The sequence below is a fragment of the Uloborus diversus genome, chromosome 10 (genome assembly GCF_026930045.1).
Source record: "Uloborus diversus isolate 005 chromosome 10, Udiv.v.3.1, whole genome shotgun sequence".
Classification (NCBI taxonomy): Eukaryota; Metazoa; Arthropoda; class Arachnida; order Araneae; family Uloboridae; genus Uloborus; species Uloborus diversus.
This window is the reverse complement of record NC_072740.1, coordinates 7482540-7770897: the sequence shown is the minus strand read 5'-3', so window position 1 is coordinate 7770897 and position 288358 is coordinate 7482540. Positions and strand designations below refer to the sequence as shown.

Sequence of the window (288358 nt, the reverse complement as noted above, 5' to 3'; positions counted from 1 at the left end):
GAAAAAAGACGCTAAACAGTTATACTAACGCAGTAAGCAACGAAAAGAAGTTTTTAAGAGTTGTTTTTAAAGAAGTCTCTCATGAACTGTTTGAAGTATCAATATGAGATGATAAACGTAAATCTAATTTACAGCTAATAAAGGGTGTCCCAAAATTAACGCAAAATTTGAATTTGCCACCATTTTTTCCATAAATTGTTGGCAGCCATGAAAAAAGAACAATTTGACAGTTGAGAGTTTTGGGTTAGTAAAAATGGGGTGTTATTGTACTATACAGCTAGAGAGAGTGAAACATTTCAATTACTGCATAAGGCATTTCCTAGTCGCGTACTCTCTCATTTCGGTCATCAGAATTGGCACCCTAGATCGTGTGATTTAACATTATTAAATTTCTTCTTATGGGGTTATTTGAATTCAAAGGTCTATGTCAACAAGCCCACAACCACCCGTGCATTACCGTGTTGCGATACCGAGCGCCAATAACAGTAACTGCTTGACCAGCCTCAACTTTCATTATTTTTGAAACAATTGTTCAATAATGAAAGCGCGTTATTGTATCGTATAACGCTCCATTTTTGATTACCCTAAACTCTCAGCTGTCAAATTGTTCTTTTTTCAGGGTTGCCAACCATTTATTGCAAAAATGGCGGCAAATTCAAATCTTGCGTTAATTTTGGGACACCCTTTACAAGCATAAGTGTGGATATTTTCTCCAAAACACACTCTTGCAATTGTTTCAAGAAGAATTTCCTTCTTTTGAGGGTTTTTTTTTTAGTCATTTCTAAACATTTCTGGAAAAAGAAAAAAGAAACTAAAAAATTAAGGAGTTAAATTTTTGCACGTATCAACTTGTCCGAAGAGCGATGTATCTTCACTCAAACAACGCCATTACGTTTACTCAAAAATGGTGAAATAACAGCTGCGAATTTTAGCAACTTTTAGGTAAAATCATGTCTCCTTGTCAAGGAACACAGTAGTATCATGCCTAACATGACATAGTAACCTAAACACTCTATGCAACACTTGAAAGCAAACGAAAAATTTCCTTTCGGACACAAACAAAAAAAAATATGATTTCTTTAAATAGTTTTTAAACAATAAAAACCCAGGTTCTCCTGCTTACGTTGGTCAAATCAGTCTAAGTCCTACTTTCTAGAAAGCCTCTCAGTTCTCGGCACATATACGCACTCGAGAATTCAAGTCCTTGTATCAACTTAACCGTGTATCAACTGGACCCGGTCTCCCCTATATACGTAGAACGAGAGGAAGAAGGTCATGATTAAACAGGGTATCCGGAGATAGATCTAAAAAATAAGAATCTCCTCCAAAAACAAAAATAATAATAAAGTTGGCTAGTACGACACATTTTTCCCCACGACAGTTTAAAAATTGTTCATTACATAGTCAGCAGGCATATCCACGCTGAAAGCTCCGTTCTCATTGCTGCGAAGCACGATATTTCTCAAGTAAACAAATCGTTTTACGCTTTTTTTACGCCGAGTTTAAGATAAAAGAGACACAAAGTCATTAAAATACCATTAAACAAGTCGAGTGATGACTGCACTTCGTTTACTTCACGAAAGACTACCTTCCTGATCAACGATGACTGAAATTTTGGAAATCACGTAATGTAAAAAATAGCGATAGAGCTTTTTTTAACGTTCCGTGATTCATGAGCGTCATGAAAGATGGATGATATTGATGTAAAAGGCTTCCGGCTGCGTTTTTATTTTTTCTTTCATCAACCGTAACAGAAGTCGTTCATTTATATTAATTCACCAAAAAAGATTAAAGAAGATTTAGGGAAAAATTTAGACGAAGAAAGATACATCACCACGCCGATTACATTATACATATATCAATATCGGTTAAATGAACTATATCTCACTCTGCATAATTCACACTGTACAATCTGTATATGTATCTCTAGAAATAGAACAGATCATACAAGTGTTTGTACCTTCCGTGGAGTTAAAGATCAAGTTTGGGAAAAATTTCTAGTCACCAAGGGCGTGAAGAAGAAATTTCAGTCGTCCCCACTCTTTTTTTTCTAGTTCCCCCTTTTTTTTCTTTTTCTTAACATAAACCAAGGGAAAAAGAACAACCAATTAGCTTTTAAATTGCTACTAAACAAAAAAAAAATTGATCGGAATAAAAGTTTATATAACTGATTAATGACATTAACATTAATCGATAAAATGGGATACGGTGGCGAGAATACAAGAATTTTTAGTCATCTTTTTTGTTTTAATTTAGTCACCACGTGGCGAGCGGTGACCGCAAATTTTGATTTATGGATGGAGTTCAGTTTTTAACCCTTTTATGTATTATGAATATCAGTAAATTTATCTACAGTTAACTCTATATAACTCACTCTAAATATAAAATAAATCCTTAAAAACCTAAGAGATCATACAAGAATCTTAACCTTCAGTGGAGTTCCCTGTTTAACACTAACCTAGCTTTAATTGGAATGTAACTGCCAATAAATGAAATTTTTACATTAACTACGCTAAAGTTTTGGTACAAAAATATGCGAATTTGAAAATTTTTTTCAAAAACAAACCATCGACTGTATCGAGTCTCTTAAATATATCCGCGGTTGAATCCAAAAAATATGGTATGCCTGAACATGATCAACATCCAGTTTCCTATTTTCAAAAACTTGTTAATTTTTAAAATATAGGTCGATATTCCCATAATAAGTAGATTTGTGGGAAAATCGAAGTTTCTTAAATTTCAATAGTCATGTTTTTCCCTTTGTGTGTGCCATTTGATAAATATTTTGACTGTAAATATGAGACACATTTCAAGTTATTGGATAATGATATTCTGCTTTGTAGTGATTATGCATTTATTTTTCTTCTTCGCCAATGAAGAGTGACAGACAATTGCCCACTAAAGTTTCTTTTTTCTTTGCTAACAATCAATAAGTGCTATAAGAAATAAAACAGAACATTAACCTTTCCTTTCATCTAAAGCTCGAGTTCGCAACATCAGCAAAGCATAACCTACATACACGCATTTATGGTTTCAAGGTTGATTTGTTCCGATTCACAGGCAAAAAAATAACAAGACGTGAAAAAAAAAAAAAAAAAAAAAAAAAAATGTGTTCCAATACTTTGAAGAAAAAGCATTCCAATATCAATGAAAGAAAAAATAAACTGAACAAACAAACTAACTTAAGGCATGGGTCACTTGGAAAGAATTGGGCGATCGAGAAACAGCAGGACACTCTTCCATCGTAGCTTTTTAAACTTGCAGATTTATTTCATTTGAGTTAAGCTGGTAAGCAATTGTAGGATTTACATAACTAAGATCCGATTAAGATTGAAATTTCCGTGTTGAAGATTTTTCATCGATTCTTAGAGGTCAGTCAAGATGAATGTTAGTTATTGTATTGGCCGAGGAAGTAAGGACAAAGTTTTGAACAATACAATGGTTTTCCTTAGTAGGAAAGTTAGAATAGTTTTAAATTCGACCTCTAATTTCTGGATTTCATGCATGCGTAAAATAAATGTTTTTCCTTCGTGAACTAGGATTAAAACTAGAAACATTGTTTTGGAGAATTTTAGGAGGATAATGTGGTGTCATAGTAATAAGAAAAAATTTGATTTTATTTAAATTTATTAAGGAAAATAAATGGTGTTAACTGCAGCGTGATAAACTGAGTTTGATTTTGAGTGTTATTAATTGAGAAAAACATTTTAAGTTGTTTGAAATATTATTTAACCGGATAGAAAGAGCACGTGATAAATATTTAATGTTTCCGATCGCGTTCAAAGGAACATCTTTGAAACTTTAATACATAATACTATTATGCTACGATAAATTTCTTGTATTTATTTAATAGAGATGATTAATAGAGCACTATTTTTGAGTATAAATTAGTCAATTTTACAGAAAAAGTTAAGTTTAAGCTATTTTTCTAAGATTTTTTAAGAAACTTCCAACATGATGTCTAGAGAAATTTTTATTACGTTGTTTAGATATTTTAAGAATACTTTCTTTAAACGTTTTTCTGAGGAATGTTCCCAAATCTAATTAATATTTGAATAAATAAATATTTTAGAGGTAATCGAGCAATGATATTATAAACGAATTTTTGGCTTATTTTTCAAATAAAAATCCATAACTTTTAAAATAATACTACAATAGAACTTATTTTAGTACGTTATTCAGAAAACCATTTAAAGAAAGAATTTCTAAAATATTTAAATAATATAATAGCAATTTCTCAAGACATCATGCTTAAACATTTTCTTTTCTTCTTATTATTATTCTTATTATTTTGTAAATTTACTTATTTATACCCAAAAATAGTACTCTATTGTTATTCTGTATTAAGTTTAAATCTGAAATATACCCCATTTTGCCCTATATTAAAAGTTTTAAAAATCTTGCTCCGAACATGTTCGGATACCTTAAGAGTTTTTTGGAAAAACATTGCAGTTTTTTTAGGCAGTACAAGACAGAAAAAAATATGTACAATGAGATAAAGAGCAACACTGTTTGCATCTGAACAAATAATGACTTTATATGAAATTCATAATTTAGAAACGGTCATGTGTAGTAAATCCTGTAGCTCCAGTCCGAGGGCCGTACCACACATTAAAATTATTCCCGTAGACCAGAAAATACATGAAATTTTTAATGTATTTGAAAAATGTCTAAAACCATGGGAAAATATGGAATAAGAAAAAAGCTACAAACTAAGAATTGTTATCATTACTCAATGCTTGTTTTATGAATTGATTGGGCACCACTGCCCTAAGCTTTGATGGAATAGTCGAATTCGAGGGGAAAATAGTTTCAAAGGTTTTCACCAGAAAACCTCCTTACGTCTCACATTTCACTTGCGAGTTGAAACAATTTTTCATTACATTTTTATCAGTTTAAAACGCTTAAATTAAGCTTTATGGCATAATTTAACTGATTTCTAAATCCTGATCTTATGGTGAAGAGAAATTCAAACACTTTTATTTGGAAAACAAAACTAGAAATAAAGTTTATGAACCAAAAAACGAAAGCATTGCAGAAACTAAGTACGGTTAGTAAAGTAAAAAACAAACTAAATTGTTCCACAGAAGAAACTTTAAAAAAAATTATTGATTGATTGGAATGTCGATTCAGTGAATTTAAATTTCTTTTACTAACCAACAAAAGAATGAGCTGCAAGTGATTTTGTTTTTGATACAAATAATAATTAAGATGTAATGTTTACTTTCCTTATTTCGGTTTTTGCTTTTTAACACTGAACGTTTTTTGTTTTCATTCGCATTGACAAAAGAATTATACTAGTTATTATGGAATAAGAGACTGCAGTGAGAATATTATCTTCTAAGAATTAGTTGCCTTTGTAATGTAATGTGTCATAATTGTTCTACTTTTTTATTCAATTAGCTTTTAAATTCTATATTAGAAGGACATTTTGCTGAAATTTAGCTCCGTATATTACTTGTATTATTTCTGCATACATACATCTTGAAAAAATTCGCTTAATCTTAGCATAAATACGATTGAATTTACAACGAGCACGAAGAGACCGCGTTATTTCCTCGTTGAAACCAAATGCTCGGAAAACAATCACGAAAATTCACATGCATACTTTGTCTATTTTTATTTCAATGCAAGCTCTAAGAAGCTGGTTAATTTGTTTTGAACTACCTTTTTGCCTGTTTCTTGTGTTATTGTTTTCGAGGAATACTCATGGCCTAAAAAACATTGTCATTTGCACCCTTGGTTTTAGAAAAAGTTTGAAGTTTTTCTGCAGATCAACAGTCATCGAGTAGGTTGATTGTGGTTCAGCATCAATTCCTTCACATTTATCGTTATCATCATCGCTTTCATTATTATTTTTGGCTGGATAAGCTTGAATTTCAGCTACAATATTCTCGAAAGCATTTTCGAAATTGATATTAAAAAAGCACCAACACATACATAATTTTCAAACAATTCTCTACTCCAGATTCTTTGAAAAAGGGACATCGTCTCTTGTTCTCAGCATTTATACTGGTCACTAACTTTCGGTTGACTTAAGAATGTTAAAGTTTTTTTTTTTTTTTTTTCAGGAAAGGAAAAGTTGAGCTGGAAGTCAACAGAAATTTTCGGAATTCCAAAAACATTGCTCTCTTCAAGCGGGGTTTGCTCGTTAAAAGCGAGCTATGGTCCCATAGATTTAACATTGTACCCTCCAGATCTTTCCGATTTCTTTGCTAAATCCGAGTTCTCGTTATATCAGGACCCATTATTAGCTAGTTTTGCTGTCGGTAGAAATTGAGATACATAGTTTTGAAAGAAATAATCTGTTATCGTTTTTACCATGACTAACAGCTATCAATTTAATAAAAAATATTCATTTTGTTGTGCGATAGTATTTTTAACCGCTAAAATGGTACAAAGTAGTACATCACCGAACTAAAAAGAATTAATACAAGACTTCAATCGCGAGATCAACAGCACACCATGACTGGATCAAAAGTTCAATTACATGAAAATCTGAAATAATTGTATTATTTTCAAAGTGAATATGATAGTTTTTAAGTAACGAAATAAATCAAATCATCCAACAGCGAGTATAAATGATTTAATAGAAGTGTACGAACGCGTACTTAAACTAAGGAGGTCAAATCGTGAATGGTCAAGCGGTTGGTGTTGTCAAAAATGGAAATCACGCCAAACTATCAAAATTGGACCAGTGGGAACAAGGCCAGACCTTTGGCTAGAAAAGCTGTTCCGATGAATCATGGATCAGCCACAACACAAGTGATGGTCCACTTCGAAACATGCAATCCTTATGTTGCTTGTGATGTGATCAGCAGGTGCGTTTTGTAGGCGCAACCACACCCAAACAGTGCTCTTGAAATTAGAGGCGGCGCGCTGCATAATAATTTTGAAATATGGCATTTGATTACGTGATTTGGCAACGTACGCAAAGAGTTAATCACATAAGCATGATGTAAAGTTGGAGCAGCTAAATCTTTGGGAGTTACAAAAATATGCATGAACTTTTCACGACTGAAATACATGAACTTTTAACGACTTAATTGAATAAGCGGAGACAGAAATTTAGTAAAATTAAAACTTTCGCATTTCGAAGTTTAAAATAATACATAATACCAATGAATAAACACCCCCCAGTTAAGGAACTGCTTTTTTTTAATACAGTTTCAAGAGATTTTTTTACATGAATTCGGGTAGCGGTAACTTTCATCTATACATTTCCTAAAAGAAAACGTCTAATGAATGTTTTTTATCCACTGCGTTGGGGCACTTCTTTTTATTTCTCCCTAAAATAACCGCAGAATAGTAAAAGCTCTCCCAATTAAAAGAAAAATTATAACAAATATCAATTAAAACTTGTTACTATCATGTGTAAAAGCTCTCCTAATTAATAAGAGATGAACATATATTAATTAAAACGTGTTTACTGTCAAATGCTAAAGTTTTTATCAATACTGTGAATTTTTTTAAAATGAAATTGAGGTTAAGTCTTTATTCACTGGTCGGTCTATACTAAAAATTATCTTATTTTTTAAAAATTTTTTAAGTCCTTTGAAAAGTAAAAGAAAGTTTTTTAAGCAATGTTTTTTCGTCAGTTTATTATATAATTGGTTAAAAAGATTATCTGCTTAAAATACCAGTTTTAATTTTGTACTTAACAAACGGTACCTCATTGAAGTTGTCTTTAAAATAATTTAGTTTTCCCTATGGATGTTTTTTAATCTTTTTATTTCACTCTTCGAAAATTTATTAATTTTTCAACATTATCAGAAACAGCGTCTTTATAAAATGGCAATCAACTCCAGGCTATTTACGTACTATTTTTTTTAAAGCAAAAAACACGGAATTTTGTTTAATCTCACGAATTCCTAAAAAACACATTTACTATAAAAAAAAGTTACTTTTTACAAACTGCAACTAGTATAGCGAAAAAGTTTAAAAATCAAGAATTTCGTAATTCTCATTTTCTTATAAATCGTAAATTTCGTAAATTTCGTATTTATCGTAAATTTCTTATTCTCACTTTATTATCGATAGTTAAATCATTCTTTTCTGAGTATCAAAATCTTTTAATCGAAAAGCTTTTCATAGTGTTTAAGGGTGCTTACTGAAATTTATATTAAACTAGCTGCGTGCCCGGCGTTGCACGGGCTACTTGAAAAATTAAAGAGATGTCCAATTAATGTTTTTGTATTACTCTGACATCAGTTTCTAAAGCACTAAGGAGTAAATAAATACGCGTAATGCAAGGATTGCAAAACATCAGTAGAGCATATGTTTGGCAAAAATCTCTTTAACGTTAATCATAGTTATCAATGATACACGTTATGAGTATTTTCAATTAGCACAAAAGATGAAAATATAGTATTATCAACTATAATCAGTGCTCACGTTAAAATGAATTACATCTGATAGACTATATCTGATATATTTATGTACAATTACAATCAGCTTTTTACATAAAAAGACGAACACATTTTGGTTGATAACGTGAAACTAAATCACCAAGACTTACTAAATACCAATAAGCATTAATTTAATATCAAGTCATCAGATTCCAAATTAGCTTTAGTTAAAATCCTTAAAAACAATATTTTTTGTTCAACTCTGTTTCACTTAAAGAAATCCAAACAATCTTAATTTGACATGTTCTTTTAACGATAGAAACTGTATTTCAAAAATAGAAACAGGAAGGAAAAAGAGAGTTATTACAATTCGAAAACTCACCCATGTGACGGGAAAAAGTCCAACAAAATAAACATAATTAGTCACACATCCTAAATGTACCAAAATATGAGGCCAGTGAATGATAAACTTACACTACAATCAATAAACATAGCTAAAGAAACAACTTTCATATGTTGAAAAGAGCTAAGAACGTTGAATGTAAAAAATAAAAAAAGGACAAGCGATAAAATAAAGGCTATGTCCGAATAGAGCAATCAATTTTAAACTAATTTAAAATGAAATTCTAGATGGAAACATTATTTTAAGATTTGGACAGCAGCCAAAATATCTCTTTTAAAACAATTTTTAGAATGAAAAATGGCAACAGGAAGAAATAAAAATTCCCGAATAACGTTATGTTAATTAACGTTTTAATTAATATCTCTGATAATTGAAGTCGTACAATTACGAGATTTGTTCTATTGTTTTCTTCGGAAAATTTCGAATTGATCGGTATCTCGTTCGACTGCCGATTCGCAGCGGTTCTCGAGAAGATCCATCTTCAGACAGACAGACAGACGGACGCGAACAGATTTTAATATTATAGTGGATGGTGGACACCCTGATATTGTTAGTCATTGCAAAATCGCAACGTTCAAAATAATTCACAAAATAGTTGATATTAATTCAAATTAACTTGTTCTAGAATATTCTTGTTAGTTACCAACGACAGAAATACTTGTCACATTCTCCCTTCCAATAAGAATGATTCAATTATTACTTGTCTCAGAAAGCAACCACCAATGCGTACCTTCAACAGTTTATTTACTCTGAAGCATGTTGAAAAAAAAGGGAATAATGCCTTCATTCTCTTCGGTATAAATGAAATCTTCATTTTCGATAAATCTTTCCAGTTGATGAAATCGATATTTCTATGCTTGATTGCTTTAATTTAACGAGCTTGTATACTTACGAAGGATAATTTTTCCAACTCTAATTCATAGTGCAGAAATAGCAGACAACGAGGGCCAAATTGAATTTAGTGAAGCATAGAGATAAGTATCTGAAACAAGATTTTCCAAGTTTTTTTTTACACTTATAGCAGTATAAAGAACATGGTTGAAAGTGCATCCATTGAGAGAATTAGAAACCGAAATTTCGAATGATCCCAATTATTGATCACAGAAATAATTACAGCAAAAGTGGATCGTTATCAGAATCGCAACTTGTGGAGCCCCGGAATAGCAAACTCAGATTTTACCTTCTGGAGAAAGGAGGTTGGTATTAGCAGTCCTTACATGCATATAAGTTATAGTGTTAGGATTGGTATTTATATAAAAGCCAAGGACTTTTATAGCCTGGGGCATTTCATTTCAATCAGCCAATAATATCTAAAGAAATAATTAAATCTCATATTCAGCAAAAGTTCCTGTAAATTATTTCAAATCTTTTAATCACAAGAAAAAAAAATATATCCAATTCGTTTGTTCCAAAAAAAAAGACGAAAAAAAAAAACAACAAAACTCAAAGTTGTAAAAGAATTATTATCACATTGAAAGTAATCATGGCCATTTTTCGTGTTGTAATGGATTTGTAATAGAAAGTCATTATGGTTAACATACATTTTCTTACTTCAATAAATGAATTAAATTTTAAGAATTTATACATTCTTGAATCAAGTATGGATTTTAAAATAAAAGGTGCTGCTTTAATGATAATTTTCTTATTCATGCAGATCATTCCTCCCCTACACAAACACATCCGCATTGTTTCACTGTTGTCTATACTGTATCTTAATATGATTTTTCTGTTATAGTGATTTTTCCACTTCCACTTTTTTTTTTTTTTTTTTTGGCTCCAGCAAGAAAGGGTATTTGTAAGCTTTGCATGTCGATTCTTTTAAGGAAGGTTTTAAGAATTCATCTCATTACCATTTTATTACAAAAATTGCCCTTTTCCAAAATTGCTTTAAATGAAAGATTTGAACTCGAATAATATTTATTTTCTAAATAAATTTCAAATATCTATTCTTGACCAAATTCACACTTAAAAATCCAAGGATTAAAAACCCCAAGAAAGCTTTTTTGCTGGCAAATCCTCCGTATTTTCATTATTAGCTTAGTCCTTTCTGGACTTTTCCTAATATAAAGTTTTCAAAAAAATGACATTTTTTAAAAGTCCAAACTAAATGTCTAAACTTAGAAGTATAGGCAGCTATCATTTTGACCCCTTTGATTAAAAAAGAAATGCAAATAAATTTATTGATGCTAAAACAGAAAAAACTCGAAAATTCTACCCTCTTGCAAAAACTTGGAAGCATTCATAATGGTTTTGTACATAAAAGGGAGTATTAGCCGGTAATTTCTAAAATGCATCAGAAACAGCGCTGGTTACTTTAAGGGTATTTTAAAACTCTCTTAAATATTTCATTTTGTGTCTTTAAATTCTCTGCATAATTTAAATAAACTGTATTTATTATAAATATGTTTATTTTAAACTATTTTTTTATGCAGATTTCTAATCAGATGGTCAAAATGACCCCCTCCGTAATTCTAGGTATGCGAAAACCGCCGTACGTCTACACTCGAGGTTTTCTTTTCGAAAGCAATATCCTTGAAAACATTTTGTGCACCCGGCATGAGTGAAATACATAAGACTGGATAAAAACTGATTTTGAACAAGGAATCAAAATCAAATCAACAAAAAGCTATGTTACGTTGAATAATATATTGCATATCATACAACGGATACTAAACATGAAGGTACGTATTTTTTTGATGTTCAAATGTTATTGCTATTTTTGCAATGAAGCTCGATTTATTGCTGAAATTGCAGACGATATTGCTCTAACAGTATCTCTAGAAAAGTGTATACTCCATGAATATTAAAATATCTATTTTGCAACTCGAATATTACAAGAGTTTCCTCTTTCTTTGCTTACAAAATTTTGCAACAGCGTGAATGTCCAAAAATATTTAAGGAGGAAAATAGTTTTTTGCCAGTTAAAGCAAAAATATAATCGGATTCAGAGCGCAATTTGTAGTCACTAATAAATCAATTGTGAAAGTTAAGACAACGTGACGTATGTACACGTTTTTTCAAACAAAATGTATTTGAGAAGGAAAGTAGTTCTATCGTTGCAGACAAAAATGCAATCAGCGAGAGGAGTTTTCAGTTTCATAAATACATTAAATGGACAAAACAAATATGAAGCCTTTCATTTACTTTCGCAAGATGATTAGAAATTTAATCGGTAGATTACGAAATTTTCCGCAAATAACAAAAGTTGTTATTCTCACTAATTGGAATCGGTTTCCTCACTAATGAAACGCGAAAAAACAAGAATCATTTTAACTATTAATTTTTTCAATAATAAGAGTTCCATTGTTTAAAAATACCTCTTTAATAACCCTGTGAAGAAACATAAGAAAAACTAACAACCTTTACCCTACTTACTAACAGCAGATTATTTGAGCAGTGACTATTGATTTTTCTTAGATTCAAGAATGAGCGCCACCTACACACGTCATCCGGATGATTTCAAGCATCAGCACAATAATGCAGAAGTCTCTCATCAAAGTTTTGAAAAGAAAGAAAAAATATTCTCTGCTTATATAAGTTGAGGCAATGAGAAGCAAAGGGATGTAAGTGAACATTTTCAAGTTTTGAGTAAAACGCGTATAAAGATTACGTCCTAGGTAGGCTTTCATTGATTCTTTTTTTCTAAATCATGCTATACAGAAACACCTACACTGTTAAAAATTTTCCGGAAAATTAAAGGTAATTGTTTACTGGCATCCATGTTGCCAGTAACTATTACCGTAAAAATCAAATGTTACAGTAAAATTTTACGGTTTCCTCGGTAGGCCACAACAACCAATTAGAGCTGGGATCGCTTATTTCTCCGGTATAAATTACCGTAAAAATTAGCGACACTGTAATACAGTAACAATTACCAGAAAATCTACCTGAATTTTTAACAGTGTACCAGGGATACTAGTACTATCTCTTGCCCCAAGACAGAGGAGGGGTTCATTTATTATTTGTACTGGTTATCTCCAAATTTTTAATTTTGCCGCTTGCATTCCTTTGCTTCTCACTACCTCAGTTGCGAGTTCAAAAACTAAAATTTTTATTCAGAAATGCATTGGAAAGTATTTACTGAGAGTAAAAAGTTAAGTTCTAGTTTTTGAGCAACTCTTGTGGAGCTTTATGTTTTTGAAATTGACGCTAGCACCAGATGAATAAATTATGCAACGTTAAATAAATGTGATTTTTTTTTTTTTTAAATATTTAAAATGTTTACTGAAGCGCTCATTTCCTTGATAAACAGACATTAATTTAACGAAGGGGGGAACCTTGCAATTTTGGTATTTTACATGATAAACAACCTACACTGTTCAAAATTCAAGAAGATTTTCTGGTAATTGTTACTGTAAAATGGCGGACTTAACGCATCGTTGATGTTTACCGTAATTTATACCGGAAAAATAAGCGATCCCAGCTCCAATTGGTTGCTGTGGCCTACCGAGGAAACCGTAAAATTTTACAGTAACATTTGATTTTTACGGTAATTGTTACTGGCAACATGGATGCCAGTAACAATTACCGTAAATTTTACGGAAAATTTTTAACAGTGTATATAACAACAACTGGGTTGTAATATATCGCTCAAAGTGTACTTTGTGGACTCGCATCCCGACTTCTTTCCATTCAATTGTGGTATTGTGAGTGACGAACATGAAGAGATCTTTCATTAAGAGATTTTAGCTATGGAAAGAAGATATTAGGAGAAATGGAACTCATCTATATTTACAGGCTACTGCTGGAACGTCATGAGGTATGCCCCAGAAGTGGATTAAAAACGAAAACCAAACAAATAGAAACGCTCAGAGTAAATAATTACTTAGATAAGGGATTTAAAGGGAGAAGTTTGATGTCTACATGTATACCTCAGAACCAAGCAAAAAAATTGGTGCCGTATACCGGTTCTTAAACCACAAACTGCTTGGAATTGACTATTTTAGTTCATGATAGTAGTACTATCATGTACTAAACTACGGAGTAAACTATACTCCGAGGAGTAATGGCGCATGCGGCCCAAGGCCTACTGTGCCTGTATCAGTTTACGAAGCGAGGAATCTTGGGTGCAAGAGAAAATGTCAATGGTCAACTGGACACGAAACCTCCAGGGTTTAATTCCCAAGCGCGCTTAGTACTCATCTTATCGACCCACTAAAGGGATGAAAAGTGAAATTGATCGTGCCCAAACCGAGAACCGTACCCGGGTCTACGGCGTGGAAGCGTGATGCCACTATACTTCTCATGATGTAGACAACTTTAGTTATTTTGTGGATCAGTGCTATTGACTTAAAACCTAAAGTATAATGCTCTTTCTTGCGACATAACTCTCATAAAGTTAGTTTACATAAGTGATGTGTGACATAAACGACATGATTAATATTGACACATCTTTAAAATTTCATAATTTAGAAAAAAACATGTTTTTGAACTCTAAGTTTGCACGTTTAATTTCGATTCCAAAACCCAATTAGCAAGTATAACAACTCAAATAATTTGCACGCATTGCAATATTTGAGAATCAATCAGTTAAAAGCAGTTTTGCGTAAAACCTCGATTCCCCCCCCCCCCAATGTTGTTTTTTTTTTTTTTTACTTTTGTTGCCTGGGTGCGATTTCTACAATTTTGTTTTACATTCATGTCCAAAACTTTGGTCATAAACATAAAATCTGCAAAAACTGAAAAACTACTCACTGCGTTGAACTCCTCTTGTAATATACCTCTGTGTCACGAAATTTCACACAGAGGTATATTACAGTGGGAGAAAAAACACAGAAAACATTTTAATTGGGAATCAAGAAACAATGTATATCAAAAAGTGCTAAATTATGAATCGGAAATAAAACATTTATCTCGGGAAAAGCCTGTCTAATATAGAATGGGACCAATATGCACTGCTATGCAAGCTTCATAACGAGCTTCCATACTGTTTATGAGTGTCTAAATGTTTGGGGCAACAAACCTCGTTCTTCCAAAAGCGCGAAAGGGGGTAATGCAGTGCAGTGGCTCTTCTTGGACCGTCCCAAACTTATTCAATTGGATTGAGATTTGGAGACCTCGAAGGCCAGTCCATATGTCGAATATTGTCTTCCTCAACATGTTTGTGACCTTAACTTTGGTCGTGAGTGTATTTGTACAACTTATTTAAAAATGACCAATCAGTAATACAATTTCAAAATTTGAAAAAAGTAATTACAGCATTAAATTTAAATTATGTGCGACATTACTCTCCCATAAAATTGAAAAAAAAAAATCATTCATCAAACACTTATTAGTAGAAATATTAATTAATATTATCTCTGAAACCTTTTTTGTTGTCATTTCTAATTTACTACACTACAAAAACATAAAAAACTGCAGTTTCACTAGCTAAGTGTACTACACCAAGGTTTTATGTAAGTATACGTTTCAAGGGAAGAGTTCCAAGCATTTCGATAACTTACATTTTCACGCTATTTAGTTCTGGGAAATCAATAAGTTCGGTCCCTGTTTCACTCTTGTTGCAATAATTATAATTAATTCCTTATAGTTGGACACATTTATTGACGATATAAGATTAGTTTATAACACTAAAATTGCACACTCGCGAATTTTCAATGAAATTGTGTTTTGACTGTAGTGAGCTTTCATAAAATGTTTGTAACAACTCGAACTCTTCCAAGTGATTAAAAAAAGCAGAAGTAAACCGTTCAATAATCAAATGTAAAACTTAGAAGCAATTGTTTACATTTTCAATTAACGGTTCAAAATTAATTGAAACAAACTTTTTCTAGAAATTTATGTACGTACCTTCATTATTTTACACTTCATATTTTTAACTCCACATAGACGAATAAAGTGTCTATCTTTAGCTGAAGTGACAATTATAGACATTGGCTCACCAATCTTGTGCATATATCTTTGACTTCTTTATTCTGGCAACCGCACTTTGATAGCATCCTTAAGCATGTACGTGTGTGTGATTGACGTTACTCCAATTTTTCTACGTCGTTCCGTGAGAATGTTCCGTTACTTTAAATCTGGAGACTTTCTAGGCCTATAGCACAAAAATTATATTTTCTTACTTGAACCTCCTGACTAGTTTCGAATCGGTAGGGTCATGCTGAGTAGTCTCCGGAAAGATTTTCAAAAATGCCACAATCCTACATTTTAAACTGTTATTTATTTATTTATTTATTTTTGAAGGTATCTCATAGTTTTTTTAGATAAGTTGAGGTCTTAAGGTAGGGGGCCTTGGAATAGTCTAAAAACGTTAGATCTGTAACCATGAACATTACTTTTTATAATCATGGATATTTGATAATAAAAAATCTTAGGTGCTATTGTTTTTAATAATAACTAGTATCTTGCTCGCAGACTTACAAACACCGACACAAGACAAAATTAGAGCACTTAAATGATTAAAAAAAAGTAAAAGGTTATTGGTTTCATTCATCTATGACCAATCCATAAATAGCAACTTACTCATTGAGAATTTAATAAGCTTTAAATAAACCAAAGAACTATTTCGGTACCTTATAATGTAATCAACAGCAAGACTATTGTCGGTGATATATTGTAATGAAATCATGCTGTTGTCATTTTAAGAAGACAATCATTTCATCAAATCAGATTAAAGAGGACAAGATGATAAGAGAATAATTGCGTCAGTTGAAAGCGGGGCACCTTATTTTTTCACACAAATGAAGCCGACTCGTACATTAAGTATCCAATTCTTTAATTATGGTCGACACACAACTTCACAATCAAACTGTTAACTTATATCTAAAAATTGCATTCATTCTACTTACATTTCTAGCAAAAATAAATAAATAAAATGAGTAGATGAGTTGCAGCAAGTGACCAATCAACGAATCTTTCTTGGATCACTTATCCAAAGGTCTTTGGTTCCAGTTCAAGTTGTGAGGCAATTTTCTTAATTTCGATACTCATATTTCAAAACACACTCCAAATTTCAAATGATCATTTAAAAAATGACGCTTTGGGTGCATGAAAGCAGGAACTTGTAGATTTCAATAGTTATATCCCATATTTACATCGAAGAAACTAGTAATTGCAATACCGGTATACAGGTATATCGAATACCGGTATTTCGGGGCAATTTTGAAATTTTATGATACCGGTATTTGCTGAGGTAAAATACCGATATTTTCGGTATTAGACGAAAATAATGAACTGTTTCAATTAAAGAATTTTTAGTTTAACTTATCAAATATCTACTTATATTTTTAAAGTAGTACATTTCCATAATACAGAACCAAAATTAATCTATTGATGTAAACATTTGGCTTCAAAAGCACGAACTAATAGAATATCATTAAAAAAAAGTAGCGGAAAGATTGTAAAATGCTATTTTCATTACTAGATGGGGAGATGAATCACATTTTTGTGCGTTTTTGTGCACCATGTTTTTTTTTTTTTTTTTCTATTTCCCTGATTACTCACTTTCCCTTTTGTCAAATCTAATTTCGAATATAATTTTGAATGTATTTGTTCTATGAATAATTTACTCCAACCATCAATTGCAGTAACACTTTACTATATTTTTTAAAAATATTTGTCTCAATTTTACTGAATTTGGCAAAAAAAACTTTTTCTTGTTAATAAAACAAATGACAATTTGTTGTCACCGGTATTGGTTTGTTGTAATGTCTCGCTTTATACTTGGTCAGTGTATTATGGGTCTGTGTATTGTTGAATTTTACGTTTATATCAAATTAAAACGAAATTATATAACACTCAACACCCATTAATATACTTATGAAGTTTCGCATCCAGTCTTTACCAGAAATGAAATTTTAAAGGAAGAGAACACAGTATCAAGTAATACAAATAATCAAACCCGAAAAATTCGGCGGCTGCTACGGCCATTCAATGTTACTGAGCACAACTAATTGTTGGTTAGTAAAGAAGTCACCGAGCACCCACTATCAATCGCTGCAACAGAGGAACTTCATCAAATTATGGAAGTGATTCTGGCTGGTGGTAAATAATCAAAACCTCTTTTTTTAGTGTCAAAACGTGTTCCAGCATTTATTTCCAGTCACGAAATGCGCATTTCTTCGCGTTCTGGAAGCGCGGCTCTGTAGTTATAATAGATTGACTGTTTTACTTCACATTGTTTTTTCAATGGTTACGGCTTGCGTTTATCTTTTCCTGTGTAACATTTTGGAAGAGCAACAGCATAGGTACGTTTGGTTTGTGAAACAGGCGTGTTTCCAGAAACTCTCCATAAAGAAACAAAAATAATTTATGACTAAGCAGACAACAATCAATCTTATGCCTATAATATTAGATAATTTTACTGCTTACCTTGTTATTCCGAGTTACCTCATTCCCACAAAATTTTGCAAAAATATTCAACTTCATTTGATTACACTAGTCAACAAAAAATAACTTTTTGTCTGCATCCTGGATTTAAATAGTAAATTCCTACTGATTTTGGGTCGAGAAAAATGAATATGGTAGTGGATTTGTTTTATTAGCTCTTGTTTTCAAGATACATAAAAGCCCCACTGGAGAAAAATGCACATCAACCACACATTGATTTAAAGATAATGTTAAAAAGGGAAAAACAAATCCTGTGCAACAAATGTTATTAAATAGGTCTTGTTTTATTGAACAATGCTTTTTTTCGGAAAGCAGTGGTTGCTTTTGGCTTATTGCTGTAAACGCTTTATTTTCGATTGCTTTTTGTATGTCAAAGAACCACCATCTCTTATAATAGTTCAGCAGCATTTGGTGAGCATTAACTCAGCCCAATGACCCTGATATCTGCTTCCCATTATAAAGATATCTTGGTGAAAATTTTTCTAATGCTCACTGCTCATAGCTTTAGTTTTTAAACAAAATATCCTGGAAGAAAAACCTCTATTTGTAAAAAAAATATATATATTTCCCTGATTGAAATAAAAAAAATGAATTGAATTGAATTGAAGTGAACAAAATCGAGTTTCAGAAACACATCATTCACCAATGATGACAGAACTTCCGTAGGGATTGTTTGCTCCGCTGCTTAGAAATACTTGTAATACACCCTTAAAGGCTTCCTGAGTGCTTTTTTCACCCCTCGATTCCCTCCACCACCTTTTTCAAACAGAGTGATTTTCATAACTGCGCACATTTTTTAAATATCGTTAAAAATTCTCTCTTTAACCTTTGCAACTTTAGCTTCAATATATCTTGGAAATTTCCCTCTAAGGTATTGGAAAATTGTCTCTGTACACAACTTTCACAAAGTTCTTTATTATTCCCAGCAGAATGAACATTGGTGGAACCAGAAATGGATGGATCTACTAGAGGCTAATTCTGGGCATTTCTCTTCCCAGAATTTAAATTTCTTGAAGTCCATTGCGGTTTTCATGTACTGAGATTTTCTATCCCAACCTGAGATCAAAGTTTAGAAGACAGTCAGCTCCATGGGGGGTGTTTCTATCTGCCAAGAAAAATAAGCATTATAAAGAATTCACTATCCTAGTTGGCCCTGTAGCTTGAAAAAAAAACTAGAGCTAATCTCAACTTTTTATGGTAATTTTCGTTTTTTAACGAGGCAAAATACTTCGGAAATAGATATTTTTGAGCTGGATGCATTTTTGCTATTGACTAGTATTATTTAACATTATATTGTGGTAAAAATAATTGCGAAAATATTGAAGATTCTCACACTGTCTAATTTAGAACGGATAACAAAAATCAAAACGTTGGCGTTGAACAAAACCATTTCCAAGACATGACTATTGAGAAGTTGAAACATTATTTTAAAAGCTTAAAAATGTATTATTTAATAATCAGATCTCATCAAAACATCTGTTTAAAATACTTTCTCTTTTTATCGACGCAGAACAAGTTTTGAATACATCTCAGAAAGCTGTTTAAAAAGAGGGTGAATTCTATTGTCCACAGAGTGAATTTCTTTAAAGATATGTGTACTCTTGTGTTTAAAAAGGACTAAAGACCGTCATTTAAGATATTTTTTTCAGATTCGCTTGAACTTAGGCCATTTTTTGCCAATTATCCCTCCTTTGATTTTTTCTGTGTCTGTAAAGTAGTCTAACTTCTTTAGTAATGCTCTAAGTTTCCACCTTGTCACTAATGTTTCAACATTATTATTTTAAACTATTTTTAAAACATTTCAAACTATATTCGGGTTAAAAAAGATATTTAGGATATTCATCAAACATTGGTGCAAATTATTAGTGCAATGTTATTATGCATCTTTGAAACAGTGCAGTGTTATTATACAACTTTAAAACAAAGTTACAAGCTTCAATTCCTGCATATGTATGTTTAGTTTCTACTGTTATATAAATATATGCATGCCTTTAAATCAGTCTTTAAATTTTTATTTTTCCAACAATTGATGTCTTTGCAGTTTGTAGAAGCACTTTCGGCAATTCATAATACTCTTAATCCTTCAACAAAGAGCCCTATGAGCATGTTAGGATGTTAGTATGTGCCTTTGACAAAGACAACACGTTTTCAAGATATTATTTTCCCCATACTTAAGGGGGAAATCTTCAAATTCAGCAAATTTTTCTCATCACATCATTCTTGATGTCTACGTTTTTTTTCTTTTTTTTCTTCTTGCATCAAACATTGGTAAATATTCTCGGTTGGTATGTCTATGTCAATAGAGCTTGTAAAAGTAACTTTGGTACAAAGTGGCAAACTTTTTTTTTTTACAATTACGCGGTGTTTTTGAGACATTTTTAATAGCTCAGATTGGAGTATTAATGTTAGCTTCACTCGTTAAAATAATGTATGTTATGATTAACATTTTTACACCATAAGACATCTAAAAATAATGGAACAATATAATAAATATTTTAGTAAATCCATCTGACACAATTAAAATGGCAGTTTTTATTATTATTTATGATTGCATTTCTAAACAACTTTTTTATTGTATTTTGATTTCATTGTTAAAAATTAGAATTATTCAAGTTTTTAAAGTATGTTCAATTGTTCAATAATCTTTGACGAAATTTAATACAGCACTGTAAACATGTTAGCATGTCTTTCACTTAAGATAAAATCTTTTTATTTGCTATTTTATATTTCAAAACTTCTCTTCAGTTTTTATCTTTACATAACTAGAAAATAACGATATTCTAAACTATATGAAATGCACAAATTGAATCTTTTTTATATGATTCCCATCATTTTCATTTCGTTTTATTCTTACAAATTTATGCGAGACAAGTGAAATCAATCAAGATAATGAAACATAATAACAGGTATGCATGCAACGCGGAGGAAAGAAATGAGTAACGAATTATGTGTTTTGTGTCAAAAAGTCATTGATCTAATACTTGAAAATCGGTTAAGAGAGCGATTAATTAGGTTTTGGATTCTTGGAGGGGTAAACGTTAACCACGAATTCACCTACAGATCCCATTCTCAGACAGACAAAATTTAACATAACAGACACAAAAGATTAAAAAATGATCCCTGTAACAGCACGATGAAAAGCACTGAATGGGGTTAACCACGAGGGGTAAGTTGCGGTTCAAGCTGGAAGATGTGCATGACCTAAATTGGGAAAGTTATGTCTGACATGTCGGATGCAAATTCATCCAAGGACAGGAAAGTCAAGGTCATCTTTATACTCCAAGACAAATTTACGCAAGAATGATGAAAAAAAGGTGATTGTTTTCGGAAAACGAGTTGTTATACGCAAAAGGATGCGGACTCGGTGTCAAATTTGAAACATAATTTCCGAAATACATCGATTATGTTTCTGACAGTGTTGCACGTCGTTAATCCGATTGTTGCGTGTTTGTGTTACATTCTTTCAAAAGGGTAACTCAAAAAGGTAAATATAGCTGAAAAGAGGACGTGTTATGTACTTAAAATAGTGTTCCCAATAAAGTTTTTTTTTACTACGAGCTTCATGTGTAAAAAGATACTTTACGATTGTTGAAATATATAAAAAAAACTATGTTCTGCCAAAAATATTAGTTAAAATTTACTCCCTCTTAAATCACGAAGTAAAAGAAAAAATGTTTCCGATTTGCTTCTGGGTGTGATTGTTATGAGTTTTGATTGACTGAAAGCATAATTTCAACAGTACGGGAGAAACGGGCAAAGTAGCCGAACTAAGGTTTGTCGATGGTTAACCAAACTTGCAATATCAAATTTAATAATTGCTGAACTTGTAACAAAACTGACTTTGTACCAAAGGCATACTTTTCGAATTCGAGCGGAAGTCAAATGCTGTACTTTCGAATGGAAGGTAAAACATTAATCATGCATGAAACCGTAACACAATGTAAATTTTAAATATGTTTGAAAAAATCGATTTGTGTTTTTTGTTTAAATTTGATGACGCCACTTTACACTACACCTTCAATAGTATAATACACAAATGTAATAAGCGACATTTTTCTCGCAAATATGTGACAAGTGTATGAATTGGAAGATAACAAGCTAACAAATTACTACAAGTAATTGCTACTGGTAGCTTTTCTGAATGTCTAATGCACAACACTAGCGCGATTTCAAATCTTCCAAATAACAAGATTCTACGTTTAAACAACACTAAACTTTAAAAATGTCCCATTAAAATTAACAAAAGTGATTTACAAAAGTAATGCACTAAAGCATCGATTTTTTTAGACTTAAAATTGAATTCAGATAAGAAGATTAATAAAAGATAAAATATTATACCTCAGTTGAAAGGTGAGAAAGAGAGAAATACTATTTTCAAACTTGAAAAATGGATTACGTTTCGTTGCGTTCATTTTAAGAAAATATACTATTCGGTTATTTTGTTAATTATTTCTCAGAAAAGATGCCTAGAGATTTTTCTGGCGCAAAAATATATAAACAAAAAAAGAGTGGGAAAAAAACAGTTCAGTGTTGAATTTAATGTATTTTTGGTTTCAGTTACATACTAATATACTTATTTTCTAAGACGTTTTCGCGCAAAATGGTTTATATGGTGCAGGTAACTATCAAAGTTTTGAATATCAAGTGAATTTTGAACTAAACATTTATTTTTTTATTTTTTTACTTTTTAAGATACTTACAAAATTGTGCATTCTTAAGATTAAATAATGTATTAAAATTGCCTTGAAGCTAAAAAACCTTTTCAAAACTTTAATCCTTATTTATGAATTTAAGATACTTGAGACCAATACATTTTCCCGAGCTAAATAAAACGTTTTTGAGAAGTTAAAAAAATTGGAAATTACAGCATAACTTCGATTTAACGACACCCTATTTATCGATTTCCTCAATTTACTGATACATTTCACTGGTCCGGATTTAACTGCATTGAATGTATATGCTCCTCGATTCAACGATGTCCTTGATTTAACGATAACTTTTTTCAGTCCCTGGATAACCGTTTAATTGGGATAAAATTTATCATCAAAATTAAATAAAAATATAAGATTATTTAAGAAAACGAAAAACGGTATGTTTTTTTTTTTTTTAAATCCAGTGAAATTTTAATGATTTTGAAAGATTCTTTGATAGAGCATTTTAAATTTTCAAAAGAATTTATCATTTTCTGGATTTTTAAAAGCCGTATATTTAGAAAGTCTATACTGAAGTATTTGAAAATCTAAAAAGAGTCATGATTCGGAAAATAAATGAAGCAATAAAAAACTTTGAGACTTTTAAATGATATGATTCAATCCATAACATTACTAAAATTCCACCTTTTCCAGTATAAAGTCGAAACTTTTTAAAACACAGTAAGACCTCCCTCGCGTGGCTAGTTTTATGGGTGACTGTAAATGATTCTCTTTGTCCGAGAAGTACTTTAGTTACTCAAAATCAGTTAATGACTTGGTTTTTAAGATATCGAAAGAGAGTTGAATGAAAAAAATATGTACTTTATAAGAATATTTAAAACGATATGATTCAGTCTACAACCTAATGAACATTCCCTTTCTGACACTCGAAAAGTGTTAAAAGATTGTATGAATTTACATTTTATAGGCTAACTGAAGATCTTCTTCTGAGAAATGCTTAATCTTCAGATTTATTGATTGACTTTTAGGTTGCCAAAAAAGGGTGTTTGTGTGTGACAGTTACAAAATATAAAAATGGGATATATGATTACAATAATAATTATTTATGTTTTGCTAGACTTAGTAGAACCCTCGCTTTCACAAAAAATAAAGATTAGCTTACAACTAGGAAACGCAACTGTTTTAACTCTTAACAACATTCTTTAGCCAAAAGTTATGCTAATTTCAAAACTCAACAGCTAGTTTTCTGAGATCACCTTCAACTGATAAAAGGCATATTGTTATGCAACGTGCATAATTACAGTAATTTATGACAGTTGTTTTGAATTCAGAAATATAACAATAGCTGTTCAAGAGTTGCTTGTATCAGATAAACATGATCTGATAGCATGCAACTTTGATAGAATTCTAAGATTCTTTCAATTACTTTTAAGGCACAATATCACACGCAGTGTTATATTTCTAGTATGAAAAACATGCATATGGAGAATTAAGCACAGAAGTACTCAAACTTACAAATGTATACTTTATTATTGTTAATAATTTAGTTTTTACTATCCAAAATATAACAACAAATGCACACCAGTTGGATATAGGTACCTGACTATTTTATACTGTTTGAAATTTTACACCGTTGTCATTTTCGTTATATTCAAAACTGTTTAAAAAGGTATTAAACATCCAAATGAAGCGTATATGACGTTTGCCTTTTAAGTAAAATCATCATCACGATCACTTTTTTATATTATATTTTTTTACGTCACAACAAAATATACTTTCCCACACATAAATTGCAGGAGTACTAATATTCAGCTAATTGCTGTCTGTTTACAATTGAGTTTTTTACCTTCAAGCTGCACTTGTAGTAATAAAACATTTTAACTTGTGTGGCTTTTTTTTTTTTTTTTTTTTTTTGCAAAATTCTTGTTTGTGCAAGTCAAACTTGATTACCACAGGGGAAATTAGCCTCAGCAGAGTCATATTTTAGTATTGGACACATCCCCTAACCCAAAGTTAGGCAAACCTATCTGAGTCGCTTCTGTTCGTTGAAAAACAAAGTGGTTTTTATACATGCATTCGATATCTATGGAGAATGTCGGATCTAATTTTTTAACAGTTTATGCTTGGAGTTGTGACCAGAAAGAGCGGTCGGAGCCGCTGATATGGAGTTCATAGTTTCATTTTCGAAAAAAATTTAGTACTTCACTAATCAGATTGCACCACTCTTACAAGATAAAAAATATAAAATTATATCAGCTATTATTTCTTCTACAATATCGTTAAGAACGTGCTTTTTTAGTACGTATTCGATTTCATTCATAATTAATTAATACACTTCATGTGGGAAAGAGCGTAAATAGAGCAAAATACGCAATATCGGGCCAGGGCACCGAAACTTAAATTTTTGGGAGACGGAAATTCTCAATTTGCCGTTTGGAACTCCAAATTTCGCCGAATGACAAAATACTAGTACGCCACACATATATAGGGTAGACCGGGGCACGTTTACGCATTAGAACCCTTTTTCAAAAACGAGTTATAACTGGAGAGCCAACAGTCATAGTAAATTGATGCTGCTCCTTAGCAAATATTCTCACAAGTTTTTGACCATCCGTCGAGCTTCAGTTTAACATGCGGATAGGAAAATCTGTTTTCTACCAAGCCGAGTAAAATTTGTGTTGAACGTTTTGAAGCTTATTGTGAATAATAATACTTTGTTAAAAACAAATAAACACATGAAAAATGGCAGAATTTTACCCTTTTTTGAGAATTGCATTTGTATGGACAGAAAAGTTATTAAATTTTTTTGCACGGTAAAAATAAATCCAAACTTGCCGACGGGGCAAGTTTACGCATTTCCATCGGGGCACATTTATTACGCACGTTCTTACTGTGTCTGTGTCTTACTAGTCTGTCTTACTTCTAAACGGGCCTCGGACGCTTTTTTCGCTCTGTACTTTTTCCAATCTTTAGTACTTTCAGGTTATTTAATTTTGAAAATAACCATGCATTTTAAATTAGTAAAAGATTCGTTCTTATAGCTTACAATCATTGAGTGATGTCTTCATTATTGTTCAGCTTTAACTTTATACACTATTTAGCCTCTGATACATTTTCTTTATTTTAAAGATGGTACGACATTACACTCAAACAGAACCACGGGGGGTTAGATGTCAAAATAATGAAAAGGCTTATTAGTAATCCAAGAATTTTCCCCAATGAGCCTTCCACATCATCACACATGGACTACCCCAACTGATATCATTTGAAAAAGTAGGACCAACGCTTAGGAACCAGGAAAGGAAAAAAAAAGAGGATGCTCACAATCCAACTGATACTCCGATTAAAGAAGCCCTCAGACTAGAGCAGTTAGAAACTACAAAGAAAAGAAACAAAATGGACAGAACAAAAAGGAGAAATTACTTTAAAAGTTACAAGTTTCTATTGAAGCAGAAATAAAAGATATCAAAGAAAAGAATATGAAACCGAAACCTGCTACAGGCAAAAGTTAGTACACTCTGTAAAAAGGAAATTAATGGACGATTCTGTTTACGAAGTAGGGAATTGCTCTTACGTCTATTTTTGAAAGCACACAACCAATCGAAAAAAGGACAGGGGTTAACGTCTTAGATATCAAAACGCAGTCCCATGACAAGTATGCGAAAAGAAATAGTTTATTTATGTTAGTAAAATCTAACAAAGATGAAGAAGATCACCAAATAGTTTGTGTTTTTAAGTAGCAATAAGTCCTATGATTTTAGTTTAGCCTACAAAATGATTTTTAATTAATTATTTGCGATTTTCTGATTTTAAAGTGCTTTAAGAAGGAATATTTAAATTTATTTAAATATCTATTTCACTTACTATTTGGTATCATTTTTAATATACGTGAAAGTGCCCCACTCGATGCGTAAACTTGCCCCGTGTTCGAGGCAAGTTTACGTAACCGACTTGAACTCAAAAAAAGTTTTTTAACGGTTAAAAACACAAGCTAAGAAACAACTGAATATACAAATTTTGACTTCATTAACTGCTTCAAAAAACCACAATGTCTAAAATTTCCTAGGTTCAAACATAAAAATTAGAAAATTCATTGAAAAAAATCCTCGTAAATCTGCCCCGGTCTACTCTACGTATATCTAATGAAAAGGGACTTGCGGGCATTTAAAAACTGCAATAATGTTTCCAAATTTGCAGATTCATCAGGTAAAATGACGAATGAGGAATTGTTTTGGAAGGTCATAATGACCTCCCATCCAGGCGCCCCTGTACGAGGCGAAGCAACTTTCTTTTTCTTCAGAAAAGGAAACACGGAGAAGAGAAAGTGCAGATGAAAATGGTACTGTGCGTGTTTTTGCGAAACAAAATGTCAAATGATCGGGGGGAGGGGAGTAGTGGGTTAGGTGTAAGAATGCCTCAAATAGGCTCGTATGGACTGTGCTGGTAATCGAAAATAGAATGTCATATGAGGTAAAGAGAAGCAAAGGGATGCAAGTGGCAAAATTAAAAATATGGAGATAACCAGTACGAATGGTAGGTGAACCCCTCTCGGGGCAAGAGATAGTACTAGTAGCCCTGGTAGGTGCTGCTGTACAGCATTAATTAGAAGAAAAAAATCAATGAAAGTTTACCTAGGACGTAATCTTTATACGCGTTTTATTCAAAACTTGAAAATGTCCACTTACGTTCCTTTGCTTCTCACTGCCTCATATGTTTATAGAGCAATTGATTTATTTATGAAAAGTTTGTTTCTAGTGTTACTATTTTTCAAGGTACCCCATAATAGCAGCCATCGAGTATAAATGTTTCCCCTTATATTTAACTAATTAAAATTTATGGTAACAACTATTAGCCTAAGCTTTTAAACTGGAAATGATCCTAATTCCAGAGTCCTCAATTTGATTTAACGCTTATTTTTTGTTTCTTAACTATGTTCGTTGTTAGCAACGAAACCACGGTACTTTTATAATAAGCCGATTATTGGTATTTTTCTATAACGACCCTATTAGAGCGTTAAAATTTCTTGGTGATGTTGGTTGAAGATTTAAAGACATTAAGAGATGAAAATTCAAAAGTAAATTTACGCATAGCAAAGCATTAACTATATGTATATGGTGAAGAAACAATTAAACACTATTTCAATTCCGATTGATATTACATCAATAAAAAAATATCAGATTAATATCAGTGACAATTTCAGTTAAAAGCGCTTCCGAATTTACCTGAAGAAATGAGAGAATTCTTCAGATATTCAAGAAAAAATCCTCTCATTTCTATTACTGAACAGTATCATCACGAGAAACAATCAAGTACACATCATTTTAGTGGGAAAATTACGTGCCGCCCTGGGAAGAAGAGTTCATGTAAGACCAAGTGGGATAAAATCCGCCTTTTTTTTATCCCACTAAAACCATCACTCCCATTTTCTTACCCCAGATTCTCTCAACGATGTCCATTTTTTAGTCATCAGCGATGTTTTACTTTCCAAAAGCAAAAAATATCAACGTGTGGTATTCAAACAAATATATTTCTAAGCACCTACAATACAGCTCATATATTCATATGTACATATATATATATAAGGAAAACTGCACTTTAAATGTGGCATTTTAAAACTGACCTTAATCTTTTGATATTGATGTTATCAATAGCTTCGAAGTTTCGGGTGGCTGCAAAAGTTCAACAACAATCTTTACGTGCAAACTTTCACTCTTTATAGCCAGAGTTTACGGTCTCCCAAGCTTGAGTTTGCTAATATTTCCTTTGTCTTTCGAGCACTTCACACAATGCATTCTCACCAGACAATAATGTTATTCATAACGTATCTTCTGTGTAATTTATAGCTACTTACATGTGTACCCAAATGCAGGTCTCCTTTTTTTCTAAAACGGACATTGTTTTAAAAAAGGAAATTTCAATTATTCGAATACTTTTTCGACGAGCATGATAGCAGATAAGATGACCTAGAAACGTTGTTAACGTATCTAAATAGTGCATGTTTTTTTTTTTTTCGAAATGCGTCAGAAAAAATTGTTATCTAAACTGACTAAATCTATGAGCCTTTTTTAATTTGACATTATTTAAAACCTTGTCCCAAACTAAGCTTAGAGGCAAGCCCGTCATTTTAAATGTTTCCAGGGGGAAAGGGAAGGCAAAGGGTGTAAACTCAATGCAAATTTTCTCGGAAAACAATAAAAACCACTCCTACTTATATGCAAAAACTTTTTTTTCAACGCCAGGGGATGACCCCCCTGGCATTGAAGAATCCTCCTCTGACACCCCTAAATGACGGGCCTATTTTGAACAATTCTAGCTAAATAAAAACTGTAAGAGCAATTAGTTGCCTAAAACATAATTTGAATTAATTTACAATTGTTTCACCGATATTATTTTTAACGTATTTCATATTTATGATCTTTTCCTACGTTTTTGAAAATAGTTTAATTATTCATATGTGTATATTAATGTGTGATATATTAATGTGAAAAGATACTTACACATAAACATTGGGTATCTGAAATGCTTCAACAGATTAAGAGGGATGATGGCAGTCATCTAGACGACCAATAATTGCAAAGGAACCTGTGATCGCAAGCGCAATGCTGACGCTACAGTAAAACCTGTGAAGTTGACCACCCTCGTAAGTTGACCACCTGTCTAAGTTGATCGCTTTTTTTCAGGCACGGAATTAGCCCTTCTCATATAAATCAACTTCTGTAAGTTGACCACCTGTTTAAGTTGACCACTAAAGTAGTGCACCGCAAGTGGTCAACTTTCACAGGTTTTACTGTACATGCACACGAAAGCAGAAACTGATGGATGCAAAATGGGTCAAAAATGTATCATACAAAGATGATTTTATACACCATTTTAAATTTTAAGGTGGGTTTAAAGTGGTTGTTAAAAGTTGTGGACTGTAGCTGTAATGCACGCGCCTCAACGACAATGCCGAGATCGACGAAAGACATAATGGCTCGTAATTGGGACGCTCGGTGCGTTGTCATTCCGACGCATGTATTACAGGTGCGGTGAGCAAATTTTAACAATTGCTTTAAAACTTTTTCAAAAACTAAAATGTTGTGTAAAATCATCCTTGTGTTGTAAACATGTGACTTGTTTCGCATCCGTCAGTTTCTGGCTTAGTATACATATAGTGTGTTAGCATTGCATTTGCGACCATACGTTCCTATGTAACTTTTAGTCGTTTAGATGAGTATTATCATAACTCTTAGTTTGTTGAAGCATTTGAGTTACACCCTGTATATAAGAAACATTTTTGCCTCACGGTATAAAAATAGATTTTATCACTTATATAGCTTCCAATCAAGGCAACGATTCTTTTGAGAGGGGAACAAAAAGTAAAGAAAGAAAGCGTATAAAAACCGTCGATCGAAAGCTTCTAAGACTAGAGCTATTTCCGACTGCTTATTATTACGTAAGGAAATATTATTTCGGATTTTTTGCGTACCAGAATTAGAATGCTTATTTTGCTCAACCGCAAAGAAAGAAATATGGGGTTTATGAACTAATAATACAAAAAAAAAAAAAAATTTCGCGTCCACAAAATTACGTAAAAAAATCTTTTATAACAAAATAGAATCTTTTTTGTTACTACAGTCCCATGCTTGGAACAGTAAGCATGGGCATAAGCAGTAACTTGGAACATTTTGCGGAATTTAGTTTTAAAGGCTGTATTTCACCAGTAAGAAATAAATGGTGTTACAGAATAAATGAATAAGTTATTTTATGAGGCTATGTGAGTTGAGCTTGATGCATCCGCTATATGGGTTACTTTTATGATTTTGAAAATTTCGAAGAAATATGCGATTTTTAAGTATGGATATAATTTTGGTTACCTATGCTAACTGAGCAGCATTAGTTTGAATTCGTTTCACAATTCATCTCGGCTATGTTCCTGTGCCTTATTTGGACAAATTCATTTCCACCCAACTAATTCAGTTGCACTTATTTATTTATAAATTTGATAAATTGCAAATACGACACTGTTCCAAGTTAGGATACTAAGGCATATGAAAAATCTATAATGAATATTGAGGAAATAAAGTGCATAATTGTAATAACAAAAACGTATGGATAAAATTTTTTATAAATTCTGATGACAATAAATGTGTCATGCCATAACAAGACAGAACAGTTGTCATTGTTAAAAAATTTGAATCAATTGATGAGCAAAAGACGTATTTCAAAATATTACATATTTTAATTCTATTTATAAAAATGATTCTCAAAGTGTAGATGATGCTAATTTATTTGTAGTGAATTTCACGTATTATAACGGAATGGAAATGAATGCGAAAAAAATGTGAAATAAGGAACATGAAGAGCTAAACGGGGGGGGGGGCTTGTTAATAATTATTTGGGTTCACCAATTGCTTTTCTGCTTCCAAATAGAGAGGGGAAAACAGAAATATTACATGCAAAAGAATTAAGAAGGCTGGGGAGACATTCAAGGTTATCGGGCAACATTCTGATATTATTGAAAGATTATATTATTTCAACCTAATGATATTTTTTTTCTTTATTGGGTTGTAAAATAAACTTCTTTAAAAGATATCCTAAAAAAGATCCTAAAAATAGAATCCTTCGTTGGAATGGATAATATATGATTAATATGATTTATGCGGTCAGAAACACGTTTCATTATGCTCTTTCAATCGTAACTATTTTATAAATGTTTTTCATTATCACACTATTCGTGCGGCTCCTTGGTGAAAAGGCTTATAATCTTCTGACTGCTCACTTTTTTTAACGAAGTAGCTTAAAATAATGCACAATTTTTATGCAAAAAAAAAAATTGAAATATATCTACTAAATGTACACAATTACTTTAGAAATTCCGCTTAATATGATAAATCGTAAAGCAAGGTTCAAAGAGACGTTTTACTTCACATTCTTCAAGCTGAATTCGGGTTTCGTTAGGATTTCCAACGTTTTATAATAACTCTCTATCACAAAAATTTGCAGTATACTGCAAATTTTGTGCGATAAAATGCTGTTATATCTTATTTTGCATATTGACAGTATTTCACAAAACATAAACATTGGAAAGCAATTTGCTTTCTTACGAGGGTGAAGTAAAACTGCCCTATAATTATGACACTGGGTGCTAATGGTTCTATCCACAGTAGTAGATATCATGAAAAATTAAAATCATATCACGCATTACAGCACGAGAAAATAGATAAATTTACAACAGTAATATAGTGTAAATAAATAAATAGAAAATTCAAATGGTTAGAGTTCGAAAAATAATTTGAAAAGCAGCGTGAAAATAGAATGAGTCTATTTAACATAGTGAGTGACACGAGTGTGGGACACCCGCATTTATAATAAAACAATACAGTGACCCGTGTTCAAGGTCTGCAAAAGCTGTTTTTAGGTCATTTGTCATATTTTCAATGCTAAAGAAGTAGGTTTTGTGTCAACATAAACAAACCCGCATAAAACCCTTAAAGCTAAACCCTTCAACTTTAACTAGCTTCTGACAACCATCAAAACTAGTTTAAGTGGTGCTTTTGTATGGTTTTGAACAAGTGGCTCTGAACTCTTTAACTGAGAATACCTGTTCGTTTTTTAGCGGTATTATTAAAAAGTAGAGTTGCTGTTGATACTTTAAAGTGCAGAACCATTTTATGTGTTAGTGAAAACCTTTGTTGTGAAGGGGGGTTTGTTGGGGAAATTGTGCTATTAGGTAAAAGGTTACCACAAATTTAACTTTTGAAAAAAGTCGCAAAAAATGGCAAAAAAAGTTGATGTTAATCTGAAAAGTAACAAATTTGGTAAAAATAAGATTGAAGGTCGGAAATATTTAATGTGTTAGAGTAGACGAACCTTCGAACATGAGGAAAAGAACTGCTACGAAAGCATTGACAATAACTTTCGGGCCGCACTTGCGTATGCATTCGTAGGAATGCTTTATGGCTGCGTTTTAAAATAACTTATTAATCTAAATATGTTTATAAAGATTTATCTTGAAATGAAGTGGCTATTGGTTTCAAAAGTGACAATTTGCCTTTTTTTAAAACACGAGCATTTTAGTTATTTTATACTTAAATAACATGCAAATGGTATTTTTATTTATGTCATAAAATTCTATCCGTAATTTTTAAATAAGCGCTAAAGAGTCACTGCAGTTTTTTTTTTTTTTTTTTAAAGCAATCACGATTGCTTATTGTCACGTCCACCGGTCCCTGCAGGCGCGGATCCTTTGGTCCTGAGCACTGTCCCCCGAAATCCGCTTCTTCTGGGCGGTGGCGTCCATGTCCTACACACACGCACACACACACGCTTACGTGCATACACACAAGCCTACACACACACACACCACTATACGCACGTAACCGCCCAGGAGGTGGGGCTGATTCGAGAGGACAATAGCTGTTTATAGAAATAAAAAACCCAATAAGTAGGGTCCTGTCACAACTCGTGATTGCGAAGCACATAATTTGAATTCAAAATTTCAGAATTCAAATTAGTTTTTTTTTTTTAAGTGAGAAATATCAGGTCAAACCAAGAGTTTTAAAAATCCCATGCAAGTTCTGAAAACAAAAAAAAACGTGTCAAACAATTTCTAGCTTTGAAATGCATTGAAATGTAGCATTTCACTCAAGCAAGCGGAAATAGTCTAGTCGCGATACAATCAAACTGAACTGGATATAACGGATAAGAAAGTATGTAATTGCGGTTAGTCTGGCCGCCAACGAACTACAAGTATCGAAAATATGTTGTAAAAATAAATAACAACGTTCTCAGAAACTGAACACGCTGTGTTATATAAAAAAGCAACTAAAATATAACTAGGGTGCTCCACATCCTGCTCGCTTCGCTCATTAACCTCCGTTTGCAGCTTGCCACATAATGTAAAAATTCAGCTCAGACACGAAACATGTGAATATTTAATGCTTTTCAAAAGAAATTGTGTGGACATGATATTATTAGTACAACTATCTTCCACGGTAATTGAACATTAAGAAGAAAAGTTGAAATTTTTATGCAATGCCACTTTTAACTAATTTAATATCAAATGCTACATTACGCGCAAATCATTTCTGATGTTATGCTTACTGGTTGGGTTTTTGTAGTCTAAATCTTTTGTGTGTAGCGAAAATTTGTAAACATTTCTTCCAAATTATGAAATTTTAATGCTGTGTCACAATTAGTTATATCGTTTGTTCGCCACCCTGCATCAGTAATGTACACTAACTTAGCGAGAGTTGCGAGCCAAGTGGTAAAACAGAAAATTAAATTTAGATTTCAAATCGATAACTCACTTTTTTTTCACGTTTTTGAGATGTGCCACTATGTTGCTGGTGTGAGCGATATTTTCTGGAATAAATTGAGATGATTTATTTGCTAAAAGGTATCTATCTAAAACTGTATAGCTAAGTAATTGCAGAACAAAATATACTAGATGTTAGTGCGATTACGCAGTCGATAGCTCTAATGATATATCGATAGTTGTGCTGAAATTGAAATCATGATTAATGTTATTTAAAATTGATATTTTGCACTCTCAAGCAGACTCGTCATTTGTGCGATATACAAAATTCTGTTTTCTAGTAGAAGCATCTTGCATCAGATTGATAAATAGCAAAATATATTATACATTAAAAGTTAACTGTTTTTTTCCCCCAGGGAAAAGGCAGTAACTGCAAATTTTTCATTTTTTGTTTTTTCGCATTTTTGTTATCTATTTTACGTTAGCTTTTTTGTACAAGCTTGCTTTATTTATTTGGTTTCCGCTGAAAAAAAGTCCTAATTTCAACATTTCCCAATGTTAAGTATTGAATTCTTCAAATGTCTCGAAAACTCATTTCTGTAGATACTGCTGTTTACCTATCCACGGCTGTATAACCATCCCTAATTCCATTGATAAATAATATTATATGAGTACTCATTACAAAAAAAAAAAAAAAAAAAAAATTTAAAATTAACTACGCACAATAATTTTTTTTCTTTCTACTTTTTTTTTTCTTTTTTTGATATCTTATAAGAAGGGAGACGAGGCAAGTGCATTTTTGTACTGATCTGAAGAAAAGCTCAATGCATTTTTAACTCAAATTCTTTCAGTAAAATATCCGATTACAACGTCGAGAACCCACGTTCAGGTTCAACATGAAAACGAAAGTTTAGGTTTCATTACAAAATTTTAAACGCTCTGAAATATTTAACATTGCCTAGCAATAACAAAAAAAAACTTTTACAAAGAGATATACCCATATTTACAAAGCGGGTTTATTTATTATTTATTTTATTTTATTTATTTATTTATTTATTTTTTGAACAAAAATTTTAATTGTCCAAAGTTAACTAAAATTACTACAAAACCTCTCTTAAAATTCAAAACATAAAATATCATCGAAATCGCAATATGATAGTCATTATTAAGTTTTAATTACAAAACTGGAGGAAATAAGAAAATTGATTTCGACGATAAAATTTGAATACGTTAAACTCAATTTTGTAAATTAAGTTATTAAAACGCATTAAACGAAGAGCTAAGCGCCTCTTTAACCGTAACTATAAATGCTATTTAAATTTGCAATTCGTACTTTTCAGCTGGGCCGTGGTAGCCCGATCGGTAGAGTGTCGGATTCGGGGCCGGAGGGTCCTGGTTCGAACCTCGAAGGTCGAAGACCCACCGTCGTCATTAAAGGGGACTGGGCGACGTTAAATATGCTCGTGGTCTCAATGTCCACCAAGTGAAACGATACCTCTGGGGGTGCTAGTACTAGGTAGCTATTAGCTCCTGGACTAGTTCTAAATTCTCATTAACTGTTCGATCCGGTGATGGTGCTGCCATCTATCGGTATATAAAATAATGGAGGCAAGGCACTTAGTATGCAGTCCTCGACATAAATACAGTTGTAGTCAGTTGTGACTCTGAATATATACTTTTCAGCTTATACTTTATAAGGGTTAACTACTGGTAGTTATGTAGACACAATATTTACATTACTTTAAGATTTTTAAGCGACTAACACAGAAATTCGTAACTATAAAGGTTATTTTTTAAATGATCAGAAGTAGGTAACTGTTCCACGCACGGACAGTTGATATAATATTTAGCAGGTAATATTGTATAAACGAAATAAAATACACCCTAATACTTTCATTAACCATATCAAATAACTCAGTTTTTTTTTTTTTTTTTTCAAATTATTACTTTGTCAAATGTTATCAATTATGTGTATTTAAAACTGGAACATATTTTTCCCCTATATTATTACTCTAAAATACATCCAACACGTAATGAGTTAATGTATGAATGTGTATACAGGCTCTGTTAGTGATAAAATAGCATTCCTTTCACTTTTATTGCTTTTACATTATCAAAGCATTCGAAGTCTCGTCATAAAACTGCTAATAAATGTTCGTAAAAATACATTACATCACATCGGTAGTAAAGAACATCTTCTGTTTGATTAAAAAAATTGAATAAAACTCTATCAAAAGAAAAAAAACCTCAAACGAATTGACATTCCCGATAACATGAATTCCAATGTTAGTTGTTTGCTCAAGTGCAGATGAACATTATTTACATTACTAACTATGATGAAATCCTATTAGAATTTAAAGCTTTCATGCCGAAAAAGTGTACATAGCATAAAGCTGGAAATTTTCGTACAGAAAAAAAAGCGCACAAAAATATGCGTATTATGCAGATTTTTTAGCAAATGAGTCACATTTCTTACTCGATTACTCAACAAAGTTTCAACACAAAATGAATTATTTCCCTTTAATACAAAATATAAATGACATCATAATATAAATGGTTTATTCATCCATTTATTTGTAACGTACTTAGCCTGAAAACAAAATATTAAACAAGAACAAGAAATGCTTTTTTAACACTTAGTATAGCCTGTAACATTAACTGAAAAGCAAAAAATAGTAACTTACGGTTTTTCTTCGATATCCAAAAACACTTCCAGGTGATTTAAGTAGCGTATTTTTTTTTTCTTTTAGGAAACAATAAACATGGAATTGCTCAGCTCTGCAGCAGCGGACACGGTTTTAACAGCTATACACAACAGCTGATGTTCATGTCGCTCGTAATCATACTTCATTTAAAATTCTTCGTCCTTCTGCTGGCAAAACTATTTTAATTCAGAATTTTCGGAGATATCAGGACAACCAGCCTTTCATGATGTCGATCTAAAAGTCATAAAGTAAATTTACAAGTGCAGCTTCTTGAAATTCAGTCCGTCAACACACCTTTATCAAATTCGGATGCAACAAAACCATGTTCAACACGTGCGAGGGCGATCATAAAACTACTTCCATTTCACATAAACACCCAATGTTCAAAAGTTGAAGTCCGAATAAATCATCTTGCAACGAAAAAAAATTGGATAAAAAGTAACAAAACTGCTTGTAAAAACAAAACACGCGCACCAAATAACTAACGTGGTGGGTCCGCGTGGAAAGCTGCTTATTCACTTTTCGTCTGCTAGGATAGAACTTCAATGCCGCTTCTAAACCAGATGTCAGCCAAAACATCTGCTAGACGTCAACGGTCATTTCGACCAATAGGGATTCAACGTTAAACTTCTACAGGTGAATGAGCTTTCCCCTTTTTTTTCCGCCGAAAGCAATCGCCATTTGGCGCGGTAGTATTTCTTTTCCCCCCCAACACATTCCTTTTTCTCGATAGTAAATGCATTGCTCAGGATTAATAGTAGGAAATCAATCACATATTTCTAATGATGAACGAGCATTTCTCAGTGAGCTAATGATTAATAAATACGATTTTCACATCTATGAATTTGATTCTGTTCACAGGTATCGAAGCTTTTTATAACGGACCCTGATATGACGGGAACTCATGTATAAGGGGGAAAATAAATATTAAAATATTCATAATTAATAAATATTAATTACGTTTTCCTAGTATAGTGAAACCTGTGTAAGTTGACCACTTGACGTGCACAACTTTAGTGGTCAACTTAAACAAGTGGTTAACTTACAGAGGTTGAATTACATGAATTGGATCTAATTCTGTTCCTTAAAATGGTGGTCAACTTAGACTGGTGGTCAACTTACAAGGGTGGTCAACTTTACAGGTTTTACTGTATTAAACACAATTAAGATCTTTTCATGGACAAAATTTCAAAAACATTTCGCTATTCTGACTGACTTTCATTATTAAACGACCTTTTCAGAACAAAAGCAAAATCTTACGTGTAACCAGATGGTTCCAGGAGACTTGGAGATCCCTTCACCACACATTCACACACACTTAAAACTAAAATTTTAACAGGTTTTTATTTTCAATTAATAATGTAGTTGCCGTTAAATAATATACCTATGTGCATAAAAAGTAAAAATAAGATGTGACTTAAAGTTGCACAAAAATTGCAGATTACTGCATACACGTGTTTCGGGGTTACAAGGAGCCCCTTTTTCAATGCTAAAATAACTGAGCATGAAAAATCCTTGCAACCCCGAAACACGCGAATGCAGTTATCTGCAATTTTTGTGCAATTTTACGTTGTTATTTGTCATTTTTAGTGTAGTTACTTTTGTTCTCAGCAAACTTTTGCTATCTAGTTCTATGGAGGGGAATCAAATGGGAAAGGTAAATCAGAGGATGCGATTTCGGAAAATTTATTCCATTGGTTGTCATTAGAAAAAGCGTGGATCTGAAGCATAATTATTCTGAACCGCACTTCTCAAAAAGAGACCAGGAAACAAAATAATGAATTTCGGTGGGCTGCCTCACTGACCATTTTCACCTGACATTGCACTACCTGATTTCCCTTTACGCGCACCACTGTGTAAAAAATAAATAAATAAATAAAAGACGAATTCAAAATGCAACCACCAGACATTTCTGTCCAGAGCCAAATAACTTTATTGATCCGGACTTGAAAATGTGTATATTAGATGGCAAAAAGTTGTTAATAACGATGGTATTTAACATCATTGATTCAAAGGAAAAAAAAAAAGAAAGAAAAGAAAAGAAAAAAAAACTTGATAAAACATCATTTGTTTTAAAATACGATAAAACTTTCCCCGGTCCTCTTTTTTAAAACCATTTTTGATCCGAGGATTAGTAAAATTGGTCAGTAAAATTGTGAGACCGTACTTATTTTATTTTATAAAATTGAAATAGCACTTTACTAAGCATTAAAAATCGGTTAGATAAATTAATAGCAATTTATTTCGCAACACTATTAAAATACATACAGTTGTCTACTATTGTACTTATTATCTATAAGTAAATGAACTTGCCAAAAAAACATAGAATGTTTCTAAAAATAATTTGAAAATTAGTACATTTGGAAAAAAAATGCGAGACATAACAGGTGACAAATCTTGGCACACTTTGAGTGTTGCAAAAGTTTTGTTCAAAGTTTTAACGTGAAAGTTTTTGTACAAAGTGTTAACAAAATTAAATTGTGTACAAAACGGTGTCTTTATTTTATTTTATTTATTTATTTTTTTTTTTTTTTTTGTCAGAAAACTTGGTTAAATGTAAAGAAGTAAAAATTTGAGGACTGGTGAGAGTGAACCCAGAGTTCTTGGTTAACTGGGAGCTGGAGCGACGTTAATTCCGGCACTCCGATCCGAACTTCGATTACTCCTCAAAATACTAAAGGGGAAAGGCCATCATAAATAAGCAGAAGCTTTTTTTTTTTTAACCTAGAAATGTTTTAAAGAATAATCTTTTTGAAAAACAGAGAGAAAATCGCGTATGGTGAGAAGTAAATACTACTCGCAGTAACAGTTAAATTTCTTTTGTGGCAGACTAATAAGCTGCAAAGAGATTGCTTGTGTACATTGGGAAAGAAAAAGCGCAACCCGTTATTTCGAGTAATGTTTATACTTATATCTTCTTTTTCTTTTTTAAATCGAAATCAAAATTGCTCGCAGAGAAAATGACTTGTGTTTTGAGAAATGCTGCAATTGGTTTTAGTTTAAGTCAGGGAGGAGTTATTCGGTAGAAGATTTGGTAGGGATTCATTTATGCTCCGCGCATCAATTACGTGATCTTTTTGTAGTAAATTATAATAACTATTGTCAAGGGATTGCAATGGGACAGCTAAAACGTATCCAAAAACAGAAGTGGATCCAAAGAATCAGGTTTATTGACAGCTGATGGTCTGGCTCCCAATGAAAATTATTTTATATGTAAACCAGTATACAAACATTTTTTTCATAAAATTTCGAAAATTTATTCCAGATTTTTTTTTTTAATGAATTTCCTTAATTTCCATTACAAAAAACTTAAGCATCGAATATAAACTAATGTTTTACTCATGTAAAAATGATCATTTTGTTTGGGTTTTTGAGTTACTAGACTTTAGATTCATTAAATTTTAATTCTCTTAAATTCATTTTGCGTTTCTCAACCTGATCGCACAATTTTTTGATGCTTGTAAGCAACGAATTCCATACGAAATTAAATCCTTTTTGATGAAACTACATCTTTATGCAATAAGATTTGAAAAATGCATTCTACCTTTAGTTCAAGACGATGCTGAATCTAGGGGAAGCAGTCCGGAGCCCTTGCTCCTGGTGCCAACTTCTAGGTAGCTTCAAATTCTCTCTACTTCTGTGGGGTTTTTTTTTTCGTTGAAACCTGATATAAAGTCTTGAAGGAAAATGGGTACACTTGCACCCCGATGGGGAGTTACGGGAGGTCACTGTGACCTTTCAAAAATTTCCTTATTTTGCAAATTTTGTCTGACAATTCGGTAAAATTATCATCATTCGCCAAAGTTTGGAGTTACATCCGGCAAAATGTGGAGGGCAAAATTTTCATCATTTGGTAAAATTTGGACTTCCATTCAACAAATTGAGAATTTCTGAATTCCCAAAAATTTTAAGATTCTGGCGCCCCAGGATGGGGTATGGTTAGGTTTGCTAGACGTCCCGGTTTGACCGGGAATGTCCCGGTTTTCAAACAAAATCCCGGTGTCCCGGCCGGTTTGCTTCAGTCCCGGGAAAAAATTAATTTGATTACAAATGACCAAAAAGGTCTCTAAAAGACTTATAAAATGAAAAGTATATCTAAATATTGTTCAATTTTTTATTCCTCATTCAAAGTGTTTTTTTTGAAATTGAAATGAATTGTAAATATTTACATCTCGGAAGGGAAATGTTCAAATTTTATCCGCTTATGTCATTTTTTATTACCCCTGATTTAAGTTCATAATTAATAACCATTTATTCATAGCATTAATAATATACTGCTCTATAAAACGCTCCAAAAATCAGTCAGGGGTGTGTGTAACACTTTTAATACTAGCGATGCAGGGGGGGGGGGGGTCATTCCGGTGTCCCAGTTTGAACATTTCAGACATCTGGCAAGCCTAGGTATGGTGAGCAGTTAAACGTTTTTGCCCCGGCTCGGAAAAATCGTTCAAGAGAGTATTTTAACTATTTATTTAAAAATAAATAGCTAATGTAATTGGTTTTATAGTTTTTACATAGAATAGTCAGTAGGGGGAGCCATTCTTAATTTTGCCAGGGCGCCATACGCTATAAGAATGACATGGGGGTATTTTATGTATCACGTATCAAATTTTGAACGTAAAATATAATTATGAAAGTATCTTTAAGCAATAAATTTTACATTTAGTTACTCAACATCATTTAAGGTAATTCCTTTGCCAAGTAACAAGGAAGAACTTTTCCGTATTGCAAGATATCTGATCCATTACTGTTTTATTAAAACTTTTCAGTTTCAATTCTGAAAAGCGTGATTAAACGTTAAGTAGTTTTAGGATACTTTATTTATGATTCCACTAAATTATAAATCTAAAATCTGAAACAAAATTGAGAAAATCCACTGGTCTAAGGAGCATAAAGCGACACGATGGAACACGAAACACGGATTTTTCTGAAAGAATAATTTAAAGTAAAATCTCAATAATATTTTTAGTTCATTAGATATGATCTTTGTTCAAGCGCTGACTAAAAAATTTGACTGAAATAACTTTTGTTAAAAAAAGAGTTACAAATATTTATTTTAAAAACTCCTTTCTTTTTTTTTTCATTGCATACGCAAAATTGCCTCCATGTGGTTGCGATAATTTTACACTTAGTAAAAGACAATTCCAGTTAACAAAATGAGTTTGCTTTTATAAAAAGTTCAATATCCAAATGATCAGCTAAACTAATGAATTCAACTATGCTAAGGAACTCAAGTGTGTTTGAAATCAAAATTGAATTCAATTGAGATCCCCAAATTTAAATCAAATCAATATTCATGACATAAAGATTCAAAGTCAATAAAATACAAAAGTCACGCACAAAAAAGAGAATGCCTCAAAATTTCGCAATAAGTTATAGATCCACGCACTAAAATGCAACAGTTTTGTCATCATACCCGAGAGTTAATAAAATAAGTACAATAAATAATATTTCGCTGAAGTTTCTTGGCATTATTTGGCCACGTTCTTCGAGTGACAATAGAAATGTTCGAATTCTGGCAACCATGAACTTGCCGCAAAGATTTAAAGACAAATCAGCTGGATGGAAAATGCATGCGTTTTAAGAACTTTTCTATCCTTTGATGTCTGCAATATTTACACTCCTAAAGATGCAAAGTTCAGATATGCAGTTTCCAGTTCCGTATATTCTTCGTTTTCTTTTATTCCAACAAAATATGCTACGTACTTAGGTCCATGTGACGTACCAATCAAGAGGAAAGAAAAAAGATTGGCGACTGAAATGCTAATAGTTTTAAAAATGAATTGCACAGAATTAAAAAAGTTAAAAAAAAAAAATCAGGAAAAACAGAAGTCTGCCCCCCCCCCCCCCCCCTCCAAGGAGAATGACGCACCCAATCAAATGTGAAAGAGCATCTTTCCTCAATATCCAGATTCCCCCCTTCAAAATCCCCCTAAAACCCCCTAGAAGTTTTAATGTTGAAGTCTGCGCCAAGAATTTCTCCAACCTTCGGGGGCACCCCTGTATAAAATTAGATTCGTTATACTAGTGTATAGTTAAGAATTGTAGTTGTTTTTCTTTCCCCATCCTACAAAAATGACGCCAAGTTCAAGAAAGAATCGGGTACGTCTAATTTAGGTGCCGTCTTAACCTCTTGCCATAGAGATGCCATCTTGTCGGACTGTTAAGTGCTATACCGCTTTTGAGGGGGCTTCCATGGCTTTGTAGTAGAAGCTTCCTTTCATATGCCGGAGGTCGAGGGTTCGATTACTAACCGTGCCCTGCGTGTTATTTCCTCTTCATGTACTGTAAATCTTTCTTGTGCTGTTTTATCTGTAAAAAAACGAATTAAATAGGTCCAACCCCTCGAGGCAATAGCAGCATCTTTTTCAGTAACTTTTATTAACTACGGACACGACAACAAGAACAACAACCGCTTCTTGAGACAGTTCGAAAATCGATAGATATCACAGTCCAGGTTCCTCCGTACCTACCAAATTTATGATTTAACCGATTAGATGGGGCCTGAAGATAGCTCTAATTTTTTTATCTTGATCAAAAGCCAAGAAATCCCTGGTCCAGCACCCCCAGCGGTATTAATTCACTTAAAAGATTTTGTGATCACGACATATTTAACGTGCCCCAGTCACCATTACGAACACACGCATGATCTTCTACCGACTGGCATCAAACCTGGGACCGTTCGGTTACGTGTCCGACGTCTTATCGATTAGGACATCACGGCCTAAAACCGTATGTCACAATAAATGCTCTCCTCATTTCGTCAAACAGCGTCTGCAACACCAGGATATGACCCCAGTACCTTTCAGCTCCGAGCAGAATTCACTCAGGAAATCTTAACTAATAATAAAGCTGAAAGTCTCTCTGCCTGGAGGATGTCTGGATCTCTGTGCCGCGCATAGCACCTAGACCATTCGGCCGATTTTCATAAAATTTGGCACAAAGTTAGTCTGTAGTATGGGGGTGTGCACCTCGAAGCGATTTTTCGAAAATTCGATTTTGTTCTTTTTCTATTCCAATTATAAGAACATTTTCCCGAGCAAAATTATCATAAGATGGACGAGAAAATTACGAAGTTATCATAACGTGGAACCATAACATGGGGAAGTCAATTGGCAAGAAATTCACCATACATCTTTTGTAAATATACAGGCGAACCAAAAGACCTTTTATTTTTCTACTACGGGCAAAGCCGTGCGGGTACCACTATTATGTTATAAAATCTGTAAATTCCGAGCATACTAGTTTTATTTATTTCATAATTTTAATTTTTGAGAGTCACTTTTTCATTCCAGATGTCCTCGATCGGATGCAATGACAAAAAATTCATAAAAAAGCATTGCTTTTTTTTAAAAAAAATAATTAAAACAAGCAAGTTCTACTGAAGTCATTCCAATTTCATTATCGTCATGCAAACGGCAGCAGAGATTACCGTTTTTACAAAATTATTCTCAAAGGAAGATTGCAGATGATAACTTGATGAAAACGGGCCTTCTTGTGGAGCATAAAACATAAAAAAATTTCCTCTTCAACTTAGAAATTTTAGCATCAATATATCTTATCCCTTTATAACCAATATGAAATTTTGAGAGTAACGAGTTATCGTCATTTCGAGAGAACACTCTCGTTAAATTGAGAATAAATACTCTAGAAAATTGAATCATTGTTCACAAGTTCCCGTTCGTCCTTCTTAATATGTATTGATTCGAGAAATGCGGGCGATATTAGCCCAATAACAAAACTTTTAACGTTCAGTAGCGTTTTCATCAACCATGCCTCTCCTCGTGAGTTTGAAGTCACGGTCACGATGTTCAAGGTTCGTGAGAATCAAATTGCATTGGAAAGAAGGAGTCATTATTTCTTCGAACCTGTTGGTAGTAACAAAGCCACAAAGCAATAGCAGACTGCAATTAAATTCATGAGTAGCGCCCCATATCAGAAGCCTAGAGGCGAAAGTTTGAACATGCTTCTTGATATTATCCTAATACTTCAGCTTTCATTCAATGGAAATCAACATGCCTCCGGTAAGATTGATAACTCAACCTATCTTCGAATCAACCTATTTCTGTTCAATATTTTGGAAAATGAATGGACTTCTGTACTTGTTTGATTAAGTAAAAAGATGGCAACAATCCATTAATTTTGTTTTTATTTATTTATGTATTCTATTTGATTGTATTTATATCGAGGATCTTATATCCGTTTCGCGCTGAATGTTCGTACACTGTTAAAAATTTTCCGGAAAATTTACGGTAATTGTTACTGGCATCCATGTTGCCAGTAACTATTACCGTAAAAATCAAATATTACTGTAAAATTTTACGGTTTCCTCGGTAGGTCACAGCAACCAATTGGCTCTGGGATCGCTTATTTCTCCGGTATAAATTACCGTAAAAATCAGCGATGTGTCAGCGATGCCATTTTACAGTAACAATTACCAGAAAATCTTCCTGAATTTTTAACAGTGTATATGCAATTTGCAGTTCTTAGTGTAAGAACACTTGCTAAGTTTAAGCGAGACTAAGCATTAATATGTTTTCTTAATCTAAGCAAAACTGAAAAATGCTACTTAAATTTTTCAAGATCCGTCTGTTATGAGGAAAAAAATTGCTTATAAAAGTCACAGTTTGGAAGTCATTTTCTTACCAGTTTCTTAATTCGAATTCATTTAGACACTAATAGTTTATGCTGATGACATAATTAGCTGACATCTAAGGTCTCAGCACGCAAAGTCTACAAGGGTAACAGGGGTGGCTTCAAATAGCAGTTTTTTACTTGAGCATCATCTTGTCTTAATTTTGATGTGCTTGTAGGAAAACAGGACCGCGTAGCGCCAACCCCCAAAAACTCAACCCTACGTTTCTCGCCATATTGTCTATCTAGAATTGTAGCAGCGAGAAACAAAGGAATGTAGGTGATAAAACTAAAGTTTTGAGTAAATAACTATAAGCACATTTGTTCTACTTGAATAAAATGATGATTTAAAAAAAAAAAAAACATGTATGAATACTCTTTTGGTCGATATCAGAATTAGACCTATCCTAAGAAGATCAGACAATTTTTTGATCACAGAAATCTCCTTTTTTGTTCTTACTTCAATTTGGATCACAGATGAAAACATGAGAAGTATAGTAATCAAAATAGAATAGAAAATACGTTAACTAAACCTTTTAGCATTTCCTACTTCGTTTTTATTGATATCGTAAATTCCTGTTAAAGCTTGCCACTCTTGACTTTCTACTACTTAATGATGGGAAAGTATGGTCTAAAAATCACCGAAAGAAATTTCAGCAGTCAAGAAGCCTGCTGAAGTAATTCGTTGATTTCGTAAATTCCAGTTAAAGCTTGCCACTCTTGACTTTCTACTACTTAATGATGGGAAAGTATTGTCTAAAAATCACCGAAAGAAATTTCAGCAGTCAAGAAGCCAGCTGAAGTAATTCGTTGATTTCGTAAATTCCTGTTATAGTTTGCCATTCTTGACTTTCCACTACTTACACTAATAATGGGAAAATATCGTCTAAAAATCACTGAACGAAAAATCAGCCAACAGGAAGCCTTCTGAAGCAATTTGTTGATTTCGTTAAATTCCTGTTAAAGTTCAACACTCTTTACTTTCCACTAACTTGCGCTAATGATGGGCAAATATCGTCTAAAAATCACCTAAAGAAATGTCAGCAGTCAAGAAGCCTACCTGAAGCATGACTTCAGGTCCTACAACCCTCGTCTTTTAATCGAATCCCTTTTGAAAGAAGCGAAACAGAATAATTTCCTTTTCTTTCCTAACAATAACATGTGTTTGATTTTTTACTTCAAAATTACTGGAAAATAAGCATAATTACATGTTACGAAAAAAATAATCTTCCTTAGTATTTTAGTGATTTCAGAAATACCGGTAAGAGTTCATCACTCTTGACTTTTCACTAATTACGCCAATGACAAAAAGGTATCGACTTTAAATCATTGAACGGAAGGCAGCTGTCAAGAAACGTACCCTCAAGGTTAATACATAATCTTGTTTAAAATCTCTCCCAAGCCTTGTTTCCTACTTAAATCAAGTCGCTTTTAAAGAAAACAAACAAGAACAGCTTCCTGTAACAGTAACATTTGTTTGATTTATGATATTAAAATCATTGAAAAAACATACTGGTGTACTATCAGGTAAAATCTTGTTTAACATTGCCGTTTATTTAATCAGAAACATTTTTCCTTATTATTTAACGAAAGCTTTAGTTTAAACTAGGAAACTAATTAGGTAATTTGTTTCGGGACAATTATCGAAAGTCTTGTTAGTAATTTTCCTCATTATTAATTCATCATTAAAGAGATATCGTCGAATGAATCAGTAATGAGATATTGTATTGTTGAGAAAGGAGATTTAAAATTAAATGGTTTATATGTTTCTAAATGGTATGAAGAATTTTATGAAACGTTACATAAACACTTTTCAGAATTTTATTTTAAAAAAATGAGCTTTTTTTTTTTTCTAAAACGTAACTAATGTTATATCAATTATCAAAAACAATAATGCAGTGCTTACGAAAATATTGTATATTGAATCTCTTTTTTTTTAAAATAATGACAATCAAGATGTCTTTTTTTTTTTTTTGAGGGGGCGGGGGGGGGAGGGAGTGGTGTTTATAAAAGACTAACTTGAGAGAAATGTTGCAAGCAAGTATGATACGAAAATTCTATCTCATTATCTAAGATGTACAAGCTTTGCACGCAACTACTGTATAATTAAAAAGTATTAAGTCTACGGAAGTTATATATTCTCTGATCTTGTTGAAAACTTTTCGCAATTACAAATCCCTTCACAACATTATGGCGAGTTTTTGTTGTTCCTTACCATTAAATAGCATACATGCGAGCAACTTTTGAACATTATAGTTATAGCACATAATGACAATAAAGGTGCTGTCTCAAATATTTTTTATATTATAGTAATTTGTTTATAGTTTTGAAAAATTCATTATTTATAGTTTTGAAAAATCAACATGATTATTGCACATCTTACCTTTTTTTTTTTTTACAAAATTCATGTTTTTGCACTACAGTCGACTTCCGATGCATTGGAATGATCTGCGCTCTAAGGATATCCCAATTCCTTCCAAGTAACCCCAATTTTGCAGAATTTGATGTAAAATGTATTTTGCATCAATGAATCAATTTATACAAAAGATTTAAACAAAATAATGTTTCAAAAAGTGAAACATTTTAATGTTTATCTAGATTTACTACAACACAATACTATAAAAGCACTTATTTTCGCGAAGCTTTTATTTTCGCAATTTTCGCGAACCCGTCACAATCGCGAAAATTTAAGAAGCGTGAATTTTTTTTTCTTCAACTTATCGTTCTGTTCATTTAAAATTCGCGAAATTTTCAGCTCGGAAAGTCACCGACATCTTCATTTTCGCGAAAATTACAACTAGCAAAAATCAGTTGCTTTTACAGTTCTTTTGCCCCGTATTTCACTCCTTCCTTTCCTTTTTTTCCGAAGGAAAAGGAGGGGGGGGGGGCCTGGAGAGTCCACAGTATTATATTGTGTGTCTAAAATGTCTTCTTTTTTTTTTTTGAAGAAATATCACTTTGTAATATCAGCAAATTTGAGTTTCCCTTTTCATAACCGAACTCCATTCATTAATTGAAATCTAAAAATACAATTTCTGAAAATATAAAAAGCAGCAATAACTTATAAACCGACGCAGCTTTTCATGTCCATTAGGATAATAGGCAATTAGATAGTGCATAGCCAAGAACAGAGAGTTTTAAAAATAGCCATTTCCAAACTTTAGCATTAAGTTAATTTCTTTTGGTTTTGATGTAACTCAGTCATTTAAAATCAGTGGTCTCAAAACAGTCTGGGTTAACCATTTTCATTACTTTTCAGACACCTGTACATTGCGCATTCTTAAGAATCGTAAATTCATCATTAAGAGTTTTAAAGATAACTTTGAAAAAAAAAAAACTAATGGTATTGAAAAACGTTTTACCCTGAAAAAACTATTTGGTAGACAATATTTTCAAGCAACCGGAAAATGTAAAATACAGGGTGTCCAAAAAAGTCCTTGATACAATTTAAACATTTATAGAAAATCAACAAATTGTCGTATTAGTATGCACTTTGCGCCATAATACTTTACACGTTAAAGAATTCTTATAACATCGTAAAAAAAAGGAAATTATAAGTAATTTACTTTGACGGCTGTATCTGTGACGATGCACGTGATTACTGATAGCTAATTTATCATTTTTTCTTCCCCGTTTTTTACGATGTCAAAAAAAATTTCTGAACCTATGAAGTATTATGGCGCATATCGCATATTTGATAGGACAATTTGTTTCTTTTATCTGATTTTTTAAAACGTGTCGAGAACTTTTCGGACACTCTGTATTATTTTTTTAAAATTACGTGTTAAAAACTCTAGTGTTCCAGTTCGTTCGGTTTTGAACAGCTGTTATTATTTAGGATAGTATTTCCTTATTTATAATATAATGATTTTCTTTAAGGCAAAGATAACGTGGAAAAAATTTCAAAAGACATTTTCAAAACAGATTGCCTTTTTTAAAGTGCATATTACTTTGATAGTGATTTTACTGGTTATAAAAATTGCTTTAGTAACGTTCGAGAAAAATATTTTTAAGTTTTTGTTAAACATGTGAAACTTCTGAGGTGTGAAAAATGTTAAACTGACTATACAAACATTTTCAAGTTCACTTCTTTGATGGTTCCGTAAGTTTTTAAACGATTTGATGCTAGTGATTTACGTTGAAGTAGTCAAATATCAGAAATTTCAATGTAATATGTTTTTGCTACGTCACTAGTAATATTTATTGCTTATTTTGCTTTAAGGCATCATCGGAAGTTTTTATACTAGGCAGGTTATAGAGTGGAGTCAGGTTTAAAGTAAGTAACAGTAGAGAAACATCTGAATTAATAAATAGCTTTTAGTTTAGGTGAGCTATAGAGTAGAGTAAAGGCTTAGAGTATACAACTGTTGGTAATGGATTTAGATATGACGCTTCGTTAGTTTTTATCTGTACAAGTTTCATTTGCTCTGTTTTCAATTATGTGAATCAAGCTTTCTTATTTGTTTTTCACCATTTTACTGATTGAAACTTGAACTTTTCCAGAAGCTGTCGACCGAACTTCAATTGCATAGTTTTTGAAAAAAGTGACTAATGGTAAAAATGTGTTGACACGGTTCCAAAGGAAAATAGCCCTGATTTCATACATTTAAATGAAAATGACAAATAAACTAATAAAGGAATTACTTAATAAAATAATAAATATAGTACATACAAGCAAAAAAATAACTAAGAATAAAAACAATGTAGTTAGAATGAATATCTTGAACAAGTCACCAAAAGTCACCATGATGAAATAAAACATTTTTAAAACGCTAAAAGAATTAACCGAAAGTCAACAATTGGTAGCTGTCCCATCCCTACAGGTACACCCACTTCTGAGAACAAACATGACGACTACACAACATTTTGGAAACAAACTTAAAACAATTATTATCCCAAATTTTTAATCATACATAATTCCCTTCTTTCAAATCATGAACCATATCGACAATTTTTTTATAACAAATATGCGATCCGTTTCTGATGAAAAATCAAAAATAATTTTCACTTTCTGATACCTATGCAAAACTAACGCCGTAATTTGAATGAGAAATCCGTCGACTTACTCTCTCGCGAATCAAATTTTTCCCACAAATCTCGGAGGCTGAAACTATCAGATGCGCATGAGTACGCTACTACACTATAGTTAAAATAATGATGTGTAACGTGTTCAAGTGCATATTTTTCTTTTTCCTTTCCTCTCTCATTCTAACATTTTTTCCAGTAATCTCATCGAGTAAGATTTTTATTTATTTTTCGATTTCTCGCATGATATTGTTTTAGAGGAGCATGAACAGAAATTAACTAAGCGCTAACAGAAATTAACTGCTAGAAACTTACTGCATTTCAAAGCTATACATAACTTTGAAATGCAGTAAGTTTCTAGCAGTTCTGATGCATTATAGGCAATGTTTGTTTCTAAATGTATCTAACGGGGTGATTTTGTTTATATCCTTTTCAACGGGCAGTTGGTTTAAAGCAAGAGTTATCTGTGGGTGGTCTGCCAGACCCCAGCACAGATCCGTGAAATGCTTAGATACACCTCTGGTTTTTACCTCTTGAAAAACTTTTCTTATTTAAAAAAGGATAATAAAATATTGTACAATATTTTTTTACGTTACTGCTACAACTTTGGGGCCTAAAACCCTTAATTTTGCCTTTGAAGATCGGCAGCACTGAAGCTCATATTTGTCACTTGTTACGACAATTATTTTTTTTTCAACTGGACTGGATTTTTTAATTGTTTTTTATAATATATTCAATGATTTTTCTTGAGAGCTTTATTCACTTATCTCGGCAATAAATACAATAATGGCTTGTCCTTACATAAAAAAAAAATGTAAATAAAAATGTAACTACAAACTTATTTAGTAGCACCATCGGATTACTTATTATTTTTCCTTTTTTACAAATTTTACCTGTCATCGGGCCAGAAAAATATTTAAAGAGGCGTGTTAAAACATCATGTGCTGAAGTTACTTGTACAAATAACTTAAATGGAGTGACAGTTGCCGTTGAACTTACATGAAGAATTCAGTCTGACGGAAAGGCACAATACTCATACCCCCAAGAAACCAAAACCAAAACAGGAACTTTTCTCTGATGCGTCTCATTTCGTTCATAAACGGCAATCGCAAAACTAAATTTAAATTTCAATTTTGATTTGCTGTAACATAAGCAAGATAAAATCATGCGTTGCATGTGGTTGTCCGAACTCTTGAACACAGCACAGCGTTTAGTTTCTCAATTAAGGCATTTTACACGATTTAACAAAACATTTTCATTTTTCGGTCAAACTCGTTTTGCTGCGAATAAAGTTGAAATAAAATGTATTTAATGACATGGCATTCTTCATAATGTTTCAATTTATGCATGCAAATACCATCAAAATGAAAATGCTTCTGGCCACAAACACGTGACCATGTCACGAGCTGAATGGTATAATTTTCAACGAAGTGTAGTATCTTTCAACAATGATGTTTCACGCGAACCTAGTTATACAAGTAGTTCAATTCCGGCGTGATTTTAAGAAAAACGATCTAATAAACCCCATACAATGAAGCCTGTATAAGTTGACCACTTGCGGTGCAGTACTTTAGTGGTCAACTTAGACAGGTGGTCAACTTACAAAGGGGTGAAAGAAATGATTCTCAGCCAAATTTGGTGTATATTGGTGGTCAACATAGCCAGGTAATCAACTTACAAGGGTGGTCAACTTCACAGGTTTTACTGTATTTCTTGAACAAAATCCTTTCGTCCTCACAACCCTTTTCTACTTCGCCAACAATCAAAGATGCACTCCATATCATTATCAATGCTTTGCGATCCAAAAGCAGCCAGCTTTGAGGTGATGTCCTTTTTTGACACAATGTAAAGTATTAAATCCATTTCCCATAGATTTGTTGTCACTAATGATGTAGTTGACTTCAGAGCTCATATTGCTCTCTATTTCGTATCGAACCAGATTCATATTTGCAATCGCACGAAATCTACTTTATTACTTACTATTTTAGTATTACTATTTTATTACTTGACTCCTTTATTATATGTAGTGAGCAAAACTATAATATTTGTACGAAATATTATATTTTTTCCAACTGTATATTCAGAAAATACTCATGCATTTTCAGAGCAAGAACCAAAAAAAGGTTTGGAAAATAATCGATTGAATAGCTAAAATTAATCTCACAAAACACTTCATTAATGACTAGACTTCTAAAGCTTGTTAAATAAAAAAATAATATTTTTAAAGCCCAAATTACTTTCTGTACCATTAACATTCTTGGTGATGGTTTAAAAGGCAAACTGCTTTATATAGTGATTAGTTTACTCTAAATTAGGTGTTATAAAAGTTAACACATTAAATGAAGTTTCAAAAACCTCAGTCTACTAAGCGATAAATTGCCCATTTTCTATCCGCGAATCCTTTTAACTTATTTGCCATACTTAAATGAGCAGTTCAGAATATTCTTCCTTGTTTCAGTTTTTGTTTCTTGCACTCAAGTTTCAAGAAGAGCAGGTTTAAACACGCAGTTTTTATTATACGTTAAAGAGCCTGAGTAAATAAAAGGAATTTTTTCTAAACTTTATCATTCTTGAAACTTTTTATGCTCTTTAAACAACTAGATTAAGGTAAATGCACTTTTCATGCGAAAGACTTACTACATTTACATAAAAGATGTATCTGTTGAAAAAAGACTACAATTCAACTGTTTCTTTAAGAGATTCTTTCAGCGTACGCTGCTACTTTCCATGCAAAAAATATCAATAAACATAAAATTAACCGTAACCGGAACTGAGTGGTTTCTAGCCAAAAATAATCTTAAATTAAATCAAGTTTTTTTCTCGAAATTTTTCTGAGACTGATTTAACCTATAAGGTGAACATATTACCTATTCATTATTTAATGAAAAAATAATAAGTTTATTTTCAATTGCATTTTTGTCATTGAGAAACTACTAGCTGCTAGTGTGAATTGAGACCAAGACTTCTGTAGAGAGAAAAAACGTTCTTCCACTCTACTTTTCACGCGAAAAAAGCAGGCTACAAGGTCTGGCTTTTTAATTTCCAGGACTTACGTAGCTGTAGGAGAACGAAAAGCCGGAAGATGGCGCTAATGATTGCATATTGAAGAGCGTTTTCTTGCGCATGTGCAGTACAATCGGCATCATTCTGAAGTTAGTGGTTCTCGTGGAAAGGGCACATTAAACATAGCTCTCAAATTCCTGTCGTCGAAGTGAAAATGGAGCAAAGAATTAACATTAAATTTTGTTTCGAATTGGGCAAGACAGCTGCAGAATCATACAAAATATTGAAACAAGTTCATTTGAACTCTTGACTGGTTTAAACACTTTAGGAACGGCAGCAAAAGCGTCAATGATGATCCACACACAGGTCGGCCGCAGTTCGTACGCACGCTGGAAGCAATTGAAAAAGTTCGTATTATGGTGACAACAGGAATTGTACGAGAACTACTTACTTCAGAAAGGCGCCGATTGCACTGCACATGCGTAAGAAAACGCTCTTCAATGCAATCATTTGCACTATCTTCCGCGGCTTTTCGTTCTCTTACAGTTACCTCAGTCCTAGAAATTAATAGCCGGACCTTGTATTAATTACAAAAGACAGGAGTTTTATTTTTTTTTTCCTTGACTTAAATGAACTTCATTTGTCCCTAGTAATAAAAATCGCTAGCATAAGCTCATGTAAAGCTTTCTGAAAGCAATTTTTCCAACAATGGCATTGGATTATGAGACACGCTATCCATCAATCACAAAGCGAACAAAGGGAGCTTAAGTTAGCTACGATATGATGAAAGGAATAAGAAATGTTGATTCCTTGATAAATAAAATCCTAATCAGAGCCGTGCCCAACTGACAGGTTTTAGGCGTTAAATGCCTCCCATCGGAAAATAAATACAACAAAAGGTAGAATATGCAGTTTTGGCTGAAATGAAATTTAATATTAAAGGTTGTGTGTCACACTGTTTTAGGTATTTTCTTCGAAGGTTTGTTGTGTGCAATTTACCATTGTTCTCTCTATACCGACTGAAATCATAATATGGAAAAACACCGGTGGAGATTTAGTTTATTAAGCATTATTTCAGAAAATAAAACCTGATACGGACAGGGGTGCCCCATTGGGAAGACATGGGATGTCACTCTATGACCTCCTAAACATTTCCTTACTCAACAAATTTTGTCTGACGATTCGGCAAAATTATCATTCGGCGAAATTTGGAGTTCTATTCGGCAAAATTACAAACATCCTGAAAAATTTGGAATTCCATTCGGCAAATTTAAAATTTCGGCTCTCCCAAAAATTTAAGTTTGGAGCGCCCCTTGATACAGATATGTCTAAAATAGTTTTTTGACAACACTTTTTTTTCTTTTTTTGCAATTTACTACATAGCAAGCAGATAATAAGGCTTGATATGAATGAAGATTGTGGTCACTTGCGCAGACATAAATTAACGTTCTGTGGGAAGGGGGAGCATAACAGTGCTTACATGTATCTAAAGCACCATGCTAGGATTGGTAATATGACTTAAACGCCAAGGAGGGAACGCCCTCACACACACATTGCTATGCCCCTCATTGTGGCCACCAAACAGAAAGGATTTATTTGACACGTTGCTATGTTCTCCTGGCAATGCAGTAAAGATGAAAAAAAAACATTAAATCTCTTACTTTTTTAAAACCTGGTCACAGGCCTGCCTAAAAAAGTAAAAAAAAAAAAACTACAAGTCAATGGCGAATGAAAACATTGTTTTTCTTCTTGAAATGAATGGCAATTTAAATAAATTTTTTGTTTATGTATGTGCCAAAAATTCTCATATTCACCTGAAAATGATTTCATAACTCCTTCAATCAAACGGTGAACACACTAGCAGCGGTTTTTAATCTCTGCTGCCAAGTTTATTTACTTTTGGGGAAGTGCATAATACTTTTTAACAGGATACCTTTTAAATGAGGCTATTGGAGTTAAAATTAAGTATGGTTCTTTAGTAGCTCAGTTTTATCCACCCTAAAATGAAAAATTTAGAACGCCATAAAACATGAAAGTGTTGGGTTCATATGAGTTATCATTCTGTTCATGCTCAAAATGTTTACATTTCATTGTATGTTGGCTGTTCACAGTGTTCACACAATATCACAGTCATAAATGTTAAGCAATAGAAAAATTCTTTCACAATCCATTGAATCGGGAACCGATAATTTGATCTCGATCGGGATTCCGGTGTTTAATTTAGAACTTAGAAAGTCATTTCCATCTATTGTTTATCTGAATTTTAAAAAATAAATAAACGAATTAAAAGAAACATAAATGAAATAAAAGATTCTATTACTTGCAGCAGTGCACGCTTAATTCGCATGTAATTATGAAGGAAATAATTTGTTTTGACTTTTTTAATTCTTCAGTAGAAAGCTAAAAGGTCATTGAATTGCACATTCTTGGATGTTTGTTTTATTACTTAGTACACCATTATTTTATTCAAAAACAAACAAATAGTTCAATAATTACGCGTCGGTTTTCTTTCCCTCAGGAGATTAAAGAATTTTTCTTGTTTGATGTTAACTTTATTCTTTTTCAAAATCAAGTTAATCGTTTTTAATTTAGGATTATTTTATTTAATTTTTTTTATTGATTAGTAATAATTGATTTTCAGGCATATTCAATTTCGAGGTAGAAGTTTCTTGCATTAAAAGTCAACATCAAAGTTTGATTGTATTATTTTCAATGCAAACTTTTTCTTTTCATGGCTTCAAACTTTCTTTAGCTTAGCTTTATTTTAATTTTTGCAATTTATTTTAAAGATAGTTTTACTCTATAAGAATTTCAGAAGAATGTTCTTTAAAATTAAAATAGCTTCTATTTTTTTGTGCTAAAACAATCTTCAGATAAATCTAAATTGCAGTTTAATGCCCTATTTTGCTTTACGAACCAAAAACTCTTTTTGAAGGATGTTTTGCAATAAAAGTGTTGTGAGTATGCTGAACATATTCTAGAAACTTTACTCATATTCTGTAGTTTAGATTTGACCACTGATTAATTTAAACAGTTTGAGCAGATTTATGCCTCTAACTCAAAATAAGTTCTCATCATGAAAGATTTCATGAAACGTTTGTAAGAAATTATATGCTCCACGCGGTTACATTGCGTAACACTTGACAGGGATCCCAAGATTAATAACTTGGGATCTCCATAATTGCGTAATGGCGCTTTCAGCGATTGCCTTCTGCACAGATGCATGAGAGCGCCTGGGTTATATGGCTATAGACAGTCATGAAGGCATGACCGCAAAAAAGCCTCCTGACCGAATAGCGGGATAAATGTATGGCATATCTCTTGACCGCTATTCGGGAAAAAGGGCAAATTGGCTGCCCATCATGTATATTGTGAGTAGAAAACTAAATTAGTTTGTGTGTGTTGTGAACATGGTCTCTTCAATTCTCTCCCTCTCCAAAATTTGATTTATGGAAAATGTGACAAAAAAGAAGGGGCGAAAATCCTCTTCAACGTTCGGGATATTTTTCTGCCTACAGGGAGTCGTTTCATAATTCATAGTACCTCAGCGATTTTTTTTTTCGTTTGTTTGTTTGGTGCTGTGTCATACAGCTGAGGGAAAGAGGGTTGCCGTTGCTTCACAAGGAGTGTGGACTTCTAATAAGGCAATGTACAGTCATTTTTTTTAAATTCACACACAAAACAATACAAGAAAGATTTTAATCACAATAGAGAGGAAATAACACCCAGAACACCGACGAAAATCGATCCCACAACCTTCGGTATACAACGCCAAGTGTTTTCACTGCTCGGCTTCAGAGGGCCCTAACTCAGCGGTTCTCAAACTTTTAGCATTGAGACCCAGTTTTCAACTTTAATTTTCATCGTCCGATAAATTATCATTCCCTCCTCCTTACCGTTCTCATAAAATAACCACACACCACACAAATAATATACATTAAGTATTTTAATGTTAGAACTACATCGCGACCTTAACTAAAAACCTGCACTTAAAATAACAAGTACTCAATAAACAAGTATAGAAACTTGCTGTTTTATTCTAAATAATAGATTCCCACTGCTTATTGAACGGTATTTTAGTTCAATACTTATTTATTCAACTCTTTAGGTAACACTACATTACACCAAAAATGTATCCGATTCTGAAATAGCTATTTCCGAAGTATTTTGCCTCGCTGAGCACGAAAATCACTATAAAAAGATGAGATTAGCTTTAGTTTCCAAGATATATAACCAACTAGATGTATTAATATAGGGTAGTGAAATCCACTAATGCTATTTTTTTCTGGCAGATAGAAGTACCCCCCATGAGACTGATCGTCTTCTAAACTTCGACCTCTCATTGGGATAGAAAATTTCACTACATAAAACAGAAGGAGACTTCAAGAAATTTAAATTCTGGGATGAGAAATGCCCAAAATGAGCCTCTAGTAGGTCCACCCATACTCATTTTGCTGGGAATAAAGAAGAACTTCTTTAAAGCTGTGAACAAATATGGTTTTCCAATAGCTAAGAGGGAAGTTTCCAAGATATGTTGAAGTTAAAGTTAAGCAGATAATTTTTACCGGCATTTCAAATACGCGCAATTATAAAAGTCACTGTTTTTGAAAAAAAATTGAAAGGGAAGAAAAAAACACCCCAAGGAAGCCTTTAAGGGTATATTACAAATATTTCTAAGCAGCAAAGACAAGAACTAAAAACAGTTTGTCAAAAAAATAAAAAAATAAAAACTTTGGAAGTTCTGTGTTGCCATTCATAAATGACGTGTCTCTGAAATCCTATTTTGTTCACTTTTTCCAGGATAGTCTGCTAAGAAAATGAGAAGTTGCCCATGAGAAAAGGTTTCACCAATAGCGTTAATTGTTGCCCACTTTTTCGTTTCTTCATTCTACTAAAATGTCAGTTTTAACAGTACATCTGAGATAAAACAACTTGATCGAAAATAATGAGCATTAAAACAGTGATTTGCTCACTGTACACAAGTAGAAAAATAATGTTCCAGTTGTCAATGAAATAAATAAAAAAAGCGTTTTCAGTACACTGGAAATTTTACATATTTCAACAAAAAATGTGACTGTAGTATAAAATATTAGATTTTAAATTTTCTCAAAAATAAACAAGAATGATGACAGAAAATTATTTTATTTCTTTTTTTAAACTAATTAATTTTATCATCCTATGCAAAAATAGTGAATTTAAGAGGTAATTTTTATTTATATGTTAAATATGATAAATGAAGCAGTCATTTAAGTTTAATTATTTTCTTCTAAAAATATCGAGCTGATGTGTGCATCACATGACTTCCTTTTACTCCAATTTCATGTCATTTTGTCATTATTGGCAGTTTTAATGTGATTCAATAGTTTACTCTCTAAGCATCACCAATAGTGGCCAAATCGAAACCTGATTTTAAAAAAAAATTTGAAAAAAAAATCGGCAAATTTGTCGCCAAGTTGGCGACAAAACTTGGCGACCAAAAGACTGGTGATATATTGCCAAGTGTCCGCCAAATTATAACACCACGTGAGTTTACATCGAAATTAACAATGATTTCCCCCCAAAAAGGGGCAAAAGACCCCCTTTGGAGCATACGAATGCAACCAAAAAGGAAGGTGCACAACTAGACCCCACTAGGAGTCTATGTACCAAATTTCAACTTTCTAGGACATTCCGTTCTTGAGTTATGCGACATACATACACACATACACATACGCACATACATACGTACATACAGACGTCGCGACAAAACTCGTCGTAATTAACTCGGGGATCGTCAAAATGGATATTTCGGGTGTCTGTACGTTCCTAGGCACAACCGTGTGGTCGGGTTGAAAAAAAAAACTCAACATTCATTTGGGGGTGAGCAAAGTGGAAATTAAGGCCGATTTTGGGGTGAAAATTTTTTCGCGACTACAATACTTCCATTTTTGTAAAAGGAAGTAAAAATGCGTCATACAGAAATTAAGGTCTGATATTCATTGTGCAAGGTTTTGTACACTACATGAAACTTCAACTCAGAACCAGAGTCTGCAACTTTCTTTGGCTGCGGGTCAAAAAGGAACTAAGTTCTACAATATCAAGAAAACATTTCGGATGAGCGATACTTCCGTGTTGGTACAGTGCTGGTAAAAAAAATTGCATCACCCTCGCATTTTCACAACAATGGGATTATGTGAGAAGTTTTGGTCGACCGATTAACGATGAATGTATGTGAAATTATGCAAAACTAATGAAATAAACATTTAACAGCAGGAATTCGATAATTGTTTACGTATATCGGGGCTGTTTCCGGGCCAAGGCAAACTGCGGACCCCATGCTCATTTTTCCATTTCTGAACCTGCGTGTGAGTTTAGAGAAAAAAAATTACTTAACCCCATGTCAATTTAAGTCTAATGGCAGGATAAAGGTTTTTAAGTTGTTACTTACCAGTTTTGCCCTATGGCACGGCGCAGAATCATCCTGGAAAACGACGTTTAAAACTGAAGTAAAGTGATCCCGGATAGTAGGAAGCAATTTCTCCTCCAAAATGCAAGTATAGACCTGAGCGTTTACTGGTACTTGCACAAAGTGAAGCTCACCAACTCCTTGATCAGAAATACATCCCCAAATCATCTGGGATACGGGATGCTTGACTGTGTTTTGAATGCAGTCTAGATGATATTCCTCTCCTTTGCGGCGCGGGTGATGCAATTTTTTTTACCACCACTGTATTTTAAAATACAGTGGCATATTTATTTACCCATACTTGCTGACTTTTCCTTTAAGTTGCGTTGCAATTTTTATTTATTTTCCCGTTTTTAGAAATAAAAATGCATATTCATTGCTAAAAGTTTGTAATTGTTCGTTGATACCTTTTTAACTAAAAAAGTACTTAAGATGTATTCTTTCATGTTTTTCTTTCATTACTTACGTTTATAATTCATTTTTATATATCAGGCGTTAAGAGTCAAAGCCAGCTCAATCCACGAACATGCAAAGTGTTTTTATTCCATAGTTTGATACTTCGATTATACTATCACGTCATAAAGGGATTTTTAAGAAATTTCCTTCAACCATGTCAAAAACTGCAATCAAAAGTTCATTTAATTTCAAAATCAGCACAATCCATTCTTATGGCTACTGTGAAAACGCACAAGTAATATCTACAATATTATTACAGTAAAACCTGTAAAGTTGACCACCTTTGTAAGTTGACCAACTGTCTATGTTGACCGCTTTTGTCTGGAACGGAATTAGTCCTATCTTATATAATGAAGGAAAACCTCTGTAACTTGACCACCTCTCTATCTTGACCACCTGTCTATCTTGACCACTAATGAACAACAAGTTTGGTTTGGAGTATTGAAAAAAACCCTTTGTAAGTTGACCACTTGGTTTATTATTTTAAATTTTATTTAGCCAATTATTTTTTTTTAAAGCTTTCCAAGATTATTTTTGATGCCAGACCAGCATTTTAACAACTAAATGAAACAGCAGCATAACTAAACCTCCTTTTGAGTTTAACCACATGGGAAAACTGCTAAGAACCCTTTTATTCCCCAAACTTGTTTTTCTTCTGTTGTTAAGCGAAAAATTTGTAATTTTTGATTAGCTATAAATTTTTAGGAACTATTAATATAAAATGAGTAACTTTTCATAAACAATAAGGCTTTTTTTTTTTGATCAATTTACTGAAATTTTAAATTTGCACGACACATTATACGTCATTCTTGGAAAATAATCTCTAAAAATATTTGAATAACATCTTAAATTATTGTTTCAAAGTAATGCTAAACAATGAAAGTGAGTTAAACAGAAAGAGTAGGTGTCAATTGCAAGAATTACAAAAGGTGTCATGCTGCAAGAATTCCAAAAAAAAAAAAAAAAAATCATTACCCCCTTTATAAGTTGACCACCTGTCTAAGTTGACCACCAAAGTACTGCACCACAAGTGGTCAACTTACACAGGTTTCACTGTACGATAAATTGCTTACTCCACTCATGCTTTTGATTGTGTACAGACTTGTGTATGGCATAAAATGGAGATCACACAAAAATCGAATCGAATATGAATGGAAAAGAAAAATAAATTAAAAAGGTTGGTTTATTTCAAAACCAGTTCAATCAAAATGATTTTCTCTGCAAAAAATTAGACATTGCTGATTTTGAAAAAAATGAAATTGTACACCAAAGGTTATTCAAACTAAAAAAGAAAGTATCTTAGATAAATAAGTAAGTAAAATCTTTAATAAGTATTAAGTCATCTTTTGTTTCTCATTCCTGTAAATTTTTTAATGGATTGTGCTTATATTGTATTTTGATTGTGCCGTATTGTATGTCAAGCATTTATGTATTAAATGCTTGACATAATACTTCATTTTCAGAGCTCATGTACGTCATTTAATGACCGATGAGTCGTAAATTATCGAGGATTGACCTCGGACACAGATTATTGAGGATTGGTTTATAACCAAGCACCCAGTAGATTATTTAAGAATTCAAAAAGAAATACTGTACCGTATTTCGTGGCCCATAACACCAACTATTTTTTGTTCCTAAACTGGCCCTAAAAACATTTGGCGTCTTGTGGGCTGAAGTCCTATAACGTAAGCTGACCGTCGAAGAAAATAATATTACATATTTTTACTACATCAAATTTAGAAAATGATTCTCGCAATCTAAAGAGTTTCCATTAAAACACAGTTACTTTAATCCTCTTCTACCTAACCCAAGTACTATTTTTCGCAAATTTTCTGCAATAAGTTACAATGCTTTTTTAGCACAAATGCGTCTTACATACCGAAAAACACAATAATATCAAAAATTCTACAGTCATCTTCTTGAGCTAAAGTTTGAACAGCTAAGTATCCCTCATCTTGTCATAATTTTTTCCCTCTCATCTTTCGGAAAATTTAGTTAAATATACTCTCAGAAACGCATCGCTCACTTTCGAGGATTATTCAACCGTTGGACGAATTTCGTCATTTATGACGATTTTTTCTTCATTGGATCAGAGACTCAAGTTCTAGTCTTCCGAAATTTTTGTCAATTCGACTAAATATTTTCTCAATTTGACAAAAAGTTTTAGCGGGTCATTTTTCGTGAATCCAATTTGTTAAAACAACGAAAATTTCGTGAAATCTGAGGACGCATTTCTGAGAGTGAGGGCCAAAACAATTTTAAAGATACCGTGCAAAAACGTTTTATATTGTTACCAATAAAATTTGATGATGACTCAATTAGTTTAGAACATGGTGCACTGAAGATAGAAGTCTTGTAAAGACATCATTCATGCGTTTATTGTCTTTCTCTGTCAAGGTTCCCGATCCACACTGATTTCCAATTTGGGATACTGTAAGATTTAATCTCTTCTTGACATCCACATCATATCATATCAACAGTCCTTATTAACTAAGTGGGCGATGGTGCATAGAACTTTGGACTACCATCTTGCGTGTGTGTTCCAAACAGCTATTGACTCCCAAATATGGCTTAGAACATTATCGCTTCTTTTTCTGAATTGAATTGCATCTAAACAATACCCGAAGACTGGGTGCGCAAAGTACTTCCTAAAGTATACAAAGGTAAATGTGTTTACTCTGATATAAGTGCACTACAAGTCCAAACAATGGTCACTCAAACAATGGATTGTGTTGAAAGTCGTAAAGTTAAAAATGCTTTTACCACCGTTGACAAATGGTAATTAGCAGCCGTATGCGAAAAAAAGTATTTGTTACCAAGTATTATTGTCCTCAGGCAAAAAGATATTAATTGATATGAGTGGAAGTGTAATTTGAAGCCATTATCTATTGCTTAAGTTTGCCATCAAATTGAGTTTAAAGATGTTAATTGGAGGAATGGAATACGTAGCTCCATTTTATTGAACTTTTAATAGCATGTATTGCCTTATGTTGACTTGTAATGATTAACATGAACTAGATAATTTATTGATTGTTAAACATCTTTAACATTTTATTGTTGTGATTAAACAAATAATGCTATCATAAAAGCATGCTCTATTTACATAAGTCCTTTTTTTTTTGTTTCATCAAGAAATGTCTTGAAAATGCACCAAAACGTCAGTGCCGGATCTAGGGGGGGGGGAGCAATCCAGGGTGTTAGGCCCGGGCGGTGACTTCTCGGGGGAGTCAAAATTCGCCCAACTTCTGTTTTTTCATTTAAATTAAACATGAAAACTTGAAGAATGATTGAGGTGACCATTCATCCCGTTTTCAGACCTCCTATCCCGTTGTCTCCGAATTGTGTCGGGACGCAGAAAAGTCCCGTTTTCAGAAAGTTAGCTACCAACTTCATAAAACTGAAGAAAGAAAAATGAAAAGTGTAAAAAACTTGAGCACATATATAATAGAATATAGATCGGCGATCAAGTTAGAGTCACATAACTGAAAACACAACAGTAACCAATCGAGCAAAATTAAATCATAACCACGAGATCAGTAGATCAGTGTGTAGAAAATGGTTACCATATCTGGCAAATACTAGCCAATTTGGCTTTTTTTACAAATCATATTTGATAAATTAAAAGAATATCAAAGTAGCAATTATTATGTCACTTTGAAAATTTTGTGGGTAATACGGGGGATGTGTCGTAAATATTCATGTGTGGTTATGCAAACGGAAGTTTTTAAATTTATCGAAAGTTGGTGCAGTTCTCACAAATGCCAGTCACATTTGACTAATTTTAAGCAGTTTTGGCTATTTTCAAAACTTTTCATTTAATAACCCCGGTCTGATAGATGGCAATACAAAATACAGAGAGTCAAAGTTCTCTCAAATTAGGTTTACATATTGATAGTGATTGACTAAAATTGAGGAGTTTATGTTCAAAACGGATATATCCAGTTTTATATATTTTTGGCAAAACGAAAAAACGTTTTATGTGCAAACACAAACTGTTAGAATTTTGAATTTTTCACAATGTTTTGCTAGAATAACAAGTGACTATTAGAATAGGTCTAGAAAGTTTCCTCAATTTTATCAGATCTAAATTGGCAATTTTATTTTGGATATATTCCCTTTTGGTGTAAAACAGGTAATTTACTTTCAAAACGGATTATACCCAGTTTTATATTTTTTGGCAAAACGAAAAAAAAAAAAAAACATTTTACACACAAACACTAACTGTTCGAATTTCGAACTTTTCACAATGTTTTGGTAGAATAACAGTTATGCTACTGTTCAAAAAAATTACTTTAAAAACGGTGTTTTTGAAATCTTTCTGTCGAACGCGAATGCTTCGCAAGGATCAGCTAGTTAAATGTACTGTGGGACTTCAGGAAGAAAAAAAAATATACTGAAACCTATGTAAGTTGACCACTTGCGGTGCACTACTTTAGCGGTCAACTTAAACAGGTGGTCAACTTACAGAGATTGATTTATAAGATAAGGGTAATTTCGAGCCTGAAAAAAGCGGTCAACATAGACAGGTGGTCAACTTACAAGGGTGGTCAACTTCGCAGGATTTACTGTAGTTTGATGTGTTTAACATTTAATTTATTCAGAAAACATCGATTTTTTAGGTTATACGGTGAAGAAATACACGAGTTTTATCATACAGTATTTACAATGTGTCTCCTCTCTCTTGTAACACACAGATAGTCATTATTGTCATCGCGTTTGACCCTAAAATACCTGGAAGGGTGCATAAAACTGCAGTACAGTGAAACCTGTGTAAGTTGACCACTTGCGGTGCACTACTTTAGCGGTCAACTTACGGAGGTTGATTTATATGATAAGGGCTAATTTCGAGCCTGAAAAAAGCGATCAACTTAGACAGGTGGTCAACTTACAAGGGTGGTCAACTTCGCAGGTTTTACTGTAATATCAAGTAATCACAAATTTCGTCGTTACTGTCCCAAAAGTGATCATTTTGCATATGATAGCGAAGAAAAGAGTTACTCTTCCGACTAGTCATCTATAATTAAGTAGAAAGATCTACCGCATGGCAGATAGTTCATTCCCATCCAACAAGCATCAGGATCAATTCAGACCTATTGAAGATTTTGGCAAATGGTTTATTCAAGTCCTCTAGAAGTTTCCTTAATATCGCATCTGATCATTGAATAGAAGATCACTAAACGGATAGTATAATTAGTACCTAATCAAGATTTCACAGGTTTTGTATGTTGTTATTGATATACGTCGAGTTATTTAAGATCCCAAATGAAAATAAAAAAAAACATAGATACATTTCCTTGAATGGGTATAATTTTCCTTCATCTAGTCTGTGCGAGCAAAGACGCAAGTCTTAATTGAGTTTGTTTTCTTCTGGTGAAGGCCATGGTTCGGGTAACATCCTGCTAGAGCGGGAAGGCTTTGAGAAATGAACAATAGGAAATATTACACGACTGTTTATGAAATGACAAAGCCTCCGTTACTCAAGGGAGACAGATTGCCGTTACATGACTTGTTAGTAATTGTTGATGAATCGGAAAGTTAAAAGTCAGGGCAAGGTCAGAACATTGTCTCAAACAGTAGTCAAATAGACGGCTTTCAGAGGTATTCCATCATGTTCTGTGAAGAGAAGATGATACCATATATTGAACCAATGGGTATTTTATGCCATGTCTTTTACCTAATGACATTTTCCCAACTCTTTTCACTTAGTTCATTGTCCTCTCTGATGATAATATTCTTGTGTTTTGATTTTCAGTAAATTGTAGGTTTGGGGAAGGTGAGTAAAAGATAAAATTGACATTAGTCATGCCGTATGATATATGTCCTTTTGAAATGCATTGAATACTGTTATCGAGCTATGGTAAGCGAGAAACAGCAACAGATTATAACTTTTGCTCGTTTATGCCTAGAAAAATGCCTCATATAATCCAACCAATAAAATGTCACAACCTTGCGTTCACTTTATCACTTTACGAAATCTCAACTATCAAAATAATACCGTTATAAAAAAACAATCATTGCCTCTGTAACTTAATCTATGACCAGGGCTTCTGACAAAAGAAGTGCTGGCCTATTAGTCCTCGGATCTCATTTTAATCCGTAAATGCCTAAACTCTAGTTAAAAAATTAAAATTTGACCTAAATTTGAACAGAAGTGCAGGAGTTCTTATGCAAATTAAGCTCTGTCTATGACCAAAAAATTTGCATGGACAGGGTACAACGGACAAAACAGGTACGCGTAAGTAGACACTATATAAAAATTCTTTTAAATATTACTGTTCCTAATCAAGTGTTGAAAAATATAAATATTCCAGTCAAACTCGCTTACCGAGGAAGTCAGAATTACCTCGTTTGTACAATGTTAAGTCTGTATGAAACTCAACTCGCTTTTAATGAGCAAACACCGCTTTAAAGGAGCAATAGTTTGTTATTTGTAAAAGTCTACTGACTTCCAATTCCCACTAAAACTGCTACTGACTTCCGATTTCCTTAATAGTGTGATATCAACCGACGTTTAGTGATGAATAATAAATAATGAAGAGAAATGATGACGGTCCCCTTTTCTCTTTATTTTTCGGAATAGAGAAACATTTGAATAACTAGAAAATCACCAGTTAAGGTATGATGGATGAAAATTGCTTCTTTTGAGTTAAGCAACTGCCTGTTAGGGGATATTTTGACAGTTGAAATTTTGGATCTCTAAATTTTGGGCTGTATATTGTACCTTTCTGGAAAAATTAGCGAGGTCGAAGTATATTAACTATTTTGGTGCATTAAAATTGACAACAATTGAAAAAAATACCAAGAATCTCAGCGATCGAAGCCTTCTTGTAAAAGTACATACAAAATTCCCTAAATGTACTCAATTGTCAATTAATTCAAGATAATAAAGTAAAGTTCACATTGAGTTAGAAAAATACATCTTATATTCAATTCAACATTCAATTGTTTCATTTTGCATACAAAGTGGGAAAATTATCGGAACGCGAAACACTTGATGAGCTTCCACATTTGTTTTCCAAATGTTGTACAATAGGTTAAGCTCAAAGTACGTTTGAAATTTAAGTATCATAAACAATGCAAAAAGAGTTTTTTTTTTAAAGAAAAGCTGTTTTTGTTAATTAATGAAAGAAATTAAAAACGCGAGTATATACATAGTTTGAATCCAAAATAGTCTACTTAATCGTTCATAACTACCGTATAAAAGATTTTAAAAATAATCAAGTGATCAAATCTCACTGATCGTGGCATGTAATCGCCTTACCTAAGCTTCACTCGCCTCATAAAGCAAATGATCAGGTGATTCGCTATGTTACTAATCAGAAAGTAAATAATAGGATTACGCTAAACCACTTCAAAATAAAATCAAAAATCGATATTGATTGATTAAAGAAAAAAAAATTCTCACTCGGACGGAAAAATAATGTATAAAGTAGGCTGGGTAAAGGTAACATGGTCGCTTGGTGAGATAACAATGGAATTTTAAATGTTGTTCAATTTAGTTGGGAGATTGTCTTCCATTTTAATAGAAGTTTTAATGTTACTTAGTGGTTTATTTTTTATATTTGGCGGATCATTTTCAATGAAATGAAACAATGGTTTTTAATAGCTTATTTTATATGTTTGGCGGATTTTTTTCATTTTAATTTTTGGAATGACTGCGCAGCCAAAAAATTTTTAATCTCGCCAACAGTGGGTTACCGCAATTTTGCTATAAACTATGATAAAGTAATAAAATGCAATGATAAATAATAAAAAAAGCTAATTAAATTTTCTAAATAAACCCCAAACTACAGGAAATAGCATTAATTACTGACCACATTTTTCGCTACTTCATTCTCCTGAAATGACACAACTTTAACTGTAAAACAGTGAAAAACAGGATATTTTCAGCCCTAAAAATTGCCACCATTGGCAACTGCGTCCCCTAATGTATTAGACATTGATCACTAGGCTTATTATTTTTTGGTATTTATCAATAATCAGAAGAGACACTGCTTTATTTTTTTACAAACACTGATGTCTTTTTTTTCTCACTAACGAAAACTCATAGCGTCAAACATTTTTCTTGAGATCGGTAGTCTCCAGAGGCAACCATGGACATTCCCTTAGTTTTGTGGTGTCCACTGTCGAACCCTTTTACACGAGAATCACACCTCATGCATGAATTTTGCGGGCCAGAACACAGATCAAATTAAAGCATATTAAAATATTTTTAGAAACCGTGGGAAAACGCGGAAAAAAAGAACATGAACTAGTTTAAGAATTGTTGACTATTTTACTGTTACGAAGTTTTCATCACTTTTTTTTCCCTGACAATTTGGCATCAAATTGGCAACAATCCTTTGTAATACCAAATGAAGATGAGTTGTTTTGGAAGGTACCAATCTATATTTTTCAATTATATTATAATCAAGCTGGTCCATGTGGCCCTTTGTTATGTTCCATATCTGAAATATGGAACATAACAAAGGGCCACATGGACTAGTTTCACGGGCCACGTATGACCCTCGGGCCGTCTGTTGGGCACCACTGCCATGTCTTTCAAAGGAACGACAACGATGTAAACAATCAAGATGATGCCATTCGACTAACAAAACTAACTCTACTGAACAAACCAAATACTTTACAAAAAATTAAAAATGAAAATACGGTATCACTATATCTAACAAGATTCACATACAAAAACCTTGATATTCAGATCGAAGAAAAGCAAAAGAGAGAGAGCTAGGCAATAAAGATAAAAATATCTCGTGTTTACTAAAGAAAAAATTCACTAATCCTATTAAGGCTACAAAAATTGCATATTTAAAAAATACATGAAGTGCTTCATTTTATAGCTTTTCGAAGACAGTAAAGCTTTGTTCACATCGCGTTCATGTGTAAATGCACTTTTTACGGTATAATATTCGCATTGATCAGCTTTATGACCAGCTTTTCGAGCCATTTGAATTCTCTTTGAAAATTATTGCTGTGAACAGTACCAAAACCAGTAACGGAAATAAATAGGACATGCTCTTTATTTCAAAGAATGGGAAGCCATTGAAATCGCTTTAAGTCGTATTGTTCTTGAAAATGAAAGCATTTTCTACGTTCATGTTTAAAGGCTCGTTACCAGATTTTTACCCTCAGAAGGATGTTATTTAGAGGGATGCGTGAAACAATTACTTCCTTGTATGTACTGAAAAGAAACAATTTCCGTTTCTTTGTTTGAATTTTTACGAGTATTTTTAATTTGTAGAGTATATTTAAAGTTTAGAATATTTAGTGCATGAAGTTGTTAGGGTTGAATATGTTTTTATGCTCTTAATTCCAAACTAAAAATTCTCTGAAGTTTTTTTTTTCTAAATTTTCTGAGAAATATTTATGGTAGCGTTCATGTTACGAAATAAATGAATCAATTTAAAGTGCAAATTTTTGTATTGAATATTCTTTTTAGCTCTTTCTTTTTCGCTAAGCGTTTGGCGTGGGTTTTTTTGAGTAATCACATTGCTTATTGTTCTCATTTGACTGTTTTGATGTTCCTATGATTTTATTTCCCCCCCGCCTCTCTCTGCTGCACCATCGTCGACCGGCCTCACGATGCGTCCATATCCTACACACACGCATATACATACACACACTTACGCACATACATACACACACATACGTACATACACACACCTACACACATGCATACCTGCACACACCTACACATACATACACACACCTACACACATACACACACGCATACCTACATACACCTACACACACATACACACACTCCTAAATACACGCACCTACACACACATACACACACTCATGCCTGCACACAAACACAAACACACACGCCTACATACACACACTCGTGATTGCGAAAAACATAATTTGAATTCCAGATGTCAAAATTCAAATTGATTTTTTTTCTTTTCAAGCACTTCGACATTTTATTCAGATACTTGCCAGACGTCTCGTTTGCAAACGAAACCCTGGTGTCCCGGCGGGTTTACTTCACGTCCGGGTAAAAGATAAATTTGATTACAGATGACCAAAAAAGTCTAAAAATACTGAACCATAAAGATTATTTAAAATAATAACTTTGTCATTTCTGTACCTGGGAGTTAGACTGATATGTACAAAAATTGCGATGTTCTGTTCTTTACTGCATTGTATGTAGAATCGTAATCCACTTCGAGCCATGCAAACGTTATTCTAAAAAAAAAAAAAAAATCCCCTGTAGTTATTTACCAGTGTTACAAGAGAGCGCGTCTTATCATTTGCATGCGCCAGACAAATGTTTTTCCTATCTCCTGTAAAATAGCAATGAGGGGTGCCCATCCCCTCCCCCCAAGTTCAATGGCGCAAATCCCCCCTCCTTTTTTTTTCAACCCTCTTTCACTTTTTTTATTTTTTAGCTTTCTTTTTTTAAATTAATTAATTTTTTTTAATATTTTTCATTTATTTATTTATTCATTTATTTTTAATTATTATTATTATTATGATTTTTATTAGAAAAGTTCTGTGCTATGCCAATGACGTACACAGACACACAAACTAAATAAATAAATAAAACAAAATATAAATAAAATAGAATAAAATATATATAAATAATTTAAATTAAAATAAATAAATAAAATTAAATAAATAAATATATAAAATTTAAAAATCCCCCCCCCAATTTAGATGGCACAACTTGCGCCATAATCCCCCCCCCCCCTGTGGGCACCCCTGGTAGCAATTATGTGACTTACGTTAGTCTGGCTCTGAGGAACAGATTTGTAACATTGACTTGTAAAATTAATATCGGTTAGCTCGTGAGGATTTTTACAACAAGATGCAAAAAAGACCTGTCAATAAGAAAACAAAAAAGACTTTCTAAAAAAGTCCTGGCCAATACAAAATTTTTTTATTCCTCATTCAAAGTTTTTCTTCTTACTAAAGTAACTTAAAAATATTAACATGCAGGGTATGAATGTTTGAATGTGTCTGCTTGCTTCATGTATTATTTATTACCACTGGTTTAGGCTCATAATAAGTAACCATTTATTCATAGCATTGAGAATGAACTACCCTCTAAAACACTCTAAAACCCTACCAGGGGTGTGTACCCTTTTGAATACTCTCTATGCTAGCGGAGAGGGGGAGGGGAGTATTATGGTGTCCCGGTTGAACATTTCAGAAATCTGTCAAGCCTAATTAAGTACGAATATTAGATTTGTTTTACAATTCATCTCCATTAACCTTCAACCCTTCAAGCAACGTATAAATTATATTTAAATCAACTTTATGCATTTTAAAACTAATTTTACGACACGCATTTGCATAAAAATCGGTAAATATACTCCATACATCAAAGTTACCCGTGCCCCAAATTCTAATACTTTCGTTGTGTCCTTATTTAATTTTCTTTTATGGTATTTGCTTCGCGCATATTTTAATTTTCACTCCTAAGATTCAAATTTTGACAATTTTAAAATAACTGTGTAGCATTCAGTCTTGGTATAGTTTTACGTTTGCCTTGAAAATTTTGATCCACTTGTGTCAATTGCAATTTTTAAACGTTCTACGGAAGTGGATCACAGAAAATATGCGTTTGGGGTCTTTCGCCACCAAAGAAAGTATGAGTTGACTTCCACTCCCTCGTAGATGAATTAAGTACATCAAAAAATCAAAATTTATTATTTCATACCTGGTCATTATCCTCATTGTTCAGAGGCACATCCGGAAGAACAATCGTATTCTCCATACAATGTAGACTTGGAAAACGTTTAAACAAAAGCTGTTGAAAAAAAAAAGTCTTTTCAAACTAGATATACATATCAGATACACGGAATGATGAAGATTATGATTGTTATGGAGTTTAGAGACTGAATTTAGTCAACGAAAAGCTTAGTGAGTGATTTAGTGGTTTTTTTTTTTTTTTTTTTTTTTTGCGAAAGATAGTTATGTGTGAAAGAATCTCGAAAGATGCAAGTAATTAATAATTATCATGTTCATTTAGATTCAAGTAATCCAAAAACCGGATTACCAAGTGAGTTTCAAATTCTATAGAGAATTCTCACTCGAACAACTGGGTGAATGACACATAGAACGTTTCTTCTTTTAGAAAGCTTTTTCAGTTTATAAACTAAATTCCAACTGTTTTTTTTTCTGACAATAATTTAATTAATAACAGGACTATCATCAAAATTAACAGCAGGTATAGGTTATGTCAGTTCATGCAGAAAATGGAAAAATCTAATCTTCTATTATTATAGCCGTGGACGTTTTTGAATGATCTATATCAAAATTCAGAAAAAAGTGAGTTACAGACATATTTTTGCCCAAAGAAAAAAGAAATACATAAAATTAAGATTATTTTACCTTTACATATGAGACTTTTTAGTCTAAATACAGATACATTACAAAACAATGCAACTAGGAGTTTTCTGCCATGCTAAGGTAAAGTGCTGTATGTGCAGAAATGAGTTTTTCTTTTGAGCAGGGACCGATTTACACACTTGGGTGCCCCGGGGCACTGACATATATGGTGCCCCCCCCCCCCCCCAAAATGAAGGTAATTTTTGGATATTATTTTGATAGAAAGAAAACTCTAAAATAAATTCCTGATTTTCATGTAAGAAATTTTTTACAGTCGCAGATGGAGAAACTATGATAGTTAAGATAAATCATAATGTGCTTTCTGCGTTCCTTTGCTTTCTCCTTTGTTTTCTTGTAGTAAATTCTTCTATAATGTCCTTATAACCAAATTTTGCGGTAAACTTATCAGAAATGAGAGTACGCAAAGGACATTTAGTTCTCTTCAATAGCGAAAATGATCGTTCTCCACTACAATTGGAGATTAGCAAAGTCAAAAACAATTGCAGGGCTGTATCTACATTGACAAAAGCATCCATTTACCAAGTTTATAGATTTTTTTAAAAAAGCTTTTCGGTCATTAAACTTTCTTTTCCGATGATTGAATTAATATGAATAAATTCATCAGGAAAAGATTCCTCCAAATCATAGGAGTAAGATTTTTAAAGATCTTTTGCACTTTCTCGAATATTTTGCTTGTCGCATTCAAACAAGCAAGAAAATTTCTTTAATATGCCATCATAGGCTGACATCCTGAATTTTAGTTTTGTAATCAAATTATCACATATTACATAAAAACAGGAAACCTTGAAACTTTGCTTAGAATCTAATATGACTTCTTCACATTGTCCATCATAAAACTGTTTTGGAGTTTTTTTTTTTTTTTCTCTTTTTACACTCTGTCTTTTTGCTCAAAAAAAAAAAATGATGACAGAAATTTGGTGCGCCCTTTCCTTTGGTGCCCTGCCCCCCCCCCCCCCCGCGGTAAATCAGTCCCTGGTTTTGAAATATTTGAAGAGACACCTTTTGGTTTCCATTTTAATAAAAGGGGAATGTTGGAATTCGATGTTTCTTTCGCGCTTCAGTTTCAGCAGAAACCAAATACGCTGGCTTCAAGCTTGTGCAATAAAGTTAAGTACAGATAAAAGTGCAAAAAAATGAAAAAGGAAAAACTTGCAGATACTATCCCTTACCTTCACATGGCAGTTTTAACTTTAACTGTTTCATAAATCCTAAGACATTTAGTAAAAATAAAAAATAAAATATATCTGGAGGACCCCAAAAACAACAATGGTCCCTAAAAACGACCTTATATTTAGACTAGTATTTTACCTTTTTGTGGGAGAAAATAAAAATATTTAAATCAGGAAAATCTGAAGTTTCCTCACATTTATAATTTACACATTTATTTCACTTCACTATATCACAGTCCATAAAATAGGCTCCATATGGCAAAAAGCTAAAAATTACGTGCATGTTGTATGTTTGTCATCTTTTACATTTTTTACATAGCCTAATTTTACACCATCTTACACCTTGTAAATTGAGTGACAGCAAATATAAATTTAGTGCACAATTTTATTCTTCCTTGATGTAGTTGCATTTATTTTTCATTTCATTTTTCGTTATTAGCTCGATATTTTATTTACTCGTGTAATTTTTTTAAAAAAAAAAGCGCTCAAAAATTCAAATGGTAAGAGCGAGCAAAAATTGATTTAAAAAAATTCTGTCATCCTATTCAATTTCAGTCCAATATTTGGAAATACTGAGAGGTTTCGAATTTTCCGTTGGGAGAACAAAACATATAAGAATACGAGTAAAAATAGAAAAGAGTAACTTCAACAGACGCATAAACTGTTAAGGGAGTGGGGGAGTTTATTTTCTTCTTATGCATTTTTCCAGTCATACAGAACCCAGAGATAGAATATATTAATACAAAATAGCAATGTCAAAAAAAAGGAAAGAAAACATTGACAACTGGCGGTACTTTTACAAGGTTGAGATAGTAATTGCAATACCGGTATTCCGGTGTATCAAATACCGGTGTTTTGGGCTGTTTTAAATAATAAAAAAAATATTTTATAATGTAAAATACCTGGTTTTTCTGCAATTAGTAATTGTTTTTATTTAAAAAGTTTCTAATTCAATTTATTAAATGTCTACTGCTATTTCAAATGGGTTTTTTTCTCTTTGTCATTTACCAGACAGTATCAAAATCATTCACTTGATATCAAAATTTCACTTCAAAATCACGAACTAATAGAAAATCAAAGAACAAAAACATAAGATATTTCCAACACTATATGATGTGACAAATCAACATTTTTGCGTAAATAATAAAGCACACCAAACAAAATTTTCATGTGTTACTATTTACTCCTTTTCACAATGCGTGTGTGTGTGTATTGCTGTATTCTTATTCCTTCGTTCTATAACAATACTGTAATGATACGTTTTACCTCTATTTTTTTATTCTAATCTTATAAATTAACTATTTTTTTTAATATCTGATTATAACTTTCGTACGATTATCACATATTTGTTCATTGCAAAATTGATAATATTTTTATAACTTATGCCTTTTTGTTTAAAATTGTCCTTCATAGCATGAAAAGAAGGTAACTTTTGTGCTTTTTTTTTTTTTTTTGAAAACTTCTAACACGCGTTGATACCGGGAGATACTGAATACCAGGATTGTAATTTTGGTCTAGTATTGCAATTATTAGGATAAGAACGTTACCTTGTTTGTAGGACACGAAGAGCATTTTTATTTTTTTATTTTTTATGAAGCAATTTGAAAGTTTCAATTTTCTGGATCGGTTGGCTGGGGGGGGGGGGAGTTTCATAATATCCGTCTTCATGTTAAGCGCTCAAAATGCTGTCCGTTAGCAGAGGTTGGAATCGATCGTTGGCGGACTAGAGCTGGAGAAAATGATCGGTTCTTCAGAAATTCCGATCGTTTTGAAATAATGTACATAATATAAAATTGCCACATGTTTTTAACTGTTTGTGCATTGCTACAGTTTTTACGTGCGTATCAAGCAAGATTCTAAAAATGATTCCAAAAAATAGTTGTATGACATTTGCTCTTCACACATTTCCCCCCCCCCCCCGCACTTACCTTTGTCATAAAATCCAAAACGATTCGGGACTTCTCATCCAGTGTGAGGTCCTCTTTAGTAATTAATTCTGAAATCCTTTTGTTGATAATAAGCTCAGCAAAACTCAACAACTAAATTTTTTTTTAAATGCAAATAATTCGAACATGCCAAAAAATCGAGTCTTCTGATATATCAATAAATCGTACATCAATCGATAAAAGGACGGCATTTTTCAGTTAGCACCGGAACACAACGCGACATGCCGTTTCACAGAATCCTTAACCTCAACAAGGTATGCAGCCTTGAAGATTGCAGCGCGCAAGTGCACAAAACCAGAAGAGCAAGCTAAGCAAGGCCGATGCTTGGGGCCTTATGGACTGTATCAGTAGAACACAAATGATCGAATAAAAATATTAGATAACTCTCTCACTTCCGCACCTCAGCATAGAATGCTGCCTTAGGGATCCTTAAAGGTCAACGAACAGAGAAACGGACTTGAACGGCATCTTGACGGCAAAAAGGAAAAAAAATACAATGTGCCGCTGTAGTAGCTTTGGAACAGACTATCAAAAACGACATCCTTTAGTGAAATCTGTAATGCGGAAATATAGGAATCTTTCATTTAGTTCTTTTTTTCTGACATGTTCCGTTCTGTTGCTTTAAGTGATAATAGACATAATGATGTCATTTTCTTCTCAATATTACATCAGACTAGATATAGATATCAAATAGCTGGACGGGTAATTTATTTTACGCTTATATTTTCCTCGTAGAGTATATGCTTTTGATCGCAAAGAAATATCTTTAAAATGAACAAGTCTTTGATGTAACTAAGCAGTCGCTGATATATGTATAATTTAAAGCTACTAAAGCGTGAAATTTATAGAAGCATTGTATACGTATTTTGTTGCTACTTTTACGCAAACTTTTGCTCTAGACGTCGACAAAAGAAGACCATTGAATTGAGTATGATCACGATATCTACAAATAAATAAATATATAAATAAATAAATTCCTTGCATGTTCAATTTAACCGATTGCATCATGTCTGAAAACTGCACACTAAGTAGCCTGTAATAAACTTATTTTTATTTTTGGTATTCAAGACCTCGAAGTTCGAGGTCAGCTCTACTTTTTGAATACATAATTGATATATTTTACTAAGATGTCATTGAAAATGGCTTGCTAGAGAGAAATTCAAAAATAATATTAAGTGTAACAAAATATATATAAAAACGAATTTTTTAAATGCTCTCTCTCTTTTTCTTCGTGATTCACCAAAAATTCACTGAAAGAACTAGAGCTGGTCCTCTTCTTTTGGAAAGGTCTTCGATTCTTTTTGAAATGTTTTTAATGGCTCAGTAATTAAAAGTGTGAGAAATATGCATAGGGATAAAATGGAATCCATGAAAATTTGTTCAGTGAGCAAAAGTCACATCCGAAACAAAGACTTTGGCAACTATCTGATATTAATAAACATTTCATCCATTAGTTTAGCATTTTGTCTGCAGAATAGCTTTCTAATGTGTTTTGCATTTCTTCCAACCCCAGAGTTTTAAATTGCTTCAGCCGAAAAAACTCCTTATTGCACCAATTTGACAGTGGTTAGTGTTTTGTAGTTGCAAATATGCGATTCAATACGTTTTCTTCACCATTGTTCCTTCTTGATAAAATGGTGGCTTTCACGTTTCATTTCTGTAAAAATTTTATTATTGACGCCTTTCTAAGGAATGTCTCTATGTTCTATACATTCTGCAAATCATTCTTAATAATAGAAAAAAAACGGGTTTGAGTTTCATAAAACTATTAGAATGTCAGTATTTTTTTTACAAATAAATTACATAGTTTCCTTCAAAATTAGAATAAGTTTTAACACATTTTTCACAATTTCTTTGAAACTGATATATAGCTAATAATTAATACAATTAAAAATGATTACCTTTGCCAAACAGAGTTTGTTACCTGCAATATAAGTTTAAAGCCATCAGTTCTTTAAAAGTGCTGATGTTAGTGGTCCTAATGAATTAAGGCAAATAAAATTTCTAACCAAGTGGCAAAAGTATTATGTTTTCCTTTCAAAAAGTAAGGGACACGCACAGATTTAACAAAAATTACCCATGCCTTTTCCTCAAAAACAGCAATTAGAAATAGTTATTATGTCCAACTTAAATATAAATACTTGGTGAGCCTAAATACTTTCAGATCCCTAAATGTATGATTAAATGATAAATGATTACGTTTAAGATAAACTGAATACTGAACGTTTGTCGTATGAAGTATTTTTTGCAGGATTTGAGCATTTATTTATCATTTGCTTCTATATTGGCAATTTTATATGAGCTTGGGTAGGAATCATCATCTTGGAGTGAATCTTGCCAATCATTGGCGTGAACTTTGCAGGGTGGACTCCAATTTCTTCCTCAGACCCAGGGGAATAGGCGGAGCTAACAAAGCGCTTATTGTTAGCCGATACACTCCATCCATACCTCCCGCAGCGAAAGGGGTTTGAGAATACAAAACTGTTTTTCCTTTGAAAATGAAGTTGGCGATTTCTTGGCGTCTTAAGGGGTTGCCCAACCATAAATAGGTGAGTGAAAATTAAGAATAGGTAGCACTAAGGCCCCTATAGTGGAGGAGCCGACGCATCCGCCATTTTGGAGCAAACTTGATCCAGTGCTTCATAGCGATAGCATGCTGCTGATATTTACATTTCTTTAGCATGTGTTAAATTGAGTCAAATGGGTGGTTTCTCGGCTGTAAATTATGCAAACAGCTCTAGGAAAGGATTTCAGCTCTTCAGATTTCCAGCAGATGCAGAAAGAAAGAAGAAATGGATAATTAATAGCCCGCGAAGTGACTGGCAGCCTGGAAACGACGCCAACTGTTTCCAAAACTTCGCCAACGTTCACATTCGCTCTCCGACTCTCTCGTTCCCTGTTTGGCGAATGATTGCCAATAAAGGTGACTTTCCCTGTTGTACGCTTGCTCCAAAATGGCGGATGCGTCGGCCTCTCCAGTTATAGGGGCTCTAGGTAGCACGTGTGCACGTGTGTCCACGATTTCAAAATGGCGGACGTAACATTTATTCAATCTACTAGAAAAAGAAAAACTCCGCGACATATAACGATTATTTGTACTGCATATTTAAACAAGACGTTCTGGTCCCGCATTAGAAAATTGACATAAAATTGTCGTGAAAATTTTCTGTCTTCTAATTTTAAAATGGTTTTCTAAATTAAAAGAATCCTCAAAACTTTTAGTAATAATGAAGTAAAAGTACTGGTGAATAGCGAATGGTTAAGCTGATTTTATTTTTTCAACTTCTGAAATTTTTTTAAGAAATATATATTTTAAGAAATATAAAGGGTAGAAGATAACTTCAACTTTTTTTTTACCGTGGATAAAATTCACTCCGCTTATTTCTTCTCCAAATAGTTTTCCCCAGCTTTGTGTCCTTCATGAAAATAAATATTTAATATTATGATTGAGGATTTCACCCAAACTATTCTGCAAAGTGCTTACTTTCCACGCGTTCATAAGAATTCTGCCCAGTGCCGTCGGAACGGTATGACCAGGTAGGGGGATTAGCATGCTAATCTAAATATAAGATAACGAAATCATAATATTTAAAAATGAAAGAAAAAGCAAGTCAAATATTTCTGTTTAATTAGTTCTTTTGAAGGGGTACCTAAAACCCAAACTAAATCTTTAATTAATGCCAAGTATAGTTTCGTTTCTTTTTTATAAATAAAACAGAAGGATAGATTTTTTCCCCCTCTTTCTTCAGTGAACATTCTCAAAAGAAAAAAAAAGCGTGACTTATTGAGAGCACGAACTACGCTTTTTCACATATTGGCGAGGAGTAGTCGAGGAACATTGCCTTATAATTTTATTTTCCTTTGTCTTTCTTTGAAATAGATTTTTCCGGTGCTTCTTACCTGGAATTAGCTTTTAGTGTTTTCAAGTTAACCACACTTTCCGGCAATTTTTTTTTGCTTGACTACATTCGTTTCAGTTCAATTGTCCCCAATTATTCTAATTTTAAGTGTTTTATGCTGCATTATTTAAAATTCTACCGCAATTTTCAGCTGCTCCTGACAGACCTTAAGTTGAAATACTTCGATATGTTCTTTTGTTGATTCGTTCTCATTTTAAATAGCTTTTGTATTTTTTATCGTACTTACTCTTATATGATACCCGAGTTGTCTTAATTGTATAGATTGATAATTCCAATAAAGTCATATGTAACAACAACACATTCCTTTCTCGCATATTATAGTTTGAGATTTACTATTTGAGTGAATAATGTTTCTTTTGACATTGTTACTAACTACATTGTTTAAGAACAATGTTTTTATGAACAGTTCTTTATTAATGTCATTTTCAATTAATTTAATTTTCTCCCACTGTTTCCATTATGCATGTTCCTCATTCACAAAGTAACTGTCATGGGAAGATAAAGCAAATGTTTCTCTTTTTTGCATTTTTTTAAAATTTATTTATTATATTTTAGCTTTATTGTACGAGCGCACTTATTTGGTTTCCGCAGAAAATAAAACCCGATAAAAAACGTCAAATTCCAACATTTCTCCAGTGTTAGCAAGGAATCCAAAACGCGTTTCTTCAATTACCTCAGAAACTCATTTCCGCAGATACAGTCGACTCCCGCTACAACGCGATCCGACTTACGCGAAATGGCTATAACGCGAATTTTTCACGAGTAACGAATTTTAGAGGTAACGCAAATTTTTCAACCACAACATGAATTTTTTTTCAGGAAGTATCAGCTTCATTATTGGCTACTAAATATTGATTTTGTGAATGTTATTACGTCCCTTTGAGCACCACTGACAGCCAAAGTTCCCACGCCAAACTAGTCCAGTGCATCAAATAACCATAATGGCACTTTAGTATCACCTTCATCTAAAGTTTGAAAATGTGAAGAAAAAGGAAGTTTCTGATAAAAAAAATTTAAAAAGGCTAAGATTCTCGATATGCTTGAAAAATTACAACACGTCGAAGGAGCGCGACAATAAGTATGAGTAAATCTTCCATACGTACAATTAAAAGTCAAAAGAAAAAGATGTCCGTAAAAGTTTATAACTTAGTTTCAATATTGAAGCTTGCAGAGCAGTCTAGCAAAGTAAAAATTATGAAAATGGAAGCTACGCGAGCTCTTGCATTGTGGATTAATAAAAAGATCAGGTAGAGGAGATGTAGCTACAAATTGAAACGTTTTAAATAAAAGGTGAAGCGTATTTAAAAATGTATTACATTAGAATAACGATCTGATCTTGGAGTCACTAGTATCCTCATTTTTTTAACTCGTAAATATTGCTACAGTATCTACTGTACAGTACTATTTTGTGCATCATTTTAATTTTACTGCATGCAGTGCGTACCGTGTTGTTTTATTTTATATCTTTTATTCCCATTGGTCCTTCATTTTGTGCATCTTAAGTATTTCATGCTGAATAACAGTTTTTTATTTCTTAAATACAGTAAAAGTTCAGTTCTTTATGGAAGAAACTGTAATGGTTAAGGAATGCTTTAGAGCAGTTTGAGGGGTGTTTTTAAGTGCCTAAAAGTATTTGGTATGCTTTAAAAAATTTGTATGCATATATTTTTCCACAACGCGAAATTTCAACTTACGCGAGGAGTCTTGGAACGCATCCCTCGCGTAAGTCGGGACTCGACTGTACTGCACTCTACCTTCCCACAGCAGATAAGCCTTCAGTAATGATAACAATAATTCTTAGTTTGCAATTTTCTTTCATTTGCATTGCTTTCTCATTTAAATGAGAAAAAATTTAACATTTTGAAATTTTTATGTATTCTGGCTGACCCGCGAGAATAATCTTAAATTGAGGTTCGTCTTTAAAAAAAAAGCAACACTGGGGATTAAACTTCGAAGAGCTAGAGTTACGGATTTACTCGCAATGCATCTATTTGTGAAATCTAGGAGTTCATTCGAAGTGGGTATAAGTGAAGAAAACGGGCATGAGTAAGTTTTCAAGAACTCAACGAAATGTCATTGGTTTCGTTTTAAAATCAGCTATACTTGTTACCCGATCGGGATATAGGGGAGCGGAAACTTCTGGGGGCAGCAAGTTCACCCTATTTTTTGGTATTGTTTTCGCTAAAAATCGATATAAACTCTTGAAGAAAAATGGGCAGCTGTTTCAAGACTTGCCCCGGAAAGAAAAAATCGATGGTTGCTGCATTTCATACGATGAACTATTCCGGCGTCTTGCTAGACATTCTAGAGACTCTGGCGATCGGTTAAGCAAAAACAAGATATGAATACCTGTAAAAGCATATAAAATGATCCACAGATTAAGCAGAACCGTCACTATTTTATGTTGTTACAATTTTGAGGCAATTTTGAGTTTTAAATTAGATTTAATGACTCATCTTAATCTCTGTTTAGCTTTTCAATTTCATTTCAATTTTTATGACAATGGGGTCGTTTCCAAAATATTAAAAGTATTTTTTTCTGAAAGAGCATGCTTGAAAACATAGGATCTGACCATTTTTTGATAAATTTGTTCACGTTTAATATTTTTAAAAAATTACTTAAATCGGAGCGCTTTCATTGTTTACGGCTTCTGCCGATGACATCACAAATGATGAAATGCCATTCAGTGTTGCCATTCACAGTGCAAAATATTTAATTCGCATCTTTACTCACGTGTATTGGCAACGATATGGTTGATAGCAAGCGTAGAGCGCAATTTTAATTCGCTGCTTGATTATTATAACGTGGAAACGTAGTAGAAAGATGCGGGAAAGTGCATCATTTGTGACGTCATCAAGACCACGCCTTGTTTGAAAAATCGGACATTTTAAAAATTTAATTAAAAAAAACTGTTGGGAAAATGAAAGTATTTTCTGGATCCATGTTTTTTTTTTTTTTTTTGCTCATTCTATCCATTTCAATGACTGAAAGTAGTACTTTTAACTGAAGGAAACCACCCCATTGTTTACGAAACTTTTTTTCTCATTTAAAATATTATTCTTTTGAAATCTCAAGTTTTATTTAGCCTAAAAACAATATATCAAATAAAAATAAAATTGCATTTCCCATTTCTGGTACTTAAAAAGCTAATTTTGTTAAAAGTTAGGCTAACATTAAGAAACCTTTGTTTTGCATATCAAGTTTCGCGTTTACGCAGTAGGAAGTTTATCGCAAAAAAATAAAAGAAGGGAAAAGCTGATGCATAACCTGGTATTTTTCCTCCAAAAGAGGTCATTATTTTTTCATCAAAAGACCCTAGGATCACAAAAACAAAACACTGAATGCAAGCTCAATTTGGTATATTTGTTAACAATTAAATCGTTAATTGTTAAGAAATATTAACAATTTGTTGTAAACAAATTTAATAAACTTATTAGCAACTGAATCGATTATCATGAATTTTTACGTTATTTTCCTTGTTGTAGATAGCACGATAAAAGGAATAGGAGGAAAAAAGCCGAAGTCATTGGCACTAAAGCTAATAGAAACCAAACTCTGGTATCAATGCATTTTTGAAAAAAAAGAAAAAAAAAAACGAGCACAAAATCAATAAAAACAAAAATCATTTAAACTAAAATGTGAGCCACGAAGAACTATCCATTAGTTAAAAAAATAATAAAAATAAAAATTAGCTTACCCATGAACGGAAAAAAATGCTCAACAGTTCCAAATACAAAGCTAGGCTCTAGACGAAATAAATTGTGATTGTTTAAAAAGTGTGACTCAACTGTAATGAAAGGCAATTTATTTAGAAATGCAGTCTTCACAAGAAAATAATATTTATTCTTATATTTCGTGGTTCAGTAGTGAAATAAGTAGTCTATCAATTGAATATTTGATAAACGCATTAAATTCACGAATCGATTTTTGTTGCTTTCAAAGTACTGTTTGGAGAAAAAGTTTAGGCGATTACTTCAAAATATTCCGAGTTTTGAAAACGAATTCCTTAAAAAAGCAACGTTTACAAATGCATCTGAAGCTTTTCAAAATACGGAAATGGGTTTCTAAAAGTTCTTATAAGCTGGTAAGAGTGTGTCAAGAAACAAAAAAGAAAAAAAAAATACCATCGAAGCTATCCGGAAATACCTGCCCTTTAGGAGAGGGGTTCGCAAAGTGGTTGTCGCAGGCAGTAGCGTAACTAGGGGTTGGCAGGAGTGGCTCTCGCCAGGGGGGCGGCATTTCGACTGATCAAAAAAGAAAAAAAAAATTTTTTTTTGATCATAGAATTTGAAAAATGCGATTTTTTTTTTAACTAGCAAAAATCTACTGAGAAGGAACATTGGGCATCATTAAAACTCATTCTAAAAAAGAAAATAAGAAAAAAATTACAATGCTGTCTCCTATTTGTCGAATAAACTAATCAAATTGTCAAAAAAAAAAAAAAAAATTATGGAGGTCACAATGATCTCCGGTGACTTCCCATGTGGACGACCCTGTGGGGTGCGCAATTTCTTTAGTTTGCACGGGGCGCTAGACCCCATAGTTACGCTACTGATGATGAATTTTGATTACTGTTATGGGTTTAGTGTCCCTTGCAAGGTTAAGACTAATCGATTCACGTAAGAATAATCAATTAATCAGAATGTTCAAAAAAAAAAAAAAAAAAAAATGGAGGTCACAATGACCTCCGGTGACTTCCCGTATGGGCGACTCTGGGTGGGGGGCACAATTTCTTTAGTTCGCCAGGGGCGCTAGACCCCATAGTTACGCTACTGGCGCAGGGAAAGGTGAGGGGTGCCGCGAAGTATCCATAATATCAATATACATAATATTATAAATATAGACTAGGGTGTAGTAAGAAAATTCTAATTTTTCAAAGGGTGCTACGAATCACAAAAATTTGAGAAACCCTGATTTATGAGCTGAAAGAAAATATATCTTGAGAGAATATGCTTAAAACATCGAAATATTTTAAAATGCTTTTTTTTCCACACTGCTGGTGTAAAACTATCAAAGGTAGAGCTTTCAAAACCTTGACGCATCGATACTAAAAGCAAGAAATCCGCAACCCTATTAAAAAGCATATAGATTTCGATTTGACTCTTTTCTTGATGGAATTTTCAGCTGCATTATTGTTTTGACGAATGGAAAAAATTCCGATCCAGCAACTCTTGTGACAATAAAAAAAGATTTAGAAAGGACTGGAACATACTAACAACGCAACTGATGAAGAATCATTTCTGCTACCCTAAAAAAGAAATACATATTTCGAAATTTTTGATAAACTGCATCGCAGAAGGTGAACGAAAATTTAATACGTTCGATTAACTAGTATCGGATTGTTTATATAGCACAGATTGCGCCTTTGAAAATTTTAGAGGGTAATTTCAGAGGTTTTCTTTATCTTATTTTCTGGGGATGGGGATCTTGTTCTTTTCAGGGTTCGTCATCGCCCTTGGGGGGGGGGGGGGCGGATGAGCACTAAACTAAAACCTGTCTAAACCTGGTTTAGACATACACAAATGATGGACCAGATTTAAAATAAAAAAATACCTGCGTTATAATAAGAGATAAATGAGTGTATGGAGGAATACAGAGTTTTTTTTATATACAAATGATCGATGTGTGACCCTCTTGTTGCATGGCATACAGCCTACTTGTAATCGTTCGTTCCATTCATTCTGTTGCATCGCTCTATCAATGGTTCGTAATGATGCTCAAATGCTTTTTATTTACGTTCTGACAGTATTTTCAGTTTAAGTCCAAGGGTGGATACAGACTACCATTTTTGGAGGGGAGCGGAATTATGCTGAGGAAGCCCCCCCCCCCTCCCTGATGAACAAACCTACGGTTTTGGAGCGAAAAATATCCGAAACTGCTTGAGTGTCAATAAAAAGCAACAAATCGACCAGGAGTAATGCACCTAATGGGGCAAAAACGCTAATTAATGAACTTCACAAGCAATGAAAGGAAGTAGTATTTCATACGTTATCTTTTAAAATGTTTATTAAATTTAAAAGATTACTGCAATCTTTTATGTTTTATTCATAAATTGTTTGAACAAAATGTGGATGTATAATAGTGTCGAAGGTTTAGGGAGGGCGGGGTCATAATCCCCATGATCTTCCCCTGTATCCACCCCTGGGTGGTATATGAACATTGTCTTCAAAATAACCCCACAGAAAGAAGTCACATGGTGTTAGGTATATGGAGTTCGGTTAAACATGCGATTACACTACTAAACAAAGGTTTTGTTACATGAAATCTTCTTAGTGTTCTTAGGTTAATTTTCGGCGCTGATTTCAAAAATCCACTTAGATTTTTTCCATCACCCATAGGTTTTGTGAAATCATACATTTTAAGTTATTTATTTTTCTCACGTTTTTCCACACCACGTAATGAACTAATAGACTGGTAAACAAATATTTTGTTTAAAAAAAATGAAACATTTATGGTTTTTTTAGGATAGTTTTTGACGCTGATTTCAAATATGTAATCAGAATTTTTCCATCACCCACAATGTTTGTGTAATCATAGGTTTCAAGTGATTTATTTTTCCCGTGTTTTCCGGTATTATGTAATGATAAAAACTCATAACTAACTATTAAAATCTTGTCATAAAGGCAAGAAATGTGGAGATTAGGTTGTCAGGTTTGCTAGTACTGCAGTGGTAACATGGTAGTCAGTCTTAATGGCACCCCATATTTTCGTGATATACTCTACCTGGATAGAATCATTTTATGTAATTTTATATTTCAATGCAAACATAAAGAATTCATAGATTTTACTCTAAAGAAAATGCAGCATTTCCAAACAGATGAGACTTGGTATTTACTCTTTCGAAACTAGTTTAAAAGATATAGTATTGCATGATTGAAACACGTTGCCTTCGGTATCACTAGCATATTCAGTCGAAATGAAAGAAGCGAATGGAGATTTGTAAATCTTTTTTAGATAAAATTTAGTGCAACACATATCAACAACACAATGATTTCTGGCCTAAAATCAAATTAAACATTTTTTTAACTACTAGATTTTATTAATACAATGTTGCTTTCTCCTATGCGAATGGGGGTAGCAATTTCAAGAAGAATTTAAAAAAAAAAAAAATAAATAAAGACTGGCCCTGTTATTCTACGGGCCTTTCATATTGAATTAGGCCTTTTCAAAAACTTTGTTGAGACTTTGTAACATTGGTGTTGAATTTGAACAGTACTTAAAACCATAATTTCTACGTATTATTAAAGTATAGCTAAAAAACGCATATTTGGAGAGGCTCCCTTTATCGAAGTGAATAATTTTTTCTGATCAATGCTATACGCTTAAAAGGGATATTACCGATGCCAAATGCAGAAAGAAAAGTACAATAGCTATGTTTTTGATCCTTATTTTAGTATTAGTTATGCATGTGAATGTTGCCTTTTCTTTCAAACTTCTGTCCAGTGTTAAAAAAACCTGTTGGTGATGGAGAAAATGGTTTGCATATTTGAATTCAGTGCATCAATTTACACTAAGGTTAGGTATTTTTTCCATGTAGCAGAAAAAAAAGTTGCTTTTTTGTTGACTAGTGTTATAGGTAAATCAGAGTCACATCCATCGGTGTGGGAGCTCCTTGCAAAGACCTATCAGGTGGCGGGCGTTCCTACGGAATACGCTGTCTTCAAGCTGTTGTGGGAACGGCCAAATTTGTAATATGTCTAGACATTTTTCACCTGTTGGTATTTTAGCAAAGAAAATTAACTTGTGTATATGATATCATCTCTTTGTCATTGGTGCGAAATAAACTTGGCATATGTCTCTTTAAATTAATGCACCCCCCCCCCCCCCCACTCATTGCAATATGTGCATAGTAGTTTTGAAAGTATGACAAATAGTATTTCGCATCAGAATTTAAAACTAAGGGGAAAGTTACATACACTTCAGTTACTATGTCTATTGGTTTCAAAACGCTTTCAAAGAAAATAAAAAGTTAGCGTAATTTCGATGTTTCTTTTTGTTGGGGGGGGGGGAGGGATAAGAGAAGGAGGGGGTAATGTTTCATTCCCATTAAATTATTTTTCTTGGTTAAAACTTTAATAAACGCAAGAGAAAGAAGAATCGACAGAAAAGATCAAAATTATTTTCATCAATGAAACATTTTAAAACGTCGCATTGACTGAACACGTTTCAACACGTTTCATTAATCCATATTACTAAAACTTTACAAAATATCGCTCACTAACGGCAATACTGGTACATCTCAAAAGAAAAAGCAACACTGGAGAAAATCAAGGTTTTAGACAATACTATTTTAAACGGATTTCTTCTCAAAAACTACTATACGCGAAAAACATTTACCGATGAAACGTCTACTGTTTGACTTTTGTAATCTAAATTAATAGGTATAGTTAAAGTAATTTACCTATACCTTATTAGTTTCCTAAAACTAATAGCGTAACTTTTCTTAACCCTATATCTTCTTAACTTTTCGGAAACTTTTTCTCCGTAATTATGAAACTTTAATGATATGCACTTAGGAAAATGAAGTTTTCAAAAATGAGTACATTCATGCTTTCAAATTTTCTTGAAGCCTTTTGTTTCAAATATGAGTACCCATGTTTTCAAATAGTGCGCTGAATTATTTCGTACTTAAAAGTGAGTACATAACTCGCTTAAAACTCAATTTTTAAATTATCACATACATAAAAATGAGCACAAACCTATAAAATAACCACATGTTGATTTGAGTATTTGATGAGCATTTGAATGTTTCAAACTTGAACACCACATAGTCGGAGCCATTTTGAATCTGCGATATGTTCAAATTTGAGTACTTTATCGTCACTTTTGAAATTGTTGTTTTTAAAGTGTGTCACTGCTGATTGTTTCGTTTGTACGCCACGACGCACCTGTTGTGTTTTGGGCAAGAAAGAGCAATCAAATTTAGATTTTAAATAATTAATTATTACGTTTTTTCAAAATTTTGAAATCTACCTTAAAAAACTGAGATGTGACACCATAATGCTAACCGCCGAGAGATATATTCAGTCACATGCGGGTTTGTGTCATTTTCATCACGCAAGAGTTTTTCATTTTTAGTTTTTTTTTTCTGTAAATTACCCCCCTCCCTCCTTTTTTGAATGATACTTTTTTGATCAGAAATATTTCTCGAGTCATTTTACTGATCCATTTTGCACATCATTTAACTGCTCCGTATCGTAAAGTAAATTAATAAATCATAAATCAAAGGGGGAACTGCGGTGAATGGAACTGACAACTGATTAAAGCATACGTATCTAAAATTTCAACAGATGAAAATCTTCATTTCCATTGTTCAGAAAATGAATATTCTCTTACCCTATGCATTTTTTTTAGAACTTATTTGAAATGAAATAAAAGATATTTGACACAAATTCACATTTTTTTTTTATAGCTAAAGGAAAAATAGTTGAAGAAAAACACATTACTAAATGTAGTTCAACTAATAATAAACATACAAATCGTGTTTGTTCAGAATTATTTAATAAGTTCACAATGCAACAAACATTTTGTAATTATATCAGTAACCAAGTCCGAACTATGTCAAGAGCGACGGAACAGAACGTTGACGTTTTGAATAGCAGCGATAATTTGATGGTTACGCTTCACTTCATAATCAACATCACGAGTAGAAATCATTCATAAAAAACTGAGCCAACAATAAGGGCAAGGTCGAACCTCTTCCTTTCTTTAAGACAACGGAGACGCTTTCTTTGTGTGTGAAATTTTCCAGGATGTTAAGGTTTTAGATTTTTGTATAAGAGTTGCTGTCAAGGATGGAAGGTTTTGTTAAACCTTCGATCATTTTCATCTAACGGCAGTAACTCAATTCATCAACGAAAACAATGAGGATATTACTGTAAACCTTTTATACGCCTTTTGTCTCTATACACTGGCTTTTATACGTCATTTTAAGAGAATAGATCAACTGATAATAGTTTTAAAGACTTTAGTTGCATGATATGTTTGTTATGTTAAAAAGTACCATTTTCTTGCGGTTATTTTTAAATGAAAGCGTTTCATTTGTACGTTACCTTATACGGATATTTTTTCGGTCGGAAGGAGGGGGATAGAAAGGTATTATTTCGAATTTAAAAAACTTAAAATAATTTTCCAGAATATAGATATTGATTTGTTACTATTCTTTGAAAAAAATTTCATTCATACTTGCTATTGGTAGCTATTTATTGGAATTTATTTTAATTGTAGAAAAAATTTCGTTTATACACCGCTATATTGATAGATACTAAATTTTGACCAGCTAGAATTCTAATTCTAATTGGGGTGCCCCAATGGGAGGTCACCATGATCTTCCAAAAAATTCTTTTCGGCAATTTGTTGTTTCATTTGAAGTTCGAATGTGTTCATACTAGGGTTGTATTGGAAATAAACGATCTTTTAGAAATTCAAAATGTCAATTTGATTTTAAAAAATGCTCTTACACCACAAAAAGCCACAAAAAGAAAATTGTTCGCATCAAAAAATATTTAAGCATTCCCGCACGAGGCTTAAAGTTCATAATTTTCTACGAAAAAATCCTTTTTCCTACATACATTTTTTGAATAAATCATTTTTTCTTAAAATTCAGGCTGACTGATGTAAACATTGAAGTCGAACATTATTAAAATAAAATAAAAAAAAATGCTCTTATGTACCGTAAAACCGTACAACTTTAGACCATTGAAGGAATCTGGTAGTATGTGCATGTAGTGGTCGTTGGAGCAAAGCTAAAGTCTAAAAAAATTCAGTAGGTTCGCAAGTAATGTCCAGCGAAGTTCATGTTGGTCAAAGGTTTTACCCCCAGCTCCATTGTTATCATTCTCGTGTCAACATTCATTTGTGTTGGGAGGTTTCTTGAAATTTTTGCTTCAGCTCTCAAAATCAACCTATATTTGCCGATTGAATCTTCCGAAGGTAAGTTTATTACTTTATTACTTAGGTATCTAAGATTGTTTAGCCTTATCGGCGAATCCTGATGTTGCTTTGTTTACTTGTCGATTCAAAGTGAACAAAATAATTCGAGTTGCAACTTTAGACCACCCATTTTTACTATCGTTTGTCAAAATTTTGTGAACAACTTCGTATTGTCTCGAACAGTATTTTAGTTTTCGGGACACACATGTAGAAAAAAAAACTCGTGGTTTTCATGTTTCCTTTTTATTTCTTAAAAACATTATTTCTGGACATATGAGGCAGTGAGAAGCAAAGGGATGTAAGTGGCAAAACTAAAAATTTAGAGATAACCTGTACAAATAGTAGGGGTACCTCTCCTCTGTCTTGAGGCAAGAGATAGTACTAGTAGCCCTGGTAGGTGCTGCTATACAGCATGATTTAGAAAAAAAAATCAATGAAAGCCTACCCAGGATGTTATCTTTAAACGCGTTTTATTCAAAACTTGAAAATGTCCACTTACATCCCTTTGCTTCTCACTGCCTCATATTTCTTTCTTAAATATGACGGTTAAATTGCTTTAAACAAATTGCTTGGAAAGTAAAACACAATTCATGTACCATTTTAACCTGAGCATGCATGAGTTTTAAAAAACATTTTAAATTATGTTCTTTGACATAAAACTTCTACTTAATCGTGAGAAAAATAGTAAAAAAAAATCATAGTTATATTTAGGTACGGTTAATGGTTAAACAACTACTTGACAACATCGAGAGTTAACTGAAAAAAAAATAAATAATTTACCATCATATGTTCCAAAAAAATTGATAAAAATTAAAAAGACGTTACTATTTAGATAGTAATTCGTTCGCTATAGAATTAAAAGTAGGCATTTTCAAGCGCACTAAACTGAAAAGAAGTCCTACATTTGCGAATGACACGAAACAAAATCTACTCTCTCCCCCCCCCCATAAAATTGGTGTAGTTAAAAGTTTAAAACTGATTTAATAGCATTTCAGTAAGTACTTTCTTGGTTATTGGCAACTACAGTTTCAATTTGTTCTTATAGTGTTTTAAAACACAAAATTGGGTATTTTGCCAAATGACAAGCGATGCATTTAAGAGTTAAAGAATTTTTTAAACAGATAAAACCTGAATGTGCTGTTAAATGTTGACTCATACTGAGTTCAAAATTATGCTTAGAAGATAAATATTTACTGCAACCTAATACTACACATTATAAAATCTTGATAAAGAAAAAATACCTGTTCTTTCCAATTTAAGTTTAGCCTTTATGTTGCTACCGTAGTCAATTAGTCACACCGCTTTTAAAAGCACATTTCCCAGCAGAATAAGTGGTAGTCACGATTTTGTAAACACTTTCAAGCCTCTGTCTATGTTTATTTCTACATGAATAGATATAAACAAATTTATTGTGGTCACAAATGGAAGTTCGTGAAAGAAACAGCACGTTCACGACAGGCCAAAGAACACAAGCTTAATGGGAAGAATGGAATGTAACGAAAGGTTAAAGATAATGTTCAAATTACGTACAAAGTTTTCAAAACTTTTACTATTATAGATTGAATTAAGTCGGATAGAAAGGGTTCTTTATAGAGTGTATTTTCACCGCATTATATTAGTTTATATTTCCCAGTTTTCATATTAAACTTTTGATATATGTACCCTTAACTGGTGAGCTGAATTTTTTGAAATGTAAGTGGGGAGGTGCCGTGGGACCCAAGAGCGCCCCTAACTAAATTTGAGAGGGGGAAAATTCTCAATTTTCCGAATAAAATTCCAATTTACCGAAAGATAAAACGCGTTATCATACATATTATGGAATGAGGAGAAGCATTAGGCATTATTAAAAGCAATTTAAAGATTTAAGCAACTTGTAAAAAAAGAAAAAAAATCATTGTTGCAAAATTGTCTCCAGATTTGTCGAATTGTCAGCAAAATTTGCAGGATTTTTTTTTTTTTTTTTGAACCTTTTTGACTTTTTGTGACATCCCATCGAAGCATCCCTGATGTAGACCCATAAATATATTTCTTGTGCAGTCCACAAAATTAAAGTAGGAAAATTTTCAATGCTATTTGTGTAGTTTTTTTTTACATAATTACAAATGAAATAATACCGTAACCGTAAGTGTACATATATATACTCGTACATATTAAAGGCATATAAGGGTATATAACTAGTGATGAGCATGGTTAAGAGTTGTTTTTAACTTGGATCGTTGTTGAACTGTGATGTTGCAGTTTTAGTTTATGGAAAAAACGAATTCTCACAGTGTTAGAACTTAGAAATCGCACTTAAATGGCTGTGAAAATGTCATTTATTTTCAACCATGATTTATATATATATATATATATATATATATATATATATATATATATATATATATATATATATATATATATATATATATATATATTTAAATGCATTGAAATACACTGGTTTGACCAACTACAGTCATACTCGCTTTGGTATGGGTAGGCTAAAATGTAGTAATGATCATGCTAGTTGAATTTAATCATTTTCAGGAAATATACAAAAAAAAAAAAAAAAAAAAAAAAAAAAGGATTCAACAATATTTAAATACTTATTTTCTTACAATATAATCAAATTACGAGTACAACTTACGAATTCAAACAATATTAATGGCCAGTGACTGACCGCCTGCCAGTAGTTGACCACTCGAGCACTAATATATACAAAACAAGAATAAATAAGTAGATATTTTTAATCTGATTGTTGGAACTAATTTATAACATCCCATGAAGTGTTCTCTTATAATTTATAGTTGTAACTAAAGTTTTGAATGGAAGTTAGGCCGGTACAATTACAAAGACATATAAAAAATTTCAAGAAAATCACTTTTCTTACTAGTGAGAATTGTCATGAGAAAAAATGTTTAATCTTATTCCTCGACGTTAAATTTTATTCTTTCAGATTCATTTACTGATATATGCTGATCATCCATGTTTGTACTAAGTAAGTAAAAAAATTGCATCAATTTACTAATCATTTATGCTGGGATTGAGGGGTGGTCAACTACTGGTTGTCTAAAATGCACTTAATATGTACAGTTGACCAGAACGGTCAAATAATGAACTTATAAATTTAAGCTTTTATTTAAAGCTTTTTTCTCGAAACTAAAGTGATTACAAACATTTTTTAGCTTAAGATAAAATATAATGCTGCTTTCGTACAAAAAAAAAAAAAAAAAAATGCAAATAATTGACTCGCCGCCTGTCCGCTGAACCAAAAGAACCAAAATTTGTGATACGGTTATTTGAACAGATGTTCTCTTAATTGCGAAAATTTTAAACAACGTAGTACTAACATGGATTCTGTTACAGTAAACTAATTTCGGAAATTTCGAATTGCAACACCCATGTTTTTCTTGCGCAAATTGATCAGCGTATTGAAAAACCTCAAATTGCGTTGTAACGAGTGACGTGTGACAAAAACTGCAAAGATGAAAATTGTTTATCCTAGTAACAATATAAAAGAGGAGCATTTTGCACAACTTACGGAGTAAGGCAGTAGTAGAAGCACCAACCACTAAACACCATGTGCAAAGCTTAAGGAAAAATTCTTTAAAATGCAGATTGGGAAGCGTGTATCTTCAGTCGATACTTAAATTTTCAAACAAACAATTTTCGTCACACGTCAATCGATCCAACCCCAATTCTGACTCATCAATACACTGATCAATTTGCGCAAGGAAAAAATTGGGTGTTTTCATTTGAAAAATTTGAGTTTCTATCACTGTAACCGCAGCCATGAGATCACTGCGTTGTTGAAAATCATCAATCTCAAACGCGTTCCTTCAAATAGTAACAGTATCTAAAATTTTGGATCGATAGGTTCAGCGAATAGGCCGCTAGGACACCGTATATAGGGAAAGTTACTTTAGGACCCCCCGTATAAACTATTAAACATTTTTCATGTAAGGGTTACTTAACGTTAATGTTATAATATTTAGGCATTGTACTGGCAGCTATGCTGACTAGATTCGGGTCGACGGTAACGTTAGAGTCCTGCGGCGACTTACATGATGGTGATGTCATATCTGCTAGGAGTGGCTGCTATGGACTTGGCGAGAAATTAAAGACGTATCGTTAAGTGGGCATCATTTTTGGCAACTTATTTTTGGCGCCAAATTTGGCGAAAAGTTGCTAAATGTCGCCAAATTTGGCGACTTTTTAAAAATTAATTGGTCATCGCTGGCAGAGTTTAAAAATATGTGCGAGTGTTAATTTTTTTAGCTAACGCTTTTAATTTATTTTGCGGATTATCCGCGAAATTCACTTATCCGCGGTTACCATATCACCCTATTCTGCAGATAATTGGGAGTTTACTGTACTTACCCTGATCACTCTTAATATCAATGCATTATTTTTAGTAGCAATGTTTTAATATTTAAGCATTATACGAGCGGTCTTGGGTTGCTAGATTCTCCGCCTGAGGTGCCTTCGGCGTCTCATATATCAATGGCGTTATATGCGTTTGTAGTCTATAGGCTTGGTAAGAAATTGAAGATATAATATAACATTGGCACCATTTTTTGGTGACTTAGTTTTGGCATCAAATGTCACGAAGTTTTCACGATATTTTAACCTATTAGTCATTACTGTCGTGTAACCATCATCAAAGTCACGTGACAACTGTGATGACGTCCTCCACCCAACAACCAATCAGGGGCGCCCTTTAAGGGAACATAAGTACATACAGTCATGCATCCGGCCCGATTTTAACAGTAGATTTCAGGATTTTCAGTGTTTAAAAGGTGGTCAACTACTGGCAGATGCTGGTCAACTACTGGAAGTGAGTGGTCAACTACTGGCGAAATCTCCTTTTTTAACTTCTTTTCGAAATAACTTGCAAAATAGTAAGTAAAAAAAATAATGAGTAACTGTTGATCCTGATAGTTTTATAAACACATTAAAAAAAAATTCACTTTTTTTTCCTGTGAAATTAAACAGAATTTAGAAATTTCCACTAAATTTTTAATTACTGGCGAATCATCCTATAACTATTCTACTGCTGCATTTTTTACCTATCGTTTGCCAAATTTAGCTAATGTTTTATCATCAGTTCTAAAAACTTTTAAGCAAGAAAGGCCGAAAAAGCAATTATGGCCATATGCGTCCATAACTGAAATACTTACTTTTACTTTACTAGTTATGGGCATATTAACTTAAAAGTTTCTTAAGCATCTTAATTAACGGCAAACATTTTCCTACATGATATAAAACAATTGAAGGATAAGTATGTATCAATAAAACCGCGATCTGATTATATATATATATATATATATATATATATATATATATAAACAGTAATGTGAAATTCTTAAGAAAGATACCCTTAAAAAACTTAAATGCTAAGAAAATTAAATATTGGTGACTAAGAAGCATTAAAGCAATAAATTACACTGCAGGAAAAAACTTATGTTTGGAAAAAAGGCGGTGTTGGGGGGGGGGGGGGGGGGTCTTGAAAGACGGCTATTTTGAGAATCCACTAATGGTGTTCCTGGAACATCGATTACAACTTGATATTGACAAAGCACGACAAACCTACCGATAAGTAGACAGTTGCCGTACCCTAACTAAATATTACAAAGTATTTGTATGCAAATATAGAAATCCTCCAATTTCAATTATAAAATAATTTTACAAATTTACTTCGTTATGTTGAAGGAAAATAATTGATTTAAATATGAAATGAAAATAACTACGAAAAAAAACGGCGTAGCTTTAATAATACTGCCTGGGTAGGTTTGCCCGAACTATAGTACCTGTCCAACAATGAAATGCAGGCCTGTCATTGAAGAGAGCCAGGAGGCAATTGCTCCCCCCTTCTCAGACTTTGAGAAATAAATGTGTGTACATGTGCGCATGTTTTTCGGGGGGGGGGGATAATTCTGTTTAGTAACACACTCGTTGCCCCCTTACAAAGAATTTTGAAATGACAAGCCTGGCGAAATCGAGCGATGTGCGCCTTCTGATGCTGAAATATTACGAACTGTATCTTCATTTAGCATATGAAGTTTGATTCAGCACACTGCAGCTAAATTCAAATGAACATACAGGCAAGTCAATGCATTTTAGATAGAAATGTGTTTCAGATATGAATTTCTTCATTTCGCGATGATCTATTGTTATTGATAAATAACTACCATTAAGAATAACGTTTATTAATTCGTTTCGTTACGTGTCTATTGCCTCCTTGTAGTAAAGGGTGTTTTTTTAGAGGTATAGAACTTTAGGTTCAAATAAAACACCGTTAAATGATATAAATCGCAATGAATTTGGCTTTATTCGAAAGATGATTCTTTGCCATTTTTATTTAAATGTGATTTCTGGTATATGGCCACTTCGGCAGGCTTGGAGAACGTCTAATCGGGAAGTTCAATTTTCTATTACTTTTTGCAGCAATGGGAGCCGTATGTGAGTGATATGTTGCGAACGTTCTTGTCCAAGGCTTCAATCGTCTGTGGCTTATCGGTGTAGACCTGAGACTTCACACAGCCCCACAAAAAATAGTCCAGCGTAGTTAAATCGCATGATCTCGCAGGCCAATACACGGGTCCATTAAGCGAAATTATTCGTTCACCGAAAGTTTCTTTCAATAAATCAATTGTGACACGCGCTGTGTGGCGTGTTGCACCGTCCTGTTGTTTGTTCATGATGAAATGGCAAACCAAACTAAACACAAAACAAGTGACAACTATCAAAATGGCCCACAGATCAAACAGTGTTCCCGGCTTAAAGTTCTATACCTCTAAAAAAAACACCCTTTAGAAGCCATAAAGGTTACCTTTTACGACTTGCAAGTAAATAAGAAGCAAACAATTTAAACTGTAACTGAAATATTAAAGTAACCATAAAACAACAATAACGGGTATTTTAAGGTTACTATGAAAATCTATTTTTTAATGCAAAAGCTTATAGCGGAGCTTGTAGAAGAAAACACATCCGAGAAAAGCTGGGACAAAAATTTGTATTGCTCTTTGGTACGTCTAACGTTGATTTCGACGCTTAAACTTTTGAAGCCCATGGACATATACGTCCCCGAATTTCAATTTTAATTTAAAAACTACTGAATGTGAATAATTTATATGTTTTCAATGTGTGTAAGACATCAGAATCTTAATACAAGCACAAATATAAAAAATGTTTTAAAAATACTGGAACTTCATTCTGGTACTCAAGTACTTACTTATAATCAAAATTACTTTTTAATTGAAGATTAAATGCAGGTAACGTCACTTATTATCCAAATATATTTCCGAGTTGAATAATAAAGTAATCAAAGTTCAAAAAATGTAGTTTTGCATCTCTAATGGACCATATATCCCACAAAGTTCACAAAATCTACTAAACCAATTTTCACAAAACTGAATATGCATGTCATTTACGTAAGCATTTAATAGTTTTATGCAAAAAAAACATACTCTAACTTAAAGCTAATGGTCTTTAAAGGGGTAATTTTAGAAGGAAAAGACAACAAAAACAATGTTTAGAAAGTAATAGTCATAATAAAAACTTCATATGACAGCTGAATCACTTTATTATAGCACTTAAATACATGATAGAATTACACAAGTATCACATTCAGTGAACACATCATAAGAGTACAATTTAGCACATTGTAACATATGAGCCATTATAAAAGTATGGCATTGAACTGTTCATATGTATCACAAATGCAGTTTCATAGGAAATGCTCCACCTTTCTCAAAAGTCTTCATGTATGATTCAATCAACAAATACACCTTTGACTGAACGACAAACACTTCAGAGCTCTTTTCAGTTGTACCACGCAAGTATTTAGTATCACACTTTCTGGAATAGTTTCAGTTTGCAAACTCCTGCAACCAAATCTGAACTGTTCACCACATTCAAAATGAACTCTTACACGGATATAAATCAGCAAAGAGAATGCAGAACACAATTAAAATAGGGGTGAGGAAATTATTCGTGAACGACAATTAATGCAAAAGCAATATTTGTTCATCTTTATAATTTAGCTCATCGGTGCTTCTTGCTATACAGTAAAAAATCAAAGCACAAATACATAGGTAAAAAAATCATAGTGAATTACTAATTACTTTTAAAGAATTATACATCTCTCTAGAAACATGAATTATTGTAATGAAAAAAACTGAGTCTAAGAAAGCTATTCGGTATGAACATTATTTGATGACAATGCAAAACCACACCCATCCATCAAATACTACTAACATTGAATCGATATATTTTCCTGCTTGAATTTGTAAAACCTTGAGGACTTTCAGTCTTCTGCATTTTGGAGGACCCAAAAGAAAATCAACATTAATGATAATTAAACTTAATCTACAAATCTAAAACAGTTACACCAATTCGTATTCAAAAAAAAAAAAAAAAAAAAAATCTTAAAATAATGCTATTCAAGACTCTAAATCGACAAAATGATTTTGAAAAATATGGTGTGTTTCCAACATCTAATGTTTTGCCTTTTTTTCTCTTTTAAATATTGCAACTCCCTTATGATTTATCTACAGAAAACAGTTCATTTGAAGATGATGTGAAGAAAACATTGTAAAAAATTATTATCTTCATCCTTCAGAGTCTCTAACAAAAGACTCACTCATTTTCATTGTAAAAAGTCAATTCATATTATAAAGACTTCGTTCTCGGGATCTACATTGCACAAAATATACGCATTCCATCCTTGTGGATTACATATCAAGAAAACCTTAACAATTAAAGAGAACTGGCACACAGATTGCACAAAACACAATGCACAGAATTGCAGAAAACGTAAGACTACGATAACGACTTGACGTTGTGGTATGTTTCTATAGTAATAACAGCCTCTTACCACTAAATTCTACGTTCAAGTGCTATGACGAAAAATGCTATGTACAATCAGATCACAATTTAATGACATGTTTTCATAACAATACTAAACTACTAAACAAAATCATTACAGATTGCGTGCAAGAAAGAACAAACTTGCAGTCCCTTGTTTGTCAAAACACACCTGTTGACAAATAGTAGTTAAATTTTAATAACAATTCCATCACAATAGCCAACATATTTATTTTAATACATAATATTATGTAAATCGGAATTCCGAGTAGTAGGAGAATTACATGATTTTTCGTTGAAATGAAACATACCTACATAGTATCTCGTACAAGAAGTACACATTCTATCTCGTAAAAGATATAGCATTCAATTATAAAATTAAATTTTATACAATTTCTTCTATGTACATTAAAATTCATCCGAAGATGATACAATTTTAAAAAAAGGTTTCTTCTGATTAATTTGCCCACTAGATGACGCTACCTGATTCAACCTAGGCATTTTCTATTCTCACAATCTAAGCAATAGATGGCAGCACCTGATGGCAAAGGGTTGGCCATTGATTAAGGACGTATTACGTGGGATTATTCGAAAACCCTATTTGGTATTTGATGTAATGCTCTGTATAATATTTAGGGAGTATTATTAGGGGGAAAAGAAAATTCATGATATATGTACGATTATATTCATCAAGATTTTCGTTTTTTATAGTGTTTTAATCAAACACACCAATTTTTGACATTAGTGAGGGAGAAACGTAATACAATTTTTTACAAACATCTGAATTTTTCAGTCTTAGTGGCAGGGTTTAATTCACGAAAATTTAAGTTTTGAAGAACTCGGGCTCCGGCTCTTTTTTTTTTGTTTTGAAATCTAAGCCTTGCTTTCTAGCATCACTATACAATTTCTACAGCATATTAGCAATAATTGAATTTGTATAAAAAATCTTCACGTTCAATAAGCTCTTTTTAAAAAAGGCATTAAGTGATGTGTGGCTGGTTTATGATATTTAGAGATATCAAGCCATTAGAAGTTATCATTTGTCGCATAAAAATACTTTCATAGTTGAATGATATCTAATGTAAAATAGATGTACTAAACAGTACTAATAGTAACCGTACATAGTGTATGTACTAAATGCACAAAGTGCGTCAAAACTGTTTGACACTTATCTGATAGAGGCTTTAATGCTGTTCAGGAAATCAAATCCATACCATTAAAAATTAGAAACTGGTTCATTTTTGAGGTACCCAATGAATAGCGGATCACTCGCCATTAAAAATGAATGCATCGTATGTGGCATACAACAATTAACATGAAATTTCGAAGAAAGATAATTTAAAAAATTAACTATTGCATTAAAACTTCAAATTTTGTGTGAACTAAGCATTTTAAGTACATTACTTAATTGTTACAAAACAGAGTAAACCTCCTTCCTCCTCTATTGGACCTTTCTTCATTCCTGAGCCTTCCCAAATATGTCTCATTTTGTAATGGAATGCATCGTAATTTCACGAGAGAAAAAAATCTGTGCCATATTATTTGACTAAATTTAAAATATGAATTTATAGGTGAATTATACAATTGGATAAGATATAATAAAGGGCTAAAATAGGTGTTAAGAGAAGAAAGAGATAAATTCACGTATGCAACCATTTTATCTAGCTTGGCACATTATTTTAAGGGAGTAAAACGTTTCATAATGTTCATCACAGAATACAACATTCATACAACTTCAGTATAATATAATCATTTATTCTTTTCAATGGCTATATACAAAATGTTTCAGACCATCAAATGCATTTAATCCATCTTTTTTCCGTCCCACATGGAACGTTCACAAATTTATTGCACTACCTTAATTGAAAACCAAGATGCAATACAACAAGTGCTATGAGGTGTTACGTAGATGTGCAAATAATTATTGAAAGTGGGTACAGGACCCTAGCTGGCTTTAATGGCTTCACTAGCTTTCAGTACCACTAAACTTCTGTTTCTTTCAGGTCATTGCTTCACTGAAATAATCAATGGAATAATTGTGACACTACGAAGATAGTCCCTCGTTCACATGACACATTCGTAAACCAGATATTGCCTTCTCTGGATAAAATACTTTGCTGTACACTTGCTACTCTCAATCAGATTTTTTCTAGATTTAAACAGATTAGTTACGTTGTAATCTACAAATCGATGGAATAAAAAAATAAAAAAAAAACCTTTTACCAATAAACAGAAAAAAAAAGTCTATAAGGACTACTCTCTTTCACTGAAGAAATTTTACGTTTCAAAAAATGACTCATAAATGAAATAAACTCGCAAAAGAAATGTTTTGATTCTGATATTGCACTTTATTTTATCTATTTTGAGTTACGTAAATCAGCATCTGCGTAAAGTATTGAATGGGAACACCAAACTACATTGAAAGTAACCGAGGGATCAATATCTAATTCATAGACTCGCAGACATGCCCAATTAAAGATTCCTTTATTTATATAAGCCATCGAGAACAACTCTGTCGACGAATGTTACGCAGCCATAGCAAATGGGGGGGGGGGGGGGGCGGGGGGAGCATGATGACTTTGGTTCCATCATTTTTTTAATTTAATTTAGACGAGTGAAAAATGGATTAGAAAGGTGCCATATAAACGAGGTTGAGATGAAGAATCAATTTGCTTGTCATGGCTACAATAAATATAACACTTCTTCGAAACAGTAAACTTTTTTGTGCAATCAGAGAATGAATTTTGTGTCTGGAAAGTGATATAATGTTCTTCAAACCTACATAAAACGCATACACAAATTCAAATGATATACACATGTAATATCACATTCCAGGTCGTCGAAGTTGCAACAGAAGATACCACGCACCCGGTACAATAAGTATAACATCTCTTCGGAAAAGTGAATTCTGTAGTATATTGCAAATATATATATAAATTTTGACTTTATAACAGTCTTGAAAGTGATATCAAGTTCTTCAAACAAACTTATCACGTTCTTCTAACAAACTCCAAAAGCAAATTGTCGGTTTAGAGGAAAAACTCACTAAGTGTACTTTGGTTAATTTCTGGAAATGTCGAAAAAAATAAAAAAATAGTAATATAAAAAAAAAACTATGGGCGATTTTTTGTTGCAATATATTTTTCTTAATGTTCCAGTTTTGTTTTAGGCCCGCATTATTGTAATTTTGGATTACTCATTTCAGCTTAATTTTTTATGGGAAATTTTGCACTTAATGACTTATAAAATGCACTTAAGTTATTTTTTCCTCTAAACCGACGAAATACAAATTCAAATGAATACACACGTAATATAAATTTCATGGCTGTTTAAAGTTGCAATATAAGATATTACGTAACCGTGCAAGAGGTTGTTAAAGATCATTTTTACAGAATAATGACCTCAGAAATATTTTTTAATTTACAAATGCATTAACGTCCTTAAAATACCTTTCAACTTCGTGCATTTTTGATCATTTGACTAACAATAATTAATATCTGATATTAGGTAAACGACCAATATTACAAATTTACAGAAAAATTCAGTGCACAACAGATATAAAATCATATAACAATGATAATAATAATTAGTAAAACACTTCAAGACGACGAACTGTCTCAGAGTAACGGTAAATAGAACGGAAATAAACCGAAAATGATTTCAAACTATACATAAAGATATGAATCAGATAAAACTTTAACACACTAAAGCAACAACTCAATGGCAATTCATATCAAAATTAACCTCGAGTTTTCCGAATTTACTCACCCGTAATGCAGAGACAGAAGATAGCAAAACGGAAATATTTCTGAAACTCCAGTATAAAATATTTGAATTTTCATTGGCATCTGAGCTTCCATTTTGTGAAAATAAAGCGCATCTCAAACGATATTAAGATTCAAACTAAAACAATTATAAACCACACCTCTCGGACGGCTGTTATTTTGTTCTAAGCAATAATAGGTATTCGCTAAAAAATCTAAACTTTGATGAGTACCTTTTTTTTCATATATAATTTTTAACGATTTTTAAAATTTAATATATTATTTTATATCCATGCATCCTTACGTTTCAGCGTTATTCGAAGTTATTAATTAAAATTAACATGAATACTGTCGTGCTAAGCACAAAAGTCATATCTGCAGCTGAGCACAAAAGGCGATACTGCTTGTTTTAAGTTTTACATCTTCATATACTTGATTCAGGTGACACCTAGCCTTTGGGTAAATTATGTTATAAAGAACCACGTGATGACATTAACTCAATTTAAATAAAAAGCGCAGATACGTCTTTTAGCACGGCAGAATAATGGTAGCAATTATTCATTATAGACATGGTAATCACATTCATAATCAGTACACAGTGTATATCAGCAATTACTACATCATTACCATGACTACTTGTTACAATTTATATGACTGGTTAAAGAAAAAAAAACCTTAACAATGGTGCTCGTCTATAAATGATGTTACGCTTTGAGGGGGAGGGAGGTTAGTGAAATTGTTAGCTTGTGACAAGGGGAAGGGATGGAGTAACAAAAAGTGTGACATCAGTTTGGTTGAGATATTTTTTTATAACAAATGTCTATAGTAATATATGTGACATGAAACAAAGTGTAACACTTTGTAACGGAGGGGGGGGGGGGGTCAAATATGTTGAAAAAAAAGTGTGACATCGTTTACGACAGCCAGGTGATTCTTTTTCTTAATAATGAAAAGCATAGATAAGTATTAGGCCTTAATGACGTTTCCCCTTGCACTATCAACCAAACAGGTAAAATACTCCTTAACACTAACACTTCACAAAATTTTTTAAAAAACTGCCGAACAACGAAGGTTTTTATAGAAAACTGTAATGTTTTTAAAATCAATTGTATCAAATATATGTTTTATTTTAACAGAACAAATGCAGATGCTCTTTTATTTGCAAATAATTCAGACATTATTTTGACTTTTATTGTGTATTATATTTAAGTCAAACATTTTTTAAACATCAATAATAATTTTAAAGTTTACTTCGAATTTTCCGCGTGAAAAGTTAAAAAATGCATGAATAAATTTATAATCTAAGTACGTTTAAGAATCTTGATGTGCCAATTAACTGATTCTTTTAAATAATAATGTTCATTAACATAAAAATTATGATTGATAATTCCTATCATATAACTTTTTTGTAAAGATTTTTAGCATTAAGAGTAAGTAACACTTATAAACGGATAGTTCTGTCGAGGAAATTTCAACAAAGTGATTGAAGATGCACTAAAAATTAAAAAAAATTAAACCACCTAATAGAATGAGGTGTAAGTGAAATTTGTTACCGGCTATTTTTTTTGTCGGGGAACACAACCCACTTTTCAGATAATGCTCCATTAGGAACCAAAGGCACCGTGGTGTTTTGAGCTGTTTCAATTAGTAGAGGGTCTCATGATCGTAATAGTAACTTTCCGAATCAATTGCTGGTCAGAAAAGGCAACAAAATTATGTTAAGCAAAGACATTTCAGACCACGCAAAACTCATGGTCAACTTTTCTAATTTCCTAGGAAAGAACAAATAACTTGTGAATTTCTAAATTTCAAGTAGTAGTTGTAGCATACCGAGGCAACAATCTATTGTAAAAAAAGAGGTTTGATAAATCCAATACATATTTGCTAAAGTTTTCGATGTTGCACACTATAAATAAGCTAGAAGTAATATTTAAAATAAGCTAGAAGTAATATTTAAAATTATAACAAGATAATATATTTTTCTAATCTTCTTAAAAATAATCACTCTAAACAATATAGAAACCATTAGGCATAAACAATTATTTATATTAGGTAAAAGTACTTAAAACAAAACATATCGCAACTTTTTTTTAAAATTCAATTATTATGTAATTACAACAATTTTAAGTGCGTGATACTATTGTAACTAACGATTGCGCGAAAATTCAGTGACTAGTAAAAGCAAATTTACTATACACCAATACACAATAAAAATATTAATATTAAAGTAATTAAACAATAAATTAGCTTTTATACAACTAGTAAAACATATATACATATATGTATATATATATTTTTAATTTGAACAACTAATTAATGGCATTAAAGTTACTTGATAGCAGAACTGGGGTTAAAGAAAAAAGTGACCTTGTGGCAAATGATACTAATATTTTTAGATGCCACGGTTTATTTATTTAGCAGCGATTATTAGAAACGAAATTATTAGCTAATGAAAGACAAATGTCAAAAAAAAAAGAAATAAAGAAAGAAAGAAAGAAATTAACAAAAGAAATATTACAATCAGTATAGCTAAAACTACATAAAATTCCAAACTATCTCGTTTCCTCGGAACGCATGCCACAAATATGTATTTCTATAAGATTTCAGTAGCAAATGATGGTTCTCGACAGCTATAATACTCAGTAAAATTCAATTTCCGTCGTAAGTTGCACTCAGTTCAACACATGCTAAATCAAATTGCACAAATCCTACAAACAAAACACTTGATCCTTTTTCTGCCACTCTAGAATTGATGGGGGAGTCTGACTTTCGTGTATTTTGGAATTTGAGAAGGCTTAAATGCTTGCTCTTATAGTGTTACTATTAGAGAGAAATATACAACTAGTGGTATTTATCCTTACTAAGTGCAAAAACACATTTACGTGACAAACACCGGCTTCATATGTGCACGCACAATCAGATAGTTTAAAAAATACTTCATTTTCTTATTTAAGTATGCGACAGTATACACTCAAATATTTCTATGTTCTTTGCAATCACGCGCCCGAAAAAAGGGTAAAATTAAGAGCTTTACACTAAAAAGCTTAACACTGTTCAGTATTAAACTACACGTTTTAATACTAAACTAGCATTAAAACGTTTCAATAAAATTAAAATAACTTTTGTGGTATCTTTTGTCTGACAGTAGCTTTCATGAAGAAGATCAAGGGCCTGCTTCTGACATACTTGACGAACCATTCATGTACTAGATTATGACGTCATCTTTTCGTATTCACGCTAATTACGACTTGCCAGTGTACATGCATGATATCAAGATCGATGAAAATGCCTACTGACATTACTCGATCAAGTCAGAAACGGGTTCCAGGTTCAAACTCACATGGCGTTTTAATAGGTTTTAAAATTAAGTAAAAAATAATAAAATTACTAAAGGAGATGATGAATTAGAGATAAATGAAGATACATCATTGATAAAAGCAATATAAGGAAAAACAATTAATAAAAGTAAATAAAAAATGCAATGCAAAAATTTGAGTGAGAACAGAAAATTTAAAAGACAAATAGTTTTAAGTGATTGCAAAAAATCGTAGGAAAGATTTAAATTCAAGAAAACAATTTGTAATTAAAACTATATTCTCATACACAACTCCTTATTCAACAACTTTCATTCAGAAAGATATTTTAAAAATCTTCAAATTGAGCTTTAAATATCCCTTAAGCTACACACCGCACAATATAGTACAAACTGGCATTTTAAAATAGGTTGAATTATAAAAATACACGTAGATTAGCATTCTTTTTAAATATATGAACGATATTCACGAAATTGATTTTCGCTGTCTTTAACAATGGATTCATGAATAAATTACACTTTATGACAAGATAAATGCAACTTATAATTTATGTTTCATATTACACACACATACACACATAAAAATAGCTGTTATAGTTTTTGGCATTAACAATGATCGAATGAACACAAATATGAGAATTATATGAGATTAATGTGATATGAAACTATTAATCTCTAGGTATAAGACATTCACTATGGGAAAATGACACTTTCTCCATATCCTTCAGTTCATACAGTTTCTTCAAGATACAGCAAACTTTGATAAGCAACACGTTTTAGATATGGTAATTTTTCAACCGTCATATCTTCTTAGTAAAAGAAAAGTATAAAAATATATATAGTCTGCTATAATGGAATAAAATATAGCAATTACAAAATAAAAATAAAAGTACTTGAGCTCCTGCTAATATCTTCAGTTTCTTGAAATGTAAGAAGTTACTTTTTTGACAGTAACTAACACACTTCTTTGCACGACACATGCAACAACTCTATTAATGAAATTTCCATGTGGCTCGGTTTTTTGTGAAATGTATTACTGTCCGTCCACAGATAGGACCCTCAACTCCACTGAGCATGACATAAATCGTATCTATATGGAATATAAGGCCTGCAACCTGAATGTTGACATGAATCAAACACAAATAAGTAGTGGGAAGAACAGTCGAGTGTTTCGACACTGCTGAATGACGAAATTTCCCATCTACTTGGTACGCTGCCAAGTAACATTTAATTTTCTGTGGACCAACGGTTTGTTGTAAACGAAATGATTATTAACTTTAGTTAGGAAAAAATCTAAAATAAAGCACCAGATAATCATTTGCATCATTAGTGATCAACTTTCTCGATGACAGTATTATCAATTAAGGGTTCACAGTACCTTTCAAACATTTTTTTTTAAATTTAAGTAAATTTTATATTTCTTTGAAATTGTAACATGCATACTTATTCCGTAATCAATAATTTGTTTTCAAAATTTGAAAATAATGCCTACTTTTTTTAAAAATTCAAAAAATTGAGGAAAACTTCATTTTTTTAAAATCCCTAAGGCTTTTTTATTTTTGCACTAATTTAAAAAAAGGTTTTTGCTAAACGATCGCTATAACCATCTCTAAAAAATCTGTGCATTCATTTGCTTATGAGTATATTAGAAAATTTTCTGTGATTAATTATGTAAAAAATCAAAGTTTTTTTTTAAATTTGGTTTTTAAAGATTTAACATGCTCTAAACATTTGAGTAATTTATAAAACGCTTATCCAATGCACAGTTTTGTCAAATATGTTATCCCAATTGCAAAAAGTATTACTTTAAAGCTGTATCTTTAATGGAAAAAAATCCTTAGGGATTCAACTGACATCAAAACACAAAAAAACCATCATCGAGAAAAAGCAAATTAAAGTTTTTCTTTTGCATAAGAACACACAGCGAGCATGATCTAAAACCACTCATAACTTTTTAAATATTTGAACTAAAGCAATGAAACTTTTCCCCTGGGTTCAGAATAGTTTTTAGTTTTGAAATAACCGATAAAATTTTTTTTGATCGTTTCATCATTTTTGAGGTACTGTAACCCCTTAAATGCTAAGACATGTGGAAGCCTCCACGCCGGAATAACCAAACTAAGTCATGTGCGTTCAAGCTTCCCGGTCGTTATCGCCAAAGCACATATACACTGTTAGTTCGATAACGACCAAATTGTCACCAAATTCTTCCCACTTTGGATTTCACTGAGAAAAATTTGGTGATAACTCGGTCACTATCGCCGAATTCTCACATGCCTTTTTAAAATTTTTGTATCACGCCCTTTTAAAATATCATAATTGCTTTTTTCGTACAACTAAATAAATGCTGTTGTGTTCACCTATCTGCATGATGCAAATGAGCTATGATACGTAATTTCCAAAAATAACCTCAAAACGATGATTGTTACTTAAAATTATTAAGGAAATACTTAATGATGAACCAAGAAATGCAATGTATAATGCTGAAGAAATAAAGCCGAATGTTAATTAAAATTATTTCGATTTGAAATACTACTTCCATGTTCTACATTTCTCTTAAATTAATTGCTGATTAAAGTTCCATTACTAAAGTATTAGAACTGCTACTAAAAGATTTGACCGAGCGACACGCAATAACATAATTTTTGTATCTACAGCATGGATGACTACAGCATGTGGATGACACGGAGTACGTTTATCTAAGAGATTTACACAACTTATGGTAAATACTACTTAGCACTTACAAATGAATTTGGCACCACTCTCATCCAAAAACAAGTTCCCAATCTAGTTCGAGAAGAATAAAATGTTACATACTAAGGATTGATCTGGTAATGCGAAAGTATAAAAACTTAACAAACGCGTTCATTTTCAACTATAAAAATTAAAATCTTTTTAGACTACTGATGTATAACAGACTACTTACAGAAAAAATAATTTATCACAACACTCATAAGCCTTGATATATTTCATTTTCGAAAAAATGCATAATTTTTTCATATTAGAGCAACCAACATTAGACTATTTTATAATTTCACGAACAATATCTACAACAGCACCTTTAAAAGTTTCAATAAAATTTCTTTTTCCCTCCAAATTAAAAACTCTAGCAGCAACTAGCTACCTGGTCATAAGTTTTCTAACTGCTTACTTTTAGATGGCACAAAATATGTGAAGTGTGATTATTTCTAACTGCTTACTTTTAGATGGCAAAAAATATGTGAAGTGTGATTAATTATTTATAATTCTTAATTCTGCTTTGGATTTGAGTCATAACTCCACCCTCGAATCATCTCGGCATGGATATTCTATAGACAGAGATGGTTAGAGGAAGGAGTAATGACGTCAATCCGAAGTGGAATGCTACCGAATTTTCTAGAACAGTAACGAAAATCAAATTTTGCCAACAGAATATGGTGAAAATCTCTTTCATAGGCAGAATGGCAAAAAGTAAACCGATCATCGAGTTTGAGTTAGAAATCGGTTTATCTCGATGATTTGTTTCGACTGGGATATTCAAATCAAAGTAAATGCGGGTTGAGATTTACGTTTTGGATGTTAGTAAACATATTAGTATATATTATAATTTATACGTAATTATTATATAAATAATACGTACGTATTTATTGTATAGTAAATATAATATAATTTATTTATAAATGATTTTAAAACTATAGCCCAAATCGTATGATAAAATATTCCAGTCATAAAATACGTTGTTTACCAATACAAACGAATTCTTCGCCAATATGAGTCAAGATTGTAGTCTGAACTTTTTCGGAGAATTCTTACTCCTCTTGCTACAAACGATGCAGCAGAAACTTAACTTGCAAGATTATCATATTAAGAAAGAAAACGTAAAAAGTGTACTTTCTTTTAAAATTTTATCAATATCATTTTTATACGAATTTAATTTTTAAAATTTGGAGGAAAAAAAGAGGGAAGATTTTAATTTTAAATACAATGAAAACTTCGTCTCAAAATACTAATATAATGTACTTAATCTAAGTAAAGCTTGCAAAACTACAACCGGTATGTCTTTATCATTTAATGTTAATATGACATATATCTATATATCTATAAATGCTATCTATAAATGCCATGATATCTATAAATATCATCTAGATCTATGATGATATCTATAAATGCCATCAAAAAGTTAAGCAAACAAAACATATTTATCATTTGTTTTAGAATTTTTAGAATACTGAAGGCAACTCGCTGCTGCTTTAAAAAAAGGGGGGAAAAAAGAAAGATTTTATCCTTGTTTAGTAAACTTTTGAAATATCAACACGTTACTACGTTACATAAACTTTCCTCAACTTTTAACGTGAATATATATTTTCAATATCTACACAATAAAATCTTTCTTTTTTATGCAAAAATATTTTTCGACAATTTGATGAATATTTGTAAAGATCAATCCCCAGTCATGAAATAAAATGCAACAATGCACTTTTGAAAACATGTAATATGCACATGTACGCAGATGTTATAGCAAACAAATATGTGGTAATACATACAGACTAGATTAAATATACTTCACATTGCAGGAAATGACTTGCGTGGGAAAAATCAAACGCTGTTAGAAACCGAAACTGCATAAAATTGCGCCTGCACAATTCATAAGATTGCAAAAGGTAAAACTTACAATACATTTTTAAAGCACATTATTTAATCTTTAAAATCCCTCAAAGTATTTAAAACAAAATAGGAGTGAAATAACTAATAAAAATAAAAATGTAAAGAAATAAAATAAAAAGCAGTATTCGGTTTCACTAACTTGCACGTATCCCCAAGCATGAGCTTAGAGGGAAAATAAAAAGAAAACAATATGTGATTCAGCTGAGAAGCTAGAGTCAATAGAGGGCGCGACGCCACTGAAATTCAGAATCAACCCGATACCCTAGCGGTATTTACAAGCTCAACTTGGAGAAGTTCGCAGGAGTGTCCCGCCTCTAAGTCCAATGATCCACATCGATTCCAGAATCCGGAGTGATGCGGGTTGGTGAGATGAAATGGAGGGTCTGGCAGTGGCAAGGACTAGCCTGACATGTGCAATGGCAAGGACCGATGCTCAGTTGGCGTTCGTAATCCATGAGTTGACCCATGAAGTTGAAATTTGGCGAAATGTTGGCCTTACGCTGACGCACGAAGTCGTACGCATCATTCAGGGGCATGCTCAACTTCTGCATCAGGTATGCGAGAGTGATTGTCACAGAACGACTAATGCCGGCTAAACAGTGCACCAGAATGCATTCCTTCTTTTGTCGGGCTTCATCTGAAAAAGAAAGGAAATCATAAGCAAACATATAAAATAATAGATTGACTAACAAATAGAATTATAACATATGGAGTGGGCCAGTAGCCAGGCAGAAACATTAGATCGGACCACGGGCGCACCGATGGGAGGTCACTGTGACCTCCCAAAAATTTTCTTATTTTGCAAATTTTGTCTGTCGATTCGGCAAAATTATCATCATTCGGCAAATAAGGAATTCCTTCCTTATTCCTCCATTTCTAGTCTGTCCAGCAGATGGACAAGCTAGAAATAATTTTTCTCTTTTTTTTTTTTTTTTGACACAAATGCAGCCAAATAAAAGCTACAATGTTTTAAACCTATTTCAACTTTTCATCGATTTGATCCTCTTCTATCAAAATTACTTAGAGTTACTGTGTTTGATTTTCTTTTATTGCGCGTAATGAAAGCATAACTTTCTGACTAACAAAACTTTCAGCAGAAAATCGAAACTCGAAAATTTTGAATAATTGTGATTTAGTTTTCTCTTATTGCAAAAAAGCATAACTTTCTGAACAACGAAAATCACAATATCAACAGAAAATTGAAGTTTGAATACACATTTCGCAAAATAAAATGTAAAAAGTCAACGAATTTTCATTTAATCGTAATTTTTACTATAAAAGAGTACGTAAAACAACAGATATAAATGTTCAGTACGTAGTTTTCATTATCATTAACCATTGATTCAATAATCACAGTGCAATTAACTTGACCGTGTCACTAGAATGAACAACATACATTTTGGGATACTGGCCGAGTGCTTTACCGACTGAGCAATCCAGGGCGGTCATTCCAAGCTCGTCAGCTTGCGAGATCGAGATTTTCGCTCACGTGATCGGTTGTGATGTAGAAATGTCGCAAAGTAGTATTCTAATCTACTCGAACTTAGCTTGCGGCTAGGTTCGAATAGATTAGAATACAACCAGCTTGGACAATGAGTCTACAGGGATGCACCCCTAAGAGCAAAAGCGCACCCCCAAAAAAGTATAAAATACCCCTCAAACCCCCCCCCCTGAAAATTTCAATGGCGCAGTCTGCGCCAAGACTGCCCCCCCCCCCCTAGGTGGCACCCCTAAAACGCAACAAATTAAGACCGACAAAAACTAAAAGTTTCGGAGCCGGGAAATATTTTTAAGCGCCAGAGTTTACAAGAAAATTCCGTGCAACATGGTTTTTGGAAGTTTCTTTTTCTGAAAGAACTGGCCTTCAAGGTATTTTTTCCAGTTACCCGGGATTTGACGCGCTAACAGTCAAATGAAGGAGAAAATTAAAACAAATATGCATCAGAATTATTGAACGTATGAAAAATACACACACATTAGATATGTTTGCCGCCAAATGTCAGCAGGGGTATGTATACAGGATTTTGCAGTGTCCGTTTTTTTTTTTTTTTTTTTTTTTTTTTTTTTTTTTTTTGTGAAAATTCAACTAAGGTAAACACACCAGTAGCGGCCATTTCAAGGTTACTTATATACTTTTGAGAAAGAAATGAACAATAATAATGTGATTAATGTAATGGTACTTAATGTAACTATAATATTGAATCAATTTTATTCATCAGTTATTTGAATTTAAAGTAAGTAATGTTAATTCTTCGAATGGGAGAACGTCAGATGGCCTCTACTGAAATTTTTAGATTTATGAGTGACCACTAATCGGATCAAATTTGAGGTTTGGGGAAAAAATGGACAAAAAATTGAAATCCTGGCGTTTTCAGAAAATGGTACGATTAATGAAGAGATAAGGGCTAGAATACGTTCATTGAGTTTCAAGAGAGGAAATTAATATTTATAAGACCCACATTTTGAAAAAATACTTCACTGTGGCCACTTCTAGTGCGTTTTAAGCCTTGAAGTAGCATTTACTGAAGCACTGGCCACTACTGGTGTGTTTACCTTAATTTTGTGAAAAATCAAATTACTGTGTGAAAATGAAATAGGTACAAGCCAATCAGTCAAATAATTGAGATAAAAGATTTGTCCATAAACTCATTTATTTTGCATTGAAAAGGGGGTTCCTTGTAACCCCGAAACAAGTATCTGCAATTTAACGTTGTTATTTCTTTTTTGCAATAAGCACTATATTTGACAGTATTAGTTATTTATAGGTTGCAGGAAAATCACAAAAGTGCACCGACTTTTTTTTTTTTTTTTTTGCAAAATTAGCAGAGCCATGCATAAGCTGATCCCTCTAATTTAACTTTAAAAAAGTTCCAAAAATTATCGACTTATGCACGGAAGTATTCATTATTTCGATTTCAGATTTGCTTTTTCAATAAACAATTTGAAATATCCGTTTTGGTTTAGCAGAATTTTGTGAAAGGTCTGGTTTGGTTGATCGGATTTTTGTGAAGGGTCCGTGAACGGGCCTAAATTTACTCTATCCAGATCCCTGGTAAGCCAAAGTTAACTACTACTTGCACCAAAGTGTACGTAATTTATGAATCACCAAAGCAGGAAAATAAAATTCATCAATTGTAACGAACAAAATTAATTGGAAAATAAGCAGAGTAATATTAATAGCGAAGAGGAAAAAAAAAAAAAAACTAATAGGAACAGAAACTAATTTGGCAGAAATCTACTAATTTGAACAGACATTTTTGTCTTCTCTCTTTACTTTTCCACGAAGGAAATTCGCTCACGTCAACTAATTAACAGCTCAACAACATTTACAATGTGCTGTCATAAAGCCGTAGATTGCCATTAAAACATCTCCAAAAACAAAAACTAAAAATAGCAAATACTGAGCAAAAAGTATTGACTATTTGTTTGTATTTCGCACCACGGCTGACATAACATAAACAAGAAAATGACAGGCCTCTCCTGGGGGCCTCATTCGTTGACAGACAAATGCACAACCAAACGCATTTTAGCAGATGATGTTTTCTTGACTAATATCAAAAAAGAATACGAGTAGCAAGATTGTAAAGCTCGTAACTTTTTTTTTTTCTCTCTCTCTCTCATTATTTTTTCTTCGCAAAGTTGAACCCTTTTATCTTAATTAGCTCTAATAAATAATCCTTAGTGTTGGTGGATTTTTCTTTTTTAGCTTTCGTAAAAAATGGCGGTTTGAACAGAGCTATGCTTCGCTGGTTTTTAAATAAATTAACACAAGCTTCTCAGATGGACGCAATTAACAAACCATTGCAAGAAAAATGTGTATTTTGATTTGCAAAATATTTAATCTCATTAACTACTGGTTCGAATTGAAAAATTCTTTTTGTGGTGAATAGTCCATTCATTGAGGAAGGCTATAGGCTATATAACATCACGCTATGACTAATAGGAGTGCAGCAGCAATAGAAAATGTTATGAAAACGGGAAAATTTATATCTATACTAATATTATAAAGCTGAAGAGTTTGTTTGTTTGAACGCGCTAATGTCGGGAACTACTTGTTTGAATTGAAAAATTCGTTTTGTGTTGAATAGTCCATTTATTGATGAAGGCTATAGGGCTAGGAGTATAGGAAGGCTATAGGCTATATTTTTTAAAATCAGATTGACCGAAGTGTTTGTAATTGCAAATTAAATGTTTAATTAATTGTTTAGTTCTATGAGTTCCTAATATATGGCGGGGCAAGTTAACTGTTCGAGAGGGCGCTGGCCGATAGTGTCGATAGCTACGAGGAACCATGCCCATGTTACGCTGTTGTAATCAGCGAACATTTTTTTTCCGATGTTCAGGTTCATAATTCGATTTTGTAGGATTTTTCTATTGGATTTTGTTTTCCTTATTTCTTCAACGTTTGTTTTTGTTCTTATCGTTGAAGACAGTTACTTATCTAAATAAATAATTTGATTTGTCGGATTATTCAATTGTGATTGTTCTTCATAACGTTTTTATTTTAGCATTGTTTATGTGGCGAAACACTTTTTAATTGCAGGGAAAAAAACCGCTTCACTCGCTAAAGGGTAGGGTTACAGTAGCGTGGTTACTTGGCGCATTAAGCGATGAACTAATGTAGTTGAAAGATTATTTTGAGTTTTAAAGCTACCGTTAATATTTTTATGTGTTTCGGCGAATAGTTTTAAATTCCCAAGAGACTTGAATAGGTCTTTTGAAAAGATGTGTACGCATTTTAGTTGAAGAAAAATGCTCATTTCACATCAGAAAAAGGGCGGGGGCGTTGATTTTTTTTTTTTTTTTGTTCAACGGACTTCCTTAGGAATTGTCCTCCAGGAATTGTTTACTTTCAGTCAAAAGGAAAAAAAAGAAAACTTTACCAGGTATTAAAACATTGTTGCATAACTAAATAATTGTAATATTATTTTTGGCATTTACTTTATAATATTTAAATGCTGAGGTAAATACTTATTGCAAAAATACACAAGAAAAAAGTCTTCGAGATAAATCAGAATATTTTCAAAACCACGAAATAAAAGATATCGTATGAAGTATTATGAATATTATTTTGAACAAGGATGTTTTTTCAATGAGGAAAGTTCAAAATCGAAGAGGAACTGTTTAATTCTTTCGCGTCCGCAGGACCAACGATAGAGAATCCCTGATCTAAACGATGTAATCATAGATCGAATCTTTAGATAAGCTCACCTCCAGGTACAGATCTTCATGCTCAAGTTACATTAAAAAAAAAATCATATGAAAGAAAAACCGTTCTGCACAAAAGTCGTTGAGTTCAAACCCATAACACTCATTTAAAGCTCGACTCCCTGAGTCCATATCATTAGACATAAAGCTCTCATCTGAATGAAGCGAAACAACTTGCCTTACGTTATTTCCGCAATTCAATCATGCCAAGCTTTATTAAACTTGAAATAGCACGATCATGATAAACTGTCAGATTTGCTCCTTTGACTACTTAATGAGTCATTGTTCAGAAAGGGTGGCTCTAAGAATCAATAAAATATCAGCAAACCAACCAGACACACCGAGTTCGTACTGATGGCCGATACCTGATAAGCATGGCAATGTCCAATAGGCGGCAATTACACAGTTTAGGCAACTGACCTTTAAGCTTGAAGAGCGTCAACTTATTCTGCACGCAAAGACGCTTAGCCGGAAGCCTCATGTTTCTCAGAAGGATCATACTTTCACTTGGACTTGAACTGTCAATTTGGGTACGCTTTTTGTGATCTACGTGGTTCTGGACAGGTTGAGGTTTGAATTTTATAAAAGAAGCATAGTAGAACCTCGTTGATCCGGATCAAATTTGTTAGCTTTTAAGAAAGTTTACAATGATAATTTTAAATCATGGTACAATCGAACTCGCTTAAAACGTACGCGAAGAGACCGCGATATTAGCTCGCTATAACCAAGCGCTCGTAAAAAACGAGCTCGTGGAAAAAATCCAAAAATTCAAATATACTTGTTTTTTTAGTTCTTTATTTCTGCGTAGTATCAAAGAAGCTAGTTCATTTGCTTTGAGCTGTCATTGTTTCTTTCTTGGGTTATTGTTTTTCAAGAAATATCTACATTTATCGTTTTTGTCGTCGCTTTCATTATTTCTTTCATCTGCTTTCATCAGAGCTGCATTACCCATACTACTCGGATTATCCGCATTACCTTTGGTCTCATTAGTCCGGATAAACAAAGTTATACTGGTGGGGGGGGGGGGGGGGGGGGGGGGGGAGGGGGGAGTTTTGGATTTGGAAATTCTTCGATTTAATTGAGATTTCAATAATTCTGAGCACAGTATAGTGAAGATCCTTCATCTGAAGAATTACGTTATTTTTTCACTGACAAAACTTTCTATTTTTGATCCTATTATTTGCATTCAAGCAAGTCAGTTACTGACACAAAAATGATTTCATTCATTAGATTAATAATATACGTTTAATTCAAACTTGTAACAAAAAAAAAAAAAAAACTAAAACACTAGGCAAAAAAAATCGATCATTTCAAATAAATACTCGTTTAAAATATGACCAGCTGATTCGGTACCTTCAAGCATTAAACTATTTTTGGAATGAGGGAGAAACAAAATATGGTTGTAAAAATCCTTCAGTTTCTTGTTGATCATTCAGCTTCTGACAAATAGTGATGCGAAGCTATCAGTAATTGAGAACCTAATAGTATCGGAAGTTATCTGCCGATACTAACGGGTGAATCCAGGAGTGTGTATCGGGATAATAAATGAATACTAGTCCCGAAACTTTGAAATAAATTTCAAAAACAGAGCATTTCATTTTGTGTGTACTTAAAAGTTGTTTCGGTGGTTTTGTTTTGTTTCTACGTTTTACTTTTCTTTTTCTATTTTTTTTTTTTTAATTTTAAGTTAAAAACACAATAATATAATCGTGACTTAAATTATTTCAAGTTTCAAGAATAACCTAAGGCTAAGAGGTGGAGAAAAGTTCAGTTACAGGTTCACAATAACGAACAATTGCGAGAAGTAAAAAAAATTTAATACATATATATATGTATTTAAAAGAAAATTTAAATGTTTGACATCTTGAATTCAAATTATGGCTTTTCGCAATCATTAGTGTATGTGTGCGCGCGCGCAGGCGTGTGTGTAAGTGTGTGTGTGTAGACACATGGTGTTGGTGTATGTAGGCATGTGGTATTGGTGTGTGTGTGTAGGCATGTGGTGTTGGTGTGTGTGTTTAGGAGTGTGTATATGCGTAGGAAGGTGTATATGTGTAGGTGTGCTTGTGTGTGAAGGGGTGTATATGGACCCAAACACCCAGGAGGAAACGAATTCCGGTTGACAGTTCTGCTGGTGGAGGCTCAGGACCAGAGGAGCAGCACCAGGAGACATTGAGGCAAAAATCGAAGTCAAGGTCAAGTGAAAACAATAAGCCATTCATGATTGCTCAATAATATTGTTAATGTTTGAACTCTTTTGCGTATTATTTTGATAAACACTAGTTTAATCATTTGTGATGTTTTCCCTAGCTATTTACATAAGTCAACCTTTATATTTTTGGTACATATCTCACGTTTGATAGCTTTGAAAAAACTAGGTTAAAAAATAGGTGGGAATTAATTTAAAATTCGGTAAACCGAAATACAATTTTGCAATAGTTTTGAAGTGAGTGCATTAATAAAATGTTTTTAAAAATATTTTATACCAAAAATTATACGTAAATCTTCACTTTCCCTGAGATCAATTTTCGTTCATTGCTTTTAATTGGGTTAAGATTAAATATTCATGTGAAAAAGAGAGCAAAAATAATCAGAAAAGAAGGCACACAACCAAAATATCCCCGAAGAGTTTCATCCCAGCTTAACTCAAGCTTTTCTGTTTGGAAGTTGATGAAAGTTGTGTTCAGCAATCCTTAATTTGACCATGCTCCTTTTATAGCTTTTTCTTCTCCAACTCTTCAATACTTTCCGTATTTACAGGATTCCTTTAATGCAGACAATGATCCGCCGCCAAGTTGACCTCCAATCATTGCTTATCGCTTTTTTTCCATTATGTCCAAAGTGTCCCATTTGGTCCCAATCCCCGCTTATCACAATATCTCGCAGGGTTTCTAGCTTCCCACCGTCCTGTAATAACTTACTGTGATAGGGATAAAAGGACTTCTCGTCGTCGGGCTCCTTTCCTCTCGTTGCCATGGTGATGGAGGTAATTTGTATGCGAAGGATCCGAGATAACGATTGGCTTGTCCACCTTTCCGAATCCAGGTCAGGTGCCAAATAAATAGATCAAGAGCTTTTCCTTTCGAGTAAACAGGCGATTTTGTCCCAGTTGTTACAATATTGGAAAGAGGGAGGGAGTAAAACATAAAATATTAATCATACAGTAGACACATTATTTGTGCTAAAAAGTTGGTTTTGAAGTTTATATTGAGAATAATTTTAAATAACACTGCTAGAATGTCAGAATTTTATTCATAAAGCGGTCTCATTTTCAACCAGGAGTTTTTCCTTTAAAAAAAAAATGCTTTAAATCCTGTGTGTATGAAGGTAGGCAAACACGTTCCTAATTTCCAAACGTTTTAAAAGATGTGGTAAGGTCAAACACAGTAAGCACGTTCTTTTTACATCGATTATGAATATCTGGGAACGTATTTGCGCTGATGTTTGAAGATAGACACTAACCATACGGAAACAACATCTTAAAAAAACTTTAAGAGGGTAATTTACTTCCCCTTTATCCTGTAGAAATAGGTTATAAAATACATTTACTTTCAGTTTACCCACACATGAAACGATTTCCTTTACCAATTTCAATACAATGTTCAGCAATACAATGTCAACATTTAATGCAGCTTGAGATTTACTTGAAGAGACAATGGATATTGGAGACAACTACAATAATGAAAATAAAAAAGTATGAGTCATAACTTAGCTGTTAAGATAATAGCAATGTATTTATATTTTCTTTTTTAAATTTCTGTTCCGACAAAAATGCAAACCTCAGAACTACACCATGATTAATGTGATAATCATGCTAAAAAAATATGTGCAATGATTTAAAAATCAAGTGTGCTGTCGCAAACTAAGCCGTATAGGGATTAACGGATTAAAAAGATTCGGAAACTGGGTGGTTATACGACAGCATTGTAAAAAAAAAAATTAATAAATAAATGAAAGGAAAATCATTTTTTATTTTTAAAAATTGGTTAAGTGTTTTTTTTTTTTTATACACATATAATAAACAAGAACATTATATATAATACACGAACAATATATATATTTTTTTAATTAGGTAAAGTTATAAGGAGACAAAAATATTTCAAAAAAAATTTATAACTACTGATTTTTTACTACATCACGTTGCTATTTTTAATTCGAATTGATTGATTTAAAATTGCAAAAGTTTAGTGGCCTTCATTGGAACATAAAAGCTTCGTTTCGCTCTTGTCATAAGGGAGAAATACCTCACCAGAAATGACATTTAGGAATGAAGTTGCTCCCGCATCTGTGACATAAATCACGAGGAAATTAAGAAAACTAAGAGGCAACTTTATAAGGTCAAACCTTGCACGCCTGCTGATTGCTCCTCAATTCTCATAGTAAGGATTCGCTAGATTGGTTTTCTGCAAACTTGGTCTATTCACGGTATCCTTAGAGCTAACAGTTTTTTTTTTTTTTTTTTCATTTTTTTCGGGGAACCTTATCTCACACTCATAGTTTTATAATGAGTGGTGTAGTTATCCTCGTTGTTGACTAGCATTTGCCATCCAGTGTTCAAAAATTTCAAATCCTGGATCGATAAAAGTCAATTGGTTTTAAAGCAAACTATCTGGAGATGGCATTTTGCACATGAGTCAAAATGTCAATTTTTTTATCACACAGAAAGAGTTGCAGCGGTTCGAATTAAGAGAAATCAAATGGCCGCAATGTCGGCCGAGTATATTCCTGCGACTGTGAGGCGAGAGTCCTGAACCATAGTTATGCATTTTTATGCAAAACTTTTGCAGTCTAGTAATGCTTATGAAGTCTAGTAAATGGTCATTTTTTATCTTCTTTCTTCTTGATATATTTTTGATTAAACTCCATTCAATTAGTACGAGTGATTTACATTTTTGAATCTTATTTGGAACCACAGAAACCGTCAAAGCTGTGTATTTGCACTTGTCTTTGATTAAATGATTGAATCACGAAATGTTCCATTTTAAAAATAAAAAATATTACAAATACTCTAAATTTGTTCCTTAATTCAAAAATAAAGTTCAGAAAAATGCATGACCCCCCCAAAATTTTCACAATGATATAGAAATTAGACACTAGCAAAAAGAAAAAGAAAACAAAAACCGCTTGGTAAAATTATCTATAAAAAATTAAATAAATGAAGAAGTACACGGCGGTGGAAATTAAAAAAAAAAAATCTAGTGTCGCTTTGTTGCAGTAAAAATAGCAGTTCTGTATTCGATTCAAACAGTTTCGCAACATAAGAAATCATGGGTTTCTATCATCTACATCAGCTATACGGTACAAGGAAAAATGTTTTTTAGTTATTCAACTTCAAAGAGCAATAACTCAAGAAAAGCAATTAAATATCAGCGATGGAAAATTTGTACACCTAAATGAAGATGCAATGAAGTTAAACTAACCGATACTGTTCAAATATATGTATTATCAAAACGGAAAATTAATAGCAGCAGGTCACAATGAAATTTTAGCACTGAAGAATATATTATTAATACGTGCAACTTAATGAAACGCAAAAAAGAAAAAAAATGCGGTAGCGGAGCTCATTATCAACGGTTATTGTGAAATAAAACTATTTTAATGAATTTCTACCCCAATAGTTTTTTAATTTAATTTTCCCAAAAAGGGGTATAAAATACATTTTTTAAAAAAATTAATAGGACCACTCACACGCAATAACTTTCTAAATTATTAGTCGTATAAATCTAAAATTATTAAAATAACTATTTTAATTTTAACTATCGCTAACTTATTAAAAATGAATTCCGTTTTTGAATTCAGAAGGTTATATTAATTATCTGTAAGAACTAAACATTTCCCATGAGTTTCTCCATTAATTTCTGCTTAAAAAGAGAAAAAAGAAAATTGGGGGAACTTTAATTTGATATAGCCATTATGTAATATCTACTTTTAGATAAACAAAAATTTGCGTTTGCAAAAGCGAAAATAACTTGCGATTCCAGATATATTTGATCCAGATTTTTGTTTTAAATTTAGAATTAAGAAAACATAGTGATTAATAAAATGTTAACGGAAACATCGATATCAATGAAAAACATATTCCTGCAATGAAATTTCATTGAAAACACACACAAACACAAAAGGAAAGGAGGAATATCAAAATAAAAAAAAGGGGGGATGCAATAAATTCAATTAATCTTTCCACAAAAAAAAAATAATGAAAAAACGAAGCAGTTTCAAAATTTTAGCAATGCATTTTTTTTTAACAAAGAGTCGAGTCAAACAAAATTATTAAAATGGTAATAGAAAATGTTTGTTTTTATTATATAGTATCTAAAGTTTATTCAAAAAAAGATTGGAATTGTACAAAAATTTTACACTTTGGCTCGTTACAAAATGTTAATTCCCCTGATAAAAAAAATTCATGGATAATTGTTGTTTGTGATAATTTAAAATTTATACTTTCCTAAAAACTAACACAAATTTTGAAATTAAAAAATGCCAACTACTCACATTTCTTTACTTTGAATACAGACCATAAATACCAAAATCTACTTACTATTAATGTGTTCAAAAGAAGTCCCTTTGTTTTCTGCACATTCAATAGCTACGATGCGCTACTTTTGAAGATTTCGATGGAATAGACTGAATTTTAACGATTTAAAGGATGCAAATTTATTTATCAAAACACTCGGTAAAATTACTTTTGTTTCTTAAGGTCAGTTTAAAGAAAAAAAAATGCTAATTGGTTTTTGTTGAAAGAACCATATATGTAAGGTTAAAAGCCCGAATATGGGGTATCTTTTGATCAGGAACAAAATAATAATATGGAACGTAAAACGAAATTCAGAAACTTGGGATTAGGATTATTTGAGTCAAAAAGCTTAAACCAATAATTGTCGCAACAAATTTCAATGGTGAATATAAATTTTGTAATAATGAAGAAGTAGTTCTTCGTTATAAGTATCTTAAACATAATTCCACATGCTGATGTTGTGATTTCATTCGCTGAAGCATTATATATCCGTAAAATGACTTTCAAGTCACACCCGCAACGCGAGCAAATTATTACTATTTTTTTTTAAAAAATGTATTGATACTTGAAATTAAGATGTATAACGGTTACTAAGGGCATAATTTTCTGACAAAAGAAATGTATGAGCCCTTAGTCTCCAAAAACTTTTTTTTTATGCGTAAATGGCCTAAATTCCCGTCTAACGTTCAAAAAATTTACATAAAACTGTACAGAAGCGCAAGAGCTGAGTTCCGGTGAACTTACATCCAAGTCAAGCCCAGGTTACTTATATTTAAATATAGAAATATTTAAATATAGAAAGGCCAAAGTTTAAAAGTTGTTGGAATAAAGTGCAAATTTGGTACGTACAAATGTGACACCCGTAACAATGAAATTGAGCATTCTGCTACCACTAAAAACTCAGCTCGAAAGCTGGTAATGTACATAATTACCTTGCTAATCTGCAGATTAACTGATTTTCCTCCATTAACGTGATGATTCAATAGTTTTCTACATTTAACCTAGGCTACATATAGATACATTAACGGCTTTTTGCGTCACTTCAAGTTCTAAAAGTTTTGCTTTTATGTTCTTCTCTTACGTCATCTCGTGTCCGCTCTCTTTACCCACCTTAAGCTAATAAGTAAGCGTAATTTTATCATCACTTTTAAATTAGTTTCTTCATTTTAAAAAATATTTTTAACCGATTGCTACTTTGTGCTGTTTTTAATGGATTAATTTTATCAATTATTATCTCACTTGTTTGATAGTTCTATTTATGTAACTGCTTCCCCAATAAGATAAAAAATACCTTTGTGCTGAAAAGTAAAGTAAGAAATAACAACGTCAAAAAAGCACAAATTGCAGATAGCTGCGGACATTTGTTTCGGCGTTTAAAGGAATGCTTTTTTCAGTGCAAAAGAAATAAGCTCATGGATGAAAAAGAGATCCGACAAAAGTCTGCAATTTGTGCTTTTTTGACGTTGCTATTTCCTACTTTGCTTCTCCAATATTTGAACCAGCATACTTCTAAAAAAAAGCGTTAGTTTTAACAAAATTAAACAACAAAGCCATTTCTATATTATCTTCGGAGAAATAGCAGAAAAAGTTAAAATATCTTAGGGACCTAATAGCACGCGTTAGTTTTAAACAAGCTTTTCTAAAAACGTAAGATTTCAGACTTAGGCTGACGTTTTTTTTTCCTTTACAAACAAGAAAAATCCTTCAGACGCTTTTGGTGAAAATATTGATTTTTTCCCCCCTTTAAGATGTTGTTCAAAAACATTGAATGTATTTTTTACTTTTACAGAAATAGAAAATATAACTTTATTTTCGCCTTTTCTTTCGACAGAAATATCGGCGAAGACCCGAAAGATACATATAAAATAAGTGAGCATCACGTTCAAATGATAAGAAGGTGGTTTTTTCTTTTTTTTTTACTCGTTAATTTTTTTTCTGTCTCATATTTAGCCTTTTTCCATTATTCTTCGTATAAAATTATATCTACTGCAATTAATGTTTTCAGCTGCATATTGCACTTATTAATTGTAAAAAAAAGAACAATTATTCCTAATAGCTCATACATCATATAGAGAGGGAGAAATAGAGAGAATGGGAGGCTATATATAATAAGAGTATAGTAGTTTAGACTACTTAGAGCTCGGTATAATAGACAAAATGCCACTGAAACTTGGTATATTGTTATATTGATTAGAGGAAAAATAAATCTTCAGAAAAAAATAAGTTCAAATTTCCCCCACTGCCCACAGCGTACACCAATCAAAAAAGAACGATGTTATTATTTCCAGAAAGAGGAGTGAAACCCATATGAATCACGTTACATATAGCACATCTTTGACAAGAGGGCCCACCAGGGGTCGCGGGACCGACTGCACCATTGAAATTTGGGGGGTGGGGGGTATCGTGGTATTTTAGATAGTTATTTATGTGGGTGCGCCAATGCTCTGGGTGGGGGGGAGTATTCGAGAAATTTCTAGGAAAATGACCGATAATAATCTGTTTAAGAGTACAACAAATGAGCTATCACCTTCATAAATTTTTTTGTTGGAAAAAAAAATGCGGGTCACTTAATCGAAAGCATTAAATTATAGTGGAAATTACGTTTAATCAAATGTCGGTCGTTTATGTGAAAAATACTAAATGTAATTATTAATTATTAAAAATAAATTTTAAAAGAGGTCAAATTCTCTTTGTCGGGGTTCAGGTCAGAATTTTTTGGCTTACTCTCCAATATTTTACCTACTGAGCCACTAACTCTACCCTAGCTTTTGAGGGTCAAGGGTAAATTAATTGATAGAGCGTTTGAAATTGTTTATCGAAAGGTAAGTAACCTAGATCAAGTCAGCATATGTTTCAAAAATATTTTTTTTTTAGAGTTTTTATAATCTGAGTGCTCAAACATAATAATAACGAGCAAGAATATAATTTGATTGGTTTAGTTTTTGAGTCACACTATTTTCCTGAACACAAATTTATATCAAAGATAAGCTGGAAAATAAAACAAGTATGAAAAAAGTTGAAAAATAAAACATCTATTGATAAGTTGGAAAAGAAAACTAGCATATTAGACCTACAAGAGTAGATCAAAGGAGCACCTGTTTCTAGCAAACTCCAGAACTGACTCATGATGCGATGTCTCTAAGAAGCTCGTGAGTAATTAATTGGCAAACTTAACAAACACGCATTTTAACTATTCTTGTTAGTACGTCTAAGAAATTTGGCTGACATCTGAAATTTTTACCTCTTTCCGCAGAAAGAATGCGAAGAGTGCGCTCAGGTAGCAATATCGATCGTTTTCCTTTGATTGTGTTTCTATTTTAGGAAATCTCCGTTAGTGCGTGTTTTCCAATTATTTAGGCATTCCTATTTTTTACAGATGTTTTTAGACAGAGGATTTGGAAATTTTTTAACACATCGCAAAAGTTTAATTCAACTGAGCTTACGAAGAATTGGCACGGATTTGCGATTTTTCTTTTAAATCGAACAACCTAGTTTTTTTTTTCCGTTTACTTAAGAAACCTCACATTACTTAAGAAACCTCACACGAAAGAATGTTTTCAGTTCTTTCTTTTCACAGTAAACAAGGAAATTTCAAGTACAGTTAAAACTTTTATAAAACCCTGAAGTGTAGAATTTCCCACTGATATGCAAAATTTACAGAGAGTTAGCTTCTTTTAGGAAATAGGTTTCTAGTTTTGAAGAAAATTCAACATGTCGTCTTCTGATATATATAAAAACTAAATCTATCATTATTTTTTAGAATCGTTTGGATTTAGGCTATCTCCTCATTTCAGACATACATTCATTAATATATATGCATTCAACTAGTCAAGTTTACATTACCTACGACAAGCACCGCAAGATTTCATGCATGTTTTAATTGGCCAGAAAGTCGAAACGTTTTCTTGTTATCAAAGCTTCAGGTGTGTAAAACAGATGCGAATCAAATTTAAAACTATAGCGAATAATAAATGTGTGGACTGCACTAGTCATTTAGGGTACATGTGAACAAAACTTTGCACCACTTCACATTTTTTAGTGCAGTTGAACTCGCTTATAACGAACGCAAAAGCGACCGCGACATTTGCTCGTTATAACCGAGTGCTCGTTAAAAAACGAGGTCGTTAAAAAATCATAACAATTTATCAGTTGCTTTTTTACTTCTTTTTACAAAAAAGGAAGTATTGTATTCGCGAAAAAAAATTCGCCCAAAAATCGGACTTAATTTCCATTTTTGCTCACCCCCCAAATGAATGTTGAGTTTTTTTTTCAACCCGACCACACGTGGATATGTGCCTAGGAACATACAGACACCCGAAATATCCATTTTGAAGATCCCCGAGTTAATTACAACGATTTTTCTCGTGACGTCTGTATGTGCGTATGTGTGTATGTATGTCGCATAACTCAAGAACGGAATGTCCTAGAAAGTTAAAATTTGGTAGGTAGAACTCCTAGTGGAGTCTAGTTGTGCACCTTCTTTTTTGGTTGCATTCGGGTGTTTCTAAATGGGTCTTTTGCTCCTTTCTGGGGGGAAATCATTGTTAATTTCGATGTAAAACTCAAGTGGTGTTATAATTTGGCGGACACTTCGCGATATATAAGCAATGAAACGTAGTTCAAATATTTAATTTCAAAAAATAGTTAATGATGTTGAAAAAAATACTGTAATCGTTAACATGTTAAGCATAAAATGCTTGAACGCAATGTGGACGGATACTGTTGTTGACGGTTTTTGAGGGGGGGGGGGGGTCATGACCCCCTAGACCATCCCCTTGTATCTGCCACTGATTCGAGAAATTGGTACGATCAAAGTTACCAGAATGACTAATAACTTTCACAACTTACCAACCTAAACTCATCAAAGTTGTTACTGGTAGAATAACTTATCTTTTAAAAGGAGACAAAATCTGATTCAAACAGCAATTTTCGTTAAAAATTCATTAAATTCTGGTTTTAGTTTCAAGAAAAAAAAAACAGGAAAGGGAATTCAGTTATTTTTACAGTTTATTCAAAACTGTTTTTGACACAGGAACTAAACTCATTCATATTTTTTTTTTCTCAATAATTATCCTACTGGCGAAATTCAATAAGTCTCTAAAATTTGATAAGTATATAATCAAAGAAATACGCTTTATCTTATCAGAATATGATTAAGTAACTTTCCTAACAAAAAGGCAAGCAACTTCGTGAACATTAAGCAAAAAAATCGAAACTTACTTTTGTTAAAGTTAACATACTTACTTCAAATTACTTCGAATAATTAGTATCAGCTATTAAGAGATACCAAGCACTCTGCACATGTTTCATGTAAGATGCTCGCCGATATTATTCACATAATTGTAGCTAATTGGTACTTAGAATAATTGTGCATAAATTATCCTAAGTATTTGATTGTAAAGAGTGTATTACTTCACAAATAAATACTTACAAAAAATTTAAACTACGGGCGAAATTAACAACCACATTTAAGATCCACCATCACTTACGTCTTCATAAGTGCTTGAATTACGTAATGATTACCGTGACTTCCTAAGCATGAAAGTAATAAGATGTTAAAAGTAATCTACAGAGATCAAGATCGCTCATTCATGGGCTAATCGTGTTAAATATTAAAAAAAAGCTTATAAAAGTAATTTTCGATTTAAGTTAATTTAAAATTTATTCTCGAAAAATTAGCATAAAAATACTGAGCTAATAAATAAAATATAACCCATGTACTCTGATTGAAAGTTTCAAGAAATTACTTTAAGACAAATTTAAATATGTATACATTTTTTAAAAAATTTCAAGAAGAAATAAAATTTTGTAGATATTATTTTTCTTATTGTAAGCTATAATACTACAGTCGAACTCGCTTTTTAACGAGCTCTGATTTAACGAGAACCCCGATTCAACGAGGAAATCAGAAACATTTGGTTCGTACAGTGTTAAGTCTGTGCAAGCATAACTCGCTTTTTTAATGAGCAAACCCCCCGCTTAAAAGCGAGCAATATTTGTTATTCATAAATTTTCTGTAGACATCCAGACCGGCTTATCCTTCCTTGGAAAAAATCATTTAACATTGCGAAGTCAACCGAAAAGTTAGTGATGAGATAGATCCTGAAAACAAGTGACCCTTTTAAAAAAGTTGAGTGGAAAAGTATTTGAAATTTATATGTTAGTAAGCCATAAGACATAACAGACCACAAAAGAAAGAGACAGTTGTAGTTGAAAGCAAATTAGCCAACTTCTTTGGTTATTGCAACAGAAAGTTAAAAAAAAACAATAATAAAAAGCGAAGAGTATGTGAATTTTTAGAATTTTTTTTTATGAACCCGTTTTTTAAGAGCACTCGGTTTTAACGAGAAAAATAATCGCGGTCCCCTTCACCGCTCGTTATGCGAGTTTGACTGCATATACAGTTATACATCATGCGCAACATACATAAGTACCACATAAATTAGCAAATTCGTGTTTAAAATTTCTACACAAGCTTAGTCACAAGGATAGACAACTCAATTAACTGATTTTTACTTCCTTTTACAAACAAAGAAGTATTGTATTCGCGAAAAAATTTTCACCCAAAAATCGGCTTTAATTTTCCATTTTGCTCACCCCTGAATGAATGTTGAGGGTTTTTTTTTTTTTTTTTTTTCAACCTGACCACACGTGGATATATGTCTAGGAACGTACAGACAACCCGAAATATCCATTTTGACGATCCCGGAGTTGATTACAACGAGTTTTTCTCGTGACGTCTGTATGTACGTATGTATGTGCGTATGTGTGTATGTCTGTCGCATAACTCAAGAACGGAATGTCCTAGAAAGTTGAAATTCGGTACTTAGAATCCTAGTAGGGTCTAGTTGTGCACCTCCCTTTTGGTTGCATTCGGATGCTCCAAAGGAGGTCTTTTGCCCCTTTTTTGGAGTGAAATCACTGTTAATTTCGATGTAAAACTAAAGTATTGTTATAAGTTGGCGGACTCTTGGCGATATATCGCCAGTCTTTTGGTCGCCAAGTTTTTGTGGCCAACTTGGCAACAAATTTGGCGATTATTTATATTTATTTTTTTTATGTGGTTTCAATTTGGCCACTGTTGGTGATATTTAGACAGTAAACACTATTGAATCACATTAAAACTGCCAATAATGAGAAAATGACATTAAATTGGAGTAAAAGGAAGTCATGTGATGCACACATCAGCTCGTTTTTAAATTAAATTCGATCTTTTTTACGAAAGAGGTGAATGTTCTCAGAGACTTGAATACAAACAAATCCGCAATCATTTTTTGAATAAATTTCGCTTTAAGAAATTTTTCGTCAGATATTCTTGCGAAATATATTTCCTTACTTAACGATTCTTTTACATTTGGATCATTAAGGTCTGATTCTTCCTTTTTCTATGGATTCCACGGAGCTTCAATTTGTTTTCTTTTCATCCATTTGTACAAAGTTTTTGCCTTTGATCATCCCAATTTGCATCCTCTCATTTCTTTCCCCAGATTATTTTAGTTGCTGTTTCACCTCAAAGAACATATTTAGGATCTCAAGTCGCACAGATATATTTTTTTAATGTTACATAAGATGCAAATCACAAGAGTAAAAGATTTTCAACCTTATATAATTACGTATACTCTTTCACGAGAATTTCAGTTCTCACTTACAATCACCATGACGACTGGCAGATTTAGAAGTACTAACGTATTTATTTTACCCTCTGGGATATAATATAAACGCATTCCGTGAATACTTTATGACATTGAATTACACAATTCCAAAAATTCTTCTATTTTCGTTTACGTAAGTGCTCTCTTAGCATAAAAGCTCCAGGGGGGGGGGGGGGGGGTAGTTCACAAAAGCACTCGTCGGTTTAAAAATACAGTAAAACCTGTAAAGTTGACCACCTGTCTAAGTTGACCGCTATTGTCAGGTACATATAATTAGCACTATTTCATAAATATCACTCTCTATAAGTTGACCCACCTGCCTAAGTTGAGCACTAAAGTACGGCACCGCAAATGATACACAAACACAGGTTCGGTTTTTTCATAGCTAATAAAACTTGAAAAACGATCTGCTTAATCTTACCAGGAAACCATGCGATAGCGAAAGAATGGAAAAAAATTAAAGAATAGCGGTCACAAGAATATAGTTAAACATGTTTTTGGACGCATAAATTATCTGCTTTCGTGTCGGTCCCCCCCCCCCCCCCGCTATCGAAATATAAGTTCTTAGTCTTCCCAAAATTTTAAGAAAAGTAGTTAAATTTAGCGAGTTTCGATGAGTAGTGGAAGATATCTCTCACACGTTTTGAAGATGGACGTCCGCTTACGTGCAGACGGTGAAATCACGTGGTACTTTTTCTCCTCAAGTCTTTAAAACGGACACTTTTCTTAAAATTACGGCAGATTTTAAGACTTTATATCGAGATAACGGGGGCACAAGGGCAATTTTTTGGGCCAAAATTATGCTTTTTTGATTGCCACCTTTTTGTAACACTTTTCGTGTGATACCCTGGTTAAATAGAACAGAGATTCAAGCTATGCGTCATTCCTGAAAATAGATAGACATTCATTTACTACTTTTAGCGGAAACCCTAAATTCTGAAGAACACAGATGCACACGTAAAAAGTAGAGAGAAAAAGAAAATATGTTTAAAAAAAAAGAAAGAAAGAAACGACGTACAGGAGCTGAAATTACATAGAAATTAAGATCTGTATCCGGGGCGGTTTCATAAATTTTTCAGGATAGGAACGTTTGTTTATCTAATAACCGACATCAATTCAGCAAGAGGGCGGTTATATAATAAAAAAATGCCATTTGTCAGATAAGTGGAATATAACGGAGTTATAAAACAATGAATGTTTCATGGTAAAATGAAAATTAGGTCAAACATTAATGTGAAACTTAATCTGCGATAGAAAATTATTCAAAGAGAAGTACAGTAAAACCTGTAAAGTTGATCACCCTTGTAAGTTGACCACCCTTGTAAGTTGACCACCTCTGTAAGTGGACCGCTTTTTTTAGGCACGGAATTAGCCCTTATAATATAAAACAACCTCTGTAAGTTGACCACCTGTTTAAGTTTACCACTAAAGTAGTGCACCGCAAGTGGTCAACTTACACAGGTTTCACTGTAGTACCGAAACGTCGCTTCGGTCATGCTTTTCTATTCCGGTACTGCACGAGAAATAACGGTAGATATGATCAACAGTGGCACCCTGAACTCCTTTGGAATTTTAAAGTCTTCGACTCTCGGCTCTGACTCCGATTCTTTTATCCCCAAATCAATCCGACTCCGACTCGGCAGCCCAAGAATCGGTAGAGTCGTTTCTACCATACCAGCACACTCCTGGAACCGGAATTTTCTCCACGACCATAACATGCAAAAGTTTCCCCGATAAATAGAAAAATTATCCCGCGTAAAGCAATAAGGATTTGATTTGTTTTACAGGTAGCTTTCAGAAATAAGTTTCGAATAAAATAAACGAAAAATATATATCTGAATAAATCGCAGATCTGATCAACAGATGAAATCTGAACGGGCCTCTCTGAGAAGGGCTAATTTTTCGCAATGTGCACTCTAGCGCCCCTCCCCTCCTCTCCCCTGATGCTGGCAACTTATATTTTGTTGACCTTCCGAGAATGTAGACAATGTATCACAACTTTTTTAATGCTGATTTAGTTCGTACTGCAATTTTGTACGGTCAAGTATAAAAATAGAACATCGAAAAAAAAAAAAAAAGATTTATATTTCCGCCAAAAAAAGAATGTCAAGAAAACAAAATAATGCATTTTATCGACATCAAAAGATTGTTCGATTAAATGTAACAAATATGGCCAGCAAAAATAAATATGATCACTCTAGTAACATTTAAGCAAAATGCACAGCACAATTCAATCTAAAATGCTCAAGTAAAATCGCAATTTATGCTGAGCTTAAAATCGACTGCAATACCGAAATATCGCAAAAATCTACTGAAAGTGCAGAGATATATAAATAGACAATGGTAGACCATTGCGCCAATATTCAAGACAAATGGCCATAACCACCTGTTCGGATCATAATATCAATACGGACATTTCCATTTTTATTCCCAGAATGGGATGACGTATTCCTCCATTAGCAATAAATGGAAATTGCTCTTATCATAAAAGTTTACCGACTGAATGATTAATTCCCAAGGTTAGATGCCCTGACTTCCTTTTAGAATAAATATAATCAGAGGGAATTCTCTTATCCAGAGTATGTAATTGGGACCTAGTGTTCACAGGAAAAGAGAAATTCCGGTACAAAAAAAAAAAAAAAAAAAATAATAATAACAATAAATGAATAAATAAATAAATAAATAAATAACAAGTAGAACAATAATTATATAAAAAAAACATTCTTAACATTACTTGCTTTCATTCATTTACAACACATAAATATCACAAAATGAAAAAAAAAAGAAACCCTTTAAGACACCGACACCAAGGAATGAAAATAAACATAATTTTAAATAACCTAGTAAAATTTTATAAACAGCATAACAATTATACCCTAAAGCAGTATTCTACGTCAAATGAAAAACAACTAAGAAATATCATTTCTGTATCTCACATTGTAAACAAATCGCTCATTTGGAAAAAGAGTGCCACAGTACGAAAAAATGAAATTTTACAGGAGAAGGGTATGAAGTTGAACTTTTCAGGCAATTTGCATTACGAAAAGTAAGTTCGCTGTGCTCTCCAGTGGTTAATATTAGAATAAAAAATATGTCATTATTTTCCAAAGAAGATAACGTCATTCGAAGGCCTTTAAGCAAAAAAAAAAAAAAAGAAAGAAAATTAAAAATTTCGTATGGTGGCACTCTTTTTCCAAACGAGCGAAATACATTTGGTCAGATTATTAGCAGAAGTACGTCAACGTGGAGCTTTTTTCGTCACGTTAAAATATTTCTCTGACGCCATTTGTTCAGAGTTTGTGCCGGAGAAAAAGGGCAAGCTATCAGATAACGTTTTTAAATTAATTTATCAAAAACAGGCTTGCGAGATGCACAACGGCACAAAAATTAGCCACGTATATCAAATTTCATGGTTCACCGTATTCCGTGTAAGCGCACCACAAACGTACTCAAATTCCTTGTATCTTTTTTATACGTTTAGTATCGATAGATGGATAGAGTTGCATAAGCATGTTAACATTGTTCATTAGGATGGTTCAAAAATACATGTAAAAAATGAATCTCTTAGATAACAGGACACCCCTAAATATTTTTAGTCTTGCGGATTGTAATATGCTGGAAGAAATTTAGCATCCTATTTCAACTGAAAGAGGGTGCTCAACCTCCCCCCCCCCAAAAAAAAAATTCATACGTATGGGGAGGGGGGTTAAAAAATACATTGAACTAAAAACACAATGCTAAATATTATAATATACACTAGTAATATGCATATACATTGCAATAAAACAATTATTTACAAAAAAAAAAAAAACAGCTGGGGAAATTAAATGTTTCTAAATTTGTGGCATTTTCTATGCTACGGCTGATGTTAAATTAAAGGGTCATTCAGCATCCTCTTAAAATTTGAGAAAGAAGCTAAAACTTTTACAGCATAATAATATTAGTAAATCTAAAAAAAAAGGGGGGGGGGTTCCCCTGGATTCTAGCTGAAAAAAAAGGTATTTTGAACCACCCTATTGTTCATACTACCATATCAAACTCGAGCAATGTTCTATTTTGGTGTATAGAATAAATATGTTGAGTTATACCTACAGCACAAAAGATTTCTCCATTAGGTTACAAATATCCACCTAAATTCCGTGTCTACTGTGGTATGTATTTTCTTCAACAATCACCCTTTAATAACAGGAATTATTCCTCTGGATTTAAAGAGACATAAAAATGCCACTTTAACAGCTGTTCGTTTTTTTCTCCTTCATCGGGCTACAGCTCAAAATTGGGTTGAATAGAAAAACCACCAAGTTTTCCAAGGAGGGAATTTTTAGGGTGGCAAAAGGGGGAAATCAAGATGTGAAGAGATAGCAGTGAGGGATATTAAATGACATTAGAGTTACTTTTCTTTCAAGGTTTTTCGAAGCTCCCTTTTCGTTCCCAATACACTTCCTTCTTACGCATTAGAAGATTGTACATGAGAGGCAGGCAGAGAGAGAGTGAAAAAAGTTGAGGATTTTTTCAAAGCGTTAAATAAATCTAGGGCTCAAGTTGATGGTTTTTAAGTACTGCTATGTACTGTTATTGTTTTGTCAGATAAAAATGCATGCAAGAAGTTGAAGTAGCTTATTAGCGGTAAGTTTTACGCAGCATAAAAGTAAGAAAATGTCTTATGCACATAAACTTATTTTTAGAAAAATTTATCAAAACGGTTGTGTGTGTTAAGGTGCATTTCAATCCTTACATTTGCCGGTTTTCGGCATTCAAATTGAAACATTCATAGAATAGCTTTTAAAGATTGCTTTGGTATTTCTGTACCTCAGAGCCAGACAAGCGTAAGTCCAAAAATCGCGACTTTCCGCTTGTTATTGCATTGTATGTAGAACCCTATTTCGCATCAAGCCATGTGAACGCAGTTCTAAAACAAAAATCCTTTGTAATTATTTACCGGTGCTAAAAGGGCGCGCTTCCCATCCTTTGCAAGAGCCAGAGAAACGTTTTACCTCTCTCCTGTAATGTAGCGATTATGTGACTTACGTTGTTCTGGCTCTGAGGTACATATTTCCGACTTTACAATACTATTCATGACAGTTCGCCATTAAATCTTTGAAGCGAAAACTTGAGGAAAAAAAGCAGAAAATCTATGTAACTTAGAAGAAAAAAGTACAAACTGCAAAGCCTAAAGGTGTTAAAAATGTAGAATTTGCTCTTTTTCCCCCCTTTTTCTTTCTTTTTTTTGGCAGTAGGATACAATCTTATAAAATAAGGGATAAACTTAAAAAATAAATAATTGTAGTATTACTAGTAACAAACAATAGTAATTAATCAGTGGCAAACCAGACACGGGTGTCTCCCGGGGCGGTAATTTAAGGCGCCAACCAACTAAAACAATTTCATATTTTATGTAAACATGAAATTTGTACAATTTTCAGAAACAATCCATTTTTATTTTTGCGATGTAAATTATGAATACGTGATATGTGAAATTTACGCTAGAGGCCTCTAGATGCATATATAACCCTCCCTCCCGGCAATATTGTACTTTTCTTTCTTTGAAATTTGATAGTTTAATTGTAATTTAAAATATATCTAGGAAATTTTCAGAATTAATTGATTAATAGGTCGAAAATTAAAAGTAGGTTTAAAGGTAGTTCTTTAGACGATTTAATACAAAAATTAGCAAAAGCGGGTTCGTGGTCACATTCAGTTTTCCAGATATAGCAACAACAAAATTTAAAGGTCGATGACCTAATTCTGAGAAACACTAGTCAAACAGTTTTAAGAAATGTTTTTGTTCAACATGGTAATAGCAGGGTTCTAACGCAGCGATAGACTAATTAAGCATAGCTCCCACAAAAAGTATGATCAATCAAACGATTATCCCCATTTCAGTTTCCACAATCAATCTTCATTTTCCATATCCACCACTTCTTCCTTTCTACACACCAAAGGGAGTCAATGCATGGCAATGCTTTACTCCCCAGGGTTATATTCTCATTACTGAATACTCGCCAAAGCAGCGTCTTAGAAATAAGCCAAGACGGCCAAATGAAAGCTTTACCAGAAACGAAAAATCCCCTGCAGGCAAAAAGCAAAAGGAAGATGCAACAATGGCATTTCCGTTGCTTGCAAATGGCCATCAGTCATGCAAGAAAGTTCGTGGGAACTCAGTCGCGTGTCTGAGGCATCTCAGAAGTGACAGTCTCAAGTGCATTTTGGCCGTAACTATCCATTATGTACGGCATTATGATTTTTTGTTCTCATTTTTTGGCTGCTTTTTCCATTCCTGTTGGCGCTCAAACAAATTAAGCTTCGCCGAGGGAGGGCAAAAGTAGATGAATGTCAACTTGGAACTCCCTCCACGAAAGTCCTGTTTCATCGTCTTCCACATGATACAGTTTTCTTTTTCTTTCGTTCAATAATTACACATTTGCTTTCTGAAGTCAGAGAGAAAGATGTACTGCATTTACAGACTTACAGGTAGAAACAAAATATAAGAATTATATCCCGTAAACAGTTATTGGTATGAAGTTGCGTGATCAATGTCAATGACTCACTCGCTCAAAGACAGAAAGGAGTTTCGTTTTGTTCTTTGACTTTATTCCAAACGATCTAATTGAGTTCTTACATAATAAAAATTTAAATGGGTGTGCATTGCCATGAAAATAAAGTAACTGACAGAGAAGGCTTAGAAATAAAACACTATTGCAACACAAGAATTCTTTGAGATCGAATTCGTGAGGAGACTTAAAAATCCTCTAACGAGGGAACTTGTTTTTCCAGAAAAGAATTTGAAACGTGGTTCTCAATTTTGAGGGCGCTGAATCCGATGGTGGGAGTCTAAATTTTAGCAACTTTTCCGTTTTCAAGATATGCGCGATTGAAATATTGCATATAATGGTATATTTCAATGGGCTAAGTCTCAGCAGGAGTGGATCTAGGGGGGGGGGGGGAGGGGCATGGGGACCACGGCCCCTACCAAAGCCTTGTGGTTGTAGGAATTTTTTCAAGAAGATAAAAAAAAGAAAGAAAATATTGTGAGAAAATAACAAAATTCAACACTTGTTTTACTTTAAAATAAATGTTGGTCTTAATAGAGAGAGAAATTCTATCCCTCTCCTTAAAACAGAACTATTATTTCCAAAATTTTGCTCCATCATTAACATCATTTCTTGATGTCAACTTAAGACACTTGGTCGATCTCAAAATGTTGCCGTCCCCAGAGCACACAAATTGCTTGCGAGACCAAAAAAAGCCTAAATTTGCGTTTTTATGGATTTAATTTCGAAACTTTTCTGAGAAAGAGCCCCATTTTCCCATGCTCCTTCACAGATGCCACAAAAGATAACCGAAAATTGCATTTGAGGACTTAAATTTCGAAAAATTTTCAACGGATATTAGCTTACCCACCTTTATCCCTAAATTTACCAAAACTGACCTAAATGGCCTTTTGGAGGCTTCAATTACAAACGATTTCCAATCGGACGCGCTCACGAAGTTCCATCGCCTTCCCTGATACATCCAAAAACAGCTTAAAATTGGATTTTTAGAGCGTCTCAAGTATAATAGGAATTGAAGGCACGAATTTAGTTTTGGGTAAAGTACGTAATTGCACCTATATAAACCATTTATATTGGTTGAAGCCGCTCCAAACAATCATACTTTAGTTATCAAACCCCGAAACACATTATTACTGGTATATAAAAGCAGTTCAATGGAGAAATTCGAAAATGAATGTTTTAAAGAATAACAGTGTACTGGTCAATCGCAGCATTTACACTGAATATGTTCATCGGATAGGATAACACAAGTCATAAAAAACACTACATACACTGTCTACACTCAATAAAATTTAATTCATCCGACTTGAAGCACTATCGTTCACCATGGAGTCACGGCAAAATACACATTCACGTATCAGGACAGGAGCATTAAGTCCCTAACCTACCCTTGTAATAAACCAATCTGATCATCTTCTAAATCATGAGATCAAGAATGGAACAAGGTTAGTGTTAGCACATTAAAAACCTTGTTGCGATGTCAGGTTTGTTGTTCAATTATAAGCGCCAAACACATGTTTTGAAACGGTGTATATTGCTACCATTCAATCCTCATAACTGCTATTATCACAATGTAATGTACATCTCATAAATCTGTAGTTGCCCATTGATGTCTGCGCTAAGATACTACATTTATTTACTCTAGTAGTGTATTATCGGGGCATATATACGATGTTCATCAGCCCCCCCCCCCCCCTCCCTCCTTCCGTTATTCGAGGAAATATATTTTGCTTGTAAGAATTTGCATAAATATCAACAACAAATAATATTGATAAACAAACTAAGAAAAACAAAACGGATGTGTGTAATTAATTGAAAACTAAAATGCTAAGGTATATATATATATATATATTATTTTCTTAGATCTTAATATCATAATTACTCTTATTCTAATAACATCAATATATGACGCAATGAAACAGATTAAAGGAATACTTCTATCGTTTAAACAAAGCATTAAAGCAATAATTAATTTATTCTAACAAATTGGAGGGGAAACCTATTAGTAATGTATTTACGCTCGATTAAAAATTTAAGGCAAATGTATTTATTTAAAAAACACTATATACCTACAATCCATGCAATGAAAATAATAAATTAACACATATATTAGAGTTGAGAATAGCATCGCAGAAAAACATTCTAATATTTTCCAGCGAATTAAAGAAATGAATAAGTTATTAAATATCAAATTATGCGAATGAACAAATTAAATTACGAGAAGAAAAAAAAATATATATATACGCAGATAAATCTCTCTTTTTCCGCAGCAATTAAAATGATCTAATTTATTTTATACAAGGATATTTTTATACGCGTTGCCACAAAGAAATACTTATAGCATTTTTTTGGTTATTTGAAAAAGTAATGATAAAAATCTGAAAGGAAATACTTTTATTGAACTTCTAATCTTTTTTCTCTTAATTCCTTTTTAAATTTAACTGGTAGGTTTATAGTATTTCGTTCACATGTTTTTTTGTAGTAGATGAAAGAAACCTTTCTTTAAGTTGCGTAATAGAAATAGAAAGCTTTTTAGATCATGAGTAAATTCACTTAATCTCACAACTGTTTAGACAGACTAAATAGGAAAAAACACACGCATATTTTTTCCCTTCTACAGATAAGATAGTTCCTTTAATCAATTATTTTTATTATGTATACACAGGGTGTTCCGTTTTAACCTGCAAGACTTTTATTTTCGCAATTGTTAGTCCTAGATGTATACTTACAATTGCAAAAATGTTCAAAATCAGATGCAGAGTTAAGATATTGAAAGTTTGAAGTGAAAATAAAAATAAGTCAAAAGATACAAAATTTTTTATATGGGCCCTAGGTCCCATAACTTATATTTAGGGAAATAATCTCCATTGAAAAATAATTCCAACACAAAAAGCTTGAAATTAGTACGACCAATATTCACCGAGATATGGAACAAAGGATTTTGTGACTAACACCACTTTTCACTCGCCGTCAGTAACACCTTTTGGAGGAAAATATAGCGGTTAAAAAGTGTTTAAAATTATATGTGTGCAGAGAGTGTGGTTTTTCAAATTGTTCGAGGTTTTGTAGTGTGTTTTGTGAATCACGGTATAACATTTGCATTATTTTTGAATAGAAATGAAAAATATAAATACTTTATTTTCCTTACTTTGACGACCTGTCATTCTTCTAAAAAGGCGATAAGTTCCAATCTCATCTTCTGTATGGTCCCTTAAAACTTTAAACTGAAATATCTCTTTGATTTTTGGTCGCACAAATGTCAAACTTTTTGTGCCAGTAATAGTTTTCAATTTAGATTATTTCTCTAAACATAAGTTAGGGGGACCTAGGGACCGTATAAAAAGTTTAATTTTGTATTTTTTGACTCATTTTTATTTTTGCTTCAAACTTTCAATATCTTAACTCTGCATCTGATTTTGAACATTTTTACAATTCGAACTATACATCTAAGACTAACGGTTGCGAAAATAAAGGTCTTGCAGGTTTAAACGGAACACCCTGTATACATATAAAAACACTCTGATATTATGTATTTCTATTTCAAAGAAACTTTAGCTAATTTAATATTTGAGCATATGAGTACAATTTTCTTACAAAATGAAAGACTGCAAATTTAGATAAAGGCGGAAAACGTAATCAGATTCATAATTTATTTGTAATACAAGCAAAAAAAAAAAAAAATGCTTTTTTACGGACTGAATAATTTCTTTACTATATCAAGGCACCCAGCAGAACTTGGCTGAAATTTTCCCTCGCTCAGAATTCCCTGACCATACAAATTTTACCTGGGAAAAATCTTATCGAATAAAAAAAGTGCAAATTAAATTAATTTTAATTCATACTTTGACACAAAATAAAATAGCATAGACATGGAAAAATAAATTCAGTAATTTGTAACAAAATAAACCATTTAAAAAAAAAAATACATTAAAATCTACCAAACTTACTACATACATTTATAAAGGCAAATAGACATGAATTGCAAGAAAAATAAGGAAGGGAAGAATTAAATGAACATGCTTAAATTTTTAAGTTCACAAGCTTTAGTTTTAACAAATAATTGAAATTTAAATGTTAAAGTTATTGTGTAAGTGGTTTGTTTTCAAAATGAAGAAACGAGTCCATTTTCAACTGCTTTTTCTTCCAAATCGGAAGCTTTTCTTATTTCTTTCTTCATTTCTTCTAAATGTCTTTTTTTTCCCTCTTGCTCCCTCGCAACGTTTTATCATTTACTTCTTCTTGTTCTATTTTATGTTTCTTACCAACATCATCACACCTTTTGTAGCTACTTCTGATAAAGGAAAGAAGTTTTGGGTCGATATGTATTTTCGTGAATACCACGCGGTTCTAAAATCAAAGCACATGCCTTTGATTTATCAATGTGACTCCATACAAAATTTCAACTAACTAACATTCCATGATCGAAAAACCATTTTCAACCGACACATTTAAATTGGACAAAGCTAAACAAATTCTGAAAACTTTCTATAATTCTATAAAAAAAATAATGTATCGCCTGCAAGGATATCGGAAAAAAATAATAAAATAAAATAAATAGAATTTCATCACATCAAGCTTAGCAAAACTTTAGAAAATTGATAGTTAAAATTTTAATTGGCTACAATTCTTAGATCTTTATGTTGTTGCTTTGCTTTTCCAGTAATATCACTAATTATATTTGAGAGAAATAAACTTTTGACAGTTGTTTGAGTTCTTCGAATTACATTTTTAAGCTTTCGCTAATAAGGATCCAATCTAGAAATTCCACGAACTAACCGTTTTAAAGGACTTCGTTCCTTACGTTTATCAATTAAAGCAACTAGAAAATCTCTGCTATGCAATGTAAATGCAATCTTTGAGGTTCTGATGAATTTTTGGTATTTACTTTTGTTTTTGAAGGATATTTTCTGTTTGTAAAGGCAATGTATATATTTTGATGATGAACAAAATTTTAAAATTCTGATAGATTAATAGCAAGTAGTTCTCTTTAGCAGAAAATGCAGCTTCCAATTATTCATAGAACTTGAACTTGACTTCTTAAACTTTACTCTATAAACTACTTTCACGCAAGAAGCTACTTAATTCCATAAAATAAGGATGAATCAACTACAAAAAATGTATTAGAAATGAAATTTCATATTAAAGAAAAAAGAAACAAAAGTTATTTTTTCCCCACTTGGTTTCACAATATTTATCCAAAACTAGCAAAACACTAAGATAATAATACTTTTTTCTTTCTATGCCGTGTGTCCTCATTTAATTTGCAAGACCTATATTGCTGCAACCACTTGTCCAGATGCATACTTTCAATTGGAAAAATAGTCGAAATATGATGAAGACTGGAGATATTAAAAGATGAGGTTCAAAAAAAAAAAAAAAAAAAGATGAAAGGAGAGGAAATTGGAGAAAAGTAGCCTGGGAAAAAAGTTTAGTAGCCGTATGTGACTACTTTGATAAAACAATGACTTTATCAAAAAGTATCGAGTAGTAGGGGAGAAGGGGGAGGGCACATGTGAACATGGTATGATTTACTAAGATAAATTAAAGCAAAAAAAAAATCATGAAAAATTCTCAAGTACTTGTCCTACTGTTTGGCATAACTTTTAGAGCAATGAGCCAGTTTATGTTTCTGTAGCGACAGCTCCTTCATTTTAGCAGGTGTAGTATGTAATTTTATCACCGTCTTCTTTGTCTGAAAACGTATTTTATACTAACTAATAAGTTAATCTTAATTAATGCGAAAAATGATATGAACATTCAAGTAAATTATTGATATGCCTAAATTTTGTTTAGTAAGAATTCGTTATTTTTGCAAGTTAATTCTTAAGTAGATGATGGGGCACATGTAAACAGTTCCCATACCCTCGCCGTAATGAAAAATATTAATGTAGAGAGTTTTAAATGTTAAAAATGTATAAATATTCATAATTATTATTTTTCAACAATCAGTTTCTAAATTTATAGTTAATTATTATTATTATAACTCAATATTTTTTATTTTTTATTAGTTTTTATCATTATTATTATTTTAATTTTTTTGTTACTAAACTGTTGGTCAGCAATTTAGTGCTGTATAATGCTTATAAAAAATAAAAACACAAAATATTGTTCATTTAATTCAATGCAAAAATGTGTCAAAATATAATTCATTTTGATTTGTAAAAGAATTCCTCTGGGGTACAGTCCGACACCAAAATGCGCAGTTAATTATGCTGAGCCAATAATTTTAAAGCTACATGCATGTATTTTTGGGTACAAAGTAAGATTTTCAATCTCATTGATGTAACCTATTTTCATTTTGTAACTAGTGAATATTTTTTACTAAAATCTAGGTGTCGGAAGTAAAATTTTTTTTACGTCCGACACCATTTACGTCCGACAGTGTTACATTCCTTTAAACAACATATGTTTTCTACTGTTTCTCCTTTTTTTGCCTCTAATTTAAAAGTTAAAGTGAAAAATGCATAAAAAACAACTTAGTGAATTTACTGTATATACATTTAGGGCTGATAGGGGTAAGTAGGACCCCTTTTAAGAAAAGGTGTGTTGAATGAACGTAATACAGTTGATTAAAATCAATTTTGGCAAATTTGCCAAAACTATAAGTGGAAAAAAAATTGGAAACACTAAATGACTGCGTCTGTGTAAAGTTGGCTAGAAGAAAGATTATCAACATTCAACCCATATAAATCTTGATGGTTTTCTTTCAAGTAAGTTTCACAAATAACTAATCACCAGCTTTTGTAGCTGAACTATCAATTCATACTAAATCATCATAGTTGCCTAGTATTTCACTAATACAAATATTTCATAGTTGCTTTTGATTTTCAAATACTCACTGTTATGTGGGGAACCACTTACCCTATAGTATGGGGACCTCTTATAGCGAAATTTTACCGGGTAAGTGGGGCTCCTCCTCTAAAAGTTTTTAATAATATTTTACTCAAAAATTCTGATAGCAGTATGCACTTTAAGTTAAACTGTACATGAATGTTTAATGATCATAAAAAAATAAATGCTAACCGGGAAACACTTTTTGAAAAATGCTGCTTAAACTCGCCAAAACAAATTTTTCAGTTTTTTTTTGACTAAGTTATCTGACCTATAAAAAAATTCCACGTAACCCAAATATATGCAAAACTAGTCACTGTGATGAACCACGACATGATCAATGTAAAAAATTATAAAAACCGTAAGGATATTTCAGTTTTTGACGGTGACCCACTTACCCCAGTTCCCCCACTTCCCCCAATCAACCCTACTTTTGAATTTACTTGGTAAATTTTGTTTCAGTATATGTAACCTCTAATTTACATATTTATAACTGTTATTATTCAGGGTGGCGACAGGAACTGTGAAAAAAAGTTCCCTGACTTTTCCCTGACTATCATCAAATTTCCCTGATTTACGTTACCAATGATAATGGTTTCCTTTCTTTGCTCTACTTAAAATCCATTGTATGTTTGTATAAAATGCGGTATTTTAAACGTTTTAAGTTGTGTAAAGTTGATGAACTAAAGATATATTTTTAAAAAAATGCTACTTTTTTAACAAAATGGTAAAAAAAAAAACATATCAAGTCATTTTTTGGAAAAAAAACTACAAAACAGTGTATTAAATTTTTCTACAAGGAAAGATATCAGAATTTTTTTAAAAAATACTTTACTTCCAGAAACCTGTTAGCATAAGAATTTTAAGAAACTATTAAAATCACTCTTAAAAACATATGTGTATTCATGGTAGAACTAAAAAGTAATTGAAATTATTTTGAACTAAATTTTCAAACAGTATAATAATTGCTGCAAGAATAACAAGTAATAGTGAAAGAATAGAAGTAATGTAGTTATTCTTATATAACTAATTGACATATATATGCAAAACAGATGAAACCTTTTGACATCCATTCATAGGGAGCTTTTCTCTAATCTAGAACATGGGTTTTAATGAATGAATACAGCACTTTAACAATAAAAAAATAAAGATATTTACTTAAGTACACAAGTTATTTCAAATGATTTAAGTATGTAACGAAAAAAAATCTTGGATTGCTTTTGTATGAAACGACTTTGAAATGCAAGAAAAAAAACAGAAAAAAAAGCAATTAGTTAATTTCAAAATATATAAAAGAAGAATACACAACTTGGTTATAAAATATAAGAATCATTTAAGTCTGAAGAAAAGAAAACCTTTATAATTACGGTGACAGCAAATAATATAACGGCAAAACACAAAGGTTTTTGATTGAAAGTTCAATTTTAGCAATTAAATTTAAAACGCGAAGAAGTAATAACTTTTAAGCTTTTATCAGTATTAATTCAAAAACCAAAGATTTCTTCTTGAAATCGTGATTACAGTACGCTAATTATTTCGAAATAATGGAATAAAGGCAAAGGAGCTAAGGCATTAATGAAGGCTTCTTCTTTGCCTGTATGGTTGTTTATTTTACATCACATTGAAAGCGTGAAAGGAAATTTCAAGCTAGGTTACAACCTAACAGACACAGAAGCAATCTTAGGATGTTCATCCTGCGGTTAATAAGGAAGATTCAATACTTTGACGCTGAGGAAAAAAGATTTACAACTATGCGGCAGTGTTAATCGCACCTCATTACTTTGCCCTTTTTTTGAACAGATAATTGGCGAAAAATGCGTAAGGAATTAGGACACAAAATTTTGTAAAGCAAAAAAAAATTTTTTTTCTTCATAAAATCAATTTTCCCTGATTTTTCGTTATTTTTTCAAAATTCCCTGATATTTCCCTGATTAATAAAGTTCCCTGACTTTTCCCTGATCTCCCTGATCTGTCGCCACCCTGTTATTGTTATGTATTTACATTTAAGAGCAATTGTTTACGTCCAATATGAACAATTTACGTCCGACACCAAGCAAAAAATATTTTTTAAATAATTTTATTCCTTATAATATCATTTGAAAACTGTGAAATATGCTTCAATCATAAGTATACTTTAGAATTATGCTGTTTTTAAAATAAAAATGTAAGCCAATTCACAGACTTTTAATACTATTTAAAGGCCATGTCACACGTAGCGAAATTCGTTCAACCTGACGATCAACTTCGGTTCGACTCAACCGCGAGAGCGAATTCCGACCGGAAAATCCCCGTGTGCTATGCTTTCCGAGGTTGAACGTATTCCGTTCAACTTTTTATCTTCTCGACAAAAAAGTTGGATCAACCTCAACTTTCAGCCAATCAGGAGAAAGCAATCCTCTGACCTGTGACGTCAAAATACAACATAGCCGCCTGTAACAACATCAACAACTCTTACAAGGAATGGAATAAACTGCTGAATAACTTCAGGTGAGTTATTATTACTATATTTTTGTTAAAAACAAATATAAAACGTAATATATCATAAACCTCCACCTTATTATTGTGTTAAAAGGTCGATTTCTAGTTTAAAGTCGTCGTAAGAATTTCCTTGCCAAATTCGCCAATCTCGTAGTGTGTAATCTTGCCAAATCAATGAATGTTTGTAAACAATCTGAAGCAAGAGCAACGGTAATGGTCAATCCAGTAGAAATCACCCAGGCCATGTTGCTCCGCATTTTTGATTTTCCTAATTTTTTTATTACTTAATTCTCCCTACTAGGTGAGTTCAAAAGTGTTGAAAGAAAATTTTTTACGCTCATACTTTTTTTTCTAACCCGCCATTTTAAGTTTGTTTAGTTGCCGTTTTTTGGACCATAAACAAGTTTTACGTAAATGCATCTAACTCGGTTAATTTTACAGCTATCAGGACAAAACAAAATCCTACATCACCAGAAGGATGCTCTAGATACGATTTGCTTGCAAAATATTATTTAAATGGTGAGAAAGGTGAAGCAAAAAATTTACAATTACAAACTGAAAATTATCATTAAATACGAGTTTTAATGCTAAAAAATTAGTAAAAGGAGGAGAGTCGCAGCTCTAATTTTTTTCATTGTTTAGATATAATATAGGACTACTTGTTGTAGAAATTTTAAACTTGAGAACTTCGTCCTTTTTTTTTGCAAACTTTTTCAAAAATGGAAAAAATCGAATTTTGGCAAAGTTTAAAGTCAAATATCTCAAAAGAGACTGAGTGAAAAATTATGAAACTGATACAGGTAACACTTTTGACATGAAAATATGATTACAGTTTGATGACTGAGACTGAACTGGTACTAGAGTTATAGGGCATTAAAGTTGGTCAAATATTGCATTTTCGCAAAGTTTAAAGCGAAATATTTCAAGAGGGACCGAGTGGAAAAAAAAATGAAATTAATACAGGTAGCACCTTTTTATGATATGAACCTGTGATTACAATTTGGTGACTGAGATTCAACTGTGTTACAGTGTTACAGTGAGAGTTACAGTGCATCAAAGTTGATATATTGCATTGCACATACACAAAGTTAAAAATTAATTCATAGATAAGCTTCATTTTCCAAACATTTAACAGCAACAAAAGTTCCTCTTCTTTAATAAATCAAATTCATGCAATAGAAATATGCACAAAAAACAAACAAATGAATAAATGAAAAAAATGTTTAGCTCCTGTGTCCGAAACATTTAAATATATAAACATCATAGATCAATTGTTATTAATAATAACACAATTTTTGTGCTACAATTTATCATCTTTTGCTTAAGTTTTCTTCTGCATGTAAAATACCAAACACCCGGTTATCACATCCAGAGACTGGAGGCAGATGTTATCGTTGAGATGACATCTGCCTCCAGCTCGGTTATTGGCTCTTCCGGACTGATGAGTTCTTATAAGAACGAAACTGCAGTCTCTGGATATGATAACCGGGCTGTCTGGTAGATTACATGTGGTTCTGACTTAGCTCTGGGTTAGGGGGCGGGGTAACTTACTGCTGATAAGTTTTCTTCTGACTTGAAATGTTTACTTGATTTTACTTGATGTTCCTAAGAACAGTAATCAGAGAAGAGACTTTTAGTTAAAATTGGTTGAATAGCTACTTATGCTTGAAACAAAACCTTTAAAAAAGCTTTTCAACTAATGTAATACATCTGCATTAATGCTTGTTCTTTAAAATGTAGCTTTTTTTTTAAACTTGAAGTTATTTCTTTATATCGCAGACACAGTGATCTGTTATTGCAAATCATCTTTAGAATATTACTTTTAATATTAATTTAGTACATTTGCCTTCCCTGCCCCTAGAAGAGGTAAACGCATATTGTATGCATATTTCATCAAAATGAATAAATAAAATGAAAAATTGCATTTTGACATATTGAATTCAAATTATGCTTTTCGCAAAGACGAGCTGTGTTAGGACCCTACTCGTTGGGTTTTTTGCTTCTACTACTGGTTCCCGAAATCAACTTTATTTATATCCGACCCTCTCTATTTTACATAATTAACCTCTGCGAGCATGTTCCTCCTCCTGGGCGGTGGCGTGAACTCACATGATCCTGGGTCGGAAAATCAAAACATCCATCAACTGCGTTCAAGTGAAGCAATTGGTTGATTGTTTATAAACAGCACAAATACCATGCCTATTCTTTACGGTAATACATTGATTTCATAAAAGCTAGGGGTACTTTGCTTGTCCTCCTCCCTGTATAATATTCATGTTATATATACTTGTCTAATTTGTTTTCATAATTTTAGATTATGGGAGAAAGAATTTCATGTTATTGTGTACAGATGCAGTTATAGAGGTTGCAGTCAAAAGCTGTTTGTACCAGGCCGAAGTTAATTATTGTTGAACTTTGAAATGTAATTGAAATTATATATTAATACGTATGAGTGTATGTGTATGTAACTTATTGTAAATAAAGTTTATGTATAAATTTTATGTGTCAGTTTCTCTAAAGAATTGAATACTAAGAAAAATGAACTTTTTTTTTTTCCTTTCTTGGTATAGATTATAAAAGATAATGTTTTTTCAGTATGCTCTGTAAAAACATCTATGAAGCATTGTTCTTCTCAGAGAACAAAAATAAAACAACTCACAATTTCTTACTTAATTGAATGTACCTGCATGACTCAATTTAATCAATAGAACCATTTTAAGTCCAATGTTTCAAACTATGAAAAGTAGTACAAACCTGCCTAAATCAGTAGAAAAGTTAGTATTCTTACGTTCTATGTAACTTATAAACTATGCAATAAGTAATTTATACTCTTCACTATTTAAAAATTTAAGTTTTGATTTTTTTAAAGTAATAAATTTCATGTGCATGTGTTGGAAAGATAAAATAGAATGGGTCATGTACAGAGGTTTCACATAAAAACAATAACATGTATATATAAAAGTAGAAAATTTTGTTGTTTCACTTTTTGTGCATTGCTAAAAATATTTCTATTTTAACAACTACACTTGGTCTACATTCAATAGCAAAATAATAATGCTTAGACAAGGTTGAGTTTTTGACAAAAAAAAAAAAAAAAACTGTGTTTGACATGACATTTGTTACACTGTAAAAGTAGTTATAGATATTAAAACTGTTACATCTTGTTTTCAACGTAGTTTTGTTTTAAACTTTTTAATAACTTAATTTATTTGTAACAATTAGATACAATTAATTTTATCAATCAACAGTCTTACTGGGAAAGGATTTATGAAATGTCTCTTTTCTTTTGAGTAAAAGTGAAACTAAGTTGATCATCACTCAATAGTTAAGTATATTAATATCTAAATATTTAGAATAGTGCTATTTACATTTTTTTATGTTCTTAATTTTTTCTCTAATATAAATATTCTCTGTTTATAGAGGAACTAATAGTTGCTTGATACAACCAAAGACATAAGTGTCAAAAACTTAAATACCAACTCTAATAGCTTTTGTAGCAGTTATCTCTAAATTCATGATGTCCCAGAAAAAGTATGATGGGAAAGTTTTAGACAAAACAATATACCCCTGTTCAGCATCAATAGAGAGGATATTCTCCAGTTTTGAATTGATCCATTCCAAACTTAGAAATGGACAAGGTGTGCAAAAGGGTTTGAAATTAGTATTTTCACACTGTATGCATTGAGGAGAAAAGATTTAGAGTGGAAATAAATGTAAATGTTGAATAAAGATGCAAATTTTATTAAAGTTTGCAAATTAAACTAGAAAAATGTATGCATTGCCTTGCACTTTCAGCTTTAAAAACTTTAAGGAATAAATAGTCATTATTATTGTTACTATTCAATATACTGCTATTTCCAAAACTTTTTATCCTATACTAATAGTAGCTCTTTTATTCATCTCTCTCATTCTACAGACACGCAGCTTGTTGAATCAACATTCAGTTTGTTATTTTTTACTATACATATATTTTTTTTTTTATCTAAAACAGTCGAAAATTTTCCTTTAGTGTATGAAATCAAAGTATTTTAAACTGAGAATCATTTGTTGTAGTTATTTTATAGTAAATACAATTTTTTTAGTCAGATTTTGGGCAGATAAGTGTTCAAAAGTAATAACTTAGAAATGTCCATTTACTTGATCTATAATTGCTGTTATTAAATTTTTGTCACATATTTTAAAGTGGTAGACAAGTTTAATGGTTTAAAAATCACAACTTTTACATTAATAGACAAGTTATTTATAAATATCGACTCTTACTCAGGTCCAGATCTGCATGGATAATTAAAAAAAAAATTATTTTGGAAAAATCAGCAAATGTGAAATAATACATAGAATTACCTTAACATGAGCCACGAAAATGTCCGTTTCAAATAAAATTATTCAAAAACACCTTTAAATACATTATGAAAAGCAGCAAAACTAATCAAAGTGTAAAAAACGTAATAATCACATATGAGTTACCTACATTTGCAAAAAAAAAAAACCTTACTATTGGATCCAGAAAGATGAATAAAACATATTCATCTTTCTGTATCTTTACATTTTTTTCACATCTTTACATTTTTAATGTAATTTTTTTTTATAATCCATTGATTTTGTAATGAACTTATACGTAAAATGAGAAAAAGAAAAATCAGGAGTGAAGAATTTCAAACTCCCTCAAAAGCAAAATACGTCAAAAAAAGAAAAAACCTTTGTATGAAAATTAAAATAGCGAGGGAAAACATAAATAAATAATAATATTGAATTTAAAAAAAGTGAAGAAAAGCTTCCATGTTTTTATTCAATTCTTATCGGGGGAGGGGGGATCAAAATTTATAGATCCAGGCCTGCTTTTACTCATAGTTATTAGTTAAAAGGGCTGTTATCGCTGCATTGAGCTAGTAAAATCAAGATGTTTATAAATCCCTTTTTTATAATTTTGAAAAATTGCAACTTTCAAAACTGTAATTTATTTACAGCTTTGAAATAAATTGAGAAAAAAAAAAAAACCCCCATTAAATCCAAAAAACATTGCTCAGAGTACATTGTGCTAACTCGCCTAAAATAGTAGACAGAAGCCACGTTTAGGTTCAATCCTTCGTTTGAGAGCCTGGAAACCCTGTTCAACTTCTCCAAGAGAAAGTTGAATGAAAGCTTGAAGTTGAACAGGTAGGTTGAGCGAATTTCGTTACGTGTGACATGGCCTTAAGTGAACCATCAATTTTACTATTTGTGTGTTTACGTCCGACACAAACTCTTTAATTTTTTTTAATTTATACTTTAGGGATCTATTTTGAAAAACTAACATGCTTTTTTATTCAGTGGGATGTAGTTAGTATCTTGTAAATAAATTTGATTATTTTGGAACAGTTTATGCTTGGTAAATGGAATTAAATTTGTGAAATGTTTCTTCATTTTTTACGTCCGACACCATGAAATTGCCCTACACAATAAAATATTTTTTGTACTATGTAGTGCTATAAGTTTTTTTCCAGTCTATCCAGTGATCAGAACATGCTACGAAACTTTCAAATTTCACAGTGAGCAAGAGGGATATTTGGGAAAAAATATTTTCTTAATGAGAAAGTTACTGGACAGTTTAAGCTGACACAGTATAGATTAGAGACACTTAAATATAATTGGTATACGTATATATTTCATATTCGAGTTCTTCTTTGAAATATAATGATTGTCCTGCATTTAACCGTGTTCACATTTGCCCCAGGCTTGTTCACATGCCGGTCACATGTGAACAATTGAAGAGAATTTTTAAAAATTCCATAAAGTAAAGAAATATATTTTTCTTATTTAAAAAAAAAATCCGTGACGTAAAGAAAAGACCATTTAATCATGAGACAATTTTTGCTCTGAGAAATCGATAATATTTTTTGAAAACTAAAGAAATTATAAAAATCGTTCACGCATGTACTCCCTTTCCCCCATTTTTTTTTTTTTTTTTGATTTCGCATAAAGTGACAAATATTATGTTTTGGCCTTGGGAAACAAAAGGTTGAAGAAACTAAGTCTTTTCTGAAGAATCAGTTTTCACAAGTGACAAATATGAACTTTCCTGTATACGGAAAAATGATTTGAACAATTGTTAACTTTCCAAAGCATTTTCCCTCTCTTCTAGCATTCCTCCTAACTTTTTCTGCCCGTTTTAAAATTCCCTAACTGAAACTGATTTTCCTGACTTCTTAAGTCGCTGAGAGCTCTGTGTCATTATTAAAATTGACGTCAGTTATTACAGCAGTGTTAACAACTAATGTAGTAGTTATGTTTTTTAGGAATGAAATATAAAAATATCAGAGATAGTGTACTTAGTATTACTTTACGAATGAACAAATCAAAGTTTGTTCTTTATAAAGCTAAGTTCAGATAATCTGTCTCCAGTAGGTAAACAGATAAATTATGATAAGTTGGTAAATTTCAAGTACAAATTACGATAAGTCGGTAAACTGAAAATACAAAGTGTGAAAAGTTGGTAAATTTTAGATGCAAAGTATGATAAGTCGGTAAATTTCTGATGCAAATTATGATAATATTTGTAAGAATGATTTTAAGAAGAGAAAATGGCTACCTGTTTAGAGTAGACAAACGAAAAAACGAAATAAAATCTATTCCTAAATAACACCAGCACCCTTATTAGAAAATAAAGGTACGATAGTAATTTAATTAAAAACAATACTTGGGCATACAAACTGTTGACAATAATTGCGAAGCAGACAGCTACTAGAAGTTAAATGGAAAATGACCTTGTCTTTCATTGTGACCGTAAATGCGAAAAATTGCTTTTTAATGCGGATAGACCACCTCTACTTAAACGTTTTATTTTTCTACGTCAAAGTACTTGTATTACCTTTTTCTGCCAACAACAACGATATCAAGCACCCTTAAAAAAATGCAGGAGCTGAGGAGCTACAGATGTGTCGAAAATCGAGTAAAAAGAACAGTGGGGTGATCAATACACAATAGCCAGAAGCCTGTTATTTCATAAAAGTGTTCAACATTGCCTGTCAAAGGGTATACGTTCGATGTACATTGCATTCTAAAAGCAACGAAATACCTATACACATATACAACATACATTTCTTAAAGTCTGTGGTGGGCAATTTCTTAGTAACCCCCAAACTCTGCCCTGAAGAAGACCCCTGATAAAGGGTCTAACGGTAGCACAATATTTAAATCCTCGGTTTAAATCTGCAACTCAATTTTTTACCTTTTTTTAAAAAGTAAGGGTGGAAAAGCGGGATTTTGCGATAAATTGGGAATGATGATACTGGATTCCTGGAATAAATCCACCCAAGAATAAATGGCTTACAATCTATTCCAGGCGTGTTGTTTTCCGGAAACCCATACCTGCCACAACTTTGAAAATATCATTTATTAATTAAAAACGCACTTAATTCAATTTTCGCCTACTTATCACTGTGTGCCACTCAAAATTAGCCATGCTATTCTCATTTAACTCAATCAAAATAATAAGAAATGTATAGCTTATCCGATTTCGAAGCTCACTTCAGTGAATTTAGCCTTTTTATTACTTCAAAAGGCAAGGAAATGATCAATGTTAAATGGTTTGACAATTTAATAGTTCCTCATCCTTTTTGTGATTAAAAAAAAATAATCAATAATTCGAAAACTGCAAACACGTATTACCTTCAATTGAAAAGGTGCCGATTAGGCATTGATTTATATGTGCAGAAAAAATTAACGTAAAATACTTTTGTACATTTAACACAAATTTGTACAGTAGATTATAAACCGTAACGACAACGTGTATTCTTCACGAAAGATAAGGAATTCCATTGAGTACTTAAAAGTTGTAAGTACAAAACATATTCAAGCAGCTTTATTTTTCGCTAACTCCACTTTAAGAGACAATAAAATCTTAGAGGACAACATTAAACGAGAGGGCGAAAATAGTCCTAGTAAAAACAGATTGAAGCGGAAACCTAACTAATTAAAACATCCTTCCTTCATAGAAAACCTTGATTAATCATCTTTGAAAGAGTTCTGTTCTTCCTGTCGTATTCATTTGACAGACTTTGCAGTGGGCTGGCAGTCAGGACGGGCTTGGCACCCAGCCAAAAAATAATAATAAAAAAAAAACCTTCGCCGCCGAGCAAAATTCTCCTGAATCTTTGATTTAACCTGTTTTCCTTTCATCCCACGAGAGGTGATGGGTTGATCCGTACGGTAGCAGGGGATGAAATTATTTTATATAGTATCAAAGGCATATATGGATTTATTAAGGTGAAACATTTCGGAAGGTCTTGACCTGTTTTACTTTCGGTTAGCTATTTTGATAGAACTAAAGCGTAGAAGAAATTTTTATAGTAATGCTATTTTGCTTACTATTTTTAAAAGCTATTGCAGCTGCTTTTTTCTTTTTTTTTCTTTTTTAATTTTAAAATTAATCAATTATTACTTCCTTTTACAAAAAAGGAAGTATTGTATTCGCGAAAAATTTTTCACTCAAAAATCAGCCTTAATTTCCATTTTTCTCACCCCCGAATGAATGTTGAGGTTTTTTTTTTCGACCTGACCACACGTGGATATATGCCTAGGAACCTACAGACACCCGAAATGTCCATTTTGACGACCCCCAAGTTAATTACAACGAATTTTCTCGTGACGTCCGTATGTACTCGCATAACTCAAAAACGGTATGTCCTAGAAAGTTGAAATTTGCAACGTAGACTAATAGTGGGGCCTAGTTGTGCACCTTCCCATTTGGTTGAACTCGGATGTTTCTAAGGGGGTCTTTTGTCCCTTTTTGGGGGGAAATCATCGTTAATTTCGATGTAAAGTCAAGTGGTGTTATAATTTGTCGGACACTTGGCGATAGATCGCCACTCTTTTGGTCGTCAAGTTTTGTCACCAACTTGGCGACAAATTTGGCGATTTTTTTTTTTTTTTTTTGAGCAATCACGATTGCTTATTGTTCTCATTTGACCGTTTTTGGTGTCCGTGCCTTTTTCAACTTGGACCAGAAGCCTATGCAGCACCACCGCCCACCGTCATCTGCTGGCGGCGCGTCGCGGCTGCTCCGGTTTTGAGCTATCCGCTTCTCCTGGTCGGAGGCGTCCATGTCCTACACACACGCACATTCACACACACGACTTCACACACATACACTCACACACGCCTACGTACATACACACAGGTCTACGCACACACACAACTATGCACACGTAACCGCCCAGGAGGAGAGGCAGGCTTGGGGGGGACAGGAGCCGTTTCTAGAAACAATAACTCCAATGAGTAGGGTCCTGTCTCAGTTCGTGATTGCGAAAAACATAATTTGGATTCAAAATTTCAGAATTCAAATTCATTTTCTTTTTTTTTAATTTGGTTTCAATATGGCCACTGTTGGTGATATTTAGAGAGTAAACTATTGAATCACATTAAAAATGCCAATAATGGGGAAATGACATTAAATTGGAGTAAAAGGAAGTCATGTGATCGGAAGTCATGTGATCCACACATCCGCTCGTTTTTGAATCAACATTGAGTTACGAAGAAACATGGCATAAAAAAATTAAAATATCTGTCGTTCAGCACGGCAGCACAAAATGCTTTAAATAAATTAAGGATACTTAAACAAACAATAGTAATTTTGCTGACAAAATATGACAAAACAAGACAAACATTTCTCCGGATGATTTCTTTTGTTCTTAAAGCAAGTCATGTGTTGCACACGGCACTGCGGCGGTGAACTTGTATGTTAGAGCAGCGACATTGATGAGATGAGGTCGGAATTAGAAATTAAAACTTCGATGGTACAGTAAAACCTGTGAAGCTGACCACCCTTGTAAGTTGACCACCTGTCTAGTTGACTGCTTTTTCCAGACACGGAATTAGCCCTTATCATATAAATCAACCTATGTAAGTTGACCACCTGTTTAAGTTGACCACTAAAGTAGTGCACCGCAAGTGGTCAACTTACACAAGTTTCACTGTATTGTGACATCTACCAAAAACACACCAGCGTTCTGAAACATTGATTTTGATTCATTATTTATTTATTACTATCATTTGAGCATACATAGGGGCAACATTCAAATTTAAAAAATCACACCGTAATTAAAAATATAAATAAAAATTATACTAAAAAAAACTCGTAATTAGTTCACAAGATTCGTTTAGAGGTTAACACAGCGAGTCTCTTCATCAATGCAAAGAGAGAGAAAAAAAGAGGTCCCCAACAACCCTGAAAACTAGATTACCCCTATTTTATTAATGCCTATTACACTCCGAAACAATAAATTTGTAAAATATATATTGTGTACATTTTAATCTGTATTTTACGTGGAATTCGCTTTTTAAATATTATTTCAATCAAACTGAAAACAAAATTATGTATTATATTTGAAATAAATATGGAGCTGCTTTCTATAGCAAATCAAAAACTGAATGATATTATTCGTGTCTAAGCACATCCCTTTTATATAGTATAGTAGACCATCGTTTTACGTGGGGGTTACGTTCCACGGAAATGCCGCGTAAATCGAAACCGCTTATAAATTGAGACCTAATAGTGGTGTTAAAATAGGGGTTAGGTTCCGTAGATAAAAAAAAAACTTCATTCTAGTAATGACTAATTGTATAATAAGTTTAATGTCTACTTATATCGATTTTTATGCACAACATGCATAAAGAAAATATAAACCAATTTCGTGTTCTGTTTATAAAGAAGAGCTGGCTATGATAGTCTTTTGGCAGTCATTAAAATTTTTTCTCTGTAATTCCTTGCAGAGCATTAACGCATCCATGATCACTTGCGTCATTTCCACGATAGAATCTTCCTTCACTAACAAATCAGAAAAATCATTTCTATTGTCTAGGAATGGCTCAAAATTTTCAATGTGAACGTTTTTGGTTGTGCGTCACCGACGTCGGTATCCTCGTTGGTTTTGGCCTCCTTTGTCACTCCTAAAAGCTCTTCTTCCAGTGAGTTCTGAACTGTGTTAGTTTAATAATTTTCCTTCTAGAAAAAGCTCTGGAACCAATTGCATAAAATGTCTCCGGGAGCCCAAGTTCGGTTATTAATTAGCACGCCAAAATGCAGTTTATTACGTGTAATCTGCAATCTTTAGGAGTCTGGATTTTGCAAGAGAAGAAAATGTTATCTGTTTGCATTGCCGCATCCGCGTAAAACCGAAACTCATCCACGTAAAATAAAATAAAGGTGACAAATCTTAAACCGCGTAGAATCGAAACCGCGTAAAATAAACCTGCGTAAAACGAGGGTCTACTGTATTGCAGAATGGATAGATCTATTAAAATTGAACACTCAGAATAAGTCTTAACTTATAATTAAACTGTTTGCTTTCGTACGAAAAGGAAAAGATTCAACAACGGTAAAATTGCTTTTGCTATTTGTGCAATTTCAAAGTTATGTTTTTAAGTCATTTCCTGTTTAAGTTTCGTATTGGTAATCCTTAAAGAAAGCGTTGCATATTTTAATCCTAGAACGGCCATAAGATTTAATGTAACTAGTCTTTTTTTTAATATATATTGCAAAAGTCTTTTTTTAAGCAATCCAAAATGCCAAATCATTACGAAGGGCAGAAGTAAACACATAAATACATTATTCTTATTACAGCCCTATGTGTTCGAAATAAGCATTGAAAAAACTGCTATTCTGTAACGTAAGGACTGACTGCAGTACAATGACAAACGAAGACAAATATGTTCCTGAATATGTAATTAACCCAAAATCTTCTTACAAGAAGTGTTGGGTTAATTCATATGGTAGCACTGCGGCGATAATGTTATTTTATATAGCTTCAAGATAGACACTATACAGAGGTTCATTAAATTAGAAAGTTTTGGGAACGTCATGATTTTTTTAACTTCCGTAATTTAGCGACTTTAAAGAAAATGAAGCGTTAAAGAAACTTTTCCTTTTAATGCTAACAGCCATAATATGACACGCAATTTAATTAATTCAGTTAATAAAAAAATCTTTAGCAAATGTTTATTTATTTTGAACTTTTTCTTAAAGAAGAAAGTTTACATTAAAATCTAACGTTCTTTTTTTGCAGCATATTTGAAATAAATTGAGGGTAAATAGGCAAAAATTGTTACAGTTGTTACGCAAGAGTTCGTAACTAGCAGTGATGAAAGAAAAGTTATTTGATACAGCATTTCGGGACGAAGAGGTTTATAAAAACTGAATATTTCAAGAAGATACAATTTCGCTAGCTATTTTGAGAAGAATAAAAATTGTTTACATCGTTAAAATCGCCCTTTTTTTTTTCATTTTAAGAACTTCAAAGCTATGTTTTGCGTACTTTGAAAGAAATCTAGTTTGAAAATTCCGATAATAATTTTTTACTTCCGAAAAAATATTCAATCAACCTTAATATAAGGAATTCAAACTATATTAAACTACTCATTAAAAAAATCTATTACAGGAAATTAGACGCATGATTCAGACTGTGCGACAAAGTTTAACTTGGTTTTAATTTCACTAAACAACTTAACGGTTTTTTTAAATTGCTTATTTGTTTATTTATGTATTGGACGTTCAAGTTGCAAGTTATACTACAGGAATTATCAGTAAAACTTCATATTCTTATTTTAAGCAATAAATTTTCAAGACTTAGTTTTTTTTCTTTTTTTGAAAAACCAATTCTGCAAATAGATTTTCAAGATCTTAATTTGAAATTATGCCAAGGTTTTTTACATTGAAAACATAATTCGATTATCTCATACTATGGAAAATTGTACTTTCTCAAAATAACTGCACAAACCTTGCAATACAATATCACAAGTCTGCAAAATTCGGGTTATGAAAAAGTGGTTGAACGATAATACGTAAACAACAATCAAGTTTTTAAATGCAAACAACAATCATTAAATTTCGCATACACAACCGCAATATAAAACAATAACTTTTTCGTGTTTCTGATGATCACGGATTTATTATGCATTAAATACATTCCTTATTCATGCTTAATTGTTTGCCACGACAATAAAGCGAATTTAAATTCTTCACAAATAATAACATTAAGAGTTTGGAAAATGAACATTTATTCCAATTTAAAAAAGTTTATGTGATCCAATAGATCAATAGGGGCTTCTCGTGATACACGTTCTGCCACGGAAAATGGTCTGATTCACATGAGGCGTGGAGAAAAAACCTGACATTGTAGAAGAAAACTAACTAGAATTTCAAAATTAACTCTAAATGAGCTCAAACCGAACTCAACAGAAATTGTGTTACAAATTGTTTCCCAGCATTATCAATAAACTTAATTTTGAAGTAATAAAATTTTTTGCTTCAATGAACATAATTTGCTATTGCAATTTTCAATGAACCATAAGGAGTTTAAACTTTTTATCAGAATATATCTGTCTTGAAAATGAAATCTGTTTAAGATAAATATTCACATAAATGTAGGCAAATTCAGAACATTGTAACTCATGCGCAGAGCTTGAATAAAGCAAAGTTTTGCACTACGTTAAATGGGAACATTAACACTAGTCTAAGATCATTGAATATTTAAAACATCAGTTATTAAAAATTTCTACTCATTTCATGTTACATACTGCGTTGATTTAAAATAAAGGATTTACACGAAAGTTAGCAAGGCTATTATTTTCTACCATATTATGTGCAATGAATAAAATGGTTTTTCTTCTATAAAAATGCAACAAAGCGCTTCATCAAAAAAGATCAAATTCCAGACGCTCAAAAAAATTCTAAAACCAAAAGTAACTTCAAATATTAATTAGTTTTTCTCAAAGCATTTCAAAGCAAAAATTAATCTCAAGTACTTTTAATTGGGTCTTTCAAAAGAATATTTGAGAATTAGAATAAAAAACGATTTGAGCAAATTTTAATTATTTTAATAAAAAGCGTGATTGTGGGAATTAACGTTCCGAAAGAATGATAATCCTTCTTTAGAAAATAAATTTATGGCCTTATATTTCGGTAAATCAGTTTGACATTTTTCTGAAACGTAGGTTTGATACATTGTTTAAAATATTAAGCATATAGTTTAAAACGAAATTTAATTTCGACTGTCATGTAAAAAAAGATACGGTCTTTTAACTTGATGGATATTACATACGCATATTTACTGCTATATATGCTTTTGACTATTATAAAGATTAAATGTGTTATAAAATGTTATACTGCTATATATGCTTTTGACTATCATAAAGATCAAATGTCAAATGTATTATAAAATGTTGTCACTACAAAATGAAATGTGAATACTTAGTACCATCTGTTGTTTTCCTGCACAAGAACCTTTTTCCAGAAAGATTTGTTTGAGAATGATTTTTATCAATAAATAAATAAATAAATATAATATTTTTAAAAAATCTGCCTCTGTGTGTATTAAAGAGAAAAAAAAACTAACAAAATCTATTGACATCCCTCGAGATTTAACGAGAAAATGCTAACTAATTCTATCGATATCTCTTGAGATTAAAAGTTGTCAATATTTTTTGCACGATTACCATTTTTCCTTGCAGTACCTTTCCACCAGTTGAACAACTTTGGAAAAAGACTTGGCTCAAAACATTTCCCAACACATTCGAGATTTGGAAAAGTGTACTTTCGGATCCTTCGTTTATTTTTGTTAGTCTACGAAGTTTTTCCACAACATATTTTCGAACGCAGTATTTCAATGCCGGAAGCAATTTCTTTTCTTCCAGAGTAAAATATAAACATAAGAAATTTGTTTTTTCGTCAATTGAAAGATTTCCTTTCCCGAAGTGCTCAAAACTAGTGATGTGCCGGATCGTTTAAAAAGAAGATCCGCGGATACGGATACGGATCCGGATCATTAGTGGCAAGATCCGCGGATACGGATACGGATCTCAAAATGTTTTTACCCAAATCAACTACCCAAGTGTAGAATTTGCTACGGAAGGTATTCCCGTTAGGATAATGGCATTGTTTCTTCAAAAAATGTCATCTACGACGAAAATATTATCAAGACTATGATTTACTCTTTAAAGACATATCCGTTAAAATTGAGGGGGAGTAAGCTTATTTCTAGATAGACAGGTAGATGTAGGATACAGGAGCAAGAATGTAAAGCTGCTTCTGGACAGGCTAGAAATATTTTTTCGCATTTTATTTCAGCATAAATGCAGCGCTGACCCATTCCACCCGACTTACCCTAACCGACGAAATAGCAGAGACGAGAACACCTTTACAAACAGTGAGTAAAGAATTTAGTCTCACTTTTTTGAAGGATGCCGAGAAAAACCAAAAGGAAGAATAACATAACAAAAAAAACAAAAAAAAAAAAAAAAAAAAAAACAAAAAAAACAATATTAAGTTAAAAATTAAAATTTAAAAAAACATATCAAAGCGCGCCGACCTCATATAGAGATGAATTTCGCGGGTCAGAACACGCATTGCTGGCAAATATTAACTGACAGCAGATAGAAATTTTAAATCATTGAGTTTTTTCTCCTTATCTTCCGACTATGAAATCGCTACCAATCACGCGTGTACAGGCTTAGAGAGAATAGCATTTAAAATTTACTTAACAAGATTAAAGCTCCTACTGTATATAACTTGAAAGTTCCAAATAAATATGAAACACAGAAAACTTCGTTCTTTCAATTAGGGTCATTATTTTTACGTACGGGTAACTTTTACTACCATAATTGTAAAAAACGTTAAAGTCGGTTTTTAATTAATATTTCCAGTAATTAAAGTTCTACAAAAACGAGGCCAAGCTAAGAACACTTTCGAGCAAGTCACCTTTTGAACGAAAAAAGCAACTATCAAAATCGGTTAACCTATTTAGGAGTTACGATGCCACAAATAGACACACAGATACACACTTTTAAAACTTATTACCCCTTCTCTTTTGCGACGGGGGGTAGAAATTGACTTCGGAAATGATCCCTTATAAATTAAATAGGGAATAAAACCTAATTTAAACGGAATTAGAGTCTTTTATTCAAATATTAAACTATTTTTAGAATAGAAAAGATCCGTTTAAGATCCGCCAAAAAAGTAACGGATACAGATACGGATACGGATCTTTAGTTTCCCTCGGATATCCGCGGATACGGATATCCGGAACAACACTACTCAAAACAGCTTTGAAGGCAACGAAATTCGTCATAAATTCTAGGGGAAGCACATTTCCATGAATTACTCAAGTTTAATTATGAATCATTAAAATAAAAGAATAACGTTATAATTGGATTTACTTAATACGAGGTAGTTTGATTTACTTTGATGAAAAGAATACATAACAATCCCTCCTGGATCACATAAATCACATATTCACTACAACAGCAAACCAATTCCTCACGGACAAAAAGGTCCCTCGCATCAATTACACTTCCTTATTTATTTCCCGTGTTGGGACCATTACGATTCCCGCAACTCCATTAGCGACAAGCTTCTTCCTAATAAACTATGTTATCATGACTAAACCTTTCATAGATCGCTTAAAGTCTCTATGCCAGCGAAATATTTACTTCTTAAAAAGTATTGAGAACTCTCATCAGAAATTGAAAGTTTTCAACCAATACATTATTCTAGAGCATAAATGATGGAATCGATTTCAAAAAATCATATTTTTGACACTACTGCACATATTTACAATAAGTTATACAGTGCTGGTCAGAATTACAAAGACACACTTAAAAATAAATAAAATCGTGGCTGCATTTGGTCGGAAAGTTATGCTAATTTTATTACCGGAAACTAATGGTAAAAGGAACTTTATTTCTTTTATTGGAAATACATAGGAATTTCGTATTTATAGAATGACCCCCCTGTTGTATGGACAAAATTATAAGAACAATTAGATTGTGTTCGAAAAAGCAAAATTCGATTATTCTTTGTTCTGCACACTACACTACATAACGATATAAATGCTTAGTAAGCGATTGGGGACGTCGCATTTTATTTTTACAGTCATGACGTTATAGGTACTAAAACTGATAATCTGAAAACTGTAAAATCTGAATAAGCAGAGATCGGTCATTTAGAGCTGTCTCAAAAATCCCGGCATATAAGGATCACAAATAATCAATACCTAATCTTAAAATAAAGAAAAGAGCAAAGGCTGATGTAAAACATATTATGTGAAAGGGAAGTATTTTCAAATTTTCCGTTCCAGTACTGCACGAAAAAAAAGTACATTACATAGTACTAGTAGTTACACATAGATCTATTATAACTAGGTACACAACTCCGTAGCAGCAGCCACTGCACACCGTTGAACGCACGAATCTTGAGTTAAACGGGCAAAAGTGTAGCATCCACTGATCTCCAGTGTTCGGCAAAAGTTGTTTGCCCGCATGCACTAAGTATGCGTTTGTCGGACGCTTGCCCGTCTATTCAGTTGCCCGTGGAACTGGTTTCTCGTTGTCTTTTTAATGCTATAAGGGCTGTTTTCAAAGTAGAGATGCGTAGAGGTTAACCCTACTGTATATAAAGAAGGAAGTTATTCCCGATAGTTTTTACAGGCCAATCGGAAATAACTTTCTACCACGTTCAACAAATGTTAGCGTCCATAAAAAACTACTTAATCATTTTGATTAGTTAATAGTAAGTACAGTTTTGAAATAAAAAAGGAACAAGTGCATATAGAGCAATGAAATTCATTGCACAAAAATCTACCCGCCTTTAGCTTTTTTTTTTTTTTTGACATTGCTGCTGTGATTTTCCAAGTATTTGTCATAGCGTGGTACAGGATTTGGTACAGCTATTCGTAGAAAGTTGCCGCCTGTGTAGTCAACCATGGTGTAACATGTTCTCTGAGCTCATCATTGATGTTGTGCCATCGACAGCCAAAGAAAGACTTTACATGCCAACACAAATGTAAGTTGCTGCGAGCGAGGTCGGGGCTGTCCAGAGAATGTTCAAAAACGTCCCAGCCGAAGCCGTGTAAGAGGCAACACAGGCAGCAATTTTCTACGAATAGGTTTTCAAAAGCTTGTACCACGCTATGACAAATGCCAGGAAAATCACAGGAGCAATGTCGAAAAATAGCGTAAGGGTGGTAGATTTTTGTGCAATAAATTTCTTTGCTCTATCTGTACTTGTTCTTTTTTTATTTCAAAACGGTGCTTATTTTAAAAACATCCCCCGTATATCTATCTAATTATTGTTTATAGAGACATTCCTCGCGCCGACAGAGAAAAGAATTGGGTGCATAACTTCTTGTCATAGAAAGAAGTTGTCAGCTGCGCGCCCATTTACGTCACATGTGAGAACATTTCTATATAGAAAGAATGGGAAGTATTAGGCAGGATATTCATCAGTTTCGAAAAGATGGTCTAAAGGGCTCCGGAGCGTACTATTGAAGAGCTCCAATGGAAACCGCTTGATTTGTAAAAATTAGTTGGGAAAAAAGAAGTGCGGAAGCTGACGACCAAACGGCACGACCTTGAGGGTCACGGATTTGGACAAAATTCTAGCTATAGGAACATTCCCACTAGATATGAGCGCAGGTAAAGCAGTTTGACTGCATAGGCCCTAGTTTCTCTGCAACGGAGGGTCCAAAGTTGCTAGTTTGGCCCGAAAAATGCAATGGCGTTTCCATTGGAATTTCAAAATTCGACACCATGTTCGATCTTCCAACACTTTTGACATCTTTTGTTACTAAATTGAGTATATGGCAGAACACGTATTTATTTATGGGCATTATCTAAGTTATTTGAAAAGTTGAAACGATCTCGTATTTTTGTTTTTTTGTGCGTCATGTGCAATAAATCAGAGCTTTTTATCTTCTCCCAAATTTTGCTTATCAATGTGGGATAATATTGATAGCAGACAATAAATATCCAGTTAAAGTAAATGTTTTTCTTAGCAAACGATAAATACTTTTTACTAGCAGACGATTAATACAAAACGAAAATAATTAGTTTCATTTGCAAACGATAAATAGCCTGTTACTATGCTATTTTGACATTCAAGTTATTGAAATCAAAAATAGTAGCCAGTTTGAATTTGAGAAAAGTTTATTAAAAATTAGTATTCAACGTAATTAATTCAAAGGTAGGAATGCAAACGGGTTCTTCTGTAGTACAATAGCAGAACAAGAGATAAAAAAGAGATAAAATTTAAAGGAAACTCCATCGCATTTCTGGGTCCAAATTTTCAACTTTGGACCCCCGTTGCAGCCTAACTAGGGCCTATGCAGTCAAACCGCTATACCTGGGCTCATATCTAGTTGGAATTGACCTATACCTAGAATTTTGTCCAAATCCGTGACCCTCAAGGTCGTGCCGTTTGGTAGTGAGCTGAAGTGAGCTCCCACGCAAATGAAACCCTGGCGTTGAGTTAATTAAAATATAAACTGAGAGGATCAAAAATATGTAATTAACAAACAGGTGCGAAAGAAATGGTGTTGTTCGCGGTCTAAAATTCCGCTAGGGCCTATGCAGTCAAACCGCTATACCTGGGCTCATATCTAGTTGGAATTGACCTATACCTAGAATTTTGTCCAAATCCGTGACCCTCAAGGTCGTGCCGTTTGGTAGTGAGCTGAAGTGAGCTCCCACGCAAATGAAACCCTGGCGTTGAGTTAATTAAAATATAAACTGAGAGGATCAAAAATATGAAATTAACAAACAGGTGCGAAAGAAATGGTGTTGTTCGCGGTCTAAAATTCCGCTAGGGCCTATGCAGTCAAACCGCTATACCTGGGCTCATATCTAGTTGGAATTGACCTATACCTAGAATTTTGTCCAAATCCGTGACCCTCAAGGTCGTGCCGTTTGGTAGTGAGCTGAAGTGAGCTCCCACGCAAATGAAACCCTGGCGTTGAGTTAATTAAAATATAAACTGAGAGGATCAAAAATATGTAATTAACAAACAGGTGCGAAAGAAATGGTGTTGTTCGCGGTCTAAAATTCCGCTAGGGCCTATGCAGTCAAACCGCTATACCTGGGCTCATATCTAGTTGGAATTGACCTATACCTAGAATTTTGTCCAAATCCGTGACCCTCAAGGTCGCGCCGTTTGGTAGTGAGCTGAAGTGAGCTCCCACGCAAATGAAACCCTGGCGTTGAGTTAATTAAAATATAAACTGAGAGGATCAAAAATATGTAATTAACAAACAGGTGCGAAAGAAATGGTGTTGTTCGCGGTCTAAAATTCCGCTAGGGCCTATGCAGTCAAACCGCTATACCTGGGCTCATATCTAGTTGGAATTGACCTATACCTAGAATTTTGTCCAAATCCGTGACCCTCAAGGTCGCGCCGTTTGGTAGTGAGCTGAAGTGAGCTCCCACGCAAATGAAACCCTGGCGTTGAGTTAATTAAAATATAAACTGAGAGGATCAAAAATATGTAATTAACAAACAGGTGCGAAAGAAATGGTGTTGTTCGCGGTCTAAAATTCCGCTAGGGCCTATGCAGTCAAACCGCTATACCTGGGCTCATATCTAGTTGGAATTGACCTATACCTAGAATTTTGTCCAAATCCGTGACCCTCAAGGTCGCGCCGTTTGGTAGTGAGCTGAAGTGAGCTCCCACGCAAATGAAACCCTGGCGTTGAGTTAATTAAAATATAAACTGAGAGGATCAAAAATATGTAATTAACAAACAGGTGCGAAAGAAATGGTGTTGTTCGCGGTCTAAAATTCCGCTAGGGCCTATGCAGTCAAACCGCTATACCTGGGCTCATATCTAGTTGGAATTGACCTATACCTAGAATTTTGTCCAAATCCGTGACCCTCAAGGTCGCGCCGTTTGGTAGTGAGCTGAAGTGAGCTCCCACGCAAATGAAACCCTGGCGTTGAGTTAATTAAAATATAAACTGAGAGGATCAAAAATATGTAATTAACAAACAGGTGCGAAAGAAATGGTGTTGTTCGCGGTCTAAAATTCCGCTAGGGCCTATGCAGTCAAACCGCTATACCTGGGCTCATATCTAGTTGGAATTGACCTATACCTAGAATTTTGTCCAAATCCGTGACCCTCAAGGTCGCGCCGTTTGGTAGTGAGCTGAAGTGAGCTCCCACGCAAATGAAACCCTGGCGTTGAGTTAATTAAAATATAAACTGAGAGGATCAAAAATATGTAATTAACAAACAGGTGCGAAAGAAATGGTGTTGTTCGCGGTCTAAAATTCCGCTAGGGCCTATGCAGTCAAACCGCTATACCTGGGCTCATATCTAGTTGGAATTGACCTATACCTAGAAATTTGTCCAAATCCGTGACCCTCAAGGTCGCGCCGTTTGGTAGTGAGCTGAAGTGAGCTCCCACGCAAATGAAACCCTGGCGTTGAGTTAATTAAAATATAAACTGAGAGGATCAAAAATATGTAATTAACAAACAGGTGCGAAAGAAATGGTGTTGTTCGCGGTCTAAAATTCCGCTAGGGCCTATGCAGTCAAACCGCTATACCTGGGCTCATATCTAGTTGGAATTGACCTATACCTAGAATTTTGTCCAAATCCGTGACCCTCAAGGTCGCGCCGTTTGGTAGTGAGCTGAAGTGAGCTCCCACGCAAATGAAACCCTGGCGTTGAGTTAATTAAAATATAAACTGAGAGGATCAAAAATATGTAATTAACAAACAGGTGCGAAAGAAATGGTGTTGTTCGCGGTCTAAAATTCCGCTAGGGCCTATGCAGTCAAACCGCTATACCTGGGCTCATATCTAGTTGGAATTGACCTATACCTAGAATTTTGTCCAAATCCGTGACCCTCAAGGTCGCGCCGTTTGGTAGTGAGCTGAAGTGAGCTCCCACGCAAATGAAACCCTGGCGTTGAGTTAATTAAAATATAAACTGAGAGGATCAAAAATATGTAATTAACAAACAGGTGCGAAAGAAATGGTGTTGTTCGCGGTCTAAAATTCCGCTAGGGCCTATGCAGTCAAACCGCTATACCTGGGCTCATATCTAGTTGGAATTGACCTATACCTAGAATTTTGTCCAAATCCGTGACCCTCAAGGTCGCGCCGTTTGGTAGTGAGCTGAAGTGAGCTCCCACGCAAATGAAACCCTGGCGTTGAGTTAATTAAAATATAAACTGAGAGGATCAAAAATATGTAATTAACAAACAGGTGCGGAAGAAATGGTGTTGTTCGCGGTCTAAAATTCCGCTAGGGCCTATGCAGTCAAACCGTTTTACCTGGGCTCATATCTAGTTGGAATTGACCTATACCTAGAATTTTGTCCAAATCCGTGACCCTCAAGGTCGCGCCGTTTGGTAGTGAGCTGAAGTGAGCTCCCACGCAAATGAAACCCTGGCGTTGAGTTAATTAAAATATAAACTGAGAGGATCAAAAATATGTAATTAACAAACAGGTGCGGAAGAAATGGTGTTGTTCGCGGTCTAAAATTCCGCTAGGGCCTATGCAGTCAAACCGCTATACCTGGGCTCATATCTAGTTGGAATTGACCTATACCTAGAATTTTGTCCAAATCCGTGACCCTCAAGGTCGCGCCGTTTGGTAGTGAGCTGAAGTGAGCTCCCACGCAAATGAAACCCTGGCGTTGAGTTAATTAAAATATAAACTGAGAGGATCAAAAATATGTAATTAACAAACAGGTGCGAAAGAAATGGTGTTGTTCGAGGTCTAAAATTCCCATTTTGGGATAGTTCTTTCTCTTTCAGAAGGGCAATAGCACTGAAAAGCTGGCGTACGTCATTTAACTTTGACTAAATTAAAGCTGATATCTTCAGCAGAAACTTTAAACAAGATTTAAACATAGGATGATATTTTAAAGTTTAAATGACTATTTTTACATTTTATGGACCCTTTAGAAATAAATATTAAAATGCAAAATGCGATGATTTCAAGCAAAGCACAAATCGACTTAATCTCTCTCTCTCTCTCAGTCACCAACAATTATTTTCCTCACCCACAATTATTTTTCTAGAACTCTGATCTCATTAACATTCAAACGGACCGACACTCAATAGATCCCTGTTATAGTACCGCAACCACTTAAACGACCACTGGTGATAGATAATGCTATCGATATCACATAATCACGAAAACAAATATAAACATTAAAAAATTAATTGTGTATATTGAAATAAAAATATCAGATAATCAAGTGAAAAAAAAGTAATCCTTTGAAAAAATGATAACAAAAAAAACAGTTGTCAAGAAAGTTTTCAGTTTGGTATAGAATTGGAGCTGATAAATTGATTGTGTCAATGGTCAATGAACTAAGAGAACGATTTCACTCAAATCGAAATTCAAACTAATTTTATGGAATTCATAAAACCAGGGAACAACCAAAAAATTTTTCAGGGACCTTGTGCTTTTTTTTTTCTTGAAACAAAAATGCACAAAAAAGTTCCTAAACCTGCCTGCATCATTGTTTGGGAACAAAACCAATTTTATCAAATTCAGCCTCGCAACTGATATTAAACATTTTATTTTAAAACAAACGTCAATCTTTTTTTTTTTTTTTTTGAAAAGGAATCGAGTTCGACACCATCATTTGAATTGGTCGAACTACATTGCAGACTTTTCCGTTGTGCCGTTTTCCGTTCCATTCCACAATTACATACATGCAGTTAATATTAATCACATCACTAATTAACCCAAATTAGAAATTAAACGATCATCAAAACTTAACACAACGTGCCGTTTAATGTGTAGATGTTGCGATTTATATTTAATAGACAATTTGATGAACGAGAAAAGTAATAATATGAGCTGTTTTAAAATGTAGTCTTAACTTTAGGGTCTTATTTTGATAATCAACTCAATAATTCAAAAAAGCGGTACATCTGTGCCTCAGATTTAGCAGCCTCACGAAAGTACATATCACTAAGTTTAACTACAATGAATTAATTAAAAGGTTAAACGGAAAGAAAATTTCCCGTGAAATGTTTTTAATTATGATAATGATGGAGGCGGATGTTACACAACGATATGTGACCCGATGCGGATGCTTGAAAAAAATTACGTCAACTTAGCAACATTGAGGAAACAGAGACGCAGAGAGAAAATAAATAATGATAAAATTTAACGAGACAAAAAGGAAAGACAAAAGCAGCTTCAATTGATGCGAGTTCCTGCTTCAGTCACAAGTTCCGGTTTTGAATTCCCGAAGCCTATTGAAAAAAATAGATAAATAGATTCAGTCAATAAAGTTACTGTTGACAAGCGTAGGGGAGAATGTTGTACCCTGGGACACTTTTCAAATTTTACTTTTTAACGTCAATTAGTTCATTTAATCAAATTTAAAATCTAAAAGACACATTAGAATACCCTAATATATGTCTCTAAAATTCAGACAGTTTCAAAATAAAATATTGCCACCTATTTAAAGTAAGAGTTCCAAACTGCGCCAAAGTACAACATCCCATTGTACCTTGGGGCACATCCTGTTGTACCATGAGAACCCTTCATGATTCAGGAAGCAGTCATATAGTACTTGAACCAATTTTGCAACAAAAAACAAAAAAAAAAAAAAAAAAAAAAAAAAAAAAACAAAGAAAAAAAATTATGGCAACGAATTAAATCGTAAATAATGTATTAATGAATTTTATCTAACATTAAATGTGTTTAAAAGACCACATCAGGTTAGAACATTTTTCTATGTTCTTAAACATAATTATTAAGAACTATGGATATGTTGCACCTTGAGACGTGTCCTAAGGTACTAAATGCTTGTCTGTCCCGAGGTACAACCACCACGTCATTAAGAAAACCCAAAATGGTGGTCAATCTAGATGCACTATCATTATTTTCTCATAACCAAAATGTTCAAAGTACTTCTCTTTTACAACAAATTACAATTCAGTTGATCAGTTTTGCAAATACCTATACAGAAAATGAAATAAAAATGAAGAAAATATTTACTTTGGAGTCATGAAATCTCTTTCTCAAAATCATCGGTTTAACTCTTTTGATGTTGATTGTTACTATGGCACCATTTAGTGGTGAAGGTTACTTTTAGAGTTTACAAAATACATGGCTGCGAAAAATAGATTCTTAGAAATGAGCAGTGTCCAAAGATACGACACTCTCCCCTATCTAAAAATATCTTCTTCAGTAGCTTTTGAGGTGACCAATACCGGCCTTTGGTAAGACGTTCACCTATGTAATTTATCAACAAGGACTAAAACGAAATCTTTGTATCAGTATTCGCAGTCTTAAGTCATTACTAGAAGTGCTGTCGTATAAGTATGTGTGTGTGTATATATATATATATATATATACATATATATATATATATATATATATATATATATATATATATATATATATATATATATATATATATATATATATATATATATATGTCTACCAGAAAATGCTGTCCGTTTTAGAAAAGGAAGAAAATGATGCAGTTTCAAAACACGGGAAACAAAGATTACAGTACGATATACTTATCACTTCCTGCTAGAGTGACATCAATCAATTCCAGTTTTAAATACTTGGGAGGTGAAGAGTTCATGTAGTGCTGTTTTGACGTTTTCATTTTTAAACCTTTTCCTCACTAACAAATTTCCCTCAAGAATAGGTGAAAATCGGAGGGTGCACGTTTTGGGAGGAATGATAAGAGTTCGGGGACATGAAACAGAAAGCAAATCATTTAGTGTCACGACAATGGCTGACCACATGCAGCTTTGATGACTCGACAAAAAATCGCAGAGCCAGACTTCAAAAATCAGCATTACTTCCTAGAATTTGCACTCTCTGATTTCTCTTATTTCTCTGTTTGCAAGGTTTTTCGTCGGGAAAGAATAATTTAAAATGAAAATATCAAACGAGACTTCCTTTTACGCCAATTATATGATAATAGTGCCTTGGAGTAAGCAAAGAAAGACTTTAAATATTTTTACCCCTAGTTTGTTGCGAACCGAAGCAAAAAAAAAAAAAAAAAAACCATTTTATATAGATTAATTTTCCCAATATTGAACATTTTAATGTGATTCAATGGTTTACTCTCTAAATATTGCCAATAGTGGCCAAAATAAAACTACATTCAAAAAAATAAATAAATAAATATAAATAAATAAATAATTAACAATGATTTCCCCCCAAAGGTATAAAAGACCCCCTTTGGAACATTTAAATGCAACCCAAAGGGGAGGTGCACAACTAGACCCCACTAGGAGTCTACCTAACAAATTTCAAGTTTCTAGGACGTACCGTTTTTGTGTTTTTGAGTTATGCGAGGCACCTACGCAGATACATACGTACATACAGACGTCACGAGAAAACTCGTTGTAATTAACTCGGGGATTGTCACAATGGATATTTCGGGTGTTTATACGTTCTTAGGTATATATCCATGTGTGGTCGGGTTGAAATAAACGCTCAATATTCATTCAGGGGCGAAGAAAATGGAAATTAAGGCCGATTTTTGGGTGAAAATTTTTTGCGAATACAATACTTCCTTTACTTCGTAAAAGGAAGTAAAAACAGTAGAAAAAATGAAAATATCCAAGATTTTTACTTTTTAAAAATATGCAATTCTTTATCAACGATGCGGAGATTTTTCCAGAGTTAATAACTTAAGGAATTATTGAGATAAACCAGACTGACAAGGACTATGATAATTTAAGTTTACAATCAACTATCAACATCAATATACAATATAATAAATAGTTAAACTCGCATATTTCACATTCGCTCGTTGACAACCATGATATATTTAAACAATAATTTTCATTGAAATCAGTGACGAGTTCGCCACAGCTGATTTGCTCATTTCACATGGAATTACCCATATCTTAGCTATCATACTTAATGTAGTAAAATATATGGAGGAAAAAACTAAGATTGGGGTGCATTCAAAATACTTGGTCAGGGTCGGTTTTTTTTCGGAAGAAACAGGGTTTTTTCAGGCAGGGAACCAAGAACAAATGCAGCTTCTAGCTTTGGAGGGGGTCATTTTCAGAAAAGGGGAGTCAACGTGCAATTTTTGGGATCAAATTGGGGGTCAGGGGCAACTTTTTTTAAGTATAGGTTTCCACATGCAATAAACGGCTGAATATGATCGCTTGAAGGAGGAAGGGGGTATGACCAACATGGACCCCCACCCCCTGGCTCCGCGCCTGCAGGAAATGCATTCTTGCTTTGCTTTGTTTACATCAATAAAAAACGAGCTGATGTGTGCATCACATGACTTCCTTTTACTCCAATTTTAATGTCATTTTCCTATTATTGGCAATTTTAATGTAATTCAATAGTTTACTCTCTAAATATCACCACCAATGGCCAAATTGAAACCAGATTCAAAAATAAAAAAAATCGCCAAATTAGTCGCCAAGTTGGCGACAAACTTTGTGACCAAAAGACTGGCAATATATCGACAAGTGTCCGCCAAATCATAACACTACTTGAGTATACATCGAAATTAACAATGATTTCCCCCAAAAAGGGGCAAAAGACCCCCTTAAAAACACCCGAAAGCAACCAGAAGGGGAGGTGCACAACTAGACCCCACTAGGAGTCTACGTACCAAATTTCAGCTTTCTAGGATATACCGTTCTTGAGTTATGCGACATACATACGCACTTACGCACATCCACACATACGCACATACATACATACATACGGACGTCACGAGAAAAGTCGTTGTAATTAACTCGGGGAATGTCAAAACGGATATTTCGAATATTTATACGTTCTTAGGCACTTATCCGCGTGTGATCGGGTTGAAAAGAAAACTCAACATTAATTCGGGGGTGAGCAAAATGGAAATTAAGGCCGAATTTTGAGTGAAATTTTTTTTCGCGAATACAATACTTCCTTTTTTGTAAAAGGAAGTAAAAAGAATTAAAAATATAAGAAGTAGTGAGAGATATGTTCTAAAAATTCAGGAAATAAATTAAATAGATTCTATAGATCTCAATCATAAAAATAAAAAAAAAAATTCTACATTTTACCAGATTCTCTCCTAGACACTTGACAGCAAAATGAGCAACGGTTTTTATTAAAAGTGGAATACTGACATTTTGCTTTTTCTCCCCGCAAATACATTTGTAACCTAATTTTAAAAAAAAAGTAATAAGTTTGCACTTTTAGAACAACCGAGTTCCATTAAAAAAAGATGCATATTTCCAAAACTATTGTTACATTTTAGCAGTCAAAGTAACGTCACTTTTACTTCAAAAAGAGACACTAAATAGAGAACAGCTTTCGCTTGAATTTTTATTGACACAAAGCTCAAGTCCTGTCAGAGCAATTGTTTATTGAACCTATCTTGAACAAGATCAGGAAATTGCTTCTCCTTGTCCATCAATAGTAGTGTTTTTCAGTTTATTTCACAACGTATGTACTTTCAAGAACTTTGACTTCACTTTTCAGCCTGTCCTTAAGAACTCGATGGCTTTTTTATTTCCCCCACTAGCGCCAACTGAGTGTGTCGTAATTAAATTTCGAGGGCAAGTCATAACAAAAAACCACATTATTATTCAGTTAAAATAATTTGTAACACGAATAAAACCAATATTAACGAATAAAAAGCACAACTCGTCAAAAATTACAGCAATTAGTTCTATTTCATAGCTATAGCCTCTTCACCAGTGAAAACCTTTAACTCACAAAAGAAAATCCGGAAAATCACCGGTGCATTTTCGCATAATATTTTGAAAAATATTTCTTAAATTATATATGTTTTATTTATTTATTTTTTTAGCCGTATCGATTTGTGTCAGTAAATTTTCCTTCATACTTTATAACTATCTTTTTAATTTTATACGAATCTTAAAGACAATTTTAAATGTCTGTAGATCTTAGTCGCCTCACACAAAATGTTTTATCAAAAAACGCCGCAAAAAGCTTCAAAAGTAGTAATGAATATTTCGGTAGTAATGAATATTTCCATTAAAAGTTCAAGCATTAATCTTTGCCTCAAAGCTTGTCTAAACAGAACAGTAAAATAGTAAAATTACTGTTATCCGTAATCAGGGCGAAAATTACAATGTACTAAGCCATTTTTATTCAATAGATATTAAAATTAAACTCTTCTGTCTTTTGAGGCAATGTCACTACTATTCTAATGTTTGATATCTACAATTGTAAGATACCACTCCTTTTCAAAGCAACCCATTTTCGATATAAGAGTATTGAGATAAGATTTGACAAGCACGCATTAACGCTATGTTCCGTAGTAATCACAATAGTATGAGAGGCTGCATAAATATTTATGACTCCAAAAAGGATTAAATGTTCCTTCAAAGGCGTGGTGCATCTTGGCTAAAACGTTTTCATAGAAAATTAAACATCTGTGAAAGTCTCATCCGGATCGCGTTTTAACGCTATTTTTAATCGAGGAATTTAACTTATCTGAAACACAATAAAGTTTAGACTTTTCATTCTTGTAAGGCTAGCAAGTGAAAACAAGTCTAAAAAAGGATAAATTAATTTGAATTTTGTCTCCTTGAATTCAAATTGTGTTTTTCGCAATCACGAGTGTGTGTGTGTATGTAGGCGTGTGTGGGGGGGGGGGTATGTGTGTTTGTGTGTAGGGGGTATGTGTATGTTTGTGTAGGCATATGTGTGTGTGCAGGCATGAGTGTGGGTAGTTGTGTGTGCATGTGTAGGTGTCTGTATGTATTCGTGTGTGTGTATGTGTGTGTATGTGTTTGTGTGTATATGTGTGTGCATGCATGCGCGTGTGCATAGGACATGGATGCAACCTGGAGACGGCTTTCGCTATAGGAGCAGCATCGTGAGGAGCCGGTCGACGGTGATGATGCGGAGGGTGGCGGTGGGAAAATAAAATGATAGGACATCAAAACAGTCAAGTGAGAACAATAAGCAATCGTGATTGCTCAATAATAAAGTTTTCAACAGACTAAGGCAAATAGTGTCGCCTGAAAAGGCAGAGCTGATAATGAATTAAATGCTGGGAGCGCGGTAGAAGTCTGAATTACATGTGCACAGCTAAAAAAATAACATAATGGAATAATGAAAGGCTTTCTCCGTCCATTTACAGTGCTGGCCAAATTATTAGACTAAGACTGTTTTAAAAGCAAATTCTTATTGATTACATAACTATAGACACATTAACGAACAGTGAAATAATTATCTAATACTTAGTATGCATTCCCTTGTTCTTGATGAGCACTTTAAGTCTTTTTGGCATACTTTTCAACAAGGTTTACACAATTTCTTAACTTTTTTTAAAAAAGCAGGTAAAAAATTGTTTATACTCACTATTATATATACTCACATACACATACTCACTAATTACCTAAAACTAACTTTAAATATAACAGAACACACTAATAAAAAGAACTAGTGAACTGTTTAAGCTGATTGAGGTTATGTTCCTGGTAGGTAGATAAACAAAGAACATAAACAAAGCAGACAGTGCTGCCACCTGCAAACATTAAATTATGCTAAAATAATGTAATAATCAGTGTACAGTATGTACAGTTATTTAACAGTAAAATAAATAGTATTTTAGTACAAATAGCGTACAAAAAAAAAAAAAAAAGCTCTTTAGTCAAATAATTTGGCCAACACTGTAGGTTGTAAATTTTTCCCCATACTAGTTGCTAGATTTGAATAATTTTGTACTAAATATTGAAACTGATGATTTTTAAAAATCATATTTAAACTTAATTCAGAGATTACAAATCAACAACATTTACTTACCAAGCACTTCCCCTTTCTCTCCTTTAATCAGTGACAAATTAGTTTTAAAAATTCAGTTTTCACAAAATCTTAAGCCACGCCTCATTCCTAAGGGCTCCTCCATACAGTTATTGCATGAAACTATCTTCTAGCTAATGAATCGTGGATTCATCAGAAAGCAAACTGATCTTTCAGGTATACTGGAGGTAGAATCCTTACAAAATGGGGCGTGGCTTAAGAGCGTGCGAACTCTGAATTTTTGAAACTAATTAGGGACAAATTTAAGAAGGAAAGGAGGGAGCACTTGGAAAATGAATGTTGTTTATTGATAGCACAGCACCCTCTGAAATCACTTAAAAATGTTTTTAATAAAAATCACAATATCATCCGCATCAATAATAAGTACAAAAGTCAAACTTAGCAATTAATTTGGGACATAGGAAAGTTTAACAAATTTATAGGAAAGTTTTTTTTAACACAATACTTTCCTATGTCCCAAAAAGTAACAAAAATATCTTTGAACTATGAAATTGAATTAAAATTGTCCTCTAATTGACTATTTTTATTTAATAGAAATATCCCCCCCCCCCCGCGTATGGTACTTTAACTCTCCTCCGCGTATTATAAAATTCAAAACGTAACACATTATATGGGCCAATCATCCAAACAAAATGAAAAAAAAAATCGTTTCAGAGATTCTAATGCATTCAAAACAAATCCTGTTTTCTATTTCAATAAAAAGTACACGGGTAAATAACCTATCAAATCACCAACTCTGAAGAAAGTGAAAGAAAATGAAAACAATCACAACACAGCCTTGACATCAGACAATCTAAAGTGACAGTACAAAAACTGCATTTCACCGGTCCTTGGCGCCACTGAACGCTATACGTACGTATAAATGTCATTGTTCCCTTCGTCATAAAGAGACAAATTTAATTAGCATCCTTGGGCAGAAGAATATATTTGTTTACTCAGCCAAAGGGTAAAATTATACAGACACTACAAGAACTACTTTTAATGCAAAATTTGTGAGCGTTTGTTGGCTGTAAATTGTGTTTATTGCTGGTTTTATTTAAAAAAAAAGATAGATAAGAGCTAAAAGAAAAGATGCAGAACACTTATTTTGTTAAATAGAAAATGGTGTCGATTTTGAACTACATTTTTTTTTAAATCGAAAAGCAATAAAATTTAATTCACGTTTGTTGAACGACCTGCAGTGATAAATTACGGCAAATATGCTAATTTTCACGAGGTGTTAAAGTAAAAGCAAAAAGGTTTCCAAAATGTACCACTTAAAAAAATAATTGAGACGGAATTGAAAGAAAAGGAGTTCGTTCTCGTGTGGACCAAAGTTTAACTGGATTATCAAAAATTTAGATTATAATTAGAAATATAGGTAAAGCAATAAAAGTTGGGTATAGTACAGGGAAAAGTCCGATGGAAGTGATGATCCATAGCACATTTTGAACACATTTAGCTTACCAATACAAAGTATGAAACTTCAGCAAAGGTTTTTTTTTTTTTTTTTTTGTGAAGTAGCATTTTAAAGTAAAAGAAAAAAATACTGCTAAAATGAAAAAACAAAAGTTAAAAGAATTAAGACAAAATTTGAAAGAAAGAGGTTCGCATTAAAGGGGTCGCAGCCAATCTGGATTGTCAAACTCAGATTATAACAAGAAAAATTAGAAAAATAACAAAATATGATTAAAGTGGAGAAAAAGAAACATGAGGTGATAAATCACAGCAACGATGCTTATTTTTACGAGATGTTAAAGTAAAGGCAAAAAGGTTTCTAAAACGACCTTAAAAAATAATTGAGACGGAATCGAAAGACAAGGAGTTCGTATTCATGGGGGTCAAAGATAAACAGGATAATCAAAAATTTAGATAATCCTGTTTAACTTTATGCAACTATAAATACAGGTAGAAGTAAAAGTTGAGTAGAGTAAAAAAAAAAGACCAATGGGGTGATGATTCACAGTACCTTTTTGCACACATTTAGCTTATTACTAATACGAAGGGTAAAACTACAGCAATGTTTTGTTTTTAAGAAGTAGTATTTAAAGTAAAAGCAAGATCTGCTAAAAAAAAGAGAGGGAGAGACACACAGAATTGAAATAATTGAGAGAATAAAATAATTGAGACAAAATTGAAAGAAAAGGGGATAAATGAATAGGGGCTATTTAACTAGAGGCTGGATAGAGTAAAAAATAATAAAAATTGAATAACGTGGAGAAAAGTTTACTTGCAGCGATGAACCACGGAGTATTTGATAAAATTTGACTTATTACCGTCAAAAATACGAAATTACCGCAAACATGCCTATTTTTACGTGATACTTTTAAACAAGGAAAAAAAGTTTCTCAACATGAGAAAAAAAAATAATTGGAACGGAATGAAAGAAAAAACACTGGGGTCAATCTGGATTCCAAAAAAAATCAAGACTAACGACAAAAATCGGAAACATAATAAAATTTGAATAACGAACGGACGTACGGTGAAAAGGCTACTTAGCAACGACGAATCAAAACACATTTTTTTCAAAACAATTAACTTATTTTAAACGCAAAACGCGAAACTACAGCTTATTTTTATGGTAGAGAACTTTGCCTATTTAAAACAAAGGCAATGTTCTCTACCAATTTAAAACATAATTGAGGCGACAGGGGGATCAATCTGGATTACCAAAAAGAAGGGTTGTATATGAAAAGTTGGACTAGAAATAACAGATGGAACAACGATAGGAGATTCCCTTTGTGGTAATGAAGAACATTGAACAGGTTAATTTCAAAGTTGACAAAACAGGAACACACACACACACAAGCCAATTAAAAAAAACGACAAAAGTATTACAAAAGTTATCCTATCTTAACTGATTAAAAACTAAAATGCAGTAAAATTATGCTAACTAAAACTCACTCTTTAAAACCAATTAAAATACCTTTTTAAATAGAACTCTAAATGATAAGGAAATTATGAGTTATTAGGAAAGATAAGATTATTCGTCGCTTTGCAGTTAAATAGACCTATATCAGCTGAAGACCACTTATGATCGAATTTCTTTGACACTCCCAGACCGTTTTGGATTCTATAAACAGGTACGAATCTTGCGTCTGAAGATCAAACAAGAATTTTGTTATATAATAATTAAACTCGACCTGGTTTAACATTTTCAATCGGAACAACTTCCGATATTTCAGTCAAAAAGCACTTTAATTGCATAAGATCACCGTTAAACCAGCTTATTTACCTTATTTACGAAGGAAAGAACTCTCAAAAATGAAACCATGCCAAAAGAAAATCAATACAGAGCAAATGAGAAATTTCAGTTCAGTTTGATTTGTTAAAAAGAAGAAATGTTGAGCATTTACTTGAAGTGTGTGAAGAAATTCGACTCTATTTCGCGCGCTCATTATAGTAAAAAATCGATTGCTATTTCAGAATGAAAAAGAAATCAAGCAATCATCAGAATTGATGGATTTTTTCATCAACCAATTGTCGAAGTACGAAGTAATTTTGCTCCTATTAATGGCAGATCTCTGTTTTTTTTAAAAAAGAAAGAAAGGGGGGGGGAGAAAAATTTTCTCAGATTCAGCTATTTTCGAAGAAATCTGTGAGAAAAAGTCAATAATTATGTAAAATCAAAAAAGATATATTTTGTATTAACTTATCTTTAAAACAAATTAATCTTACTTGAAAATTTTGATAACAAACTTTACTTTTTTCATTTAAGTTTACTTATTAAAATAATCAGATAGTGTGGCATGAAAGACTTCTTTAGGATTGAACTTAGGGTAATCTAGCTTAGGGGGTCTACTGTAAAAGTTTAAACTATTCAAACAGTCATCGCCCCCAAAAAATGTTTGAAAAATATACATTAACTAAATGTACAAAATCAAAGTATATTGATAGACTTTTCAAAATCAATATTATTTTCAGAAATGTATTTGTCCGAGTTTGAGCCAAACATTTAAATGAATTTGTAAACAAAAACAAGCCTAATGTTCACACTAACTATTTACAGAAACGTTTTAAATTTTATGTCCCAATAATAAAACTTTAATAAAACGTCAACAGTAACATTTCTCATTTTTAATTCAAATTATCTGCTAGTGATTCTGTGCATTGGAGGTAAGAGGAACTAAGTCACAAAAACGAAACAAGTATGAAGGTGAGTTCAAACGTTTTTTTTTTTTTTTTTGAAGATTTGTATAGTTGGATTGTCACGTATGGGCTTATAAAAAGAACGTTTGCTTTTCAAAATCCAAGTGCAAACTTCAGTAGCGTAACTAGAGGTTGGCATGAGTGGCAAGGGCGCAGCAGCCAGGGAGGCGCCATTTCAAATGATTTAAAAAAAATAAAAAATCATAGAATTTGAAAAAGGCTTTAAATTTTTTTTTTTTAAAACTCGCAAGAAAAATAAAGCTAGAGGGTATATATATATATATATATATATATATATATATATATATACAACATCTACTGAGAAGCAATATTTGGCATCATTGAAAACAATTCTAAAAAGAAAATAAGAAAAAAAAATACAATGCTGCCTCCTATTCGTCGAATCAATTAATCAAAATGTTTCAAAAAAAAAAAAAAAAAAATTCTTGGAGGTCACAATGACCTCCGGTGACTTCCCATGTGGACGACCCTGGGTCGGGGGCGCAATTTCTTTAGTGCGCCAGGGGCACAAGACCCCATAGTTACGCTACTGGCAAACGTATATGTCTGAATGGATTAAACAAAGGCAAGTAAAATGGTGCTTAAATATCAATTTTGGAAAAGCTCTTTGGTTATAAAACCCTTTACCTCCTAAGTACAGAATTAATCTCTAACAGTTTAATTTTAATTAACATTACATATTTCAATAAAACTAAAGTATTTTTGCCGGAGGTATACATAGTAAATGATACACAAAATAGGGGTTCGTAACTAGAAAAAGGTTGAGAACTCTATAACTGGGGTAAAAAAGATTCAACTACTTCCTATTTGAATCATTAAAACACCTAAGAACCTTTGCAGCTTCATTCTGCGAAAATATTACAGGAAGCAATAAAGAGATCAAAATCCAGAGATAAATTTAGGGAAAAGTCAATTCTATTACTAATAGTAGTAGTATTATTATTTTTGAAAACAATTACGAATATGCTCTCCCAAAATTAATTCTTCGTCACATTAAATAATAAATTTAAATTATTTGAAGATTTGAATAATTCACCACATAGAAAATAGCCCGCGGGAAAATAAAAGAAGAGATAAGTTTCATCCACGTGTAAAAGAAACGAGTTGTCTTTAATAATTAACTATTAGTAATTACATTTTCACTTTTTAAGACATTTAATTGAATTCCATTTCACTGAAAGGAATTTGTTTTCACTGAAACAAATTCAATTAGGCCCATTACAATTTATTTACGCATGTTGATTGAAAAGTAAATCCACTCATTCATTAAAATTATACAGCTTTTATAGAGATTAATAATTTTTTTGGCTAAATTATCCCATTGCAATTTAAATAAGAGTACATAATAATAATATTTGCGCCTTTTCAATAAATTTACATTCAGTTTTTATTCAAAGTAGTTTCAGATAAACTTAGCTCAAAACTACAATCGCTGATATTCATGAGTAAAATTCATTGATATTCATAAATCAAAATATATGATAAAATTGGATAGGTTCTCATTTGGCATAATTTCCCCGTTTACGACCTTAGCGGTCTTTTTTCTCGTCTACACGACCTTGGCCCGGTCTTCGGAGCGAGTTTCTCCAAAAACCGATTTCAGTTCCTGGAAATCACGAGATCCAGGAATTTTGGAATCGATAAATGGATACAAAGCACTCATTTCTTTTAGACTTGTAATTTTACTGCGCTCATTCTCATCCACTGCCGAGCACAGATTTTCAACGTTACAGATAACATGTGCAAATTTTCATTTTTCCACAAGTTAAGGTTTAGCATTTCAACCTTTTTTTCTTTTTACTGCTAAAAACTGCTGTTTAAAAGAAAACTTCCAATATCTTTTTTTTTGGGGGGGGGGAGCAGTGTATGTATGTCAGACGCGGAAATTCACAATTTTTTTTTTTCCAAACTCCATCAGAAAAAGATAAATAATTAAACATCGGCTGCAACGTGAACTTATAATGCAAATAATGGGGGGGGGGGGGGGAGTTAATAGCAATTTGGATTTTTTTTCTTCTTTTCGAAGAAAGAATATCGATAACTACGTATATTAAAAAACAAGCAAATTTTGTTCAAAAATGCAACAGAACCTTTTTGGAACAGCTAATTGTAAACACGTATTACATCTTTGTTAGAAATCTTATTGCCGTTTGCAATGTTTCACTCTTTGATATGAGAGGCCCTATTCAGTCCCCTGCATCCATAAGTAGCCATATCATGCACTGAAAGCATTCCACGCCACATCCAAGCCGTGATAGCAGCAAAAGGAATTACTAAATATTAATTAATAATTTGTTTACCTATTTATAGTATCGATCAGAAGGTACTTTACGTTTAATATGCCGAATCCATATTTTAAATAAACCTTTAACTGTGTTCAAATAGCAAAACTATGTAACAACAATAAAAATACAGAAAAGTTTGTTTCAGTATAATAATTTGGCTACCCTTAGTATTATTCCTGGGATTATATATATTACTGTCGCTTTGAGGCAAAAAAGCGAGAACATCTTGCTTCATTTTCGTAATTGAGACAGCATTTTCACATTTTGCGAAAAATTCTATGCTAAAACGAAGATATTATACGTCTGGTGCAAGAGTTCTCAACGCACCGAAATAAGCAATTTAATAAGAAACATTCATAGGAAAAACTGAAAACAGCTACACTTCAAAAGCTCACTAAATTCCCTATACACCAAGACCTCGAAAGACAGCTGAAGATAATCAAAAGCTAAAGAGCACTTCCCGATAATGTAAGAGATTTACTCTTGCTGACAGAAGCTGTAATCAGAAATAGAAATATTTTTTTCCTAACTTCATTTATCTCGAGCATAGGTTCCACGCTTAAGAAAACACAGCAAAGGAGTTCATTGATGAATTATCTCCGCTTTGCCTTTTTTTAGCTTTTTGATAGTGGGTGTTTATCAATAAAGTAATCGGTCAACTTCGGAAAGACACGTTGGAAAATTGTTATAAACAATTTTTGGTTTGTAAGATGGAAGTTTTTTAAAATACAAGTAATAAAGAGATATGCTGAAATAGTCTACGCATGTCAAACGATTACGTAGATGTAAGCAGAGATTATTTTCTTACGAGAAAAGTGCAAGAGCTCTACAATTTTCAGAACTTTTAATTTCTGAATCCCGTCCAATATGTGAAAATTCACAGAAAGTTGAAAAATGCCAGAGTTGAGCATCCGTGAGCTCACATGTAAATTAAGCCCTGGATGTAAATAATGTCCAGATTTCAATAGTAGAAGACATTTCAAAAATACAGAAATTTAATGACTAACATGTTTGTCTTATGCGTCCATCTGTCTCTCTTTCTCTCCGTTATCTGTGGGATACAATATGTATGGCAAGCGTTTCATAATGTATTTTAAAATGATTTCAAACTTCAGTTTTTAACTAAATGAAAATATTTTCCTTGTATTTCCTGGAAGTATTATATAACATTAAATTTTAGGCCAAATATTTCGTAACAAAAGAGCTAAATAAATAAATAAATAAATAAAATATTTAATAATTATAATACGTAATAACAAATCTACCATCTCATTTTAGAAAAATAAAAATTACTAATAAATATTTTCACATTTTTTAACACGTATAATATGCTACACTAATAAACTGGGGCGCAGCGTTTGGACGCATATTGGCTGTTAGTATAAAGGTAACCAAAAAATCTCTGATCACGCTGCTCACGAGCTACTCTTACCATTTTAAAGAACATATATTTGTGACGTGGGATTCTTAGCATTGCACTTTTCAAGAACAACAAAATATCTTGTCTAGATCCTCGACTTAAAAACTTCCTGTAGCTTTTCCCAACATAAAGTTGGATAAGAAGCGCCAATATCGCTCAAGATAGGCACTAATGTCTCAGTCATGTTAAGTGAACGTTTGGGACTTATTGACTATAACAAGCACTAAAATTTATGATGAACTTTAAATTGATTTCTAAAGAAACTGAAATATTTAAAGGGTTAATTGTTATATGCATATGAAAGTGCTGTTTTTTTTTTTTTCTTTTCTTCCTTGCTTTGTCAAGTGAATGATAAAAAAGCACTGTCCATATTGACATATAAAATTTAGTCAGTGTGCCGCAGGAACTGAGCCAACTACCAAGTGTGCCGTGAAGTAAAAAAAGGTTGAGAAGCACTGGTTTACTGTGTACGCTCATCAAATTTGGCAATTTTCCGGCCAATACTTCACTCACTAGAGGGCTCTGAACACCTCACGTTATTTTATAACCACCTTGTATATAGAAACGAAATTTGAAGTATCGAAAGATAAATAAGAATAAGACATGAGAAAATTAAATAAAAAAAAATATATTTCACCAATTAAGTATGCCTACATTGTGATGTAAATTGTCAATTTTTTGCGAATATATCTTACTAACATAAAAATTTAATACCAAATATTTAGCATTTAACTGTCAAACAAAAGAGTGAACCAGCTCAAATTTCAAGGTTTACATAAATATTCACAGAATAAAAGACCAAGTCACAGTCAAATTTAAAAGCAAAATTCAAAAGCAGAATACTATACTTTGCTACTCTGTTTTATACAATAAAGAGTCGATTGTATAATAACAACGCATTTTAATACGCGAGCGTAATATTGGGTTCGTGATTAATACGCGACATTTCTATGAATCAATTAATGACTGTTTTACAATTGAATTCAGCTGATAGAGAAAAAAATATTACAGATCGGCACAGGCTCTATGATTTAGTCATTACGTGAGTTGCAATGAAAACATTGCAAATAAATATTATTTATAAGTACAAAATAAGGAAAGCATAAAAAAGCAATAAATTAATAATGTCATCAAAATATTTGATAAAGAGTAATGTATAATATCAAATGATTATTAGCAGATGTTGCATAAGTTAAGAGCTAAACAGAATAATTAATTTTGAACAATCATAAATGCTTGGTGATAAATCCAGTCTAAACACTATTAAACGGGGATTACTTGTTTTACACATCACAGACGTGAAAATGTATTTGAAAAACTACCAGAAATAAATAATATTAAATATACTTGTTTATTAGTTAGAAATTTAATACTTTAAACAGCATCTTTATTTGTTAGAACAACAAAAATAAACTAAAAAATAAATTAATTTTGTTTTAAATATTTAAAAAAAAATAATTTTGCGATGAATTTTTTTTTTTTCTGATATAAAAATCTTTCTCATATTTCATTTCAAAAATTTTGTTTTTAAACTATTATAAATCATATAATTCTGCAATAAAACGTCTCTGCTGTTAAGTGCCACAATGAATAAAAAAAACTTACAGGATTCCCTCCCCCCAAAAATGCATTAAGCAAAATCATTTTAAACACTTAAACATATAAAAAAAAAACTTCATCGTAATTTATTTATTGAAGCAGCTTTAAATCGAATCATGAAATTTTCCATTAATATATAAGCTTAATGGATACACGTTCAGTTACAGAATTTTTTTCAATTGCACATGTTAAGCATATGAAAACATGCATTACGACCAGAAAATAGTGAGATTCACAAAATCGTTTTAATTCCTCAGTTAAACTTTGTTATTGCTGGCAGCCACTTTCCCCGAGTCACAGTACCTGCAGGTTCTCTCATTTGCGCCAGCTCTTTAGGAAAGTTCTGTGAGAAAGAAAAAGCCAAAGAAAAACAGCATGATAAATTAAGCGCTAAAAGCCGGGCGAAAAAACATTTCATGAGTGAAGAAACAGGCACGCAAAGAGGGGGAGTGAGAAATAAACTCCAAGATTCGTTTTCAGTCTGGCCGTTGAAAATGATATCTGGGATAATGCTTGTCAGCCTCTTAAGGCCACTGACTCTCCTTTATGGGGAGTTTCCTGTGGTGAAGACAGGAAACTGTTGAAGCCAACTGACCTCTCTGACCCACCGCAACTCGACACAGTCTTGTTTTAATAACTCGATTTCGCCTTCAAGTGCAATTCATTCGTTCCTTAATAAGTTGACGGCATTTGCAGTGCACGTGCGAGAGCAAAAATAACGCAGGGGGAGTGTGGGGTCGAGAAATCCGAAATCATCTACTTGCTTCGTAAAAAGTTACAGCTTAATTAATATTAGAGACACGCGAAAATTTGAAAGGCAAGCCCAAGTGCCACGACATTTTACTCCCTTCTCTAACAGGTGACTTAATATTTTCATATATATAATAAAAGTGAAAAATATTGAAAAGACCACACCAAAATTGGGCAAGTGGTGCATTTGCCCAACGTTACTCTATATTGCATGTACTGGAGCTTAAACATTCTCTTTTAGTTCATAGTTAAATTTTTGGTCTTTTGACTATAACTAATGAATCCTCCACGGCTGATGAGCTCTGGATTCATACTTTATCTTTTCCTATTTAATGCTATTTGCAATTTTCCTTTGTCTCATTATTTTTATATAATTGTTTAATATTTGAAATTTTGTTTGCTTATATCTGTTACATATATATAGATATATAAATGTTAGCTGACCCGTGCAAAAAATTCGCACTCGAAATTTATAGCCCTGCTGTAAAAACAGCATATAAAAACACCCTATGTAAAAATTCACCTATTCGCTAGGAAAAAAATTACCGGACTCAGTAACTCATGAACTACATTGCAATAATGACTTTTTTTTTATTTTAACCCTGACTTCCTTCAAATTCATTCGCTTTTTTCAGTTAGCCGGTTCTTCTACGTCGAGATCAGAGAATCATCGTCAAGGCAAATGGGTGCACCATCCTCGTGAATTTCAAGACATTTCTGCTGTCAATTATCAAAAGTTTATGGATTTCGATTTATTTAGTTTATCACAATAGAAATAGATATACATTTTTTAATTCATTTTAAATGAAATAAGAAATAACATTACTTTTTTTTTAAATTTACTTTAATAACGTATTGTATAACGTGCATCAGATGGTGATAACAACAGATAAACAAGCGAAACAACACTTCCCTTTCATCTTCAACACGATGAAAGGGTAGGTAATGAAAAAAGAAACACATGCGTGCCGTGAAAATTCATGCAATTCAACTAGAAAAAAAGCCTGCTGCGCAGCGCATGGCTTTTGTTCATAGCCTCTTTCACCATATTGACTATAGGACAAGCAGATGAGAGTGAACATAGAATGAAGGTAAGTGGCCATTGGAGAGTGTGAGTGAACATATTTTCAGGTACATTTCAAACTATGTTCACGGATTTTTCTGCAATAAGTTTGGTCGTCGCAAGAAACATCGCTCTCGCTTTAATTTTAAAACCAGTGGCATGTAACCAATGAACGATTTACTACTTTCTTAAGAATACCACGAGGAATAAAAGTGAAGTTTAAAGAAGCGATAATATCACAACTAGTTTCTGACATCACGCGTCGAAAACCTGTCTAATTCTCAAAACATCATGCAAGCATCTTATGGTACACTGGTATTTATTATGAAATAACTTAACACGGTAGCAAGTTACAAAGTGTGTAAATCATTTTAAACTGAAAAGTTTGCCGATGAAACGAATTAGTGATAGATAAATTAATCACAGAAAATCAGCTCTCAAGTTATTTTCCTCAAATTCACACCGAGTTCTTTTGCGGTGTCGTACTCTTGATATACCTAAGTACAAGATTTGCGCGTTATTTTTTTTCTCTTGATTTCGGTGACAGTGTTTTTTTCTAAACCAACTTTTTTAATTCAATAGATTTTGAAGCATCACAGAAAAAACTTTAACAAAAGTTTATTTAGAAAATAATAGATCCTTGTTTAAAGGAGGTGACAATAACTTCAACGCACCGAAAAAATTCCACTTCTTTATAAATGCTACTGAACGCATTCATTCAATAATTTAATTCTTATAATATGATTAACATATTCATCGTTTACATTACTTATCAGAGTATGGCAACATGTTTTGTTTAGAAAAAGATAAACTTTGCACAGAATGTGCTTACATTGCTTGTAAGAAGAAAACATATTCTAACCTAAACTTATCGTGAAAGTAATCAGTTTCAATTCTTCTTACTTTCTTCCAAAAATAAATATAAAATAATAAATATAAAAATAAATTGTTAGTTCTGTATTTAATTTAAGAAAATACATTGACCATAACCCCTTAAAGAAAAAAGAAAGCTGGTATCCTTCAGAGAGATCTTGTTGCGTCTTCTAGCTTAAAAAATGAAATACATAAAATAAAAAACATTTGCTCTGAGCAAAATTTATTTAGTGTGTCTGTTAAATCCAGCGACTTTCTCTCATGCCATTCCGATTCATGATTAGATTATCATCATCGGATTATTATTATTTTTCTTCAATTAAGGCTCAAGTATTACGTTTGAACTAAGTTTAACTTAAAATACAGAGGAGGAGATGTTGACGTTGTTCTACATTGCATCTCCGATATGCACACAGCTTTCTAAGGCTTATTCACCACATTAAAAATCACCACTGAGTTAAATTTTTTTAACTTGGACAACTTAGTCGTGTAAAAGTAGTGAAACTAATATTGTCTTTTAAGAATTTTAAAATCAAACAAAATATGCCATGGAGGTCATTGAACATACAAAGCAAGAGTGTAACTTACTCTTGATACTATACTAAAAAAAAAGTAATCTACATCAAGCAATATCTACACCTCTTAACCAGTTTTCTTCCCTTCATTTTCTAATTCATAAAATGTACACCAGAATGTATAGCATGGCTCGAATAACAAGACGTTTCACCTTGTACAAGTTCCTTCTTGATTGCGTTGAGAAAGATGAAATACTTATATTTACACAATGCCAACAACCATTATTGTTCAAGAAAACCAACTTTCCTTAACAGTCTTATAACAAATGGAATCGTTAAATCCTTCGTCCATCGAAATTCATATTATATCAGACCCAAACTCTACTATAGATGGAATGATAAACAAAAGGAAAAAAATCCTGAAACGATTTTAAAACCGTTGTCTTGTGTACACGATCCAGGGAAGAAATACTTGATTTTATTAAGCAGCAGGCAGTTTTTCAACGAATTTTTATTGATAAGACTAGGGGCGCACCGATGGGAGGTCACGGGAGGTCACTGTGACCTCCCAAAAAATTTCCTAATTCGGCAAATGTTGTCTGACGATTCGGAAAACTTATCTTTAGTAAAATTTGAAGTTCGATTCGGACAAACTATTATTATTCGGGGAAATTTTGGAGTCCCAATCGGTAAAATTCCGAGTTCCATTCGGCAGAATCAGCATCATTTGGCTAAATTTGAAGTTCCAATCGGCAAATTGAGAATTTCCGTCCTCCGAAAAAGTTTAAGTTCGGGGCGCCCCTGGAAAAGATATGGTTTCAGAAACCTTTAAACCAGGGTTGCCCCCCCCCCTTAGGACAAGGGCGCACCCCCTCAATATCGCGGAGGCCCCCCAAAAGCAAGAGCCGCTCCCAAAATGAGAAAAATACCCCTCAAATACCCCTTTCCCCTAAAAATGTCAATGGCGCAGTCTGCGTTCTGCCCCCTTAGGTAGACATCCCTGATTAAACATAAACATTGTAATCATCTATGGAAAACATCCGCAACAATATGACGGTGAAACGAGAATATGTTTATTAATATTCAGAAGCATCATATTAACGTTCATAATCAAGCAATTATGTTATGTCACGAACTGTAACAACACAGTCTAGTGTCAAAGCGAACAAATTACCAGGGCACTTTACAGTGCATCTACGTAACAGCATGATGAATACTTAACAATGCATTCAGTAACAAGAGCTTAAAAGCTGTAAATGATTATTTTTACGTACTATTTTATTTAGGGTAGTATTCAATGTATCGCACCCCGGCAAGGAAAAAGACGCAACTCAAAATTTTGGAAAAACGTACTAATTATTAATTTAAAATCTAAAGTTAGCGCTCTTTTTTGTCGCAAAACTTGCATGAGGCTAGCTTGCATAACTGGTGCGTGGTGGCGTGAAACGATATAATCAATATTGACACAACATTCCCCCCCCCCCCCTCCGTAATTAAAGTACGCATTTTTAATTTCGACAACAAAAACAAAACAGAAAACACCACATCATAATGGTTTTGAGCGTATTGTAATATTTCAGACGAAATTACTTAAAACTACTATAGCTTTATTTATTTATTTATTTATTTTATTTATTTATTTATTTTTTGAGTGTTTCACTTCCCTTGCCAAGGTGTGATATGTGAGCCAGAAATAGATTAAACTTAATGCGCTGCTCTCCACTTACAAATCAAAGAAACCTTTCGAAATGTAGATTAGACACAAAATTGCAAATTTCGTTACGGAATGTGAGCGAAACATTGAAAGAATTACTCAATTATATAAAATATATTGCATATACTTGTTTCGGTGTTCCTTGTAACACCGAAACGTGAGCAACGTCTATGCCATATATTTTGCAAGTTGTTGCGTTTTGACGTTGCACTTTCTGCAATTAATTTCTTCATAAAATCCAAAATTTCTAACTTACTTCCTATTAGTTTGCCAAGAAAGAAATTACTGTAGTCCACCATCAAATTTTGTATTCAAAAACGAGAATTAAGAACAATTTTATGTAATTACTTAAAAAGAAAATCTCAACCTTTCAATTGTTACATTTCTACGAAATATATTAAATAGCATGTTTTTTCATCGGTTTTTTAAAGCAAAAATTACTTTCATTATTGTGTTCTGAAACTTTCAATACCACGAGCTCGACCGGTAGCATGAAAAAACTAGCATGGCAAATTGCGGTAATTAAGTTAATGTGAAAGGAAAGTGACAAACCACCTGAATGCGGGTTCGAACCAGACTTTTGGATGAAAATTCCAATGCTCTAACATCCCTGATATTTTCATGCACTTTTTAGCTACAGTATAATCAAGATTCCCCCCCCCCCTTATGTGAAAACAATGTAAACAATGTATTATGTCAACTGTGTTGTGAAAATTCAGAAGAAAACAAATGGTGACCTTTGCTTTTTCCTGAATCATCCCTTTCAAACTAATAAATATTTTACTATACAGACCAGATATATAGCTAAGGCTCTCAATTCCTAAAGGCGAGAAAATATTCCTTGACATTTTTTTAGAGGAGTAAAATTCATTTTGAAGGAGTGAAGAAAATAGTGAAGACCATTACAGTGATTAATTAATTAATTATTTATTTTTTTAATGTATGAATGAAGGGAGTATGTAGATCATATTGATATGAATTATGTTTGATATTTTGTAGTTAAAATAACAATAAAACGTTCAAATGTAAGAGTTTTAAAATCCCCCCTCCCCCCTCCCTTTTTTAAAACCATTCCAATTTTATGTTTGAAATACGAAACGAGAAAGTACTCTTGATCAAAAAATTTTGAGGCGTGTTTCCGATTTTCAATGCAAAAACAAGAGGCATTATAAAAATATCCCTGATACACACGTATCTATCTATATACATAGAACCTCGATTATTCGACACTTTTTTTTAACCGGAACCTTGTTGAACCGACGTCGGCATCATTGAATCTTTTTTTTTTACTTCCTTTTACAAAAAAGGAATTATTGTATTCGCGAAAAAAATTTCACTCAAAAATCAGCCTTAATTTCCATTTTTCTCACCCCCGAATGAATGTTGAGTTTTTTTTTTTTTTTTTTTCGACCCGACCACACGTGGATATATGCCTAGGAACCTACAGACACCCGAAATATCCATTTTGACGACCCCCGGGTTAATTACCATGAATTTTCTCGTGACGTCCGTATGTGCGAATGTATGTATGTGTGTATGTATCTCGCATAACTCAAAAACGGTATGTCCTAGAAAGTTGAAATTTGGTACGTAGACTCCTAGTGGGGACTAGTTGTGCACTTTCTCTTTTGGTTACATTCGGATGTTCCTAAGGGGGGTCTTTTGCCCCTTTGTGGAGGGAAATCATTGTTAATTTTGATGTAAACTCAAGTGGTGTTATAATTTGTCGGACATTTGGCGATATATCGCCAGTCTTTTGGTCATCAAATTTTGTCGCCAACTTGGCGACAAATTTGGCGATTTTTTTTTTTTTTAATTTTAAACTTGGTTTCAATTTGGCCACTGTTGGTGATATTTAGAAAGTAAACAATTGAATCACATTAAAATCACCAATAATGGGGAAATGACATTAAATTGGAGGAAAAGGAAGTCATGTGATGCACACATCAGCTCGTTTTTTTTTTTTTAGTATGTAAACAATATCCGTTCAAGGTCAACCATTTCTACTTCCGATACCAAATTATTCGTGGATAGTATCTATATCACTTTTTTTTTCCTTTTTTAAAATTTTCCAGCAAATCTCTAGATCACTGCAAACAATTCTAAATTTACAAATGTTATTAAGTTTGACAGTAATCGAATTTAAAAGTTAAGTATTGCTTTATTTAGTAATTTATGCTTAAAACTAAACAAAAGTAAAATTAAATGCATTATTAATTACAATAACGATTTAAATTTGCTGTAGTATTATATATATTGCATTGCATTGCATTTCCTGGAGTGTGACACTTACTGAACAAATTTATTGTTTATAATAACAATAACTTAGTTACATTAGTAGTTGATTTGTAAAGCTGTGCATGTTTACCTCCGAAGTTCAAATTTCCGAGGTCCCCTGACACAGCCTAGTACTCTCTTTCATCAGGAATTTTTGATTTACTAAAAGAGGTCCGGATTCTAATCACTCCAGATAATCGAGATTCTTCTGTCTTATGTTTTGCATTTGTTACACATACACATGCATTCAAACCTGTGTTTATGCGGTGTGTTTTCCGCAAAGACAGAATTGAGTGTTTCCCTTTCGTTATTGACATTAACATGAGTAATTACTAATTTTGAAATGAAAAAGCTGATTTAACCCTCTTGCTGCGTATTCCGCGATTTCCACGGGCAACGTAGAAGTAACTAATTTTTCTCCTCCCGTGACTTCAACGTGGATGACGTAATTTTATAACTTCCATTGTTTAAATGTCAGTAATGCACTTCCTGGTGTATTTACTCCGGCCGCTGGTCCATTTTGCAAGCCATATGTGAGGCAGTGAGAAGCAAAGGGACGTTAGTGACAAAAATTAAAAATTTGGAGATAGCCAGTACAAATAGTAGATGGTCCTCTCTGTCTTGGAGCAAGAGATAGTACTAGTAGCCGTAGTAGGTGCTGCTGTACAGCATGATTTAGAAAAACGAGCTGATGTGTGCATCACATGACTTCCTTTTACTCCAATTTTAATGTCATTTTCCCATTATAGGCAATTTTAATATGATTCAATAGTTTAAATATCACCACCAGTGGCCAAACTGAAACCAGATTAAAAAAAATCGCCACATTGGTCGCCAAATTGGCGACAAAACTTGGTGACCAAAAGACTGGCGATATATCGCCAAGTGTTCACCAAATTATAGCACCACTTGAGTATACATCGAAAATAACAATGATTTCCCCCCAAAAAGGGGCAAAAAAAATCCTTTTCGAAAAACCCGAATGCAACCAAAAGGGGAGGTGCACAACTAGACCCCACTAGGAGTCTACGTACCAATTTTCAACTTTCTAAGACATACCGTTCTTGAGTTATGCGACAGACATCCGTGCATCCGCATATCCGCACATACATACATACGTACGTCACGAGAAAAGCCGTTGTAATTAACTCGGGGAATGTCAAAATGGATACTTCGGGTTTTTATACGTTCTTAGGCACTTATCTGCGTGTGGTCGGGTTGAAAAAAAAAACTCAACATTCATTCTGGGGTGAGCAAAATGGATATTAAGGCCAAATTTTGAGTGAAAATTTTTTCGCGATTACAATACTTCCTTTTTTGTAAAAGGAAGTAAAAAATAATGAAACCCTAACTAGGATCTGAACGTCAAACGCAATTTACTCGAAACTTTAACGAGTCCACTTGCATCCCTTTGCTTCTCCCTGCCTCATATCTCCTAATTCAAAGAGAAGAATTTCACCCAATGTGTGTAGTTTGTTGCTCAAAACGGGGGAAGGGGGGGGGGGGGTCATACTGAAACTCGAATTTGGCGCGAAGAATGTAACGTAGAACTTTTCCTTGAATCTTGTTCAAAGATCTATCACACAAAGCGTAATTTCTGTAAATTTAAAGCATTTTCATATCATTTTTTTTTACATAAGAAAATGCATTTTTTAAAGCGATTTCGTTAAGAAAACTGAATAATAAGAGAGTTAAATATATCTACAATGAGCGTTTTTTGGGGATCAGCTGTTAACTCCATTCTTTACTTTTAGTCTTAGCTAGAAATTTATGAATAGCGCCGTAGTTAGGACTTAATATGCATGGGAGCTCAACTCTTGTAAATCTCTACATCATGCGAATTTTTATGGAAAAGAAGAAATTCAGGTTGTATTTAAGCAATAAAGAAGTTTTGCTGACCCACACTTTCTTTGTTAGAAATTAAACCCTGGTCGTACAGAAAAGACATATTTTTAACTGAAACTCATAATTTGTACAAGAAGCAATATTCGATAAACATGGGCTGCGGAGTCGGAGTCAGACTGACTGTCGGAGTTGGGAGTTTTAAAATTCCAAGAGTCGGAGTCGATCATTTTCGCTCCGAGTCCGTAACGCTGCCTGAACTCCGGAGTAAGAGTCGTAGAGTCGAGCTAGTTTTGGGGTAAAGGAGTCGAAGTCGAAAATTCTGAAATTTCAGGAGTAGAGTCGTAGATTTTTTCTCCGATCCACACCCTAAAATAAACACTGAACGGACACCAAACACCAATAGTGTGAAGACGAATGAGATAAAAGGGTAGAATCGAGTATCGATTAGATGAGATATTTCTTCTTTTTTTTTTTCCCCATCAATAATAATAATTCCGCTCTCCGTAGTATAAGTAAAATAGGAGTCGTTTGTGAAATAAGTTTTGAATGAATCTTTCAAGAATAACAATGGCTTCTGGAGATATATTCGTCGAAATATTTGAAATGCAGAACCTCTCATTTAAAGGTCGTTTCAGTGCTTTGTTCACTCCAGGCGACACTCTTCGTTATCCACGAATAGCAAATTTTCTCCCACGCTCTCATTAATGCAGAAACACCGATTTCTATTTATAGCTCCCACAATGCCACCAGAGCTACCGCTCGAAAATCTAAAATAAAAAAATCCCCTGGGTCGTCTCGCTCCTCCCTCCCAGAATGGGCCCTTCCATTATCTTTGAGCACTTCGGTATACGGGACGGGGTCAGTTTCACGCATCACTCGTGGGGATGGCAGGTATTTTGGAACTAGGGTACTACTTGGTGGAAAATCTTTCTTCAAACATCGGCCTCGAGTGAAGATCGATGCGGAGCACATGCGCGAAGACCGAAGCTCGTGACGTCACATAGAGTACCGCAATGAATGACGCAAACTTTTAGGTGGGCGGTGTGAGTAAAAGTGGGAGACGTAATAGGTGGGGAACATTGCTATGAATGAAAAAGGGTTGCGAAGCACGTGGTAGACCTTCACTCGGCCAGATGTCAATAAAAATGAAAGTGTCCTTGCTGAAAAACTATTTTTCTCAGAAAATGTGGCCAACTTTTACCACAGAAGGGACTAACACACATACAAGTGGTACAACAATTAATGTTTACAATAAAATTCAAAACAAATAAAGAGCAGCTAGGCCATATTTGCAGTCAAGTAAATCCGGCCGGAAACGCTAAAACTCGCTCATAAAATTAATTCAGCACACAAAAAAAACAAAAACCACGGCACCAACAAAATGAGGTTTGAGTCTGACCTTGAAAGGGTTTGTTTCCTTTCGGGGAGGAGTTCACTAAAGAGGCGAGTTATTGGTGATGTTTTGCGTGTTAACTCTTGCGCATCGCAGTATGGTCTCTTTGGTAAGCTAATCCAACACAATTCGGCGCCAATAACCCTTCCCTATTTCTGTGAGCTCCCCATGAAAAAGTAAACATTCTTAAAGTTAGGCGTGACCTAATGCCAGCCGCACTAGAGGAGGGGAAAAGGGGGTCGGTCCAATAGACCACTTCCGCCAAGGCCCGACTAACCAAAAGTGAGGCCGTAGACCTACAATAATTTAGAGGCCCCCTGAAGACTCTATAGCGGAATTCAATAGTTGATTTACAGGTTTGGGACCCATCGGAATGCATCTTTTTGTCAATCTCAGAGTTAAATTATTAATCATGTATATTTTTGAATCCCCTTCGGGGCCCCTTATAAATGTGACACGGTAAACTCGTTACTGGCAGAATGAATAAAAATTCTCCTTTAAGGAAGATTTTTTACAATTAACAGGTCATAATGTTTTATTATTACTAAAAAAAAATACATGTATTTTTCATATAGTTCTAATGCTATGCATAATTCTTTAAGTAATTTGAGACCCCTTAGGACGATGGGGCCCCAGTTCCAGTCGGCCTGCCTGTGCCGTATTCAAGCCCTGAGTTCCATAAGGAAACAACTAACCCTAGTACTACTTTTTACAACTAGCACCAGCGTTAAAATAACAATATAGAAAAAGCTTTTTCATCAAAAAAAAAAAATTGTAAGTTCCTGCAATCACATTGCGCCACAAGATGACTTAAAAAAAGACAGATAAATCCAAAAAAAAAAAACTTTGACAGACCAATGGCTAATATTTTACTGCGTATAGTAGTTGTTAAAAGATACATTTTTTAAAGACATTTTTTTTTTTTAATTCTGATCACTAGTAGTGTAGCTAAAGTTTTGTGCATTCAAACTTATAGATAATAACTGCTTGGATATACGCTGAAGTGTCATTTTATGAGTATTAATTTTTTCTGAGCAAATATGGTTAGAGGGTAAAGAAAAAAGAAATTTGAAATTATTCCTTTCACCTAGTTGATTACTCCGAAATTTCACTTTTAACATCACAGATCCGAAAGTAAGCTTTATATATTTAAAATGCTGATCCTCTTGAAGAAATAAAAGTTTTCTTTGGAATTCTAACTTTTAACGGATACTGTATTGTAACTATTTAAAAAAAAAAAAAAGAAGAAGAAGAAGAACTAAAAAGAGGATTTTTATTTTATTTATTTATTTTTTTTTTTTCAAAAATTAGGCTGATTTGATGAATGAACTGGTATACAACGCTATGCGACGGCAGAATTAAACAAAATGAGGATTCTCTATTAATTATTTAAAAACTTTTGCGAAAAACATTAGTTTAATACAGAATGAAAAAAATAAATAAAATAAGTTTTGCTCACGAAAATTTTGGTTAAAAAGTAGGGAGGGCAGAATGATAGAGCAAGAGTTCTGCGGTACTCTTTGGTATCAGCAGTTTCTGAGTAACGAATAAAAATGACATGGCTTAATGGTACTAAGATAGGCACAGAATGTACATATAAAAAAAAATTAAGGTGAGGAGGGGGGGGGGATAATCTGACTAGGTCGTGTAAGATTCCGTTCGTGCTGCCTTATGCTCAAATACCAAACTTGATGTGGCATTGCAATGTCAAAAGGTTGACAGTTTGTCGTAGGTCTTTAAGAACGTGGACACAGCAGTAGCAGTTGGCAGGCAGACGCGTGAACGTAAGTGAACGATGAACTACCAGAGCACAGCAGTGGGCAACTGGTGGACCGCGGTCCTGGGCGGTCATTCCAAGCTCGTCAGCTTGCGAGAGCGAGATTTTCGCTCACGTGATCGGTTGCGACGTAGAAATGTAGCAAAGTAGTATTCTAATCTACTCGAACCTAGCCGCAAGCTAAGTTCGAGTAGATCAGAATACTACTTTGCGACATTTCTACATCACAGCTGATCACGTGAGCGAGAATCTCGATCTCGCAAGTTGATGAGCTTGGAATGACCGCCCTGGTCAGGCCCGAGAAAGGTCAAACAGAGGATATCCAAAAATATTTCGAAAGTATAAATTACATTTTTATGTGGGCAAAAATCAAGTTAGGCGATATTTTTATCACTTTTTCTAGTATTTTATAGATGTAATTGTGTGACTTATTTAAATTTTTAAATGGTTGGGTAGAATATGCTAGGGATTTTCTGAATCTCGATAAATAAATTTCTAAAGTATCTGGACCCCATCTAATTTACTTGCCGACCCCTGTACTAGAATGTGCGCAAAGGACTGGAAAAAATATAAAAATCAGGAAGGGGTGGTGCATAATGTATTTTTAAACAATAATTTTTTTTTTTTTGACTAATATTCAGTTTCTGATATTTTAATGACATCGAAAAAATATAATTTATAATTATTTTGTATTCGATAGTTTAGAAAATAATTTTTGAACTTAGAAGATACATGTCACATAGTCCTGAAAGTGTTAAAAGCGAACTAACGGTTTGAAATGATTTTAGTACATACAAAAAATAAATAAATAAATATGTAGTAAAACTCTACCAGCAATAATATAGCGTTAATTCTGATGTCAGGAAAATTGAAACATTAATGAAACTGGTTTGAAAAATAAAATATTAAGAACCAAATAATATATAGACAAAAAATGCTATTATCATCAGAAGTCATTATTTGTGTTATCAACTATACCTCAAACATAAACATTTAGATAATATCGAATTTACATGGGATATGAACATTCTTGGTTTTGCACAGTGCTTCGAATCAAAACTGAAACGAAAATCAGCAAAACCGTTATTTTCGTGGGAACAAAAACTGGAACTGAACCAAAAAAAAGTCAGTTTATTTCGGTTCAATATATTGTCACCTCAGAGCTACAGTAGGACATCTTACTATTATTCCTGGGATTAGATGTCTTACAGTTGCTTTGAGGCGACGATATGTATATTCAGTTATTTTGTTATTGTTAACGAACTTATCAATATTTTCTAATTTAACTTTAATCTTATAATTATCATCAGCGCATGTACATAGCTACATTAAAATGATATAATTATATATTTGGTACAAATATGAATAAAATAAAACTACTCATTCGGAACTGAACCCAAAACAGAAAATCGGAATTTTTGCCGGAACAAAAACTGAAACTGAACCGATATACATATTATTTAAGTTGAATCGGAACGGGGAAAAAATAAGGTTCAAAGTCCTGGTTTTGGAGTAAATATTGCAATAAAAATGAAAGAACAAAATACCGCAGACACAATCATAAGAATAAGTTTCAGAAATTATCAGCAATATTTTTCCGAATACACCATTACATTCTGCAGAAGGCAGCCAGAGGAAGAATTCTTTAATTGCGGTGTTACAATATCCGCCAACAGGCCGGATATTACCCAGCAGCTTTCCTGTTGAATTCCTGCTTTTCTGAGCATTTGTCACGTAGGAAATATTTCAAACGGGTGGAGTTGACACTTTATTTGTTTAAGGTCAATAAAAGAAACAAGAGATGTGGCTTTCTAAGGCAGATGCTTGGCAAATGTTTTAGCAACGATAATTTGGTAACGAAAAATTGCCACTTCAAAAGTGGAAATGTTTGAAAGCAGTGCTCACAATGTCATTTAAAACGCAGATCACAGAAAATTTGTAATTAATACAATACAGGTATACATTTATAAATAAGCTCATTGTGTTTCAAATTAGCATACGATCATGTAGCACTAGAAAGTTTTTTTTTTTTTTTTTCTTATTTCACGCTATACATTATTACGTTTAATTATCTTTTCTTTTTCTGATATTTTCATTATATATATTCAGTTTTTTGCTTTTATATCAATTACACATTTGAAGGATCGTGCACAGAAATTTTGGGGCCTGTCACATTTGACTTTTACGAACCCCCTCCATATTGTTTACCCCTACGTCCCTACATATATTTCACCCCTCATTTTAAAACTCTGGGGCCCCCTTCAGACTCGGGCCAACATGTGACCTTCTCCCCCCTCCCCTGCACATATGAAGCAGTGAGAAGCAAAGGGATGTAAATGCCAAAATTAAAAAGTTGGAGATACTCAGTACAATTGGTAGGAGTAAACCTCTCCGAGATGGTACTAGTATTATAGTCCAAGAGCCTATGAGTGCCAGATCTACGTCATAATAAAGACCCACAATTTTTCTGAATAAGAACCTTTCAGAAGGTAAGAAAGGTTCGCTATTAATTTAGCTGCGTCGCGCTGGTTTTTTAGGTTATACAGCATTATTTAGGAAAAAAATTTCAATGCGAGCCTACCTAGGATTGGAACTTTAAATGCGTTTTACTCGAAACTTTAAAAAATCCACTTTCGTCCCTTTATTTCTCACTGCCTCATTTTTTTATTTCAGTCATTTATTTATTTTTTCATTTGCATTGACTAATGAAAATTTAACAAATCATCTAGCTTTATTTTTTATTTATTTCTTTATTTTTTTTTATTTATTTATTGATTTATTTTTTTATTTATTTATTTATTTATTTTATTTATTATTTTTTTTTTTTTTTTTTGAGGCAACCTACTTTTAAATTTTTGGAGGGATGAAAAATACGTCAGTAGGGGAACATGGGGCAAAGTGAAATGGGGAAATATTTTCTCTGCTTTTAGAGCCACCTATCTGGTATTATTTTAATTATATACTACCATATGTAGTCTATTCCAATCAGGAAAAAAATACCGCCGAAGGTTAAAGCATTTGGTAATACAGGCAATTTTTATAAACTGATACTCACAATGTAATATTGTGTCGTATGTCAAAAATTATTTTTTTCACTATAAAATGATAAAGTTATTGTTATTAAGATTTAACATTAATTGAGACCACCTTATATTCAATGAAGTATTAATTTAGTTAATATTAAGTTTGTTTGCATTTTAAATAAATTGGACAATTAGTCAAGTACATACTGGGCACCGTGGGTGGGGCAAAGTGAAATAGTTTGTTTCATTTACTCACTCAATTATTTAATATAAATCACTTACGTTTTCATTTATTAATTAATTTATTTACATTCCTTCATTTAGTAATTCACTTATTTATTCATTCATTCACTTATTTTCTTATTTATTCATTCTTTTACTTGCTCATTTATTTTTATTCATATATTAACTGATTTATTCATTTGATTATTCGTTTATCGTTTCATTATCTTTTCATTTATTCATTCAACCTTTTATTTACTGATTCTTTTTATTATCAAAAATACGTTTTATAATCGAATAGAAAATATTTCATTAGAAAAATATTTTATTTTCACTTTGCCCCATAAAAAAATGAAGTGAAAAATTTCCACTTTTTTTTGGACACTCAAATTTACTACCAGAAATAAAAAAAATACTGTTTCAACGTTTTATTATAAAAGTTTTCAAGTCAAAATATTTCAAGTTTTATTATAAAATGCAATGTTCTTTCGTTATGTACTGTAATTTTCAAAACAAATTTCCGATTTGTTCATTTTGAAAAAACTCACTCATCTTAATCATTTCACTTTGCCCCACATTCCCCCACAATGTAAAAACAAACATCCTCCCGTCTTACGACTCTTCCTAAGTGGAGCTGGACTTAATATTCAGTGTTGAATTTCTTAACAGGCTGAGTAGACAGCTGCCGAGTTGGTATAGTTACAAAACGTTTATCCGAACTTTTTTAATGCAAACGTATGGTAATCTTTACTAATAATAAAGCTGAAAGTCTCTCTGTCCGGAGGATGTCTGGATGTCTGTAGGATGTCTGTGACGCGCATAGCGCCTAGACCGTTCGGCCGATTTTCATGAAATTTGGCACAAAGTTAGTATGTAGCATGGGGGTGTGCACCTCGAAGCGATTTTTCGAAAATTCGATGTGGTTCTTTTTCTATTCCAATTTTAAGAAAAAAAATATCATAAGATGGACGAGTAAATTACAAAATTATCATAACGTGGAACCGTAACATGGGTACAAGCCAATTGGCGAGATACGAAATTATTATAACGTGGAACCGTAAGATGGGTACAAGCCAACTGGCAAGAAAATTCACCATACATTATTTGTAAATATACAGGCGAACCAAAAGACCTTTTGATTTTTCTATTACGGGCAAAGCCGTGCGGGTATCACTAGTTCGGAATAAAAGAACACCGCAGAGGTGCGGTAAGTTTAGCACTTTCTTATCTTTTATAAACTGTGTGGTTCTTGATTGTCAGTCGCGTGTGCCATGGCTTAGTCCATAGTATTATATTGCGATTGGTTGAAATAGAATGCTTGTAATACTGATTCAGAAAATGAAGTTTCAAAAAGACATTCTAAATATTCATCTAAAAATATACGTATATCAAATAAGAGATTTATTAAAAGTGGATTTTTTTTCTTTCATTGAACAGAAAATATAGAAATGTAACCATTTTATCACACACATATCAGCACTAGCGTGCCAAGGGGTTGGCAGGAGTAGCTCTCGCCAGGGGTGCAGCAGCTAGAGGGGCGGCATTTCGACTGATTAAAAAAAAAAAAAACTTTTTTTTAATTAAAAACAAATCTCTCAAAAAGGAAAAAAATGCTTTTATAGATAAAAATAAAAAATGTAAAAAAAAAAATCGAAAGAAAAAGAGCTAGAGGGGAAAATTAGACAATCCTTAAGACTAAAAAAATATGGGGGGGAGGGTTACTTGTGACGTGAAATTCTATGCCACTTCATTGAGTTAACTATACACTTACACACACAATTTGTATATCAGGGAACGGTGGTGGATGGCGTTCTATGTCGGATGATTCCATTTGTTTTCGGGGAGAGAGCGACATTTTGACGTGTTGAAGTGCAGAATTTTTCTTAGGCTAAGAATTTATTATCATTATAATACATTATATAAGAATAAAAAGTCTTATTTGAACAAAATTTTAGAAGGCCTTAATTAGCGAATGTATAATAGGGTAGACCGGGACACGTTTACGCAGTGCCCTTTTTTCAAAACGAATTATAACTGGAGAACCAACAGTCATAACAGATTAATGCTACTCCCTAGCAAATATTCTCACAAGTTTTTGAGCATTAGTCTGGCTTCGGTCCAGCATGCAGAAAAACAATCTGTTTTCTACCAAGTTGAGTAAATTTTGTGTTGAACGTTTTGATGCTCATTGTGAATAAATGATATTTGGTTAAGAAAAAAAAATACAGTCAATTCTCGATAACTCGAATATTACTATAACTCGAAATTTTTTATCAAATCTCGACCCCTTTGTCTTTAATTTCATGCTAATTATTCTCAATATCTCGAAGTTAACTTCTTTCAACTCGAAGTTTTTTCCAAAATGACTCGAAATTTGTTTCCAAAGAACCAAAAAAAAAGAAGAAGAAAGAAACATGTGACTATAAGAGAAAAATTAATTCACTTTCACTTGCAATTCCTGCACAATAGACCTCTAAGCAAGAAGAGCACCTGTTGGAGCCAATGTGCGATAAAGGAGTTAACTTTTTTTTCTTTTGTTGTACTGTACTGTTTACACGTTGACATGTTGCTGGACTTGCTGAACTACGAATTTGCTTTTAAGCTGTCGAGTTGTCAAGTCAACTAACTGATTGTACCTTGATTCAAAGGCTGACTTAAGTTAAGATGCTTTCCTCTTGCTCTTCAGTTCGATTATTTGCTGTTAAGTTTCTGAGAGACGGAGCGAGTTTTCTTTACTATTAAAGATGTCTAAGCAAGCACTCTGTCAATGATAGTAAAAGAGAAATAGAAATTTTTAAAGCGGTAGAATTACTGAATCCGAATTTGAAACGAATGAAGATGTGCACCTTTCATGAAGTAGAATTAGCTCTATTCAAGCGGTTCCAGCAGTATCAAAATCAAAACCATGATTTTGTTTTTTTTCGCTAAAATTTTTGATTTCATTGCGCATACACTGTCAAAACTACGGGTGCCTTTGACTAACTATTTGGCTCCCTGGGGTGAAAACACCGGGCCTCAGGGTGCAGTAGAGGCTAGGAAGTGTGATTAAGGTGAATGACGCTAATAAATGTGAAAACGGACCTCCTAAATGCATGGGTGAAACGCTGGCGCATGCGCTCTCCGCTCTGACATCATTCAACCACAATCAATGGCAGACGCAAGAATAACTACGCACATGCACTTTCCCATTGAATGAAGTACGAAATTGTATTAAAACTTATAAGTTTCTGCGATTTACTCTTCAAAGTTTCGCGTAAGTACATGCATTTGATCATAGTGTAGCTTTTAAGGCTTTCGAACATATTTAAAATTGTTTCAAGGGTACGTTGATTCTTCAGTTAGCCGTTATATACATTTGCTATTCCTATCATGCATAAATTTTACCTAAAAATAGCTATCAGCACCGGATAAGTAACATTTAATAATCAAAACGCTTAAATTAGATGATATTTGAAAAGTTATTTCAACTATTAATTTTGACTATGTGGTTTTGCTTGCTTGTATTATCAACAATCTTGTGGATTTTTAACTAAGAGATTCATTGTTAGCAATGTGATGCACTCAGCAAGTGAACGGAAACTCTAATTACGATGATGCAAATAGCAAAAACATAAAAGCACGAAAAAAAAGGAAAGCGGATTGAGAAAAAGAAATTTCTTCTCCGTCTCGATTTTTTTTTTATTTATTATCTCGTGTCTAAGTTAACTACACTGCTCAAAACAATTAGGGGAGCACATGGTTTTAACAGAATTGCGCAAAGATGTCTACCAATAAGTAACATAAAATGAATCCTCCATAAATTACAGCCTGCCAATAAACGGAAGAAGAAAACTTTATATGCAAATCAAAGTTCATGACGTCACAAACCAGAAAAAGAAGATAAGGCCAGAAATCGGGATGTTGCAGACACGTCTGTTTTATTGCCGTAACTGTGAGATTTGATTGCGCAGTCTTTCTGTTTTTGAGACAAGCTTAAGAGAATGTCTGAACAACGTGATTTACCTGAATCCATGGCATGGCGTGTCATAGGCCGACTGGAATCAGGCCAAACACAACGGAGTGTCGCGGACGCTGTTGGAGTCGCCAGAAGTGTTGTTGCAAGACTGTGGAATCGATTCCAAGAAACAGGAAATGTCAGACGTCGACCAGGGCAAGGTCGGCCACGCGCCACTACAGCAACTGATGACCGGTATATACGGTTAACAGCCCGTCGAAACAGAACAGAGAATGCTACTCAGCTGCAAAGACAGTTGTTCTTGGCAACAGGACGAAGGGTGTCCAGCCAAACAGTACGTAATAGGCTTCATGGGGGAGGGCTCTATGCACGTAGGCCAATGGTCTGCATTCCGTTGACCCCACGCCACCGTGCGGCCCGAAGAAGATGGGCTGCTGAACATCGATATTGGCAGCAACATGATTGGAGCCAAGTGCTGTTTACAGACGAGTCCCGATTCAGTCTGGAGTGTGACACTCGACGCGTTCTGGTATGGCGGGAGAGGGGCACCCGAAATAACCCCGCATTCGCTCGTGAAAGGTCACAATACAGACGAGCTGGTTGGATGGTATGGGGTGGAATCAGCATAGGCGGACGTACGGACCTGCATATCATTCGGAATGGCACTTTGACGGGCCGCAGGTATGCAGACGAGATACTGCGATCTCATGTCATCCCTTACGCTGGAGCCATTGGCGATTCCTTTATTTTCCAGGATGATAATGCCAGACCACATAGAGCTCGTCTGGTGGAGAACATGCTTGAAGCTGAAACAATACAACGTATGGAATGGCCAGCGTGCTCTCCTGACCTGAATCCAATTGAGCATGTTTGGGACATGCTCGGACGACGCATTGCTGTGCGGCCAAGGCCGCCTGTGACTGTCCCAGACTTGGAGATTGCACTTCTTGAGGAATGGAACAATATTCCCCAAAGTCTGATCGATAACCTCATCGCATCCATGGCAAACAGGTGTGCAGCAGTCTTAGCTGTTCGAGGAGACCACACGGCCTATTAAAACTCATGCATCATGTCAATTCAGAGCCTTTTTTTTATCGTTTACATGCAACCAAATTGTTGCCCTAAATCATCTTTTCATGTTTTTCCCATATTTTCAAATAATTAAAGCTTAATTTCACATTGTTTTATTTTTTTTCTCTGTATTACACATGGATACGCGTGTACTACCCATTTTATGCCAATACGCGGCTGTATCGCACGGTTTTCTTGATTTTTTTGCTTGCTCCCCTAATTGTTTTGAGCAGTGTAGCTTTCCTCGGCGTTATTGCTTAAAGCGAATGACTGAACTTTTTTCGTCACTCTAGTAATAGTAAGAATGAATAACTCGTTAGAATTTGTTTTGGCTTTTAATTTATCGAAAGACTTTTGTTCTTTTATATCCTTTACGGATATTCAAATGTCGAATCATATATACGTACGTACTAATATGGTGCTCTTTGATTAAAATTTCGAACGTGATGAAAGGTTTTATTTTTCCATGATTGCAACATAATTGAATATTTATTGTTCGTGTAAATGATTTACAAATAGTACCTACGTTCTTCATTTTCGGTACGATCGTGCTGCAGTAAATGTCAATAACATATTAAAATTAATGAGCAATCCAAGTGGATGTACGAAAATTAGTGCACGGCAGACAAATTTAAGTCATGAACACTTCTAAACTATGTTCGAAAGTTGAAATGTGATCAAATGCCTTAAAGTACAAGTTTTAATCATTTTCAGAACTATTCAATGTGGAAAATGTACCAAGACTTAGCTTTTTATAACTCAAAACAATAAACAATAATGTATACAATTGTTTACGGAAATGCACACAAAACCGAGGGGGGGGGGTGCTCAGCAACAGAAAACAGAGGGTGCCAATGTTCTGCCATAGGGTTCCGTTTTTCACCGCGGTGCACGCTGGGTGAAGGGTGCCGGTTTTTCGCCCGTGTTAAAGGTGCAATTTCGGCACCGTAAAGAGTGCCGCTGGTGAACAAGCTTTTCACCCTCGAAAAGTGCCAAATGCAACCTGTAGTTTTAACAGTGTATTGTGCTTATAACCTTTTTAATTCTGTAATTTTGTCTGTTATATGTACATATTAATTAAAATATTCGATGGTTTTTAATAGAAAAATGTCGAAAACCAAAAGTAGCGGAAAATCTAACTTCTGATAAGTCGAAGTTTTTTTGGTCCCTTTAGATTCGAGTTATCGCGAATTGACTGTATATAAAAATTAGAAGAATTTCATCCTTTTTTGAGAACTGTATTTCTATAAACTGAAATGCTATTAAATTTGTTTGCACGTTAAAAATAAATCCAAGCCTGGCGATGGGGCAAGTTTACGCGTTGAGCACCTTTGCGATTGTTCTTACTGTATCTTACTTAAACGTGCCCCTGACACTTTTTTCGCTCCAAACTGTCTCAAACATTTTTAGCTTTTTCCGGCTATTTAATTTTGAAAATTACCATTTAAATTTTAATCAAGTTACGCATTCGTATTTAATAGCTTACAATCATACAGTACTGTCTTCATGCCCCTTTAGCTTCAACTTTATACACTATTTAGTCTGTAATAAATTAGCTTTATTTCAGCGATGGTAAGACATGCTCAAAACACCAGCAGAACCACGTTATGTATCAAAATAAATACGCATAAACGTGCCCCGTCTCCGGGGCAAGTTTACGCAACTAACTTGGACTCAAAAAACACTTTTTCACTGTTAAAAGCACAAGCTGGAGCAACAACTGAATACAGTAAAACCTCTCAAATGCGGACAGTAAAGGGACAAATTTTTTTGTCCACAATAGAGGGGTGTCCGTAGGACAGGGGTTAAATAATGTTATTTGCCTTGGAATCGGGGAATTGAAAATTGTCCGCATGAGAGGGGTGTCCGCACTTGACTGATGCCCGTTAAGAGGGGTTTTACTGTATACCAATTTTGACTCCATTAACTGCTTCATAAAACCGCAGTGTCTAAAATTTCCTAAGTTAAACCATAAAAATTAGAAAATTCATTGAAAAAAAATCTGCGTAAACGTGCCCCGGTCTGCCTTACTTTTATTTTGCCTGCATGTAAATGGTCGTGTTTATTAGTCAATTTCAGATTTGCAATTTTTTTTGTATTTGTTTTACTTTCTTAATTATAGTAAAAAAATTTTGAATGCTTTGATTTTCATTTTTATAAATAATTCTTTCTTTCTTTTAGTAAATGTGTAAATTATGTTTATTGTACATTCTCCTAGTGGTTCGAAACAAATTATATTAAAAGTTAAAGCTGTTTTGAAAAAATTAATAAATGCATTGCGCTGTAAACGGAATTTAAAAATGTTTATTCTCATTTGGTTCAAGAACGCACATTATATTTATATTTATTAACAAATTGCAAATATTATTGGTTTTATTGAATTTATGTGAAACGGTGGAGGAAGAACTAAAATTTTTGGGAAGGGAAAATTCTCAATTTGTCGAATGAAATCCCAATTTTACCGATAAAATTCGAGCATGCACACATAATACATAACATCCACTGCGAAGGATCATTGAGCATCATTAAAAACAATTTAAAAAATAAAATAAGAAAAAAAAGTTGCAATACTGTCTCCTAATTTGTCGTATCAATTAGTCAAATGTTCTCCCTCCCCCACCCCCACAAAATTGGGAGGTCACAGTGACCTCCGATGACTTCCTGTCTGGGCAACCCTGGGAGTGGGGCGCAATTTCTTAAGTTCGCCAGGGCGCTAGGCCCCGTAGGTACGCTACTGCATATCAGCCTTTAATACAATTTGGCAGTAAATGTTTGAAAACTCGACTATCATTAGCTAATTTTCATAGCAGTGTCTTTAAATTATAAAGAGGAAGTTCGGGTGTTTGGAATAGACAGAAATTCCAGAACACTGAGTTCTTTTTCTTTTAATGGATGTTATTTCGCAGCAATATTATAAACCGCTTCCAATTCCACCAATGATGCTCTACAGTCAGCTTTGGCCTACAATTTCTACAGCCGATTTTCAGTTGATATCTGAGTCTGTTCAATTGAGAATAGGATTGCAATACCGGACCAAAATTGCAATACCAGCATTCGGAATATTTTGAAACGTGATATCAGAATACCGGTACCATTAGAGAGTTCCCAAAATAAGGATCAAAACCAGGTTGCAATATTATTTCAAAAATTATTTCATAATTTTTCGCATGGAGCACATAAATTATGAAAAAGCGTACTGTGTATTTTAATACGTCAAAATGTATCCAGCTATTGTCGTTAAAAACCACTTTCACTCGAAATTTCATGAAGAACCACTGAATAGTCACAGCATCAAACGATCAGTGAAGCAGTTGCTGGCGTAACAGTCTAAGATCCCACTAGGCTTAACCTATCCTCATCGAGTTTCCTAAAATTGTTACCTTAGATGAAGAGTAAAAGTTGTAAATAAAACGTGAAAGTAAAAATTTTTACCTCTTTCACGTGAGCTAATCAGGGGCTAATCATGGATTAAAAAGGTGCCTAAAAATAAGTAATTTACCCTCATGGAGTTTCCAAAAATCGTTATCATAAACGAAGATCAAAAGATGGAAATAAAACGCTTAAGTAAGGTTGCCTACCTTTTTCGGATCGCCAATCAGGGTTGTCAGGGGATAAAAGGTTTTCAATGAGGGAGATAATTTACCCCTCATCGAGTTTCCGGAAATTGTTGTCATAAAAGAAGAATAAAAGCTGTAAATAAAACGCTTAAGTAAGGTTGCCTACCTTTTTCGGATCGCCAATCAGGGTTGTCAGGGGATAAAAGGTTTTCAATGAGGGAGATAATTTACCCCTCATCGAATTTCCGGAAATTGTTGTCATAAAAGAAGAATAAAAGCTGTAAATAAAACGCTTAAGTAAGGTTGCCTACCTTTTTCCGGTCCCTAAGCAAGATTGCCAGAGGCTAAAAAGTGCCCAAAAATGAGTAATTTACCCTCATCGAGTTTCCAAAAATTAGTCATAAATGAAGAGTAAAAGCTGTGAAGAAAACGTTAAAGTAAGGTTGCCTACCTGTTGCATGTGAACTAATCAGGGTTTTCAGAAGCTAAAAGGTACCCAAAAATAAATAATTTACCCTCATCGAGTTTCCAAAAATTGTTGTCATAAATGAAGAGTAAAAGCTGTAAAGAAAAGGTTAAAGTAACGTTGCCTACCTTTTTCCGGTCCGTAACCAGGGTTGCCAGGGGCTAAAAGGTGCCCAAAAATGGGTAATTTACCCTCATCGAGTTTCCACATAAGTTAGGTATGTAAAAAAAATGTAGGTAAAAATATTACAGAACCAATGGTATGGGGTTGCCCAAGCAACAGTGGAACAATCATAAGGTTGCCGTTGTTCGAAGTTTCAATAAAATTTCATTGTAGGTTTGATTTATTAAAATCTAATAACTACAACGTTCACAGGTGTGACTTCTTCTTATCCTATTCAATATAAAAGACCCTGTTTAACAGATAGATAGGCAAAAAGAAAAAAAACAACCTTATTTTATTTTTGTGCAAAAATTGCCCAAAATAAATAAACAAAACCTATCGTTTTATTAATACTAACTCCCTCCCTCGAATGGGTCAGTTGCAGTTTTACTCATATGATTGACAACTCTTCTCCTATGCAGTCAACTCTTTCGTTCACATTCGTCATTCTGTTTTTCTCAAATATTAATTAGAAAACACGCATAAGCTTTTTTTTTTTTTTTTTTGATGCAGTTACGCTGATCAACATATTGCAGTCCGAAATAAACAAAAAATGATCATGAATTAAATCGACCGAAGATGTAAATGTCGGAGGGATGGAGTCGGAGTCGGTAATTTTCCCTATACAAGGCTGCGTAGGGAAAATGACCGACTCCGACTGAAACTTCGAGAATTTTAGAGCATTCGACTCCGACTACGCAAGCACTGGCAGAGTTGCAGCCTTGGAGGGAAAATGATGGGCACCGGTTCTGACTATTAGAATTTTAAACCTTCGACTCTCAACTCCGAAGTCGACAACTTTACCTCAAAATGAGTCCAAATCCACAACTCAGACTCGGTAGTCCTCGTTTTTTACACTGAAAAGTGCTTCTTCCTTTCAGTAAACAAGTTCTCGGAATTCAAAAACATGTCTTTTTTTTTAACTGCACAATGCTGAATAAACACAGACATCGTATTACAATACAGAATTCGCTGTCGACGAATATGCGAATGTCTCATTATTTTCGAATAAACATCTTTCAACGAAATAACAATAACACTAAAAGGAGCTTTTTCTCCCCCTTAAAATCTTTGTATAACCCTTCCTAACGAATGTGGTTACAAAAAAATTCTTTCTCAGAAACTATTATTCCCAAAAGCAACTTTTCCACTATTTGCAAAATAAACATCCTCAGGAGGATTCAACTTTTTTGTCTACTGGAACATTAACTAACATGGCAATTCGTGTTAAAGAACGTCGGTAATACAAAAAAGCATTTTTTAGTCAGATAATGTGTCTTAACAACTTGGTTATTACGGATTTCAGTAAACTCAGATACTACTTTTTAGAATTTTTGGAAAGAAAGGATCACGAAGAATAAGCATTTCCTGTTTATGTTTAGCCACGGGACGAAAGAATGAGTAAATAAAAATCGACTTAACGAAAATATACTCAAGCAACAAGCTGTAATTTTCTCAAGATACGTACTACTTACGTTTTCTTCCCCCCCCTCCCCCTTGTTCTTTGTCATGAAACTTTGAAATGAAAATAACTTTTACAGATCAAAACAGGTTAGAAAAAGAGAAACATCATCGTCAAGCAGTGTGTTTCGAAGGACTTGCAATTATATCTAGTGTTCCCTCGCGTTTTCTTCCCTTTTATTCTTTCTCTGGACAAGAATTGCATTCAGTTATTTTGTAGTTCGTCATTGTTTTTGCGCAAACAACTTTACAAAGCGTTATCGTTTTTTTTTTTGGGTGAAATTCTTAGAGTTTTGCCAGCAGATGTCCATACTACGGGGGGGGGGGGGGCGATAGTTTGGGTATAAAAATTACCATTTTAAACTTTCTAGTCCTGTTAAAATATATATATATATATATATTCTTTTCTTTTATCTCTCTCTTTTTCTTGTTTAAGCTTAGCATTGGGACTTTCTAGAATTGTTTCTACAAATTTCATGTTAATAGAACATTTGCATATAAATGGCAAACCTAAGTTTACTATACCCAAATTACATCGTGGATGGGGGAATTCGGGTATAGCAATGACTAGAGAGCAAAGCAAGGTTATAATAACAATCTTACTCAATGTTTTCAAACTTGGGTTGAATGTAGGTACAATAGAAAATGATGGGACAGTGTGAATACTAACTTTGATAAGTATTTTAGACTGACAATTTTGCAAAACTAGCACAAAATGATAAACCACTTTTCTACGGGAAGTAGTTTTTTGTTGCAGCATATTTAAGCAAATTTGAACAATCTTTCAACTCATTTTTAGCATATATAACCTTGGGTGGTGAGGATGCATATAAATGCCTTTTTTTTTTTTTGTCCAATAAAATGATTATTTGTCCTTCTGATAAGTAAAATGTAATGTATATCCAAATTACCCAATGATTTTAAATCATTAGTTTAATAAAACGTAATTATGATATATGTTTCAATTTAATGCCAGATTAAAGTAAACATACTTAAATTTGTAAAACATAGAGCAGCAGGTTAATTAGCAACACTATTTGGAAGTAGTTGGTTTGCCTTGTATTAGCATTTCCAGAAAGCTGAAGTTATTTTTTTATCAATTTCAATTATAGTGTTGGCCAAATTCTCTCAGCATATGATCATTGGCAAGGGCGGACTAGGTCTCCCAAGAAGGCGCCAACCTTGACTACCAAAGAGCGCAAAAAAAAAAAGAAAAAAAAACGGACATTTGCAGTTTTGGTAATCGTTATTATTTAGGATTAAATTGAAAATTATTGAATGAGACTCAATCAGCGAAATACAAACCACGTCTTCCGAACACCTCTACTAATTGCTACTTATAACAAATCAAGAAATGATGAATTTAGCATTCGAAAGTAGTACAAAAATCTGCTACAGATTCTTTTTCCAATGAAGATAGTTAAAGAGCTTCCACTAAGTACAATTTAACTACTATTTTTTCCACCTTTGAGATAAAACCATTAGATACGTTTAAATTTGAACCAAACAAAACAGCAACAGTTAAGATGGATTGAAACCGTTTTACAAGATGATTCGAAATTATAGATTAAATTTACAGGAAATAGCTTTAACAAGGGAAAAATTCTTACTCTTAAAAGCTATTATTAAAACGGGTGACCCATCGCATTAGAGGAATAAAATTTAAAACGAAACAAAATAAATTACTTTTCAGATGAAATACCTTTTGGCTTTGAAATTAATTATGGAATGCCAAATGATCTCGGTCAAATGGCTACCGGGGATGTGCTGCTTTTTATAACTCTTTTGAATAATACGTAAAAGACCTTTTTCAAGTGATGTTGGAATTAGGTGAACTATATGAATAATAAGTTAAATTTTTGTTTTCAATTCAGCAGTTGTTTGTTGTTTGTTTGCATAGATATTGTACTTTACACAACCCTAGGGGTATGAAGTTCACGTGATGTCACAAGATCTGAACAGCCTATTAACGTCTGCATTACTGGAAGTCATACGACCTAGAAAATGCTGTCTTTACTATAATAGTTATATGACTATAGGGCATGCGATGCAATTCTATTGGTACCATTTTATCCGAGTTTATATTGTCCACGATACAGATGTTAAACATTAAGATTGCCAAATTAAGTTTTTTTTTTTTTTTAATGATGGAAAATTATAAATCCGGCGTACCCGCTGGAGAACTAATCAATTCCTTTTTTGTCGAAGTATAAAAAAGAAAAACGTACTACAGCTTTTCCGTTTTCTAGAAGTTGTTTTTTGTTTGAACTGACCAAACCCCCTAAACATCTAACAGTTTTATTTTGTAAGACTTCATTCCTTTTTTGCGAAATTAAATGCTACTGAAGGCCTAAATTATTCACGAAAATATAATCGGCATGAAGTTTCTGATCAAAAAATGATGTGCAAGCAGTGGCGTACCTAGCATAGGGGACACCCGGGGCGGTAATTTGTGGTGACCAACCTCCCCCCCCCCCCCCGGGAAAATTTTCAAATTTGTAGTCTTAAAAAGCATTTAAGCTTTATATTTTTCAAAAAACTTGCAATTCCATTTTAGGTGTCACCTCCAGACGGTTGACAACCGGAGCGGACAGCCCTCCCTCGTCCCCCTGTAGCGACGCCACTGTGTGCAAGCAATTGCTTATTTTTTATAAAAAGCACATACCAATAAACGCAATGGCTTCTGGAAAGTAAGTGGCCAGATTCTGCGACCAATGATCTTGGATAGGTATCTTCATGTACTTGAACCCAAGACCTTTGTCTTCGAAAGCATTCGGAAGATTTGGGGTAACATTCAAGATGTACCGAATCTTGTGCCGTTGAAGTGCTTCCAAGTCGGCAGAGTTCTCGGCATTGCCCAGGAACAGGTAAGGAAGGATTTCCACAGGGAAAGGGGGGTCGTTGGGACTTGGCTCCCCATCTAGACCACTATCACAGTGTTCAGCATCAGAGTCATGATCTGACAAGGGAGTGATGCGGAGATTTTCCAGACTCAAATCATTGTTACGCACCTCGGGCGAGTCACTTTCTATCCATTCTGGCATCAGACTCTTGAAAGCGTTGAAACCACCTGCAATTAGAAAAAAAAAACAAAGATGATTTAGCTGTGCTTTTTAATCAAATCAGTCCAATAAAACAGAAAAGCAGCTACTGAATATATTAGGGTAAATTTACTAAGGCGCGTTGCAGAACAAATATACATTAAAATTTCAAAATGCAAATGTAGTTCAATGTAAAGTCATAGGTAAGCGTTAGAAAGTCGGAATGTACAAAATAAGGTATTAAAAAAAAACTAATAAAATCCTTGCGACTCATCTCGTTTATACTATTAAAACCTGTGCGAGTCTCACTGTGTGTGTGTTCAACCTTATCTCATCCGTGCTGTAAATGTCTACCAGGTCAATACTGGCACAATACAAGACATCTAGGGGAAGTCATTTCGCAGTCTGAACCTTAAGGGGCCGGACATCCAGGAATAAAAGCATTAAAATTTTCAATTGTCACTAGTCGCAGGCGGCATTGAGCCACCGCAGGTAGCGAAAAGGGCTGGCGAACAAAACGAGCAAGGTGCTGTGCCCCCTAATTGTTTTTAATAAACCATGGGTATATTATTAAAATATTGTCGGCAAGTATTGCACAACACATAATTTTAAAAATTGAACAAAATCTACCTTTCAAAGAAAATACAGTTGACAAGTTTGAGCCATGGGTAGATTAATTAATATTTTATGCTTCAAGTTTATTTTCTTCATACCAGTATTGTAATAATAAACATAATGTTTCAAAATTTATTTTTATGTGTGGCATTATTAAAAAACATACATTCGAACATAAAGAGATTTTGTAAATTATCGTAAATGCATTTAAAATGTTTTTAAAGAAAAGTTGCGCGACATTTTTGTAAATTAGTTTTTATGTAACGGCACCCCAAGGAAATAAACATTTTATGACGTAACTGAAAGTAAATATAAAGCAGAATATCCGTCAGATATTTGTATTTATTAAGTGGCACTGGATATCTGACAAAATAACTAATAAGATAAATGATGCACAAATATTATGCTTTTAGTTTTTTAAACTGTAAACAATTTTTAATATTCAGATTAAAGTACTTTCATAAGTATTTAAAACCTCTGCAAGTGTTTTCTACACAGGCAGATTTTCTCTTATTACCAGCGATTTCCATTTAGGAACATTGGAAACAGCAGGAACCTATTTTGGTTCTTCACTTGACGTCTTTTTTCCATTAGCAGTAATGATTGATGGTTTTCCCAATCCGATTAATGATGCTGCTTATTTTGCATTTACGAATTTTAATCCTTCGTGAGCAGGAGTGACGATGAACCTGATCTTGGGTTTGCATATCATTTTATCAAGATGATTTTTAACTGGGGCCCAGTTCTGTAACAAGATTTTCAAAAACTCTATATAGAACCTTATTCAACATTTTCATCATTAAGAGGAAAAAATACATGAATCATTGGAACTAACTTTGGAACTAATAAAGATTTTTGTTGAAATCAGGGGTGCCCATCCCCCCCCCCAAGTTCAATGGCGCAAAGTCCCCCCCAAAATTTTGCTCAACCCTCTTCCCCCCTTTTGGTTTTTAGCTCTTTTTTTTATTTATTTATTTTATTTTTTTATTTCTTATATTTTTTTATTTATTTATTCTTTTTTATATTTTTTATTTATTCATTTTTTTAAATATATTTTATTTATTTATGTATTTAATTATTTTTAATTATTATTATTATTTTATTAGAAAATTTCTGTGCTACGCCAATGAAAGATTGTGAATGATTGAATGATGTGCTACGCCCAACAAAACTAAATAAATGAAATAAAAAATAAACAGAATAAAGTAAAATAAAATAAATACTAATTTAAATTAAAAATAAATAAATAAATAAATAAAAAGCAATTTTAAATATCCCCCCCCCCAAAAAAAAAATTTAGATGGCGCAACTTGCGCCATAATCCCCCTTGTGGGCACCCGGTTGAAATCAGATGGTGGAAAAGAAAAAAAAAGAAAGGGTAAATATTCAAAAAAAGATCCACGACTATCTCTAAAAGGTATGAAATACTCAACCACATAGCGAAAGCCGGACAATACCATGAGATATCACGAGATTTGCATAGCTCATTAGAAATAAGTTTTAGCTTTGAAATTAGTTTCAGCTTTAAAATGAGATTCAGCTCGAATTGCTGAGCAATATCAGGCAGTAAAATGAGTAACGATAGATTTTATTTCTTTGGAAATCCTTGAAATAAAATACATTTCCTTGAAATATTTTCAGAAAGCATCGAAACATTGAAAGCGATTTGACTGTTCGCACCGATTCCTGGAGTGGAAGCGACAATGAAAGTCCTTGATGAATTTACGTAGGAAGTTTTTGCATCGCTTGAGATCGATCAATAAGTTCAGACTTCTCAATGATCGTAACAGTTATAAATACAGAAATTTCAATACATAGCCTCAATAGTTATCCAACACCGCAACATAGCCTATGTTTTATTTAGATAAGATATTTTCTTCCTCGTTTTTCATGATTTTATTCACTTTTTCTCTTCATGAGTCATTCGAGTGCTTTACAAATCAGTTGAAGAAGGTCCTGGAAAAACGGCTGAAGTCCAGTCTTCAAATAAAAGGAAAATGTAAAATTACTTACAAATAAAATAAAAAGTTTAAAAAGAAAATAAATATTTTTTGATAAAATAGTATGATTATATATATATATATATATATATATATATATATAATCATACTATTCCCAATACAAATCCAGTTTACGCCGGATCAAGACCAAATTTGGCAGGGAGGTACTTGGGCACCCGAGAAGGAACGTAGGGGTGTGTTTTCGAACGTCAAAAAAGTACCGAACCGTTCGAATTTTAATTTTAAGGCCAAGCATTAAATGGCTCTTTCTACCCGAAATAGTTATCCGATCACTTCAAATTTTGCGCCATTCGAAAGCCCGCGAAAAATACCCAAAGAGTTCATTCACTTCCTTCGAATTTAAAAAAAAATCTGTAAAACCACCGGGAAAAAAAATTAAAAGCACTTTAAGCCTAATGGAACTCGATTTTTATATCGAAAAACTATCGTTTGCGAGATCTCATTTTAAATTAGCGTTCAGAAGGTTTCCACTTTTTTTTTTCCTCGACTGCGACTAAATGTAATTTTGTTTTTGTTTTGAGGTAAAAATTTCTCCTTTTGATTATTATTTGGCGATTCATCTTCTTTCTTTCTTTCTTTCTTTCTTTTTTTTTAGGATTTTAGTTGTATTTATGGACGATTGCGTTTAATTTATACGGGAATTTTTGATTTGCCGTTTTCTTTCTTTAAGAATGATTATTTTGACGGGAAATTTTAGTTTTTTTCTTTCTCTCTCTCTATTTGAAGCCCGATTGTTGAACATGCGTCACTTGACATAACTATTATTTTCGAGGTAGACCGTGCAAAACCGGGCAATGCAGTGAATGAATAAAACAAGATTTCACCAAAAACAGGACTTGGGATGTTTTTCCAGCTGTGAGTCAATACAATGCGAATTCATTAGTGGTTATTAGGATTGAATACCAGACAGGAAGGTTTCAACAAATGAAGTCGTACCAATCAACTGTATTAATAACGACTGATAAAGTGTAATTAATGTGTCGACATGATACAGTTATAGAGATAGTACGAAACATATTGGCAGGAAAGATCTACAGCATTAAAGAGAGATACGTATTACATCCAGGGTAAGAGTTGGAACGTGTTCGTTCTTTTCTTTTGCATCTTCGCAACGCAATCTTTTTATAGGGTCACAGAATGTGCATGAGAAAAGCCTCTAGTCTAAATTGTTTAGCCAAAATTTTAAAGGTTTAAATCTCTTCTTTTTAAAGAATAAAACCTAAAACCCAAAAAGTTTAAACAATATCTCAAGAATACAAGGTCTTGGGGGTAAAACCGAAGTTTTGGCAGACCTGCTAATGTTCAAAAATAATATTATTCGGCAAGCAATTTTGCTTTTCGAATGACAGCAGCATCCCCAGTTTAGAATTCAAAGTACAACTTTCCAATTGTAAAATTAATATTTAGGTTAAAAAAAATAAATAAATAACAGAATAAAGTAAACCAAAGCGTAACAGAATCGGAAACCGAAATTCTCAATATTCTAGCGAAGACAAAACAACACATATAATAATGATATATATATATATATATATATATATATATATATATATATATATATATATATATATATATATATATATATATATATATATATATATATATATATATACATATATATATAAGAAGGAAGCAAGTACACATACGACGAAACAAAAAATACTGAATGCAAAAAAAAATAAAAACCAATAATAATAATGTTAAAATTTTATGATGGAATAAATATTTGTAAAGCAAAAACTTTTATTAGTACAAGAACTGTGAAAAGGAATGAGAGATGACTCCATACAAGGCTACAATAAATGCAAAATTTTGACTCTTTTTTTTTTTATCCTATAGCGTTTGAAGTCATACGCTAACTCAATTTTGAATAGCACAATAAGAACCGTTTCACATAATAAAATCAAGTTTGACTAGTTTAATGCGGGAAATTGCAGTTACACCTTACATCTCCACAACCGATCGTTTTCATAAGCAACGGAACTTTTAAAACTCAAACCGCAGAAGAAGCGAGAGCAAAAAAAAAAAAAAACTGGGAAAGAAAAAAAATCACAACGAGTCCTGAAAGACAACGCAAGAAACGTCAAAAAAAAAAAAAAAAAGCTGTGTATGTATACAAGTCGAAAATGACCTTGGAAAAAAGACTGGAGGACCAGCGTGCAACTCCAAAGGATCGGGGGAACAAAACACCTACGCTTGCTCTTTCACAGGTGTCGCCTTTTCATGGTTCGTTTTCGAAGTTACCACCACACTAACCTCAGTAACTGGTTTTCTTGTAACTGGTTCTTGGCCCGGGTAGCTCATCATGGACTGAAGGTCACTGGCACGGCTGTTGAAGCAGAAAATTCAGTGTCCACATGGTGCCCCCCCTCGAGACCCCTAGATCCCCCCCCCCCGTCTCAGGGCATTTTTTATATGCAACGGTTAACAATTGAAATATTTATCAAACGCGCTGAATAAAAAATGCACGTTTTGAAACCATGAACCAGAAAATATTCACAGAATAAGGGTTGCAATGGATCGGATCTTATATAAAGAAGTTATAAAATCCAAATGAAATTCGTTTCAGATAAAAAGTTAAATCAGGGTAAAGTAAAACTCACAATGTCTAGCAAAAATGAACGAGAACTGGCAGTATAGTTTGTTTCTCTGCATATAAAGACAATAATCAATAAACATGTTAGTGAGTGGCTAGTGAAAGCACGTAAGATCACAGGCGAAATGGAATTTGTTTTTTACAATGAATTATTCTTTATGCGTGACTAGTCAAGACACCGAAGATGACTGGCGAGGCGGAAATAATTTGTTTTTTTAAACACGTAATACAACATAGGGTAGCAAAAATAATAAAGTGAATTACTCTTTATGCATCGGCTAGTAAAGGCGTACAAGAATTCAGAAGAAATGAAATATGTTTATTTCGATATAAAAATGTATAATAATAAGAATAAAATTAATAATAATAGGAGAATCTTATTATTATTATTATTAATTTTATTCTTATTGCTTCTCATTTCTTTTCACCAATCTAGTACAAGCTTCCAATAATTCAGACGAAGCATTTTTTTTATTTTATTTTATAGTACTGTTAAATAATAAGTAACATATATTTAATAAAATGAAATGCAAAATATCGCTTTGATACGACACGTTAAATACTTGGATGGTTAGGGAAGTGTTTGTATTCACGTTATGTGAGGTATCTACAATTAGCAAATGATTTTTTTTCTACATTGACAAGCACAATGATCTGTGCGTAAGTAAATATTGTATGCAGTATTTTGCAATATTGCTTTTGTTCTTTCATAGACACTTTAAGTTAAAATAGGCACTATTAAACCTTAACAAATGAATACAATAATAAATTAATAAACTACATTGGTGCGCAACAAAATAATAGTAGGAAAAAAACAACGTTGACAATGAACAAATTTTACCGTTGATTGCAGACACATGTCTCGTTGTTTCAAAGAAACCCTCAGGGTCATGCATTTACATCCCATAACGTTTTCAGAATTGAAAATGGGGTTCCTTGATACCCCAAAACAGGCAGCTGCAATCAATTGCAAAAAATGTGCATAATGTTCGACTAAAATAATTTAGCATCAATTTCGAAAGACCTTATCACTGACTGAATATAAAATATTTGAGACAATTCGTCATCATTGCCCTTTTCAAAAAAGGAAAGTCTTATCCTTAAACTAAAACCACACGATATTGGTAAACGTACACATTTTTTTAGTGTTGAGATTAAAAACATCATCGACATTAAACTTAAAATTGTTTTCTGCGTATAACACACCAACTATGATCTAAAACGCAATATCTTAGGACATTTGCCTTAAAAATATATTGTGATTAAAATCAAAATAATAAGTATTTTAATCCTTTCTAAAGTCTTTACCTCATATCGAATTTCAATACAATGAGACCTTTGGTTTTAATCTGTTATATAATTTTCGTGATTTAATTACATACAATCTCAAACTATACCGAAAACTTTTTTTAAATATACGAAAGAATTATTGTTACGCAAATTGACTCATTAGATAAACAACAGATTTTTTTTTCCATATGAAATTTTTTAAACTAGCAGGATATTATAATCATGTTTCTCTCTCTCTCTCTCTGATACATACAAAAAAAAAAAAAAAAAAAAAGGATTTGAACGGATTTATCAATTAAAATCGAAATTAGAAGTAAATTTTAATCTCGAGAAAATAGCCTTTCCTTTCCCCCCCCCCGGTAAGTACAGGTAATCTTCAACGCTACCGACGAATCCAATAAAAAATTATAAATAAGGTATTAAAGGAGAACATATACTCCAAGGGAATTGCTCCGCGCCGAAAAAGTAATCAATTTCAAGGTTCAAAATGTTATAAATATCTACGTTACAAAAAGAGCAGATTATCTTCAAAATGGACTGATAAAAAAAGAAAACTAAATTTACAAAATATATAAATAAACAAATCAGTGAAATATTTTTAAAAAAAACGGATTTTAACCATGCGAAATAATTGTTAGAATATAATATTTTTAGTGGGACGAAAGCTATACCTAATACAAATTATATTTAGCTAATCGCTACAAAATTTCCTGAAATCCACCAAAAGAACGCACACGTCGTAAGCAATTCGTAACTTTCAATTAGATGCCTCATTCATTTATTTGATATTTATAGACCGAATATTAAGCTATCTCATTTCCTCCTCTCAATACCAAATTATTATCCACATATGAACACATATAACTTTTAGTTAAAAGTTCCACTTTGTTAAAATATTACAAAGTTCTAGTTAAAAGTTGAACTTCACTTATTCACGAATGCTGCAACTTTAAACTGACTATAACTTTTAATAATGCGCTGCGCTGGAGTTAGCTGTTTGAGCCCAAAAAATTGACCATTCCAACAGAGTTAAAACGGTTGGTTGGTTAGTTGGTTGGTTCGTGTCAGCAAAAGTCAAATGTGTCCGTAGGCTTTGGTGACTGCTCTCTCTAGCCAGTTGCACTATATCTTTTGTGTAGAAATCTGTCAAATGGGTACGCTCCGATGCTCTGGAGAAGTGCCTAAGTGCCAGTATTCTGGTAATTGTCTTTGGATCTGTCTGTTGGCATCTATCTCGCATATTTGGTGATCTACTTAGGTGGTTTTTTTCTTTAAGTCGATATCGGACATTGCCATTTACATCATCTTATGTGAGCAGGTTTTTAGTATTATTGTCCCCTTCTTTTAGTATTAGATCCCTTGCCTCTTTAGCCAGTTTATCAGATGTCTCATTGCCATCGACTCCCACAGCGAAATTTATATGTACTCTTCAAACACAATAAACGACAATATTACTCCGATAGGAAATATTATTAATGTATAATTCAAAGTTTCACCCGTAATTTTGTGTAATGGTAAAACTTTTGCTACATAATAACGAATGATGCAACTTGAAACTGACTTAAACGTTTTATGAAGCCCTGCGTTGGAATTAGCTATTTACAGCCACAAAATTGATGATTCCAACCCAGATGTAGTACGCAAATCTCTAAATACTAGAAGCGAAAGATTATATTACTCTAATAAGAGTTTATATTAATGCGTCGAATAACTCATCAAGTGATTTATCCATGAAATCAAGAACTTAGAGACAGGTCAATGCAGTGTTTTCTGTCGTTGATTTACTGGATTAACTATAGGTTACTTGCATGAAATGCACATTAGACAGCATCAAATCCTCTCGTTTCGCATTTCCTCGAAATACCATTAATCAAATTGAAGTTGAAAAGCAATTTACATCTTAGCAAACACAGCTTTCCCTTTAAATGACAAATGCGATTAATGAGTGCTGTTTGAAAATGCGAGGAGCCATCTCAAGTACTGAATACAGCGCAAGCACATTGCTTAAGCTAATGCTTTCATATCAAATAGGAAACCAATCTATAAACAGATTTCATGATTTGATATGGCTCAGCTGAAATATTCCAGTTGTTAATAAAATCCCAAATATTTTTTCGCAAATATCTTAATAAAAACTTTTACAAAGTCAAAAAAAAAAAGTTGTCAGCATGACTTTAGAAGAGGCAATTTTGGTAAGTTAATCAAGTAGCTCATTTAGTTAGTGTCGATTTCAAAGATCAAGTACTGCTCTCATCAATTTTTACTACGGATAAATATTTGATAATGCAGCTAATTGTGAAAATTTTATGAGGAATATAATACACTTAAAATGCGCTTCCATACTTTTGTGGACGTCTTACCACAATTATTGGTTTCGAATTACGAAAAATTATAAAACCTTAAAAATACTCGCGGAAAAGCAATCAAACTGCTCGAGCTGTTGTAGACATTGTACGAAGTGATTTAGTTGAACTACAGTGGTGGTCAGAACTATAAGGACACTCAGGAATTGCACAGTTAAAAAAAATATTTCTAAAATAATAATTCAGTAAAATTTAAAAAAGAAAAAAAATGTCTTTTTATGCTAGGAATCATGGTGGAATGCAGAACATTTGAAGAAAAAAAACAAAATATAAATGTTTTGCCGTGATTAATGAAAAAAATGCCTTAGTTAAAACTAGACATTAAAAATATAACGACAACGAGCGTTTTGCCTTAAAAGCCCTAGTAATCAATAATATCCCCCTATTTTTTAATCACTTTTTTCAGCCTTGATATCATGGAAGTTGAAGAACGTTCTTGGGAATTTTTATCCAGGCTTTTTCGAGGGAGAAAGTGAGTTCTTGCTTGTTTAGATACTGAATACCATTTTTTAAACTTCGGGTGCCAGAGTGCCTTACAAAGTTGCCATTAAACTTAGATCGAGTCTTTTGTCCGGGCAGAAAAGTAATTTCAAGAAATAAGCATCAAGCAATAATTTTGAGGTTTGAAACACATGTAATTAGGCATTATCCTGCTAGAACAAATTGCTTAAACTCGTAATTAACGGTGTTTTTGTTTAAAATTTGTTTTCACAGTACATCCAACATTACTCTCAAAATTCATTCTGCCTTTAAAAAAAAAAAAAGGATTGTTAGTTTCCATCCGTTGCGAAACTAGCTCAGATCAGAAAGATTTTAGTTGGCTATATAGAGCGTAGGAAAAAATTCCTGGTGAACTAAACTATTGAAAATATAGCTTTAAAGAGAAATAAATAAAGCATTTTGTCTCGAATAAAGGTCAAACACTAAAGTTTACGGAACTTACTCATCTTAGGGTGTACGAAAATGAAAAATTTGCATTTATTTTGATGGTGGTGTTTTTTTGTTTTTTTTCTCACTAAGTCGGACGCATTAAAACTTGCCCACCGAACAAAAGGCCTTTTCAGATCACAAAAATGCAATCGCAGTCCCTTTTCTTTTTCTTGGTCAAGAGTAAAATAGAAAACTGCAGGCAATAATTACATTTTACAAAAAGTTTTAAAAAAATTACTTTCGATAAATCTTTGACAGTATTACATGAAAGCAAAAAAAGTTATAAGCTAATAAGTAATAATTATGTGTTAGATAAGCAACTTGAAAAAAAAAAAAAAAAAACGCAGAAAGTTTTTTCTTTCTTTTCACTCATCAGATGCGTATTTAAGATAAAAAGAAGAAACGTGCGTTACATCTCGGAGAAGAAAATGAAATAATAAAGGATATTATCTTCGAGTTCAAAGAAAAAGAAAACGGAGAAGCACTCCGTTGGTTATGATAATTGCGCTACGTTGCCGATTCTACTACCAGGCTCGAGTAACAAAGAAAAAGGAAAAAATGAAAGCTTCACTAAAAAGAAAAAGAAAGTGGATTTGTACTTAGTTGCCGATGGTGAGATTCAAAAATTGCGTGCTTAGTTTTCGTTTTAAAGGGCGGACTCGTTGATGACAAATCAGAAAGAAAATAAATGATATGCCTAAACAGAAATGTGCAGATATACCGCGCAGTATTTGTTAATGTGTTTTAACTTTTGCAATTTGTGCGGTTCGACTATTTATATCAAACTCTAAATTTAACAAAATGTTAAGATCTGATGTGCTTGCTTACATTAAGCAGAGACTATTGTATGAGAGACATAGCTACTTCTTTTTCCTTTTCTTTTCAAGGCGTGAAACTACTCCTTAACAGTAAAGTAAGACAAAACAACGTTAGAAGAAGCACAAATTTGTAAATTACACCAGACACGTGTTTCGGCGTTACAGGGAACGCCTTTTTCAATGCAAAAAATAATGAGCTTATGGATGAAAAGACATCCGACAAAAGCCAAGTAAAGTAAGACAAAACAACGTTAGAAGAAGCACAAATTTGTAAATTACAGCAGACACGTGTTTCGGCGTTACAGGGAACGTCTTTTTGTGCTGAACTTTACTGTTCAGCACAAAGGTATTTATTTATCTTACTCCTTGACAGTTTTTAGAGAAGTGAAATATACGAAAACAGTGAAGAATATAATAGTGAGCTATTCAGTAAGAAAACGAACTCTTTAAGGATGAAATGGAAGATGGCAGGGAAAGAGGAGACATGTACTATTTTGATTTTTAAACTTTAGAATGTTTTAATATATTGCTCTTTTGGATGAAGAGTGCCACAATACGAAGAAATGAAATTTTACAGGGGAAGCGTTTGAAGTTGAACTCTTGAGGCAATTTGCATCAAGAAAAGTAAGTTTGCTGTGCTCTCCTGTGGTTAATATTCGAACAAACGAGCTGATGTGTGCATCACATGACTTCCTTTTACTCCAATTTAAAGATAATAGTGCATCGGAGTGAGCAGAGAAACACTTTAAATATTTTCACCCCAAGTTTGTTGCGAACCGAAGCAAAAAAAAAACGTTTTATACAGATAAATTTTCCCAATATTGGCAGTTTTAATGTGATTCAATGGTTAACTTTCTAAATATGGCTACATTAAAACCAGATTTAAAAAAAAAAATAAAATAAAATAAAAAAAATAAATAAATAATTAAAAAAAACCACCAAATTCGTCGCCAAGTTGGCGATAAAACTTGGCGACCAAAAGCTTGGCGATATATTGCCAAGTGTTTGCCAAATTATAGCACCGCTTGAGTTTACATTGAAATTAACAATAATTTTACCCCGTTTGGAACATCCGAATGCAACCAAAAGAGAAGGTGCACAACTAGACCCCACTTGGAGTCAATGTACCAAATTTTAACTTTCTAGGACATACCGTTCTTGAGTTATGCGAGATACATACACACATACGCACATACATACGTACATACGGACGTCACGAGAAAACTCGTTGTAATTAACTCGAGGATCGTCAAAATGGATTCTTCAGGTGCCTATACGTTCTTAGGCATGTATCCACGTGTGGTCGGGTTGAAAAAAAAAATCAAGATTCGTTCGGGTGCGAGCAAAATGGAAATTAAGGCCGATTTTTGAGTGAAAATTTTTTCGCGAATACAATACTTCCTTTTTTGTAAAAGGAAGTAAAAATATGTCATTACTTTTCAAAGAAGATAACGTCCTTTGAAGGTCTTTAAGCGAAAAAAAAAAATAAATAAATAAAAATTCCGTATTGTGGCAGTCTTTTTCCAAACTAGCGATGTAGTGAAACACTTAAATATAATATTTTTTTATAATTTTAACTGCTTTTCGCCATTTTTCATTAAGCCACATTTTTATCTATAGCAAAAAGCGTCAAAATACGTTTGACTAAATTTCGGAAGCCTATTTCCGATTTTCAATGCGTGAAATATGCTTACAGAAGCGTTAAAAATATTTCTGCATAAAACTCTAGTTATATCTTAAACCAATCAGTAAATAAAATCTAAGGAAACAGAGTTTAAGTTGGCTATATATTAGCAACAATTCCACATAAACCGAGATTGGTAGGACAAACGGCTAGCATTTCAAAAGCATCCATCATGTACAAACCGAGAGTATATAGAATGCATAGAAACTGTGTAACATAAGGAATTACGAAGTCAGCGAATAGCGAAACGTCAGCCATGAGATAATCTCTAAGAAAGCAAAGTTTAAGTTTACAACCATCAATTCAACACAAACCGAGATTGGTTAGACTAACAGCTAACAACAAGAAAGTATCTATCGGGTACAAACCGAGAGTTTATCGAATGCATAGAAACTTTGCAACATGTGGAATTACAAAGTCAACGAAACGTCAGCCATGAGATGGTTCATTACCCATTAGTATCATTAAAAAATCTCTATTCCAGTCATAGCTTCCTACCGATTTATGTCACGTGATCGCTTTGCTAAACCCATGAGGGATTGGATCGTCTTCAAGGAACTTGCCGTTCTGCCTGACTGATAAAGCAACAAAGCGTCAAAACATTGTTACAAAATATGAAGACATTTTTTTTTTTTTTCATAAATAAGAGCAGACAGCTCTGTTCATGTTCTAAGTTCTAGTAATTAAAAGGGTATCAATTATAAGGAACGCCTGGCCCATTATCATATAATTTATCTTGGTAAGTCTTAGGATTTTTTTTTTATTTATTTGGTTGAATCGATTTAACGGCCATTTGAAAATGATTTATTGCGTTTTAGTGGTGTGACGCTGCCGATTTAATGATAGTTTTCGACTATCGAATCTTGAAGCACTATCAACTATACTATAAAATTTGCAGTTGAGCGCTTTTTAAAATCCAGTTTTCTCATCGCCGATATTTACTTCTTCTCTCTCTCTCTCTCTCTCTCTCTTATTTCAAAAGTCTTCTCGGAAATAATAAATGGACGACACGCAAAAGTTTCGTAAAAATAAATCAAATTTTGTGTGGGGTTTATGTTTTCTGACAAGTTTATGATCTAAAAACCACAAATGAAACAGCACACAATATAAAGTATAACTTCATTGCATTACGGAAAAAGATTTTTTAAGATCAAAAATATTTTCAGTCCAAATGTTTTTACATTTTGTATCTATCCATTTATATAAGCTTGTAATGGAAGTAATTCATACATTATAATAGAACGTATTCAAAATGAGTTTTTTTTAATGACAACTTAACTATGAATAAAAATATATCGAAGAAAATGACAGTGAAATAAGAAATTCTCGATCTTAATTGTACATTAATAATAATCGTTTCATCCTATCGATTAAAGTACTGTTTTACTAAAAACTGTTGATATGATATGTAGTTAACCTATGTGTTAAGAGACTGACGCACACATTTTAACAGTATAAGCTATAAAAGAAGCAGGATGAATCCTACAAAATTATTTTGTTAATCTTCTACCTTAATACTATTAGCTTCAATAAACCAGTTTAAAATCTTAAGACCTGTATGTCACACAGAAATGTATGCATTTATGCAAAGAAGAATCCTGTAATTTCAAGAAAAACCTAATTAAAAGCCTTTGTATAACTTATTACATTCTAAGGGAAACAGCAAATGTTTAAACAAATGTTCACAAATGGGAAGTAAAAATTTAAAGCATTCATTTAATACTGTCAAAACGAACCAAAACTGAAAGATAAGGTATAATTCGCTTTGTTTTGTTTAAATTCCATTCTGTACAACACAAAAAGTAACTGATGGCCTCATTAACTGCGAAAGATATATCCTGTGTCACTAGATGGAAGATATTAGTGAAATTTCCAGTTTGGGCAGCTAGGTTTAGAGTTAAAGACATGTATACTGAACTTTTTTTTCTCTCTTTTTTAAGCGCAAGTCACTTTAACCTATCATTTAGGAGGTTCTTTGACGTTGATTGATTGCTTTCCGCTCTTCACATTTGATTTTTCAAATTGCAACTTAAACAGCAGGTGCAGACCTTTCATAAGTCCTCAACAACCTCTTTGAAGTTGCTGATATTAAATCAAAAATAAAAATCCACCGGGTTTGCGTTTAGCCATGGGCACCCAAAGGATATTTTTCACAAAAAGAGGGAATGATAATGCACTCTTTTGCGTGAGTAACTTTAAGTACAGGGTGGTCATAATTACAATAATCCTGTTCAGACCAACGTAGAGAGCATTCTTGCATGTCATCAACTTGGTATATATGTTATATGAACCAAGGGTAACGCTCTAGACTAGGAGTTTTGAATAGTAGCCGACTGGGACGTGATTCAATGGCAGCCACTTTTAATGAAATTGTCGCCCGTTGGCGACTGGCGACCGCAAATCTGGAGCTTTGACCAAGAGGAAAAGAAATATGCAAGAAGAAAATACAAGTTCAACTTTTTCAAAGAAAGTTCAGGACTTCTTGGCTTCTTTACGAATTGCAATTCTGCTCAACAAGTTCCTGTAATCTTTCGCACAACTATTAAACACGCTAATAAAAAGCGCATTGATATGATAGAGCACATGATAACACATGAATGTGATATGACAACATCCTATGATAAAATCATGTTTTTGTTTTCCCCTAGATGTTTTTTTTTTCAAAATACGCCCCTTTTTCACCTGATGGTAAAAATCCGATTAAATAGTGTATTCTTTTTGCAAATTTCTTTTCCCCATAATCATATAACGTGTATATACGTTTCAATGAAGTACGCATGTTAGTACGAGGTTGGTCCAAAACGGGTAAATAGTAAACAGGGAGGGGGAAAAAGCCATTTTAAAGCGCTGCAGCTTCTATTCTCCAGGCGAAGCTTAAATAAAAAAACGAACAAATCAAATAGCAAATTAATGACAATATTTCCCATGACTCCTCGAATAATTAAACAGTAAGTTAACATGAAGCAATGTAGAAAACCAATAGAAAACCAAATTTTAACAAAATTGAAAACATTTGCATAGTCACATGCACATGAAAATAGGATTGTCTGTAAACAAGAAAAAGTCCTAACCCCCGAAGCGAGATTATTATTTTCATTTGTAAACATTGATTGTTGTATCTTCAAACTCAAGCCTTTAGTAAAAGTGATAACAAAGTAACAGCAAGTAGGTGTAAACCCCCCAAGTACTTCAAAGTATGAATCATTAAATAAAACCAAAACAGATAAGAGTATAGATAATACTGAAGTAGCTAGGAATAAAACATAGATAAAGAGATATTTCAATCAGACAGGCAAAAATTAGGGAAAAACTTCGTTTCGAAGCAAAAACATTTATTTACAAGACAAAAGAAAAATAATATTGCTGTATACACGCACAACACACCACACACACACACACATTATATATATATATATATATATATATATATATATATATATATATATATATATATATATATATATATATATATATATATATATATATATATATACACAGTAAAACCTGCAAAGTTGACCACGAAAATAGTGCACCGCAATTGGTCAACTTACACAAGTTTCACTATATATATATATATATATATATATATATATATATATATATATATATATATATATATATATACACACACAAAGGATTATTTTTAGAGAAGAACTGTAAAATGAAATAAAACACAGGAAAAGGTTTTTACTATCCATGAAATTGACCTTATTTGACAGATAATTTTATGGCATTAATGTTTGAATGATTTCGTCACTTCGAGAATACGGCGTAATCTGGAAATCCAATTGCACACACTCTTTGCAGAATATCCGGCAGTGTGTCGGTAATAACGCGTCGAACGTTGGCTTTCAAGTGTTAAATTGTTTTTGGTTAATTGACGTAGACTTAGCTTTAAATCTATGTATTTGATTATGGGTGACTGTATAGCATCAGATACGCAAAATTCCGGTAGCAGAAACAACGGGACGCCGAGGCGTACGTCGTACATTCTTGAGAAAATCTGACGACTATTTCTTTTTTAAGGCAAAGAAAACTTAAATTTTTTTTATAAAAAAAAACTTACATTACAGACAACAAAGATTTGTACGTATTTTCTGCGGTATTAACCTACTGGTAGCCTGTTCCTGTAGTTTTTAACTTCAGTTTCTTGTTTTAAGCCTTTCTCGGTGTTGGTTTAGACCGCACACAACTCAGGTTCCAACTTGCAGACTATTTTTTGTCCTTTTAAAATTGCGTCAACAGAAAGAAATTCTGCTACCAGGCATAAATGCGAGAAAAATACTTAAGAGATTTAAAACTTATTTAATGCTGAAAAGAATTTCAAAACCTTCGTGCAGCGCTCAGACACAGTCCTTTTTTTTTTTTTTTCCTTTTTCCTTTTTTTTCCCTCTTTTTAATTTAAAGCTTAGGATTACGTTTTTTCTTCAAACATTGCTTAAATTGACTAAATTAGAAAATAATCCAAGCTTTTAAAAAAAAGTTTTTAGCCCTAAAATTTTAAAAAGTATTATATAAATAATTACAGACCGGTACTTTAACATCAATAGATTAAGTTCTAAAATCTATGAAAAATGTTAGCCAAAATATTGGTATTTATTAATCAAAAAAGCTGGAACGAATGATAAAAATTGCGAAAAAAATACATAATTTAAACACAAACATCAAATAATGATAATTAAAAGCAAAGTGAAATTTAAATATTAAGATACATTTAGCACATTAAATTTTTAGTATTCGACAAATGAACTTTTTTTTTCAAATTATTCTTTTATTTAAACTAATCCAGCAAAAAATAGTAAAGTATAAAAATAAAATAATAATAATATAATAAATCCTTTAAAACATATATTCATTTGTATAACATTAAACCCATTAAATTTTAATAAAACTTCAATCTTAATTAAAAGTTAATGCGAAATAATCTTTAATCGATGCCAAATAGTAACTGTAGAGAAAATTCAAACCGGAGATCGTAAAAACAAATTAATTACATTTCAAGAGTTCAACGATAGAGAGAAAAAAAATTAGTAGCTGAAAAACTTAATGCATTATTTTCATTCATCTCTTAATTATATTAAACGTTTAGTCACTAGTGATTTATTGTTTCTAACCTCTCGTTAAAAATATTTTTTGTATCTTTGTGCTAATCAATTTCATGCTTAAGTAACAAAAAAATTAAAAATTAAAATTTGAATAAAAAACATTAATAATACCTTTTGGGGATTTATTTTAGTCGAAGTTTATGAATGAGTCTTAACAAAGTGCTAAAGGTAACTTGACTACAATGAAAAACAATTACTAAGAGCAATATCAGAAATATATTGTTACAAATTCTGTAAGTAGTAATTATTTTTGTGATTAATGTGTCGTAATCTAGCTAAATTTGGGCGTTTATTCAATTATCTTTCATCTAAAATTATTGTAGTAACGTGGGAGAACCTCCCACGACTTTCTGGTTGTGTGCTGTGTTTTTTGCACTGATGATGAAGAGGCTCCATTGTAGCCTTGAAATAGTTATATGCTGTATTTTTCTGTTAATTTGTGCTTTATTTACGTTGTTTTTTCAATTTACTCATACTGTAGCTCAAAGCTTATTTGATCTTTTTTTATTTAATTCTAACGTTGTTTTGTGGAAATAACTATGGTGTCAAAACTCCTTATTATAAGATTGATTTAAACGTGCAAACATAAAAACTTTATACATTCAATAAAGGAAACGGCCAAATCGGTCTTGAATTTCGTTTTCGCTTTGCCATTTGTTCTAAAACACTGGTTATCATACGATTACGTAAATGCTCTCTTTTTTATATTAAAAAAAAATCTTTGTTTTGCTGCTCTCCCGGAGTCAAATTCTGCACTGACCTTGGAGGTTAGAGCATAAAAGCATATTAGTCGATGAGAAAAAAAAAGAAAAGAAAAATTCTGATGAATTCGAACCGAAAATACCGGATTCCCGCAACGAAGCAAATGTGCAAATAAAAATGCGCATCAAAGCAGACGAGATAATAAAAAGTTTCGAAAAGCTTGAGCGGGAAAACACTTTTAATAAATAAATAAACAATTATTAAAAGCGTAAAAATAGAAAAGAAACACCGTGTTTAATGCATGAAATAACATAAAAAAGAAATAAATGTTTTCTCAATGCAAACTAATTACAAATCATGCAATATTGTTCGGAAGAAAAAAGATTATTCTACAAAAAACGGAAAAATAAGAAGAGTTTCGTTTTTGTAGGATATTTTTTTCCCCCTTTCTTCTCAATTTAGTAGATTCCAATAAACAATGCTTCTGCAAACACAGGTAGATATTGAAATCGAGACGGTGAGAGAAACAGTAAAGAATTTGGCAATTGAAAAAGTTTTCTATTTTTAGTTTCGTGAACAGAACAAAGAGGAAACACGATCCCCCAAAAAGGTTCAGGATATTGACAAATATCGAAAGAGCAGAGAAAATTTAGTTCATTGGAAGCAGTGCAGGAAGAAGATATAGATAACTTAGAGGATGAAGAATTTAATATCTAAAAGTTAAGGGTACTATTCTGAAAACATTTAATACTGCGCACTAAATTGTTAATTCTTCAGCATTTTTTTTTTTTTTTTTGTTTGTCCTAGAAAACTTTAAAGTAAAAATAAAAGAAATCATGCTCACAGTATGTGAAGTTTTTCAATCGCTTTCAATAATTGCACGTCATTTAATAAAGCGGAAGTATTAAAAGTGAGTTTCAATAAAAAAAAATCTCACACATTTCTTAACTTGAATTATATAGGTTGCTTTTTTTTACTTCCTTTTACAAAAAAGGAAGTATTGTATTCGCGAAAAAAATTTCACTCAAAAATCGGCCCTAATTTATATTTTTCTCACCCCCGAATGAATGTCGAGTTTTTTTTTCGACCCGACCACACGTGGATATATGCCTAGGAACCTACAGAAATGCGAAATATCCGTTTGGACGACCCCCGAGTTAATTACAACGAATTTTCTCGTGACGTCCGTATGTACGTATGTGCGTATGTGGGTATGTATCTCGCATAACTCAAAAACGGTATGTCCTAGAAAGTTGAAATTTGGTACGTAGACTCCTATTGGGGCCTTGTTGTGCACCTTCCCTATTGGTTGCACTCGGATGTTCCTAAGGGTGTCTTTTGTCCCTTTTGGGGGGGAAATCAGTGTTAATTTCGATGTAAACTTAAGTGGTGTTATAATTTGTTGGACACTTTGCGATATATTGCCAGTGTTTTGGTCGCCAAGTTTTGTCGCCAACTTGGCGACAAATTTGGCGATGTTTTTTTTTATATATATTATTTTTAATTATTTTTTTTATTTTAAATTTGGTTTCAATTTGGCCACTGTTAGTTATATTTAGAAAGTAAACAATTGAATCACATTAAAATTGCCAAAAATGGGGAAATGACATTAAATTGGAGTAAAAGGACGTCATGCGATGCACACATCAGCTCGTTTTAATTTTGTATTTATTTATTTATTTATTTTTCGTGGTGACTAATTAACACTGCTAGATTTGTCTAGCTAAATTTTATCACTACATTATGTAACCAACCACAGTCGAAGATTTTCTTTAAAGAAGAAAGTAGGGAAAATATCTCCAGTAGTTAAAAGCACTTCTTAATATAGGGTCACCCGGGGTAAAATGGGTATAAAAAACAGCATTTTTAATTTCAGTGACCCATAGCATAATATCATGAAATATAATTGTGTTTTTGTTGAATATTCTATACATTGTGTATCTTAGGTCTAATTTGGGCATAGTTTGTGTTAACTTTTTGCTTTAAATTTAGTGTAAAGGGGTATACCTATTTTACCCCTGTGTATACCCATTTTACCCCGTGCTTCGGGATAAAATGGGTATACACCGGGGTAAAATGGGTATATGCTGTTTAAAGTTGAACTACACTGTAACTAATGGAGAATTTTTTTTTTTATTGAGTATAATTGCATTGGAGGAGAAAAACTTTAATCCAAAACAACCACAAAAAATGTTTACAGAACCAAATTTATGAAAAAAAGGCGCATTGGCAAAGACTTGCAGTTTGGCTGAGGTAGTATTTTTACAACTTTGTGATGCCTGCACAACATCAATGTCATCTTTCTTGGGAGCACATAGGATAATTTGGCAGATGATTTTGTAGTAAACTTCTCAGTATATTCACCTTCAGCTGAGATTTCAGTGATTAAACCTATGAATTCCACAAATTTAACAACGGCCCTGTCGCCAATTGCTGGAATTAACAACTAGGAGAACCACTAGTTTTCACTTTTACTTCATTAGTTATTTTATCAATTATTGTTAATGTTTTTTTTTTAAATTTATTTATTTTATGTGTATTTATTTTTTCTGCTTTTGTTTGTCTCTTGCCTGTCTGTGTACAATCTTGCAACCACCTGCTCTGTAATTACAACATCTCCCACCTTTGTTTAGACTCTTCCTTTTTTTTTGTAAATTTTTCATTTCCTTACCAGTGCTAAAAAATGGCTGTGAACCAAGAGGTATAGTAGGAGGATTTAGTTATTCAGTACAACTTTGCTATGAAGCATAAGGATTCTGTTGTGATTGTATGTGAGGTTGTACTTAGACTATGTTCTGGGAATGGGGTTGGTGGTTTTAAAAGAAAATTAAAAAGACAGCATATTAGCTATCAATCTTACTATGTTTTATAATGTGTAGCAATGAACTATATACATAATAAACTTACAGTAAATTACTAATTTACAGTAATCATGAACTATATCGATAATAATCAAAAAATATAATACCTTTAAGTACTAAAGGCATAAGTTGTAGTAATTAAAATACAACGAATAAATGAAGAGTAATTATTTATAAAACTTTTTAAAAACATACTTTTAGTTTAAAAGATGAATAATATGTAACATTTGTCTTGCAAAGATAATTAAGTTTTTTAATCTTCATGCATTCAATGTCTTTAACTCGAAAATGTTGGCTATACCCATTTTACCCCGTGCAACTAAAAGTGCTACAAAGTTTTTGTAAATATTAAAATTTACTTATTTTTTGAGTTTTCTGTTAGAAAAAATCTTTTTCTATCAAATCCAAATAAAAAACTTCCAAAACTCTTCCTGTAAATTTTTCTAGAAAGAAGTTTATCACTCACTATAAACGCATTGCTTTGTGTTCTGAAAAATAAAATTGTTGCTAAGCCTGGTAAATGAGTTGCTGGATTTTTTTTTTCCTCAAGTCAAAATATTGCCTGATATGTAAACATTTTCATCATATTTTTTTATTTTCAAAAAATGTTGTCCAGTAGAATAAAATCAAGAAAAATGCAACTATACCCATTTTACCCCGGCTACCCATTTTACCCCGGGTCCCCCTACACTTCCTAAAGTATATATAATTTAAACTTTAAATTTGCTTCCAAATTTATTCAGAACGGGAAAAAATCAAATTAGAATCCGTAGAACACTGTCTGAAAAAATTTTACAAATATGAATCTACGGATTTTCTTCATAATATAATATTAGGAAATCTTAAATATATTCACACAATTATAGACTTTACAAATAAGATGTCTTGGATAATAGAAATTAAATAAAAATTGGTTTAACTCATTTTGGGTTTGATCACCTGTCTAAGTTGACCGCTATTTTCAGGCACAGAATTAGATCATATCATATGATCCAACCTCTATAAGTTGACCACCTGTTTAAGTTGACCACTAAAGTAGTGCACCGCAAGTGGTCAACTTACACAGGTTTTACTGTATTGTCAATATTAAGTTTGCAATCGATATTTTTGGAACATCATCAGTAGATTCGCAAAATAGTATACTTCAAGAACACTCCCACTACATTTTTTCGTAACATCAGTTTATATCTAGTGTGGCTCGCTTTATAATGTTAATGCTTAAAGGGGGTTTTTTTTCTTAAGGACATGACATAACTGTTTTTATTAGAGACGTACAGAGTAGCACTTTGGCCGAGTAGCCGAGTACCGAGTACTCGGCCTTTCATTACTCGGCCGAGTACCGAGTTACCGAGTACTCAGCCTTTCACTACTCAGTCGAGTTACTAAGTACCAATTATGTTTTAAGAAGACCCACTGACACACATGTGATGAATTTTGAATTAATTGGAATAATAGTATAGACCTCCTTGTCCATTTAATAGTTTTTAAAACTAAATTCCTGCTCAAATTTAATTACGCATTATTTAAAAATTTTTTGTTTATGTGTCAAAAATTTTACAAAAAAATATTTTTTAAATTAAAAATAAATAAATAAAAAGTATGATTAATCAAGTTGGAATTAAAACAAATTATACCAATCTATTATAGTTCTAGTCCGTCAGACATAAATACTTTTTAAAAGCAAATAAAACAAATGTGCAGGAACACTGCAGACACGTGTTTCTGCGTTACAAGGAACGTCTTTTTCAGTGCATAAAATGTGAGCTAAAGAATGTAAAGACATTCTACAAAAAAATCCGACTTTTGCCGGATGCCTTTAAATCCACGAGCTCAGATTTTGTGCATTGAAAAAGGAATTCCTTGTAATGCCAAAACACAAAATCCATTTTTAATATAAAAATTCCTTATTTTCTATACTTAAACTTTTTTGCACAATTTTTAATAAATAAGTTTGGGGACATTAAAATAAAGATTTATTCCATTGAAGCATTACAAACTTAATTATTCTCAAAATTTAAAATTTGCCTTGTAAATTTGAATTGTAAATGATTGCAGAATATTATATATGCTTGCACTTTTTTATAAATTTTAATATCTGTCTTGGACAATATTCAATTTTTTGCAACTACTCGGTATTGGCCGAGTATCTGACCAAAATTTGCCCGAATACCGAGTACTCGGAAAATTGGCCGAGTACCGAGTAGTTACCGAGTACTCGGTACGTCTCTTGTTTTTATCATATCGCAGTTTTATTGGTACACATACTCATTCCTTCACTTTTTTTCCTATCACATAGATATATATTTTTGCCAAGTTATTGAGATATTGAAGATTTTTTCAAACTAACGTGCCCATAACTGGTCAAGCGAAAGTAAGTATTTCAGTTATGGGCACATATGACCATACTTATTTTTTGGCCATTCTTACTAAAAATTATTAATTAGGATTCATGATAAAATATAAGTTACGTTTTGAAAACGACAAATAAAAACTGCAGCTGTAGAATAGTTACATCTATTTTATTTACTTATTAATATTTGTTGTTATTGTTCAGACGAACCTTTCAAAAGCGATTTTTCAGTTACTCATTTTCTAATTTAAATGTAATTCGAATTGGTAAATCAAGATACTTTAAATTTGGTTATATTGTAAAAAGAATAAGTGTTTTAATATTGTTGAATACCCCTTTTGTGTATTTTCTGAAACTAATTGAATTCAGTCAGCATGACCGTTACTAGTTTTCAGTATGACCATAACTAGGCGAGTGAGACCATAACGGGTCAAACCAGTGTGCTCCAGTTTTAAAATATATAAGAATTACAATTGAAAATTAATGAAAATATCGCAGCCATAAAAGTGCAATTACTAAGTTCTAACACCGTTGGAAAGGTTTTTTTCCACGAACTGGAACTGCAGCATTTGTATCCAAGTTTTTAAAAATCCTTAAGCAGGCCCATGTGGTATTAACAGAATTTCACAAACACATAACTGGAAAAATTCCCTAAAATAAGAGGAAAATTATCAGTTTTCACTTTTTGGAAACTAAGCAGTCGTCCACAAATGATGTCACGCTTGAAAGGGGGAAGGGGAGTTTTGAAATTGTGACAGTTTATGATAAAGAGGAGGGACCTATAACAATAAGAGTGACATCATGCAGTCTAGTTGAAATAAATACCTCTTTTTATAGCAATTTGTTTGTAAAATGTTGCGTCACGTGTGACAGTACATGTAATGAAGTGTGACATCTTGTGAAAACACGGGGAGGGGGTCAAATATGTAGAAAGATGGCCGACATCATTCATGGACAGCTCCTAACTTATTTAAGAAAATTCAAATTGTAATTTGCTTAAAGGAAAGATACAATAGGGAAGTTTTCGATTTTTCAATTTTATTTTTATATGATAGAGTGACATGTATGAACATCATAGGTGAAAAAAATTTTGCGATACGATAAGTAGTTTTTTTTTAAATTAATTTTTAAAGTTCAAGCGCTTGTGACGTCAAATGGCATAGGAAGTGACGTCATGCGCTCTTCCGATAGGGGAGAAGCCCAAGGTCACGCATTCGACTTCGAAGACGAAACGTAAAAGGCTATCTCCTCGCATTTAACTCCTCGCGTTTCTGGAACATTAAACCTCTCATCCTCTCGGAAATATTCGAATATCATCATTGATGTTACATGAGGAAGATTATTTAGATTGTGCTTTAACCAATCCGGTCTCCATAGTGTGTTCAAAAAGATTATTGAATTTCTAAAAAATATAAATATCAGCGCGCTCAAAATGTCCCTAGCGAAAACAAGGGATCTTCGGCGGAAGGCTGCCCATTCGCGCCCTGTGACGTAGGCTCGTGACGTTTCAGAAGAGCGCACTTTTGCGCGTGGATTTTTAAAAATTCATTAAAAATCAACCACGGTGTTTTAAAATTTGGCGATGGTGAATTTTTTAGTTTTGAGGGTCAATTAACAATATCCAATAGCCAAAATATGAACATTTAATAGGTTTCAACTTCCCTATTATGAGAGCGAATGGCCAGATATAATTTAAGAAAATTTACTTCCAAAAGATCAAAGCTCAGGGAAAAGAATTTCATCAGCTAACTTAAAACAGACTTTTCAACGTCATTTCCTGTATTTTCCGAGCCTAAGCTTTCCAGGCGTCGTATTTAAATGAAATCCAAGCACGGTCTAAAGCGAGTGTGTCGCGACGAAATTGAATCCGAGTAAATTAAACTCCGGAAGATAACCTGACTATGCAGTTTAACTGTCGAAAACGAAATTAAGATGGAAGAATACCACTTCCGTTCATGATAAAGGGTGGCGAAACAGCCTTGAGCACTGAATGCTTTAAATGAGCTATGAAAAAATAATAAAGACTTTAGCTATTTGTCTTTTTTTTTTCGCCTAATGAAGCTATTGTTACAAAATCTTTCACTCATATGTGAAGTAATCGGAATAACAAAGCAGATTGGTCAGTGGAACTAGATCCATATTAATTCCTACATATATTATAGCAGTTTAACTCTTTAAATCGTGACTAGTTTCTAAGTTAGTTCAGTTCGCATTTTAAAAGATATTTTTATTCATAACTAGCGGTACCCGCACGGCTTTGCCCGTAGTAGAAAATTAGAAGGTCATTTGGTTTGCTTGTATATTTACAAATAATGGATGATGGTTTGCTCGTCCACGGTATGAAATTTTGCTCGGTAAAATGTTCTTAAAATTGGAAAAGAAAAAGTGCAAAATCGAATTTTCGAAAAATCGCTTCGATGTGCTTACCCCTATGCTACGAACTCATTTTGTGCCTAATTTAATGAAAATCGGCCAAACGGTCTAGGCGCTATGCGCATAACAGACATCCAGAGATCCTGAGAGACAGACATCCAGAGAAACAGACTTTCAGCTTTATTATTAGAAGAGGAAAGATGAAAAGCTTTGCCAGCAAATTTAATTATCACAAAATGCTACAAATTGGTAGTCATATGTAAGTACCGCTTGATTGTACAATAGAACCTCCCGTTTTATTCAGATATTTGGTTTATCCGGAACACATTTATAGAGTTTTAAAAAATTTATATTCACTTAAATAATAATTCTAAATAACGATAGCAAAAACGGAACTATAAATGCTCCAAATATTCGCTCTTTGTGTTGATTAAATGTACAACTAATGCATAGGTCGTGTAATCAATTGTTGTCATCTAATATAGTCATCATATTTTGGAGTGTCAGAGCGACACCACTGCGATCGAACCAATCCTATGTAATTTCATTACAAAGCATCACTTTTCGCTGTAACCAGTGGCGCACACAAGGGAGGGGGTCCAGGGGGTCCGGACCCCTCCCAAAGGTCTTGCTTTTTCTCCCCGATTGATTACGATTCTATGTATTTTGTACCTAAAATAATGTCAAACAAAGGTAACATTAATTTCAGTTCTAATAAGTGAAAAAAAATTCCTCATGATAAAAGATTTTTTAAAATATTGTGCACTTTTCCTATAACGAATTGCCTATAACAAGCAGAATGGTGATTATAAATGAATACACTAAAAAACCATGTTTTAGTTTTGTAATTACAGATTACATCAATTGAGATTCTATGAACTTCTATTATAGTCATATGGTGCTTCTGCAACGATGAATTTGATTTGTTGAATCCATTTTTTAATTATGAGAAAAGTTAATGCGTATATTATTTTGCTTTCTGGTAATTTATTTAAGTATATTTTATTAAATAACACTAATTATTTATTCAATAGTTTATTTTTTTTCTGTTTTTCGTTCTCGAGAATCGAAAAAATCAAGTCAATATGTTTGACGGCGTATTGGGGGTACGATATCTGAATGAGGCTTTCGATCTTGGACCCTCCCCTTGCAAAATTCCTGTGTGCGCCACTGGCTGTAACAAAAGACAAGTCAGCTTATTTACGAATGTGTTTTACTTATTAACCAGAATACCTGGATTATCCGGATTTTGGTTTATCCGGATTGCCTTTGGTCCCAGTTAGTCCGGATAAACGAGGTTGTACTGTATATAATACGAAATGGCGTTTACAGATAATAACTACATAATGTTGCACATATCAACTAATTTATCGCACTAAGCATAACATACACATATGTGAAAACTTTTGAAATAAGCAGAAACCAAATGAAGAATGATTTTAAAAGAAATGTTTACATATACATGAATATTTTTATGTGTAAGATAGGGGAACACATGTGAACATAGTACGTTTTACTAAGACAACTTCAAGCAAAAAATCATCAAAAATTCTCAAATAATGGCAGGTATCACTCCTGCCTCTTGGCCATAGAGCAAAAAGCCATTTTATGTATATGTGGCAAAACTTTGTTCAACAGGTGTTGCATATAATTTTATCATTGTCTTATTCACGTTAAAAATTAACTGATAAGCTAAACATAATTATTACAAACCATTATTTAAACACTCAAGTAAATTTATGACAATGGTTTTTTTTTTAATTAAATTAGGAATTTGTTTATTTTTCTGAGCTAGTTCTAAGGTGTTGGGGCACTTGTGGACATCTAGGGGCATATATGAACAGTTCTCATATGCTGTCTGTAATACTAACACTAGGGTAGGATAACATAAATGTCAAAAAAAATGCGTAAATATTTATTTTTTTTTTTAATTTTTTTTTTTAATTTTTATTTTTTTTTTTTTTTGCTTTACTACAATCAGTTTGAAAAAAAAGTCGTAAAAGATTATTTTTATTTTTTTTACTTATGTATTATTTATTATTTTTCTTAATTCTTTTGTTGCTAAACAATTGGTCAGCAATTTAATGTCATATATACTTACAGGAAATAAAAAGACACAAAATATTTTCAGTTAACAAAAACCTGAAGTTTAAAATCATTTTAAAATTCATTACCATACTCTGCATGAAACTTAAAGCAATATATATAAAGAAAAACCTTTACATGATAAATATTTTTTGTACTAATACTAATATAGTCTTGTAAGTTTTTTTCGTATCTAACAGTGATCAGAACAGGTTACGAGACTTCACAATTAGATAAATTACATTCCAGGATCCCCTGCACCAACCACTATGCGTGGTTTAACCAACAGTTTAAGGTCCCGAAGACAGCTCTGCTTACTTACTCAGACCAGGAACCGAGCAACCCCTCATCCTGCACCTCCAGATGTATTTTAAAATTTGACAGTGAGCATTGGGGAAAAATATTTTTTAATGATACAATTTTTGTAAATTTAAACTGACACAGCTTACTTGAAATTTGTATATGCGTATAAATTTCATATTTAAGGGTTTTCTTTATAATCTGATGCTTGTGCTGCATTTTTTAATCATGTTCATTGTGCCCAGGGCACATATAATGCCCCAGGATGCAAATGCTTTAAGCTGCATTTTTAATCATGTTCATTGTGCCCCATGTGAACAAATGAAGACATATTTTTTAAAAAACCATTATCTTAAGAAATATATATATTTTTTAAATCTCAAAAAGAAAAAAACCTATATTCAACCATCGGGACATTTTTGCGCTGGACAATTTATAATATTGTTTGAAAAGCAAGAAAAGAAAAAAAAATTAACATGTTTACATGTGTACCCCGTTTTCCTACACGTATAAGTCTTTGAAAAAGAATCCTTATTCAAATCAACATTCTTCGATACAGAGTGACCCTAAGCGTGACCAGAGCAAACTCCCGGCAGAGTGATTGCTAACTTCTATAAGTTGGATTTTATTTATTTATTTATTTTTTTTTTTTCATGGTCAAAATTTAAAAAAACATTTGCTGTGTATTTTTTAAGTTATTTCACTTTTTCTTTTTACATTTCAGAAGAAACAATAATTTTCTTTTTCACAAATAATCGCACAGTTCTTCAAATAATAAGAATGACACGTACAGTACCTTTATATATATATATATATATATATATATATATATATATATATATATATATATATATATATATAATGGTTCTGAAGAGGGAAAAAGCATGAAGTATATGTAGCGAAATGAAAAAAGACAGTCTATTAGAACTGGTTACTTACTAAAATAAACAATTACTGAAATCGAAAGTGTATGAGCAAATAGAAGATTTTCGTGAAAGCTTAATAACGAGAAACAATGCATTTTAGTTCCAAATAATATTAAGACACGTTCTAGCAATGAATCCGTTGCTTGTTCTAAGACAAAAAGAACAATCAGGTATTTCGAAACGTAATACAACATAACTAATGGAGCAATCTATTATAGCAGAATAATTCCATCGAAAAATATATCCAATTTCATAACTGCTCTTAATATTAGTTCTGTCAGTTTATTTTCTGGTGTTCGTTGAAAGATTATTCATTCTGTTTCAATTGTCTAAGGAAAAAGATATCATACTTCGTTCGTTACTCATTTTCAGAACTATTTTTATGCAAGGAATATTGGTCAACCAGAAATTAAGGTTACAAAAAAAAAAAAAAAAAAACATTCTCATTAAAATCAAAAAGAAAAGACAGAAAAATTACAATATTTTTCTAATATGTCCTCGAATATATTCTCAGCTACTTCCAACTTCAAATTTGATCTGACTTTTCCCCTCATTTTACAGATTTATCAGCGAGTTAGGAGTACTGAGGGGAGGGGGGTAACTCAGTACCATAGGGTACTGAGTCACTTGCGAGGCCGAACTTTTAGGCCAACTTTAATGAATACCCATTCCCGTTAGTTCTCACATTTCTTAGATCAAATTCAAGGATGAGCGAACAATTTGACTTTCATCCAACCACTATTTTTTTTTTTTTTTTTTTTTTTTTTGTCACCATAATCTTTCTGGTTGGTTGAAATACATGTGCATTCTTTGGAAAAAGTTGCTTTGTTTAGGACAATATTTCATAGAAAAAGAGTTTATTTTCTAACAAAATAAATGCTTGAGCCCTATATTTTTCGAAACTTATTTTCATGCGTAAACAGCCTGATATCTGTCTAAAATGTAAAATATTTAAAATTGAAAAGAAGTGAAGGAGCTGAACTCCCGTAAAATCAAGACCTGCGTAGAGCGGAACAAAAAGTGCCGTTAAGTAATTTTTAGAAGTTGTTACGTCACAGTTGCAAAAGCGTTTTGTATTGGGGCTTAAAGCATTATTATCCATTTTTATTTAGTGATATTGCTTTATTTTTATTTTATCTATTTATGTATCCATTCACTTTTTAAATAAACGAATAATGCATAATGACATCAACATGAAAACTTTTCATCCAAGATGGGAATGATCGTGGAAATACGTTACAAGATTTACGAAAAATTTAAAATTTCTTCATCGTATTCATACAATGTCTATTGTGTTAAAAAAAAAAAAAAAAAAAAAAAGATGACGTTGAGATTTTCAGATAACTTTGTGTATGTTTTGGTACTTTTTCGAATTGGATTTTCCAGAAATTGAGAATTCTTCAATCATCGAAAAAATGTGCTGCGTTTTTTATTCACTTTAAAAAGAAATCAAAGTTTATCAGCGAATGTGTGTCGTTACCATTGCATAAAAGGGTGTCTCTAAACTACTAAAAGGGTAGGAAAAAAAACATTTTACTTAAATTATATTTGAAACAATTGACTGATATTATATTATCCAAAATTAAATTAGAGTCTGTATTCATTTCCCCCCCCCTCCTCCCTCCCTCTCTCTCTATCTCTCTCACACACAAACAAACAACTCCTCCTTCCCGTTCCATCAATGAGCTTTCCAAAGCGATTTCCATCGTTGATGAATAACTCAACTCTTTCAATCTAAAATACTGAGTAAAACATTTTGTATGTGGTATTTTTTTTTTCTTCAGCAATTACGATTACTTATTGTTCTCACTTGACTGTTTTGATGTCCTTTGATTTTATTTTCCCACCGCCACCCTCTGCAGCATCACCGTCGACCGGCTCCTCACGATGCTGCTCCTATAGCGAAAGACGTCTCCAGGTTGCATGCATGTCCTACACACACGCGCATACATACACAATTACACACACACGCACACACACACAAACACATACACGCACATACATCTACACACACACACACGCACGCACACACATACACACAACCCACACATTCATGCCTGCACACACATACACATACCCCCTACACACAAACACACATACCCCTCACACACAAACACACACGCCTACATACACACACTCGTGATTGCGAAAAACATAATTTGAATTCAAGATGTCAAAATTCAAATTAATTTTTCTTTTTAATTATTTTTTTTAATTAATAAATAAAAATATAAACCAGATGATGAAGAAAATCGGGAACTAACAATCGAATATCAAAGCTATTCAAAAGAGTGTAATCTAAAACTAAAAAAAAAAAGGCTTCTGTTGCTAAACGTCTGTTCCTCCAGATCAAATCAGAAAAAAAATCTCCGTTTAGGTACTTAAACGAGAGCCGTGATAGCTATCTCACTATGCAAAAGCCATTTTTAGAAAAGCGAAACGTTGAGAGCTACAAAGCGGTAGCAGATAAAGGCAGAGTAAATATTTGCGAATACTGATTGGAGATGTGCTAAGCAAGTCACGCAAGATATTATCTACTATTCGCTTAGGCCACCAAACTCATGATAAAGCGACGCGCAGTCTGTGATCGAAGATAAAAACACCAAACCCTCTTTCAACGGATCTATTTCACCACAAATTTAAAAAAAAAAAACATACTTCAAAGTGGTGCAAGATACAGTTAAATTGAGAAATTTGTATGCACCTAATTTTCTCGCTTGCCTTACCCCAGTACGTTTATAAAGCAATCAATTTAACACTTAGTAAATGCACGTTTAACCCGTCATTTAAAAAAATAATAATAATCCTTTAAAGGGATGCACAGCTAAATTGAGAATTTTATTTCAACTACTATTTCTCGCTTTGTTTTCTGATGTTTACAAAGCAATTAATTGAAACTTTTGGTAAATGCAAGTTTTAAAGCGTGTTTTGCAGGCCTGGATCTGCGTACCCGCAGACAGGTCCCAACGGCCTAAGAAATTGAAAAAAAAAAAAAAAAAAACTAGCTCACTGCTGGCCTCTGGGAAGGGGCCCTACAGACTCTGTTGCAAGGGGACCTAAAATTTATAGATCCGGGCTTGGTGCTTTGTGTATTGGATTCATCTTCAAATGCAATGACTCGAAAGCGAAAATTACAACAGAAGTTAAACTAAATTCGATAGAATTATTTTACATACAAAAAGCATGTTGACAGTCGCTCATAAACGATGATACTCCCTAACAAGGGGAGGGGGGGTGAAGTTGTGAGAGAGGGGGAGCAACAAGAAGTGTGGCAGTACACATTAACGTTAAAATAAAAAGTTAAACGTGGCAGGTTAAGTATTTTCACATTTTTCATCTAACGTTTATTGTTAAAAGACAAAAATGTTTCATTTTTATTTCAAATGATTTCGTGTTGTATGCTTATTGATTTTATTTCGTAACGAAAAACATCGATACAGATTAAGGTTTAAATTAGGCCCTAGTTATAAGTTTCAGTTGAAAAAGTTTGCATTCAATGAGTATTAAGTGTTTATAAAGTAAAGATAAGACGGAAAGCAAAATACATCAAATTCTTACTTCTAGATTTTTGTATTGTATTTTTTATACTATTAAATGTTTCAATGCAAGTTATTGTGTTTTTTTTTTTTTTCCTGGAGTCAAACAGTCGAATTATTGTTCTGTGTGAAATATTTATTACTTGTGTAAAATTAATTTGTAAATATTACTGTTTAATACACATTTGTGTTTGTACTCCATATTAAACCAATTAAATAACACTGCGGACAGTGCCTTTGGTGCTCTTTAGTGTTGAATTTACTACTAACTCATGTTGAACTATAATCAAGATTTTCTTAATATTTTGTCATGACGTTTGTAATTTATGTTTTATAATTGTGTGTTTTAACTTTACTTTATTTTGCTTACTGTGTGTTTTGTTAATAAATCTTACCTTATCTATCTTATCTTAGTTGCCGGCGTTATCCTAGAAATGGAGAACAGCGCAAATGTACTTCATATTTCTGGGCCATATTCTGGGACGCAGATGATGAGGGTGGGGCAAATGCCTAGTGGACAGGGCATTTGAAAATGGGTATTTACCCAAAGTAAATGCAATAATAATCTGTGTAATGCATCATTTTTTATTTTATCATTAGTTAGTTCTTTCAGAATTGAGAACACTTATAGTCGTCTTTGTTTTCGTATATTTCACTGCTGCAAATTGAATTTCACTCCTCTAAAAATTATCAAGGAGTATTTTCACGCCTTGAAAACAAAAGCGCGTGACATGCGATAGGGGGGAGAGGGCCAAGCGTGATACTTTGCGACAAATGGGAAAAGGGTGTCAAAATTATTTTAAAAAACTACGTCATTTATGGACAAGCCCCTTTTTCGATTTTTCTGGACTCTTTAGATTCTTTATTCTCAAGTGTGTACGAACCAAGATTCGTTAAATATTTGAGAGGAAACACTTGCAGCATCTCACTTTCGGATATATTCTTGAAATAGTTACAAAGAAACAATGTAATGATGATTTATCAAAGTCGCATTAGTATCCCAGGGGTGCCCACTCCCTAAATATCGCGAAGATCCCCCCCAAGTTAAAACTACCCCTCAGAACACCCCTTTAACATTTTCAATGGCGCAATCTGCGTCATGACCCCCCTCCCCCCAGATGGGCACCCCTGAGTGTCCCGTAAATAGGACTTTTATTGGTGTCAAGCGAGGACTCTTTGAAATATAGCGGCCTGTATAATTTAACTAACTACGATTAACTAAACTGAGAATGGCTACGTTTTTCCAAAGAAACAGAATCTTAGCGGTAAAAACCAGACACCAAGTTTTGACCACCTGTAACACAAAAGAGACTGTTGATAAGCTCCCTTTTTTGCTTACCATAAATAAACACCCAGCTCCCTTTTCTCTGCGGGGGAGTCCAGACTTGGGGATCATTTAGCTTTCAGTCATACCGTAAAGTACCACAGTGTTTATCCCATTGGACTCCGTTTTCTTATCACATGTCAACCTCTTGCTACTTTATGAATGTTTTTGTATAATCGGTAGCTTCTGATGTCCTTTCTCGCAAGCCGTAACGTGCACGTGGTGTTTTGCAAATGAAGACCGTGGCATTCAGACTATGGGAAACTTCAGATTGGAACTAGGCAGTGACAGAATTATGAGTGGGGTGGTAAACTCTGGGGTGGTAAACTCTTGGGTGGTAAACCCAAACAAGCAAAGTGTGTGCGTAAAACTCAAAATATTTGTAAAGAACATACACCTTCACACATCATTTTCTTCATTAATATGTGTCACTAAGAGTTATTTTGCACGAAATATCTATTTATTTGGCACAAAATCACTTTTCTAATGGCAGAATTTTGAATTAAAAAAAAAAAAAAAAAACCGTTGAAAAAAAAAACTGAAACGCGTCTTAATAGGTATAGCAGATACTGCAAGATTTCTGAGGAAATGCTAAGAACGCATTATGGAGTTTTTCCACCCTAATTGAATCAATTAGTTCAAATGCAGCTTCATCTCGAATTCTCAATTTCTCCCTCACATTAAATGCACTTTTAAGGCACTGACTGCCAAGCTAAGAAAAATTCGTGGCAGATGAGTTTGCCCGAGACCAGTGTACCTGTGAGCAGATGTAATTAGCAAATGAGGTCACGCGAGCAAAGCTCCTGCACTTATTTTTAATTTTATGCAAAATTTTAACATTTCAGACGAAAGTTAGACCATTTCTAGCAAAAAAAAAAAAACCGCTGTGGGGACTACAGGGTTCCTGAACTTCTTTTGGGTAGAAATAAGGCTCTGCCCGTGAGCCTATTTTAATTTACTGCTACCTTCCTAGAAGAAAAATATCCCAAAAAAGGTATGTGTACATATGCACTTAAATCTGTATGAAAACGGCAAATCCAATATCGACGAGCCTGCTCTGATTTTATCAAAATAGAGGTACAAACCCGGAAGTAAAAGGACGAAAATTGGAAATGAAAAATAACGTGTTCAGCAGTTCTTTCAAACTAGAGTCGAAAAGAATAGCTGCGAGCGGCAAGTGTCCATCCTCAACCTATCACCCCTTTTTAAATGTCCATTTTTTTCAGCTAAGCTAACATGCTACGAATTATCTCGCAATTTGGCAATCAACATGTTAAATGGGTAGGTATGTCGTATTATTAGTATTATGAGCCTCTTATGAAATGAATGACGAGTTCAGTAGAAAGAGTGAGTGAAAGCAGGAGTGCCCACCTCTCTAAATATCACGAGCCCCCCCCCCCCTCCAAAAAAAAAGCAAGAGACTCACTAAAAAAGGGGAAAATACCCCTAAAAACACCTCCCAACCGGGTGGGCACCCCTAATGCAAGAATGTGACATCTGTTAAAATTTTGATACGATCATGTAGATCGATGATTCCCAAAGTGGTCCGCGTGGACCCCCAAACGTCCATTCCGGTCTGCAACGGATCTATGTCAATGAAAAAAAAAGGGGGGGGGGGAGTGCGTGAGATATAAATTAAGAGTCCACAAGAAAGGATCCAATTTAAGAAGGTTATTACTACAATTTAGGTATTATATCAGTACTGTAGTGTGCTGCACCAAACACAATTTTTGCCTACTTACTCAGATAACACTAATTTTTTTATAAGATCGCAAGATTTTACGGTGAGAGTGCCTACTCTGGCGACCGAGGAGTTTTAAGGTTACCCAAAAAATGACCAATTTAACTTTTTACTTCCTTTTACAAAAAAGGAAGTATTGTATTCGCGAAAAAATTTTCACTCAAAAATCGACCTTAACTTCCATTTTACTCACCCCCGAATGAATATTGAGTTTTTTTTTTTTTTTTGACTCGACCAGACGTGGATAAGTGCCTAAGAACGTATAGACACGCGAAATATCCATAATGATTATTCCCGAGTAAATTACAACGAATTTTCTCGTGACGTCCGTATGTACGTATGTATGTGCGTATGTGTGTATGTATCTCGCATAACTCACAAAAACGGTATGTCCTAGAAAGTTGAAATTTGATACGTAGACTCCTAGTGCGGTCTTAGTTGTGCACCTTCTCTTTTGGTTGCATTCGGATGTTCCTAAGGGGGTCTTTTGCCCCTTTTTGGGAGGAAATCGTTGTTAATTTCGATGTAAACTCAAGAGGTGATATAATTTGTCGGACACTTGGCGATATATCGCCAGTCTTTTGGTCGCCAAGTTTTGTCGCCAACTTGGTGACAAATTTGGCTTTTTTTTTAAATCTGATTTCAATTTGGCCACTGTTGGTGATATTTAGAGAGATTCTATTGAATCACATGATTGATTGATATATGATTCTATTGAATCACATTAAAATTGCCAGTAACGGGGAAATGAGATTAAATTGGAGTAAAAGGAAGTCATGTGATGCACACATCAGCTCGTTTTTTTTTAATTTTAAAACTTTAAATTTTGTGAGAAACGGAGGGTAAACTCAGAAAAGTGGAGAGTGAAGTATGGAACTTGAAAGAGATGGAGTGGGGTGAAGAGGGACTTTGTGACAGAGGAGGAGAGTGGAGGATCAAATACTGAATCAACACATACACAAAGGTGTGACATTTCATTTATAGACAGTCTCTTAACCTACATTTTGTGACGAAATAATGAGTTTGCGTACATCATTTGGTTAATAAAGCAACATGCATAATTTTGATTTCATCATTGCATAGATGTCCAGTCCATCTTTTTCACCTGAGTTAGCAAATTTTCGCTGAAGAAAATACCTTAAAAAACCGTTCGGGCAAAAAGTGTTTGCCATAATTTTTGTCACTGCCAAAAATTGCTTTTATAATTTGGAAAAAGCAAAAAGGAAAGTGATTTTTAAAAACTGATAACCTTTAACTTTCAGCCAAAAAATGCAACATGGATAATTTCGACTTCATTAATGCATAGATGTGCATTTTTTTCAACTGAGTTGACAAGTTTTCGCCGATTTAGAAAATATCTGAAGAAATCATCCCAGCAAAATGTTTTTGTCACATTTTTTACCACTGCCAAAAATTGATTTTCAAAATTGGAGAGAAAAAAAAAAAGAGAAAAAAGGTGCTAACGATTTTGAAAACTTGGTAATCTTTAATTGGTAAAAGGTACTGCTCGAGGTGAAAGAGGGGTACATTTAAATGATGAAAAAAATTTTAAACATTAATAAACAATCTCGCAAGACATGCTGTTTGTTTAGTAATTTGTGCTGCAAGTTATTAGTTTTTCCGCATTCATTAATTTTGATGTTATAAATACTAATTTTAATTACATTAATGCGGTGGTATATATCATCTAATTATAGGTTTAATATTGCTATCCATTCATAGCCAATACCCTAAATGCATAATAAATAACATCAAAAACAGTTCACTCAAACTGTTCGGCCATATCATTCATTATCATACTCATCCAAAACAAAAAAAGAGAATTGCTGAATTACAACGAAAATGAGAATGCTCTAAATTGTTTACAACGAGCTGATGTGTGCATCACATGACTTCCTTTTACGCCAATTTCATGATAATATCGCCTTGGAGTAAGCAAGGAAACACTAAATATTTTCACCCCTAGTTTCTTGCGAACAGAAGCAAAAAAAAAAAAAAAAAAAAACGTTTTACACAGATTTATTTCTCCATTATTGGCAATTTTAATGTGATTCAGTGGTTAACTCTTTAAAGATCACCAAAATTGTCCAAATTAAAACCAGATTTAAAAATTTTAAAAAAAAGGCTAAATTTTTCGCCAAGTTGGCGACAAAACTTGGCGGTCAAATGCTTGGCGATATATGGCCAAGTGTTTAACAAATTATAAAACCACTTCAGTTAGCAATGAAATTAAGAATGATTTCCCCCAAAAAAGGTATAAAAGACCCCCTTAGGATCATCTGAATGCAACCAAAAGGGAAAGAGCACAACTAGACCCCACTAGGAGTCTTTGTACCAAATTTCAACTCTCTAGGACATACAGTATTTGAGTTATGCGAGATACAGACGTACATACGCACATACATACGTACATACATACATACGGACGTCACGAGAAAACTCGTTGTAATTAACTCGGGGATCGTCAAAATGGGTATTTCGAGTGTCTGTACGTTCCTAGGCATATATCCACGTGTGGTCGGGTCGAAAAAAAAATCAATATTTATTCGGGGGTGAGCAAAATGGAAATTAAGACCGATTTTTGAGTGAAAATTTTTTCGCAAATACAATACTTCCTTTTTTGTGAAAGGAAGTAAAAAATAAGTCGTACCTACGTACCACTTCCAGTAAAATTTGTTTTGAAAGCGTCACCATCCCCTCAAACATACTTTTCAACTAGAGTTGTTCTCTTTCAACTTACATATGGTGGGAAAGTATTTTGTCTGCTTGTGACATTTCAAAAACACTTTTTGAGCTTTAGCATTCACTGCAAATGTCCTAGTTATCTGCGATTGAAAAGACATTTTCAAAATATTTCTTTCATTCATTCTGATATCAGAAATAAATTTTCTCGGAAAACGTCCTCAAAACTTTTATCTGCTATGCAATATAGAAAATAAAAGTTAAACAGCATGTTTCTACTGATTGAAAACTTTAAAATTCTTAGTACATTTAAAACAAACTACAACCTCGTAGTTTTGATAATTAAATTTTAAATTGTATAAACATATTGATATTGTACATTTTATTACATAAACATATATTCTTTTATTAAATGTTAAAGGACTCTGTTAAAGCTCAGTATGAATCTCTGTCACTTATGTCTTCAACTTGTTCCCCGCCTTTTACCACTATCCTGGCGGTGATTTTTTTTTTCCTAGGTGCGAAAATACTCCTTGAGGAATTCAATTTAATTCCGATTAGTGAAATGTACGATATCTTATGGCTGAATAAGAAAAATCTGTAGTCAGTGCTTAATTTTTAACAAAAAAAAGTACAGGAACTCTATATTCTTCAGAACTCATTCTTATAGGTAAAATCTGATTTACACCGAATACGTAAAAATTCACATAATACTGAAAATAAGTGCAGGCGCTAAGCTTCCATGAACTTCCAAGCAAATTAAGCCTTGTGTGTACCACTAAGATTTTTAACACAAAGGATGCTCCACATAGTGAACTTACGAAAATAAAAGGAAGAAAAATTCAATGCAACATTTTTGAAATTCCAATTGCTATCGCCCCCTCCCCCCTTTAGGCTGCTAAAATTTTATATACAATACAAAGCCTGAAAATATAATTCGTTAAATTCTTGAGGTGTTTTTAATTCGTGATGTACGCATGTGGGGGCATTACAAGCATATCAGGCAATTTTTTTTTTTCTTCCTTATTATTTATTTTTAAGAAAGGCATAGAAATTCTTTAGGAGAGATTGATTTACTACATCAGTTAAACGAAAAATAAACAAAAAAATTACTAAAGATATACAGGTTTTTTTTTTTTTTTTTTTTTTACCATGAAAGATTTATTTGTTCTTCATAAAAAAAATAAACAGAAACTGATCTTCTCTACTAAAATTGTTTCGTAAAGTGATACTGTATTTAAAATACGCATAATACGTAAAATCAACGATGTATAGTTTGATAAAAACAATCTACAGTATCATATTAACTTAAGTTAGAAATTTCATTTTAACGGAAACTTGAGTCGAATGCTCTATTCAATATACTGAATAAAATGGAGTAGCTTTCCGTTGATCAAAAGGCAGTCAAAAGCGGGAGAAAACCTTGTAGGGACACTTGAGATCATTTGGGGGAAACAAATTTTCAAGGTTTAACTTCACACCTTTCTCTTCACTTCTTGGGTGAATTGGGAGATAAAATGTGTGCATTGCGTCGCTCATCTAGCCGCCCTGGCATCTAGTTGATATCAAAACGGCTGTGTGAATCATCTATCAAAGGAGTGGAAGATCCCTTCCTCCCACCACTGGTATGCGGCTAGGGTACCGGACTCTTCTTTTGATCTCAACTGTGAAAGAGCGTCTAAATCGGCAAGCGGACATAAGAAGAGACTCAAGGGCAGAAAAACTTTTGCGGTTTGCTCCAAGTGCAGGGGTTCAGCAAGCCTCTGATGAAAACATCCTGGACTGGCCTTCTTGTCCTTGATTTCCTACGGGTCAACGATTTGATGGATCTTGTCTGACTCCGTCAGACATCACGTCAGACATCAAGAGGATTAGAAACAACAACAACACGGCTGTGTATGTTTCTCATACAAATCCCCAGCTTAGTCGGACTTTTGCGAAATTTGGCCCAGAAGCAGGGCCGCGCCGTCCGTATGTGCGAGATCGTGCGACGCACGACGGCGACAGAGTCAAAAAGGCGCCGAACTCTACCAATCAAGAATGCTCAAATGGGGGGAATCTCTCCAACCAAAAAAATAATAAATAGAATTGAACTTTTCATCATATCCAGGGCCCGATCGAGCCCAAGTGATGCCCTGGCCCTGGCAAAATTTGGTGCCCTTCTATAGGGAAGAGAGAGTTTTCCTTATACAAATCCAGTTTACGCCGGTCCTTTGATGCTCACAATATTTCATTAGGGGCGTTTTCGCCAGAAAATCCGTGAATTGGAATGTTACACCTTTCAATAACAATGACTGAGATTTTGGGATTTTGAAAAAATCCATAGGGGTCTAAAACAATTTTCAGTCTTAAAATTGCTCTTTTCTACACGTTGACGGGAAATTTTACACTGTTGTTTTCTTTTTCTTAAGACCGATTATTGAACATGAATCACTTGACATGACTTTTCGAGGTAGACCGTGCAACGCAGTCGTCGCACAAAGCAGATAGTATTTAATAGAGCAGAGACAAAATCAAGTTTTGACTGTGGGGGTGAAAAAAATTAATTTCTAAGACAAAAAGAGAGTCAAAACTTTATTTTGTTACCCTTTAATTACCAAAAATTCATTTTAATATGTCTTGATATCAGTTTTACAAAGCACAAACCACTTAACTATTAATTTAATTAAAATGCAAGGATTAAAAAATCAATAGCTTCAATTTTGCGCCCATTAAATTAATGTAGAGTATCAGAAAAATGTGATAACAGTGGAATAAAAAAAATAGTTCTTGTTTTTTACGTCCATTTTAAATCGAATCATTGAGCTAATACATATACATTTAACTTATTTTCTTTACGGAGAAAAGTGACGAAAAATATCCAACATAATAGGATTAAAAAGACTTTGAAACATTGGAAATAAACTAGTTTCCTTCCATCTAATATCAAAGTCGGAATTGAATATATTTACATATCTCCCTTTCAAACTAATTCACAGAATATATATTACAAATTAAATGTGGTCTCGATTTGTGGGTTAGAGAAATTTCTTTTATTCGTTTTCCCGGTGCATTGCCAAGTTTTTCCTGAAGATTAAGAAAGAACAAAATTTGCTGCAGGAATTGATGTAACTCTGAGCATTAGAATAAAAGAATCAGCTGAGCCAGTTCTAAGCTTTAAAAAATAAAGTAAAACTAATTTGGACATGATAATCGAAATATTACATAATACAGCTTTTTGAACCATGCAATTCTGATTTAAAAGGAATCAATAAATCAATATAACTTGCACAATTGCTATAATAATCAAGATCAATTTTATTTTATTATTACAAATGTATACATTTCTTATTTATCTTAGAAGCAAAATCAAATGAGCTTTTAGTGATTCTAATTTCATAGTCTATCCCCCCCCCCTTAATGTACTGCGGCTTAATTTCTATGTTACATACCAAAACTCCTGATTACTTCTGAAGCTTGATCACGAAGCGATGGCGGAATTATTTGATAGCGGCAAGGATATGTGATGGCGGCAAGGTTTTAGATGACCTAGCGGCAAGGATATATGATGGCGGCAAGGTTTTAGATAACCTTGAAGCAGAAACACCATTTGTATCATTTGTAATAGATTGTTTGTTATTTATTGTAATAGATAGGATCAGCGAGAACGGCTCATGCTACTCGGCGTTATCTGGCTGATTATACCTATTACAAATGATACAAATCATGTTTCCACTACAAGGTCATCCGCCATCTCTCCGTGGTCAAGCTTTACTACTTTTTCGTATTTACCCGGAAAATCAAAAAAAAAAAAAAGACACGAACAATGGCCCTGTAAACCCATGGTTTCTGATTGAGTCTTTAACTAAAGTTAAGCACTGTCTAAAGGCTTAAGCACCCTTTTTTGAGCATCATTAGCTATGCATACCTCCAACAAAAACACTTGAATACAGAAATTGAAAAACTCATTAAGGGGACCGTGGACCTTCCAAATAGCTAAAATCGGTCAAAAATATGATTTTTTTTATTCCGTGGAGGTAACAATGTATGAAGTGAGCTGAATCGTTTGAAAAAAACCTCTTGTTGATCTGATGTTTTATTGTTACAGTTGTTTATGTTAACAGAGCGTGTTTTCCATTAGAATGGCTGTAAAACATGTAAACAAAGTCGAAAAACTAAGTAAAACTAAGTGTCAAACATGTAAACTAAGTTTCAATAAATTCTTACATTGGTATTAATGTCAAATATTTAGTCATCGTGAAAATATCTTTCGGGAGGTATTAAAATACGAAGAACATAAAATTTAGGTGAAATTAGACTTTAATGTCATTCATCTCGGACTGGAAAATTCGATGCGACACAGATTGAAAAAAACTCCATGCGACTTAATTTTTGTTCGATACGCTTCAAATTTCAGAATATGATACTTTGGTAGTTGTTTGATAAAACTGGGTATGCATTAAGGCTTAAGAGAATTTTATGTTGCTTAAAAATATTAAAGTTTTGATTTTTATGTAATATTCGCAACAAAAACTATTGCTTTACGCGAAAAAAAAAATACTGTGCAGTTAATAATGGACCAATCCTTAAATGGATACCCAAAGTTCTTGGCAATGTTCTGTTCTTTGATAAAATGCAAATTGTTTGAGAAAAGAGCAAAAACTGAGTCGCATGGAGCATTTTAAAATTTTTATTTTAAATTTCAAAATTTTAAATTTTGATTAAATTTTTATATTGTTGCCTTTTTTTGGCTTGATATTTTGCATGCTAATAAACTTACTAACTTTTATGCCCAGTTTCATATTTCAAAATTATTAAACAAAGAAAAAGCTTTCAAGGTCCACGGTCCCCTTAAGTGCCCTTTTTTTGCGTGAAAATGAAGTAAATGCCAAGCATTTCACTGTGGTAAACGATTTATGTGCCTATCCCCCTAAAAGTAGTTAAAATAATGCTCTTAGGGTCCACCAGTGGAGCAAGAGTTAGCGCCCTGCAGTAAGTGCCATTGAGGGTTTTTGAAGGTTACTTATCTCCGTTGGTCCAAGTCTATAATGCAAAACAATGAAAAACGCAGAAAGTGCTACAATCCGCCTGGACTCTTATTTTTGATGCCCTGTAAAAAATTTTATTTGGCACTTACTAGGTTTTCCATTTTTAATCTTCACTTACTTTGTTTAAGTGCTTCATATTATTCAAACTGTTAACGTTTATCTAGGAATGAATAACTAAATTAAAATCAAGACATTTCATTTTAAAGGACGTTTTATTATTTTTGAAAGCTTTTATTAACCATGCATAAAATAAAAAAATTGTGTTAACGCTGACGTTGGGCTTGCTTTTGCTTTATTAAGTTCAACAATGTTTGGCTCCAGGATACAGCCTTAAACGATCCTCAACACCTCAACACAACGCACGTAAGCTTGTTTCTATACCTGCTCTTCGGGTAAAATAAAATCGAAAACCCTTTTTATTGTCGTAAGCCCCAGAAAGTACTTCACAGCAATCCCTATTATTTATTTGTGTTCTTCAATAGCAATTCAGCAGTTAATAGACAATGCATTGCAACACTTTTGTTTCAATGTTTGAGCATTAAATTCTAGCACGTTAAATATAACTGTATCTACTTTTTGGTAATTAACCATGCATCATTTAAAGGCTTTTACGCACCCCAAGCGGTACGCGTACCACCGGTTGAAAACTACTGATCTAAGGACAAAAGCCACAAATATAGAATTGAAAATATGATTTTCTACAACGTAGGACGATTTGTCAGATTTGTTCATACGAATTTTAATAAAAGTCACAAATACAGAAATCAATATATGACTTTTTCCACTGCGTGGGACCCTATGTCAGATTCGTTTATAAAAACTTAAATAAACGCAACAAATCCGCAAATATAGAATGTAATACAAGATTTTCAACTAAATTGGAAGTTCTGTTAGATTTGTCAAACTTAGAAGAAAAACATCTATGCGTAAAAAATTATAAAACCTAGTTATACATAAAATAATGCTTCCATCACTGAGAGGTTTGCAAAGAAAAAAAAAAGAAAACCAGACCTATCTCATTTTCAATCGCCAGCAATTGATAGATAAGCAGATTTGCGCACATATTTGTCGTTGAGAGATTCTTTTTGGAATTCAGGTTTTACATGTTGAAATAATTGAACAAATGATTGACTCATTTCAACAGATCTGTCGGATAAAAAACACAAATTTTTTTCTCAGACTTTATTAAAAAACATTTGCGCGACATGGCTCCTGAAAGATTCTTGCTCTGAAAAAACTAGTCGCCAAGGTATTTTGTTAGTCGCCCAGGCATTGTCGGTCCCTGATTTTTTTTTCTCCAAATCTTAATCCTATTCCTATTCAGAGTCACAACTGACTACAACTGTATTTATGTCGAGGACTGCATACTAAGTGCCTTGCCTCCACTATTTTATATACCGATAGATGGCAGCACCATCACCGGATCGAACAGTTAATGAAAATTTAGAACTAGTCCAGGAGCTAATAGCTACCTAGTACTAGCACCCCCAGAGGTATCGTTTCACTTGGAGGACATTGAAACCACGAGCATATTTAACGTCGCCCAGTCCCCTTTAATGACGACGATGGGTCTTCGACCATCGAGGTTCGAACCCAGGACCCTCCGGCCCCGAATCCGACACTCTACCGATCGGGCTACCACGGCCCATCCAAATCTTAAACAGTGGCTTTGTTGCAAATGAAATTGAATGACATTTTTAGTGAAACATAATTCTGCCTGCATGTTGTGCGACAAAGGTGGGCGCAACAACATCTTTTTGGAGCGAATGGCGTGTTGACTTTCTGAAGACAAGAATACAGGTCGATTTTCATCGATGTTTGATAACGGAGAGCAAAAGAGGCTTTATATTTACACAGAGCACTAAGCCGAGCAGCACGAAATTAAACAAATTAACTGACAGCGTATAAGCTGGAAAATTAATCAGGAGCCATTCTTCTTTTGATGAAGTTAGTCAAACAGATTTTGTCAAAACAAGATGCATCACTGATTTCTCTGAAGGCATGTTGACGGTGTTGCTACAACTTGTTTCGAAATGAAAGAACCGTTTGTGTAATCAAAATAATCGCTCTAGAGAACCTTTTAAGATGTTTCATAAACTATGCAATAAAATGATACACTATAAAATTAAAATATTACACTGCTTTACAAAATATCAATTTAACTCCACCATCAATATGACTCAAGCAGTGAAATGGAGTTTAATGAAGTGGAGTTCAAAATGAAGACATTTTAAAATTATCCCCCGTTAGTAAATTATACAAACACCTTTTCTGACTAGCTCAATTAGAATATGATTAAAAGTGCTTTTTCATCGTTTGATATAATTATAGGTGTATATTGTTTTCGAATCTACTTGATTATAATCCGACCGTATCTATTATGTATGTATATATGCCATTCTAACTCCTCGATAACGGTAACGATCTAACCAGGTATCAAATGATTCGAAGTTGTACGAAGATCATGGATAGAAAAGAATTCGCAACTGCTTTCCATCCACCAGAGGAAAACCGTGAAACTTTAAACTACTGAATATATTTAGCACGCCGGTTAAGAAAGCGATTTTGTTAATCGAGTGCCGGTTAAGAGATGTCCAACAGAAGACCTCGGTGTAAGAATGGGACAGCTCCGCTTTTTGCCGGTTGTGTTTTAACTTTAAAATATGAGGAAAAATATTGTCTTTCATCCAGTACAAGAACGAGACATCTCTAACTATTAATTTCCACGTGACATTGAATAAAAAGAAATATACAACTAAGCTTCAGAGGAATAACGATATAGCTGATCAATAACTCGAATTTTGAAACTAAAGTGTCACTTTTATCATAACACTCATGTTGATTTCTTATTAAGCCAAGTACGGACAAGACAACAACATTAGAACCAGGTCCACATTTTTCCCAGGGGGGGGGGGAAGCAAAGGGTGCATACTCAATTCAAATTGCATATGAAAAGAGCAAAAACCACGCCCACTTATAAGTTTAAATAAAAAAAAACATCAAAGCCGCCAATTCTCACCCCATGACCAGGGCCGACGAGAGACCATCTCAGGCTAGTCGGAAACTAGGGGGTCTGGCCCAGAATTGGAGTAGTATGAATTTGACAAGTTTTGTGGGGGAAGGGGGCCTGGCAACTAAAATTACAAGGGACCCACCCGCCTTAGCTCTCGGCGGCTCTGCCCAAGACCACTCTAAATGACCGGTCTGATAAGAACCAAAAAAAAAATAATCACCACTAAAAATCCAAAATGCATTTAGATGATTATAAATTATTTGGATCAAGAACGGGCAGCTCCAATAGGTACAATAACAATCCATTACGCATACAGGTAACAAATTTAATTAAAACGCATTGAAATAGGTTTCATAGAGGCAATTTCTAAATATATTAAACAAAAGACAAAAAAATTAAAACGGTTTTTTTGTGATTCTTGAAACATTTTAAATATGGAGATGACCCCTTGCTCGTACTGAAGTCTTCGATCGTAGTAAGTAAATAAAACATTTCTATCATTTAGTTGAATCACAAATTTGTCTCCAATATCACCCAATAAAGCACCGTTCTTCAAAGAAAATACAAACCGTCAGCATAAAAAAACTGCTTTCAAATAGAAACATTCTTTGGAACGAGATATTTATTTTTCCTTTTGATTATATCAAAATCACGAAATGAGCTTCCTTGAAAGGGATCATTCAAGCGAAAGACTCCCTCATTTGTCGCCACCTCCAATCATTTGTTAGAATGAACTAAGGCGCATGAAATCAAAGGCTTTGTGATGTAAAATTGTCCATTAAAAGATGCTGTCGGTTTTATCAGCCTTAAAATGTATCAATATCTCGCCAGTTTCGTTTTTCACTTCCAACCCGTCGGAAACTAAGGGAAGAGATTAATGGATGATTATACGTTGTTTACTGAAAGGTTTTTTTTTTTTTTTTGTATTAACTTGCGATTTAGAACACTTAGCAATTCTCGAAAGGCGGTCATTCCAAGCTCGTCAGCTTACGAGATCGAGATTTTCGCTCCCGTGATCGGTTGTGACGTAGAAGTGTTGCAAAGTAGCATTTTAATCTACTCGAACTTAGCTTGCGGCTAGGTTCGAAAAGACCCTGCGTCACAACCGATCACGGGAGCGAAAATCTCGATCTCGCAAGCTGACGAGCTTGGAATGACCGCCGAGGAGATTTTTAAAGCAGTCGAGTTATAATAGCATCGTGTTTTGAGAAAAAATGAAGATTTCTTTCCAGGGGTGGATTCAGGGGAGGGTCTAAGGGTCAGCTGACCTGAATGAAGGGAGGTACAGGCTGTGCAATTGAAAAATGTAGGAGAGGCTGTAAATTGAAAGGGTTTTGATTTCATTTGGAAGACGGTGCTCAGTAGCATATGAGGGGATGCGCCGACTTTCTTGGGGGGTGGCCACACCTGCTTGACTGATACTTTTTTACGTTGGAGGAAAACACTGGCGATTGAAACTTGACCCCCCTTACAAAATTCTCTGGATCCGCCCCTGTTTCTTTCTTTGCAGCAATTTTCAAACATTTCGTTAAATAAATTTCAGTGACCAATTATGTTACTGTATCGAAAATTACGAAAAATTAAAAACATACATAAAAAAAAAAAAAATTGCTGAAAAACATTGGTATGCTCATTAGTTTTTTCTGCCAAAAGTAAGCGTTTTCCTTCTTCATTATATGAGGCGCTCAGAGAAAACTAGGATCCAATCCATAAATCGTAGTTTTGAGATAATAGAGATTAAAGTTTATTAACATAAGTTGACACCATTCCAAGGCTAAAAACAACTGCTGTTATCTGTTAGAAAACTTCAGTACAGCTTCACAACGGAGAGATGGAGGATGAATTGGAAGCGGAAACAGAACACTTCATTTTGAAACAGGTAGGATGAGCGAGAACGCGCAAGCAGTAAAATGTGTACTGCTTGCGCAATTTCCAAAAAAATTTGCTATTAAAGAACTGCTATGTAAGTTAATTGCAACATTTTAAAAAAAATCTACTTTAAGTAATGGTTAAATGTAATCTCAGAAACAACTCAAACTTCTACATCATTAATGGTATAATACATTATAATAATATATTGAATTATGTATTATATATAATACATAATTCTACATCAATACCCTTCCTCGCAACAGAGAAATTAACAATTTTGTGTAATGCCCCGATGACATAATTGCTAAATACTTGGGGTGTTCAGATGCAAAAACTGTGGGTTTAATAGCACATAATATCGGGATGTGTAAGACAGGGGTGTCCATTCTCCCCAAGAGCAAGTGCGCATCTCCCCTCTCCAATATCACAAAGACCCTCAAAGAGAAAATACCCCTTAAAACACCCCCCCCCCCACAATTTTAATGGCGCAGTCTGAGCCATGCCCCCCCTCCCCCCAGTTTAAGACAATCATTAATAATAATTCTAAAATTAGCTTTCTTTCTTAATATCCGAATCGTCTAGTCCAGTGAGTTCTAAACTGTGCGCCGCAGCTTCCTGCGAATCGGTTAAGTCTCTACAGAGGCGCTGTAAAATCTTGCAATAATTTCACAAATAAATGAAACTTTTTATGAAATAGTGAAAATTTTTCGCTCGCCCCAGCAGCATAAATAAAACCTACAGAATGTAGATAGTACAGGAGTCTAATTAATTTTTGTCTGTTGATTATATCATTGTGCCTACTTTTACGTAAGGAAGGAAGCCGTGAGAAAATCATGACTGCGGCTAACTCAAAAAAGTTTTGGAACCACTGGTCTGATCGATGAGTATGATGGTCATCAGGGTGCAGCAAAGAGCGGTAGAGAGTCCTCCGCTCCACCAAACTTCATTCAAACTCATACTCAAATTAACAAGAAAAATATTTTTTAATGGGTTCATTGCAACTTCAGGAAACAATTCAGATAATCTAACAAGTCGAAAGAGCTAACAAGAGAGAAAACTTACTAAACGGTTTATGATGTTAGAACAGTAACAGCAATTTCTGAGGTCGATAGTTTCTGGACCCGGTGAATGATAAGAAAGCAAATAAATTAAGCCAGCTCAGCAAACTATGAGCCGGTTTCCTTAAACGTTCAAAACAATTTATTGGTGGCATCTGGTCGAGAAACAAACGTAAGTTTTGCGTCGTCTAGGTCAAGAACTCCGATATATAACATTTGCAAAAATGTTAATGCCTTTGTCTAACGGAAAGGTGCAACCAAAATGCGTAAATAACGGCACAATGAATTTGAGTACTTGAGGGCGTTTTCGCTTCAACTCTCGGCGCCAGTTATTTGTTGTTCGTGCGTGTGTCTGCTTTTTCTAGTTTTTTAAATAAAATAGGAGACGTGTTAAGAGTTTAGAAAACCGGCATGCAAAGTGTCCCGCGTAGTAATTGGCTTTGCTTGTTCCATATGTTTAGTTTAGAACAGTCTCGAGGATTTCTCCATCCCATTTAATAAACAAGGCCGTGCTTCAGGTGGGCAAACTGAACTGCCACCCAGGACCGCTGAAATCTAAGACCGTGAATCGGACATTCTTTCTTTAAGTTCAGTGATGAAACGTAAAGAAAAAAAATGGTGTAAAGACTTTTTTCCCCTCTGAAAAGAAAAAAAAACGAGCTGATGTGTGCATCACATGACTTCCTTTTACTCCAATTTAATGTCATTTCCCCATTACTGGCAGTTTTAATATGATTCAATAGTTTACTCTCTAAATATCACCAACAGTGGCCAAATTAAAACCAGACTTTTAAAAAAAAATCGCCAAATTTTGTCGCCAATTCGGCTACAAAACTTGGCGACCAAAAGACTAGCGATATATCGCCAAATTATAACACCACTTGAGTTTACATCGAAATTAACAATGATTTCCTCCCAAAAAGGGGCAAAAGACCCCCTTAAAAACACCCGAATGCAACCAAAGGGGAGGTGCACAACTAGAACCCACTAGGAGTCTACGTACCAAATTTCAACTTTCTAGGACATTCCGTTCTTGAGTTATGTGACATACATACGTACATACAGACGTCACGAGAAAACTTGTTGTAATTAACTCGGGGATCGTCAAAATGGATATTTCGGGTGTCTGTACGTTCGTAGGCACATAGCCACGTGTGGTCGAGTTGAAAAAAAAAACTCAACATTCATTTGGGGGTGAGCAAAATGGAAATTAAGGCCGATTTTTGGGTGAAAATTTTTTCGCGAATACAATACTTCCTTTTTTTGTAAAAGGAAGTAAAAAGGTTCATTTTTTTCTTAGAGCAGGTGAAAAGTCATTTAACTAGCCATAATGAAGAACTATACAATAACAATAGAACTAGCGCCCGTTGCATGGTTATCTTTTCTCTGTCCACATTGGCGAGCGGAACAATCTAACTTTCAGCCCAATGTAAACACGTAGTTAAATACGTAGTTTAACTTCATCATGATACAGCGAAAAAGATGTCAAATATAGAACCCACAGCTTTATTTGACCACATTCAACTAATGTTGATAGACGGTTTTATCTTCTGGATAAAGGAGCAAGCACTCTAGCATTTGAATGAGCTCTGTGCAAAACTTAATCTGCTTCCAGCATTAGAAAAAGGAGACTTCTAAACTTGAACACATCTTGTGTTTCCGCTGTCTTTATCCATGGAGCGAAAAGAAACACTGAAATCGAACAGAATATTACAGATAGGCAAATTTGGGGGTACTTTCGTTTAGGGTACAAATTTTGTTGAATGAATTGCATAAAAATAAATTGAGCTGCAGGAAAATGAAATGAAAATACAATACGATCTGTTAATTTAAGCAATAATCGTTATTGATTCTGGGCCTAGTAGAAAGTGATCTGTCAGCACAGAGTATTTATAAGTTGTTCAATTTAAATAGTTACAATAATATATCCTAAAATATGTAAAACGGTAGGTTTAAGATGAACAAGTCCCCCCCCCCCCCCATATTTTTGCACTTTGCTCACATGTTATTCTTTGAATCGTAATCATTCAGTTAGTGTTTTTATGGAAAAGATACATTCGTACAAATTTTATGACCTAATGCAAATTAAAATGAAATTATGAAGCATCCAGAAAATTTTGTAACGCTCGATGCTTACCCATTTCCCATATATCTTTGTTGCTGCTATTTGTAAATGCCTCCTGTGCTGCGTGGACTATTTGTTTATCAATTTATTGAAGTCTGCAACGTTTTGCACTTTGTTGCATAATTTAATTTAATTATCGGCTGCGCTATTTATTGTGCTTTTGGGCTACCAACAATAAAAGAAAGTAGATAGAAGAATTAAACTGTTTTAATTGAGTGCGGAAGGGTTTTTTTTTTTTTTTTTTTCCTCGCCCAATGTAGACAGAATGTTATTTTATATTTTATGTTAATTTGCAATTAAAATAATCTTATAGCAAAAACAAAAAATCGTTTTTTTTTTTTTTTTTTTTTTTTGACAAAGAAAAGAAAATTATGTATTTAAAATACCAAAGAAGTGGAAAAGAAGAAACACCCCTGAACAAAGCAAATTTACAAGTTTCATATGTAAAAAAAAAAAAATTAACAAATTAAAACCAGCCAAACAATCGTACAGATCCAACGTTTATTTTGCTTTAAATTTTTCCTATCAAAATAAATCCCTAAAAATTGAAAGCAAAATAATTTTTAAAATGTCTCATGACGAATCAATTTTCATTTGCATATATGCAAAGTTTAAGGATATTCAAAAAAGATGAAAAACTTTACATTCCTTTTGATTTCGAAATCAAACTCAAAATTATCATTTCATAAATATTATTCTCATGAACCCGTAATAGATTTTCTGCAACCCCCCCCCCCCTCCCCTATTTGTTGAATACTTTTCAAACACCATCATTGGCAAAACTTTTCGATCAAGTGGAAGAGAAAATTGTATTTTATGCCAAGCCCAATATTTACAGATTTGAGGAAAACATTTTTCAGCATTCTGACATATGCAATTGACAGAATGTAATAACGAGTGTAGAATATTTGCAAATGTAAAGAAATGGCATTCATTCAAATGAAACGATCCATATTTCAAAAGAATTTACTCACCGCTCGAAAACATTCAATCCCCCTTCATTCGAAACCTTTTTTATTTTCTTATTTATTTATTTTTTCAAAATTTTAAGTTTCCCCTAAAAGAGAGTTGCTGAGAAAAACTTTTGCCTTTCAATATATCTTTTAACAAGAAAATTTCCTACTATTTGATGGAATTTGATGCATTTAAACATAAAATTTCGATGACTTTTCAAATAATGTATTTTTCAATAATTTTGTCTCTCTACCATATTCACAGTATTCTAAGAATTTGGGATATGTTTTACAACACAAAAGTAATTTCGTTAGAAATTCCAATTCATAAAACTTTTTAATAACGAATGTCGGAAAAGCTCACTGTTTATTTTCTCTAACAGTTTCAATTTCTATTTCTCTTTTAAAATTCCTCTTTCTGGTTCGAATTGCATTTCTCTCCGATACAGCGAACTCTGATTTTACGTTCCCGAATCTACGTTTTTCGCGCATTACACGTTTTTTTCATCAAGTCCTAGTTTTTCCCTATACTAATAATGTTAATTTAACCCGGATGGAAAGTTCATTATTTATGAATTTCCCGCATTTTACGTTTTCCCAGAGAATTTTTTTAAAAAATGTCCTAAAATAAGCAATACGTTTCTTTTGTGCCTTTTTAAAGATAATCTACGCTGTTGAAAATAAATTTATGAAAACAGAAATGCTACCGCTCCATTCGTAGCCGACCTTATAGACCCTTCCTCAGCCTAATGAAGATAAACAAGAAGATCAGGAAGCACAGCCTGTCACTTCTTTCCATATTGCATTAAAGAACTTACAAATAGCGAAAGACTTATTTTCTTTCTCAAAAAAATTAGGAAAAAACCTGCAAAGTGTTTCAATCCTGGAGGATGCTGCATTTACTTTGAACACAATCCACTATTACGGTCTATTTTCAACCTAAACGCCCGGATCAGCTACTAAATGTGTTGAAATAATCCAAGATGAATGAAAATAATGTCCTTTTCGTAATATATATATAATCCCTTTTGAAAGAGTCATCTTTACTACCTTCAGTTTTTTCAATTTGATTCTTGCTTTCTATGTATTTTCCGTATTTTACGTTTTTTTTTTTTTTTTTTTTAACCCAGTCCCTTAAGAAACGTAAAATGGGGTTTCCCTGTAATTTATTTTGTAAACATTCAATTCTGAACTAAGTTTTCGACACATTTGCCTATCACAGCCGTTTTGCGGAGATTTTTTTCTCTAATAGTTTGTATAAAACATGGTCACACAGAAGTTGAGGAAAAATTAAATTCAACGTTTTTAGTCTTTTCGGAAAACTGCTTCCAGCCACAAAAATTCACACACTTCTAAACCACAAAAAAGAAAAAGAAAATGAAAAAGGTATATTACCAATAAAAGTGCAACTGCTTTATAGAGATTGCAGGGTTTAAAGATACAACGGAGGATAAAATATGAGTGGAAAAGTCAAGTAGGGAAAAAACAAGCCTTTTAAAAAAGAAATGATGCAGCATTTTATTCACGCAGAGTTTGCTTCTTGAAATAAAATAGAACTTAAACCCAGCTGAAATATGCAACAACGAATTTTATTCCTGAAATTTGAAAACAATGTATCTTAGCAGCATGGTATATTTTTGACAGCTGGAGCGCCGCTATTAAAAGAAAAAATAAACAAGATGGAAAGAATAATTTATGGACGAGGTTCAAGACAAAGCAACATCCAGAAGCGATAGTAACCTTAGTATAAGAAGCGAGTGAAAGTCTCACCAAAAATATAAGAGTTTTTAAAGAAAGAATTGTATTATTTCAAGGTTTCTGTTTGTGTTTTAGGCAAATGGTATGCATTCATGAAATAGGTAGAAATGATATTTAATTAGACGTCCAGATTACACCGAGGAAATATTTTGTTTGCTCATATAATTCCTATATGGATCATTTATGGATGGCTCCCCGAGAGTAGAAGCCATCAACGAACCATACTTAAAATTGCATAACCCGATTTTACGTTTTTCAAGGGACTGGGTTAAAAAATGTAAAATTGGGTAAGACGTAAAATAAAGGAAATACATCAACCAAAATGGAAAGATGATGATGAAGAAAGGCAGTCATGATGACTCTTTCAAAAGGGATAATAATATATATATTTTACGAAAAGAACATTATTATACATATCATTTTACGTCGTTTCAACACATTTAGTAGCTACTCCAGGCGCTTAGGTTGAAAATAGTCCTCAGTAGTAGATCGGGTTTTTTGTTAGTTATTGAGTTCAAAGTAAATCTCCCAGGATTGAAACACTTTGCAAGTTTTTTTTTTTTTCCTGGTGTTTATGAGAAGTCTTTCGCTATTTGTAAACTCTTAAAATGCAATATTGAAAGAAGGGACGGGCTGTGCTTCTGGTTCTTTTTGTTCATCCTCATTGGGCAGAGGAAAAGTTCATCAGGACGACTACGAATGAAGCAGTAGCATTTCCGTTTTTATCGATTAACTTTCAACAACGATGATTATCTTTTTAAAAGCAAAAATGAAATATATTGCTTATTTTAGAACCTTTTTTTTTTTTTGAACTTCCCAGGAAAAACGTAAAATGCGGGAAATTCATAAATAACAAACTTTTAATCCGGATTAAATTAACGGGACCTGATGAAAAAAACATGAAATGCGGGGAAAACGTAGATTCGGGGGACGTAAAATCAGGGTTTCACTATAAAAAATCAGAACGATGTTCAAATTTTGAACATCGATGTTTTGCCTTCGTGTCGCAACTCTAAACACAAGGCTTAAACACTAGAAGAGCAATTGAGATAAAACAGAATTTTCGAACAGTAAGCCTCTCTTATGCACCAAACACATAATCATATACAGTATACTCCCGATTATCCATGTGCGGATTATCCGTGCATCATTTTGGAATCACACTTTTTTAATGCTTCTTTCAGGCGCAAGTGATGATACCGAAAGCGAAGATGAAGAATATGAAGAAAATACAATTTCACATTCTACTGCTCTACAATCTGCGGAACATTTATTGGATTACATGAGTGAAAGAGGTTACGATTACGGAGAAATATTTGCAGTAAGAAAAATTCGTACGGACATACGCAACAATTTAAACAAACAAAGAAAACAAAAATGTACCACCGATTTTTTTTAAGCAATAAATTTCGAAGAAAGGTTCCTGGTTTGTGTGAGTATATATATATATTATTTAGTTTATATTATTTAGTTTTTTCTAATTTCCTCTTAAATAGTTACCCTGTATATTCCTTAAATGATTTTTAGGATTATCCGTGTTTTTCGATTATCCGTGCTACGCCACCCGGTGATTAGCACGGATAATCGGGAGTATATACAAATTTAGAGGAACAGAAATGCATTCCTTATCGCTTTTGGCATATAAGCTGTAGTCATGCGGGGGAGGGGGGATCTATTAACGTGTTAACTTGCAAAATGTTGTTTTAGAAAAATCTCCCGATTATTCGGTGACACGGAATAACGACGTCCAGAATAACGGGATGCGATTGTTAGAAAACAAGCACCAATTTTCAAAAAATAGTTCAGTAACTAAACACAAATATTGTGTTCGTCGATGGCCTTCACACATCTCAATGAAAATCGACGCTAAATGTCAGCATATTTTAGGAAAGAGGCTAGAAGGCGAATTGATTTAAGATCAGGTGAAGGCTGATCTTTACAGCATCTTAAAAGCTTTTATGCATCGTCAAGCACGAATTGAATAGTTAGAAACGTTTAGGCTATTCTTAGCTCCCAATAATTTTCGGAGTGTTTACAAAGCAGACGTAAAGGCATTTTAAGGTTTCGGCGTGAGATTTTCAAACAATTAGGTCTGAAACCAGAGCAATATTACGAAACTATGCTAAACTGAATGAAATGCAAATAAAGCGGTGTCGGCATGAATTCTCTTCCAAGGGAAAATGTCATCGAAAACTTTTCAGGTCAAGGTCGTAACGATCTAACATTTGGTTATTTCTTTTTTGAAGAGAAGATTCAACTTTCAGTGGGTGGAAAAGATAATTGTAATTTGATGTTCAATGCAATTATGTATTCGAAGATTGAAAAAACACTGAGCACAAGTTAATAAAAAAGTTGGTTTTCAAAACCATTCTAAGTCATTTCTTATTTTATTAATCTTTCGAAAGTACAGGGACAAATTAACATTCTTTACGTAAGGGATAAGAATGGGGTGGTTTCCTTCCGTCAAAAGTACTACTTTTAGTCATTGAAATGGATAGAATGAGCAAAAAAAATAACATGGACTCAGAAAATACTTTCATTTTCCCAACACTTTTTTTTTTTAATTAATTTTTTTAAATGTCCGATTTTTCAAACAAGGCGTGGTCATGATGACGTTACAAATGATGCACTTTGCCGCATCGGTCAACTACGTTTCCACGTTATGATAATCAAGCAGCGAATTAAAATTGCGCTCTAAGCTTGCTATCAACCATATCGATGCCAATGCATGTGAGTAAAGATGCGAATTAAATATTTTGTTCTGTGAATGGCAACATTGAATGGCTTTTTATCATTTGTGATGTCACACGGCAGAAGTGTAAACAATGAAAGAGCACCGATTTAAGTAATTTTTTAAAAATATTAAACTTAAATTATTTAAAAAATGGTCAGATCCTGTTTTTAAGGATGCGCTTTCAGAAAAAAAAATACTTTTAGAATTTTGGAAACGACCCCATTGCTTTTATTTTCTCAAATAGAACTTAAATAAACGATTGATTAAAATTAAATATTAGTTGCGAATTTCTTCACATTAAATTAGATTGCCATTAAACATTCATTTGAAAAAATAATTAAGTAATTGCAAAAATTAAAAGCCTAAAAAAAATATTTTTTTCATTCGACTTTCTGTTGTTTATATATAAAATCCGCGAAAATAAAAATAAGTGCTTTGAAAATAAAATTACACTTGAATATGAATGTGGTTCAATCATAAATGTGGTTCAATCGCGTTTCACATGGGAAAATAACGAGAAATAAACACTGGTAAAGCAAGAAATTATCAACTACATTTCACATTCCAGTTTATCATTATTACTATTTATTTTTTGCTAAAAAGTTTTAACAGCACCAAAACTATTCTAAAACTCCCCCTCCCACTCCAATTTTACAGCAGCTGACATTTGTAGCATTCTGAGATTTTTATTTATTTTTCTTTTACACAATCGGGTGTTCTATTATATTTTACACGGGTGCGTATCCCCTTAAGAATGAAACCCCTCCACCCCCCCCCCCCCCAAAAAGGAGGGAAATCAATGGTGCATTATGCGCCACGAACCCCTCATCTTATGCTTTAATCGAAAAGTGTTCATTAATAGCTATTGTTTTAATTTTAGAATCCTAATTTCTAACATGATAAATGAAAAAGATAACACTTTTCTGTTTAAAATATGCATAGCTGCCGACATATCAACTTCAAAAATCTTACAATGCATGCCGTGGGTGTATTTTTACACTTTTTTAACCAACACACGACAAAGCGTTAAAACTAAAAGCATTATATTTTCGAATCTTTACTTGTAATTAATCAGCACAGAAAAAAACAAATTAAAAAAAAAAACTGGATTCACAAAAAGAGAAACACAGGATTAAAACAAGCAGTTAGTTTCAAAAAAGCAGGCCTGCGTACTGAAAAATTTAAGAATACAAGTGCGCAATTTAAAAATATTTTCTAATATTTTTCTGTGTAAGATGCATCATTTAATATTAATCTTTAAAAATATTATTTTGGAAGAAACTAATAACTTGCTGTAGTATTATCTTACTTTCTCTTTCGTAAATTAATGCAGTCAGCTGCTTTCGCTGAAACTACTTTCACCGGAACTTAAGCTTTCTTAAGTTGCTGACTTAGCAACATTCAAATATTTTATTTCAATAACTTATTCAAAATAGTTTTTTTTTTTTTTTTTTGTAAGTTCCTAATGATTAAAATGTTATCCATGTTATTATCAGACAGAACTGCACAGCTCTGTCCTCGCCTTTCTGACACTACTGAATATTCTTTTGCACTCTGTATTGCTGTGAGGTATGGCTAGAATGGAAAGCATAGAAAAGGAGAGCCTTTTCATACTTCAATAAACCTTTGACATCAACTTATTTCTTCAAAGCAGCCTATTTTTTATCTATCCTCTCCCTTTTTAGTACAACATCGGGCAAGTCATCTATTTGTACAGAACAAAATTCACTTTGGAGTTTATTTTAGGCTCTTCATCTGCAGTTTCTCTATTCTTCTGAAGCAACATAACAGGGAACTCATAAAAAAACGCATACCCAGAGATCCAAAACGTAATTATCTTACAATTATGCCATAAGATCTTACAAACTTAGAATACCTCCAAAAATCTTACAATGTAAGGCTAAATCTTACAAGTTGGCAGCTATGTATGCATGAACTATGGAAACCTATGGCGTTGCCAGAAAAAGAAATTGAAGTGGGATATGGTTAGTCCTTTTCTATTATCAAAAAAGGAAAATGTTCGAGCTTTGGGAGTGGATCACTCTCAAATCCTCACTTGCTATCCCACTCTGATATTACACATAATTCGGGATATTCCCATCCCCAAAGAGCAATAGTGCACCACCCCAAAGATCACAAAGCACCCCCCTCTCCCCCCCAAAAAAATAGATTTATATATCTTCTCGAAAAATTTCATGGTCACAGTCTGTGACATATCCCCTTTCCCTGTATTATGCAAAATGTTTAACGTACAGTTGAACTCGCTTATAACGAGCCCTGATTTAACGATAACCCGGATTTAGCGACAAAATTAAAAATACTTGATTGGTACAATGTTAAGTCTATGAGAGCATAACTCACTTTCAATGAGCAAACCCAGCTTAAAACGAGCAATATTTTTGCGATTCGTAAAATTTCTGTTGACTTCCAGTTCAGCTTAGCCTTTTTTTGGTGAATTTTCTTTAACATTTAAAAGTTAACCAAAGTTAATGATAAATCATAAATCATGAGAACAAGTGATGACAGCACTTTTTTAATCTGAGGAGCAAAGAAACATTTAGAAATTACAAATGTCTGTATTAGTAAAAGTGTGTGTGATGTGTGATTAAAAATTTAGAAGAAAAAAAATGCAACTATGATGAATTTTTATGATTTTTTTTCACTAACTCGTTTTTTACGAGCACTCGGTTATAACGAGAAAATATAAATGTACACAGATACAAATATGACAACCAGCAACAGGCTCTGGGCCTGGCTAGGCTAGTCTAGTCAGAGCGCTGGTTATTAGTGAATTCGACTGTATTAAAACTTTTTTTGTTTTTTTTAAGCATTAATTTTAATATTGGTAGGCTATGTCATATAGAATTACTTGACAATAAAATAGCAACTTCAACTTATATGTGTTGTTTTACAACATACAAACTACAAACATACCATTTTTAGGCTAAACAAAGCATAGGATGGCATAAATTGATAAAAAAAATCTTTTTAATTATGTTAGAATTTACTATTAACAATATCAAGCCATACTTACTAATATTTGCTAGTACCAAAAAAGTTCAGTTTTTTTTTTTTTTTAGTTTAGAATATTTTTTAAAATCTGGCAAAGAAATCAACCATAGACTCTATATTTCATATGAATGATGATAAACCAGAGCATATTAATTCTTTAACAAGTTTGTTAGCATGCCATGGCAGGTCTGTGAATAAAAAATAACTGGTAATACGATGAACTAAAGATTCATTACCAGCGCAGATGAACAATGAATAAAAACTAAAAATGTTTAGTTTTTATCACTTTAATTTCTCTAAAACAAAGCACCATATGCTTACAGTTACAGGGTTTAAATTCTGGTTTTATTGCATAATGCTACACAATGAGATTTTTTCTTTTTATTTTATGAAAAAAAAATTGCTTTATAAATACAAATACAAAAGTGATGACCAGCAACAGGCTCTGGGCCCAGCTAGACTGGTCCTAGTCAATTTACAATCCCCAGTGAAGATCAATGGCCCTCTTAAAACTGTCTACTCCTTTGCTCATTACCACCTCTTCCGGTAAGCTGTTCCAAGGTTCCACTACCCTGCTAAAATAATAATTTTTCCTAATATCCATGTTAGCCTGAGATTTAAATAGCTTAAAACAATGACCCCCTTGTCCTGTTTTCAGTGCTAAACTTTAGTCCCGTAACATCTTTCGTTTTAATAAATTTAAACAGCTGAATCATGTCCCCTCAGTCTCTTCTTTGCTCAAGACTGTACATTTTTAGCCTTCTAAGCCTGGAATCATAATCTAAGTGGGAAAGTCCACTTATTAGCCTTGTAGCCCGCCTTTGAACCCTTTCCAATACATTAATGTCTTTCTTAAGATAAGGAGACCAAAACTGAACAGCATACTCCAAAATATCATCAAGAGGTGTAGAGAAGGGATATTGGGGATCATCACTCCAGAAATTTTAGTTTTGATACCATAGCCAATTCTCTGATACGGTTTATACAATAAAGCCTGTTGGGAAATCCATTTATATTTTTTATTTTCAGTTTGAGTTTCAGAGGACATGAGCATTTGAACATGAGCGAAAGTTGGCATGATTCAAAATACTCGTATACCATGCTTAACCAATTCCACTCATTGACTTTCAGTTCAAACATTCTGCTTTCTGCAGGAAACTGTAATGGAGTTTGAGAATAAATTAAAACAGGATACTTCAACATTAGCTGAGGGGAATGTCTTTAGAATAATGGTTCGACTGTTAGGGACCGTCCACAAAGTTCTACTGATGCCATTTTTCTGCTCAACAAGCAACAACAATTCGGCTTACAATCTCAAAAGCAAATTAGAATACAATTGCTCAAAAAACAAGTTACTAACTTCTAAATAATTACAAATCTGTGCTTAAATACAATAGATCATTAATTGTAAAATAAATCTTTATTCAGATTTTAATAGACAGAATACTTGATATTTGGGATGAATATTCATAATTTTAATACAGGTTGGCTGATTTTAAACAGCACTTATTTTTTTCTGGCTTTTGTGTAAGAAGTTTATCACCATTTTAAATAATACTGAGGCAGTCTTAATTGATTTTTCTTCTTATTACTACTTTCTATGTTTTTGAAAAATTAGATAAAACTTTTGAAGCAAATAAGTATAGATTATTCTCTTGTTATTCATTACCTTTTATTTTTATCTCTTAAAAATATCTTTAATTTTCATGCCCTACTTGAAATAAATGACATCAAACAATGCATGCATTTAAAAGCATGCAGTATTTTTTAGTTGGACAATAATCTTTTAATGAAAATAATAATTTATAGTGATTATTAATTTACATATAAAGAATATTTTTACTTACATGAATTAGTGTATATAGAATATTTTTACTTAAAATGACTATTTCAGGGGGGAAAAATATATATACCTGGAAAGTTTCATGTTATATGCTAGCGATATACCTATTTTTTAAAGTATCTATAGTTTATTTTCTCAAATAATTTCAAATTTCTATAGTTTGAATGAAAGTTTCTTCTATGTATTATTTCTCCTATGAAGAGGCAATTAAACTAACAAAATGAATTTTACTTGTCAAATAATCTGTCATATAATGTAATTTTAAAAATTCAATTTAAATTAAGCAAATCTGATTTAAATCAAAAAACTGATGTAAATTAATTCAAATCATGGTTTTTCCAACCCTGATTTCACAAAGGTCCTCTATTGAAAGACAGCTCTTTTATTAGTGACGATATACAAAAAGTGTGGGCTTAAAAGTAATTTTATTGTGTATTCAATAGATTCATAAGGTTTTGTGTAACACCATGGAGAGAATACAGTATAACCCTCATTTAAAGATTGTCAAGGGACTGGGAAAAGTTATTGTTAAATCGAGGAGCATATACATTCAATGCAATGCAATCAAATCTGGACCAGTGAAATGTATCATTAAATTGAGGAAATCATTAAATCGAAGTTATACTGTACATCAAGATATTAGCCAATATTAGAGTTAGTATTTTTCAAATTTAGAAAATATATATCAAATAGAACACTAAAAAATTAAACATTTCAAAGTTACACAACATTAAGTAATAATTTATCATTGGCACATGTGCTTTCTACACTAAGATTTATATCTCATCTTCTCTTCTGTACTCTCTTTGTGAATGTACATCAGGACAATTTTATGAATAAAAAAAGATTTTCAGGTTACTATCACTATAAAAACTACTGGAAAAAAGTTTTGATTTTAAAATTAAATTAAAATTACCCAGTTAAAAGGGAACATATACAAAGCCAACATCGATTTAGGGAGTAAAACTTTTTAAGAAAAGTCAACAATTGCTGCAAGACTTTAAAAGACCTTTTTATGATGGGGTCATTCCATGTCAAATCGACCAAAAAAAATTATTTTCAAATTTACCATCTCAGATTTTCATGAAAATTTCAGGGATTATACTGTTTGACATTCTAAATTCAGATCTACTTTTTAAAAAAATCTATCTTTTTTGGTTAATGAGTTATTAATCTTTTAAATGTGTAAAAACTCACGTTTTTTTTACTCATCTGTTGTGCTTAAAAATGCTACAATTTTAGTTCTATGGGGTCATTACAGTTGGTTAACAGCTTATTTTAAAGAGAATTGCATGAGCTTTAATTTGACATGCATTTTGCATATTTCTCTTGAATTTTTAACATTTTTTTTAATTTTAAAATTTAAATTTTTTTTAAGTTAGTGTCTTTTGAAAAAAATATATGTTTTAATAAATACATCCTAAAAATTTCAGTATTTTTCTCTGATGTTATGTGTCGTCTGTTAAGTAAATCACAATTGAATAAAAATCGAACCCAATGAGGGTTGCAACTTTAGCAATGAGCATAAATTAATTACATCAATATTTTAAAAACTTATTCTTTTCTACATAGAGTTGAATAAAAGCTAGTAGACTACATGATGAATTTATAAAAGTTTTAATAAAGTAGTAGTCAAGAACAAGTTTCAGGGCTGTCCAGAAACATAAGGAGAGGTAGGCAACAAGTTTACATTTTTAATAAGAGAACTGTGAAAAAATATCAGATCTTAAATTTGTAACATTTACCCATCTAAGTTCTTTCTTCCCACGCATTTTTAAATGAAAACAAGTACAACTATCAACAAATCTAAATACTTAACAAAGAAGAGAAAGCACGCCTACCTTGTAAACAAACAACTTGACACCCATCCTGCCGAAGTCGTCGGAACAATGTGCTCAGAACGCATGGTCCAGTAGGTTTCATTTCTTCGGTGTTGTAATCATACAGTACAATAGTATGCGTTTTGCACTGTTCAATAAACTTCTCACGTTGTCCAGTTCCTCTAATAATACTGGGGATAGACATCTTCCCATTAGCGAGTCGTCTCAACATAATAACAGAAGCAGGAATGGTGAAATTGATAGCACCTTTAACATGCCCATCATGGTAATCAGAAGCCGATCGGCAATCGATGATCAAAGATCGACCATCGGGGGATTTCACGTCATCGTACAACTTCTCAGGAGTGATATACATTTCGGAATTCATTTCTTTTTCCAGATATTTTAAAGAAGGCATTACAGGGAAACACAACAAAAAATATTTAGAAACTTAACACCTATCTACTCTATAAAATAACTATCTTCACTTCAGTCCATAGTCTCGTTTTTATCCGATCGGCCGAAAGTCCAGTATCACGCTTTTCGCGCGGCCCGTAACAGAAGTTGCCGAAGAATACGCGAGCTCCATGGAGAAAAACGTGCTTCACAATGATACTTGTTGAAGCAGACCGCACCAACACAACACCCTTCTCCCGCTAACACTCAGAGGCGAATGCCGCCTTCAAGCGAAAGCTGTTGGCTTTGATTATCGGTGTTGCCAGTAAGGGTTGCTGGGTTGGTTCGCTTGGCGAACCTTTCTTGGCGCGTTTTCGCTTTGTTTACCTTTTTAACAGCGTCTTTGCTTATTGTTTACTATTTTCATAATACGGTAAACCTCATAAATCCTGACAAACAGGGCCGGATTTAGATATTACGGGGCCCTAAGATATTTCAAGTATGGGCAGGCAAGGACTGGCTCCTTCTGAGGTGGTCGGCTAGGTACTGGAAAGGGGCCCCTCCTGAGGGTGGGGTCCAGGGCCCTCTCCCCGAAAACGTTAGAAAATTTTTTGCTCAAAAACTACCTTTTGTGTACTTTTTTACTTCCTTTTACAAAAAATGAAGTATTGCATTCGCGAAAAAATTTTCACTCAAAAATCGACCTTAATTTCCATTTTACGCACCCCCAAATGATTGTTAAGTTTTTTTTTTTTTTTTTTTGACTCGACCAAACGTACATATATACCTAACAACGTACAGACAGCCGAAATATCCATTTTGACGATCCCCGAGTTAATTACAACGAGTTTTCTCGTGACGTCTGTATGTACGTATGTACGTGCGTATGTGTGTATGTATGTCGCATAACTCAAAAACGGAATGTCGTAGAAAGTTGAAATTCGGTACTTAGACTCCTAGTGGGGTCTAGTTGTGCACTTCCCTTTTTGGTTGCATTCGGGTGTTTCTAAAGGGGGTCTTTTGCCCCTTTTTGGGGAGAAATCCTTGTTAATTTCGATGTAAACTCAAGTGGTGTTATAATTTGGCGGACACTTGGCGATATATCGCCAGTCTTTTGGTCGCCAAGTTTTGTCGCCAACTTGGCGACTAATTTGGTGATTTTTTTTTAAAATCTGGTTTAATTTGGCCACTGTTGGTGATATTTAGAAAGTAAACTATTTAATCACTTTAAAATCGCCAGTAATGGGGAAATGACATTAAATTGGAGTAAAAGAAAGTCATGTGATGCACACATAAGCTCGTTTTTTTTTTTTTTTTTTTTTGACTAGGAACTAGTTAAACTATAGTTGCATGAATCTTGTGGTTTTTGCTTGACTTTACTCTTTGTCAAAACGATTTTTTGTTTCACAACATCTGTTAAAATGCGTTTTGTTAATATATTTGTTCTGAACTTTTTTTCTTTTTTTGATTGACCTTGAGGGGGGTGAGAGTTCTGATGCAGGGACCCGCTATAAGTGGAGTATAAGAACAAACCTAGCAGTAGGGGCAGCGTAGGTTTCTTCCCCAGGAAAAATTTAAGAAATAGATATAAAATTCTGCATTTTTACGCCTTTTGCCACCACCCTCACCCCTCCCCTATAAGGCGTAAAAATTCAGAATTACAGGGGTGCCCATCCCCCCTCCCAAATTCCATGGCGCAAATCCCCCCCCCCCCCCCCCAATTTTTTCTCAACTATCTTTCCCCCTTTTTGTTTTTAGCTCGTTTTTTATTTTATTTATTTTTTAAAATAAGTTTTTTTATTTTTAATATTTTTATACATTTATTCTTTAAAATATTTTTTATTTATTTATGTATTTAATTAATTATTATTATTTTATTAGAAACTTTCTGTGCTACGCCGATGACACACACGCAGATACACACACAAACTAAATAAATGAAATAAAAAATAAACAGAATAAAATAAAATAAAATAAATACTAATTTAAATTAAAAATAAATCAATAAATAAATAAATGAAAAGCAATTTCAAAAATTCTCCCCAAAAATTTTGATGGCGCAATTTGAGCCATAATTCCCCCTTGTGGGCACCCCTGCAGAATTATCCCCCGACTTAGTTTCTGAGAGGGGACTAAGTTCCAAAATTTCTAAGCTTAAATGATCTTCCATCAGTCGGACCTCGTTCTGAGGTCACTCCTCGGCACTCCACGAAACTGATCTTATAAGCAGGCTGGCCTTATAACCGATTCATATATCTTTATTGATAAATAAGCATGTTTATACATTAATTCTTTGCAAAATTTAATTCATTCAAAAATATCAGTTTCTTAGGTTCTAATAGTTTAATCGATTTGAACAATAAAAATTTTTTGGAATCAATAAGAAATTTTGAAATGATTTTTAAAACTTTCATTTAGAATAAAGTTGCCTAAGAACTGATGTGCAACTTACCTTACCTAAAATTATCATTAATACAGGACTGATGCGTGTTTCTTTAATTTATGCACAATGGCTACTGTATTTTCTTAAAATTTTCTTCGACTTCTTATGAGCGGTAAAAAAGTGCGATATGTACACGCTGATCGCCCGCCTGCGTTACAGCTTCATATTTTAGTATCACTGTCGTAATACCGACTTTCTACTTTCTACTGCATTCTGTGCACTACATGCTACTTTAATAGGAAAAAGCACTTTTCATTTCTAAGGATCGTATATCGCGGAAAATTCTTGGAAGTAAATCTGTTATGCACTGAAATCATTCAAAGAAATTAGACAAAAGTGACCTTATAAGCGATTATAACCTGACCATATATCCGACAATACATAACATAGAATTACTATTCAGTGAGCCGGGACTTTAGAAAAGGGACCTTATATGCGGGGTAACTTTATAAGCGGGTGACCTTATATCGAGGTCTGACTATTAAGGACAAGAGATCAAAGATTCTCTAGAGGAATTTTCCGAAACTGAAGTTGTAAATACGCAATTGCATGTCACGTTTGGTTTCATTAGGGGATGTGGTTCCTTACTCTCCCTCGAAATTTTTTCGACATTAAAGTCTCAAATACGCAATTAGGCCATCTTTGACAAATTCAAGAGAAGGAATGGAGTTCAGGGCTTCCATAGGAAAATTTTACAGCATGGAAGTTTAAAAAAACCTCCACTTTAGAAGATCTATGAAGATGTTAGGAAGAGTGAGGCCCGCAGGCTCTCCCGGAGCTTTCCCGAAAACCGAAAAAAAAAGAAAGAAAGAAGGAACTTTAAGAAAAATTGTTCTTAAACAACAACGGGCGTCCATCGCTCCAAAAGCAATGGTACTCCCTCAACTGATACGGAGCTCCCGCACCTTATGGATACAACCCCCCCCCCCCTCCCGCACACACACAAAAGAGAGCCCAAAACGTTTTTAAATTGCTCCCCTAAAAGCTTCAGTGGCGCAGTCTGCGCTATGGCAGTTTATGATACGTTAAATTTCCAAATTATAAAAAATGAAAAAACACTGAGGAGTTCCTAAACATTTCTTAAGTACTAGTCTCAATTATTATGGCATTATTGTAAGAATCAAAAGCGGTATATAAACGAAGTATGCCTTGCTTTATTTCTGTGGAAAGCAAAAAAAAAAACGTCATAAATCTGTTACTTGTTTTGTTGGAGATAAAAAAAAATTACGTCTGAATATATTCTACACTGTAATATTAGCAGGCCCGGATCTGCGTACCCGCAGCTCCCGAAGAAGTGCGGGGGACCACACGTCTTTACGGGGCCCAACTGCACAAGATATTGAAAAAAAAAACTAACACTAAGACTTATTTACGTTGCAAATGTGCCAAAACCTTTTTCACCAATATTTGTTGTCTTCATGAATTTTTCTTTCTCATTTTTCAAAACGCATTGCTCTTTTGGTTCGTCACCAGGGTGTAGGTCAGGGGAAGTCACTGTGACCTCCCAAAAAATTCATTATTCGGCAAATTTTGCTGATAATGCAATCTTGGGCAAGTTTTTAACTTTAAATTCACACGGGGAGCAGGTTAGACGTGAGCGGCTTTGTTCAAAAAAGTTGGTTTTTGGAAGTGAAGTAATAGTTTCTAACCGGGTTTTTTTTGGGGGGGGGGGAGACGACACTGACGCAAGAAAAAAAAGGGAAAGAAAAGAAGGAAAGAAAGAAAAAAGAAGGAAAAAAAGAAAGGATGAAAGTAAAAAAAGGGGGAGGGGACTCCGAATAAGAGAAAACGTAAAGATTAAATAAAATTTACTCTTTTTTGTATTTACTAGTGTGGCACTTAAAATAGATTTAATTGTTTTCTAGTAAGCAGTTTTTTCCCCCTTTTCTTTTCTCTCCCCCCTTTTTTTTCCTTATTTTCCGCTTTTCTTTTTTTTCGTCTTTTTCTCTTTTTTTTTGGGGGGGGGGGGAGAGGGGCCCGATAACATAACTGACTAGGGGCCCGCCTTGGCTCTCTGCGGCCCTGGTTGTACACAAAAGAAAAAAAAGTTATAGCTCTAATTCAAACTAACGCAGATGAAAAAATGAAACAAATTAAAGTGACACCGATAACGACGAATGTGAAGATTTACAAGCTAAACCACCCTTTAACGTAGTCAATGGCTTTTGATATGCAGAAACGCTTCAAATTGTTTTTGAAGCCAAAGTGAAAATGGCGATGTTTTTCGAACCATGAGTAATTTCCAAAAAACAATAACGCAAGAAAGAGACAATACGAAATTCAAAAAAATTTACAAACCTCTTTGGTATTGCACAGAAGTAAAAATGTAAAAAAAATTGCTTTAATTTTTGCAATTTCATTTTCACGAATCCGTCTTTGACGACCCTACTGTTATAACGAGCAAATATCGCTGTCCCTTCGCGCTCGTTATAAGCGAGTTCTTATTTCGAACGTTAAAAAATTACGCCTTTTTCGGGTACTTGAAAGTTACGAAATGAAGACAAGCAAAAAAAAAAAAAAAAAGAACTATTAATTTTTAACAAAGACTCCAAAGAGATTCAAAAGAAGAGGCAGCTTTAATTTATGATAGAATTAACGAATGAATTATGTCGTACATTAATCATTATGTTTTTAACTTATCAGGGTGTCAATGACTTAAACCAATTGATTTATATATCAGTAACTTGAATTAATTGATTAAAAAAAACAACTCAAGGCAATTTATAACTTAAATTCTAGAATTTTTTATTTTCTATTTTGTCCCTTGAGTTTATCCTCACTTACCTGAATATTCTGTACCTTAATTTTAAAAACTGTACTTTCAGATTGAGTTAAATAGTCAGTGAACAGGAGATAAAGAACAAGACTGGGATTTTTTTCTGGTCGCCAATGGTTATAAGCAGGGCTGTGGAGTCGGAGTCGGAGTCGGAGTCGAAGAGTCGGAGTCGGACTGATTTTGGAATAAAGGAGTCGGAGTCGGAGTCGTTGGAAAACATGCCGACTCCGACTCCGACTCCGGGCTTTTTTTTTCTTTCCTTTTCACTGACTCTCCTTGCATTTTTTAAAAATTGATTACCAAATGGTTCGATTACATGTATAAAAAGATACTAATGAGAAAATAACTGCCATTATGGCAATCAGCTAACTTGAATGCTTACCGAACTTTCTGTAGCCGTCCCCTAGTTTGCTTGCTTTTTAACTTAACTAATAGCAACTGTCAGCAAACGGTTTTGTTGAATAACATTTTCAAGTAATCACTTTCAAATAAAAATAGAAATATAGTGTTTTGTTCTATCTCAGTTTAAAATAGTAAAAGAAACGTAACAAATTAGTAAGTCGACGCCCGTAGCTAAGGTTGAAACGTTTAAGTGTGATCGGCAAATTCAAAGAAGTTCTGGCTCGAAAGCACGAATCCAAAAGATTCGATGAAATAATCTAATGTTTTTTTCTTTATTAAGACTATTTCTGTAAGCTTGGTTCTCACTAAAAAGTATGGAACAAAATAAGTGTAAAAAATTTCTTGATTACAACACTCAAGAATTGCAGTTAATCTTAAAATCTTCATATTTAGGTTAATTCTAAAGCAGCCAATAAAATTTAAATTAAAAATTTAGCGAAGAAGAAATATAGGTATTGTAAAAGCTATTCGTACAAATTTGTATACCGCCGCGTTTTGTGTAAAATTAGCTCCTGACGCATATATGCCCTATTTTCTCTGAAATTTTATTGATGAAATATAATTTAAACTATATTCGTGAAAATTTTCAGAATTAAAGTATTTATATTTTTTATAAACTCTGAAATTAACTTTGGGTGTCATCTACTAGATGGATGTCACCAGGGGCAAACCACTCCCTCTCAAGAACTTGGATTTAGAAAAAAAGTTTTTTTCTCTCAAGTTACAGCTTTCAAAAATTGAAAGCACACGATTTGATCAATATATATTTGTTAAACATTAAAGGGGGGCAAATTACAGATAATCATTTTCAAAATTTTTAAAAGGGATTTTTAAGTCATCTCACTTTTTAACTCGTAACTATTGGAAAGTTTGATTTTTAAATTGAATTTCTAACGTTGTATGACGTCTTGGGTTTACAATAAAAAACAAAATGCTAAATTTTCATAAAAAGGAATTAATATTTCAATCTCTGTTAAGAGGTTTTCCCCCTTTCCTTGAATGGAGAGAGGAAGTTTAAAAAATACAATTAAAAAAATTAAAAAAAAAATCCGGAGTCGGAGTCGGAGTTGGAGTCGGAGTCGGGCGTTTCAAAATCCAGGAGTCGGAGTCGGCCATTTTCCTTCCGACTCCGCAGCCCTGAGGGGATATCACACGAGAGAAATTACGGGACATCGCAACCGCAATAGGAACCGTCAACGCTATCTGGAACTGGTTTTTCGGGCGGGAAGTTGCCTACAGGGTTACTGCCGGTTGCTCGGACGGTTGCTCGATTTGCTCACAACGGGGGCTACCATTTTTTAGCGTACATCCATGGTGCTTGCGCTTGTTCATCGCTTTTCGTCAATTCCGCATTTGGTTATATCACGCTGCGTCGCGTTAATTCGACATTTATGGATGAAATTAGTAATCGAATACTTATAATGCAGCTCTTGCAGCTTTAATTGTATGTGGATTTGTGAAAAGATGGCAAAAAAAGAAAAAAAAGGGAAATGGTCAAGGCAATGATTTCAGAGCCAGAGCATCAATTATTATTTCATGCAGTCACCAAAGCTCCTCCTGTTAAATTCATATTTGAGTTTTAACATTAATTTGTAGAACTTATGGTAAAAATTTCAGAAAAACAGAAAACTTTTATTACTATTAATTGAATGTTTGATTTAAAGTGATACTCTTGTTACATTTAAAGAAGACATACAGAATATATGACTTCTCTAGGCTTATTTTTTCCCATAACTACTAAATTAAATCTTAATTTTAGATAGGAATTATTAGTCACTTATTGACAGGTAAGAAGAAATTTTAATTCTAACAAATTATACCTAAATTCATAGCTAAAAACAAACATGACAAATAAATAAAAAAAAGCCAGCAAACTCTGATCAATAGGCCTTTTATAATTATTTTTTTAAATTTCGAGTTCATAAATATATTGGAGATGTGCTAACACTTTAACTTACACAAATATAACGCCACTAGATACATATTGCACACAGGAAAATCTGTGGCCGAGTTTATTAAAATAGTTCCAGACATTTAAAAATAAAGTGACGCTTTAAAAAAATGTAATGAAACGATGATGCGCATTTATACAAGCTATACAAGCATTTATAATACAAATAAGCTTAATACTGAGCAAATTAACACTGCATTGAATATTAGTACGTCTCAATCAATATTTCAAATGTTAATAAAAATAACTTTATAATTTAATAATGCCAAACATAATTTTTGACATCTCAACAAAATATTACAATGTGCGTATCATTTTTAAAAAATTCTTTGTATTATCATATTCTTTGATTTTCAGAGGGATTATTTTTCTTGACTGGAATAGAGTACATGTGTTACTACACAGTCAAAATATTACTAAATAGGTGGAGCTAAAAGTAGAGTAAATATTTCACCATTTCACTTTGCCTCACATTCTCCTACATTTTAAGTATTTTCAAATGGTACATACTGTATGTACCCATCAGTTTGAATTAAAAAAGAAAAGTACAGCTTCAATGCTATGATTTTTAAAAAGGAATTTTCACGTAACTTCTTCAAGGAAAAAATATACTGTAATTGTTCAAGTATTAGAATGGGGTGGTTTCCTCCAGTCAAAAGTAGTACTTTTATCACTGAAATTGATAGAATAAGCAAAAAAAAAAGTAACTTGGACCCAAAAATACTTTCATTTTCCCATCCGTTATTTTTTAACTAGTTTTTTTTAATGTCCGATTTTTCAAACAAGGCGTGGTCTTGATGACGTCACAAATGCACGTGAGTAAAGATGCGAATTAAATATTTTGCTCTGTGAATGTCAACACGAATGGCATTTCATCATTCGTGACGTCACACGACAGAAATGTAAACAATGAAAGCGCCACGATTTAAGTAATTTTTTAAAAATATTAAACAAAAACAAATTATTTAAAAAATGGTCAGATCCTATGTTTTTAAACATGCTCTTTCAGAAAAAATACGTTTAAAATTTTAGAAACGACCCCATTGTAACATTTGTGCAAAACAATTTTCAAAAATCTAATGAAACGAAAAACACCAATATAAATTAAGAAATGCATAAAATTCGCACTGATGTTAACTAACATATAAGTAGCAATTTAAATTCAAAATCAGATGCAAAACCAAAGATTAAATGTCGCTCATCCGTTTTTTAAAGTGTAACTGAAAATTTTTGAAACATAAAATAAATAGAACAATAAAAAGGAATCCCCACATTTCTGTCGCCACGATTGCAAATGTATTTTACAGTGACGCTGCCTGACGTCACGAAATCCCAGCGCCCTGATTG

General features: G+C 33.1%; 1 protein-coding gene across 1 annotated transcript; it reads right to left on the bottom strand.

Annotated features, from left to right (window-relative positions):
* Positions 1-111443: 111443 nt before the first annotated feature.
* On the bottom strand, positions 111444-279419 carry LOC129231639 (dual specificity protein phosphatase 7-like). The gene is made up of 3 exons (XM_054866003.1): positions 279065-279419; positions 215151-215555; positions 111444-111766 (listed from the first exon to the last, which is right to left on the bottom strand). The coding sequence occupies exons 1-3, from the start codon at positions 279417-279419 to the stop codon at positions 111444-111446; spliced, it is 1083 nt and encodes a 360-aa protein (XP_054721978.1).
* Between the last annotated feature and the right edge of the window lie 8939 nt (positions 279420-288358).

Coding starts and splice junctions, on each gene's coding strand:
- LOC129231639 (XM_054866003.1), bottom strand. CDS start 279,419: ATGTATATCACTCCTGAGAAGTTGTACGATGACGTGAAATCCCCCGAT. Junction 215,556..279,064: donor TCAAGTTGTTTGTTTACAAG/GTAGGCGTGCTT, acceptor TTCTAATTGCAG/GTGGTTTCAACGCTTTCAAG. Junction 111,767..215,150: donor AGAAGCCATTGCGTTTATTG/GTATGTGCTTTT, acceptor TTTCTTTTTCAG/ATGAAGCCCGACAAAAGAAG.